This window comes from Emydura macquarii, unplaced genomic scaffold (assembly GCF_026122565.2).
Source record: "Emydura macquarii macquarii isolate MOO-44397 ecotype Brisbane River unplaced genomic scaffold, CSIRO-AGI_Emac_v2 contig_1253, whole genome shotgun sequence".
Taxonomy (NCBI): domain Eukaryota; kingdom Metazoa; phylum Chordata; order Testudines; family Chelidae; genus Emydura; species Emydura macquarii.
The window spans coordinates 36,590,986-36,833,668 of NW_027131390.1; the positions used below are offsets into that span (position 1 = coordinate 36,590,986).

The following is a 242,683-nucleotide window of genomic DNA, read 5'->3' on the forward strand; positions in this document are numbered from 1 at the left end:
ACCCTTACAATCACAACTCCTCTCAAATATTCTATCTAAGACACAGATCACCATAACTGACAAGACTGTTGAAGCAAAACAGAAGTTGTAAAGCTGCATTCCAGGGTCTGTGCAGACACACTTAGATAGGATACACAGGGTTTCCTGGCTCAGGCGACCTCATCCTCTGATGCTTTTGGCACCTATCACTGGTTGACAGAAAGCTGGGTTTTCCTACAAGGGAATTCTTGTCGCTGGTTCTATCCTATTATTCCACAACATGAACATACGAGAACTTATACTGTCTTCCCACAAACATCCTGTGCATGAATGCAAGAGTAAGTAGCTCATAAAATTCAGTGAAGACAAAGACAAGCTTGCAATAACATCAAATGATAATAAAAAGTTATCTTTCTATTGATGACCCTTTTTGCACCAGCACCGAACAGTAGGCTTTGCCACATGGATCAGACTAAAGCCTCAGCTAATCTCCAACAATGGCCTGTACCAGCTGCTTCAGTGCAAAATGCAGGAACCCTCAGCCTGGGCCATGACAGGATAACCGCCTCCCCAGCCCTTTCAGTTAGACATTAGCTAATGCCCTGACACAGGAGGTTTAGAGCCCTTCTGTTTTTGCCTCTCTAATGTAAACATCAAACCTTAGAAATATTTAATGCTTGTTTTATTTTTAGCCCTGTTAAACTCTTAGCCTCAGTGATATCTTCTGGCAGAGAACTCCGCAGCCCTACTGGGCAAATAGTAGTCTCTTTCCTCAGTTTTAAATGGGCTGCCTTTCACAGCTGGAATGTCCCCTTGTTCTTGTGATGTTTATGAGAGCGGATGAACAGCAGTGTCCTATCTGCCCTCTCTGTATGGCTCCTTATTTTGAATACTTCTCTCTCCTTTTATTTGCCTCCACTTCTAAACAGTTTTAAGCACCTCTGAAGATCAGGAACGAAGTGTCTCAAGCTGGATACCTAAAGTATCACTGGCCACCTTTGAAAATCTGGACCTGAATGTGCTGACCTGGGACTTGATCTGGTCCTATTAAAGTCAAGGGGGGATTTCCCACTGATTTTAGTGGGAATAGGATCAGAGCCTTGCTGCTTGCATTCTGCTTGATGTTTGTTGCTGCTGCTGGGCTGAATGCTGTTCCCCAGTAGAACCTAAAAGCCAAGAGCAAATATTGCCCCAAACACTGCCCTTTGACTTTGCAGAACAGAATAAGCAAATGTATGCAGATGTTGTGGTTGATGTTTATTCCTGGTGTCCACAGGAGTGTACAGGGAGACACGACTGATGTTAAATTGGAGGAAGCATTAAATAATTTGTTTGCTGTATATGAATTACCTGAAGTAATCGGGTAAGATTATGGTCTTCAATTCATTTCTGAGGAAACTGAAATATTCCTGAGGAAGTTGCATTAACATAGTGATTCTCAGCAGGAGTACACATACCCTTGGGGGTACACAGCAGTCTTTCAGGGGGTATATCAACTCATCTAGATATTTGACAGCTGTGGTCTGGCAAATGGAATACCCCTGCAAACTAGTTGAGGGCTGAGCCACCACTGAAGAGATTCTAAGACTTGAGGGGGAAGAGAGATCATCTTGTCCAGATTGTGTCTGTTGGGCCGATAAGCCGACGCCAGCCAAGACTGGAGAGGTCTGAGTCGCAGCCTCACATGTTGGGACTACATACGTGCTAAAGGTCATGTGGCCTAGGAGCTTCAGACAGTTCCACACTGTCGTAGTGGGAAAACACCTGAAGTTCTCTATTAGGGAGCAAATGGTCTGAAAGTGTGTCTCTGGCAGCAGTGCTCTGGCCTAGATGGCTCCTATGAACTCTATCCTCTGTGTGGGGGATAATGTTGATTTGGTTACATTCAACTGAAGACCCAGACTGACGAAGGTTGACTGTATTAGAGTGATGTGAGCTTCTACCTGCTCCCTGGAGCAGCCTTTAACCAGCCAATCATCCAGATATGGACACACTTGTACACAGCGTCTCCTTAGGAAGGCAGCGTTGCCACTGTGCATTTGGTGAAAACTCTCGGGGCAGCCGAGAGGCTGAAGGGGAAGACTCTGAATTGATAGTGTGTCCCCTATCACAGATCGGAGGAACCTCCTGTGGGACGGTACTATTGATATATGAAAATAGGCGTCTTTTAGGTCGAGGGCGGCATACCAGTACCCCAGATCCAGAGAGGGGATGATTGAGGCTAGGGAGATCACGTGGAATTTCAGTTTTCTTATGAATCTGTTGAGGATCTGCAGGTTGAGGATGGGTCTGAGCCCTCCTTTTGCCTTCAGGATTAGGAAATATCTGGAGTAAAACCCCTTTCCCCTCAAGTCCTGAAGGTCCTCCTCTACTGCTCCAGCTTGTAGCAGTTGCTGCACCTCTTATATAAGAAGCTGCTCGTGAGAGGTGTCCTGAAGAGGGACAGGGAAGGTGGTGCGGAAGGTGGGGCAGAACAAAGCTGAAGGGAGTATCCCATCTCTACCATGCACAAAACCATCTGTCCTATGTTATTTGAGCCCAGGCACGGTAGAAATGGGATAAATGGTTTAGGAAATGAGGACTAGGATCCAGTAACTGGCCTGGAATGCGGTCCTCGGGCACACCTTCAAAAATTTTTGTTATGGCCTAGAGGGCTGGCTGCCTGAGACCTGACCAGAATTGGGAGGTTGGGGCATTCTGGTATTTCTACCCCTCTTTCTGCAAACGTCCTGCCTATGCTGAGATGGGTAGAACCTCTGGCTGGGCTGGGGCTTAAAATGCTTCCTTTGTGTGGAAGGCATGCGGCGCCCCAAGGATTTCAAAGTTGCCCTAGAGTCCTTGAGACTGTGGAGCCCTAGAGTCCTTGAGACTGTGGAGCTTGGAGTCCATTTGCTCTCAAAATAGCCCCACGCCTTCAAAGGGCAAGTCCTGGATAGTAGTTTGGACTTCAGGTGGAAGGCCTGACATCTGCAGCCAGGAACACCTTCTCATAGCGACAGCAGATGACAGTTCTTGTCACTGAGTCTGCCACGTCCAATGCAGCTTGCAGAGATGTTCTTGCTACTGCCTTGCCCTCTTCTACCATAGCTCCAAACTCTGCCTTAGAGTCAGCTGGGAATAGATCTTTAAACTTCAGGATTGCATTCCACAAGTTGAAGTTGTATCTGTTGATTGGCGATATGCAACTAAAGGCCGCCGGTGGAATAAACTTTCCTCCCAAAAGAGGTCCAGCTTTTTTGGTTCTTTTGACTTGGGCATTGGGCCCTGCTGTCCCTGGCCTCTCCTTTTTGTTCACCATGGCTACCACTAGTGAACTGAGTTGCAGGTGCATAAAAGGGTACTTGTAACGCTCAGATGGTGCAAAATACTTTCTATTACCTATAGAACTACTTTAAGAACAACTAATCTATTTCTATTCACAGGAACCACAGTAAACAACTAAGGGAAGAATGCTTGCAGAAGCAAGGCGACTGAAGCTCCAATGACAGTAACGGGCGGTAAGAAGGAACCAGAGAGGTGGCAGGTTGGCAGGGCCCTATGCACAACACCATGGAGGCACCACTTCAGAAGGCACCTGCACCGACTCGACCGGTACCGCTAAGGGAAAAACCTTCTGACACCTGTGCACACAACATGCACACACCTACTTGGAATCAACATGAGCAAGCACTCGAAGAACATGTGTTTGGGGGAAATTCAGGGCCGGAGAGAGCATGGAGTCACCATAGAATCATAAGACAGGAAGGGAACTTGAGAGGTCTTCTAGTCCAGTCCCCTGCACTCAAGGTAGGACCAAGCATTTTATTGACTATCCCTGGCAGGTGTCTGTCCAACCTGCTCTTAAAAATCTCCAATGACAGAGATTCCACAACCTTCCTTGTTGTTAATACCAGTTATTAACCAAGGTTGGGAGAAGTCAGCGGTTTTGCAGGGAGGCTCCAGAATCCAAAGCACTGGACTAGGGTTGCCCAATACTTAGAGAGAGTGCATGACTGAGGCGGATTATGGGCATCCCAGGCAGAGTGCCACGGTGGCAAGGTATTGTGAGGCACTCAGGGTCTGGATTGCACTCCAGAATGTGACAGGAACCTACTTCCTAAGTCTCTGCCCTTGCCTTGGTGGGGGAGTTCCACAGGACTCACCCCTACAAGCCTGGGCTGGTACTACCCCAAAGGAGGGCATGAAGAGGTGGAGGGATGGGGGTGGGGGTGTGAGAACCTGTGGGATTGGAACCTGGTACCAGGGCAGGGGAGTTCTGGGCTGTCAATGCTTCCACATCACTCTTGAAAATTTAGGCTAGGTTTCTGCTGGAGGACCCGCTGAAGCTAGGCACTGCAGGAAGTACTGCCCAACAGGGCCTGAGTGAGGGCCCTCCGCAGCCCTGATTGGCTCATGCTATCATATAAACCAGGAAGCCATCATGAGGAGCTGTTTGAGCAACAATGAAGACGCCTGCTTGCTTCCACTACAGACCTTGCCTTGCCATGGACCCAAGACGCCAGCTTTTGTCCCTGGTTCGTCCCAGACTCTGCTACTTGCCTCCTGCCTTCAACTTGGTGCCTGATCCTGATTTCCTGGTAACCTGACCCAGCTTGACCATGCTGTTCTTCTCTGGACTGAAACTTGGTAGCTGACTGGTGCACACAGGCCGCCTGTGGCCTGGCCGACAGGATGTGTGTAAGCTGGATGTCAAGAGTAAAGCCCTCAGCTGCATGTGCTCACTACTTCTGATGGACCACCCTGCTTGATTGGCTGAGCAAGCCAGCTGGCCAGTTCTTAAACCTAGTCAATGGGCTACTGCTGCTGCTACTTAATGCACATGCCCATGGACTCTCCATCTCCTGTGCTTGTCTCTCCGAGCCCTGCTCCTACTCTGCTCCTCCACTGCTCCAGCCCAGATCCTGCCTTGCATGTGGCCTTATTGCCATCCTGTTCCAGCCTTGCTCCTGCCTTCCCCGACTCCTGGTCATCCAGTTCTGATCAGACTCCTGACTCTGCCTCGACCCTTGGCTCTGGCATTCGGACTCTGACCACCTCTGCCAACCAGGTCCGCTGACAGCCTTTTTTCAGCAATCATGAATTTATCACATCTATTAACCAGAATGTGATCTGAAAGAAAGCCCCTGCATGGGGTCCAGAGACAGCACTCTGGTAGGAATGCAATTTCACCCTTCCCATCAGTATGTCACAGATCTACAGGATCTGTGCTATGCCCGAGGAACCCCTTCCATGTGCCAGACCCACAAGGGTCCCACTCTTTCTTAAGGGTAGGTCACATGGCCTTAACACCCCAGAGACAGGCTCTGGGCTCCAGTACTCCTGTTCCACACAGAGAGCTCTGCCCAGCAAATCCAACTGTGATAGATTCCTGGTCAAGAGACTTTTATATTCTCCAGGAATCAGAACACCTAGGCAAGTACTTTCAGTGATACCAGGCAGCCTTTCAAAACAGAGTAGGGTTTATTAGTGAACTGGAACATAACATCAGGAAGTCCTCAGGTTAGCATACAGAAGCAAAGGTTCAGACAGCCAAGCTGCAGTGGAATTCATTCTTGGCTTGCTCTCAGTCCCAAGTGAGAGCTGCTGTATCTCTCCCAAAGGCCAGCTCTTATCCTAGCTTCCTGTCACCTCTTGGTCCATTGTTGTCCTGCAGAGCCACACTGAGTTCACATTTTCGGCCTGCCCGAGTTTCCCATTGATAGGTGTCAGCTGTTCAGTCCTTGGAGTTCCCATTGTCTTACTGGATCCTCCACTGATATGGGTCAGTTTCAGCCAGTCATTTTATGACCCATTCATACTACCCCAGACAGTACAGTTACATGACACACACCCTTTATCTATCCGGCTCTGCCTCAAGAGCAGATTTTCACTTTTTTGAACCCACTGAGTAGTGATTCCTAGTCAAGTCACTGCCATGCGTATCATTCATAAAAATATTACAGAAAACTCCCACTTTGTCACACCTTGCGTCTAACCACGTTGTTGTCCCTGAATCTTGTTGGGGAGACCCATCACTAGCAATTTTAAACTCAAGTTGGATGTTTTTCTAAAAGATCTGCTCTAGTTCCCTGGAACTGTTTCAGGGAAGTTCTATGGCCTGTGTTATACAGGAGGTCAGACTAGATGATCAAAGTGATCCTTACTGGTTTTATAATCTAATGACTCTAGGGCTGGGGGGAGGGGGAATAGGGCAGAGGGTAATAGGTTAAAGCCCATCACCCAGAGGAATGTATTCAATGAGTGGACTTTAAATCTGAATTTATTGAGAGCATCTCAATGCTATGTGAAGGGAGCTGTAGAGATCACTAGCAAACAGAGAGCAAGTCAGCCAGTCACCTTGTAGGAGCGCCCCATGACACAGTGATGGGCCTGATATAAGACCCCAGATAGACATACAAGAAAGTTGCCTGCATTGGAAGAAGGGCCAGAGAGAAAATGCTTCCATCCCAGGATCCTCCTGTGCAGGGAATGAATAGCTCTGTGTGACTCATGGGACCCAGCAGAGACCGATGTAAAAATCCTGGAACTTTGTCCTTGGGTTCCAGGCACGGAGGTGCTCCTGAGTCCTGGCCGTGCATCCCAGAGACTGATCTGAGATCCTGGACATCCTGAAGCCCAAGAAACGCCCTAACTGGCTGAAGAGATCTCTGAACTATTAACGGTTATCGTTGAGAACTCATGGAGGACAGGAAAGATCCCAAAGGACTGGAAAAGAGTAAATAGAGTGCCTATCTATAAAAAGGGGAATAAGGACATCCCAGGGAATTGTACACCAGTCAGCAGCTTAGTTTCAGTGCCCAGAAAGATAATGGAGCAAATAATCAATTTATAAGCACCTAGAAGATAAGTAACACAACTGGTTGGAAAAGTGTACTCAGAGAGTAGTTGTCAGTGGTTCACAGTCAAGCTTGAAAGGCGTATCGAGTATGGTACCACAGGGATCTGTCCTGGGACCAATTCTATTTAATATCTTCATAAATGGCTTAAAGAATGCACTTATAAAGTTTGTGGACGTTACCAAGCACTTTGGAGAACAGGATTAAAATTCAAAATGATTCTTACAAACTGCAGAAATGGTCTGAAATAAACAGGATGAAATTCAGTAAGGACAAATGCAAAGTACTACCCTTAAAAAGAAATAATCAATTAAATATATACAAAATAGGAAATGATTACCTAGGAAGGAGTACTGCAGAAGAGGATCTGGGGGTTACAGTGGATCATAAACTAAAAATGAGTCAACAATGTAACACTGTTGCAAAAAAAGCAAACATTTTGACATGTATTAGCAGGAATGTTGTAAGCAAGACAAGTAGTAATTCTTCCGCTCTACTCTGCACTGGCAACGCCTCAACTAGAGTACTGTGTCCAGGTCTGGACATCACACTTTGGGAAAGATGTGGACAAACTGGAGAAAGGTCAGAGGAGAGCCACAAAAATGTTTAAAGATCTAGAAAAATGACCTTTAAGGAAAGATTGAAAAAACTGGGTTTGTTTAGTCTGGAGAAGAGAAGACTGAGCGGATAAATGACAACAATCTTCAAGGACGAAAAGAGTTGTTTTAAAGATGAGTGAAAAAATTCTCATTATCCATTAAGGACAGGACAAAAAATAATGGGCTTAAATTGCAGCAAAGAAGATTTAGGTTAGACATTAGGAAAAACCTTCTAACTGTCAGGGCAATTAAGCAGTGAAACAAATTACCTAGGGAGGTTGTGGAATCTCCATCATTCAAAGTTTTTAAGAACAGGTTGGACAAACACCTGTCAGGGATGGTTTAGATAATACTTAGTCCTGCCTCAGTGCAGGGGACTGGACTAGATGACCTATCGAGGTCCCTTCCAGTCCTACATTTCTATTATTCTATGATTCCTAGGTAGGGAATAAATAAAACAGAAACCAAGACACTTACAAAGACAAACACAGGATGTAAAAAAAATTTATTTTTTAAAAATACAACTTTCAACAACTGCAACCTGGGCATTTACAAAGGGTTCCCTGAAATTGTTTCCACCTGCTTTCTGCTTCATCAGCACAAGCACCAGGACTCATAAGAGTGACTGACCCACACCCCAAAGCACCAGAGGCCAGCACAGTCCAAATCCCAGAGCAGATCTGACGAGAACAGTTCCATTAGTTGTCTCCATCTTCACAGAAAATGACACTGGGTACACAACCATGCCAATGGGGCTGTGCCTGGCAAGACGTGTGCCCCGTAGGCACTGTTTGTAAATGGAAGTTATGTTAGCATGTCCCCCCATATCTCAGAAACCCTCGCCCATGGTTTGAGCAGTTCAGAGTTTGCTGTGAATACCCAGACCAGCTCTTTAGAAACATTCACGAGGAAGGAAATGCTCTATTTATGACCCTTGCAGCAGCAGTTCTTCCACAGTTCAGTTCAATTTTAGTAAGAAAAAGGCAACAAAAGACAGGTGATGGTAAACCCAAAGAAGAGGCCACTATTAAAATACAGGCATTTACTAGGAGTCTTGCTTCCCAGATTTATAGAAAATTAAATACCCTTACCCTTTAAAATCAGATTTACAAAGTGATTCTGTACTGCATGCACACATAGCAGTCACAATGTGCTGCTGCCATGACACTTGCTATAATCTAGGTTTGCTTTTAAATCTGAAAAAGTCATTTCTTATGTAGTAGAGAAAATAGCTTTGTAAAGTAAGTGACCTTTAGGCTCACAAGCATTTTGCAAAGTCATACAAACCTCTTCTTCTCTTTTAAAATGTGCAGAATTTCTAGCATATAAATGTATAAAATACTGATTTTTCTCCCCTTCTGTTAATGCTAGAAGCCTGAAAGTCTCTCATTTTTGCTATTTCATATTACAGTGTAGGGCTGCCCTCAATAGCAAAAAAATGTGCAGGGTGAGAGACTGGGGACACAAAACAGACAAATTGTAAAATCATTAGTTAGTTAGTTAGTTAGCTGTGTTTAAAATATATTGGGAGTCAAACAGAGCAAAGACTTTGTCCACAGAACATGTTGGACAGTCCTTAAGTATAAGACAAAAGATAACTGAACAGAAGAGTTACAGCACTCGAGATTCATTTAAATTTCTTCCATGCGCCTTCTGCTACGTACTGTCCTAGATCTGTGATTTCAGTCATGGGATATTCCATAAAAGGATCTATGATTTATGCATGAAAACCATTGTACCTGTAGATTACAGTAACATCCTAGGTTTGTCTGATGTATATATTCTGTGATTATTTTCAGTATCCAAAGCCAATCAAGCTGAAAATTCAAGTCATTTTCAGTCCGTCAAAGCCACAAAACTTCCATCTTTTCTCCAGGCTAGCCCCAACTCCACTCAGCTCTTGTTTGAAGGTGTGCTGCAGTCTGCTCATCAGAACTTCCACTTCAGTGGGACATATCTGTGGGAAAGAAGTGAAACTTCCACTGAAAATTAACTGCCTTCTGGCTCTCTAGCTACATGCTTACAGTTTTGTCAATGTTGACCTCAGGCACAACCACCACTCTCTGCAGTATTTAGGGTTTTCCTAGGTCTCCCCTTCATGTGCTAATGGTGACCCAGCCTGGTCCTGGTTAAGTTATGAGATGTGTTGGCATCACAGTTCGAGGAGGGATGGCTGCAGACATAAGGAATATTAGAAGGAGAAGGAAGAACAACTATTCTCATTACTTAATTATGAGACTTGAAATAATGGATTCAAAGAGAAACAAAACTGTAAATTAATGTTACTATGGACTCAAGAACAAAATCATGTGAGCGGGGTGGAGAAATCACAGGCATGCAAAATATTCAAGTCATGTCTTGATGTGCACCTACTGGAGATACTTGTCTAAAACAAATCTACTCAAGTCTGTAACTTCAATCTGTTACAGATGAGAAGCCACTTAATCATCAAATGAAATTATAGAGACACACTAAACAATGAGATCACCATGTTCTGACATCAAGGTCACATACTGAGGCAGGAACATGATGCAAACATGGCATTCACCGATAGCCCCTTTAAAGGGGCTCTGCAAATCAAACCTTAGTTTGTTTGCTGCTTTTTCTATTACTTTGGGATGAACAGGAAAGGCCACCTGCTAGTTTCTGCTTTGTCCCCCACATTTTGTTTCAAATATCAGGTCCTGACATCACTTGTCCTGGAGGATCTTAGCAGTCTTTGGAAAATCTAGAGGCTGAAACACATATTGCTGCTCTCTGTCATGGATCCAACGGACCTGCACTATGGCCCAGCTTTTAAACAGTCCCTTGGAGGAACCCTTTCAATATGCAGACCCCCAACAAGTCCCACCCTTCCGTAAGGGCAGGACACGCAGCTTCAACACCTCCAAGACCGAGCCTCTGGGCTTCAGCACCGCTGGTTCACACCATGAATTCTGCCCAGTGAGTGCAATTGAGATAGCTTCCTGGTCAGAGACTTTTACACTCTTCAGGGATCAGTGCACTTCAGTAAGTACTTGCAGTGAAACCCGGCAGCCTCTTCAAAACAAAGTAAGGTTTATTAGCCAACTGGAACAAAGCACTGGGAAGTCCTTAGGTTAGCACAGAGTAGCAAAGGTTAAGCTATAGTCCATCATGACGAAATCAGCACTCCACAGAGGCAAGGTGCCATGAAATCCATTTTTTTGCTCTCCCCCCCTCTCTGTGTCAATCCCAGGTGAGAACTGCTGAGTCTTATCCCAGCCACCTGTCACCTCCCGGTCCATTGTCCTCTTGCGAGCCACACTCAGTTCATGTTCCATCTGACAGAGATTCCCGTGAATGAGTGTCGGTTGTTCAGTCCCTGGGGATGCCATCGTCTTTCCAAATCTTCCATTGATATGAGTTGGTTTCAGCCGGTCCTGTAACAACCCATTCACACCACCCCACGCAGTTATGTGACACACACACCTTACATCTCCTGCGCTGCCCCAAGAGCAGATTTAACCCTTGTGCATGCACTGGGTAGCAATCCCTAGTCAAGGAAGTCACTGCTATCCACATCATTCATAAAAATATTACCAGAAATTCCCTCTTCATCACACTCTCCCAGCTAGATTCAATACGCCTCACCCCACTTCATTTCAGGGCTGGGTGAATTGCAGTTCAGGATTCACTGTCCAGCTATCTCCTTATGGAGTGACTTTTTATGAGTTCCGGTCCCAGCTCCGCCACTGACCTGCTGTGTGGCCTTGGACAAATCACTTCACCTCTCTCTGTTGGTTTGACTGAGGGTACTCAGGAGCTAGGCTCTGTGACTTAGCCTGTCCTGTGAAGTAGTGCTTCTCAACAAGTGGGTTACAGCACCCCAGGAGGGTCATGAAAGACAATTAGGGGGCCACGAGATGCAATATTGTATTACAATCTACAGGTCAAATGTACAAAGGTACAATCTTCAAGGTCAAATATCCTCTATCAACCACCCAAGCACACATTATATAGGCTTTTTCATTCTTACTCTGAAAATAGTAAAAGTAAAGGGGTCATTAAATGTTTGAGTTTGAATTAGTGCTTGCCATCCTAAAAAGTTTAAGGGACACTGGTGTGAAGGAGGCACAGTGATAACTCACTTGCTATGCTGATTCAAAGATGTTCTTTGTGAGATTTAGGATGCATCTGTGTGTGATGAAGTGGGAATTTTGGTAATATTTTTATGATTCCTATCCATGCCTCAGTTTCCCTCTGTGCTTTGCATTACTATGAACGGAATATAAAGGGTTAAAAGCTGCTCTCGGAACTTGTTGTGTCACAACCATCTGGGGTGGTACGAATGGGTCACTAAAGGACGTGCTGCAACTGATCCATATCAATGCAGGGTTCAGAAAGATAACAGGAACCAACGGCAAGGATGTTCACACCTAGCAACCAACAGCCAAGAGGAAGGTGATCTTCCCTTACTCCTTGGCAGGAAAACAGAGCAAAGGCCCCAGCTGGAAAACAAAGGGGAAAGGTGTCAGGGGGCTGGGCTCAGAGCTGGCCTTTGCCAAGATTCACATACTCACCTGGGACTGAGGCACAAAGGCACGGAGACAGAGAGGAAACCAAGATGGCTTTGAAGGGAGCACGGCTCAAGGGAGCTGACTCAGCTTGAGCCGAGCCTGGGTCAGATGAGATGACCCCAGGCGTTGTTATTTCCCCAACCCCACCAGAGATGCAGATCAGTCTGTGCAGCAGCCCTACCAAGCCAGGAACTCTCCTGCCGCTTCGCAGTGTAATAGACGCCCCAGACTCCTAGCCTGCTCTGGATCCTGTTTCGGTTCCTGCCCCAGCCTTGCCCAAGCCCTGTTCCAGTCTTGTCCTTGCCCTACTCTGACCTGGTTACAGTCCTGTCACTGACCTTTTTCAGCTTTGCCTCCGTTTCCAGACCCTCACTGGATGCTGGGACTCTGGCAATACAGTTTCGAGCCCTGTATCTGGACACCAGCTATGGTACTGACTTGGCACGTCTGTGGACTCTGACCACCCAGCTTCAACCTCTGGTTTGCACCTGGACTCCAGCTACGTGGTTTGTCTACAGACTCTGATCTCAGTTCTGATCCTGGCCTGTCCCTGGGTTTCAATTCCAGTGCCACCCTTGGCCCAGTCACAACCCTACATCCAGCTTCGATGTACTCTAACCACTAGGCATGACTACCAGGAGGCATCACCTGACACATAGGGCCCGTTGAGAGAGAGACGCTCTCACACACCCTGCCATCACCACCAATGCAGCAGGGCCAGGGCACACAGTAACTCCACCCCACTTGGTTAGATCTACCTACCCAGAGGGACGCTCACCTCCATCCCCTCAGTGGGGCTGGTTGCACCCACAGAGACACTCTACACCTCACCTCCACCCATCCACCTCTGTGTCTGTCCAGATAGAAAAACATCATCCCCAGCAGGCCAGGCCAATATCAAGATCCACTATCGCTAAGGGAAATGAGAGGGCCAAGGTGGAATTTGAAAAGCAAACAGCCAAAGATATAAATAAATAGCAAGAACTTCTTCAGTACATCAGCAGGTCCACGAGATCACCGGGGAGTAAAAGGAGCAATCAAGGAGAATAAGGAAGTTGCAGGGAAGCTAAATGTCTTCTGTGCATCAGTCTTCACCACAGAGAGGAATGGGAAGATTCCTATTCCAAAGTAATTAAGGGGAGGCCCTCTTAGAGATTGAGATGTGCAAAGAGAAAATGCTGGAAGAAACGGTAATGAGACAAAAGGACAAGAGGGCACTTCTCAAGGGAGCAGAGAGAAATTAAGAATTAAGTGGTTGTGTTGCTATCAAAAATACATGACTTGTCCTTTAAACCAGATATTACACTGGTGAACTGGAGGGGAGCAAATGCCACACATGTCTTTAGAAAATGCATCAGAGTGATCCTGGGGAAATACACAACAGCAGTTTTTATCCACAACCAGGAAAACTATCTGCAAATTAATTTAAAAGAATTATATAACATTGATGAACATGATATACTAGGGACAGACCATAAAGCCAAATCAGACATCTCCAACCTCTTGGAATTTTTCAAGGGAATCAATAGAAGAGTGGACAGAGAAGAATAGGATGACATAATTCACTTAGACTTTCAAAATCGGTTGGCAAAATCCCTCACTATTAACGCTATTAAGCAAACCAAGACATGTAGTGAGAGGTAAAAATTGTCAGAGATCATCAGAAACTGGTTAAGAGATGCACAAAACAGAAGGCAGAACAAATGAGTTGATGCTTCTTATGCTAAAACTTGCTTTTTAACTCTTATTTTCATCACCTTTCTCCCCCTCCATTTGTTTGTTCCATGCACCTGTTCTGCTCTATTGTGACCTAGATTGGCTCCCCCACTTCAGGTCAGGGACAGGGATTCAACAAGTGTGGGCTCCCCAACCTAAGCCCTAGCTGCTACTACAAATTCACATGGATATCCTCGCCACGCTACCATCTCTCCTTCCAGAGTGAGCCAAGAGAATGCAGTGTAAGAAGATGGTGACCCAGGGTTCTGGGAAGCCAGGAGCCAGGTCAGAGGGGTCTTTCAGGTGGGAGGGGAGAGGAGGCAGGGTGGAGAGGTCCAGCCGATTTCAGTCTCTCTGGTGAGAGGGGATGGCAGAGAGGTCCTGGCAAGTTCTGGTCTCTGGTGGGAGGAGAAGGGAAGGGAAAGGAAGGTCCTGGTCTCCCCAGTGGGAAGGTAGAGGAGGTGGGCGGCATCCCCAGCTGGTCCTAATATCTCTGGCCAGAGGGGAGAGGAGAAGATGGAGATTCTGGGCAGTCTCTCTCACCCAGGGCTGGTCCTTGGAGATAGGGAAGAAGTGACAACTGAAGCTGTCAGCAACCAGCCGGAGCTGGGTTTAAGGAGATGGCGGCCTGGGTTCTGGGAAGTGAGAGTATGAGACTCCTGCTCACCACACAGAAAGACAACAACCTTCCTGGATCAGGCCTGCCCAGACAGAGAGTGACCCTCCTCCCCATCAGTCTGCCCAGAGAGACAGAGACCCCAGCACACCTACCTTGGTGTCCAGCCGCTGTAAGTAGGAACAGATGTACTCTATGCTTGCTCCAAATGGGTGAACATGAAGAAATGTTGAAATTATACCTACAGAAATAACATCGCAGGGGTCATTCTGTGATTCAGCTGAGAGCACCAGTACCACATGGTCTGCATGCAGAGCTTTTCCCTGCACACACTGTGCTGGGGTCTGGCCTGTGTGCTGCAATGTAATGAGGAGCAAAGCATTTCTTTGGGCAGCAACTCAGACAGCAGCCAGGGTGTGCATTTCAAATATCCCTCAGCCACCATGCAGACACTCTCAAAGTGACTGGGAAGCTCTTGCAATGAGCAATGTGAAGGTGCAGCAAAGGCTTTGTATCAACATGAGGAGGCAGGGCCCTCAAGGAAGTGGAAGGAGATGAGGTAGGGAGAAGGGTGGGAGGCAGAGATGAGGAAGGCAATGGCAGGCATGCAAATTAGTTCCCAAGCATTTTGATGAACCAGTGAAGGCAGGTTTGCCTGTTGCCCAGAGGAGCAGAAACCACCTGACCATAAGCAGTGCAAGCAGGCAGCAGGTAAATGGAGCCCCAGGTCCTGCACCAGAAGCAAAATAAACCAGACCCATGAGACCCAAGTCTTAAGATTCCCTCTACAGCTCAGCCTTGTCACTCTTTGGGATGCCCCCAGGTAAGTAGTTTGGAAATCTTCTGCAGTAATTGACTTTAATTGATCTGGGGGGAGGAGACAGCTCAGAGGGAATTAGGATTTGGGGATGGGGTTTATTCCTGAGGAGCATGGGGGGAAGGAGGAACAGACTTTGGACGGGACAGGGTGTGTTCCTGGGCACACTGGGTGTGTGCAAGGGGAGATGGGTTGAGCTCTGGTGAGCTGGTTTGAGGGCTGCAGGCTGCAGTTTCCTGGGGAAGAAAACAAAAGATTCCCTCAGGGACTGGGGCCAGGTTGGGGGTCTCACTGAGGTATGAAAGAAGGCAGAGCTGGGCATACCCTGAAGATGGGGGTGCTTTCAGAAAACAGTCCCCTCCACTTTCCTTCAGGCAGGTGCTCTGAAAACAGCTGAGCAGCGTTCAGCTGAGAGTCTTGAGTCAAAGTCCTGGGTTGGGAGTGGCCAGTTCAGATAAAACACTTAAGGGATAGGAGAAAACTGCAGGGGGGAGGGCTGCTCTGACCTCCCATCCTGAGTGGCCTCTTGATTTGAAACAACAGATTTAGTTTTCGGGCTGAAAAAGTCAGACTCCCCTGACTAAGATGTTGGAATTTATTCATCACATTTGGCACAAAAACCCTTCAATGGCAAACTGCATTTTCTCTGCAATTTTGGCAGTAAACAATTCTGTAACATTTGCTGTGGAAATTTTAAAAATTCTCCTTTTATGAAATTTGGATCTGGTTATTAGAGATTTTTGTTTTTTCTAGGGGAGGAGAGGCTGTTGTTTTAGAAGTAAATGATCAACAAGCTTCACTTTTTCCCCATTTTCTCTTCTTAAGGATGTCTTAAGTGGGGGAGGGTTTGAAAGAATCAACATCATTATGTTGAAACTAAGTATTTCTAAAACAAGTGATAATGTAAAATTACCAACAAAAACTGCTGGACATGAGAATTTACAAAACAACCATATCTGATGCTCCAAAATCTCAGTTTTCATTCCTTCTGAGCACCTGGCATTGACCACTGTTGGAAAACAGGATATTGGCCTAGATGGACCATTGGTCTGATCCAGTATGGCAATTCTTATGTTCTAATATCCATAACCTCAGTAGTATGCAAGACTTTGGAACAAATTGTGAAAGAAAGAATAATTAAATTCATGAGGTAAATAGAAAAGGGGACGTAATACAACATGGGTTTCCAAAGGTAGTTCATGTCAGACTAACCTGATTTCCTTCTTTGAGAAAATAACGGATTTTTTAGATAAGGGAAATGTAGTAAAACAAATATACTTGGACTTCAGTAAAGAATTTGACATGGTACCACATGAGAAATTATTAGACAACATGGGGATCATTGCATGAATTGTAAGGGGGACAAGGAACCAGCTAAAGGGGAGAAAGTAATGGGTTGTGCTGAAAGGTGAATTATCGGACTGGAGGGAGGTTACAGATTGGAGTTGGGACCAATCATATTAAATATTCAAAAATAAAATAAAAAAGAAAGTGTAATCAAGGGTTCCTCTTCACCATGAGGTCTAGAAGCAGATCTTTTAAATGGAAGCTTCAATTCCAGAGCAACCCTGAGATGATCACTTGATCTGACGATGAAAGTATTTGTCAACAATAATCATGACAAAGATAGAGTTATGATTAACAATGTCAATAAAACAGAAAAACAGGGTTACTTACCAGTAACTGTTGTTCTTCGAGATGTGTTGCTCATACCCATTCCAATATAGGTGTGTGTGCGCCCCGTTCACTGGTTCCCGGAACTTTTTTCCCCTTAGCAAGTCCCATAGGGTCGGCTCAGGTGCCCCCTGGATTGCCGCGCACGTGCCACGGTATATGAGGCGCCGCCGGCCCTGCAGGCCCTCAGTCCCTTCTTTCTGCCGACTCCGACAGTGGGGACGGAGGGTGGGTGTGGAATGGATATGAGCAACATATCTCGAAGAACAACAGTTACTGGTAAGTAACCCTGTTTTCTGCTTTGAGTGATTGCTCATATCCGTTCCAATATAGGTGATTAAATAAGCATACCTTGGAGGTGGGTAGAAGTCAGTGTTGAGCTACTCTCATCAGCACGGCCCTGCCAAAGCCTGCGTCCTCTCTCGCCTGCTGCACGATGGCGTAGTGGGACGTGAAGGTGTGGATCGACGACCAGGTCACTGTCTTGCAGATGTCCTGCAGGGGCACTCTTTCCAGGAAGGCCGCTGACGAGGCCTGGGCTCTGGTTGAGCGTGCTGACACAGCCCCTGGAAGCAGCACCTTCACCTGCTCGTAGCAGGTCCTGATGCAGGCGGTGATCCATGCGGAGATGCATTGGGTGGAGACAGGTGAGCCGTTCATCCGGTCCGCCATTGCCACGAACAGCTGTGTTGACTTCCGGAACGGCCACGTCCGCTCGATGTAGTAGGCCAGGGCTCGTCTCACATCTAGCGAGTGCCATCTCCGCTCCTCCTCCGAAGCGTGCAGTTTAGGAAAGAACACGGGGAGGAAGATATCCTGGTTATAATGAAACTGGGACACCACCTTAGGCAGGAAGGCCGGGTGGGGTCTCAGCCGCACTTTGTCCTTATAAAAGATGGTGTAGGGGGGCTCCGAGGTCAAAGCTCTTATCTCGGAGACCCTCCTAGCTGATGTAGTGGCCACCAGGAAGGCTACCTTCCACGATAGGATGAGCAGTGGGCATGTAGCCATGGGCTCGAAGGGGGGTCCCGTCAGAGCAGCGAGGACCGGGTTCAAATCCCAGGGAGGCACCGGGTTGCGGACCTGCGGGTATAGCCTCTCCACCCTTTTAAGGAACCTGACTGACATGGGGTGCGAGAATAATGGCCTCCCTTCCATCGGCTGGTGGAAGGCCGAGATGGCACCTTCAGGGCCAGGTGCACCTTCAGGAAGGCCAGTGCTAGAGACCCTGGAGCTTCAGATGGACCGAGACCGTGCCCTGGCCCATCCGAGTCCCCCATGGCCCCCAGTACGGCCACTGCCAAGGCCCCTGTGGCCACGCTGGTGCCAGCATCCGTGCCGACTATGATGCCTCGTGGTGGTGGGCACAGGACCCGAGCCGCTGGATCGGTGCCTTTAATGTTTATGGCCTCTGCCAGCCCTCATTGATGACCTGTCCTGAGATGATGTCGACAAGGAGGAAGATTGTCAGTGCCGACGCCTGCAGTGCCGGTGAGGGGGCGAGCGGCTGAAGGAGCTGGAATATGACTTCCGCCTCAGCGCTGAGGTCTTGCGACGGTGTTTCCCCCTTGGGGATTGGGAGCGGTGCCGGCGGTGACGTCTCGGTGCCGTCTCCGTCTCCAAAGACTGTGATCGGCGGTGCAGTGCCGGTGTCACCATCAGTGCTAAATCTTTCGGCACCGGGATCCTTGCTGGACTACGATCCGGGGATCGGGACCGGTGCCATTGTGACTCCGTCGGTGCCGAGATCAGCGCCGGGCAATGTGCCGGGCCACATGTCAGGGATCTGGACCGGCATGGCTTGGTTGTCTCCTCAGGCACCGGGATCTTCACCGAGCTACGTGCCAGGGATCTGGACCGGTGCCAAGCATGTCAGGTCTCCTCAGGCGCCGGGACCCGTGCTGGGCTGCGTGCCGGGGATCTGGACCGGTGCCGAGCATATCGGGTCTCTTCTGGCTCTGGGATCCGCGCCGGGCTGGATATCGGGGATCGAGACCAGTGCCCGTACTGGACTCGGTGCTGGGGTGCGAGATCTGGAACTTCTATCCCCGTGCGAGGCGGAACTGTATTGGCGTTGCCTCACGCGCGAACCTCTAGACCTCCCTTGGACTCAGAGTCGGAGCTGGGAGGGGAGCCCACACACTCTACCCTCTGCGACTGTCTGGGGGAGACTTGGACTCCTGTCTCGACCACCCACTGGGGCCACCCAGCGCGGGTTTACCCCGAGACACCGGTCACTGCGCCCTCGGCCGAGGGGGGGATGGAGGCATGGGCATGCCCATGAGGGCGCATGCCGCAACCAACGCCACCGGCATCGACGGCCCTTGCAGGGGCACTCCCCCACCCCCAGGAGTCGGGAGGCTCCCTGCAGGGAGATGCCAGTGCCGGAGCACTCTCCACGGTACGTGGCTGGTGCATCTCCTGACTGTCCCCCAGCCGGACGGGGGATGTGGGGAAGTCCTTGTGGGCAGCATCTTGCCACTTCTTTCTTTTTGGCACCCTAGCCTGTTGATGGGTTGACTCTGGTGCCGGTGGGACGCTCCACACCGAGGAGACACTCGGTGCCATAGGGGATCGCGCCGGTTCGGAATCCGGCCAGAGCGCGGACTCCATCAGGATGGCCTTCAAGTGCGCGTCTCTCTCCTTCTGCGTACGCGGCTTGAAGACCTTGCAGATCTTGCATCTGTCCTTTCTATGCTGCTCTCCGAGGCAACGGAGGCAGCGGTCGTGAGGGTCACTCACGGGGAATGGCTTGCCGCACGCGGCACAGGATTTGAAACCGGTTGAGCCAGGCATGGCCCAACCTTAAGCCCCTGAGGGCTATCTATCTAATTAACTACTTAACACTAACTATTATGCAAACTTAATTACTATACTTAACAACTACTTATCTAATAAACAACAGTAGAATGGGGAAGCTACTTGCTGAGCAAGAGGCAAACGTTCCAGCAACCGTCACGGGCGGAAAGAAGGAACTGAGGGCTCGCAGGGCCGGCAGCGCCTCATATACTGTGGCATGAACATGGCACTCCAGGGGGCGCCTGAGCCGGCCCTACAGGGCTTGCTGAGGGGAAGAAAGTTCTGGAAACCACTGCACGGGGTGCGCACTCACCTACATTGGAATGGATATGAGCAATCACTCGAAGTAGAATTAACGTATTAATACACTTTAAAAATAGCCTTTAACATTGAGCTTGATACAATCTAAGGGCTGGATTCTGGAGTCAGACAGCTCTGCTCAGAGCAGGGTGGGTGGCAAACCCGGCTTTACGTCACATTTACTCTCCCCTGGTCCTAGGTCTGGCCAGAAACAGAATCAGCCCCTGGGGTTATTCTTCCTTATACCTGGCTGTGTATGTCCCCAGCAGAACATTCGGGCAGCTGGGAATAACTGGCAGAGGCACGCTAGCTATTGCCCATAGACCAGGGGAGCACTGGAGGAGCTGGGGGCACAACATAGGACTATACCATGGTACACAGGAATATACCATGTGGAGACTCCCTCTATACCAGATGAATTTCTGGCTGGCCAGATCTGCTGAGTTTACAGCCCCTTTGGACCAGGGGATCCAAGAATCAGCTCATGTAAGTGAGCCAATTCAGCTCTGTCTAAAACTTTAGGGCCCTTCTCCATCATGATATCTGAGTGTCTGGCTGTATGGCCTTTGTCCATTGCCAAGAGAACCTCATCTCACTGCATGGTCTCAGTTCCAGGAACTGAGCTGAAGCCTATTGGTAAGGGTCTCGGATATTGGCTGATATGTGACCCTCGGTGAACTTCGTTAGTCCAACATGGGTGACACTGGGTGGTAGCTGGAGCAGTCAGTTGTCTGAATTATAGCATGTGTCTGAAGTGGTGGTGGTGGATTTCCTATCTCAATGATTATGCATCCCAGATGTGTTAGCTAATAAAGGCATGGATCAGCATGGCAGGGAGCTCAGGTCCCTGCAGTACTTTTTAAGACCTGATTGTGTGAATAGAGCAAATGCAGAAAAGGAAAAATTCATTATACATTTCCTGGTGTCCCAATCCCGATGTGGACAATTTTCTCTGAGAACAAGCTAACAGTTCTTCAGAGCAGGAGGTGCTAGGTTGCGGACATGAGTGAAGGCAGTGTAGTTCAACAACGTAACTCACAGTCTAGAACAGGTTAGTGGAACATGATTTAGCAGCTGCTATGATGGAGAAGCACTTATGATCCATGAGATATTGGACCTTGAACCTGGGTCCAGGACTTTGTGTGGTCTATCCTGTACTTCACAGCAATGTAAATTGGAGGGAAAGGAGGAAACATTTTGGTAGCAGGTTGTTTAAAAAAAATTCTGAGAGATGTTTGAAACTGCTCAGAGGTTTGGAATGTGAAAATATGTCCCAGGGAGGCAGAGGTGGCCTTGTCTAGACGAGGATTCAGAGGTGTGATACTAGCCCTAGCTTCACCTGTGACACGTGCTAAAGTGCTTAAAGCCCAGCAAGGACAGTGCAGGAAAGGGGATCAAAGGTGCATAACATGCAATATAGCAGATGAAAGTCACCATCACATACACTATACACTTGTGCACATTTGTACTGTGTGTGTCACTGTGTGACAAGAACAGATCCAGGTACATGACATGAGACCTCTATTTGAGCTATGCACAAAGGGCAAAATCCTGGCCCCTCTGAAGTCAATGAGAGGTTTGCCATGGACTTCAGTGGGACCAGGATTTCACCCCTGGCCTGCTATTGTGGCAGCCCATGAAACAGAGGAAAGAAGCACAGACAGTGAAACTGGAAGAGCTGCATTTACAATACCTCCTGAATCTCTCTCTTATGGAGTCTGAATCTATATAGTATGAATGGCAGCGTATACAACAGTCTTACCATTAGCAGACATACTGTACCATGAGTCTTACCTACTAGTAAAGCTTCTCGTTCTGATTTGACAGGGCTACAGCTCAGAGTCTTCTCGAGTGGGCACTCCTCCTCCTGGCTAGACGCACAGATTCTGTAAGTACTGCTCTCCTGCAAAAACAACACAATTCACTCCAGAACCACACAACACAGCAGAGGTTCTAATTAATTCAGTGCCAGCTTATTTTTTAACTTTAACAGTTTTTACAGAGTTGCTATTTTTCTTTTGCTGGTTCAGTGTGTCGCTTAATACGTTATTTATATTATAAAATATATCCCATAAAACATTTGTTCAGCAGTTACTTGCAATGGGGGACATTGGTCATGTTGCTGTGGGAACCTTCATATTTCCTTCCACTGTAAAAAACGTGCCCTTAAGTATTTTGTATTTAATAGACTATTAGCTTAAAATAAATCTTAGATGGAAACATTAAGGCTAATGATGATAATGAAACTAACCTACTTGGTAAAGCTCTTTGAGAGCTACAAATGAGAAGCACCATATGAGAACTTGGTGTTAATAATAATTAATTAAAAGTTGTTCTATTTAGGTATTAAATTTCCTGAACTCAAGTCACTCTGGGATTGGGAAGTCAAGTTGGGTTCTTTCCAACATGTGTAACCTTACCATTAATAAAAGGTCTTGACAGGCCAGAGTAGGCCATCAGTGATCCTATATAACCCCATGGTCAGTGGCCTGGCATGGAGATTGGGACTAGCCGAGTCCCACTCTTCGTTTCAGTCTTCTTGCTGATCCAGGAAGGGAGTAATCTGCACCAGGTCTATCCTTGGGGGCAGCACACGCTCCCCAATGTGCTGGTACAGCTACAGAGCTGGGTGCATGCTCTGCCCATTCACACCCTCCTGCATGGGGAAGGGATGTAGCAGCCCTATGAAGCCTGCTTTTCCACTTGCGCTGTTGCAGAATGCCAGCAAGGAGTATAAGGGGCCCCCTGCACTCCTGCATTCTGTGGATAGACTAGCCAGCTCCCTATTACTAAATCAATAAAAGAAGTCACATCATTGACTTCATCAACTTTTCCTTGAGAAGTAATCAGATATTTTTGCAAAAGAACTAGCAGATATGATCCTCTAGATGTTAGGATGCAGCGAATCATCTCATACCCTTAGCCTGCTCCCCACACCACAGTGCTGCAGACATTTACTTCTTTTCCAGCCTGAGACTGCTGCTGATGCTTAATATGATGTTTCTTGTTTCCAGGCTGATATACTCAAGTCCAAACAACTAATCCACTTCTAATGAAATGGACAACACTTCTCTCAGAAAGATTCTGTGCCTAAAGTAGCAGAAAGACACACACTAACTTACATTTCCTTGATTATTGGTCACATCTCTCTCCTTGTCCTCTTCATCTGCTGTCTCTTGCTACATTCAATTACAGAAAGAGAAAAGGTTATAATCTTTGGCACAGTTGGTAAAATACTAGCTTTGCTCATTGGTCTTTGCAAATGAAGCTCTCAAACTGGAGCAATCTAACTGAGATTCAAATACATGAACAATCAGAAAAACAATTACTGTTTGTAACCCCTGCTCCAGTACATAGCACCAGCTAATGCATAGGGGGAGAGAGAGTTCTCATGTCCAGAAGGTATTGACCAGAACTATGCCACCATTTTCCAACAGAATCTGCTGCACTCAGTTAATAGAGTTGTGGGGCCTTCACCTCTTATGAGGATTGTACACAATGGCTGTCACCGTCCCTCCCAGCACCCAACAGACAGTGCTCTGAGGACTCAATGACCAGCCAAGATATACCTCGTGAAAACAGCTAGTGCAGAGCACAGGGAGAGGTGGTGGTTTGGGAGAGGGGCAGTAGGAGGAAGGGGACACTTTATAAAGCCAACAGAAAATCAACTCATTTACTCAAACTCCTCCCACTTCCCCCACTGGCCATCCCCATGTCCCTGAGACCTCAGAGGGGAGTCCTAGCAAGCTTGCTGCAGCACACAGGAACAACTAACAGTTACAGAAGCTCTACTCCTCCCTGGGCCCAGCACTGATAAATAGGTGCGACTACCAGGTACAGTCAGTAGATAGGAAACAGTCAAACAGCAGCAGGAATCTACAAGTGATGGTGAGAGCAGGCTGAAAGGCTTCTCTACTCGCAGCCCAGCAGACACCCAAAGCTGAAATGCTCAGGACTTTTGAGTCCTGATTAAAACTAAATCTCAGAGTCTGGCTGAGGGTTCTCTGAGTCTTAACTCCTTAACCAGACAATAGCTTTCATCCGGTCGGAAGCTGCATCACTCTCCGGAACGGCCTCGTACATGTGATGTAGAAGCCAGGGCCCCACTTGCGTTTTAGCGAGTGCTGCCTTCTCCTCTCCTCCGAACCGTGTGGTTTGGGGAAACCTGGGGAGAATATATAATTTGTCCAATGACACTGGGTAACCACCATGGGCCAGGGGGCCCGGTGCGGTCTCACTGAACCTTATCTTATAGACTACAGTATGAGGGAGGAGCTCTGGGGTCAGAGCCCTGATCCCGGAGACCTTTCTAGCCGAGGTAAATACCCCCAGGGAGGCCACCTTTCGGAAGGCTAAAGTAGAGGGTATGATGCCCTGGGTTCCAGGGAGGATGGGGGGGACAGACCGTGGGCCGGGAAGGACCAGGTCGAGATCCCAGGGAAGCACCACGCGGGCCTACGGATAGAGCCTCCTACCCCCTTCAGGGACCGAACCGCCATCTGACGGGAGGACCAAAATCCTCCTTCCAGCGGTTGATGGGCAGCTGATATGGCCGCTAGGTGGGGCTCCAGGGAGGCCAAAGTCAGTCCTTGGAACTTTAGCTGTGGCAAGTATTTCCTGGATCGCCTCCCCTGCTGAGAGGCCAGGCAGAGTACCTTGGGACTGCTCCCGGCAGGCAACAGCCACTTCCACTTAACCCGGTACATGGCCTGCGTGGAGGGTTTCCTGCTGCCCATCAGTACACACTGGGCCTGTTCTGAACAGCTCACTCATCACCTCTTGGCCACTGATCTACCACTCCCCGAGGTGTCGAGGATCCATGTCTGGGCACCACAGGTGACCGTGATCCTGGTAGCTGGAGTCACGCTGGCTCAGAGACTCCTGAGGTGGGCCATCAAGAAATCCAGCAGCATGCTGAACCCGTGCTGGCGTGGCCAGCCGGAACAATCGGGATGGCAGCTAGTTAGCCCCTCCTAGTTGAGCAGGACTGTATGCAGGAGGGGAGGGCGGGAGAGCAAATATAAAGGTCTCTGATCACTACGGACGAATGGCGTTGGTGAGTGCTCCTGCCCCTTGACCATGGAGGGAGCAGCACCATGGACACCTCATGCTGCAGGCCGGTACAGACTGATTTCGTGTGGGGAAACCCCCCTCCAGACGGTTGTAGACACCCTTAGTAGGCGCAGCAACCCCTCGTGGTGAGGAAGAGCGACCCTTTGACGCGGTCTGCCTCGCCATTCCTCACCCCTGAGAGGTGATCACTGCCAGGTACCAAGGGCCGATAGGTTCCCTTCATAAGGCTGATGAATGGGGTCCCACCGCTTGTCGGTGTAGTACATGGTCGCTACACTGACTGACAGCACGTGTACCTCCCTGCTTTCGATAAAGCGGGGGGGACTTTCCACAAGCAGGGCTGGGGCAAGAAGGTCTGGTCTGGGAAGCACGCCGATATATTCCATAGGCTGCACTTGAGTTAACATGGGCTTTATGCGTTTACCAGCAGGACCCCGCCAGTCACAAGAGAGGCCTGACCGGCTCACCCTGCTCCAGGCTTGGGACCTGGGCCTGTCTGGGTGGAGCAAGCCCCATTAAGTGCGCAGCTACTCCTGCCAGGCCTTCAGTAAACACTGTTGGCCAAGTAACAGACCGCAGGGTAAACCGTAAAGCATTAGAGGGAGTAACCCATACAAAGTGGAGGAACCTTGAGGATGGCGTCCCTGACATCCAGGGTGGCATATGGGACCCCTGTTCCCACTACTGGAGCTGGGGGGACCATGCAAGACTTAAGCCCCTTGTTTGGTATTTGTGGGATGACATAGGTCTGTCACCGTCCTCAAATCCCCTTTTTTTTTTGTTTTTTTGGGGGACGGGGGGGAGGAATGAGGAAGTACCTTGAGTAGGACCTCTCCCGCCATCACCTCTGGGACCTCTCCCGCTGCTCCTGGCTGAGGTGGCCTCAACCTCTTGGATGTGGAATTGCCACTGAGGGAGGAAGGGGGATGCGTTGAGGGCCGGGGGGGAAGGAGACGACCAGGGTCCCTAGCTCGCCAAGCTATCTCCGGGCCCCAGTGGGCCGAAGGCCTTCTGGCTCACCCAAGCCTAAGGAAGGGTATAGGCTCAGGCACTGTCCTTACGTTCACCAGCAGAAGGGCCTTTCCGATTGCCCCATAGCTGAGAGGACCTTTACTGAGGGCCGAAGGAGCCAGTCAGGATGGCTAGTATCTCGTAGACCCCCTGACTCTGTCCCCTTGCCCGTAGGTCGCAAGACAGCCGTGGCTGGCACCTCCGCTGCTGCTGTCCCTGGAGACCTGCCTGATACCTGAAGGTCTGTGGCGCATAGCAGCCCAGAGAACGGAGCATGGTCTAGGAGTCCCTGAGACCATGCAGCTTCGCCTCTATGCGGACAAAGAGAAGGCTGACCCATTCACAGAAGAGCCCCTGATGGGCTGCTGGACCTTTTCGGGATTGCAGCCACTAACCTCCAGGCATACTGATGGCAGAGGAAATGGCTCTGTCCACCAAACAGGCAGCCACTGAAGGTGGCAGGAGCGCTGCTCTAGCTCCCGCGGTACCCTGCTCTGCAATGACCTATAGGCTCAGCGTCTGCTGCCGGGCAGAGCCTCAGCAAAGCGGCTCGGAGTCCCCCGAGGGGCTCACCTTCCAGTTGCTGGTAGTGCTATTGAATGAAGTTTTCCCAAACAGGTTTGGCTTGCAGTTGCCCTTGTTGTCTGGAGTAGAGCCCGTCTGCCCCGCCTATCCCTGTGGCTAGCAGCAACCACCACCAGGGACACGGGGCGGGGTGGTAAACAGCATTCAAACCCTTTGGCTGGGCGTAATACTTTTCTTGGCTCATTTAAGCATCGGGATATGGAGGAGGGGGTTTTGCCACAAGACCCTCACTATGTTGGGCGCCCTTCTGTAGGCCAGGGTGGCTACCACTCTGTGGAGCCCCTTGGTAGCATATTAAAGGTGGTCTCTAAGTCCCCTTTTGCTCCTTCGCCTCCAGCCCCCAGGTGGAGGCCACCTCCTGAGCAGTTCCTGGTGTTCCCTAGAAACAACCAGGGCTCGGGAACATCCTTCATCTGGCCAGGGGGGGAGGGAGGGTGCAGGCTGCATCCCCTCTTCCCGCTGACCAGCGGTCCCCACAGAAGTCGCTGCCCATGGGGCTGAGTCGTCGTCCGAGGGCGCGTGGTGGCCTTTTTCTTGTATTTGGGGCACTGGCATCCCTGAGGGGTTGACGGACCATGGTCCCGTCCCCCCTCGGGAAACCCTTTAGGCCCCCATACAGCCATTGGGGTGACCATTGCCTTCAAGGCCATCTGCCTGGGGTTCTGGCACCTTCGTTGATGGATGCTCCCCCAGGTACTGCATCCCCAAAGGGACACTGAGGCACCGTTGACAGACCACTGCTGGGGTGCCCAAAGCCTCTTACTGTGCGGTCTGCTCCAGTGGACAACGCTCCGGCGAGCTGGGGTAACCTGAGCATCATTCCTGCACCGAAGACTTATTGCACTCTGCATGCGTCTCGGAGCTGAGTCAAGCTCCAGTGACCAGCTCTGCCTGGCCTCGGTGCAGGGCAAACTCCTCGGTGCCGAGTTTGTCTCCGGCATCTGAGTTGGCACAGCCTCGGTACGGGGAGCAAGATCTCGGTGCCGAGGCTGTCTCCGGCATCCGGGCTTTGCCTCGGTGCGGGGATTGAACTCCTCGGTGCCAAGTCCATCTCTGGCATCCAGGGTTCCTTGTTGCCTCGGTGCAGGGGGGCGAACTCCTGGGTGCCGAGCTTGTCTCTGCTTACTGGGTTCTGCACCACCCAGCTCCTCGGTACCAAGACTGTCTCCAGTGATTGGGATCAGCGCTGTGTACTTGCTGGCAAACTCTTCAGTGCCGGAGCGGTGGGATGGACCTCACCCAATGCCGGGGGGGGGTCGAGACCCGTGTTGGGCAGGTGACTTTGCTCTCCGCCTCAATGCAGGTTGGTCTGGCGACCGCGACCTGGGATGACTTCTACGGGAGTGTTCCTGCTGTACTCGAGAAAACTGGTCTGCAGGAGATCTTCTGAGCCTTTCAGGGGATCCCAACGTAGGCTTCCCCTTAATGCCAGCCCCATCTCTCTCACGGAGGTATGGACGGCGACGGCGTATGCAAGGCCAACAAGGCTCTTGCCGCCCTTCAGCCACCAAAGCTGGAAGGTGCCGAGGGGCTCCCCCACTCCTCGAGTCAGGGGAGACTCCCTGGCTGGAGATGCTGGCTCCGGCAGCGGGTCTCCGAGATCCAACCTCGGTGCGGATTGGTGCTCCAACCCACCTGCTCCAACGGTCCGGGGGAGTCCAAGTGCTTCTGTCTCCACGGTGCCAAGTCGGGTCGGTGCCGATGGTGCTCTCTGCACCAGCAGCGAGCTGTATACCCCAGCGAAGCGGTTGGCTCGGAGCCAGCTCGGGGCTCCGTGAGCTGGGCTTTCAAGCGGATTTTCCAGAGGTCTGAAAGCCTTACAATCCATTCTCTCACTTACAAAAAGAGCTTCTCTCCCCCCCACACACTTTAGGCAGTGGGGGTCAGTTAGCACCGGAGCACATGGCTTGAAGCCATGACACTGGAGCATGCCTGCTCCCGGTAAGAAACCAAGCTAGACTATCTTCAAGTGTTTAACTACCACTACAGCAGTTACTAATCTAACTAACTAATTAACACAAAAAACATAGTTTTAAGGTTTAAACACAGGGAATAAAGCGCTTGCAATAGAAGCGCAGGCAGTTCCAGTAACCACCATGGGCGGAAAGAAGGAACTGAGGGGGCATAGGGCCGGCAGTGCCTCATATACCACAGCATGTGTGCAGGACTCCAGGGGGCACCAGAGTCGACACCATGGGATCTGCTAAGGGGAAAAAAGTTCTGGTAGCTGTGCACGGAGGCGTACACACACCTATAGTGGAATGGACATGAGCAATCACTCAAAGAAGAACAAACTGCTATCCAAGAGAGTCCTGTGATTAGAAATAAAATCTGTTAATGTAAAAGCTTTCATTCTAAAGAAATATTTATAATTTTCCTTCCCTACATACAAAATAAATGCACATATATTGTAGCAACATTGCTGGAAAAACAGGATTACTGCAGGATTACTACATACAAAATAAATGCACATATATTGTAGAAACATTGCTGGAAAAACAGGATTATTGCAGGGGCACTCTCTCCAGGAAGGCCGCGGACGAGGCCTGGGCTCTGGTTGAGTGTGCCGAAACAGCCCCTAGAAGCGGTACATTCGCCTGCTCGTAGCAGCACCTGATGCAGGCGGTGATCCAGGCGGAGATGTGCTGGGTGGAGACAGGTGAGCCCTTCATCCGGTCCGCCACCACCACGAACAGCTGCGCAGACTTCCGGAACAGCCGCGTCCTCTCAATGTAGTAGGCCAAGGCCCGTCTCACGTCCAGCGAATGCCATCTCCGCTCCTCCTCCGACCCATGCGGTTTTGGGAAAAACATGGGGAGGAAGATATCTTGACTATAGTGGAACTGGGAGACCACCTTAGGCAGGAAAGCTGGATGGGGTCTCAACCACACTTTATCCTTATAAAAGACGGTATAGGGGGGCTCCGAGATCAAAGCTCTTATCTTGGAGACCCTCCTAGCTGATGTAATGGCCACCAGGAAGGCTACCTTCCATGAGAGGACGAGCAGTGGGCATGTAGCCATGGGCTCGAAAGGGGGTCCCGTTAGTCTGGTGAGGACCAGGTTCAAGTCCCAAGGAGGCACCAGGTCATGAACCTGTGGGTATAGCCTCTCCACCCCCTTGAGGAACCTCACCAACATGGGGTGGGAAAACAAGGACCATCCCTCCATCGGCTGGTGGAAGGCCGAGATGGCCACCAGGTGCACTCTTAGGGATGCCAGTGCTAAACCCTGAAGCTTCAGTTGGAGCAAATACTCCAGGATCGCCTGTATAGGCGAGCCGCTAGGTGGGATGCCCCGGGACTCCGCCCAACAGGTGAACAGTTTCCACTTGGCCCAGTACACAACCTGAGTGGAAGGTTTTCTGCTGCCCAGCAGAATCTGTTGGACCTGCGCTGAACAGGTTCTCTCCCCCTCCGTCAGCCACAGAGTCTCCAGGCTGTCAGGTGGAGTGAGTTCAGGTGCGGGTGCAGCAAGCAACCCTGGTCCTGGGAGAGGAGGTCGTAACGCCTCAGGAGCTCCACGGGCCGGGCGATGAACAGGTCCAGCAGCATACTGAACCAATGCTGTCTCGGCCAGGCTGGGGCGATCAGTATCACGTCCGCTCTGTCCCTCTTGATTTTCAAGAGGACCTTGGGCAGGAGCGGAATGGGGGGAAACGCATACATGAGGGTCCCCGTCCAGTCTATAAGGAACGCGTCGGAGATGGAGCCCGGCTCGCGACCCCGGAGCAAGCAGAACCTCGGGCACTTCCTGTTCCAGGATGACGTGAACAGGTTCAGTTGGGGAACGCCCCACTTGTTGAAGATAAAACTTATCACCTCCGGGTGTAGTGACCAGTCGTGTCGGGGTAGAAACAACCTGCTGAGGCGGTCCGTCTTGTCGTTCCTGACCCCCGGGAGGTGAGAGGCAGATATATGGAAGTCGTGCCTCACCGCAAGGTCCCAAAGTCGAATGGCCTCCTGGCAAAGGGCCGAGGAGTGCGCCCCCACCCCCTCCCCCCCCCCGCCTGTTCGTGTAGAACCTGGCTGCTGTGTTGTCCGTGAGGACCTGCACCATTCTGCCCCTCAGGAACACTTTGCAGGCCAGCCACACTGCCCTGAGCTCCCAGACGTTGATATGGAGGCCCTCCTCCGACCAGAGCCCCTGGGTGCTCAGGTCGGTGCTGATGTGGGCCCCCCATCCGTCATCCGAAGCATCCGTGATTAGGGTGATAGATGGGGCTAGATCCCAGAATGGGACCCCTCTCAGTACTTCCCTGGGGATCCTCCACCAGTTCAGGGAGGTCAGGACCTGTGGGTGAACCGTGACCACCCTGTTTAAGGAATGGCGGGCTGGTGCATACACCAAGGCTAACCACGCCTGGAGAGGCCTGAGTTAGAGGCGAGCCGGCCTCACCACATACATACATGCCGCCATGTGTCCTGAAGGAAAATAATTGTTTGCTTGACCACAGTTACTTCATTTTAGTTGTTTTAGTGTTCTGCTTTCTGTTGAAATCACCCACCCCCTCCTCTTTTCTTTGTTTATGGTGCTTATCTCTGCCAAGGTCAGAGAGAAAGATTAACAGGAGAAATGAGGAGTCAGCCTGTAGTAGTTTTTGCTTTCTCTTCAGTCTTGGGAAATAGATCAGACAATTTTGATAGATAAGTTGAAATCTTCTGCCCTTATCTTTTATGTTATGCATATGTTTATAGTTAGAAGATGTAGAAAGTGTAAAGCCAATAGCAATAATAATAATAATTTGAGTGTACCAATAAGCATTAAGAATTTATGCATATGTAATTTCTTTGTTTGTGTTTGTATAAATATGCAAGAGAGCATGCCTTCGGGGTCTCACACTGACCACTTGCTGGGAAGTGTCCGACCTCTGCAGAAATAAAAACTTGGAGACTGCCCAACTACCTGCGTGGATCTCTTTTCCTCTGGTGCAGGGCAAACGAACCTCATTTGGAATATTTTTCCAACAGTCCCAACAGCTGCAGGCAGTGCCTGGCTGTCGTTGTGGGGGACCTGTGGAGTTGGTCGATTATGGCGGCCATCACCTGGAAGCGAGGCTGTGGAAGGAAGGCTCTGGTTTGAGTGGCATCTAGGGTGGTCCCAACGAAATCTATGCACTGCACTGGGGTGAGAGTGGATTTCTGCTCATTTATGAGCAGCCCCAGTCTGGTGTATGTTGCGCAAGTGAGGGCTAGGCTGTTCCGAACGTGGGCCCTGGATCTGCCCCGGATCAGCCAGTCGTCCAGGTAGGGGAAGATCTGCACCCCTCTGCGGCGCAAGTGGGCCGCTACCACCGCCATGCATTTTGTAAAGACCCTGGGGGCGGATGAGAGCCCAAAGGGGAGGGACGAGAACTGGTAATGGCAGCCAGTTACCATAAACCTGAGGAAGCACCTGTGGCTGGGAAGGATGGAAATGTGGAAGTATGCATCCCTCAGGTCGAGGGCGGCATACCAATCTCCTGGATCAGAGCAGGAATAATGGAGGCTAGGGAGACCATGCGAAACCTGAGACGCCTGATAAACTTGTTTAGTCAGCGGAGATCTAATATGGGTCTCAGGCCCCCATTTGCTTTGGGAATGAGAAAATACCTGGAGTAAAATCCCCTCCCTACTTCCTGTGGAGGAACCGCTTCCACTGCGCCGAGGTGGAGGAGGGAAACAACCTCCTGCGAAAGGAGTTGCTCATGAGAGGGGTCCCTGAAGAGGGACAGGGTGGGGGTGGGAATCTGGGGGGAAAGCCGTAAATTGGAGGGCATATCCCCTGAGGACTACACCGAGGACTCAACAGTCTGATGTAATAGCTTGCCACTCAGTGTAGTAGGGTCTGAGCCTCGGGCACCTTTGGGCGCACCCTCAAAACCGTTTCCCGGGGTTTGGCCCTTTAGAGGGCCCTTGCTGGGGGGCCCCAGAAGATCCCGGGCGGTTGCGGCGCCCAAACCCCCCGTTTCTATCGTGGCCCCTACGGGGCTGCGATAGTCTGGGCGATTGCCTAGGGGGTGGTTGGGCCTTGCACTGGGGCTGCGGACGAGACTAGCGCTTCGAGGCCTGGGGGGTGTAAAGGCCCAAAGAGTGGAGGGTCGCCCTAGAGTCCTTCAGGCGTGCAGCTTCTCATCCGTTCTGTCCGAGAACGGACGTGCCCCAAAGGGCAGGTCTTGGATGAATTGCTGCACCTCCTGGGATAGCCCTGAAGACTGCAGCCACGAGCAGCGGCGCATGGCAATCGCGGAGGCCATGGCTCTGCTGGCGTTGTCCGCAGCATCGCTAGCAGTCTGTAAGGCCGCTGCTGCCTCCGTGGCACTCTTGTCCAGTACTGTGGCAAAGTCCGCCGCTTGGTCCTGGGACAGGCCCCCTGCAAACCTCCTCAAAGAGTTCCATAGGTTCAGGTTATAGCGACCCATGAGTGCCTGGTGGTTCGCTATTCGCAACTGCATGGCCCCTGTGGAGTAGACCTTGCAGCCAAAAAGGTCTAGTTTCTTGTTTTCCTTATTCTTAGGCGTGGAACCCTGTCCACCTTGCCTTTCCCTTTGGTTGGCCGCTGGGTGTGTGTACAAGAACTCAAACCCTTCCTGTGGCACATAATACTTTTTCTCGGCGCCCTTAGATGTAGGGGCAACCGAGGCAGGGGTTTGCCAGAGAGCCTTGGCCAGCTTCAGGACTCTCTCGTGGACAGGCAGGGCCACCCTAGACGGTCCTGCTGATCCAGCTACCCCAAAGAGGGGGTTCTCCTCCTCAGAGAGCTCTCTCAGTTCCAGGTTGAGGTTGCTCGCCACCCTCTTTAGAAGCTCCTGATGAGCTCTAAAATCTGGCGGGGTGCCCTATGGTCCCTGACGGTCACCTCGTCAGGGGAGGAGGAGGAAGACAGTGGAAGGGCCCCAGTAGAGGGTCCCTCCTCAGGGTCCGATTCCTCCTCAGAGGAATGGCCCTTGTCTGGCTGAGTATGCGGGGGAGGTGCCGGTTGGGCCACTGATGACGGGACCAAGACCGTGCCTTGCCCCATCTGGGCCCCCGATGGCTCCCAGTATGGCCACTGCCATGGTCCCTGTGGCCCATCCCGGTACCGGCACGGGTCCCGGCTGCGGCGCATCCAGTCGACGAGCTCGGGACCCCGAGCCCCTGGAGTGGTGCCGGCGGTGTCTATGGCCCCTGCCTGCCCTCATCGAGGATCTGCTGTGCAAGGACCCCGACAACAACAAGGAGTGCCGGTACCATCGTGTGTGGTGCCGGCGAGGAGGCATGCAGCTGGACGACTCCATTGAGTGCGACCTCCGTCTCGGTACCGAGGTTTTTCAGCGGCGCTTCCCCTTCGGGGACCGGGAGCGGTGCCGGCTGTGCCTCCGCAGTGCCGAGTCCGAGAAGCTCGAGCGGCAGCGCGGAGCTGTCTGTGTCGGTGCCGTTGCGAGTGACTCGGTGCCAAGGAGCTGCACGAGGCGGGACTGTAACGATGTCACCTTGAGTGGGACCTTTCCGGTGCCACGGCTCGTCGACAGTGCCGCAGTATGGAGGAGCTTGACGACCCGGAATCGGAGCTGAGAGGGGAGCCCGCACGCTCTACCCTCTCTGACCGTCTGAGGGGAGACTTCAACTCCTGTCTCTGCCACCCACCGGGGCCATCTAGCGTGGGTTTTCCCCAAGACGCCGGTCCCTGCGCCCTCGGCCGAGGGGGGGATGGAGGCGTGGTCATGCCCATGAGGGCGCGTGCCGCAGCAAACACCTCCAGCGTCGATGGTCCTTGCAGGGGCGCTCCCCCATCCCCAGGAGTCGGGGGAGGCTCCCTGCAAGGAGATGCAGGTGCCGGAGTAACCTCAACGGCCCATGGCTGGTGCATCTTCTGGCTCCCCCCAGGCCGCGGCGCAAGGGAGTCCCGGCGCTCGGTGCCCTGGCGCTGCTTCTTCTTCGGCACCGGTGACTTGCGACGGGTCAGCTCCGGTGCAGGTAGAGCACTCCGCACCGAAGAGACGCTCAGTGCCGTGGGAGAACGCGCTGGTTCATAGTCCGGGCGGAGCGCAGACTCCATCAGAATAGCCTTCAAGCTCATGTCTCATTCTTTTTGCGTGCGTGGCTTGAAGGCTTTGCAAATCCTGCACTTGTCCTTACGGTGCAAACAGCGGAGGCAGCGATCGTGAGGGTTGGTCACGGGGACGGGTTTGCCACAAGCGGCGCAGGACTTGAATCCTGTTGTGCCAGGCATGGCCCAACAGTAAGCCCCTAAGGGCTTCTTATCTAATCTAATGCTAACTATATTATACTTTAACACTACTTAACAACTACTTAACTCTAAATGTTCAACTATAAAGAACAGTTCAAATGGGGAAAGCTACTTGTTGTTGAGGCAAGAGGCAAGACGTTTCAGTAACCGTCATGGGCGGAAAGAAGGAACTGAGGGCCCGCAGGGTCGGCGGTGCCCTATGTGCCGCGGCATGGGCGCGGTGCTCCGGGGGGCGCCTGAGCCAACCCTGCGGGGTCTGCTTGGGGGGGGAAAAGGTTCTGGAAGCCAGTGCACGGTGGCGCGCACTCACCTATATTGGAATGGATATAAGCAATCACTCAAAGTAGAACCTTAAATCCATCAACATCTTTTAGAGAATGTAGATCAGAACATATCTTTAAAGGCAAGTCTAGGATTTACTGTGGATAATGTAGAACTGTTCTTTTTCACTTTCAAATTTGTTCTTTACCGTTAAATAACATTTATGCTGCTACAGAAGAACAAACATTTCCACTAAAATGATGTGCACTAGAAGATGTGAGCTAGCCTGGAAATATACACAAGTGTCTATGGAAGCTTGCCTCATTGCAAGAGACGAACCATTAGGCAAATTCACTGCTGACATAAATCCTCAGGCTGTGCAGGTAAACAGGTCAATACTGCACCGTCAGTGACATTTCTTCTCGGATCCAAATGAGATTAAAATGGACTAGGTGGCATTGTGCAAGCAGAGTGCTGAAAGGATTTTTTTCTAGTAAATCAACCCTAAAACATCTCCATGTGTATGGACACCTAAGAAACAAAGTATCAGTTTCTCTCTAGGGAATGCTCCACCATTTGTGCATTTCAGAACTGGCAATCTGAATGCTTCCATGTGGCTTAAGAGCAAGTTGGACCGATGAATTTGGTCCCATAGGGTTTGTATAGATTTTTGGACAAGATACAGGGCCACCTTTCACAAACCACAGTCAACAATCCTTGTTGTGCCTCCTGGGTGTCACGAGTGGGTGGTCTATACTCCCAATGCACTATGTGGTACTTTTTGGTGAAAGACTATACATCTGTGTCCTTTCTGTGAGCCTGAAAACTATGGATTGAGCCCTCCCCCCTGCATGTGGGCTCTGAACTGCAACCCTCTTCTACAATCTGTCCTTGGAATTCTTGTATCAAAAGGTGCAGGTGGTATAGAAGGGTGCTGAAGAATATTATTGCTGTGGCACTGTCAAGGCTGCTAAGCTATTACAGCTGTTCAGTGCTTCTGTCCTTCAAGCTCCAGTGTTACCAGCACTACCAGAGAGTGCAGCCTGCAAATTCAGCAGATCTCAATGTTATTCATAGAGAAAGACCCCAGGCACGGTTCAGTGACAAAGGCACTCAAGACTCACATAACTTGCACAAGTACAGCAACACAAATGCCTCATGGCAAGGAGCGGCTCAGTCAGCAGTGGGAGTTTCTGCTGTCCCCTCGGCCACACAAAGGACTAAGGCGAGGTACCCCCGACACAAATAGACTAGGACAAACAGCAGGGATAAACAACTTGTGTACCACCTTACATGTTTCATGATATCCATTTGTTATCTCCCCTTGCTCCTGACATCTCAGACAAAACATCCCTATTTGTTGTTCTGTCAAACCATCTGATCTTGTACTAAATTGATGTATATCTATATTAGCCTTCTAAGCTATATTTCTGTAAATATGTAGTGCCTAGCATACTAACAACAACTTTGCCAAGTTCATATACCGAACAATGAACTTGTAAGCATCTACTTTAATATATGACCTGACTTTACTTCACAGCCTCTGGTTTTAGACTCAGCCCGGTGCTCCAGGCACTCTCTTACTACAACAGGTAGTGCCTGAAAATTCTGTCTTCAATGAGAATTCTGTTGGACTAAGGAATGTAAAATTTGGCTCCGTCTTTGCAGCATTTTAGGCTTTTAGCAGCTTTTCCCTATGGAGATCCATTTGGGAGGGGAAAAGAATTTAGCTTGCTTTTGAAAGTAACAGTTTCCATGCTGACTACTTTAGGTTTCACAATGATTTGATATGTGAGTCTGCATTTTGCAAAGCATTCTCTTATGACATGCCCTTAGAGTTTTGTTGACTTCTGCCATGGAAAGGAGAGGTGCACAAAACAATCTGTAGCAAAAAGAAACTCTACTCTCATGACAAGAGACATGGATGGGTGAATGACATTGTAACCAACAGAGTTTCTACCATGTATATTCATGCAATGGTTCAAGCTCCAAAATATCTACAAAGCCCACATTGATAAATGTGGCAGTGTAGGAAGGTGCAGTGGCCTTCCTCAGAGCCTGGGCCCGAGGAAGGGCCCCAACGCCCAGAGCAGACAGGGAAAGGGCCAGCAGTCCAGTCTGCCCGGGAGCCGGACAGGGATAGGTCCAAGCGACCGGCCAATCTGGCCACAGAGGGGCGGAGCCTCCGCCGGGGCTGGGAGTACAAAAAGCAGGCCCTGCAGGTCAGTAGGAAACAGGCTGCTGCCGGAGGCAGATGTGCTGTCCCGACGGCTGCAGCAGAGGCCTGAACCCAGCCGGGCCGCTGCCCCAAGCAAGTGCCTCCCAGAGCAGAGGCCCCGGGAATAGCCTAAGCGACCAAGCCCTAAGGATTGGATAGGGCCTCCAGGCCCCCTAGACTGGCCTGGGCCACTAGGCCCCAAAGACAGGACAGGACCCCTGGGCCCCAGCGACTGGACCGAGACCCCTTGAGCCTGAGGGCTGGGAGATACCCTCAGAGACCGGTCCTGACCTGGAGGAGCTGCCTGAGGCTGAAATCCCATAGTCCTGTGACCTGGAGGAGTTGCCCTCTGCCAAGGAACCCCAGGAACCCTGCGATCTAAAGGAGCTGCCCTCCGCCAAGGAGCTCCCCGCCTTGCCCCCAGTGGACGAAGAGGGACTGGCGAGCCTGCCGCAGGCCTGTACCCCAGTGACCCCGAGGATCCAACAGATACAGGTACCTGGGGATATGGGGAGGAAGTGGCCCAGAGACAGCCTTAACCGTGGCTGAGACAGGGGCAAGGCTCCATCGGCGTGTTGCGGCAGGAGCCCCGCCGACTCAGTGGCAACGCCTTTGCCACGGCTAAGGCCCTGGGCTGGGACACAGTGGAGACGGGTGGGCCTGCATCCCCCTCCCCCCTTCCCTAGCCACCCCAGGAGAACCTACTCCTCCGTACCGCTAGGGATAGTGGAGCCGCTGCCCGCCTGCCCTGCCTGAGGGCCGGGGCGATAGACTGCTGGCTTGCCCGCCTGCCCTGCCTGAGGGCCGGGGCGATAGACTGCTTCACAGTCCACCCTGCCGGAGGGCCAGGACTAAGGCTTGTGAGAAACACTAACATTCTCCTTTTTGGAAGGTGCAGTGGCCTTCCTCAGAGCCTGGGCCCGAGGATGGGCCGCAATGCCCAGGCCGCATCGGACGCGGTCTTACAGGCAGCAAAATGCTTTAGGAGTCTGCCAGTTCTTCAAACAAAACAGACCACTGCCACACAAGCCAGCCAAGAGCGTATCCTGCACCCCCATACCTTGTGCTGCACACAGAATGAACTATGATGTCCAAAGGCTACAAGGGCAGCCACAGTCTATTACTGAAACCTCTTACAGAAGCCTGGAGGCCCAGACTGTACATACCTGCTCCTTAAGGGTTTTTAACAACGTTTCCATTTGTACTTTGTCTTCCTTCACTTTTTCTAGCTCAGCTTCTCGTTTTTTGTATTCATCTTGCAATTTCAGAAGATGCTAGAAGAGAAAAGAAATTCAGACCACAGCCTGACTTTCACACATTGGCGTTTTAAAGAAAATGGAATGAGTAAAACTCTTAGACAAAGACATGGGTCAAATTCAGAACGTTTTAAAAGTTTGCATATATAAAAGGAAAAGTTCCCACAAAATCCCTTAGCATGTGACAAACTTCTTTGAATATTGCTAAATATAAAAAACATGCCTTGATTTGTTAATATGAGGTAAGGCAGAATTATCTTGCAGCTCAAGAAAATACCCAGAAACAGCATATCTCAAGTTGTGTAGGCTGGTACGTCCTGTACTTTTTTTTATCATGACTAACAGAAAAACACCATGACGACTATTGTTATTGCATGTTCTTCTAAAAAATCAAGAGTGATGAGTTACCTTTTGTAATTAGTTTATATTTCTGGAACATGCATAATGGTGATTTGTAAAACTGTACATAATTCCAAATGAGCAACTATAAAAATGAAATAAAACTACAAGTCTGCATGAAAGAAAATGTTCAAAAGCAACTGTGTTTCTCAGGAACACCAGGCAAATGTTCAATCCCTTTTTGTGTAGTTATGTTGTAGGTTAGCTATTTTTCCATGCCTAACATGACCCATTTGTCTAGTTTGAGAGCACTTTTTCCTCCTCCACCCACAGAATAATGAATGAAACAACAACATATTTTGCTACAAGTTAGAACAATTAACATCTCCTCATAGCAATACTAACATGGGGCACCTCCAAAGACTGATTTATAATAAGATTGCTTTGTCTTTCTACAGGAAACAAACATCTTTTAGCTTTTGGGGAATTCTTCCTGGTATCTAGCCAGCCACAGAATGCTCTCAATTCCTCCAGCACAGCTCACTTGGGAGATTGCAGGAGTTGGATTAAAGTGTGTGCCACATTGGGGGCCTATCGCTGGTTCCTGCAGGCTAGCTGGGGGCTGAGGAGGGGTCCTGACTCAAGGGCCTGTGGTTACTTGTCCCTTAGCTCTCCTGATCGTCTTCCCACAGAAGCAGTGTTTCTCTACTGCAGCAGTTGCTGCCTCCGGAGCCTGACAGCTGAAGCAAGAAGAGAGCAGCAGCAGATCCAAGATTCCCTACATCTAGGAAGGAGAACTTGTCGAGTGGGGGAGGCAAGGAACAAGTAGTCATTAAAATGTTAATACTCTTTTAAAGATCAGCTGCATTACTAATGCTTCTGACCCTTTGTGACCTTTGCTCTTCTGTAACTTGTATCAGTTTAAAAAGGACGATAACGGCCCAACAGCCTGGTAAGGTGAGGGATGTCTGAGGTGGCTGGTCCTGGGGTCTGACTTGTGGCAGGCTATTCTGCACAGTTCTTATTTGTGAAGCACCTTGACTGACAGAAGCTATTACATTTCACATTAGGATATTATTTATATAGCACAAACACAAGCCTTCTTAAGCAACGTTGCAAACTCTGAGCAGTTAAAATCAAGAGTCAGGACCTAAAATCATGAGACTTGCTTAAAAATCATGAGATTTGAAAAAATAATAAATGTTGGGTTTGCCTTCCAGTTCCTCAGCCTTTGGGGTGCACTGGGATCATATTTTCAAGCTTCTCTTTGCAGCATGAGGGCTAGGAACTAGAGCAGGGTGAAATCTTTTGACTAAAACTTTTTTTTGCTAAAAACGCAGATATAGGTCGACCAAAGCACTTCATGAACTTGTTGCTTGCAGAAAACGGTTTTGGTCAAAATGAAAAAAAATTGGAAATGCCAAAATTTTGACATTTCCACAGTCTTGTTTTGATTTTTCTGGCTAGATGCACTAGGGAATTTAGGCACCAAAACACAGCACAAGGAGAAGCTAGTGCAGTTAGGGCCCTCACCTGGGATGTGGGATATTGAATGAAGCTGGGACTAGAACCCAGGAGTTCCCCCACCAGCGAGTGCCCTAACCACTGGGCTAGAATCAGTCTCACATATTCTCTTTCTGGGCCAATGACTGTATCTTATAGAAGTGGAAGAGCGTTCACATGGGAGAGCCCTGTTTCTGAATATCTTATAGCCTGGTGGTTAGTCCACTAACATGGTAGCTGGAAGACCAGGGTTAAATCCCTGTTATTGACTGTGGATTCAAGACTGGGTCTTTCCCATCCCAGATGAGTGCCCTAACCACGGAGCTAAAGATTTTAAGGTGGTGCGGAGGAAGACTCCTTTTCCTGCGGCAGATATGGAATTGTATGAAACCTTGGTGTTCAGAGAATCAAAGAGGTCACTCCCAAGGGACTGGTTACAGGCTGGGGCAAAGACTAGACCCTTTGGATTCCAGACACCTACATTTCAGACATAAATGTAGGAGGCATTAATGTGTAAATAACAGAACTAGACTTCCAGATCATTATCATCAGTTCATATCCACCCAGCAGTTCTACTGTTTTTGTAACCTTGGAAATGGCAGAAAGCTGCTTTCACTTGACTATAAACTTCCAAGCTATTAGCTGGTGCTCCAGCTGAAACAAAGGGAACTGGTTTTGTGTGCGTCTATAGTTGTTTCCGTTTTAAAGCTGTGGAGAGAAACCGAGGCCACTTTGCATTCCTAGCAAGGTCACAACTAAGTTTAAGATTCTGTCATGGGTATTTTTTAGTACAAATCGGGGAAAGGCTGCGGGCAATAAACAAAAATTCATGGAAGCCTGTGACCCATCCCTGACTTACTAAAAATACCATGGAGGTGGGGGGGACAAACAGAGCGGCCAGGGCTTGCTGCTGCTCCAGCCCCGTTGCTGCTCCTGTGGTGCTGCAGGGGCTGACCACTGCTGCTCCAGCCCCAGGGGTTCTGCTCCAGGTGAGCCCGGGGCTGGCTGCTGGTCAGCTGTTTGGTGGCCAGTCCCTGGGGCCGACAGCTACTCCAACCCTGCCCCAGAACTCCCAAAAAGTCATGGAATCCGTGAGTAAATTGTATCCTTAGTCATAACTATAGGAAAGAGTAGCCTTACCTGCTGCATTCCCTGCAAAGCTTGCTGGAGGAGTTTTAACTGCTGCTCTCTAGTTGTGTCTTCATCTCTGTTCACTTTCCCCTGCTCTCGCTTTAATAGTTCCACCTCATTCCTGTAGGCATCGAGCTGCCAGCGCAAACTGTCATTTTCCTCCTTTAGGGCCTCTGCCTGGGATATCAGGGCTAGGGGAATGATGGAGACAGGGAACAAAAGGTAAAATAAATAAATAAATAAAATAGCCTTTTCAGTCTTGAGAGTCAGAGTCCTGGGTTCAGTTCCTAGCTCTGCCCCAGAACATGACCTGGGGCCAGTCACTCAGGCCCAGATCCTGAAAGGTATTTAGGTGCCTAGTTCCCATTGAAATCAATGGAGGTTTGATGCCTACATACCTCAGAGGATCTGGGCCTCAAGTCCCCATCTGTAAAATGGGGATAATACAATCTGCTTTCTCCTAACCTTTGTCTGCCATGTCTATTTAGATGGTAAATTCTTTGGGGCTGGGCCTATTTGTCAGATGTGTCTGTGTGATACCTGGCATAATGATACCTTGGTATCAACTGAAGTCTCTAGGTACAAAGAACGTTACTATAGGCAGGGCTGGTAGCACCATCTATTATTAAGGCTGCCTGACACTTCCATTGTAACTGCATAGAATTTTGCCAAACATTGAGCTGAAATTTTACATACCGGGTGTCTCCCCAGACTGAGTCCCTCCCCCTCCCCCTCCCCCAAGCAGTTAATTGGTTTCTGACAAGGCTTGGGGAAAATATGTTTTTTTGCCAATGTTAAAAAAGTTATGATGACCTTTTATTTGAACAACTCTGGCACCCCACATTCTGAAACGAGTACTAGAAATCTCGCAGGAGGTGGCCTTTTTGTCAGGAACGTGTGTTCTGTTGTCCCTATGAAAATCTGCCCAAATCTGGCCAAAGCTATAAGTCTGAAAGAGCAGTTTGCACATGCTCAGTAGAAACATCTTGGATTTTAACAGCCGGGGAGACCAAGGGTGGGGTGGAGACACAGGGCCAGAAGACTGGTCTGAAAGAGGAGGGGGAAATTGGTCCATGGAATCCAGACGGCAGGAGACTCGGACTTACTGGCCAAGGAAACGATTTGGAATAAAGAGCCAGGAGTGGGGGAAAGGGATGGTGTGGAGGGGAGGAGACAGAAGGGTCTGTGCCCGTAGCACACACTCCCCTCCAGAGCCTGGAATGGAATCCAGCATCCCGGAGTCTCACCAGTCCTCGGCTATCAGCAAATAGCAATACACCATATACCATTGCCACCTTTACTTCTGTGCTGCTGCTGGCAGCAGCATTGCCTTCAGATCTGGGCACCCAGCCAGTAGCCACGGCTCTCCGGCTGCCCAGCCAGTGCCTAGTTTGTGCCAGGGCTAGACAGACATCCTAAGGGTCTTGATCTTCAGTAAATAGCACAGTTGCCACATCGTCTGGGACATAAAGTTTGTTCCTTGTTGTGTTAAGCTGTCCTGCAGCACCCCAGTTGAGCGAAGATTTTGAAAAGTTCAAAGGCAACTGCTTTGGTGTTCATGGAGTGTAATGGTATAGCTTCTGATTACAGAGTCACATAGTCCACTACAATTAAAATAAACCAGTATCCAGCAGTGCTCTTCTCCAGGGGACCGACTATATCGATTCCAATCAGCTCAAAGGGTATGTTTGCTAGCAGGAGGGGAATCAAAGGAACTTTCTCAGGTGGCCAGGGTGCATTTAAGCTGACACTCCCAGCATGAGGCACAGAAATCTAGAATATCTTTGCAGATTACAGGCCAAAAAAAGGGGCCAGAATTCAGGCTACCGTCCTCTCCCTCCTGAGCTGCCCTATGAAGGGTATGGCGTGGACGAGTCACATAACTTCCTTCCAATACAGTCAGGGCACTAGAAGCTGATTCTAAACTTCTTTGGTTTGTCAGTCCCTCTCAATGTGCTATAGGCAGTCAACCCTGAATCTTGAAGTGTGGGAACAGTCCCAGTTTACAGGACTCCCCATTTACTCCCACTACTTGGGTGCATGCTCGGCCCAGCACGTTGTCCGCCTGTTGTTGTTTTACAAGTGTGATATTCTATCAGGGGAGTAGTCTCAGTATTTGAATGTAGGGCAAGTGCCAGTAGCACCTATCCATTACAGGGACGAGGGAGAGTGGGAGTGTGTGTGTTATGGGACATCACTCAAAGAGGCAGAACTACAGTTGTGTGCACATTTCCCTTAACTCTGTCTTTCCTGGGTTTTAGAAATTAAGAGTTTTGCTGAACTCAATGTTCTGGAAGGGCACGAGATATCACTCTTAGCTCAGGGTTAACAAAGGTTTTTAACCTTTTAATTTCCTAGTTTTTAAAACAGAAACACAAATGTTTGTCAGTAGGAATTAATGATCATTTAGACAGTTGTAGTTCTTACCTGGGTTTGCAGTTGATATGCTACTGTGGCTAGGTAATAATCAAAAGACCTAGCTTTTACACAGTGCTTTTCTTTAGAACTTTACATCATCATCCCCATTTAACAGATGAGACACAGAGAGGTGAAGTAACTTGCCCAAGGTCACCCAGAACGCCTGTGGCAGAGCTAGGAACAGTCCCAGTGTAGCAGTCTTTCCACTAGGACAAATAGTTGGCCCGTGACTCCTCAGTGCTCCACCTCCTTCTGCATGTCCCATTACAGTGGAATAGGGATATTGGCTGTGCTTGGAAATGTTTGCAGTGTGTAGTTGCTAACAAGACCGGTGAGAGAAATCTAATGCATGCTCTAGGTCACAAAACCTGGACAGTTTTATTACAGGCTTATTAAGAGTAATTTTAAGCATGTGAGCAAAGACTGGTGCATCTCTCTTTCTCCACCCCCAGTTCCACCATTCCCTGCTACATGTAGATCTCCCCCTCACCATTTCCAGCTCCCCCTCCCATTCCCACCTCACTAAACCATTATGAGCTGATACTGCAGAAACCAGTAACATGTAGGCAGTTGCTCCCTGTTGTCTCGTGTCCTATGCTGCTGCATATTCACATCACAGGCAGCAGTTTACTGGAGGCCTGCACCCCACCTGGGGTACACACTCAGCTGGGCCAAGTCACATCCTCTACCCACCTCCAGCTGGGATTCCTACCCCTGCTTCAGCCAGGTTTCCCCAGACAGGCCCCAGGTCTACTCAGTCCATGCCCCCTCCAAACAGAGCCTACTCTGGCCAGCTCCCCCACCTCACACAAGAGTGATGTGTATCTTGACTATTCATATTATGGATTTTAGATGTTTAAATTTGTTACCTTTGTTCTCCCCACCCCAGATCCCAGCTCACATGAGGGGTTGGAGAGGGGCTTAGACACCTGCAGAGGGGTAGGGCTCCCCTAGATCCTAGCACAGACAGGGAAGGGAAGAATGCAAGGCTGACAACCCCCAACCCCCTCACATTCTCCAAGCCCTCCTTTCTTCTCCCAGCTCCAATCCCTTCTCTCTTACCTGACCCCCAACCCCTCACCCATTCCCATTATACCCCCATCCTTCACTGCAGACCCAAAGCCCTCTTTCCCACCTACTCTTGCACTCCAATCCCCTCTCCCCTTCCAGTGAGCAGCAGTCAGTCATTTCTTTTCTTTTCCAAAACACTTCCAGCACCTTTAGGATAGCTTGCTGTACACAGATTAAATTTCTTAAACAAACCAATCAACCAAAAACACACACACACCTTGGCAGAGGCAGATTTTCCCCAAATGTTTACAGATCTTTCTCAGATTTCTGCTCAGGATGGGTTTCAAACTTCAAAGGTGCTAGAATGTGAGAACTTGATGAAACACTGTTTTGTTTTTTCCTTTGGGTGTTTGTATTTCAGGAACCCCCAGCTCAAATGACCTGACATTTGGATCATTAGCCATACCCTACATTTCCATCAGGAATAGCAAATTTCAAGCCAATCATTGATCAGATTTTAGAGCACTTAGAAAAGTACTTTAAGAAGTTCCAGAAGGGTAGCTGTGTTAGTCTGCATACAGCAAAAAACAACGAGAGTTCTGTAGCACTTTAAAGACTAACAAATTTAATTTCTGCAGGCATAAGCTTTCGTGGGCTGTAAGTGGGTTACAGCCCACGAAAGCTTATGCCTGCAGAAATTAAATTTGTTTGTTTTTACTTTAAGTAGAAAGCTGATCTATGACATCAGAGGGAGACTTATGGGGTGGGGCTCTACACATCTATCAGCAGCACAGCAGGCTCAGAGAGGCATGAAATGGCCTAGTCCTCCCAACAAGATGTTCTCAACTGAGAGAGAATAGCCAGCGGAGATGAAAGCAGCCTGAAACAATAGCTGTCAGATGTGTAAACTGCTCCATTCATGTCAGGGATTTTCCCTCACCCTGCTCCCCAGCAGCGATGCCTATTCCAGGTATGCTAGTTCCGATCTCCCCAACCAAAGGAACAGGGACACCAGATCCTGGGTCACATGGAGGGGCAGTGTGGAGAGATGTGCTCAGATCCCCTTAAAGGGACAAGGCATTCCAGATCCCAGCTCACATGGGTGCTGGGTAGGGGCAAGGGCAGATATTCCCAAAAAGGCAACCCTCCCAGAACCTGGCTCACATGATGGGGGGCAGACCCCATAGACAGGTAGGGCCCCCAGATGCTGGCAGTCACACAGGAAAGTAAGGAATGGGGCTCAGACACACCGAGATAGTCAAGAACCTCAAGAACCTGGTTCATATGAAGGGGGCTGGAAAAGGAGGATCACACACCTGTAGATGGGATGGACACCCCCTGATTATGGCACATACATGGGAGGTGAATGGGGGGCTGCCAGGCACTGCTGCCACTATTCTCCCCCAGCATCCTGTCACCAATGTTTCCCTTCCCAATGTCGGAGCCCTACCCTCTCACTTCCCCTAATCCTCATATGCGCCCTATCACTGACCCCTATCCTGCTAGCCCATTCCCACCTACTCTTCCATGCCAATCCCCCTTCCATTCCAGTGAACACTTACTTGTGTCAGTTTTGATAAACAGTTTCAGCACCTTTTGAGTCTGCTGTCCTCAGATTCCCTCTCCCCCTAGGATGGATGGAGGCAGATAGGAGCAACACACCCGCCTGTTTACTTCAGATTTCTGCCCTGGGTGGGATTTGAAGTCAGAGTGCCTGGCACAGGTCTTGGGTTCAAGGCCCGCAATACTCCCTCGGAACCACCCAGGCCCTGTAATGTAGGGTAGTACTAGTCTTCCAGATGCTTAGTCTGCACATGCTCAGTGTAAATGCATTAGGTACACACGCATTTGGAGAAGCAAACTTTTTTTGAAATAATATTTACATTTGGTTTCTCCCACAGGACTGGTGGATGCCGTGGCCCTTTTTTGGGGTAACCTTCAAGTATAAGAGACCCTGGTGCCAAGATCTGAGCCCTGGTTTGAGCTCTATCTGTGAGCAAAAAAGGTTGCCAGAATGTGTCAACTTTAAGAATGCTGTTTTTTTCCAGGGGCAGTATCTCGGGACTACCTTGGTCAAATGGCCCCAAGGATCACTGGCTGTATCCCGCATTCCCACGAGGCACCCTAAATTTCAAGGCAACCTGATTAACTGTATAAAGTTTAGAGCATTTAGCACTGCCAACCTTGAAACTGAAAGCTGGTCTTACTTAACCTTTACTAGAGCAGAGATCTCACTCGGCTATAACTCTTACTGCCTGGAGGGTTCTAAATTAACTTTATCAGCCCAGCTGGCAGCTCAATGGAACCCTCTGCTCATGTGCTGCTGCAGTCAAAATAGCAAAGAGGATGTTAGGGTGGGAATGGAGGAATGAAGGAATGGAGAGGTGAATAATACCAGGGGTAGCACTAGAGGGGTGCTTGCGGGGGCTATAGCCACCTCCAAAATTTGCCTTAGCCCCCTACCCCTCATAGCCATCTCCCCAGTGCAAAGGTCAAATGCAGATACTTCTTTGCTGCTGCTGGCGGCGACAATGCTTCAGAGCTGGGCACCCAGCCAGCAGCTGCCGCTCTCCAGCTGCCCAGCTCTGACGACAGCACCGCCAGGAGCAGCAGCACAGAAGTAAGCCTGGGTGGGAGCCAGGGATGTCCGAGAGCAGCCCCCGGCCTGTGTCCGCACCCAATGGGGTGTGCCGCCCAAGGCAGGTGGAGGGTCTGGAACTCCCCAGAGCAGCCCAGACTGACCCTCTTTGGCTCAAGCTCCTGGATCCCCCTGGTCGCTACTCCCCAAGGGCTCTGCCAGCCCCAGAGCTCTTATGGGCCGCAAGCAATTGAAGGATGACAGAGAGCTGAGAAGCAACTGCAGGAGGAACTGCCGGAGGGACTGCCCCTTGTCCTGCCCCAAGACCCAGAAGGGCGCCAGCCAGGCCAGCGGCGGTGATCCTAGACGTCCAGTTTCCGTGGCCGCCCCTCCTCCATCACTGGACGTCACCTCCACTCAGGCCCTGGTGGGTGCCCCCCTGGCATGCCTAGGTGAGCGGACGGGCCCCGCCAACTCCCGGCACAGTCCAGCACAGCCTGCGGAGGAGAGGGAGCCAGGGCTGCCACTGTCGGGCACCAGAGGGACTTGCTCCGGGAAAAGGGGAGGGAAGAAGAGGGACTGAGGCCTAGTTGGATCTGAGAGTAAAAGTTAATTAAATTAGCTGAAATGTTTTAGTAATACTTCCCAGATAGGGAGGGTGAAGGTTGTTCTGCTTTGTGTTTCAGATTAACAACCTGTGAAAGCTGGAAGATCTTGAAGCACATAGACAAATGCCACTCTGCTGTTAACCCTTTTGCCACTAATAACTCCAGCTTCCAGTCTCCAGGTCCTACCTGGCCACGGGGCGGGGCCTCAGAGGGGGAGAAGGTGGGGCAGGCAGTTAACTGAGGAGGAGCATGGGCAGGACCACAGAGAGGAGCAGGGCCTTGTGGTGAGTGGGGTGCAGCCTGCTCAGTTTTCTGTCTAGCCCACCACAGCGCCCCCACCGGGAAGAGGTTGGCACTGCCCCTGAATAATAAAGATAGTCTAATAGCATTATGTAAATCGGTCAGCCTAGACGGGGCACAGAGAAGGGCAGCAAGTATGATCCAGATACTGGAAAACTCTTGTAAGAGACACTGAAAAGGTCAGGAGACAAATAAGCAGGGACATGATAAAACTATATAAATAATAATTAGTTTAGAGAAGGAAGACTGGGAGCTTCTGTTCTTCCTGCCTCATAACACACGAATGAGACACTCCAAGGTGTCAAATTCAAAATTCAAAAAAAGTAGTATATTTTCTCACAGTCTGGTTATCCTGTGGAACTCACTGCTACAGGGTGTTATTGAGGTCAAGAATTTAGCAAGATTCCAAGAGGAACTGGACATTTGTGAGACTAACAAGAGTATCCAGAGTTGTTATAATTAATATTAACTAACTGTTTGAATGGCTATAAAACCTCCTGCTTCAGTGTGTAAACCAGTCTCTGACTATTAGGAATTAGAATGAGACCTCATGGGGAGGGGGATTACCCCACCTCTGCTACTGCAAGTTTCTTATACTGACACTGCCTTCTGAAGCACATGGTGCTGGCCACTGCTAGAGACAGGAGACTGGGCTACATGGACCTTGGCTTTGGTCCAGTCTGGCAGTTCTTCTGTTTCTATTCTCCAGGAATGTGAAGCATACTATCCCAGGGATAACAAAAGCCCAGAGTCCAATATTCCGGAGATTCTGGGCTTCTAAATCCAATTGTAGAAAATTGCAGTTGAAGCTCAATAGTTTGGACTAGGTGATAGGTTCCTAGCTGGGGAATTGAGCCAGTAATTTCAGGGGCTCCCCAGGAAATTCACACACACACTTCAGACAACATGCAGACATATTTATAATCCATAGCAAATGATTGTACCTGATTCTTCCGTTTCTTTCGTCTCTGACGGATCTTCTATCTCATCGTCAGACATTTCCATTTCCTCCTCTCTTCGAATGCCCATTAGTTCATCATTATGAATGTTGCGGATTTCCTAAGGTTTAAAAAGCGTATCTTTCAATGTAAGGTTATAAGCCACTCGTTTGTTTAAAAAGAGACACGCTGAAGCCTAGAGTCTGCAAGGAAGAGACCCAGTGCTACCAGCAAAGACCATGTGATGAGTACCTCACTGCCCCCAACCACAGAACAGCGAAAGACCATTCACACTGTAAAACACTCCTGGCAACAAATATTTCACCCACCTCCCCAGCATATTCCCCAGCACTGCCTTGAATCACTGGCCTCATCCAGTGTTTCCCCAACATGCACCTTGCCCAACACTGCCCCACAGTACTCCTCCCCTACCACCTTCACTCAGCCCTGCCTTATATCCTTGCCACACCTGCCCAAGTCATAAAGCAGGTTTATGAAGTGGTTTAGTGCCAGTTCTGGTGCTGCAGGCTGGGAGAAGCCTCTTCTCTGATTTTGCATTGTACTGTACTGCTAAACGGATGAGAGGCAGCCAGGAACTGGATTTGATCCACCACCTGCATGTGCTGTTGATGTGACACTGCCCACAGGAGGAAACAGTCAGTCACTCAAGGGGGCTGGATTTTCTCCTCTGTTCCACCAATGTGAAGCTGGAGTAATGGAGCCACAAACCATTACTGCAGCTCTGCTCCCTGTGACTGCAATGTCCTCCCTGGGCCTGTACAACATGCAGCCCTCCTGTTCTTCTGTCAACCCCTCCCTCATGCCTTTCCATTCCGTCAGGAACCCTCCCACATCAAGTTTTGTAGCCAATAGGGGAAGGAAACACGACAGCACAACCAACCTCCAAATGGGACTGTGCCAGCTGGCCTCCGCCACGCCCTTTCCTGGCCTAACCTCTGCTCTCATTGAGTGATCTCAGGTCCTGTCCAGCCTGCAGCTCCTCAGGGCAGGAGCGTGGGCCTGACTGTCCTCGGCCTTGTCCTCATTTGTATCTGTACCAGTGCCAAAATAGCAGCGGTTCACCCCACTTTGCACTGGTGTAGATGTCTGCCTGCAGCACATGCAAAACGGCAGAGAATCCAGTGCAGCAGCTTCATTCTCTCTGCAAAGTGCCATCCCCACCCCGGGTGCTGTCCACAGGGTACAATATCAACACAGGAAACACACAGGAAGAAAAATGGATCAATGTGCTCAGGGGTAAGGTTGCCAAAGTTACTTACCAGAGTCCTCCAGAAGTTGCAAAGGGCCCTGCTAATGCCAACTTACCAGAAAGAGCTTTGCTAAGATTGTGTCCCCCATAAATAGTGACTATAGAGAAGGTAGAGAAGTCTCATTTACTAAGCAAAACAAGAAGCAACCTCTTTCAATACCTTACCACAAGAGCCTTGAGCCAATAAGCGCTCTGCCTATTTATGTTCGGCTACCTCTAAAAAGAGCAGCCAAGCTGTGGGAAATGGAAACATTCTCAGAAGGTGAGGCCACAAGGAAGGTAGCATGAAAGGACAAGAATGAATGCTAACCCTGCTAGTGACAGTCAGACAGTGCAATGAAGTTCAGGAGCCACAGCTGCCTAGGCTACAAACAAGGATTTCTGCCAAGCCCTTGATTCAATTGTACACGTGATGTGGAACGGGAATCTGGAGGAAAATCTTCCCATGTGCATTAATTCACACGCTTTGATACTTAACATTCTCAATGGCCCTGAAACCAGAGTCTACCCAGTGCTGAGAGATGTGGGGGAGCCAGCACTGCCTAGGGTGCAGAGCAAGGTCTGGGGCAGGGGTGGTCTGATCCCAAAATGGGAGCTCTGGAGAGTGTAGGATGCAGATACTTAAATGAGACACAAGGCAAGAGAATAAGGTGCTTGGTAGCCATCCTGGCCTACAAAATTTCACCAGATGCCAACATGTAATGACTCCTTCACTAGGTGTACTCAGCAGCAGCGTTTAGCAGTTCTGGGCACCAGCAAGTCCTCACAGGCAAAGCACTGCACAGGGACCATTCCTGACCCCCTGCCATCACGATGACTCCCAACACATACACAAAGGAACCAAGCCATCCCTCGGACCCACACATTAGCCTGCCTGTTGAGCTCGACTGAAAGCAGGATCTAATTTTGTAGCACTCCGGGGCAGCAGACTGGGAGTGCTAGGGCAGCTTTATTTAGAGTAACTCAATCCAGGACTAAAGAATACCCTCAATACAGCAGCCTCCTCTCTTACCGAATGTAACATCAAAATTCATTTGTTTTATGAGCTCCCTGCACTAGAATAACCTACCTTGGGACCTGGTGGAGTCTCCATCACGGGAAGGCATTAAGATAAGACTGACTGTCTTTCTTAGAGAGCTACTATAGCTTTGTGACCCAGGGAGTATCTCAATGCCCACAGAGAGAGGACACACTATAACATAACTCACATCAGGCCTGACATACTCCTTTCCCCAATGCTCTGCTGTCATAATCGTATCTAAAGAGTGTCATGTGACATGCTGCTCACTGACGTTACTGAGTGATCTATGGAAGGGCAGTGTATAAAGAATTATAGATGTGTGATGGAAACATGTTATTAAAAGGTGTTTGGCAAGCAGTGCATAAGCCCAGCCTGTCCTAAACAAAGACATGGTGTTTTGCCTGTTTCCCTGTGTCTCCAATGTAAACTGAGCCAGGTAACACCTCAGAGAACAATGAAAAGTACATCTACATAGTTGGTAAACAAAGCCATTAAGGTAACTGAGCCAGGAGGAAGACTGCTTAACAATCATGATGGGGGAGGGAGCCTGCACCCACTGGAGGCCTTCCTGGCTCTAGAAACAAGGACAATAGACTATGGAGAAATATAAGCAAAGGCAAGCCATTCTGTCACCCATCACTGAGGGGACGATGGGGTACAGCACCCTTCAAGCCTATGACAGTTGAGTCCCCAGGTCTGGAAGACTAGGGACACTGATAACTCGATATAAGTAAGGAAACTGCTCAGGCTAATATTTTAACTTGCTAGAATTAATCTGTAGTCCCTAGAAAGAATGTTTTGTTTCCAATCTTTCCTAGCTCTTTCATTCTCACATGAAATCACTTAATCCTATGCTCTTAGTTAATAAACTTATTCTTATTTATTACAAAACCATCTTCACCCAAGCCAAGAGCTGGCGTGTGCTCTATTTCTTTGGAGGCAGCAAACTTGATAACTTCTGTGAGGGTCTAATGAGAGGGACTGGGCACTGCAGAGGAGATGGTTTTGGGAAACCTCAGGATTGGAGAAGCTCTTGGTGTCACCCTACAAGAAGTAGCCAGGCTGGCAGAAGACAGGCTGAGGCTATCATGCTGTGAGCAGGCTGCTGGTGTCAGGGTTCTGAGCCAAAGCTGCACAGCACAGGAGCACCTACGGTCACAGGGCAGGTGGTGACACAACCTCTTACCGAGACCAGTCCATAGTGTCATAGATTCACACAGAAGTTGTGGGCTTGATACAGAGTTTCCTGGGTGAGGTTCTCTGGCCTGAGTTACACAGAAAGTCAGACTAGATGATCATAGGGGCTACTTCTGGCCTTCAAATCTATTAACCACAGAGCCTCCCTCACAGATAAGCAGTGACTTCCTTCATGAAAACCAGCCACCAGATGGCTCTCATGAAAGAAAAAAACCAAAAACAAATTGCCCTTCCATGACACTATGCAGAACTGGTAATAAGGAGAAAGATAATTTCTGAGACTCTTAGTCCAGTGTATAAAATATGGACAAGTGACTCATTATCTCTTCATCAAGGGTTCCACATGCTTACCAACAAAACCTCATTGCTGCTCTGCCACACATCTGCGTTTGTATTCTGGGCTGCTTTATCTGTTGAGCAGCGCAAGCTTTTATTCTTGAAAGCTGTATGTTTTAGTCTGCACCTCCTGTAATTATGATACAAATGTGTCTGTTGTAAATATAAAGGTTACATAAAGTAGACAAACTATTACAACATAGCAAATGCATGTAGGGTAGTTGTGAGGTAACTGAACCAATCACCACCCTTACTCTACAGCTAATTTGCATGCAACAGTTTAATTGTCTGTACCAGGAAGACACAGATGGTGGATTACTTTATGACAGCACAGGCTTTCAACTACTAGTACTACGTAAAGGCGTAAGCTTAAAACAGCATATCTCAGTGTGTTTTGTTTTTATGATGTAAATAAAACGATCACATTGTAATGAGGAGGAAGAGTTCAAGAGGCGGTTGAGAGTTTATATATATTTTTCCAAGCAAACCCTTTATTCATGAATAAGCAGTCAACATATTAATTAGGGCCACTGGTCAGATAATACGTTATTAATGTGAATCCTCTCTCACCTGCATTCATGGTTTTGCCAAGGTGTGTGTTTATTTAATTTGTAAAATAATGGTGTGTTGTCAGAAATTTAGCTTCCTATCGACACTTTCACATGGTGGTGGCCAGACTAATGACTGAGAATTTCTGGCAGCCCTGTTCATTTGTCACACATGAGCAGGATGAGTCAGAATCCCCAACCATTGCAGTGGAACTGCCTGGAGCTTCTTGCGTCTCTGTGATGTTAGGATTAACTAAGCAATGTCCCCTGGCACAAAAGCAATGCTTCTCAGTAGGTTAGGTCACTGGATCTTTCACTTCCATGTTGCATAAAGCCTTTTGTGCAACAAAGAGCATGCAGCGCGGACCTTCCGAAATGATACCATGGTTTAATGTCGAAGTACAACACAGGAAATACATGGAGGTAAGTTAGATCTCAATAGGGTGAGTTAGACTGCACTTTTTCTAAGCAGAAACATAGTTGCAAAGAGCCTTCTGTCACTGTTACACATTGCATTAAATCAAAAAGTGTAACCTTTGTTGTTACATATCCACTACATTCTACCCCCAGTTATGGGCAGTGAAGTGGAACAAGATTTCCAAAGTTTTTTAAGTGAACTCATTAAGATGAATAGTTTAGAAGGTTGTAAACTGACCAGTTAGGCAGAGCCAGTTGGATTTTATGTTTCTTAATTATAAGAAAATAAATAAAATTGTCACCTTCCATCTCTTCAGCTCAATTCTCCATCCAGGACACTTCCCGTGTGTCCCTGAGCCTGCAGGCAATACCCCTGCACAGAGGGTCCCTTCCTCTGTGGATGCCTTTTGCAGTGCTGCCAACGCACAATTCTGGTCTCTGCTGCCAACGGTCTTGCAATGATAGGTCCGTCTATCACACAATTTGGGCGAAGCAAAGTACGAGAGATGGGCTACTCCACATGATCCCCTTTAGTCCAGCAGAAGGTGCATCAAATTGCACATCCATAACCCATGAATTCTTGTCACACATCTTCCACTGACAGCTTTTAATGTTCCTGTGCACTTCACCATTCTTATTAGTAGCCAAGGGGTCATATTGCTGGAGGGGTAACCATTATAACCCAGAGCTTGTATAAGGTTATTTCAGGCACAGCTGGGAGTAAAACTTTTGTCTCTGAGACATACCCTATGATGAACATATGGAACAGGTGGAATATGTCTGATCAGATGCGTCTGTAGCCCACTCTAACTCAGCGTAGCTGTGTCACCTGTGAGCAGCTAGCACGCAGTTTCATAGGCTCACAGATTCCAAGGCCAGAAGGAACCATTGTGATCATCTAGTCTAGTGGTTCTCAACCTACTTACCATTGTGGGTATGCATATGCACCTCTCTCTGTGTTACGTGGGTCGCATGCACACAATATACATACTACCTGTAGGGCCGTGAGGTATCACATGGGCTGCAACTGTGCGCTGACTGGGCCACAAGTGGCCTCCAGGCCGTGGGTTGATCTTGTCTGACCTCCTGTAGACCACAGGACACAGAACTTCCCCACAATTCCTAGAGCAGATCTTCTAGAAAAACATCCAATCTTGATGTAAAAATTGTCAGTGATGGAGAATCCACCACGACCCTGGGTGAGTTGTTCCAAGGATCGATTACTTTCCCCGTTTAAAATTTATACTTTATTTCCAGTCAGAACTTATCTAGCTTTGAATTCAGCCATGGACTCATGTTATAACTTTCTCTTCTAGAATGAAGAGCCCATTATCGACTATTTTTCCCCAATGTACGTACTTATGGACTGGGATCAAGTCACCCCTTAACCTTCTTTTCATGAAGCTAAATGGATTGAGTTTCTTGAGTCTATCACTACAAGGCACATTTTCATATCCTTTAATCATTCTCATGGCTCTTCTCTGAATCCTCCCCAACTTACCAACTTTCTTCTTAGGGTCTGTCCACGCTGCAATCAGGAGTTGTGACTGTAGCACATGTAGCCATATCTGAGCTATCTAGATCAAAGCTAGCTTGGGTAACAATAGCAGTGAACTCTGCATGCCCAGGACTCTGTGGTATTGTTACTTGAGCTAGCTAGATCAGTGCTATTTGGGGAACATATACACATATTGTAATCACCCCTTCCGCCTGCAGTGTAAACATACTTACAGGACTCTCTTGTACGGTTGCAAAATAAGAAGCAAACTGTGCTGAGGAGGGTTTCTTGGTACTAAAGCTCCCAAATGGGGAAATGGGAGGTGAACAGGCCAGCAGCAGGCTCCACTGAAGGGCTGGGGACACGTCTTCACCACTCACAAAGATGTTGAGCTGGGGAAGTGTCCAACCAGCTACCTCTAAAAGTCTCGTTGAGAGAGAGAACTACTTCCCACTTATCAGGCTAACAGGAAGTGAGGTGACTAGATCTCAGTGGGAGGAAGGGTCTGCCCAGGTGCCACAGTGGGTGGGAGACCTGTATGGGGTAAGGGAGGGTTCTGGCCAGCCTGGATCTTCTTGGAGAGTTGCACACCTTAGTCATTTCAAGTCTAAGTCAGGGGAGTGCTGTCTGTTTTCGGATTGGTGCTAATATTTTGCATAGTCCCAGTGGCCAGCTTTGACATCACACACTACAGCACACTACTGCAGCCTCCAGCTGCCTGGATCACACAGTGACTGACATTGGCCGGCACCCGTCTTTCTAAACTTTAATACAGTTAACGGTTTAGACTGCGAGGGTGTATTGGCAACCTACGGCAATGCAGAAGTTCCATAACGAGCCAGCATGTACTGCTCTGCCCTAAATCAGCTGCTTCCAGACACCAACACCAACAAGTAAGCCACACAGAAAGTGCTCTACACTAGGAATACTCCACTACTAGCACCAGGACTTCAGAGAATTACAATTACCGAAGAACTGTTTGTACCTTGCTATCCCCTCCTTCTGAGGGTCACAAAGGATTGAATTATGCCTGACAGCATCCTGAGAGAAGGATGGTCTTGTGGTTCAAGCACTTGACTGGGACTCAGAAGATAAAGGTTCTGTTTGTCAGACCTTGACCAACCATTTAATTACTCTGCGTCTGAGCTTCCCACGTGTGAAAGGGCAGAACTGATATATCCCTTCCTCAGGGATCAATTCATTAACAACTGTTATATGCCCAGATAACTCACTGCAGGGGTCAGAGGAGCAGATAGTTCTCTCTTCGAGTGATTGCTCATATGCATTCCAATATAGGTCAGTGCGCGCCCCGTGCACAAGTCTCCGGAAGCTTTTTTGCCCTAGCAAACCCCGCAGGGCCAGCTCCGGCGCCCCCTGGAGTGCCGCGCTCATACCGCGGTATATATGGCGCCACCGACCCTGCGGGCCCCCAGTTCCTTCTTTCCGCCTGTGACGGTAGCTGGAATGCTTGCCCCTTGCTATCAACAAGCAAGCAGCAACCCCTGTTTTCATTGTTATCGTTAGTTCAATAGTTAGATTAGTGTTAAGTTGTTTATAGAGTTAAGACAATAGTAGTGTTAAGTAGTAGGCATTAGCCCTTAGGGGCTTGGACTGAGTCATGCCGGGCTCGATGGGGTTTAAAGCCTGCGCAACCTGTGCGAAGGCCTTCCCGGTCAGTGACTCCCATGACAGATGCCTTCAATGCCTCGGGGAACTGTATCGCAAGGAGAAATGTAAGATTTGTAAAGCCTTCAAAGCCCGGACACAAAAGGAGCAGGATGCTCGCCTGAAGGCAATGTTAATGGAGTCAGCGCTCCGACCTGACTCCGAACCCTCCAAGTCTCCGGCAGCACCGAGCGTGTCGTTGGTGCAGAGCGCTCCACCGGCACCGGTACCGGCACAAAAACCGGTACCAAAGAGGAAGAAGCGGCCCGAGGCCGTGTCTATGGACTCCCCCCTGCGACCGGTACAGCAGGGGGTGATTCAGGAGATGCCCCAGCCACGTGCCATTGAGATCCCACCGGCACCGGCATCTCCATGCAGGAAGCCTCCCCCGACCCCGGGGGGTGGGATAGTGCCCCTGCAGGGACCGTCAACACCAGAGGTGTTTGCGGCGTCACGCGCCCTCATGGGCATGCCCACGCCTCCGTCCCCCCCTCAGCCAAAGGTTCTGGGAAAAGCATCTCGGGGTAAACCCGCGCTGGGTTACCCCGGTGGGTGACGGAGACGGGATTCGAGGTCTCCCCCCAGATGGTTGAGGAGGGACAGCGACAGCTCCCCTCCTAGCTCCGACCAAAGGTCGTTGAGCCCCGACACCATGGCGGTCGCAAGGTTCCAGGCGGAGACACCGCAGCTCCGCCTCTGATGGTGGCCGGTCCTTTGAATCCTGGCACTGCTCTCCTGCCCATACCTCGGCACCGGCGATGACGGGAGAGACGGGACATTCTACGGTGCGCAGCCCAGTGCACTCGCCAAGCAATCACACCCAGCACTGATCTCCCTCCTGGCACAGGTCCCACTCCCTCAGGCGGTCCTGTTCTCCTAGAGACAACCGGCACCGGTCCCACTCACTTGGACAGTCACACTCCCCAAGACACAGCCGGCACCGATCTCCGTCACTGATCCCGGTACAGGCACCCTCGGTACCAATGCGCGAACGACGCTCCCGATCCCCAGCACGGAGCCCGACACGGATCCCGGTGCCTGAAAGGACCAAATCCTCTTGGCACTGGTCTAGATCCCCGGTCTACAGCCTGCCGCGATATAAAGCCCAACACCCTGTACGAGAAAGGCGTCGCTCCCGCTCCTACAGCCACCGCGAAGCCCTCAGTCCAGTGCGGCCCGCAGCACCGAGCAGCTCAGCACCGACTGATGCCCCCGACTATGGCAGCACTCGCTCCTCTGTACCCAGAGGCATAGTCGAGACCGCAGAGGTTCCAGATCCCCGACGCGCAGCCCGGTGCAGGCGCAGGCACTGGAGTACACGGCACCGACCGACCCTTCGGCAGCATAAGGGGCGCACTTTGGAGCAGCACCGCTTCAGGTCTCCAGCTCAAAGGCGCCATACTAAACCAGAGGTGCTCCACCTCCTCCAGCCGCTCACCCCCACGCCGGCGCCGCAGACATCGCCGGGACAGCTCCTGGTCATCCCGGAGTACATCTCCGGAGCGGGGGGACAGAGACCGCAAAGCCAGGGGGCACTGCTCCACCAGCGCTGCCACCCAAGCGGCTGCCTTATACCCGGTACCGGGACCGGTACCACAAGGACCTGCCTCATACCCGGCACCGGCACCAATGTGGCCACAGGGACCTTGGCAATGGCCCTACTGGCAATGGACTCAGCAAACTACCCAGGGCACAGGATCAGCTCCGTCCATGGGAACTCACCCTCCACTCCCCCTCTCCCCCCAAAGCCAATTAGATATGGGGAACTCTTCGGATGACGAGTCTGATCCCATGGAGGATCCATCCACGGGTCCCATTCCTCAGTCTTCCTCTTCATCCCCAGCTGAGACAACTGCTAGGGACCAGAGGACCCCTCTGCCAGATTTTAAAACTCACCAAGAGCTCCTGAAACGACTGACAGACAATTTAAAATTAGATATTAAGGAGCTATCAGAGGAGGAGGACCCTCTCTTTGGGACTGTAGGACCAGTGGGTCCATCTAGAGTTGCACTCCCGGTACACGATCGGGTTCTTAAATTAGTTAAGCCCCTCTGGGAGACCCCAGCCTCGGTGGAACCCACTTCTAAGACAGCGGAGCAAAAGTACTATGTCTCACCGCAAGATTTTGAATATCTTTATAACTACCCCGCCCCGGGGATTTTGGTCATGGATGCAGTGAACCAGCGGGACAGACAGGGTGACCAGGCAAATACTCCAAAAAATGAAAACAAAAAGCTAGATCTTTTTGGGAGGAAGGTCTACTCCACAACAGCACTACAGCTCCACATGGCTAATTACCAATCGCTGCTGGGGCGCTACAACCTAAATTTATGGTCCTCCCTCCAGTGGTTTGTCCAAAGCCTTCCCCAGGATATGGTAATGGACTTTAACACACTAGTCCAGGAAGATTCCTTGGTCGCAAATGCCGCCCTACAATCGGCCAGTGATGCCACGGACGCTGCAGGGAGAGCTATGGCCTCTGGCATTGTCATGCACCGGGCGGCCTGGTTACAATCCTCTGGCCTTTCTCCAGAAGTGCAGCAGGCCATACAGGATCTGCCATTCATTGGAGCAGGCCTCCTCTCAGACAGGACTGATGAGAAGTTGCACGCCTTAAAAGACTCCAGGGCCACCTTAAGATCTCTAGGCCTAAACGTGCCACAAGCCGCAAGGCGTCAAGGCAGACTGCGCCCCCCCCCCCCAAGGCAACAACGACAACAGCCTCCGCCTAGACCACCTCCCAGACCCACCCAAGCAAGAAGGGGTCGAGACCGCTTCCGACACCCAAACCGTTGGGACCACAAAGGCCCTGCCGAAGGCTCCCAACAAGGGCCGCAGAAAGGCGCTAAGCAGCAGTTCTGATGGTGCGCACGAGGGTGGCACCCCCTCACCCCATCTCCTTGGATCTCACTCAGCCTTTCATGAACAGACTATGGCCGTTCCTCCTGGAGTGGCAGAGCATAACCTCAGATCGCTGGGTGCTGAGTGTTGTACAGAGAGGTTATGCCTTGCAACTCTCGGCCTTCCCACCGGACTCCCCCCGTCCCTCTTCAGGGACCCCTCTCACGAGCTGCTCCTCATTCAGGAGGTAAACACCCTCCTCCTCCTTGGGGCGGTGGAAGAGGTTCCTTCTCAGGAAAGGGGAAGGGGGTTTTATTCCCAGTACTTCCTTATCCCCAAGGCGAAGGGAGGCCTCAGGCCTATTCTGGACCTTCGGCGTCTAAACAAGTTTTATCAGGCGCCTCAAATTCCGCATGGTCTCCCTAGCCTCCATCATTCCCGCTCTAGATCCAGGGGACTGGTTTGCCACCCTCGACCTCAGGGATGCCTATTTTCATATGTCTGTCCTCCCGGGACACAGAAGGTTTCTGCGCTTTCAGATGGCTGGTGGCCACTACCAGTTTTCAGCCCTACCCTTTGGCCTCTCCAGCTCCCAGGGTCTTCACAAAATGTATGGCGGCGATGGCTGCCCACCTCCGCCGCAAGGGGGTTCAGATCTTCCCCTACCTAGATGACTGGTTAATCCGGGGCAGGTCCAGAGACCACGTTCAGAACAGCCTGACACTGACTTGCGCAATATGCGCCAGGCTGGGTCTGCTCATAAACGAGCAGAAGTCCACCCTCACACCGCTACAGCGAATAGACTTCATCGGGGCCACCCTGGACACTGTTCAAGCCAGGGCCTTCCTTCCACAGCCCCGCTTCGAGGCAATGACCACCATAATAGACAATCTCCACAGGTCCCCCATGACGACAGCCAGGCACTGCCTTCAACTGTTGGGGCACATGGCAGCATGTACCTATGTGGTGAGGCTAGCTCGCCTCAAACTCAGGCCTCTCCAAGGTTGGTTGGCCTCTGTATACACCCCGGCCAGGCACTCCCTGAGACGGGTAGTTACTGTCCCAGCCCAAGTACTAGCATCACTCAATTGGTGGACAGACCCGATGGAGGTATTGAGGGGTGTCCCCTTTGCAGACCTGACACCCTCCATAACCCTGATTACAGACGTTTCGGATGTGGGTTGGGGGGCCCACATGAGCAGCGACCTCAGCACACAAGGGCTGTGGCTGATACACGAACAGCGTCTCCATATCAACGTGCGGGAACTCCGGCCAGTCCGCCTGGCCTGCAAGGTGTTCCTCAGGCTCCTGAAGGGCAAGGTGGTTAAGGTCATGACGGACAATACAGCAGCCATGTTTTATATAAACAGGCAGGGGGGAGTTCACTCCTCGGCTCTTTGCCAAGAGGCGGTGCAACTTTGGGACCTTGCGGTGAGGCACGACTTCCACTTGTCTGCCTCTCACCTCCCGGGGGTCAGGAACAACGAGGCAGATCGCCTCAGCAGGTCGTTCTTACCCCGCCAAGACTGGTCACTACACTGGGAGGTGACAGCTTTTCTTTCTTTTCCGCAATTGGGGGGTTCCCCAACTTGTTCGCGTCGGCATGGAACAAGAAGTGCCCGAAGTTCTGCTCGCTCCGGGACCGCGAGCCGGGCTCCATCTCCGACGCCCTCCTCATAACATGGACGGGGCCCCTAATGTATGCGTTTCTCCCTGTCCCGCTGCTGCCCAAAGTACTCTTAAAAATCAAGAGACACAAAGCGAACGTCATCCTGATTGCACCAGCTTGGCCAAGGCAGCACTGGTTCAGCCTGTTGCTGGACCTCTCCATAGCCACGCCAATACCGCTTCCCAAGCGCTACGACCTGCTCTCCCAGGACCAGGGGCGCCTGCTGTACCCGGACCTGGACTCCCTCCACCTGACAGCATGGAGGGTCTGTGGCTGACGGAGGGAGAGAGGGCCTGTTCGGCGCAAGTCCAACAAGTCTTGCTGGGAAGCAGGAAGCAGTCCACCCAGGTGGTGAACAGGGCTAAATGGAAGCATTTTACTGTTTGGGCGGAGTCCCGAGGTATCCCGCCAAGCTGTTCGCCCATACAGGCGATTTTGGAGTACCTGCTCCATCTAAAGACGCAGGGCCTGGCACTGGCCTCCCTGAGGGTACACCTAGCGGCCATTTCGGCCTTCCACAGACCGATGGAAGGAAGGTCAATCTTTTCACACCCTATGTCCCTTAGGTTCCTCAAAGGGGTAGAGAGGCTATATCCGCAGGTCTGTGAACCGGTGCCTCTCTGGGATCTGAACCTGGTCCTCGCCATGCTGACAGGACCCACCCTTCGAGCCCATGGCTACATGCCCGCTGCTCATTCTCTCTTGGAAGGTATCCTTCCTTGTGGCCATTACATCAGCTAGGAGGGTCTCCAAGATAAGAGCTTTGACCTCGGAGCCCCCCTACACCATCTTTTATAAGGACAAAGTGCGGCTGAGACCCCACCCGGCCTTCCTGCCTAAGGTGGTGTCCCAGTTTCATTATAACCAGGATATCTTCCTCCCCGTGTTCTTTCCTAAACCACACGGTTCAGAGGAGGAGCGGAGATGGCACTTGTTGGACGTCAGATGAGCCCTGGCCTACTACATCGAGCGGATGCGGCCGTTCCGGAAGTCAACGCAGCTGTTCGTGGCAATGGCGGACCGGATGAACGGCTCACCTGTCTCCACCCAATGCATCTTCGCATGGATCACCGCCTGCATACAGACCTGCTACAAGCAGGTGAAGGTGCCACTCCCAGGACCTGTCACTGTGCACTCAACCAAAGCCCAGGCCTCATCTGCGGCCTTCCTGGAGTGAGTGCCTCTGCAGGACATCTGCAGAGCAGCGACCTGGTCGTCGGTCCACACCTTCACGTCCCACTACTCCATCGTACAGCAGGCAAGAGAGGATGCGAGCATCGGCGGAGCCGTGTTGAGAAGGACTGTTCGCCAGTGACTCCTACTCACCTCCAAGGTATGGCTATTTAACCACCTATATTGGAATGCATATGAGCAATCACTTGGAGAGAAAACAAGGTTACTTACCAGTAACTGTTTTTCTTCGAGATGTGTTGCTCATATCCATTCCAAACCCGCCCTCTGTCCCCGCTGTCGGAGTCGGCAGAAAGAAGGGACTGGGGGCCTGCAGGGTCGGTGGCACCATATATACCGCGGCATGAGCGCGGCACTTCAGGGGGCGCCGGAGCCGGCCCTGCAGGGGTTGCTAGGGCAAAAAAGCTTCCGGAGACTTGTGCACGGGGCACGCACTCACCTATATTGGAATGGATATGAGCAACACATCTCGAAGAACAGTTACTGGTAAGTAACCTTGTTTTTCCGTTTATAAAATGGAGATCTAAGACCTGGAAATGTAATGAGTTGTTCAAGGCCTCACAGCAGGTCAGTAGCAGACTGGAGTAGATAACCTAGATCTCCTGACTCCCAGTCCCAAGCTTTGACTAGTCAATGCCCTATCATTCATCCATCCATCCAAATTTTTAAACAATGGCTACAAATACCTATCGACATTGCAGCTGCTCCGTGGAGGCTGCCATCTCACTAATACAGCACTGTACTTCCCTGCATGGACTCAGCTTGATCATTACTCAGCTGCCAGGGCATCTCCACGGTTAAGGTTATGTTGAGATTGGCAGGGATTCAATTACTTTATTTTTCAAAAGTAAATGATGACTTCCAAACTTACAGAGCTTCCTCTAGGAGTAAAGAATGGACTTTGTGAATTCACAAATGTCTCCATTGTTCAGTGTAAGAGGCAGGAGTATTTTAAAATTATTCCTTCTTGAACTTCAATTCACAAGCTTTAGCCTGTTTTGGATCTCTGCAGCTAATGAATGTTTTTGTTGAGAGACTTGATGATGGAGTCACTGGAAGATTTATTAAATCTAGACCCAGATTACTTTTTAAGTTTCGTTATCTGAAAATAACTGAATTATCTACATGTTTTTCATCACTATTTATGCCATGGAGGATAGTAGTTTAGGAGACACTACTTTTGACATCAGCCTTCACAAGGGGAGAAGCGCAGAGTGGGACTCAGCATGGGAGCAGCCCCATCCTAGGAGACCTTCCGGAGAGAAGCTTCATCATGCCTACAGATCTCCTCAGTGTAGCAGATTTCTGCTGCCACTCCTGCAGATCTTACACGATTAACTACAGCAGAGTCCCCTCCTGCATACCTCCTCAGGCATGCCAAAGGGGAGCTGGATGAACTCTACAGGCAGGGATCTAGTGCTATGACCCTTTCCAGTGGTCTGATGGAAGAATGGGTTGCGGTGTACAAGTCTTCCATCCTTATAAACTTAAGAGCCAAATCCTGGGAGAAAATCACTTCCATAAAAGGAAGTGTTTGATGATCTTAAGCTGTTCTGGAACTAATCTGTGCAGGTGTAGCACTGCTTCGTAACAGGAGCCAGGTAAGAAGAGAATTCTTCTACCTCATATTTTATTGTTTGTAATGTTGTTGTAGCAGTGCTGGTCCTAGGATATGAAAGACAGAAGGTGTGTGAGGAAATATATTTTATTGGATCAGTTTCTGTTGGTGAGAGACAAACTTCTGAGCTACACAAACCTCTTCTTCAGGCATAGGGAAGAGCTCTGTGTAGCTCAAAAGCTTGTCTCTTTCAGAAGCTGGTCCAATAAAAGATATTACCTCACTCGCCTAGTCTCTCTCATCTTTTATTCTCACTTCAGAAGGAACAGCAGTTTTAACCACATCCCAAATTAATTCCACTGTTACATTGTAAATTTAGGCTATGTATTCACTAGCACTTTTGTCGGTCAGGGATGTGAAAAAAACAACCCCGACTGACATAAGTTACACTGACAGAAGCACAGTGTGGACAGCGCTATGTCAGCAGGAGATGCTCTCCTGCTGACACTGCTACCACTGCTCATTGGGGGGTGGTTTAATTATGCCAGTGAGAGCTCGCTCCGTGGGCATAGTGCAGCTACATGAGAGACCTTAGAGCGGTGCAGCTGCAGCGGTACAGTTGTATGGTCTCATGTTGACATAGCCTTAATTACATTCTACAGGCACAGAAGTATAATAATGTCCTTCATCAGACCAACTGGATTTGTCCCAGCTTTAAACTTTACACCTCTAAAGACTGTTAAGGATTTGATAAAGGATACCCCTTTTAAGGATTCCCTCTCAAGTAACTCCGTGCAATTTCCACATCAGTACAGAAATTCCTCCAGCCCTGATACCACAATAGAAATCATGGCCCAATAGTGACTGCTGTACACAGTACCAAGTGGTTTACAGAGCTCAATTTTTCATTCCAGGGCTGTGTTAGCATACGCAGGAACTTTCTCCAATCAGATACCAGTGAAACACGTATTACCTTTGCTGCAGCAGATGATCCGGGTGAGCCCATCTGAAACTATTTCCTTAAGACTGTGTCTGTCCTTGTGAGCACAGTGCTACTAAGTGCTCAGCTAAATGCAAAATCAATGTCCTGTTAAGAAAGAGACTGTACTCTGGAGGGTCTAACACGATAAAAAAAATTACCAACCTCAGCTTGTTTGCACCACACGCTGATGTTCTTACGCTGAGCTTTCGTGAAATGGTCCCAAGCCTTTTGTTTGGAGGCGGAATGGTACACAGCCACTATCTGCTCAACTGTAGTGTGAAATCAGCAGTCAAATCAGGCCAGAATATCATCCAGAGAGTGCGAACGAGAGGAGTAAAGGAGTAAAAGAGCGGAATCAGGCAGGTGGTTTGGCTAATCTTTTGTTATAACACTGTACTGTGCTGAGGCCATGCTCAGGAGAGGGACTCAGTGCCCAGAAAGGAAAGAGGGGACTCCAGAAGGCCAGAGCCAAAATGTCTGTTGAGTTATTAACAACTGAGAAAGCCTTAATCATTCTCAACAGAATAAAAGTGAGACAGGGTTAAATGCATGAAGGATACACTATAGAGGTGGAGCCAACAAGTCAAACAGGGGATTTCTTGGGAACCCAACGGAACAAGGTCTCACGCCCTTTAGAATGGAAGGATTGCATAGCTGGCATTAAGGATATTCTTCTGTCCTGTGGTTTCAGTCCCAAAGCACAGGAGGCAGAACCTGGACATTATAATGTATCACCCACAAACACTGGAAGGGCTCTTCACCACAGGGCAGCAAAACCAGGAGGTTCTCTCCTTTCCCTAGACACTCACCTGTCACACCAGGGCTCCGGAGTCATTCTTTCCAAATATTTTTCCCGCCAATTTTTGGAGCAGTTTTTAAAGGAAGTATGTGATCTCTCTCTGCAAGGGGGTAGAATTCACCTCACAACAAGAAGCACAGCTAGACTTGGCTTTTATATTTGGTCTGCTATAGTGGGCATAATTCTCATGAAATAAAACAGTGTACTCAATGTATAGACTAACCAATGCAGCTGTGATAAGAATACTAATGGGTGTGTTATAATGACTACACAACATTTCCTGCTCTCTCTATTACTACTTACTCTACAGTAAACACTGCCTCTCCTGGATTCAAAGCCCATATCTGCTTGTGCTAAGAATAGAAAAAAACTGAATCAAGAGCAAACAAGATTAAGCACAAGAATAGTAAGAATCAAACTTATTGGGATTAAAAACAGAACTACAGAATGTACCTATTCCATCCCAGGAGACTGAAGGACATTTGATACATTTATCAACAGGATAATTAAAAAAGTATGCAAAACCATACATATAAATGTATAGATTGTTTAAGAGGATAGTACTGTGCATTGATAAACTGTTGCACAACCAGATTCTGGAAATCATACACTAACTGTCTAAAATCAAATATTAAAGAGCTGTTACCTTCCAGGTACTTAGCATTACTTAGCAACTCATCAGTTGTTCTGTACAGCGACATCTCCAGAGAATGAAGAACATATCGAAGGAACAGTAAAGAGACATGTTCTCTTGAACCACTCAGCTACCACTCCTGGAGCTGATCACAGTTAGTGTAAAAACAACGAGAGTTCTGTGGCACTCATTGTTTTTGCTGTATACAGACTAACACAGCTACCCCTCTGGAACAGTTAGTGTAGGTAGTGTAGGTAATAACAATACTTAACTCTTACACAGCATTTTTCATCAATAGATCTTAAAGCACTTTACAAAGGAGGTCAGTTGAGGGCTGTTGAGTGACTTGCTCAAGGTCACCCAGGCCCAGGCCAGTGGTAGAACCAGTAATAGAGGTCAGCTTTCCTAAATCCCAGCCCAGGAACTTCTTAATACTCCCACAATTGGGAAATAGCATCTGATTTTCTAAAGTCAGACTACAGGAAAGGAACACCAAATGCAAAAGGCACTAGTTTAAAATTTGATCCTACATCACCTTGAGAAATTAAATTAATCTCCTATTACTGGTGCTTCTTTCTAAGACACAGGACTTTGAAAACACTCTGTTACTTCCTACCTTTGGTGATTCAATCCTGAACACTGCACCGAGGCACTAGGCTGCTGGGGACTTACCTTGACTGCACAGAAAGGTGCAGAATGTTGGGCATTGCTACAATAGAATAATTAACAGAATATATTTGAGAGAGAACAAATGAGAAGTTCATTGCCCCTGTGTGTAAATGCTTATTCCACAAAATACCAGAAGTAGTTTATGGAGGTAAATGACATATATCCATAAATTAACTGTACTTGTCCAGGCATGGTAATGATTTTTTCTGAGGTCTTGCTGTATTTGCTGCACCCCCTCCAAAAAAACCCAAAAATCTCAGAAACGGTCCCCATACATGAACTATATTCAGTGCAGAAATGCTACTCACACTGAACTAGAATCCCTGAGAGAGCAAGCTTAAACTTCTCCTTAGCTTCCTCCATCTCTTTCTCGTGGGCTGCTTTCTCATTCATCAGTCTGCGAATGTGGCTGTTAGCTGACTGGATCATGGAGTAGAAGTTGTTTGCACTCCTCCTGTTCACTTCCCCACGTTCTATCCAGGTCACCAAAGTCTGCACTGCTTCCAAGAACTTGGAATCATCTGGGCCAAAACAGAACATCTTTAGAACAGGCAAACTCTGCAGAGTCATTTCCAGGGGCACAGCTGTTGAGCAACCACCTTTCCAACAATCAGCATTGAACTATTTGCTTAGTCTAGCTGGATTAGATTCCTCAAAACATAACATTGCAAGCTTTCTGTCAAATACCAAATACAGAGGGGCTGCCAGAACAGCAATTTATGGAAAGCATGCTTTGCAAAGGTTATCTAAGAGATTTCTCTGTATTGATAATAATTCATTAATCTGGCTACCTACTAGGATTTTTAAATATTATCCAAAATAACTATATTTTAAAGGGAAAATGCATATTAGGCCTCAGACTTAACCTGTCTTAAAATTATCCGAATTGTCCTCAGAATTATATATGGTTTTATATCTGCCTCTTTACTGCAGAGAAATCAAGAAAAAACAGTAATTGCCCACAAGGCTAAGCAGAGGAAGGCAAGGCCCCCAGCTAGCTCACAACCATAGTACTGGAGCACAAAGAGCTGGGTTAACTGCAGCTCTACTGAAAATACAATACAAATCCATGGGCTATGCTCTGAAACACCCACAGAGTTTTATTCACTCTTTACTCAGGCAAAATGCCCACTGACTCAAGGACAGTTTGCCTGAATAAATGGAAGCAACAAAATTAGTTTGGCAAGGAATGCCGTTCTCAAGCTATTATAAAACAATAAAAAAATGTTACAGTCAATCAGCTCTGGTGAGCGGCTGGCTTAGGGGACTGGCAAAAGGCTGGCTGAGGCAATGGTGCATCCCTGGCTCAGGGATTAGTGACCCACTGGCCCAGGAGTTGGTGAGTGGTTGGCTCAAGTGCAAGGTGCTGTAGAGTGCCTGGCTCCGGGGACTGTCAAAAGGTTGACTTCGGAGCTGGTGAGTGGCTGGCCCATGGGCACGGCACTGGGGAGTGCCTGGCTCCGGGGACTGGTGAATGATTGGTTCAAGGGAATGCTTGGCCACAAAAGCTGTTTACCTCTGTCATTGGGTCACATCTGCCTCAGGTAATGGTAACTGAGAGGACGTGCCAGGTGAAGGCTACTGTCTAGCCTTCCTGAAAGGGGTTGCTGTTCTCAACCTACATCACCCTTCTAGCTTTTGGAGGGAGAAGGGGTTCCTACCTAGGCAGTGGAGGTTCCACACTGCCCAGCTAGGAAACTACAGCCCAAATTTTCAGAAGTGACTAGTGATGTTGAGTGCCCAACATGAGTCACCTTAAAGGAGCTGATTTTCAGAAAGTTCTGAGCACCCCTCCCCGAGACATTCAGGCCCTTTTAAGCAGTCTCAGGTTGGGCACCCAAATTCACTACATTTTGAAAATTGGGGTTTGTATAACATATGTGCCCTATGTAGTTTTATGCCACACAAAACAGGTAATTTAACTTTGATGTAAATGTGCCTTTTCATAGCAGAAAATTCACTTCTCTGTAGTCACAACTGGCGGGTTAGCCACTCCCACAAGACCACAAAAGTAGCTGTTAATGTCTTGATGCCTTCATTGCTCCTCCCACATTAGCCTGGAAAGTGTCAGAGCCTCAGCTGAGAAATGTCCGTTTTAACCCTTAAATAACTACCAACATGTTCAATTCTATCTAGAGAAAGGTGTCTCAGAAACTTCTAGTCCTTTGTTCTTGATGGCATAGGTGACGACCAAATATCCAATTTCTTGAATGACTTTGTCCATCCAAGATGAACTTGATGGCCCGGCTGACATCCAAATAGTGCCATCTGATCTCTTGAGGATTAGAGGGCTCTGGACAGAATGATATCCTGACTGAGCTGGTGAGAGAGAAAGGATTTTAGGTAGGAATTCTGAGTACTATGTTTTCTGGGGAAGAACTGTAGAAAAGCCTCTTGACAGTCAGTGCATTTAATTAGCTAATCCTTCAAGCAAAAGTGACTGAAATTAAGCAGGCAACTTTGAGAGAGAGGAAATATTATGAGTTAATCAGCGGCTCAAAGGGCTGCTCTGTCAAGCGTTCCATAATCAGGTTGGGCTTTCAGCTCACACAGGAGCTTTAATGGAGAGCAGATATTTGCCACCACTTTAAGAAACCTGGAGATGTAAAGAAGAGAAGCCAGACTGCCTTTGTCAGATGAAATTGTGAGATCTGTGGAATACAACAGGGATTATCGTTCAAAAAAGAACAGTCATATGCACATATTTTGGAACTATCCAAAAAAAGTCAGAAAAGAGAGAATCCTTCTCTTAGCTCTCCAAAGGCCTGGAGTTAATGATTGTGTGTTCTTTGCGGCCTTTATTACTGAGCAAGGCCTCACACTCCACTTTAGGAAGTAAACCTAGTCACAGATGGAATAACTGAAGATCAGTGGTTCTGACCAGCATCTCTTCTCCAAGCTTCTTTCAACCAGTGCCTGGAGAAAACCAACCCAGTCTCTTGCAGTAGCTGAGGTGCCCCTCATGCCCTTAGTGTTGGAAGGGTTGTGGGGCCTCACTAATTGAGTTTAACTGAGATGGTGAAGGAAAAATTGGTTTTGGGGAACACGGAGGTTGGGAGAATAGGGGCAGAAGGGAAGGATTCTTGGGGAAAGGGTCTATTCCTGAGGAACATGAGGGGAGGAGGGAGAGATCTGGGGTAAGGGTCTGTCACTAGGAACACTAGGTTTGAAGGAAGAGATGGGCTGAGTTCCTGGGGCCTCGCTGGCAGGAAGCTCCTGGGAAAGGAGTCCCATCTGCATGCAGCATATGCACAGAGTGTACAAGGCTCAAAGGAACCTGGGAGCTTGCAAAGTGCAGTTAGTACATTCAGAAAATTAAGGCAAGCGTTGAACAAGTTGTACTGAACATGTGCAAATGGCATACTTTGTGCCTTAGAACTTGGCCAAATTCAGATGGCTTTTCCTGGGGAGAACAAAAGCACCTCTGACATCTGTACTATCCCACTGCCAAAGCACAAGTTCCAGCTCCAAACCACGAAGGCAGCAGAGCTCTTCAAAAGACACAACTGAAAAACAATCTTTAACATTGGGAAAACTACCTCACTCTCAGAATTGGCTGAACCAGTTTTGCTCAGTCTTTCCATAAGAATCCAATCTTTGGGCGGACACTAACATGGAAAATTTCAGCACAAATGGCTGCAGTTTGGCAAAGTTATACGCAACTGAAATGGAATGCGTTTGGGAGTGGTAACTGTAGGATTCACTGCTGCTTTGCCAATCAGGTAAGGGGGGAGAATTTGGCAATTGTAAAATGTTTATGCAGCAAAGAAAAATCAGTTCTTCCTGTTAATGCAGAAAATGCAGATTGGAAAACACCAACACAGGCTCCTGCTGGGGACCACCTACAATGGGCGCACACGTGAAGCCCAGGAAGGAAGGTACTACCGTGCTCTTCTAGACTGCACATGTTGATTTTTCAATCCATCTTACTGAGTTTCTGTAAAATAAGGCAATTCCACTTGTTGCCACACTTGATGTTTCCTTAATAATAAACAATGGTCATTTATTGTAATTAATTTCTAATTCGTATCTTGGGTTGACATTAGCAATACTGTCGCTGTGTTTCACCTAAAGGGGAACAGGTATTTCGTGGGGGCCACTCACTGCCAGGGCGCCTCCTTCTGGCTACTCTGGGGATTAGCTCTTTGCAGGTCAGATGCCCCCTTCTGTCAGTTCCTTTCCTCATGGTCTCTCTCTTCCTCTGGGACTCAGGGTGTACCTTTGTGACTCAGTTCTCTGGCCAGTCACTATAGTCCTTCCCTTCCAGGATATCAAAGTTCCTCCATGCAAAATGGCAGTCCTCTCTTCACTGCCCTGACCGGGCCCTGATGGCACCGCTCCTCCAGTGGCTGGTAGAGACAGTGGCAGGCCTGTCATCTACCCCAGGTTCTAGTCTAGGGAACTTATCACTAGCAACGGTGGCCGGCTTGCTCCCAGACCATGTTGCTCTTCCCCCACACTACTTCCTACTTCTCAGCTCTACTTCTGGCTCTTCCCTCCATTCCCAGCCCCAACTCCCCCCTCCCAGGGAGTAACTGCAGGCTACCGAGCACCATAGCCCCCAAACACAGCTCCCTTCTCCCAGGGAGCGACTGCAAACTTCCCCTGCAGCCTTCTTCTGCTGCCAACTTCCTGATTTTATTCCAGCCCCTCTTGCTCCTCCCCAGCTGGACTCCATCTTCAATCAATTCTTCAATCCCTGGTCCTTCCCCAAGTGTAGACTATCACATTAATTATCCTACTTTACCAGCTCTGCCTTGTGAGGGGTAAACTTCCCATTACAAGGCATTAGGTGGTATTATTAGATCAGTCTAGTAAAGGAAGCCACTGAAACCTGGGTGTGCTTCATTTCTTACTATTTGCTCTGGAAAACAACCAGTCTTCTGAAAAACGTACCTTTCAGTTTTTCAGCGACAATGCTACACTCGTGGTCAGAGTAGTGGACAACAGGGGGTGGAGAGGGAGGGCAGAATCTCTCCTCCTCCATTCTTCTGCGATGGCGCTCCTCTCGTGCCAGCATCCTCTGTTTACACTCCCACTCATACAGATCATCCCGAGCCTGAGCAAAATCCACATGGAGGCGTCCAGTATCCTTTTTGTCAGTGCTGGAGCCTAGTCTGATACGATAACCTAATTGTCACAACAAAAAATGCAAAGACAGTTTGTACAATAACTAACCCATATGCTGATTGTGCCTCTAGCTCAGATACTATAGAGACTGCCTGTTGGTTCCACAAAGCTACCCAATCAATCACTCACTCATGCACTCACAGTGGTTACAATATAGGGCAGGATGCACCTGTCAGGGAGAAACAGAGACAGCAGCTAGGGAGTTAAGAGCCATCTTCACACGTTTGGTGCTGTCAACTTCACATCAACGGGCACTGTCTGTTATGCAGAATTCAACATAAACCTCTCTCTCTCTCTGGGTGCTTGTACATTGACATAATCAAAGCAACAAGCATTAGACCAAGTGCACACCCATTTGTGCATGGGAGCATGCATGGAGGAGCATTCAGAAACCACCTGGGGTCCTTTGCACGTTCTTCTATTATTTTTCACAAACAACTAGAGCCTTGCAACCTGACAGGACCTGACTACAAGTGTTGGGTTCGGGTTGGGTCTGAAAACAGCCTGACACTCCCAGCCACAACTCTGGTTGGGTGGTCTCTGATCACCTCCAGCTGCCCATGGGATCAGTGCAGCCATAGCTGTATGCCCTGCTCCTGCTGGCCACCACTCATTGCACTGCATGTGCCACATAGCAAGCGCGCTGATGAGCTGCAGAGCCTCTCACTCCGCAGTGCACACAGCATGCTGAGGCAGCAGCAGCCGGAAGGAGAAGGGCATGCAGTGACTGCACGGGCAGGAGGCAGCTGGAGATGGATCCCAGGCACGAGGTGTGCTGAGCAGGAATCCCCCACCAGGCTGAGCCCTCAGGACAACACGATGATGTTGGTACTGACACAAGTTCAGGGGGAAGTTTCAGGTTTGGGTCAGGTCAGATCTGAAAACAATTCCGCACTCTCCGGTCGGGTTTGGGTCAGCTGTGTTCATACCTCTCAAGTGTCCTGCATCAGGCCCTAATTTTTAAGGGTGTCCTGCATTGCCACTGCAAAGATCCAGCAATAACATTACACCAGATTTTGGGGGGATGGAAGGGGGGTGTTATCTCCCCTACTCACCTTCTCCACACAGGACGCTGCCGTGAGCAATTTACTGTATAGTGGCTGGGATGTGGCCTAACTAACCAATCCCCACACACACTCCTCGCAGGGACGGGATTATACATCCCAACCCCATGGCAGCCAACTGGATCTTTTGGGGAGGGCTGGTGTTTCACGTGTGCTGAGCTGAGCGGCAGCTGGCACGCTCCAAGCACAGAGTGCTGAGCCGCAGTGGAGCTCAGAGGCTGGAGGCAAAGCTGCACCAGCACAGCGCCAGGTGCCTCTGCATTCACCCTTAATGATTCCCGCACACCCTCTGCAGACACTTGTTGCTTGGGCTTTAGTCAAGGGTTTCAAAAGGAAAAAAGATCTCTGCCCCCTCCGGTGCATGAATTTCTGCAGGAGGGGAAAGTGCTAGTGGTGGCTGCAGTTCACCACCACCAAGTTGAGCCTGATGTGGGGAGCAGCCTGTGCTCAGGTCAAATTCGGGTCTGGGTTGGGCTTTAAAAGTAGGCCTGACCAGACCTTTACATCCAGATCCTGCTACAGCTGCCGCTTGGAACCCTATTTGTACACATCCTCAGCGCCTCTCTTGCAGGCTGGGAGATATTACAAACAACAAACACCAATGAACTGTGGAGAAGACAGGAAAGGTGGAGCACATCCCTGGCACTGTAAAGAATCAATCTGTCTGTCTCCTACAAGAATGACCACTATCAATCTCCACTGGTGAGAAAAGGGCAAGCAGGAAGAGGGCTGAGGAGCAAATCTCAACTAACAGAGAAACAAGGCTGTCCTAGAACAAGGCTTCCAGTCAGTGCCCGTCTGAGACAGCACAGAGCCCCAAGCAGCAGCAGTAGCAGGGTCTCAATGAGAGCTGTTCCTTAAGTTACCACGGTTGCCTTGGCTGTTGTTGAATGATCGTGAAGGCTGGCAGATAGAGCACCCTCAACAATGGCATCACAGGGTCACTATAATCCATTTTGACAGTTAATGGATTGATTCAAAGTAATACTCAAAGCTGTTTTAGGAAGTAATTCTGATCGGGGGAAAAAGGAGCCACCTTATTTTTCCGGAATATGGTAAAATGAAGCTCAGCCTGGAGAGTTCACAACTGCTTCATGTGCAGCTGTGCCTCACACAAGGAATGGACAGAGAACAAACATGCAGTTTGTGAGTGCTAGATGCAGATCCCTTGGCCTGTGTGAAGGAGAGCTCTTGCTGGAGACAGTCTCTGAAGCATTTCGAGCATCTTACACAGTAGTCTTTTAAGCCTTGCAGAGCCAGCATTACTTGAAAAACAACTTTGTGCTGGTCTCAGCTGACAAGAGGCTGGTGCCCTGGAGTTGGTGAGGCCTCAGGGCCCTGCACAAAGCCCCAGCACCACCCCTTATCCTTAGGAGAAAGCTTTCTGCACATCTACTTGCCCTATTACCATGTGCACACACTGTTTTGCAGTGAATTGAGGAATGATAAGCAGTTACAGTTTAAACATCTCCCAATAAAACTAGGGAAATGCAAAAATAAATAAGTCTGATGGAGCTGAGCTCCTTCGGCCTACAAGCACTGGAACGTAGCTGAGGTATTTTCTGGCTGGTGCTCCCTTTCATGCCTACGCACGATCAGTTCAGTGCATGCACTCATCACTGCTAGGGGTCACTGCTTTGGAGATGGTTCCGAGCCTGGTGCATTGGACTGTGTGCATCCTAATGATGCAGATTTGCAAATGCAATACATGCAAAGGGACGCTGTGTAATTCCTAATGATAAAGCCTGAGCATGATAATGGGTAATCCTCATCAGATGGAGTCCAGCAGGTAAAGGGGAACTTTCCAGTGACTCTCGACATCAGGAAAGCTACCTTCATGACTAAAAGAAGTGGGTGGATCACAAAAAACAACCAAGGGGGCAAGAGAGTTGGGATGTCTCCAGAGGATCAGTATCATAGGATGATTGGACCTCTGTTACTGGAAAGAGGTTGATGAAACCCAAAGGCCCCATCTAATGGCTCCAATACCTGGGTGATACCTGAAATGTTTGAGTGTTTGTGTTTAAATATTCACACCGCCCTTATTTGTCATTTGGGCAGTCTGGCGAAACAGACGTAGTGCGACATTAATACACAGGACAGGGGGAGGAATTCTATGTCTGTACCTCACCCCATTCTGATACTCTGTAGAGTTTTGTGGGGAACCCCAGGAGGCACCAGACACCAGGAGGCACTTTCAGATATTTAAACTAGGGAAGTAAAGTATCAAACGGTAGTTTAACCGGTAGGTATTAGTCTTACCGTTTATACAAACTGCATTAACCATTTAACCATTCGCTGCACTCGGGGGGGGGAGGGGGAGGAGAGGAGAGACTTGGGGGGAGGGTGAGTGGGGACGTGGTGTTGCAGGGGGGACAGACAGGGGGCTGAGACATGTGCTTGCGCACGTGCAGGGGTGAGCCCTGGCAGCACAGGAGTTTGGTGCCAGCAGCAGTGCCAGCATGAGCAGCTGTGAGCCAGACAGCAGCTGAGATGCACCCAGGTGAAGGGTCGGGGGAGGGTCAGGTGGGCATAGGGGTGTCCCCGGTCCTAAGGCAGGGCCAGGAGCTCAGCAGGGGGTGGATAGGCTCAGGGGATGGGCAGGGCATGGAGGTACTTTACTGCCCCCTCCATGGGGCTGGGGGGCAGCGGGCTCTGGGAGTGAATGGAGGGGCCAGGCCCCATCGAGCTGGTGGGCGCCCTCCCGCAACCCCCCCGCAACCCCCCCAGGGATGTAAAATATCATAGCAGTTAACCATTTAAACAATATAAATGTTAATCATTTAAATGGTTGTTTTGTTAAACAATATTTTACATCCCTAATTTAAACCAACATGAGGATGTCAAACCCCACAGCAGAGAGAACTAACCACTGGGAACACAAAGAAATGCCTCTTCAGATAGCAATAACAAACAGGTCAAATCACTGATAACTACACAGAAACAGCTTTTTCTCCGTCCCAGTTTCCGAAACCAGCAATCGAGGCAAAGGCGTGCCTACCAGAGAGATAGAGCGCCTTGTCCACCATGAATTCCTCAGCAAAGCGAATGTGACAGAAGTTCTTTTTACTCTTCCGAATAGCTATGATCTCTCCACACTGCTCAAAAACCTCCACAATGATCTGCTCAGTCCCGTTTTCTGGTAGTCCTCCTACAAACACCGTCTTGCACCCTGGGGGCCTCTCTCTCGTTGCAGGAGGAGGAAGATCTGCACATGGCAAGAGGTAAAATACTGGAGGTTAGAATGGTCCCTCCACACATGCTCCACTCATCCACCCATCAATCCTCAGAGCCAACCATCACTTTTTTTGAACATGTGGTTAGTCCCAGTACCTCTCACTTTACTGAATATTGGCATCAATGATATTAACCAGGGCCTATCAAGCAGAACTTGTTCACCGTTAGAGCCATGAATGGTTTCCCCAGTGTTAATCAGCACTTCCCTAGTCAATGTGAGGTTTACTCTGGCCTAGGATCTGCTCATGGAGAGAACTGCACTTCAAGGGCACTGATCACACAAAACCAACTGCAATGAACACCTCCCAAAGGGCAACAGGCGATGGCTGTGCCCCAGCCCTGGGCATAGGCCCCAGAGTTGCTACATCAATGTTACTAAAGAGGGAAGACACATTATATGCTTTTAACTTGGTTTTTTTTTAAATCATTTCAAAATCTTGATGTTAGAACAATAGACCAGAAAAGATGACAAACTACAACTATTCTCTCCAGTACCATTCACGTGAATGCAAAGAATCCTACTGAAGCATGAAGACTACAAGAACATCTCGAAAAGGACACGAAACCAGAAATCATTTAGACATCAAATACATTTTCCGCAATAGAATCAATACCTACTGCGCACACTGTTCACAGCAGAAATTCAGCCAAACTACAAAAACCAAACTGGCAGGCAACAGGGAGCCCCAGCACCTGTCCCTGCTGCTTCTTAGCTGGGCAGCTGGGGATACCCCTGGTCTGGAGGTACTTTGTGGGACGGAGTGGTTCAGTATCTCGTGCACACAGTAGGGCAATGCCCCACAGGCAGGGGCATGTCAAAAGCACAGTAGTGCTCCAGAGATCCCCAGCTATAATAGCTTCTTCTCCCACCAACATCTCTGCACCTTCTTCCACATGGCCCATTATGTGGGGAACATCCCATTCCAATCGATTCATACATCCACTACCCCGTCCTCCCTCAAATCTGTCCTGAACACCTGACAGTGCCATGACATCCTTGGTAAACTGCCCAACAGCATGTACACATGACTTTCTGGTTTGCTGTGGTCTTATGAAATGTGCTTGCCTTCCTGACCCTTTGCTTCTGTTAGCATCACTTCCTTCTGCAGCCAATGTTTCTTTTCAGTGCCCACTTTTATTTCATAGGAACTGCCAGACAGGATCAGCCTCGAGGTCCATCTAGACCCAGATAACTTGAGGAGTGCGATGCCTCCTGCTCTGAGGCACATGTAGGTCACTTACAGGGACTATGAGCAGAGGCGCTTCACAAGATGGGTTTTGAAGGAGCCATAGGAGAGGTCTAGAGAATGCCCCCCTGAGATGGTGAAGAAGACAGTTGTCCTTGCAGCAGTTGTAAGAAGGGAGCTTAAGGGCAGAAATGGGGAGAAGGAGTGCAGCTGCAGAGTAAGTGCAGACACTAGCTCATGAGCCTGCTCTCTAGGGGGAGGAGGCCTGACAGGCTGTTTCTGCGGCTGTAAATGTGTAATTGTAATTCTCCTGTTGCTGTCCTGCTACCTATCAGACATGCACTGCCTGTCAATCCTCTTCCCCATCCTCACTGCGATTCAGATGTCAAATGCCTTCCAATGGGAACAGGGCGATGCAGATATTCAGCCTTGTGACCAATATCTGTGTAGCATGTAGCTGAACCCGTGTCTGTGGGAGCTGAATGCCCAACAGCCTGTATTGGCTATTTTCCTCACACAAACATCTACCCAAAATCTCCCTTGCCGCAGATTAAGCCCATTACTTCTTGTCCACCCTCCATGGACATGGAGAAAAACTGGTCACAGTTCTCTTTATAACAACCCTTGGCATATTAGAAGACTATTCATCACATCACCCCTGTCAGGAGACCACGCTGTAAGCAGTCAGATCTAGTGGTTGGAGCAGGAATCAGGCCTAGTGGTCAAAGTCCAAATGCCAGAGCCAAGAATCAAGACAGACTCGGAACCAGAGTCAAAGCTGTAGTCAAGAGTCCAAACACCAGTGCAAAGGATAGAGACTGAGCTGGAGCCAGGCATCAGATCTGATAATTGCTAACAGTTGAGAGACTGCTTCAGCTAGTTCCATAAGTGACCTAGGATGAATTTCATCAGGCCCTGCTGATTTGCATACATCTAACTTATCTAACTATTCTCCCTCTATTTGGGCTTGTGTTTCTTCCTCCTTGTTAATATTAATTGTGTTGAGCATCTGGTCACCATTAACCTTTTTAAGAAAGACTGAAGCAAAATCGGCATTAAACATTTCAGCATTCTTGATGTTCTCAGTTATTAGCTCTCTCCCCACTAAGTAGAGGATATACACTTTCCTTCATCTTTCTCTTGTTCCTCATGTATTTAAAGAACCTCTTCTTGTTGCCTTTTTATGTCCTTTGCTTGGTGAAATTCATTTTGTTCCTTAGCTGTCTGATTTTGCTCCTACATACTTGTGCTATTCTTTTGCACTCCTCCTTAGCAATTCATCCATGTTTCCATTTTTTAAGGTCATTAGAGAGTTCCTGATGGAGCCATATTGGCCTTTTACCTTTCTTTCTATTTCTCCTTCGCATCAAGATAGTTGGCAGTTGTGCCTTTAAAATTACATCCTAGAGAAAACTGTCAAGCTCTCCTGGCCTCCTTTGGCCCTCAGATCAGCAGTTCTCAAACTTCATTGCACTGTGACCCCCTTCTGATCACAAAAATTACTACATGACCCCGGGTGGCGGGGTTGTAGCCTGAGCCCCACTGCCCAGGGCTGAGGCCCGATCTGTAATTCTCTTCTTGTGAGTATTCCAACTTCCCTCCTTTACAATTCCCTCCATTCAGGTTCATTCCTATATTACACCCCATCTGGTTCATTCATTGTGTTCATGATCTTCAGCTATCACGTGGTGTTTCCTGACATCTGTAAGTGGAAGGATGTAGCTCAGTACTCTTGCTGACAATTACAATTCTCCATCTGCTCCATCAGCTTCTCTGTGTATTAGCCTTCCAGTCTTGGGATTTCCTCTGGATCCCTTCTGTGATTCTTGCTGATTTGTACAGACTGTCATCTGCATTTATCTTGCATGTTCTACACCCAGCTTAGTTCCATGCTCCCAGCCCACCCTTCCCAAGTTTGCTACAGAACTGAAACATATACCACCAATCAGCACTCTCTTTTCAGCCTCCCACCAGCAAGCATCTAAGATTGAAGCCTGGTTGTGGCTGCTTTTCTGTACCATTACTCCAGAATCTTTTCATCTTTGTGACCAGCTATGTGTGCAGCAAATCACACCATAGAGTTTAGACCCAGAACGTGCAAAAGGGCAGGGATACACTCTGATTCCTACCAATGACCAAGGTTATTACTAAAAAAGCTCTAATTCCTTCTGGTTGTAAAGAGCCTGTGAAATGATAAACATCCAAAGATAAGGTGTTAGGATCAATCTATGCCATTGCCTTATAACTTACTGTATTGTCAGTGGACTCTTAAAATTAAAGGCTCCCACACCCTTCTAAACAAATCACATTTTTTAGGTTTTCTGGCTCATTTAGAAAGAGGAATGAAAAAGATTCCTTCTTATGCTCCCCAATTTACAGAGGTGATGGGCCAGAACGATTAGCAGAATCTTACTTGGGTTGGGTGGGAAAAGGGTGCAGCTTTTGCAATGAATAATCTCCTTCACTGCTGGCATATCTGGAGGAATGGGTGGGGGAACTATCCCCAAGCCAGGCATCATGGGGTTGATAGGTGGGATTCCAGTCATTATTCCAAGTGCAGGATCAAAGTCTGAAATGGCAGAGAATAAGAAAAAGATTACTATTTATTTCTACTGCAATTGTGCTGTGGGACCACAAACAGGGCTTCATTCTGTTAGGCAGCATACAAACAAACAACACAAAGACAAGTCCGGCTGCAGAGAGTTGACAGTCTAGGATTTAGACCATACATGACAGGCAAGCAAACAGACAAATAGGGAGGAAAGGAAGAACAAGAGAGAAGAAAATGTAAGTATATGTGGTACAGTACACAAGCCACTTGGGGCATTAGTTTAACTAAACAGGGGAGAGACTCTCAATTACAGCTAGTTGGAAAAAGTTGTCTAGGCAGTTTTCTATCAGAAAATGCCATTTCCACAAAACTGAAAAGTTTTATGAAATCCAATTGATTTCAATGAAATTTCTCTCAGAAAAAAATTCAAATTGAAATTTTTTTTCATTTAATCAAATTCCATTTTGGAAAAAACTTGAAATTTCTTGTCAAAACAAAATTTTTGTTTTAAAATCTATTTTATTTTTCATTTTTATATTATCTGCACATTATTTCATGATGTCACTAGTAAAAGTTAGTTTTACATACATCATGTCAAGTCAAATCATAATGATGTCATAGTTCGACCTGATAGTCAAAATAGTCTATTAATTTATTTCATACACACACACGCATGCGCACGCACACACGCGCACTCCTAGAAAAATTATTCCAGGCTATCACAAGGATATTGAAAACAGCAGTTTCTCTAATTACTCCACTGCATGCTTATCTTTACTTCTTGAAAGTGTTAGTGTCCAATTATTTTATTACAACACAAAGACCCTTTAAACAAGAAAATAAGATAAGCACTTCGTGTACTAATTAAAGCAACCATTGTTTAAATTATCCTGAGGTTAGCCAGGATAAATTATAGAGCCAGAATACACCCTGGACAGGCAAGTGGCATTAGGCTGGCTCATAAGCAGGAGCAGAGAGCTGGAGAGCAGTGGTCACAGCTTCCTCAAGGCTGGCCAGTCTATAGCCAAAGACTCTACTTAGGTCCTGGGATCTGTTTGGGGATGTTTCCAACCCACAGCAACAGCCTAATTACAGATACAGTGGGGGAACCCGGTGTCACAGCCTAGTTATTGTTAGGAGAAAGGGGGTGGGTTTAACCAGGAACGATGGATTCCGTTTCACTAGTAGGTGTAAGTATCCCTCTTCCACTCGCTGCCTTTCCACTCTATCCTATTCCCCCTCCTTGGGGACATCAAACCTGCCCACCTGCTCCTCTGTCGGAGTAGCCAGCAAGAAGGAACTGAGGAGGCGATAGGTCAGCAGTTGCCTACATACCACACCATGATGATGCCACTCCAGGGGGCACCAGAGCAAACCTGTCACATACCACTAGGAAAAAGCTTCCACTGGCGATGCACGCAACATGTGCAGAGCTACTTGGGAATGGACATGAGCAAGCACTCAAAGATAACCAATCAGTAATGCAGAACAGCTGCCATCATGGCATGGAGCACAACAGTATAACCAAACTTAGTCCAAAAAGAGTCAAAGGTCCATGTTCTCCTTGGTTCTTCTCCCATGTTTGGGCTGCACCTGAACAAGAGGTTGGGGGTTGGACTAAATGATGGGGACTGGAATAGATGCCCTCCTGAGGTCCCTTCCAACCCTAATTTTCTATGACTGCACAAGGTACATTTGTCCATTCCATGTGCTAGTGTTGGTCTATCACAGCAGGATTCAGGCTCTGACCCACACCTAGCAGGGTTCCCAGGCCTGAGTCAAGAGGGCTTCCTAGCCTGAGTCAGACTAATTTCTGTCATGGATGGAAGGGGCGCTAAGGCTTGAAGCCAAGTCTCAGCCCAGGCTTGGTGTGCTGTGTAGACATAGCCTAAGACTCCTCCATTAACCCCTGCCCTACTCTACTCTATCATTTAACCCCATATTATGTTCTCTACTCTGAGCTGCCTATTCTTGCCTTGTATCTAATTGATTCCAAACCTGTTCACTATAGAATTAACTAATCATCGAACCATTATCGTCACATTTTCAGAGTGTCAGTGTGAAGTGAGCAAAGTGAGCAGCTGTGTCATGGCATGAAAGATGGCTGCTGCAGCTTTGGGCTCGCTACACACAACTCAGCCGACACCTCCCCATTCTGACCTACAGCATGCCTGCTGCTCCCTTCTGAACCTTTGGAGTGGGCACCACTAGCTGGTAACTCTTCCAGAGCATGGGGATGGGAGTTGAAATGCCATTAAACACCCAGCAAACTAAACTTATTTTCATTTTTGAAATCAGCACAGTTCGGACTCTGGCCTTGAGATAAGTCACATCACACTGTAAGTGCGATTTAGGCATTCATTATCTTTGTGGGTTTTTGAGGCAAAAATAAATATTAATTTAGGTAAACTCCTCCAGATATGTCCTCAGTGGTGATAGCAGTCAGCAACTTCATGATGGACATAGTATCAATAAAATTACATACCAGGCAGTAGCGGCTGCCCTGATATTCCCATCGGTGCCATCCCTAGATTGTTCATTGCGGTAGCCCAGGCAGTGAGATCCGACATAGGCAAGCCCATTGGGGTGGAGTCTGCATTCAGATTTCTAACGCCATCTGCTAAAAGAAGAGGTTGATTAATTCTAGTGGTTAGGAACTTAGTGCTCATCCTGTTCCTCTACAGAGCAAGCATTACCCGACAGGTTCTGCGGTATCTACACCAACAGTGACCTTGATCCCAGCCCAACTACGCAGCACTACGCTACTTGGGGAAACAGCTGCTGCCATCATGCCCTGTAGAAGACTTTCTAGAAAAACGGTTGTGCCATCCCCGTGTGTTGCAAGTGTAGCTCCTCCATAGTTCTCGGGTGGAGCTCACAGAGCCCTTGCAGATGTGCTGCTGTGGGAGGAAGGCAGCCTTTTTATCTTCCAACAGAGGCATAGAAACTGGGGCACAGATCCTCAGGACTTGTAAACTCACATAGCTCAATTGAGGTCAAGGCCAATATGCACCAGCTGAGGCTCTGGCCCCTTGTCATTTGGAAACATTTATTTCATATTAGCAGAAAAAAGTTAACCACTTTCAGTGTATTTCCCTTTCATGTTTCTATCAATAACCATACTGATTCAACCAGCTTGATATCTCACATTCAGCTTTCCAGCCATGCAGTGCCAGGTGGGACTACTGAGTTCAGGCAGGTTAGCTACAGAACAAAGTTCTATTTCCTTGGTTAGTCCGACTTGTCTAATTTAACTCTGTCTGTAAAGATTACTTTGGCAATAACTGTCTTAATAAAAAGCATTCTAATCTTTTCTAATACTTTCCAGGGCTTTGGCTGGCCCATCTGAGCCTTCAGCTGCTAGTTCAAGGAGTTCAGCGGGACAGTCTTCTTGACTCTTGTCCTCTCTGTCTGCAGGGGTTTGGCCCTGGTAGGTCTGATGCCCTTGGTCTCATGTAACAAGGATTACACAGCCCCGCCTCCTGACGGCTTCAAGAGGGTGCCAGCTACACACAGCACAACGACAAAGAGGAATCCTGAACATATTTATAATGACCTCTTTCATGTTCCTGGCTCCCCTCCTATCTCTCAGCATCTTCTTTCCCTGTATCCTTCCTCCTCTACCCCACTCTTGGTGAGGGTCAATCCTCGGACCCTTGTGCTTCACACATTTTACATTCTGTCCCTGGGTAATCTCACCTGCTCTATTGGCTTCAAGTATCACCTCTCTACTGGTGACTCACAAAGCTCCTGCTCTGCTGACCTGTCTTCTTCCATCCTATCTCACATCTCAGCCTCCCTTTCTCATATCTCCTCTTGCATTATCTTATTCCCAGTTCAAACCAATACAGCCAAGGCCAAAATCCTTGTCATCCCTCCCAAACCTTCTGTTTTCCTCTCACTGACAATATCACCCCAACAGCAATGAATATAAAAAGGGGGGGGTTGCACGCTTTACTGCTTACGTAGGCCGAATTCTGTGTTATGCAACATTTTGTGAATGATTCACCTACTTGCTTCTAAAATACTGCTAGAGAAGAAGTGTTTTTTCTAGTTTTCCAATTTTCACCAGAATCCATCAGGTTCTATCCACTGAGCCTAGAACATTCCCTGATATTTTGGGATTGACTGGATGCAGTGTTCAAAGTCACATCCAGACAGATGGACACACAGAGAAAAGGTCATCAAGCTCCATTTGGCTGTATCATAGTTTCCCCTGAAAAGTAGTGGAATTCAATTGTTTAAGACATTCAGATAGATAAGACCTTGGGAAATGTAGTGAAGGGAACAATCTTGCATTGGGCCCCAGATAAGACTATTATCTAAGATATTTTCCATTGCTACCTGTATATGGTTTTACAAAGCATGAAGTAAAAGCAGGCTCTAAGACACTTGACTGCTATCATAAAGGGATACTGTCAGCATTATATGTACAGCAATATTTTGTATTTAACAGAACCATACCCAGTTGGCCAGATACAATGTTCTAGTAGAAAGCTTCCTGCTACCCATTAGAACCTACTGCACCTGAGACGAACAGGTTTGTTCCTCCAGGTTCAACCATGGCGCCTCCACGCCGTCAGTTGCAGAGATTCCAGGTCCGGATGTAGCAACTGTCCCAGCTCCTGCGAGAGATTGTGCCAGCGAGGTAACTCCAGCAGGGGGGGCAATCGACAGCTCCAGCAGTGTCGTAAACCAATGCTGCCGTGGCCAGGCAAGTTCTATGAGAATGACATCCACCTTGTCCCTCTTGATCTTCAACAGAACCTCGTGGATCAACGGTATGGGTGGGAAGGCAAACGTAACGGCCCCTGACCACGACAAAAGGAAGGCATCAGACAGAGCCCCTTCATCCCATCCACAAATGGAACAGAACTGATGGCACTTCTTGATTAGCTCGGATGCAAAGAAGTCCACTCGGGGAGACCCCCACCTCTGGAAGAGCATGTCGACCACCTTCAAATGGAGTGACATGGCAGCGTATGGAGGACCTGCTGAGGCAGTCCACTGTGGCGTTCTTTATACAAGGAAGGTGGGAAGCCACCAGGTGCATACCATGTTGTATCGCAAAGCCCCACAGGCTCACTGCCTCCTGGCACAGCCCTGCTTGTCGATGAAGTACACTGTGGCTGTGTTGTCCCTCAAAACGTGGACCACCCTGCCCTTTAGAAGGGGGATGAACACACCGCACGCTAACCGCACTGCCTTGAGCTCCTTGATGTTTATGTGCAGTCCCTGTTCCCTCTCCAACCAGGTCCCTTGTGTACTGTGGTTGGAGGTGATATGCACCCCCCTCCCCAGGTCTGAGGCGTCCAATATCAGTGTGACTGAGGGTCTTCAAAGGATATCCCTCGCATGACTGCCCGGGAGTCCAGCCACCAGTCTAGGGAGGAGAGGACTTGTGGGGGCACTGTGACCACTCTGTCCAGAGAGTGCCTCCTTGGGACATACACAGTGGCCAGCTAGGACTGGAATGGTCTGAGCTTTAGACGTGTGGTGTACCACATACGTGCAGGCTGCCACATGTCCCATCAGCTGCAAGCAGGCTCGGGCCGTCATAAAGTGATAGGCGCAGAGGTGCCTGATAAGGCTTAACATGCCTTCGAACAGAGGTTGCGGCAGCAAAGCCCTGGATTGTGTAGAGTTGAGAAGGGCCCCAATGAACTCTATTCTCTGCACTGGCACAAGTGTGGACTTCTGCTCGTTCACCACTAGCCCTGGGTGCTGACAGGTGGCCCTGGCTAGGTTGAGGCTGGTCTGGACCTGGGAACTCCCTTTGTGAACTGGCAGAGCGATCTGGGCCAGCGCTGTGCCTGCCAGGACATCAAAGAGATTGGCTGAAGTCTCTGAGCTCCTCCACCTCTAGTCCCAGATTAGAGGCCACTCTCTTAAGGTGCTCCTGGTGGGCCCTGAAATCGTTGAGTGGGACGGACGGGCCTGCAGCGGTTGCCTCATCCGGGGATAAAGATGACTGCACTGGGACAGCAGGCTGCTGCATTCCTGCCCGCGGGGCCACTGAAGCTGAGGTGCCCTCCAGCTGGTCCAATTCCGCGTCTGACCCCGAGTCCCGGTCCCCTTCTGGCGCTACTGGGACCACTGACCTCTCTTCCGACAGCTAGATTGAGTGAGGTTCTGCCACCACGGGGAACCCCCATAAGTTCCAATATGGCCATTGCCCCTGGGACCAATCTGAAGGTGAGGCTCCTAGTCCCTGCTCTCGGGCTCTTGGGACACATAGGTGGCTGGAGCAGACGGCAGATCTGTCCTCCTCTGAGGAATAAGAGTCACTATCCAACGACCATGGCAGGGCTCCTTCTGCCTCTCTCCCACCATCCCGTAGCAATTCATGCCGGCATCTGGGGTACAGTGACCAGCGCCTCGACCCCTTGGATCTATTACAGTCAGCACCATGGTGGTTAGCACGGGACGTCAGAGAACGCGACCTCGAGGACTGGTGCCAGGAATGTGCAGTGCGGCACTGTGGGGACTCCCGTTAGGAGGTCGAAGAGCACCTCAGTGCCAGGGAACTGTGGCGGTGCCAGCTACATTCAGGTGAACCCAGTGCCAGCAGTGACCAGCTTCAGCACCTGGTCATCACAGGGGAGACGCTTGGTGCCAGGGAGGTGGAACAGCGCCACTCTTGCTGGGACCTCGATGTCAGAGAGCAGGTTTGGTGCCGCGAGTCCCTCCGTGCCAGCGATCTGGGTCTGCCATGTTCTCTCACCGGAGCCCGACACATGTGGTGCTGCTCAACCATCGGTGATTGACCCAGTGCCAGGGAATGGGACCCTGGGAACCTGCATCTCGACGGTGGGGACCTTCATCTCTGTGACCTGTCCCAAGACAATGCCTTCTGTGGCTCAGATGACCGGTGCAGCCAGTGAGGGGGTCCCTTGCAGGCTTCCCCCTTGAAACTGGTGCCTTATCTCTCCCCAGCACTGGGGCGGGCTTAGGAGTGGGCGGCAGAGGGAGAGACATCAAATCCCTCGCTACCTGGACTGCCTCCAGTGTCGACGGCACCATGAGCTGGAGGGATCCCCTTCTGCTCCCCAGAGTCAGGGGTGGCTCCCTCGGAGGGCTCAGAGTCCTAAAAGGCGAGTCCTGCTCTGAATGTCCCAGCGCAGCTGGCTGGAACGAAGTGGTGCCCTCACTTGATCCTGCATCTCTGCTCTTCTTCGGTGCAGGGGAGCGATCCTTCTCCAGGCGCTGCTTCTTCTGCCTCTTTTGCAGAAGAGGAGAAGGCCGGTGCCACAATGCTTCCGGTGCCAGCGGGGTGCTCTGCACCGTGTCCGTGCTCGGCACCCAGGCGGAATGTGGCAGCTCCGAGGCAGTCCATGAGAGGGGCTTTCAGGCAAATCTCCCTTTCCTTCCGAGTCCTCGGCCTGAAGCCCTTGCAGATCTTACACTTGTCCTTGTGGTGCGACTCCCCCAAGCACTTCAGACAGCTCTCGTGGGGGTAACTGAGCAGGAAGGGCTTGCCACAAACTGTGCAGGGCTTGAAGTCCAGAGAGCAGGGCATGCACCACTCCCAAGTCAAAGTCCCTAAAGGGACTAACACTTAACACTAACTATTAATAATAGCACTTAACTAACAAAGAACTACTTAATTAACCTAATTACTAACTATAGTAGAACAGGAGAACTGGAGCACTTGCGATCGCAAGCAGAGCAAAGTTCCAGCAACCGTCAGTGGCGGAAAGAAGGAACTGAGGGGGCATAGGGCCGGCAGCGCCTCATACACCACAGCATGTGCGCGGGGCTCCAAGGGCTGTCGGTGCTGGCCCTATGGGTACCTCTGAGGAGAAAATTTCCAGTAACTGTGCACGAGGGCACACACACACCTAGAATAGAATTGACATGAGCAACTACTCCAAGATCTGCTTTTCTTTAATAAGTGCTGGACGGTTAAGATTATCCTCTTAGAATGGCAACAAAAGATAAAAACCCAAAAAGAGAAACCCCTAAGTTAATGGGCACATTTCCAATTCATAACAATTTTTGGATGGATTAGGTATTTTTTTTTATCACAAGTTGCTCCTCAGGAGTAAGCAAAAAGGAAAACATACTGGGCTAGACTCACTAAAGCCATGACCTGGTGTGACCAGTGCAGACTGAATCAAAGTGGGTGTCAAACACTTTGTTCTAGAGTTAGATTCGGTTCAGTCCCTGGCACAGACTAAGGTCCAAGGCTGCCTTAATTTGTGCCCCTTCTTCAGTAGCCCTTATGGGGATTTGAAGAGGTGCAGCAAAGTTGCTCTAGCCAGGTCCCTTCCATCCCTCTCCAGCATGCCTCCTGCATCCAGGAATAATGGTGGCAAAACTAGCTCTGTGAGACCTCCTGCACTGGGGTATTCTCAGCAGGACAGGCACACTTGCCCTACAGCCCTTTTGCAAAGTGAATCTAGGGCAAAAATGAACTGGCCTATGATTTGATGCCATTTTATACGCGCTTTGCACTGGTGTAAATGACACACAAAATGCAGGGTACCAGTGAATCAGGCTGAACGGGAGTTGAATATTCACCATCAAGGGGAGATGCAGCTTGCAGCAAACAGGTATAAAATAGCTACTTGAGGGCAACAGCTCCTTGTCTCGTTCAAATTTAGAGGTACATAACTTTTAATATACTAATTTGCATGTTTCCATATAATCAAATTTCACTCTTCAAAACAATTAATGATTTAGTGCTGGAGAAGACATTGGCTTGACAAACCTGGTGAGTGAAACACCCTGGTGACCTACAGGACAAGCTCCTCACACAAACTGCCCTGCCAGCACAACTCAGCCCTGATCTGGAAGGGACTTCTAGGAATAGCCTTATCTTCCTTAATTGCTCCCTTTAACCCATGCTGATCCAGGCAGCAGACCAAACAGTGCTTTCACAGGCTGATTTCCTTTAATCTCAATGTGATGATTCTGTAGGCTCTGGATATATGGCTGAGGCAGTGACTTGCTGAGGCCTGCGTGCATTCAGATCTTAATTTTAATGGAAATCAGATTGCTGGAAGGCTCTCCGCCAGGGCCTCACAGCCTTCCCCTTAATCCCCACTCTGGCTGCTGGAGACATTAAACCCTATGATTTGAAAACAACTATTCACAGATTCTAAGGCCAGAAGGGACGACTATGATCATCTAGTCTGATCTCCTGCATAACACAGCCTAGAACTAATCCAAGGTGATTCCTGTTCAAACTAGAGCAAATCCTTTAGAAAGAGATCCGATCCTGATGTTAAAAATGGCCAGTGATGGAGAATGCACCACAACCCCTGGTAATTTGTTCCAGTGGTTAATTACCCTCACTTAAAAGTTTGTGCCTTATTTCCAGTTTGAATTTGTCTAGAATCAACTTCTAGCCACTGGATGGTGTTATACCTTTGTCAGCTAGATTGAAAAACCCACTATCATATTTTTGTTCCCCCTGTAGGTACTTATAGACCAGTGGTTTCCAAACCATGGCCCATGGGCCAAAAGTGGCCTGTGGGGTCTTTCAAAGTGGCCCGCCACTCCCCTCCCACTGGCTGCAGAAGGGAGCCACTGTCTAAGGACCCAAGTGGAGTGCGTTGACGCGGGGCTACAAGACCGGTGCAGGCTCCTTGCTGAAGCCAAGGGACAGGAGATCAATATTCTCCCACCCCTTGGCTGTAGACTGGTGGCCCGTCAGGGTTGTAAAAATTATATCTGTGGCCCTTAAGCCAAAAAGGTTGGGAATCATTGTTATAGACTGTAATCATGCCTTAACCTTCTCTATGTAAAGCTAAATAGATTGTGCTCCTTCAGTCTATCATTATAAGGCCTGTTTTCCTGTCCTTCCAGCCACTGGCTCTTGTTCTGCCTTTGCCTGTTTAATTAAAGAATTATCTAGTAGGTGGTACATAGAACCACATCTTAGATAAACGAAATATATTGAGCTTGTTTTACTCTCTCACTCTAAAGAAAGTTTCCAGACCTCAAATCATTCTTGAATTTCTTTCTTGAACCCTCTCCAATTTATCAACATCCTTTCAGAAGTGATGACACCAACCATTGACATAGCATTCCAGTAATGGTCTCACCTTTGCCATATACAGTGGTAATACCTCTGCCCCAAAGATGTCTGGAGCATCCAGATGGGCCAAAATCCACTTTTAGCCTGCACGGGGTTTTCAAAATTAATTCCATTGTTTTTATCTTAACAGCTAAAACATTTTTCTTTTTTTAATCACTGTCATTCTATCTCAGCTGTTTTGTAGCACCTAGTTTCAAAACTCAGCACAGATATCACCTAATTAGAATGAACTATCTTGTTTTAAAATTGCTTTTACTGCTGTAATATTCTTTTCTATAATTGAGTTAATTAGCCATTACTTAATTGTCTCCTGATATAGTCTGTTATACAGTACATTGGAAAGCAACGATAGACATTAAAGAAGATAGAACTTCAAGAATTAAGTTATAGGACCCGACTCATACTCAACTTTAAGCAGGAATGGGACTACTCGTGTGCTTAGTTAGGCACGTGCATAAAATGTGGGGCCTTATTTGTTTTATTACATCAGATATTTGTCAGAAAACTACCAAAAAACAAGGTTACTTACCATTAACTGCTGTTCTTCGAGATGTGTTCCTCATGTCCATTCCACGATAGGCGTGTGTGCATGCCTCCATGCATGGTTACCGCAACTTTGTTCCCCCTTAGCAGACCCAGTAAGGCTGGCTCCGGCGCCCCCTGGAGCCCTGCGGACATGCCATGGTATATGAGGCACTGCCAGCTCTACGCCCCCTCAGTCTCTTCTTTCTGACAACTCTGGCAGCCGGGACCATGAGTGGGTTGTGGAATGGACTTGAGAAACACATCTCAAAGAACAGCAGTTATTGGTAAGTAACATTGTTTTCTTCTTCAAGTGCTTGCTCATGTCCATTCCATTACAAGTGACTAACAAGCAATACCTTTGGAAGTGGGTTAGAGATACCGATGAGCTGCCCTCAGCACTGCTCTGCCAAATCCCACATCCTCTCTCACCTGCTGGACGATGGCATAGTGGGACGTGAAGGTATGCGCCGACGACCAGGTGGCAGCTTTGCAGATGTCTTCCACGGGCACTCTCTCCAGGAAGGCTGTAGACAAGCCCTGAGCTCTGGTTGAGTGCGCAGTGATGGTACCTAGGAGCAGCACCCTCGCCTGCTTGTAGCAGAACTTGATGCAGGACGTAATCCACGAGGAGATATGCTGGGTGGAGACAGGTGAGCGTTGCATCCGGTCAGCCACTGTGACAAAGAGCTGTGGCGATCTCTGGAACAGCTTTGTGCACTCGATGTAGAAGGCCAGGGCCCGTCTTACATCCAGCAAGTTCCACCTCCTTTCCTCCTCCAAACCATGAAGTCTGGGAAAAAACACGGGGAGAAAAATGTCCTGATTACAATGAAATTGGGAAACCACCTTGGGCAGAAAGGCTGGGTGCAGCCTCAACTGGACCTTGTCTTTATAAAATACCATATAAGGGGGCTCCGAGATAGGTACCCTAACATCGGAGACCCTCCTATCTGAGGTAATGGCCATCAGGAAGGCCACCTTCCATGAAAGCAGAAGCAGAAGGCATAAAGCCATGGGTTCGAAGTGGGGCCCCATGAGCCTCAAGAGGACCAAGCTAAGATCCCAGGAAGGCACCGGGTCATGGACCTGCAGATAAAGGCTCTCCACCCCCTAGAGGAACCTGACCAACATGGGGTGGGAGAGCAGTCATCTCCACTCTAGCGGCTAATGGAAGGCTGAAATTGCCACCAGGTGAACTTTAAGCGAGGCGAACGCCAGACCCTGGAGCTTTAGATGGAGCACGTACTCCAGGATCGCCTGTATAGGCGAGAGGCTGGGTGGGATACCCCAGGACTCCGCCCAACAGGTAAACTGTCACCACTTAGCTCGATACACGACCTGTGTAGAAGGCTTGTTGGACCTGCACCGAGCAGGCTCTCACGCCTTCCATCAACCACAGAGCTTCCACGCCGTGAGGAGCAGGAAGTCCAGGTCCGGGTGCAACAGGCGACCGTGGTCCTGGGACAAGAGGTCGTGCCGTCTCGGGAGCTCCAGGGGTAGGGCAATCGAGAGGTCCAGCAGCATCCTGAACCAGTGCTGTTTTGGCCAGGCTGGATCCATTAGTATAACGTCTGCTCTGTCTCTCTTGATTTTCAGCAGGACCCTGAACAGGAGTGGAATGGGCGGGAACGCATACATGAGGCTCCCCGACCCAACCATGAGGAAAGTGTCGGAAATCGACACAGTCTCTCGACCCCAGAGAGAGAAGAACCTTGGACACTTCTCGTTCTAGGCCAATGCGAACAGGTCCACCTGGGGAAAATCCCCACTTCTGGAAGATCATAGACTCCACCTCTGGGTGTAGCAACCAGTCGTGGTGGGGTAGAAATGACCTGCTGAGGCGATCCGCCTTGTCGTTCCTCACTCCCAGGAGATGAGAGGCAGTCAAGTGGAAATTGTGCTTCATGGTGAAGTCCCACAGATGGATAGCTCCTCTGAAGAGGGCTGAGGAGCACTCTCCCCCCCTTGCTGTTTATGTAGAACATGGCTTCAGTGTTCTCTGTCAGCACCTGCACCATCCTGCCTGTCAGGAAGCGGAGGAACACCCTGCACGCTAGGCGAATGGCCTGCAGCTCTTTCACGTTGATGTGCAGGCACCTCTCCTCCCTCGAACACATCCCGAGTGCCAAGGTTGGCACTGATGTGGACCCCCTATTCTATGTCTGAAGTGTAGGAACTTAGGGTAATCAAAGGGACTAGGTACTTGAATGGAACGATCCTTCAGCACTGCCCAGGGGGGTCTGCCACCAGTCTAGGAAGGCTAGAATGGGCAGGGGAACTGTTACCACATGGTCCAGGAGGTGTCTGCTCAGGACATAAACCGAGGCCAGCCATGCCTGAAGCGGCCTGAGTCTCAGACAAGCGAATCTCACCACATTAAGTGCCATATGACCTAACAGTTGCAGGCAATGCCTGGCTGTTGTCGTGGGGTATCAGTGCAGCTGGGAGATGGAGACCATTACCTCAAAGCATGGCTGGGGCAGGAAGGCTCTGACCTGGGAAGCATCCAGGGTAGCCCCAAAGAACTCTATGTGTTGCACTGTGTTAATATGGATTCCTGTTCATTTATCAACAGGCCCAGCCTGTAGCACGTGGAGCAAGTGAGGGCCACACTGTTCTGCACTTGGGACCTGGACCTGCCCCTGATCAGTCAAACGTCCAGGTATGGGAAAATTTGTACACCTTTTCATCTCAGGTGGGCCGCCACTACCGCCATACTCTTGGTCAACACACTCGGGGCCGAAGATAGGCCAAAGGGTAAGGCTGTGAACTGGTGGTGGGAGCCAGCCACCAAAAAGTGAAGGAAGCACCTGTGGCTGGTGAGGATAGATAAGTGGAAATATGCATCCTTGAGAGCGAGGGCAGCATACCAGTCTCCTGGATAAAGGGAAGGGATTATGGAAGCTAGGGAGATGATGCGGAACTTAAGTCTCTTGATATATTTGTTGAGATGACGCAGGTCTAATATGGGCCTTAGACCCCCTTTCGCCTTCGGAATGAGGAAGTAGAATCATAGAATATTAGAGTTGGAAGAGATCTGAGGAGGCCACTTAGTCCAACTCCCTGCTCAAAGCAGGACTAACCTCAGCTAAATCATCCCAGCCAGGGCTTTGTCAAGCCACCGCTTAAAAACCTCTAAAGATGGAGATTCCACCACCTCCCTAGGTAACCCATTCCAGTGCTTCACCACCCTCCTAGTGAAAAACTTTTTCCTAATATCCAACCTAGACCTCTCCCACTGCCACAGGAGACCATTGCTCCTAGCTCTGTAATCCATTACCATTGAGAACAGCCTAGCTCCATCCTCCCTGGAACCCCCTTTCAGGTAGATAAAGGCTGCTATCTAACTCCCCCTCATTCTTCTCTTTTGCAGACTAAACAAGCCTAGTTACCTCACAGTCTCTCCTCATAAGTCTTGTGCTCCAGTCCCCTAATCATTTTTGTTCCCCTCCGCTGGACTCTCTCCAACTTGTCCACATCCTTTTTGTAGTGGGGGGCGCAAAACTAGACACAATACTCCAAATGCAGCCTCACCAATGCCGAATAGAGGGGAAAAATCACTTCCCTCAATCTGCTGGCAAATGCAGCCCAATATGCTATTAGCCTTCTTGGCAACCAGGGCACACTGCTGACTCATATCCAGCTTCTTATCCACTGTAACCCCCAGGTCCTTTTCTGCAGAACTGCTGCCTAGCTCATCGGTCCCCATTCGGTAGCTATGCATGGGATTCTTCCTTCCTAAGTGCAGGACTCTGCACTTGTCCTTGTTGAACCACATCAGATTTCTTTTGGCCCAATCCTCCAATTTGTCTAGGTCACTCTGTATCCTATCCCTACCTTCCAGGGTATCTACCACTCCCCCTAGCTTAGTGTCATCTCCAAACTTGCTGGGGGTGCAATCTATCCCATCCTCTAGATCATTAATGAAGATGTTCAACAAAACCAGCCCCAGGACCGACCCTTGGGGCGCTCCGCTTGTTACCGGCTGCTAGCTAGACATCGAGCCATTGATCACTACCCAATGATCTAGCCAGCTCTCTATCCATTTTATAGTCCATTCATCTAACCCATACTTCTTTAACTTCCTGATAAGAATACTGTGGAAAACTGTATCAAAAGCTTTGCTAAGATTAAGGTATATCACATCCACCGCTTTCCTCACATGCATAGAGCCAGTCACCTCTTCACAGAAAGCAATCAGGTTGGTCAGGCATGACTTGCCCTTGGTGAATCCATGTTGACTGTTCCTGATCACCTTCCTCTCTTCCAAGTGCCTTAGGATTCCTTGAGGACCTGCTCTATGATTTTTCCAGTGATTGAGGTGAGGCTGACTGGTCTGTAGTTCCCTGGATCCTCTTTCTTTCCTTTTCTCCAATCATCAGGGACCTCCCCCAATTGCCAAGAGCTTTCAGAGACAATGGCTAATGGCTCTGAAATCACATCAGCCAACTCCCTCAGCACCCTTGGATGCATTACATCTGGCCCTGGGACTTGTGTATGTCCAATCTTTCAAAATAGCCCTGGACCTGTTCCTTCAGCACTGAGGAATGTTCACCTCCTCCCCATTCTGTGCCACCTAGTGCAGTAGTCTGGGAGCTGACCTTGTCTGTGAAGACAGAGGCAAAAAAGGCATTGAGTACCTCAGGTGCCTCCACATTCTCTGTCATTTGGTTGCCTCCCCCATTCTGTAAGGGGCCCAAACTTTCCCTAACATTCCTCTTGTTGATAACATACCTGTAGAAAAACAAGGTTACTTACCAGTAACTGTTGTTCTTCGAGATGTGTTGTTCATATCCATTCCATTATAGGTGAGTGCGCGCCCCGTGCACTGGTCTCCGGAACTTTTTTGCCCCTAGCAAGCCCCGTAGGATCGGCTCAGGCGCCCCCTGGAGTACCGTGCTCATGCCGTGGTACATAGGGCGCCGCCGACCCGCGAGCCCCCCAGTCCCTTCTTTCTACCTACGCCGACAGTGGGGACGGAGGGTGGGTGTGGAATGGATATGAGCAACACATCTTGAAGAACAACAGTTACCAGTAAGTAACCTTGTTTTCTCTCTTCGAGTGATTGCTCATATCCATTCCATTATAGGTGATTAAATAGCCATACCTTGGAGGTGGATAGGAGACAGCGTTGAGCCGCTCTCGCCAGTACTGCTCTGACAAATCCCGCGTTCTCTCGCCTGCTGCACGATGGCGTAGTGGGATGTGAAGGTTTGGATCGACGACCAGGTCACTGTCTTGCAGATGTCCTGCAGGGGCACTCTTTCCAGGAAGGCCGCTGACGAGGCCTGGGCTCTAGTTGAGCGTGCTGACACAGCCCCTGGAAGCAGCACCTTCACCTGCTCGTAGCAGGTCCTGATGCAGGCGGTGATCCATGCGAAGATGCATTGGGTGGAGACAGGTGAGCCGTTCATCCGGTCCGCCATTGCCACGAACAGCTGCGTTGACTTCCGGAACGGCCGCGTCCGCTCAATGTAGTAGGCCAGGGCTCGTCTCACATCTAGCGAGTGCCATCTCCGCTCCTCCTCCGAAGCGTGCAGTTTAGGAAAGAACACGGGGAGGAAGATATCCTGGTTATAATGAAACTGGGACACCACCTTAGGCAGAAGGCCGGGTGGGGTCTCAGCCGCACTTTGTCCTTATAAAAGAAGGTGTAGGGGGGCTCCGAGGTCAAAGCTCTTATCTCGGAGACCCTCCTAGCTGATGTAATGGCCACCCGGAAGGCTACCTTCCATGATAGGATGAGCAGTGGGCATGTAGCCATGGGCTCGAAGGGGGGTCCCGTCAGAGCAGCGAGGATCAGGTTCAAATCCCAGGGAGGCACCGGGTCACGGACCTGCAGATATAGCCTCTCCACCCCTTTGAGGAACCTGAGACACATCGGGTGCGAGAACAGCAACCTCCCCTCTAACGGCTGGTGGAAGGCCAAGATGGCCCAGGTGCACCCTCAGGGAGGATAGGGCCAAGCCCTGCAGCTTTAGGTGGAGCAGATACTCCAATATCGCCTGTATGGGCTAGCAGCTCGGTGGGATACCCCAGGACTCCGTCCAACAGGAAAAACACTTCCACCTGAGTGGAAGGTTTCCTGCTACCCAGCAGAACCTGTTGGACCTGTACCGAGCAGGCTCTCTCTCCCTCCATCAGCCACAGAGTCTCCACGCTGTCAGGTGGAGGAAGTTGAGGTCCGAGTGCAGCATGCGTCCCCGGTCCTGAGAGAGCAGGTCGTGGCACCTCGGGAGCGAAATTGGCATGGCAATGGACAAGTCCAGCATGATGCTGAACCAATCTTGGGCGACCAGAATGATGTCTGCTTTGTCCCTCTTGACCTTTAAGAGGGCTTTGGGCAGTAGCAGAATGGGGAGAAACGCATACGTGAGGATCCCCAGTCTATAAGAAGCGCGTCGGAAACAGAGCCCGGCTTGCAACCCCGGAGCGAGCAAAACCTCGGGCACTTTCTGTTCCAGGACAACGCGAACAGGTCCAGTTGGGGAATACCCCACTTGCGGAAAATGGAAGTCACCACCTCCGGGTGTAGAGACCAGTCGTGGCGGGGAAGAAACGACCAGCTGAGGCAGTCCGCCTCGACGTTCCTGACCCCCCGGGAGGTGAGAGGCAAATAAGTGGAAGTCGTGCCTCACAGCAAGGCCCCGAAGTCGAGTAGCCTCCTCGCAAAGAGCCAAGGAGCGCGCCCCCCCCTTGCCTGTTGATATAAAACATGGCCGCCGTGTTGTCCGTCAGGACTTGTACCATCCTGCCCCTCAGGAATCTGAGGAAGACCTTGCAGGCCAGGCAGACTGCCCTGAGCTCCCGAACGCTGATGTGGAGAGCCTGCTCCTGCACCAACCAAAGTCCCTGGGTGCTGAGGTCTCTGCTGATGTGGGCCCCCGAACCCACATCTGAGGTGTCCGTGATCAGAGTTATCGAGGGTGTGAGTTCTCTGAAGGGGACACCCTTCAATACCTCCCCTGGGTCTGTCCACCAATCCAGGGAGGACAGGACTTGAGTGGGGACAGTGACCACTCTGCTTAGTGAGTGCCTGGCTGGAGCGTATACCGAGGCCAGCCAGCTCTGGAGGGGCCTGAGCTTGAGTCGGGCCAATCTTACCACATATGTGCATGTCGCCCTATGTCCCAACAGCTGAAGGCAGTGCCTGGTTGTCGTCGTGGGGGATCTGCGGAGATTCGTAATTATGGCGGTCATTGCCTCGAAGCGAGGCGGTGGAAGGAAGGCTCTTGCCTGGATGGCGTACAGGGTGGCCCCGATAAATTCTATGCGCTGCACCGGGGTGAGCGTGGACTTCTGCTCGTTGATGAGCAACCCCAGTCTGGTGCATGTCACGCAAGTGAGTGCCAGGCTGTTCCTCACGTGGGCCTTGGACTTGCCCCGGATCAGCCAGTCGTCCAGGTAGGGGAAAATCTGGACCCCTCTGAGGCGGAGGTGGGCTGCCACTACCGCCATACATTTTGTAAAAACCCTTGGGGCAGACGAAAGACCAAATGGAAGGGCCGCAAACTGCTAGTAGCAGCCAGCTACCACAAACCAGAGGAACCTTCTGTGACCGGGGAGGATAGTGATGTGGAAGTAAGTGTCCTTTAGGTCAAGTGCAGCATACCAGTCCCCTGGATCGAGGGCAGGAATGATAGAGGCTAGAGAGACCATACGAAATTTTAGACGTCCGATTAACTTGTTTAGACGTCGGAGGTCCAGAATGGGCCTCAGGCCTCCCTTCACCTTGAGGATTAGGAAATAACGGGAGTAGAACCCCTTTCCTCCTCCACTGCTCCGAGTAGGACAATAGAATTCACCTCCTGCATGCTCATGAGAAGGGTCCCTGAAGAGGGACGGGGGAAGGGGGAGAGTCTGGGGGGAAGGCCAAGAGTTGCAGGGCATAACCTCTGCGCACTATGCTCAAGACCCACCGGTCTGAGGTAATGCCCCGCCACTTTGGCGAGAAATGGTCTCAGTCTGTTCTGAAGGAGGGGGGTGCCACCCTCGGGCATCCCATCAAAACTGTTTCTTGTTGCTGCCCTTAGAGGGTGGCTGCTGAGGCCCCCCTGAGGGGCCTTGGCGGTCCTGGCAGCTGGGAGCCCTATATCTATACCGACCCCTCCTGGGTTGAGGGGGTCGGAGAGGCGGTCTTGGTGCCTGTACGGGTGGGCGCTGAGGACGTGGCCACGCCTGGTGCCTCGCGGGCTACGGAGTGTACAGACCTAGTGATTTTAGTGTGGCCCTGGAGTCCTCCAGGGCATGCAATTTATCGTCTGTGCACTCCAAAAAGAGTCCAGCACAGTCAAAAGGCAGGTCCTGAATTGCCTGCTGGACCTCCCGTGACAACCCTGAGGACTGGAGCCAGGAGCAGCGTCTCACGGCAATGCCCAATGCCATAGCTCTACCTGCGGCATCGCTAGCAGACTGGAGGGATGCTGTTGCCACTGTCGCCCCCTCCTGGATAAGAGTGGCAAAATCCTCAGTCTAGTCCTGAGACCACCCTTGCAGGAATCTTTGGAGGGAAGACCAAAGATACAAATTGTATCAGCCCAGGAGAGCCTGGTGATTGGCTATCCTGAGTTGTAAAGCCCCTGTTGAGTACACTTTCCTGCCAACCAAGTCAAGTTTCTTGTTATCTTTGTTCTTAGGGGTATTCGCTTGTGCCCCTTGTCTGTCATGCTGGTTGACAGCCTCCACAACCAGTGACCCCAGGGCAGGATGGTTGTATAGTTACTCGAAGTCCTCCGCAGGGACATAGTATTTACGCTCGGTGGCCTTGGAGGTAGGGGCCACCGAGGTGGGGGTTTGCCATAGGGCCTTAACCCTCTTTAAGACCCGCTCATGGACAGGGAGGGCAACCCTGGACGGCCCTGATGAACCTGAGACCCCGAAGAGGGGATCCTCCTCCTCGGAGAGTTCTTTTAATTCCAGGTTCAAATTATCCTCTACCCTCTTAAGAAGCTCCTGATGAGCTTTGAAATCAGGAAGCGGGTCTCTCCTATCCCTGGCGGCTTCATCGTCCGGGGAGGAGGAGGAGGATGACTGCGGGAGGGGCCCTGCCGAGGGACCCTCCTGAGGGTCGGATTCCTCATCAGATGAATGATCTTTGTCCGCCCTGCCTGGAGGGGCGGGGGTGGTATGGCCATCGAGGAAGGGACCGACCCTGTACCCTGGGCCATCTGAGAACCCCAGGGTCCCCAGTAGGGCCATTGCCAGGGACCTTATGGCCAAGCAGGGATTGGCCCTGGCGCCGCATAGGGAGGTACCCTGTGCGCCCGGCACCCCGGGCTACAGGACCGGTGACGCCGAGACTTGCGGTCTCTGTCGTCTCTCCCCGATGAGCCACTCCAAGATGATGAGTGGTCTTGACGGTGCCCACGGTGCCGGCTGGGTGAGAGACTGGAAGAGCTGGACCTGTGCCGAGTCGAGGTCTTGTATTTGCATTTCCTCAGGAATCGAGAGCGGTGCTGACCCTCCGGAGTGCGCCCCCTCCTGGACTCATTGGAGCGGGAGCGATGCCTCAGTGCCGAACGCTCTCTCGGTCGCCGAGCAGTCTGTCAGCGCCGAGCCCGGCACCAGGCTGATTGTGGCGGATCAGGAGCGGTGCCGATGTTCCCTGCTTACTTTGTGGTCCGGGGATCTGGACTGGCACTGAGAGGACTGGGTTCCTAGAGGCATCGGGATCCTCTCCGGACTGCGTGGCAGGAGGTGCGCTGGTACAGGAGTCTGCACCGGGCTCTGCATGCGAGTGCTCCTGGAGTCTCGCGGTGCCGGGATCCGCATGGGACTGCGCGCCGGGGATCGTGACCGGAGTCGAGTCCCTGTATCCGTCTTGGCAGGACGAGTGGTCAGTGTCGGGCTGTGCCCCGGGGATCGGGACCGGGTGCTTCTCTCGGGCACCGGGATCCACGCCAGGGTGCTCTCTCAGGAGAGAGAGCGGATCGTTGAGGTGGGACTCGGGTGTCGACATCCCGCTGAGGAACCTCGGGAGTGGCCTGGGTGCCGCGGTGTCGAGGGGCGCAACAATGCAATGTCGGAGCTAGGAGGGGAGCCCGCACTCTCAACCCTCCTCAACCGTCTGGGGGGAGACCTCGACTCCTGTCTCTGCCACACACCAGGGGCACCCTGCGCGGGTTTTCCCCGGGACACCAGTCCCTGTGCCCTCGGCCGAGGGGGGGAAGGAGGTGTGGGCATGCCCATGAGGGCACGTGCCGTGGCGAATGCCTCCGGCTTCAATGGTCCCTGAAGGGGCACTCCTCCTACCCCGAGGAGTCGGGGGAGACTCCCTGCATGGAGTTGCCGGTGCCGGAGCACTCTCGACGGCACGTGGCTGGGGCATCTTCTTTGCTACCCCCGGCGGTACTGGTGGCGCAGGGGAGTCCATGTGTGTGGCAGCTTGCTGCTTCTTTTTCTTCAGCACTGCCGGCTGCTGTGTTGACTTTCCCGGTGCCGACGGCGCGCTGCACACCAACGATACGCTCAGTGCCACAGGGGAGTGAGATGGTTCCGAGTCCAGCCGGAGCGCGGACTCCATGAGGATTGCCTTGAGGCGAGCATCCCGCTCCTTCTGGGTGCGGGGCTTAAAAGCCCTGCAGATCTTGCATTTTTCCCTCCGGTGCTGCTCCCCGAGGCAACAGAGGCAGCGGTCATGAGGGTCGCTAGTCGGAAAAGCCTTACCGCAGTCCTTGCAGGCTTTAAAACCCGTTGAGCCTGGCATGGCTCAACGTAAAGCCCCGAAGAGCAAACTTATCTTTCAACTCTAACTATCTACTTTACTACTTATAGAAAACAACAACTCTAGACTGACTAACAAATACAGGGATTGCTACTTGCTTTGAAAGCAAGGGGCAGACATTCCAGCTACTGTCAATGGGCGGAAAGAAGGAACTGGGGGGCCCACGGGTCGGCGGCGTCCTATGTATCACGGCATGAGCGCGGTACTCCAGGGGGCACCTGAGCCAACCCTACGGGGCTTGCTAGGGGCAAAAAAGTTCCAGAGACCAGTGCACGGGGCGCGCACTCACCTATAATGGAATGGATATGAGCAATCACTCGAAGAGAGAACCCTTCTTTTTCCCCTTCACGTCTCTTGCTTGCTGCAACTCCAGTTGTGCTGTGGACTTGGATTTCATTCTTGCATGTTCAAGCAGTATTTTTATAATCCTCCCTAATCATCTAACCAAGCTTCCACTTCTTGCAAGCTTCTTTTTTGTGTTTAAGCTCACCAAATACTTCTTTGTTAAGCCAAGCTGGGCGCTTACCATATTTGCTATTCTTTCTGCACATCGGGATGGCTTGTTCCTGCGCCTTCAATAAGGTTTCTTTAAAATATAGCCAGCTCTCCTGGATTCCTTTCCCCCTCATATTAGCGTCCCAGGGGATCCTGCCCATCAGCTTCCTGAGGGAATCAGTCTGCTTTTCTGAAGTCCATGGTCTGTATCCTGCTGTTCTCCTTTCTTCCTTTTGTCAGGATCCTGAACTCGACCATCTCATGGTCACTGCTGCCTAGATTGCTACCCACTTCTACTTCCCCTAACAAATCTTCCCTGTTTGTGAGCATCAGGTCAAGAGAAGCACAGGTCCTAGTTGGTTGCTCCAGCACTTGCACCAGGAACTTGTCCACTACATTCTCCAAAAACGTCCTGGATTGTCTGTGCTCTGCTGTATTGCTCTTCCAGTAGATGTCAGGGTGATTGATGTCCCCTATAAGAACCAGGTCCCTGTGAACTGGAAACTTTCCCTAGTTGACAGAAGAAAGCCTCATCTACTTCATCCTCCTGGTCTGGTGGTCTATAACAGACACCCACGACAGCACCCTTATTGTTCTTGCTTCTAAACTTAACCCAGAGACTCTCAACTGGCTTATCTCCAGTTTCATACTGGAGCTCAGAGCAATCATAGTGCTCTCTTACATACCTCAAATAAGTACCTCGAATAGAACCCTTTCCCCTTCCTGCCCTGAGGAATCGTTTCCACTGCTAGCAGGTTGAGGAGGGTATCCACCTCCTGTATAAGGAGTTGTTTAGTGCGGGTGAACTCTTCAGTGCCAGTGGGCGGGAATGGGAGTTGTCTGAGGAGCATCGCCCGGCGGGGGACCTCGAGTGGTGCTGTCACCTGACTTGAGCTGCTCCCGGTGCCAGGGATCGACATCGGCGTTAGGAAGGAGACTCCACGTCCCGCGTCAGAGCAGGTCGGCTTGACGACACTGAGCTGGAGCAACTACTAGGGATCTCCTCCACCATTCGGGGGACCCAACGCGAGTTTCCCCGTGACACCAGCCCCTTCTCCCTCGCCGGAGGGCAGGACGGAGGTAGCGGAGGCAAGGCCAACAAGGCTCTTGCTGCCTGAAAAGCCTCCGGTGTCAACAGGGACAGAGGGGCTCTCCTACTCCCAGAAGTCAGGGGAGGTTCCCCTAACCAGAGATGCAGGCACCGAAGAAAGGGTCTCCCCAGGCCAACCTCGGTGCATCTCAGTACTCGACCCCACCCGTACTAATGGCATGGGGGAGTGTCCACGTTTCACGCACTGCTTTTTCTTCTTCTTCAGTGCCGGGGAAGCAGCGCGCTGCCAAGTCGCAGACGGTGCCAACTGCACACTCTGTACCGATGCCACACTCAGAGGCCAGGCAAAGCGCTGCCTCCATAAGCAAGGCTTTCAAATGGATTTCTCTGTCCTTTTGAGTCCTTGGTTTGAAAGCCTTGCAGATCTTACATTTGTCCTTGTGGTGGGCTTCCCGCAAAACACTTAAGGCAGTTGTCGTGGGGGTCACTGAGCGGGAAGGCCTTCCTGCAGGAGGCTTAAAGCCCGATGACCCGATCACTCTCAGTCCCATCCAGGACTACCTTATCTCTAACTATACTATTAACAACTACTTAACTATATCTAGGAAATAGAATAATCAAGTCCAAACAAAGGGAATAGTACTTGCAATGCAAGCAAGGCTAGTTCCAGCAACTGTCACGGGCAGAAAGAACGAACTGAGGGGGGGGTCGGGCTGGCAGCGCCTCATATACCACAGCATGTGCATAGGGTTCCAGGGGGCATTGGAGCCGGCCCTACAGGGTCTGCTAAGACGAAACAAGTTCCAGTAATCACACATGGAGGCGTGCATACACCTATAGTGGAATGGACATGAGAAAGTACTCGAAGAAGAATGCATCAATCCAACCAACAAAATCTCCAGAAGTTTGCAGAGGAGTTTAATATTTCCATTAATAAATTGCAGTCTCTCCTTTAAGGCCTTTACATCATCCAAACTGACTATAGTACGTTGCAGCAAGAACAAAGAAAATAGTCCTGCAACTGCTGCAACAGATGGAGAAAAAAAAACTGCATGCAAAAGAGGGAGGAGACCAGAACATCACCTAGCCTAAATAGTATTATGTACAAAAAATTACACAAAGGAAGCTAAAGTTGTAAAATCAAGTATTCTGAAGTCAAGAAGCTAGAATTAAGATTGCAGCTACAACCTTATCTGGCCCTCTTGTGCGTATAACTTATAACACAATCCTTACTTACAAGAGCATATACTATTTTTTCCACAGGATTCTTGCCTCATTCAGTACACAGAACAGATGGTGTTCACTCAATGGATAGCTATTATTTTGTTTTATCCTCGTTGTTCAATGTGTGGACCATGCCTTATTTACTGCCAACATTTCCCTTTAACTTAAATAGCTCTTCTCCATCTCTGGTGTTTAACACCCTGATTTATTTATAGAAAGCAATCGTATCCCCTTAGCCTTCATTTTGCTAAGCTAAACAAGCCAAGCCTGTATGTCTAACAGCAATCCTGGGCAAAATAATGGAATGGTTGATATGGGACTGGATTAATAAAGAATTAAGGAAGGTAATATAATAAATGCCAATCAACGTGGGTTTATGGGAAATAAATCCTATCAAACTAACTTGACTTTTTTTTTTTTTTTTTTTTTTAAATTATATTGCAAGTTTGGTTCTATTCTCTTCTACATAGGTTTGTATACCACATTCATCGTCATAGTATCTGAGTGCCTTCCGGATGTGCATTAAGCAACGTGACTACATATCTACCCAGGCACTTGGAATGGAAAGTGGTGAGGTTTGTGATAGCTTGTGAGCGTTAGACGATGTTTTAGGTATCCTGGGCCACACCATGGAGCACTCTGATTCTAAGGACCAAGAGCTTAAACAGATTCAAAATTCTATAGGAAGCCAATGTAAGGAACAGAGGAAAGCTGTGATGTGCTCAAGGCAGCCTGTGCGGCTGAGAAGATGTATTGCAGCATTTTGTACTAGCTGAAGTTTCCTAAGTGCTGAAGGCTTCATGCCCAGGTATATTGCACTGCTGTAATCCAGCAGAGAGATGACAAAGCCATGAACAACTGAGGCCAGGTCATGGATTAAGCCATGAATAACTGGACAAAGCCATCTCTCATTACACTCCCTCCATCTCCTAGTTTAAAGTCCTTCTTATCAATTGTGCCAATTCGATCCCATAGGTTAGTTATTAGCAACCTTATTTTCCTAGCAAGCACAGAAATGTGTACATACCCTCCAGAGACACTGGCTCCACCTGGGGCCATCTCAGAGCAGGGTCCCAAATGAGTTAATTTTAGAAAATTCTGTTTAATAAGAAAAGTTCTTCAGTTAAACTAATTACAGTCGCCATAGGAGTCACTAGTACCTCACATTCTGAAACTATTTCTGTGGAATTAAAGACAGCAGGTGACCTTAGTTGATGTAAACATTAGATTTGCAATCAACATGCAGGCACAATCTAGTGTTATCATATTAGCCTTTGAGCAGACCAACTTCTATTTAAAACTGGCACTAACTGACACTCTGTAGTCTCAGAAAACTGAATGGGCCATGGAAAGTGAACTCCATCTTTCATCCCTAACCAAGGTTCCCCTTCAGCACTGGAAATAAGGCAGACATTTTCAACAGTGAGAGCAATTAGCCAATGAAACAACTTACCATGCGTTGTGGTGGATGTCACAGTTCAGAGCAAATGCATCTGCATTTCCCCTTAGTGGTTCAGCAAGGATTTCCACAGTAGGCTTCCACCTCCCCAGCTGTCCCTTCTCTTGGGTGGAGGCTCACATCTCTCTCCCTTCTGACTGGGGTATATCCAAACCTGAACACTTCTCTGCCTTCACTGTATTATTCCCAGCAAAAGAGTCTTTTGAAACAGGCCTTTTTTGTGTCCTTCCTCAGAGATGGTACACAGTGTAATTGCCCCAGTTACAAGTTACCACACAATTCTTTCTAAGCAAGTATATTTTATTCTTAAGGTAAAAGTAATACAGCAAAAATGTAATAAAAATAATAAAAACCTAAAAGCATGCCAATAACCAGACCTCACCCTCTCAAACATGGGCTCCCATAGCAGCAGTCCTTCAAAACCCCACCCAGTGTTCCCCCTTTGGTTTAAAGTTCATCACATTCTTTGCTCAGAACAAGAACAATCCATGACTCTGAGTCACTCATTTTGCCTGTTTGGTTTTTTAAAGAGACTCTGAACAACTATTCAGCCAGACAATGGGGGATTGCTCAAAATGGAGCTTCAAAAAGGGCAAGCAGTTTCTCCAAAAAAGATTTGGGGGTCGTGGTTGAAAATCAGTTGTCCATGAGCTCCCAATGCAACACTGTGGCCAAAAGGGCCTAATGCAAACTGTGGATGCATAAATGGGAGTCTTGAGTAGTAGAGAGGTTATTTTACCTCTGTATTTTACACTGAGACTGCTGCTGGAATAGCATGTGCGTGACTGTTGCCAGAATCCTGTGTCCAGTTCTGGTGTTCACAATCGAAGGAGGATATGTGAAATTAAGGGACTTCAGAGAAGAGACACAAGAATGATTAAAGGATTAGAAAATATATTTTATAATGATTGAGCTCCTTGAGTCTATCTATTTAGATTAGCAAAGAGACAGTTAAGGGTGACTTGATTACAGTATGCAGGTATCTACCTAAGGAACAAATATTTCATACTGGGCTCTTCTATCTAGCAGAGAAAGGCAGAACATGATTCAATGGCTGCAAATTGAGGCTAGACAAATTCACACTGGAAATTATGTGTACATTTTTAACAGTGAGGGTAATTAACCATTGGAACAATTTATCAAGGGTCATGGTAGACTCTACATCACTGACAATTTTAAAATCATGATTGGATGTTTTTCTAAAAGATCTGCTCTAAGGATTATTTTGGGGGAAGTTCTATGGCGTCTGTCATTCAGGAGTTCAGACTAGATGATCACAATGGTCCCTTCTGGCCTTGGACCCTATGAATCTGTGAACTTGCTCAAATCTTCTGTAGACAAAAGGAAGAAGATCAATAACTGGGGAGGGGAGAAGGCATTGGAGATAGGTTTCTCCAGTCAAGTGATTCAAGAGCAAAAGAAATAGGAACCAGATAAGAGAGATCAGTTAAAAGAGAAGGAGGGAGGACCAAAGACAGGGCTGGATGGGGCTGAGGGGTTAGAAGGACAGAGACGAACTACACAGAAAAGTGCTGTTTATTCCTCTACCCCCCATCTTGTGCAGCACAATGCTGAAGAGGGAGAGGTAGGGTCATGGCCACACCCACCTCCACACAGCAAGGCCACTACAAAAGTTCACTCCATCTGAATAGGCAGATCAGATTTTTCACCCTGTAGGCGGGGAGCAGCACCAGGAGTGTACCTCTGAGGCTCCACTGTCCCCTACTCAAAGGTGTCCCACAAAAGGCACAATCTAGGGAGATGAGGTAGCAGTTGCAATAAAGATTTTCATCTCATCAATGACAAAAACGTAAAAGTCTTACTCTTAATTGCACAGTGGTCCTCTTTATGACCATATACAATCCATGCTGAGGGCAGTCATTTCCAATTGTTCATAAAGATTCCATGTGCCACCAAGTAAATCACCATCATTAGACACAGAGCCCACATAACTAAGATAGGGAAGCTTCCTAGGCCAAAGTCATGAAATTATAGCACCTCTATAAATACACAAAAGGTTAATGTGGTGACAAAGCATCACATTTCCTGACACAGGCATATTATATATATATAAAGCCTGCTATATGCCAATGCTCTGCTGTTCATGTTTACAATGGTCCAGCTGCTAACTTTACAAGTACAGGGTCTTCTGTATGAGGTCTTCATCATATGACTGAACTTTAGTGTACAAGATCTTCAGCATATGACTGAACTTTACTCCCTTCTGAAAAAGTGATGGAGAAGCTAGGAGATCAGTAGACTACAGGGACTCTTCTGAATTTGACTTGCCCGAAGGGCACGGGTCACTTCCCAAGATTATTTGCTGTTGCAGGGGCCTTGGGCATTGGTGCACCTCAGTCCCTCCTATTCTGTCCCTGTGGCACATAATAGTCTAGTCTCCCATGGGCTGTGATACTTAGGTCTAATTTTGGCTGTTGGGTTCAATGCACGGGTGCTGGGAGGTGTAGGTAGCCTGTGATATACAGGAGGTCAGCCTAGATGATCTGGTGGTCCCTTCTGGCCTTAATCTCTATGATTCTATGACTCAAGCCATTCAAATGATTTCTTAAAGCTGTTAGAAAAAGCTTTCATCCAGAAATAACACAGCTTCCACACTTGGTATTTGGGTAACAAAGAAGGGAAGGTGGGAGGCTCACAGTGCTAATGGGGAAATTAAGGTCATTTTGGTGATCTAACATAGTGAATGCTTTGAAAGGTTTTCAGTTTCCGTTGTATGCTGAAATCTTTACTTTGAATTTTCTGGTTTTTAACATTAGGTCACTGCTGACAAAAATATAACAGATATGGAACTGCTATCTAATAATACTGAAATGTTACAATTTTATTAACACTGTATGTGACCTAGCCAGTGAAGTTATTGTATATTGAGTTATAAGACCTCCTCACATTAATGTGTTTGTTTGAACTCAATTGGGCGCCATGCGTAAAACAAGCAGGAAAGGTGCACACTAGATCAAGACAAGCAACTCCCAACGTACACTTGGTGGGTGGGCAATTACAAGACAGTGGGGGAACCGATTAGCTTCAGGCATCCTATATCCTGGCTCCAGGCTGAAGTGACAAAGCTCTTCTGCCAATGGCAGGAATGAAGAGATCAAAAGAACCATTAAAAAAAGCCCTTCTTAGGAGAGGAAGGGGCAGGGAGTGTCAACTGTCAGGTAGGCTGGATGACTCAGAGAGGCTCAGCAGAGGTATTTAAAGCAGCTGGCATTCATATAAACTTATTTATTGTTTTTAAAGATCTATTTTTCCTTAAATGCTTTTGTAGTAAATAAAATACTTTGCTTTATGAAGAGACTGTTTAATAACTGGATACTGCTGTCATAGCTACAGGGGGGAAATGAACTGATGGTACTGAACCCAAATCAGGCCTGCTGAAGTCATCACAGTTGATCACAGAGAACTGTGGCCAGGGCCTGTCCAAGAGTGACACAATCACGATTTTACCCCAAGAGAGGTGACAGCTAGAGGCCTGAGACCTAAGAGGTCTTGCACACAAAGAGAGCAAGAGGACTCAGAGATGCAGTTAGCCTGGGAACTGAGACATAAATGACGTCTTGTGGGGTTTTTTGCTGATGTATGTGATACGTTCTTTCAACTTTAAATCCAAGTTAACAACATTTTGTCTGGGAATTTCCTTAAGCTTAATTTTTTTGTTAAGTATTACACAGTTTTGTAGCTGGTAAATTACACTGTTGGACGTTGTGAATTGGATACAACTTCTGAGTCCTGTACACTCTGGTGTAAACTTGATTCCATTGTTGCAGTGATGACACAGAGGGGGTTGGTTTTGTGCATTTCTTTTATTGGTCCTATTTTTTTTATTTCTACTGTTTTGTAAGCAAATTATATGCAAGAACTTGGTAAATATAATTATATGACTATCTTACCATTATTTGAGAGGAAAATTAGATTATATTATGATATTCTAAAAACAAGAGTAATCATTGATTCAAAGCCTTTCCTTGCTAACGCTATTATTTTCCATTATGAACATACTATTAACAGTGGACACTGAATCACTTAAAAACACTATTATTGGTATGAATGTAATGATGCCACAATAACTCAAAAATACAGATTCCCTAAACATGTGACTGATGCCTATATGTTTCTCCTTAAACTTAACAATTACACAATATTTTATTTCATAGATATGTCAGTAGTATGATTGAGATATACTACAAAGTTTTGAATTTTTCCCCTTTGATACAGGTATAGGCCTGTACAGTAAAACTTATTCTTTAATGTGCTTACATGACTACATTAGCAATGTGCATTGTTTTTCACCGAAATTTTCTAAACTCCTTGTACATATTTCTTTAAAATGTCACATTGTCAACCCAGTTATTATTGTTCTTCTCTCATTGATACAATTTCCAATAGGTTTATTTACCAGATACATAGTTATTTCACATAAAAGAAACAGAAGACAAATGTTCACTTTCATTATTTATTATTTTATAGTTGTCAAAAACACACTCTTATTTATCTATTGGCACAGGAAAATTCACACACAAGTAGGTTCATTTCCCTTCTTTTACATACAAGGAATGTCTTTACATTCCTGCCTACCTAACAACAGCTGCAGTTATTTCTTAGGACATGTAGAATGACGAGTCATCTGTGAACTGGAGCCTGACCAAGCCATGTGCAGCCAGAGTCATTCCTGCATTAGACTCCAGCCAATCCGCAAGCCAGGAGCTGGTCTGGTGATTCTCAGACCAGGTATATAAACCTCACAGGAGAAATAGCAGCTCAGTCAGCTCAACCTGACTTCATGGCTTGGAACTCCTCCTCTGCCTGACAGTGGTGACAGATTCCATAGGCCTTATCCTGTTCCAACCCTGCTCTTGCTCCAGTGCTGTCCCCAGTCCTGCTTCAGCCCTGATCTGGCTCCAGCTTAGCTCCCAGCCCTACTCTTGGCCTACTTCCAACCCTGCTCCTGACTCCGGATTCTGTCTCTGATACCTTGGTTCTGACCACAAAGCCAAACTGCCACTGCTCTGACCACTAGGCCTGACCATCCTCACTTCAGTGTCTGACAGGATTCAATTAATTGTCAATATGAAGTCAAAAGGAGAATTTTCCGTAAGAATTTGGTTTTCCCATTTACGGTTTTTTCATTTTTCATGGCTTTTCACTTCCCATAGAAAATAGTAAAGTTTCATTATTAACCTGTTATTAGTAAAAATTGGTGTAACAATCAAATAAGTATCTTGCATTTATTTCTACATATTTCTATTCAACATCTATTTTTGTTTCATAAAAACAGAGCAACATGCTTTTTGAAACTTTTTTGAACATTAGTGAAGGTTGATGTTGGACTTATTTTCCCCCCAAACTATAAAAATCTAAAAAATAAAAAGTTTAAATTTTCACTTTCATTTCTAACAAACCAATACTGATATTCTATATATTCCTTGTTAAGATCTAAATATCACATCAACACAATTCAGTTAATAACCTGCTATGCATCCACTTCATCCACTACTACCTGCAAGAACGTAAGGTAAGAAATAGTTTTCAGACTCTCTGCACAGGTACTACAGTGGAGAACAATTTGGAAGACTCATCTGAGGGAATGGATCAGAAAGAGACCCTGTTGATCAGAAGGCATGGGATGCATTGTCCTAGGGATGGGGGTTCCATGACCACCACTCCCAAGAGGAAGAGAAGGGTGGTGGTGGTCAGGGACTCCCTCCTAGGGGGGACGGAGTCATCCATCTGCTGTCTGGACAGGGAAACTAGAGAAGCATGCTGTTTGCCTGGAGCTAGGATTCAGGATGTGATGGAGAGACTGCTGAGACTTATCAAGCTCTCAGACCGTACCTCTTCCTACTTCTCCACGTTGGCACCAATGACACTGCCAAGAATGACCTTCAGTGGATCACTGCAGACTATGTGACTCTGGGAAAAAGGATAAAGAAGTTTCAGGCACAGGTGGTGTTCTCATCCATCCTCCCTGTTGAAGGAAAAAGGCCCAGGAAAGGACCGTCGCATTGCGGAAGTAAATGCGTGGTAACGCAGGTGGTGTTGGAGAGAGGGCTTTGGATACTTCAACCATGAGATGTTGTTCCAGTTAGAAGGATTACTAGGAAGAGATGGGATTCACCTCACGAAGAGAGGGAAGAATATCTTTGCAGACAGGCTAGCTAACCTAGTGAGGAGGGCTTTAAAACAGGTTCGAAGCGGGACGGGAACCTAAACCCAGAGGTAAGTCGGGAAGTGGGACACCAAGAGGAAGCAGAAAGAGGAGGGTGCAACAGGGGAGGCCTCCTGATTCATCGTGAGTAAGTAGGGCAATCAGCTAGTTATCTCAAGTGCCTATACACAAATGCAAGAAGCCTGGGAAACAAGCAGGAGGAATTAGAAGTCCTGGCACAGCCAAGAAACTATGATATGATTGGAATAAACGAGACTTGGTGGGGTAACTCACACAACTGGAGCACTGTCATGGATGGGTATAAACTGTTCAGGAAGGACAGGCAAGAGTGAAAAGGTGGACGAGTTGCATTATATGTAAGAGAGCACTATGGTTGCTCTGAGCTCCAGTATGAAACTGGAGATAAGCCAGTTGAGAGTCTCTGGGTTAAGTTTAGAAGCAAGAACAATAAGGGTGCTGTCATTGTGGGTGTCTGTTATAGACCACCAGACCAGGAGGATGAAGTAGATGAGGCTTTCTTCTGTCAACTAGGGAAAGTTTCCAGTTCACAGGGACCTGGTTCTCATAGGGGACTTCAATCACCCTGACATCTACTGGAAGAGCAATACAGCAGAGCACAGACAATCCAGGAAGTTTTTGGAGAGTGTCGCAGACAAGTTCCTGGTGCAAGTGCTGGAGCAACCAACTAGGACCTGTGCTTCTCTTGACCTGATGCTCACAAACAGGGAAGATTTGTTAGGGGAAGTAGAAGTGGGTAGCAATCTAGGCAGCAGTGACCATGAGATGGTCGAGTTCAGGATCCTGACAAAAGGAAGAAAGGAGAACAGCAGGATACAGACCATGGACTTCAGAAAAGCAGACTGATTCCCTCAAGAAGCTGATGGGCAGGATCCCCTGGGACGCTAATATGAGGGGGAAAGGAATCCAGGAGAGCTGGCTATATTTTAAAGAAACCTTATTGAAGGCGCAGGAACAAGCCATCCCGATGTGCAGAAAGAATAGCAAATATGGTAAGCGCCCAGCTTGGCTTAACAAAGAAGTATTTGGTGAGCTTAAACACAAAAAAAAAGCTTGCAAGAAGTGGAAGCTTGGTCAGATGACTAGGGAGGATTATAAAAATACTGCTCGAACATGCAAGAATGAAATCAGGAAAGTCAAAGCACAACTGGAGTTGCAGCTAGCAAGGGACGTGAAGGGGATCAAAAAGGGTTTCTACAGGTATGTTACCAACAAGAGGAATTTTAGGGAAAGTGGGCCCCTTACAGAATCGGGGAGGCGACCTAGTGACAGAGAATGTGGAGAAAGCTGAGGTACTCAATGCCTTTTTTGCCTCTGTCTTCTCAGACAAGGTCAGCTCCCAGACTACTGCACTGGGCAGCACAGAATGGGGAAGAGGTGAACATCCCACAGTGCAGAAGGAACAGGTTCAGGATTATTTAGAAAGACTGAACATACACAAGTCTATGGGGCCAGATGCAATACATCTGAGGGTGCTGAGGGAGTTGGCTGATGTGATTTCAGAGCCATTGGCCATTGTCTCTGAAAGCTCGTGGCAACTGGGGGAGATCCCTGACGGTTGGAAAAAGGCAAACATAATGCCCATCTTCAAGAAAGAGGATCCAGGGAACTACAGACCGGTCAGTCTTGCCTCAATCACTGGAAAAATCAGAGCAGGTCCTCAAGGTATCCATTTTAAGGCAATTGGAAGAGAGGAAGGTGATCAGGAACAGTCAACATGGATTCACCAAGGGCAAGTCATGCCTGACCAACCCGATTGCCTTCTAGGAAGAGGTGACTGGTTCATTGCATGTGAGGAAAGTGGTGGACGTGATATACCTTGATCTTAGGAAAGCTTTTAATACAGTCTTCCACAGTATTCTTATCAGCAAATTAAAGAAGTATGGGTTTGATGAACAGACTATTAAATGGATAGAGAGCTGGCTAGATCATCGGGTAGTGATCAATGGCTCGATGTCTAGCTGGCAGCCAGTAACAAGCAGACCGCCCCAGGGGACGGTCCTGGGGCTGGTTTTGTTGAACAGCTTCATTAATGATCTAGAGGATGGGATAGATTGCAACCTCAACAAGTTTGGAGATGACACTAAGCTAGGGGGAGTAGTAGATACCCTGGAAGGTAGGGATAGGATGCAGAGTGACCTAGACAAATTGGAGGATTGGGCCAAAAGAAATCTGATGAGGTTCAACAAGGACAAATGCAGAGTCCTGCACTTAGGAAGGAAGAATCCCATTGCACAGCTACAGACTGGGGACCGACGAGCTAGGCAGCAGTTCTGCAGAAAAGGACCTGGGGGTTACAGTGGATAAGAAGCTGGATATGAGTCAGCAGTGTGCCCTGGTTGCCAAGAAGGCTAATAGCATATTGGGCTGCATTAGTAGGAGCACTGCCAGCAGATCGAGGGAAGTGATTATTCCCCTCTATTCGGCATTGGTGAGGCTGCATTTGGAGTATTGTGTCCAGTATTGGGTCCCCCACTACAAAAGGATGTGGACAAGTTGGAGAGAGTCCAGCGAAGGGCAACAAAAATGATTAGGGAGCTGGAGCACAAGACTTATGAGGAGAGGCTGAGGGAACTAGGCTCATTTAGTCTGCAAAAGAGAAGAATGAGGGGGGATTTGATAGCAGCCTTTAACTACCTGAAAGGGGGATTCCATGGAGGATGGAGCTAGGCTGTTCTCAACGGTAGTAGATGACAGAACAAGGAGCAATGGTCTCCTGTGGCAGTGGGAGAGGTCTAGGTTGGGTATTAGGAAAAAGTTTTTCACTAGGAGGGTGGTGAAGCACTGGAATGGGTTACCTAGGGAGGTGGTGGAATCTCCATCTTTAGAGGTTTTTAAGCCATGGCGTGACAAAATCCTGGCTGCACGATGATTTAGCTGAGGTTAGTCCTGCTTTGAGTAGGGAGTTGGACTAGATGACCTCCTGAGGTGCCTTCCAACTCTAATATTCTATGATTTGGAAAACTAGTGCGAAAATCAATGCAAGTTTAGCTAAGATAATATAGATATGAGTGGAATGAAAAAGAGAATAATGTCTGGAAAAATAAGTATTAGGAAACCTAAACAGACATTAGCTGGTAAATTGACCTTATAGTGTGAAGCTTTTTGAATTGGGGACCCTTTGTCTTCCTCACAAAATGGGCTGTCTCTTCCCCCCTTCCTCCTGGCATATAATAGGTGTATTGCCCTCCCTGAGACTGCAATCCTAGAAGAAAAGCATCACCGTGTGTGGAATTCAGTGTGGGTACCCTGCAGATAGTGATACATGCAATCTGAGCAGCACATGGCAGGCTTGCAGAGCGGAGAAAAAACCCATTGTTTCCAACTCTCAATTTTACTGTGAATCTCATAATATTTGGTGTTATTCTTAAAGCCCCAGCTCCTGAAATCATGAGATTACATAAGAATCTCAGCTTTCATTGTTTTAAAGAAGTTTCTAGCCCTCGCTATTGCAGAGAAAAGCTTTAAAATGTGAATTATGAAGGCTCAAAGAGCAGAAAGCAAATTAAAGGCACTCAACCTTCATTGTTTTTTTAATATCTCATTATTTTAGCCAGTCTCATGATTTGGTGGGGGGGAGGAGGGGCTGAGTCATGATTTTTGAGTCACTATTTCAAAGCTATTATTATCACACAGGGTGTTTGAGTTTGGCACATCCACTGCTCCAGATGAAGACACCCTCGTATCTATATATAAATGGCAACTAGCTTCAATATACGGAAGTCAAGGCAACACACAAGAAACCACGGCCATGTATACTTTGCATACCAATCTGATCCGAAATAGAAATAAATACTTATTGCAGGCTAATCCGGCACGTACCAAGCTGTGCCTTAGTTATTTCTAGCTATCCAGTGACAAATGACAGAAACAGATCTCCCAGCAACTCTAAATTATTGGCACAGCAGGAACTAAAAGCTACTTTATTTGCTTTGCCATTTTAAACAGAAGCCTGGGTTGTTTCCCTCAGCTCCTCTTCCACAGCTCAACACATATAGTGTTTCTGTCTGGCTTACCTGGAGGAATGTTTGTTCTCTTCCTCTTCTTGTTTGACTCCCCTCCATTCTCAACTGCATTTTCAGAAGCCAGAGGGCCAGTGGTGTTGGTAAACTGTAGAGGTCCGTTGTTATTGGCAGGATCAAAGGGCAGATGGTTTAATCCTGTCAGAGAGAAATAATTCGTTAGGGGGATATTTCAGATTTTCATGATCTTCACATAGTATCAGAAACTGGAGAAGACACATCAGACCTCATAAAAATCATAGAGCAGGTCCTCAAGGAATCCATTTTAAGGCACTTGGAAGAGAGGAAGGTGATCAGGAACAGTCAACATGGATTCACCAAGGGCAAGTCATGCCTGACCAACCTGATTGCTTTCTATGAAGAGGTGACTGGCTCTGTGGATGTGGGGAAAGCGGTGGATGTGATATACCTTGATTTTAGCAAAGTTTTTGATACGGTCTCTCATAGTATTCTTATCAGCAACTTAAAGAAGTATGGGTTGGATGAACGGACTATCAAATGGAAAGAGAACTGGCTAGAGCATAGAGCTCAAAGGAGTTGTGATCAATGTCTCCATGTCTAGCTGGCAGCCGGTCACAAGAAGAGTGCCCCAGGAGTCAGTGCTGGTGCCAGTTTTGTTCAACATCTTCATTACTGATCTAGAGCAGCGGTTCTCAACCATTTTCTCCCCCCGAGTATCACACGGGAAAAAAAGGGGGGAGCATGTTCGGCGGCGGTGGGGTTTCGCCGCGGCAGCAGCAGAGGCGAGGGGGATGACTTTCGGCGGCAGCGGGGTTACATGGGGGGCAACAATGCCCTCCGCCGAAACCCTGCCGCCATTTGCCCCTTTTCGGCGGCAGGGTTTTCGCGGGGTGGGGAGTGACTTGCGGCGGCGGCGAGGTTTCACGGCGCGGGGGTAGGGGGGGGAGGTTTGGCGGCGGATTCGGCGGTGTGGTACGGCTCGCGTACCACCCAGCCTTCTTCGAAGTACCACCGGTGGTACGCGTACCACCGGTTGAGAACCGCTGATCTAGAGGATGGGGTAGATTGCAACCTCAGCAAGTTTGCAGATGATACTAAGCTAGGGGGAGTGGTAGATACCCTGGAAGGTAGGGATAGGATACAGAAGGACCGAAACAGACTGGAGGATTGGGCCAAAAGAAATCTGATGAGGTTCAACAAGGACAAATGCAGAGTCCTGCACTTAGGAAGGAAGAATCCCATGCACAGCTACAGACTGGGAACGACGAGCTAGGCAGCAGTTCTGCAGAAAAGGACCTGGGGGTTACAGTGAATAAGCTGGATATGAGTCAGCAGTGTGCCCTGGCTATCAAGAAGGCTAATAGCATATTGGCCTGCGTTAGTATGAGCTTTGCCAGCAGATCGAGGGAAGTGATTATTCCCCTCTATTCGGCATTGGTGAGGCCGCATTTGGAGTATTGTGTCCAGTTTTGGGCCCCCCACTACAAAAAGGATGTGGACAAGTTGGAGAGAGTCCAGTGGAGGGCAACAAAAATGATTAGGGAGCTGGAGCACAAGACTTATGAGGAGAGGCTGAGGGAACTAGGCTTGTTCAGTCTACAGAAGAGAAGAATGAGGGGGGATTTGATAGCAGCCTTCAACTACCTGAAAGGAGGTTCCAGGGAGGATGGAGCTAGGCTGTTCTCAGTGGTGGCAGATGACAGGACAAGGAACAATGGTCTCAAATTGCAGTTGGGAAGATCTAGGTCAGACATTAGGAAAAGTTTTTCACTAGGAGGGTGGTGAAGCACTGGAATGGGTTACCTAGAGAGGTGGTGGAATCTCCATCTTTAGAGGTTTTTAAGCTGCAGCTTGACAAAACCCTCGCTGGGATTATTTATCTGAGGTTAGTCCTGCTTTGAGCAGGGGGTTGGACTAGATGACCTCCTGAGGTCCCTTCCAACTCTATGATTCAATGATACCGCATGCCCTGAGGGACCAGTGTATGTAGGATTCTTTCCCTCACTCTATTCTCCAGGGATTTGTCTGATAGCTCTCACTGTAAGCCAGGGTTTGAGTGAGCAGTTCATGCCCTCTGTTGATGAGCTGGAGGTAACGGCGTAAGGAGCTGACTGTATTTGCATAGATACACCTATTTTGCCTAGGTCAGTGGTGCCTAAACTTTTTGCTGGCATAATCCCATTTCCATGAAATATTTCTTCCCCAGACAGCAGGGAAGATGCCATTCTGCTCTACTAAATGGTCTCCTCTGCACAGCATGACCTCATACATATGGTGTGCATGTCCTGCTATGCAGAGGAGATCATTATGTACGGCTAAATGATGTCCTCCATGAACCTTGACCTCGCAAACATCGTATACACGAGGTCATGCTGCATGGAACAAAATGGCACACTACAAACACTTGGGATCACTGGGGATGTGACCCCGCTTGGGGCTATGACCCACAGTCTGGGAAACACTGGCCTAGATGATCAGCAGACATCTTGCTTTGACGAAGTGATCAATTTTCATTGTTTTGGGTTAAAATTCACTTTAGTCTTGAACTTGACTCAATTTAGAGTCCTGGTTTCTGCTCAGTGATCACAAGAGCTGAAATCATTGATAAGCAGGTCTATGGGCTGAACCTTAGACTTGGTGTGGGGACAGTTTTACAGTGAAAGACAGCACAAAACATACAGAAGCAGTTGGGTTCCCCAGTGAAATGTCTAAGAACTGGGCTAAATGATGGAATCTCAGAACACATTACACCAAGAGGCAGAGAAGGCAGCAAGTGGTAAGCAGCAGCAGTGAGAGTGGTGTGGACAGCAGCAGACAATAGTGGTGAGAAGTGATGGCAGCAGAGTCACTGCTCAACATCCCCCATCCGAGGGTGGGAGGTGAACTCACGTGAATTCTGGGACTTTGGACAGCCAACTATGAGCAGGATGCAGTGAGGGAAAGAGGGTGGCATCTTAAAGAGACATTCATCCACCAAACTTTCACACGGCACAGTGGGAAATGAGGCACAGGACACTAACCAAGATACTCTAGGTCAGGTATTTACTATGGTTTGCATATTTTGGAATCACTGTTCTCACAGTATTTTCCCAAATTAATGCTGAGTTCCCTCTTCTTGTTAAAAAAAAGTTTGTTTTTGTTACACACAGACTCAGTGCTTGCAAGTAGGGAAGTACTGCCTCTTATAAGAGTTCAGTGGTGGTGGCGAGTTTTCCCAGATTTCTGGGTGGGAGCTCAAGTCGGTTCTGTTCTGTAATGTGAAGAGGAGCCCCTAGATATTGAGCCAGGCCTTGCTGCTGCTGACATCACCTGGCTACAGGGTTACATCACCATTAATCTGATAATCAACCTGATAATCTGAAAATCTGTTTTCTTTGCACATTTTCAACCCATTATGCATAATGCCACTCTGCAGGCCCACTCTAATTAAATGCACTACCTCTTTGGGACCGGAATGCATCTCCTCCATGTTTTGCAACACCTTCCAATTAAGAGCCATGGAAGTCAGAGATTAGGTCCCATCCATTCTCTCTACCAATACAGGAATGCCCCTTACAACGGGGTTTGGCTTCCTAATGTATTACCCAGTTTTGTTCAATGTAGCATCATTTGCGAATTTACTAGGACTTGCCCATTTGCAGAACTGATAATGCAAGTTTGAGGCCCTTGACAGAGCATTTGTGCTGTTGAGTGTAAACTCTGCTCAGAGAGTCTGCTAAAGGCACTGTCTTTCCCTGTCAGCTAAGGCATTGTATAGATCCAGTGGTGGATAGTGCACTGTCACCACAGAAAAACTCTCTGACATAGCTAGCTAGCTCAAATCCCTCCTTGGCAGTTGGTGTAAGGTTGCCATCAGAATGTGGTCACGTTTTGATTTGATTGGAGGGAGAGAGACTGGCAGGCCAGACATATAGCTCTCAGTTCCAGTGCACTGATGTGGAGCCTCCTTCATTGCAGAGTTCACAAATCCTGAAAAGAGTGAAGCACAAAGTGCACACCCCAGCCTCGAATCTGGGACTACTTCAACAAGTGGCAATGAAGAAGAGTACTTCCTGATGGCCATGTTCTTGCATTGTCTTTTGCAGTAAGGCAACCTAAATGCATTGCACCTCATTTAACATCACCTGCCTTTTTTGGGGGGGGGGGTGGAGGGGGAAGGAAAAGAGTGCCTAATCATCACTCCTTTGCTATGCTCCTAAAGATATTCTAAAGAAACTGTTGTAGAGTCAATTACTCACTTTCAACAAACTTTTGGTTTATTTTAGAAACTTTTTTCCAAAACACCAAATGAGAAATGTTATTCAGAACTTTTACTATTGAGTTGTGGACTAGGTCACAGTTATAGTACAGATTATCTAAAATCTTCCTCCTTGGGATTCACCAACCATCCAATGTGTACACACACATCCCACCTACTCAGTGGTGTCTACGCTGAAACCAGAGCCAGGCCAGATGACAGAAAACTCTGCAAAATCTAAACTGTGGAATTGTTCTAGGAACACGACGCACTCATAATAGTACATCAACCAAATGTGGTGTCAAACCAGTTACTGCTCCAAATTATGAAAAAGGAAGTTCTTCCCCCCTTTAAGTTTGTGTCTTCTCCTCACACAATTCCTCCTAGTTACCTCTGCCCAAATCCCAGCAAAGTAACACAAATACAGCACAAACATTACTTATATGAACATACTGAGTAAAGCAGATGTGGTGCAAAACCACATATAATATTCCACAATGTTTGGAATTAAACAACATTAAAGGGGAATGAAGGAGGCAATGTGTGTTCTCTCCACCTCCCAGAGCACACCAGCAATATATGTTCTGTGAACTTTAATACACACAAAAGTAAACAAAGCTAGCGAAGAGCAAATCACTTGCATTATCTAGAATTAAAAGGGAGGGGAGGAAGCAATATGTTTCTTCACCCCACTCCTCCCAAAAGAGTTCATTCGCCAACATCAACTTAAGTACAAGCAGCAATATTTGTTCTGCCAGGACACATGCAAAAAAGTAAAGAGAGGCAAGGGTCTCATTTGGGAATGCCAGAAAGAGCAGTTGCTCTGTCCACACTGTTTGGAAGCAAACAAGCTAGGGCTGGAGACAAGACAGCAAGGTATGCTCTCTCCAAAATTCCCCTCTCAGCTCACCGGCTGCACATGTTCTTTGAACAGTGAACAACTCAGGACAATAAACGAAACTAATAAAGAGCAAAACCACTTTCTCTGTACATAATATTTTGAATGAAACCAAATTACTGGGGCGGGAGGGGGTTCTTCTCACCCTCCCTACCCCTAAGAGGACCTAATGCATGAAAATCCTCAAATTAATCCTAATCCTCCTCTTCCCGACCTCCCCCACTAGTAATGGACTCAGTACTCCAACACACTGCTGCTGATGTCCTCTGCCACACTTAGGGTGAGTTCCTGGGGAAGTCCATGTCTATTCACAAGGATGAATGAAAGCCTCTCCACTGTCATTACCCATAATCGCATGTGAAGGGTAAATGATCAGGGACCTGAAACAGATTGATTTATCTCATCTGGCAGACAAAGCTGGGGTAACTGAGTCCCTTCTGAACGGCCAGGATGGGATCGAAGTAGGGCTCGGTAGAGGCAAAGAAAGGAATCTCTCAGTTGTTTCTGGCATCAGTACCACAAGAACAACACTGACGGCAATGGACAATCCCAAACTCTGGGAGGGGGCTGAGGACTGGGAAGCTGACCACATCATAGCAAAGTCTTCTTTCTGGCTTACTACTGGAAGCTAGTGGTAGCTGGTAGTTCAGAAGATCACCAGGAGCCAGACGGACCCCAGGACAGGGACGAGGTAAATGCTGGCCTAAGGGAAAAACCCAAACTGTGATCTGATCTACGAGAGCTAGTACAAGTCAGGTCCCCAAGAAACCCCAGCATAGATTTCAGTGTACAATTAGACAAAGCTGCTCCCCAGTGAGGCTCTTTGCAGAGCTTGACAAACTTCAACATTGTTTACGTGGAACAGAGTCAACAGAGACAGAGCCTCTGCGTCAGACTGATCTGGACACCTTGGCCTCTTGGCCAACGTGGACTTCATCTTCCCGCTATGCTGTATTCCAACTTCTTCATTTACAAGAGTTTACGGGCGACTGGAATCTTGGCAACAATTCCAAGCTAAACCATGCATAGTCTGGACAGGTGGCCGGCTACTATTTCAGCCCCTATTGCGTATAACAAGTGTTTGATTTCAACACACACTTAAAAAGCCTACAAGTTTGAACTCCGGTATTCCTATTGTGAGGGTTAAATATCACCATATAAACATCTGAAACCTCATTATAAATACCTGAGCTTTGACAGGTCATGAAATTCATAAGCAATAATATGTTATTTATAAATGCAAATGATTTGCAAACTCTGGGCTAAAGGAAGCAGTGCCTTTTCCTTGTGCAGAAGAGGGATGATCTTTGGTTTAGTGCATAAAAACTACAGTTAACTAAGAAAATAATTTATTGCAGTAGCATCCAGAAGCTCCAGTCAGGATTGGGACCCCACCGTCCTAGATTCTCTTCCATGTGTTTGTATAGCGAGTTCCCACCTTGCATAATAATGTCATTTTTGCATTAGGTCACCATATTTCATAACGAACATTTTCCAATGCCTGTGTGAAAATGGCAAACGGAGCTTGCAGAGACAGAATATTTTATTTCAAAACAACTCAACCTGTCTGATGCCCATGTGTCTCATATGGTGGGCTCGTATTCTTTGCAGAAGTCTACTCTTCTTTTGGGCTGTGGCACCTGCACTAAAAATACCAGGGAATTCTCCCATCACTGGGGCAGCTCCAATTTAACATTAGTGGGAGCTTTTGAGCAGAATATCCCTCCTATGTGTGGACCATCATCTAGATAGTGAGCACCAGGCACAGCAATTTTACAAAATGTGTACAGAATGGGAGAATCCTTGCTGGGAAGCAGTGACTCTGGAAAAACACTTGTGGGTGTCATAGCTGATAATCAGCTGAACATAAGCTCCCAGTGTGTGCAGGGCTAATGCAATTCCAGGATGCATAAACAGGGGTATCTCAAGTAGGAGTGGCTAGGTTATATATATACCTCTGTATTTGGCACTGGTGTGACCACTGTTGGAATACTGCGTCTAGTTCTGATATCCACAATTCAAGAAGGATGTTGATAAATAGGTAAAGGTTCAGAGAAGAGCCACGAGAATGATTAAAAGCTTGGAAAACATGACTTCCAGTGACAGACTCAAGGAACTCAATCTATTTAGTTTAACAAAGAGAAGATTAAGAGGTCACGATCACAGTTTATAAGTACCTACACAGAGAACAAATATTTGAAATGAGTTCGTCAGTATAGCAGATCCCAAGGCTGGAAAAGCTGAAGCTAAGCAAATTCTAACTGGAAATAAAGCACAAATTTTCAACAATATGGGTAATTAACCATTGAAACAACATTCCAGGGGTTGTGGGGGATTCTCCATCACTGCCAGTTTTTAAATCTGGATTGGATGTTGTTCTAAAAGATCTCATCTATTTCAAATAGGAACAATTTTGGAAAAGTTCTATGGGTATGTTACGCAGAAAGTTAGACTAGATGACCACAGTGTTCCCCTCTGGCTTTAGAGCCAAGGAATAAGTTTTTTCTGACTACAGGGCTTAGTGTCACCCGTGGCAACACTGGCCATTCTTCTCTTAATGCCTTTTCCAGAAGCTTGTGACTTTCTCAAGAGGTTTCCTTTCAAGCAGAAATTACTCATGATTACTCTCAGTTCAAAGGTGGAATCTCTTTTGGAAGCCAGAGAACAAAGTCCAGAGGATTTATGGAATTATGTAAGCATTAAAAAGAGCTTAACTTTTAAAAAAAATATTCAGTATTTTTTCCCTCACAGAGAACTCAGAAACAGCAGCTTTGTTTCAGAAGTTCAGACTCTGCCTTCATATAGCCCTCCATGAAGGATACATTCTTTGCCAATTGAATAAGCTGGGTTTTAATATTACAAAATTACTAATGTGTGAAAATGACATTCAGTGCACGGTACACCACTTTCCTTACATAAAAAAGAATGTGCAAAAGCAGCAATGCATCTCTCTCAAAATGCATCCATTGACAGGGAGGACAAGAGGACACAACAAGACTTTGACTGTTTGGTGCTAATCAAGACCCCCTCCACATCCTGTCTTGACCTGTGACCCACTAACGCCACCAGCACCTCCACCACCACCACCATGATTCATGAATAGGTTTGGAAGGATTAAATTTTTCTTGGTAAATAACTGAAATTTACAGATAGGCGAAGTAAATAACATGAAAACAGTTTGATTTATGGATATTTACTTTTTGTATTTTAATATGTCATGTTGACAATTTTGTGTTTTAATGGTCATAAAATGTTAACTTTTTTTAATCTCAATGTCTCCTGTCATTATATAATTTGTCTGAGCCCCTAAAATTTCCCACCACTCTGAAAATTTATATCAATAAAAATCAGAAAAAAATGCTTAATGCCATAATTTCGTGCAACTGAAAATTTAAATGGATAAAAATAGAAAAAATGCTTTAAAACAAACATTGATATTATCTATCAAAATTATGTAAAAAAAAAAAAAATCAAATTCTGCCAAGCATGTTCACAAATGTGCTCTGACCGGGCCCAGAGTACCCAAACTACCACTGCAGCTGTCTCCTGTAGCTCAGACCTCACCCTCCAGACAAAGCTGGGGCTTCTGCTCCATGTGGCACTGGGGGAGTCTGCTGGGGAGCTCCATAATGTCCAAGTTAGGAGGTTCCCTGGTTAGGACACACAGATTCCTAGAATTTAACGCAAGAAAGGCTCATAGACACTCAGATATTACTAGTGACATAGTACTAAATATTATAGTCCTGGAGCACTGGCTCTCCCTTTCACTCTCCTCCTCACACCTGCCCTCTGCACCTCCTCTCCCCACCTTTAACCTGCCTCTTGCCCTTCCCCTCTGCCCTCTACTCTCCTCCTTCCCTTGCTTGTCTCCTCACTTCACACTAACCCCTGCCCCTCCTCATACCCACCTCACACACTCCGCTCTACTTGCCCCTCGGCTGGTGAAAATATTCTTTGAAGGAGCTGAGTAAAATTATCAAATCCCAGTCTCAGATAAAGGGGGGTTTTGACATTACCAAGGCACAGACCTGGCTGATTAACAGCTGGGTCCCCTCAATCCTCCAACCTGGGGTGCCATTTACACTGCTTTGCTATGAGAGCCACCACTCCTAGTCTGCCCACACAGCCCCCAGCACATAAATCACTCCCAGCTATAATGTAGGAGTATGACAGCCACCCACTCTTGAATTACACTGCAGAGCAATACCAGCAAATTCCCAGTCCCAGACCTTCCCCCAGAAATGTGTCTTGTACTGCCCAGCTCTCTTCTGGACAATACAAACTCATATATAGTCTCATTTTATCAACAGAAAATGATATGCACAAATCTTGTTATTCCAAATGGAGTTTCCCAAACACAGTAGCTTAGATAAAACAATGAAACAACCGATTAACTACAGAAAGATAGATTTTAAGTGACCACAAGTAATGAAGCATTAAAGTCCATATTGGTTACAAAAGAAAATAAAGTAAAATGCAACTAATACCTAATTTAACAAGCTAAGTGAATTCAAAGCGAAGTTTTTCTCACCACATGTTCCAACAGTCTTACGGGCTGAATCTCTTTCAATCACAATCTCTCCCCCAGTCCAATGCTGCTTTCTTTCATAACAGTGCAGAACTGGAAGGGACCTAGAAAGGTCTTCTAGTCCAGTCTCCTGCACTCAAGGCAGGACTAAGTATTATCTAGACGAGGGGTGGCCAAACCGTGGCTCATGAACCGCATGCGGCTCTTTTACAGTTAAAGTGCAGTTCACGGAGCCCCCAAGGTTGTTAAAAATACCTTGTTTGTTAGTTGGCAAATGTTATGTTAAAACAATCACATTGTTGACTTGGTTTGTATTTATACCCCTTCCTCCCTCAACCCTTTCTCTAGTTAGATTGTAAGCTCTTCAGGGCAGGAACCTATTCTAGATTTGTGCAGTGTTTAGCACAATGGGGTCTCAATCTCAGGGCTTGTCTACACCTGAATTGCTATAGTGGCACCGCTGCAACTGCGTTACTATAGCATTTCAGTGTGGACACGATCTTTCCCAATGAGAGGGGTTTTCCCATCAGCATAGGTAATCCGCTACCCCAAGAGGCAATAGCTAAGTCAATGAAACAATTTTTCTGTCAACCTAGTGCTGTCTACACTGGGGATAGCATCTATCCTCCCTGAGAGTAGCAGGTGGCTTCAATCCCAACTGAAACAATGGGAAATGGCAGCTATCATTACTAAATGCACCCCATCACAGCAGTGAGATAGTGGCCATTTTACTGAGGGCATGAGAAGTGTCAATATCATTGCAAGTTATAGGAACTGGCAGCCATTATGAGTAAGGGGAAACTCTATTGAAGTCAGATTCTGTTGGACCCCTGTGATTATCTACTTCAGTGGTTTTCAACCAGGGGTATGTGTACCCATGAGGGTATGCAGAGGTCTTCTGGGGGTACATCAACTCATCTAGAAATTTGCCTAATTTTACAAAAGGCTACATAAAAAGTATTAGTGAAGTCAGTACAATTAAAATTTCACACGACTTGTTTATACTGCTCTATATGTTATACACTGAAATGTAAGCAAAATATTTCTATTCCAATTGATTTCATTTATAATTATATGGTAAAAATGAGAAAGTAAGCAATTTTTCAGTAATAGTGTGTTGTAACACTTGTATTTTTATGTCTGATTTTGGAAGCAAGTAGTTTTTAAGTGAGGTGAAACTTGGGGTATGTAAGACAAATCAGACGCCTGAAAGGGGTACAGTAATCTGGAAAGGTTGAGAGACATTGATCTACTCTGACAATATGTATAGCACAGATCGTAGAATTTCCCCAAAATAATTTCTAGAGCAGATCTCAATTTAAAAATTGTCAGTGATGGAGAATCCACCATGACCCTTGGTAAATTGTTTCACTAGTTAATTACTCTTACTGTTAAAAATGTAATGCCTTATTTCAGAAATCCAGTCTGAAATAAGCATAAATTAGTAAGCAATGGGAAAGATAGGGAAAAGGCGCTATTCAACAATTTTGCTTAATTACAACCTAATTCCTTTAAGTATACATTTAAAGGTATCAGGTAGTGACTTAACCATAAGGAAAAACTGAAGGATAATCACATACCTGCCATTTGTTAGCAAAGGCAATTTGACCTTTCTGCCAGACACTGGAAATTTCTAAAAGGCCTCATTTTAAAGTTAATGTCAATCTTTACTCACAGATTTAGTGCTGTAAATTTGAAGAAGATGCACTGAATTCTTCATACAAAGGCAGGCTGAATCCCTGTTTTAAGTGAAATGTTTAAACAAATCTTAGCACAGCGGGCTCTACTGCATTCCTAGAATGTTCAGAATTGTGATGTATTAATATAGAGCTGTCACCGATGCTGTAAAAACAGCTTTTATAACCTAATACACACTTATTTGTCAAAATGCTAGAAACCGAGCTGCATCACAATGCATCAGATCGCTGCAACAAGCAAGCCAATCTTTTAGCATTTCCCCATATTTAGTGATGCAGCATGCAACTTAGGAGCAGGTGGCTCAGTGATCAATAATACCACCAACAGCAAGAAAAGTGACACTAGTATAGCACACAGACGTCCCAGGACAAGGAGGGAGACTTGCCTATGTCCTTTCTCCAGGCCTCCCAACCTGTGTATCACCAGGAGGAAAACAGCACTTCACAGAATGGGAGGGAGGCAGCAGCATTTCCTAACACAGGGATTCAGGAAAGTTGCCAGAATGTTAGTGGCAGAGTCCTCCTGCTCCCTTTCTTTTGCAGAGCTGGGAAAAATGCACCCCAGCTTACAGCTGCTGCACTCCCATTCCTGATAACATAATATATCTTCATTATATCTACATATCTTCGTTCAAAGAGCAGCATGGCATTGTTTCCTCACAGAACAGTCAGATTCAGCCTAGCTCACAGGGAAGAAGGGCTGAGGAAACCATAAATGTGGACAGACAGAAAAACTACGGACCACAAGACAACACACACAGAACACAACGTTCTGTCAACAGTAAAATTGCAAGAATGCGACAAACCACTCTCAATCCCTCTCCCGATCCCACTGTGGACTCTAAGTGTATGTCTACACAGCACAATAAGCCCAGGTCTGTGAGACCCTCACCTGCAGATTCAGTGTTTCCATAAGCATCCACGCTATCAGAAACCCAAGTATCACAACTGTGCTGGCATGTCCATGCTGCATTATGCAAACTCAAGTCAGAAATTGGCTTCTGTGGGCGTACACCATGATATTCCAGACAGCTGTGAGACAGCTCATATGCACAAGGGCTGCTCCTTGAGTTTGCAGTTAATAGCCCCAGCTAGTCTCTTCTGCTCCAGTGACATTCAGTACAGCCTAACAGTCTCCCAGTCTCGAGTGGCTAGCCCACTACAAAAAATAATGTTCCCTCTTTTGACATTCACACCTTCTCATCAACTGTTGTGAATAGCCTCATCCACTCTGATTGAATTAACCTCGTTAACACTGGCCCTCCTCACCGTGATATAACTCACCCATCCTTGCATGTGTATATATACACCTACCAAACTGAAATTTCCACTTCATGCATCCGACGAAGTGGGTTTCTGCCCACGAAAGCTTATGCCCAAATAAATTTGTTAGTTTTTAAGATGTCACAGGACTCTCGCTGTTTTGCTAAAAACAGACTAACACTGCTACCCCTCTGGAACTCAAATAATGATCATAAGACTCATGAGAGTTGGCAACACGAAACACCCCTAGTCGAGGTGTTTTTTCTTGTCAGTATAACTGCAACTATGCTAGAGCTTTTGCGGATATAGTTATGTCTGTTAGGGCTGCAATTTTTTCATTCCTAACAGACATAGCTATGCTGGCAAAAGTTTTAAGTGTAGATCAGGCCTTAATGAAACAAGCTAACCAATGCAGAAAAGAGAAGGAAGCCTGTGGTGTAAATGTAAATCAGTTAGATACACAGACACTGTACACAAGTCTATTGTTCTAACCAAACAATTCAATTAATCAACTGCTCAGCTAGACAGTTGGTTTACTATATTGCTCTGTAACAGTAATCTTGAAACACTGACTCAGATCCCTGCACTTCATCTCCCCAATATCCAATTAGCAGAGAGAGAAAAATCAATGCACATATTCAAATCTAAATATCAACTGACTGTCACTCAGTGAAAACAGAAATGGGTCCAATTCCTTCTTTTACTCTTATCAACTTGATTTATTTGAACACAAACTTCCAAAAAGAATACCCTGTAGAAGTAATGATACTGCACATTGGCAGGGGTGGGTGGGAGATGAACTTGCCCAGTCTTTACTAGAATATATACATATATGCCTTTTTTTTTTTAAACACACTTTTGCCAACGATGAGTAATATCCACCAGCCTGAACAATAAGCCTTCTAGTCTTTGTTCTGGCATTACAAATATTTCTAAAAATGCAACAATGTCTGCATTTAGAAATGTCAAGGAAATCTTGAATATTCATTACACGAGGTGACATTTTGCTGATATTTAATTGGTTTCACTTATGTCTAACTCCATGAAATAACTTGATACCAAAAGATGTTCAGCTTCTCTGTAACCATTTTGCTAGCAATTTATTTCTTTTTTATTTCTGCCAGTAGGGAAAGAACTACCTGATATTTCTCTGTTTAAATGCCATTCATTTCAAAATTTAATAGATAAGAAAATGTTAAAAAGTTGCTATTCTGAATTCACTTTAAATAGCCATTCTAAAGTGCATTCCTAATCCATAGCAATAAATCAGAAAATGCAGAGTGAAGAAACATGAGCGACAGACAGACAAATAGCAAGTGCTTGAAAATTGCTTTTCAACGCAAGCTCCCCAGGCTATCACCTAGTAGTAGTTGCAGACCTCAGACATGTGCAATTCAAGGCAGGAAATGCATGCATCAAGGCATCAGGATTATCAATTCAAAATACACAGAAATCTGCTAGAACCACTGTAGATAAGGTCTGCATAAAACATGACTGACGCTATCAAGCCAATATAACCCTCTAACAAGGATCACCTGGAGAACCACAGAGAAATGCACTTTCAGGGAAAAAATAGAAAAAGTGCATACTATACCTGTATACTGAACGAGGAACATTGCAAAGATGCTGCTGGCAAAATTCCTCCACAGATCCTACACTCCGTTATCCTGCCACTCCCAACTCCACAATAAAAGAAAAAAGACCACAACAGTTCAGCTCACATAGGATGCTCTTGTTGAGTTCAGTTACTTGTATGGAGCTTAGCTTCAGGAAACCAGAGCAAATGAAGGCTCCTAATGCTAGTACAACTGACACTACACTTACACAAAAGGCAGCAGTGGAAAATCCAGGAATCGCGAGGGTGAGGGATTGAACTGGCTTTTATGAATTGCTGCCGCTGCTGCATGTGTTACCATCAGTCTCCAGTGACTGACACTTACAGGCTGACTCTTGGATGTGGGGGAAAGACTGAAGAGCAGGTAGAGACGCAATTAGCAGCATGTTCATCTGTGAATTGGTAAGAGATTTCGTACATCAGTGACTTGAACAGCAGCATGCAGCTAACAAATCTGAACTTCACAACATGCATGCCTTGCAAGCTGCTGACTTAGCACAGAGAGCAGCTAAGCACCAGTAATGCCTAGACACTTACAGGTGACAGAAAGCACAGCATTCCTTTTGTTCTGAAAATTCACATTCCAAAAGAACATCTCCTAATTTCCCAAAAAGTAGTTATTTTTAAAAGGTTCCAGTATAGATATAAAAAAAATTCTACTAAAAAGCACCTCTTCTGACTGAAAGGAGGAAAGAGGAATGGTCAGGACTTAGTGTTTACTGGAAAAGATTTAAATAAACAAGAGAGTAACAAAAGCAAGAAAAACTTAAAAAAAACTCATCAACACACATCTAAAATATTTGCAGAGCTCCAAACTTTTTTATATAGCCACAAATAAAAACTATTTTAAAAGGGGATTGAGGTTGGGGGAAATGTCACATGCAAACCTTTAAGACAAGAACATGGCAGGTTACAGGACTCCATTTACCTATACCCTAATGCCCACACAGCATGGGATTTCTCTTCTATTCCAGTTTCAAAGGCAAAAAAACTCCAAGAAATATAAGGATTTTTCAGTTCCTACAACTAACAATGGAAACCAGAACCAAAGCCAACAGAGATTTTTTTTAGTCACATACAATCACATAAATCCATAGACTTAGGAGTTTAGAATAGAGCTGATAGCTGCAGTCAGCAATAGTGGCAAAAGTGCCCATGTCTTTGGGGGCTTCAACATCCACATCAACAAGTACTCTGACGCAAAAGCCCAAAAACTCTTTGCCTCTCTTGCCTCTTTAGGCATTTCACAGGTCATTTTCGGTCCAACCAACAGAGCAATTAGAAATGATCTTGGATCTAGATGTGAAAATAGAAGTCACCACAATCCAACCACGGTCTTGAACAGATTATCACCTCATTCAGATAATGGTTAGAGCGCTCCCTGCCTCCAGACAACACGAAGAGCACACAACTAGAGCTAGGCAAAAAGTTTCACAAACAACTTTTTTCTGGGAAGGGGGAGGGGAGAAGCAGATTCAGCAACACTGATAAGGTTTTGTGAATTAGTGTCAATTTCACCCTCATTTTGGAAAAAAATCTAAACATTTCATTTTTCAATTTGAAATGGCTTTTTGTTTCACAGTTACCTTTAATTTTGTTTTTAAAATGCAATATTTCCAGACACCCAGCGGCAAAGGGAAACACCAGAGATACTCTCAGGAATATGGTATGTTACAGAGCGTATCTGCAATCCCCCACAAGGTACGCCCAATGGTCCTCCAAGACAACACCTCTACTCTCATGGACCAATGGAGACGGACAGTCACCTACAGCAGGAACAGAGAGGCTTGCTTTACCAAGTAAACCAGTCATGGCAAAGCTCTTGGCCCCCTTTATTAAATAAACCTTTACTTGAGATTCTAAAAATATTATGTCTCTCTGCCTCTCCCTTGGGCTACCATTCCCCACAGCAGCCTCCGTTGCCCTGACAACAGTCTGTGCATGCTGCTGAGCACTCTGCAGCACAGAAGGCTTGTTCCTGTAGCCAATCTAGCGCTGCAGCAAGCTCACGTTTAACGCCCACTCTGGCTAGGAAAGGGACATGGCATGTAAAGCTACCTCTAGGATTTATAGACAGTTTTAAATCATTTGGTTGGTAATGTATGTGCTTTCCAGAATAGCTTCAGCCTTCAGGGGGTAAGGGAGCGTGCACAACTGTAACAGACCAACATTTATGAGAGAGAGTGCATGAGGAAATCTCTCATCCAACAAAAGAGGTGACCTCACCCACCTTGTTTCTCTAGTATCCTGGAACCAGCACAGCTACAAGGCATTCAGAACCATCCTCCATGAGAGACAGTTGTGCACAGCGCCCTCCAATGGCTGGCCTGCGTACCCACCAACATACAGCCAAGGACATGCCTAGGAAGATGAGCAATTGCTCCCCAAGCAATTTACAAGAACATAGATTTTTAGGAAACCAGGCAATCAGAAATCAGTGACACACAGGACTGAGCAAAGATACTTGTGAGTATCTCCTCTCTTCTTACACCAATCTAACTCCACTGACCACAGCAGAATCACTCCTGATTTCGAATCAGGCCCCTTGGCTCTTTCTATCACCAGAGTTTTCAGAAGGGCTCAGTCAGCACCAACTGGAGCTGGATTTTCAGGACAACTAGACTCCTAGTGAGGCTCTTGTGGGTGCTGAGCACTTCAAAACACAGTCCCACGTCTCACTCACACTTGTGCACAAGTGTCCCCTCCCCTACTCCAGCTGCTGGTTTGGGGTTGTGGTTTTTTTGGGTTTGTTTGGGGTTTTTTAAATATGCAGAGCAGAGCAGCGCCGGCAGGGCAGCTGTTAGGCCAGCCTAACCAACACCTGCTAGCTTACCTGTACCTAAGGGAGGTCTACATTGAAAGTGGCTGGTGCTACCACCACACCCTCTACACAGTTCTGAAAATGCAACTGTGCTGATCATCACTCAGCCCACACCCCTAACCACCCTTTATAGCATGCAAAATACAATCATGTTCAGGCACCTGGGGTGTGCCCAGCTATCACTTTGAGAGGAGGGGTGCTGCTTCTTTTTGTTACTCCCATATAGGCAGGTCAGAGAAGCTGTACTGGTAGCCCCCAGCTACAGAGAACCCATTTATGGAATATATACAGCATACTGGCAATTTTTAGCAGGAGAGCAGAGCATCGGACCTTTAGCTGAAGCACTTTTTGAATTTAAGATAGAGAAATGACAGTATTGAAAATATTAAATTTGCTATATTTTTTTCCAGTTGATTTTTTTTCCCATAGAGTCACAGAGGTTAAGGCCAGAAGGGATCATCTAGTCTGACCTCATGTATATCACCACCAACACCCACACGCTAAACCCAACAGCCAAAATTAGACTGAGGTATCACAGTGCACAGGCAACCAAACGATTATGTGCCACAGGGAGAGAATAGGAAAGATAGAGGGGCACTAATGCCCAAGACCGTAATACCCAGATAATTCCAGAAAGTGACACCCACCACCCCATGCTGCCGAGGAAGGCCAAAAAAAAAAAACAAAAAAAAAAACACCTGTGTCACTGCCAATCTGACCTGGAGGAAAATTCTTTCGCAATCCCACAATCAGTTAAACCATGAGAGCTAATGCCCAGTGCCACACTTCAGAGCACTGGCCCACCCTGTCCAGTGTCCTATCTCCAGCCACCTCTCTCTCTGTTGCTTCAGAGTAAGGAGACGAAAAAATACCCCAAGTGCATTGGGGGCAGAAATCCTTTCCTAATCTCTGCAGATGACCAGCTGAAGGCCTGAAGCATGAGCTTTCAGGAACATGACAAACTAGAAAGGGCTGCCAAACTCTGCCCTAACCATCACAACCAACCCAGTCATACAATCCAACCCATAAATTTGTCCATCTCTCAAAACTAATTAAGTTGTTTGCCCCCATAACTCTTTATTAGGAGGCTGTTCCAGAACCTCACTGCTCTGGCTGTTAGAAACCTTCTAATTTCCAGTCTGAATTTCTTCATGGCCAATTTATACCCATTTGTTCTAATGTCAACGTTGTCCTTTAGTTTAAATAGCTCTTCACCCTCCCTGGTATTTACCCTCCTAATATATTTATAGAGATCAGATCTCCTCTTAGGCTTTCTTTTTCCTAGGCTAGACAAATCAAGTTCTTCCAGTGTCCTCTCATAAAATAGGCTCTCCATTTTCTTGATCATCCAGTTAGCTCTTTTCTACACCTTTATGCATCAACCACATTTTGTTTCTGGTCAGTTTTACTGCTTTGTTGATGATTAGCTGTACTTCCACAGCGTGCCCAACTCCCAAGATTTTATCTCTAGGTCTATAGTATTTGGTGTTCAGAACGTCCCAGCTGCTAGAATCAAGGAAGTGCATGAGCAAAGAGTTTTTTACACCTTTGCACTTAGCACGAGCATGACCACTGCTGGAGTACTTTGTTCAGTTCTGGCACACACAATTCAAGAAGGATGTTGATAAATTGGAGAGTGTTCAGAGAAGAGCAACAAGAATGGTTAAAGGATTAGAAAACATGCCTTAGTGAGAAATGCAAGGAGCTCAATCAATTTAACTTAATGAAGAGAAAATTAACAGGTGACTTGATTACAGCATAAGTGTCTCTAGATGGCAAACAAATATTTGATATTGGGTTCTTCAGTCTAGCAGAGACAGATTACAGGGTGGATAAAAATCAATGTTTTTTTTAAAAAAATCAAAAAAATTGTTTTTTTAAAAATCAAATCAGATTTCTTTTTATTTTTTAAAAATCAGTAAAATACTAAATTTCTCCTTTAAAAAATAATTGTTACAATTAAATCTCATCACAAACATGTTAAACCTACACCTACAGTCTCATAAAAATGAATTAATGGCTCTAGTCTGTCCAGCCTAACTACCAGCTCTTGCTTCTTGAAAGTTTTGGGCTTTCAGTTTCTGTTTCTCAGCAGACTAAAATCACATGTGCAAAGACAGACAGAGGCTGGATAGGATTGTTGTTGTTCTGTGCTTATGTGGTGGTGGAGCTGGACCAAGCAATGCAGATGAGTTAGTTAGGACACTGTTTTAAAGACAGAGACAAAGGACGGAGGCAGAGTAGAAAGGAACAGTAGAGTGGACTGGAAAGAAAAAGGGAAGACATTATTCAGTACACACAGCTTCCCATATTCCCCCACACTTTTGCCACAGAAAAACTGTCTGGGCATAAGAGAGACCCTATCCGGGAATATTTTGAAGAAATTCGCTCCCTGTGTAAAAAAGGAAAATGTGTCAAGTGTAAACAGTGCAAGAAGGAGATGCAGGGCCTAGCTGCAAAAATGAAACATCAAAATGAAAACTGCTTATTGGGAAAAAATGGATGTGGATGAAGATATGGATGAAGATATGGATATGTCTGAAGAACAGTGTGGATCAACTGGTTAGTAACTTAAATAATTCACTTTGCAATGCATCATTCTTCAAGACTCTCTCTATACCTTTTAGTATAAGTGTGATTTAACAAGTAAATTCCCAAGCTGTTTGTATGTTGGATGTTGCCAGAAAAAAAGTTTAAACAAGCCATAAGGATTAGCTGAACTAATTAGTTAACTAGATTTAGAATCTACCACCCAAGTATATGATACAGAAAGCTGCAGTAAGAGAAATCTAGAGTTGCCAGTTGCCACTGGGTATCATTTTCTTATTGTATATTACATAATACATGCCCCTTATTTTGGAACATCATGGGCACAGACCATAATGGTGATGCCATAAGTCTATTCCCTATTTTACTTCAGCATAACTCAGCTTTCCCAAGGGAACCCCATCTTATACTTGTTTTCCTCAAAAAACAAGTGCCAGTGAGTTCTATGAGGCTTACTCCAAAATTAAGTGCACTCTAAATGCAGTCAGTCTTAGCTTATTTGGTAATTTGGAATCGGATCTGCATCCTTGCTGAAAAAAATGTAAATGATTAACTGAATATTAGAGTGAAAAGAACTGAGAAGAACAACTATTCAAAATCATTTTTTAATTCTGTTTCAGGATCCCATTTAAGCATAAGAGACTTTGACTGTGACTATCTATCTGCAACAACTTCAGAGTCATCCATTGGTACCTTTAGCAGCAGTGCTGCAACTAAACGTATTTCAGACAACAAAGTATCAGTAGCAAGCAAAAGATTTCAATAATCCAGTAAAACCACCATCATGGATGGGTTTTAGTAAGGACCAGCAAATACCAACAAGACACCATAGACGAAAAGATTGCTCAGTTCATTTATGCCACAAATTCTCCTTTTTGCATTGTTAACAATAAAAACACTTAATTGACATGGTTGAGTCCTTATGACCAAGCTACACTCCACCTGCTAGAGCAGACATTGGTGAAAGATTGCTTGATACAGTGTATGAGAAGGAACTTGAACAGTGTGCAAGAAATACTGAGGAGAAATTTGCCAGTTTAAGCCTTGATGGGTGGAGCAATGTACACAATGATCCAGTAACGTGTGTGAGACAACAGAAGATGGGGTTGCATATCTTTCAGAAAAATAAGGTTACTTACCAGTAACAGAAGTTCTTCAAGATGTATTCCTCATGTCCATTTCACTATAGGTGAGTGCACACCACCGTGAATGGTTCCAGGACCTTTTCTCCCTTTAGCAGATTCCGTAGGGCCAGCTCTGTTGCCCCCTGGAGTCCCACACACATGCCACGGTATATGAGGCACTGCCAACCCTAAACCCCCTTAGTCCCCTCCCTTCTTTCTGCCAACTCCGGCAGTGGGGACAGGGGGATGGGTTGTGGAATGGACATGAGCAACACATCTCAAAGAACAGCAGTTACTGGTAAGTAACCTTGTTTTCTTCATCGAGTGATTGCTCATGTCCACTCTACTATAGGTGATTAACAAGCCATACCTTTGGTGATGGGGCGGAGTTACCTGTGAGCTGCCCTCAGTACAGCTCTGCCAAATCCAGTGTCCTCTCTCGCCTGCTGGACGATGGCATAGTGGGCCGCAAAGGTATGCACAGACGACCAGGTAGCAGCTTTGCAGATGTCCTGCAGGGGCACTCTCTCCAGGAAGGCTGTAGATGAGGCCTGAGCTCTGGTTGAGTGCGCTGTGATGGCTCCCGGAAACGGCATCCTTGCCTGCTTGTAGCAGCACTTGATGATTGATGTAATCCACGAGGAGATGCGCTGGGTGGAGAAAGGTGAGCCTTTCATCCGGTCCGCCACTGCGACAAAGAGCTGCATCGATTTCCGGAACAGCTTTGTCCTCTCCATGTAGGCCACGGCTCGTCTCACGTCCAGCGAATGCCATCTCCTCTCCTCCTCCGAACCATGTGGTTTGGGAAAGAACACGGGGAGAAAAATATCTTGGTTACAGTGAAATTGGGAAACCACCTTGGGCAGGAAGACTGGATGCAGCCTCAACTGCACCTTATCCTTATAGAATACTGTATAAGGGGGCTCTGAGGTTAAGGCCTAATCTCGAAGACCCTCCTAGCTGAGGCAATGGCCATCGCCATCAGGAAGGCTACCTTCCATGAAAGCATGAGCAGAAGGCATGAAGCCATGGGTTAAAAGGGGGGCCCTGTGAGTCTCAAGAGGACCAGGTTGAGATCCCAGGGAGGCACCGGATCACAGACCTGCGGATAAAGCCTCTCCACCCCTTTGAGGAACCTGACCGACATGGAGGGGGAGAACAGGGATCTACCCTCTAGAGGCTAATGGAAGGCCGAAATGGCCGCCAGGTGAACCCTCAGGGTGGCCAGCACCAGACCCTGGAGCCTTAGCTGGAGCAGGTATTCCAGGATTGCCTGAATAGGAGAAAGGCTTGGTAGAATACCCCAGGACTCCACCCAATAGGTAAACCACCTCCACTTAGCCCGATATACAACCTGTGTTGAAGGTTTCCTGCTGCCCAGCAGGACTTATTGGACCTGCGCCTAGCAGACTCTCTCTCCCTCCGTCAGCCACTGAGCCTCCAGGCCATGAGGTGCAGAGAGTCCAGGTCCGGGTGCAACAGGCAACCATGGTCCTGGGAGAGAAGGTCATGCCGTCTCGGGAGCTCCACAGGCGGGGCGATCGAAAGGTCCAACAGCATGCTGAACCAATGCTGTCTCGGCCAGGCCGGGGCAATGAGTATGACATCCGCCCTGTCCCACTTGATTTTCAACAGGACTTTGGGCAGGAGCGGAATGGGCGGAAACGCATACATGAGGGCTCCTGTCCACTCGATGAGGAACGCGTTGGATTATCAATCCGGCCTCGCGACCCAGGAGCAAGCAGAACCTCGGGCACTTCATGTTCCAAATCGACGCGAACATGTCCAGTTGGGAAACACCCCAGTTCTGGAAGATCAAAGTCACGACCTCCAGGTGCAACGACCAGTCATGGCAGGGTAGAAATGACCTGCTGAGGCAATCTGCCTCATCATTCCTCACTCCTGGGAGGTAAGAGGCAGTCAGGTGGAAGTTATGCCTCACAGCAAAGTCCCACAGGCAGCTGGTTTCCTGACAGAGGGCAGAGGAACGCGCTCCCCGCTGTCTGTTTATATAAAACATGGCTGCGGTGTTGTCCGTCAGCACCTGTACCACCCTGCCCATCAGGAATCGGAGGAACACCTTGCCCGCTAGGCGAATGGCCCTGAGCTCCTTCACATTGATGTGCAGGCGCCTCTCCTCCCCTGCCCAGAGCCGCAAGTGCCTAGGCTGGCGCTGATGTGGGCTCCCCATCTCACATCTGAGACATCGGAAATTAAGGTGACTGACAGGACCAGGTCCCTGAACAGGACATGTTTCATCGCCGCCCTGGGAGTCTGCCACCAGTTTAGGGAGGCTAGGACTGGCGGGGAAACTGTGACCACATGGTCCAAGGGGTGTCTGCTCGGCACATATGCCAAGGTCAACCACGCCTGAAGCAGCCTGAGCCTCTGGCAAGCTAGCCATTGCAGGCCGCCATGTGGCTCAACAGCCGTAGGCAGTGCCTGGCTGTTGTCGTGGGGCACCGGTGCAGCTGGGAGATGACAGAGGCCATCGCCTCCAACTGTGGAGGAGGAATGAAGGCTCTGGCCTGGGAAGCGTCCAGGGTGGCCCCAAAGAATTCTATGCGCTGCACCAGGATTAGTGTGGACTTCTGCTCGTTTATGAGCAGTCCCAGCCTGCTGCATGTAGAGCAAATGAGGGTCACGCTGTCCTGCACGCGGAACTGCCCCTGCTCAGCCAGTCGTCCAGGTAAGGGAAGATTTGCACACCTCTTCACCTCAGGTGGGCAGCCACTACTGCCATACATTTGGTGAATACCCTGGGGGCTGATGAGAGGCCAAAGGGTAGGGCCGTAAATTGGTAATGGTAACCAGCCACCGTGAAACGGAGGAAACGCCTGTGGCTGAGGAAGATAGACACATGGAAATATGCTTCCTTCAGGTTGAGGGCGGCATACCAGTCTCCTGGATCCAGAGAAGGGATAATAGAGGCTAGGGAGACCATGCGAAACCTGAGTCGTTTGATCCATTTGTTTAGACGACACAGGTCTAATATGGGTCTCAGACCCCTCCCCCCCCCTTCAACTTGGGGATGAGGAAGTACCTCGAATAAAACCCTTGCCCCCTTCTGCCTTGAGGGACCATTTCCACCACTCCTAGGTTGAGGAGGGTGTCCACTTCCTGCAAGAGGAGTTGCTCGTGAGAGGGGTCCCTGAAGAGGGACGGGTGGGGGTAGATGTGAATTGTAGGGCATAGCCCCAAAGGACTATCTCGAGGACCCAACGGTCTGACGTGATGCTTGCCCATTCGGCATAGAAGGATCTTAATCTGTCTAGGAAGGGGCTTGGCAGTTCCAGGGAGGCGGTAGGGGTGCCACCCTTGGGCGCATCATCAAAACTGTCCTTTTCGATTGCCCGACCTCTGGGGGGGGCCCCTGCTGGGAGGCTGAGGATGAGCTAAGGGGCTAATTTTGCCTTCTAAACCCCCTATTTCTGTCCCTGCCCCATATGGCTGGAAAGGCCTAGGCGGGGGCCTTGGCTGCTGCCGTGCCTGTGGCCATGACTGCTGCCTGGAAGCCTGGGGCATGTACAGGCCTAGGGAGCAAAGCGTGGCCCTGGAATCTTTAAAGCAGTGAAGCTTTGCATTGGTCTGATCTGAAAACAGCCCCAACCCATCAAAGGAGAGGTCCTGAATGGACTGCTGCACCTCCTGCAACAGCCCCGAGGACTGCAGCCACAAGCACCACCTCATGGCGATGGCGGAGACCATTGCCCTACTCACCGAGTCTGCAGCGTCACTGGATGTTTGTAGCTTCTCCCTAGCCACTGTAATTCCTTCATCCAGGACAGCGGCAAAGTCTGCGGCCTGGTCTTGGGGCAGGGCCTCAGCAAACCGCCTGAGGGAGTCCCACAAGTTAAAATTGTACCTGCCAGTAAGGCCTGGTGATTGGCAATCCTGAACTGCAGGGCTGCCGTTGAATAAATCTTTCTCCCAAACAAGTCCAGTTTTTTATTGTCCTTGTTTCTGGGAGTGGACCCCAGATGACCTTGTCTGTCCTGCTGGTTGGCTGCATCAACCACCAGAGTTCCCAGGGTCGGGTGAGTGAACAGAAACTCGAACCCCTCGGCCGGGACATAATACTTCTTCTCGGCCCCCTTCGATGTAAGGGCAACTGAGGCAGGGGTTTGCCACAGGGCCTTGGCAATTTTAAGGACCCTATCATGAACGGGCAGAGCCACCCTTGCTGGGGCCTCTGCCCCCAGCACGTTGAAGAGGGTATCCTCGTCCTTCACTAAATCTTTGACTTCCAGCCGTAAGTTAGAGGCCACCCTCTTAAGCAGCTCCTGGTGCGCCCTGAAATCACTTAGTGGTGCCATGTGGTCCCTGGAGGCTGCCTCATCTGGGGAAGAGGAGGACGACTGCCAAGGTGCAACCTGTTGCTGTTCCCCGCCCTGACGACCGAGGGCACCCGTGGAGGGTCCCTCCCCTGGGTCCGATTCCTCATCTAAGGAATGGTCTCTATGGGCTCTGTCCAGTGCGGGAGGCGCTGACTGAACCCCCGATGATGGGACGGACTGTGGCCTTGGTCCCATCTGGACGCCCCAGGGGCCCCAAAAAGGCTCAACGAGGTCAACTCGGAGTGAGTGTTAGGGGAGCGTCCTCACTCTAGCCCCAATGGCCGTCCAGCATGAGACCTTTCCACTCCTGCCGGGGGTCTCCACCGCCTTTCAGGGGGACCCAACGTGGGTTTGCCCTGGGACACCAGCCCTTTCTCCCTCGTGGGAAGGAGAAGCAGAGGTGGCATAGGCAAAGCCAACAAGGCTCTTGCCGCCTGAAAAGCCTCCAGTGTCGACGGCGTTGGCAGGGGCACTCCCCAATTTCCAGGAGTCGGGGGAGGCTCTCTGCTCGGAGATGCAGGCACCGGAGAGGACTCGACAGGCCGTGGACGGAGCATCTCTGCACTCGACCCTGCCCATACCAGCGGCGCAGGGGAGTGTCCGTGCTCCATGCTTCTAATCTATCTAAACTAACACTACTTAACAACAACTACTTAACTAAGGTATTAAAAAGAACAACAAACAAAGTTCAAACAATGGGGAATGGTACTTGCGAAGAGCACGGCTATTTCCAGCAACCGTCATGGGCAGGAAGAAGGAACTGAGGGGGCGTAGGGCCGGCAGTGCCTCTTATACCGCAGCATGCGCGCGGGACTCCGGGGGCAACAGAGCTGGTCCTACAGGATCAGCTAAGGGGAAAAAAGTTCTGGGAACCATGCACAGTGGCATGCACTCACCTATAGTGGAATGGACATAAGCAATCACTCAAAGAACAACAATAGATACATCAGGAAATGACCACACAACAGAATATTTAAAAGAAGTGGCAGTGAAAGCTGTAACAAACTGAACAAAAATTCAAATGTCACATGCGCGGTTTTATCACAGACAATGCTACAAATGTGGCAAAGATGAGAAGATACTTAGAAGAAGAAACGGAAGGATGCTCCTTAACAACATATGGCTGCAGTGCCCATTTAATGCATCTTTTAGCCAAAGACTTAAGTACATCTTTTCCAGGAACAAGAGAAAATGTTGTTGAAGTCACAAAATACTACTGTAACAACCATTTTGCTTCAGCTTCACTGAAGAGAGCAGGAGGATCCAAACTAATTCTTCCTCCAGATGTTCGATGGAATTCTGTTGTTGATTGTTTTGAACAATTTTTTAAGAACTGGCCTAGTCTCATAAAACTTTGTGAAGAAAACCGTGAAAAAATAGACGGAAGTATCTCATCCAAAGTATCTAACATTGGATTAAAGAGGAATGTAGAGGATATGCTCAGTATACTGAAGCCTATATCCATAGCTTTAAACAAAACTTTAGAGAAATTGTTGCTGCATTGCCGATGCTGTTGAAATTTGGAAGGCACTTCAAGAGACATTGAAGAAAGAAATACCTCACCAGAAAGTCAAACTTCAGGCAATAAAGAAGCAAACAGATCAAACACCAACTCCACCTCATTGTCTTTCAAACATTCTCAATCGCAGATATAAAGGTAGATGCCTAACTTCCGAAGAAGATGACGCTGCCAAGGAATGGGCATCTCAAAATATATCCTCAGTTATAATAAATTTCAGGGCTGTAGCGGAACCATTTAAACAGTACTTGTTTACTGATATTTTGAACAAAGTCACTGTCCTGAATTGGTGGAAATCATTAGCCAGGCACCTTGAAACAGAGTTCCTTTAGTTGCTAAGCCAACTTTTTACAGCAGTAGCTTCCTCTGCAGGCACAGAGAGAATATTTTCATCATTTGGTGGTATTACTCACTCAAAGCTAAGAAATCGACTGGGCGTTGAAAAAGCAGGAAAACTCATTTCTGTTTCAGTCTATGAATAAAAATATGACAGTGAGAGTGGGGAAGATGAGAGATAGTTGTAGACGTTTTAAGGACTGTGTACGTTTTGTGTTGTGATGACTTGTCAGAGTTGATAAAATTTGAAAATTAAAAAAAAAAATTTAAGGACAGCCATCAGCCAGCAACTCAGGAGACTGCTGCAATTGCAAATGTGAAACATTTATGTAACATTTAAGATTTAGTTTAATAAAATATAAGTGCTATTGTGTTTGTGTGTGATTTAGTTCTTACCATTCTTAATGTACGGCTGCTGCATTTGCAGCTTGACACAAGTAATGAGTGTTATGTACTATTTCCAAAATTAATAAAAATCAGATTATCTAAAATAATTACACAAAGTATATATATAGCCTCCTAGATGTTGTAAAAAGCTGTACTGAGTTGTAAATTAACATGTTTTAGTGATTTGCACCATTGTTTAAGAAATATGTGAAGAAGTATCAGTGGGAAATTTGATTTAAATCAATGATTTTCTCTTGGTGATTTAAATCGCCTTGAATTAAATCAAATTCACCATGGTGTCAAGGGTTGCTAGTATTGCCAGGACAAGATATTACAGTGGTGAGTGCAGTATAAAAACCTATACAGAATGAAATATAGTGGTGTCATCACAAAATTTTAATGCAAGCAAAGCAGTCTGGTTAAAAGAAGACATCAGGTTGAACATGTTCTTTTATCTATTTCTGTCAAAGAATTGGTACACAAGCTCACTAGCAATTGGGGCCTTGGTCCCTAGAGATGTCAGATGATTGTTGGCAGAAGTAGAAGACAGAGCCAATTGCACACCTGGAATCAAAGAAATACTTCTCTCTAGACTTCAGAAGAAGTGATGTCTTGTTCAATGAAGCTTTGGAACAAAGCACAAGACTAACACATTAAAGTGACCTGCAAAACTTTGATGAACAATTCTAACAGCTCCCATATGTTTTCAAGTCCTAGCCTAGCCTGTCTAGCCTGATGGAAAATTTGACACAAAAACAGAGTTCAGGAGGGAAATTACATGACCTGGACTCTAGTAGTATATATAAAAATCTTCAGTATTGAGGAATAGTAAAACCACTCTTTTCTCAATACCCCATGTATCATCTTAAACAAAAACTGACTTGCCAAATATTACTTTTTTCGTAAATATCCCTTGGAAGGCTATAACCCTGAACGCTTACAAAACCTGCAACATACACACTGGAAATGTGATTTTTGCTGATAGGTCGCTTTATCCAGAAATATACCTTTATTCTCTGCATCATAAACATGCATGACAGAAGGAGAAGTAAATGCGTCCCCTGAGAATGAGGAGAGAAATGAGAGCTAGGAACTGAATCAAGCTCCTCCCTGTTTACCAGCTGACTAAACTTACAAGTCAAAATTACAAGTTACAAAATTACAAGTAAATTACAAATGAAAGGTATCTTGTTCAGATCAACTATATTAAAGAAATCATCACTCTAGTGAATATTGAAGTTACTTTGGAAGAGTTGCAAGGGCACAATAAGGGCAGACTAAATATTTTGCTGCATTCTACCTGGCACAGTATGGGACTCATTTGCTTTGAACAGATGCATTTTGTGGAGGAAATCCGATATTTCACAGTTATTTGATCACAGTGGCGACAATTCTCTACATATGTATGATCATATGCAAACTAGCACCACATTGTAAATAGGATTAGGGATTAAATTCCACAGAGGCTTTTCTAGGATAGGATTCTTGCATAGGCATCTACACTACATATTTTGAAAAGTTTATAAGGCATGATGTAACTGTTAGAAACTTTTCTTACACATATTTATAGCGCACCCTTCTAAACACACAAGATATCGTACAATTTTAAAAACCATACAAGTGAGGCAGGCAAGGATTCTCTTTTATGCTCAGAAGTCCTCATACGTTGAGAAGAGAAAATATTCCTAAATATCTTAAGTCAGTCCTGCAAAGTCTTAGGCACATACTTAACTTTACACATGAGTAATCCCATTGACTTAAATGGCACTGATCATATAGGTGAAATTAAGCATGTTCTTAACTATTTCCAGGATTAGGGCCTTTGTGTTGTCTTGATCATAGCAGCTCAAAACCATCCATCTATATTAGTATGCTATTTACATTTCTGTATTTTATTTATAAATTCTTCATCTGCTACATATAACTGTTTTTAAACAAAAACAATGTAGGACAGTCCACTTGAATGTTTTTGCCAACTTTTTAAAATTCAGTTTCTGATAAAGTTTCTTTAAATAATAGTATGTACTAAATTTTTTCTACGCATCAACCTGTTATTGTGGCCATACAGGATCTATATTATAGTGCAGCACTAGTTGCACCACAGTTAGAATGCATTACAGGTTTCATTTTACAGAAGTATCTTGCTTTTTTTTGGACACCTTTTGCAAAAAGTCTGAAGCACTCTGGCCTCTATGTTTGCTTCACAGTTGTTCCTTATGTGCTGATCCAGACAATAGCACTTAGACAGATGAAGCGATTGTTTAGAGTATTACTGAGAAAAACCAAGTATACTGCTGTTTAGAAAATAAAACAGTGGTGTAAACCTCCTGAGAAAGTGAGAGAAGACCTCCCCTAGGAGCTGATCCACAAAGATCTAAGCAGTTACTCATGTTGCTGAATTGGTAGTGATGTGAGCTGGGAATCTGAAGGTCCAGGGTTAAAATCCCTGTTGACCTCAGTGAGAAATGTTGTGTGAGACTCTGTCTGGCATATAAGTGATCATTTATATTATGGATATCAATATTGCAAAATTACAATGAATCTTACAAAATATGCTATGTCAGGTACCATTGGAAAGGTTATAATTTGCTAAGTGTGATACCATTTATGTGTATATCTTCTTTGTACTGTAAGTTATGAATGTGTGATATATCTATATCCAAAAACTTGTGGTGTGTTTCTGGGTGACATCCCCAGACAGGAGGGTGGCACTAAGCCTGCTTAATGGCCCGGGGGAAATCATTCAAAGGTACAATGAATCCAGTGGAAGAACCCAGGGGCTACACCTTATGAGTCACCAGGGCATGTAAGAGCATGCCTAGGCCAAGGTCAGGGGACTCTGAGGCTTTTCCATGCCATGTGCTGTGTGACTGTGTTTGGAAATTGGGACAAGGGAAGTTAGTTTCTGCCATGAGGCTTGTACTATAAAATGCAGCTGCACCATCTCCATCTTCTCTTCATTCCTGCTTCCTACCATTGGATCAACTATTCTACATCTGAAACTGTGATACAAAGGAGTGAGACCCATCCAATTACTGGATGTACTCCAGAAGAACTGTATAAGCCTGCAAACTTCAATACTGCTAAGAATCTAATATAAATGGACTTTGAGGTCATTTGTATGTATCTTATTTGTTTGACCATTTAACATCTCTCGTTTCTTTCTTTCCTTTTGTAATAAATCTTTAGTTTTAGTTACTAGAGGATTGGCTGGCAGCGGGGTATTTTGGGTAAGATCCAAACTCATATTGATCTGGTAATATTGCTGACCCTTTGGGAATCAGAAGAACATTTTGGTGAAGAGAACAGAGTTTTAAATAACTTCTCTCTTTACGGGATCTAGTTACTGATTGGGAGCCAGACTGAAATGCTATAAAGGGGGCTATGTATTTCTCATTGTAGCTTCTTGATAACCAAGGTGGGAAATCAGGATCATGGTTTGTGACTAGTTGGGGAATCTAACTTGAGTGTTAGCCACTGGTTTGGGAGAATCTGCTCTCCTTTTTGCAGCCTGCCCTGACCTTGGCATTTTCAGGTGGGTTACCCTAGGCACTAACCGGTCACATTATGGTTGCATGTTATTCACACAGTGAGAAGACCTCTTTAAAAGAGGTTTTGTACTTAAGTTATAATTAAGACTACAAATCTGGCAGGGACATTTTTATTAAAAGTCACAGAGAGGAAGCGGGCAATAACAATAAATCATGGAAATATACATGTAGTAATGCAGTTTTCACTACATCAATATAGCAGCTTTTAAATTGCCTATTAAACTTTATATAATTTTGACTACTGACGAGATGAATTAGAGTTACAGATTTCCACAATTCTGAAAGCTGAAGCACAGGGCCCCGCCATTAAGCTTCTCATGGCCCCCTGTGGTGTGGGGGCCCTCAGGCAACTGCCCTGCTTGCTACCCACTAATACCGACCCTGGCAACAACAGTGCACAAAATTGTATTTTTGATACTTGTTGTATTGCAGATTTTAAAGGAAAGAAACTCATTTTTCCTCAAATCTAATGCTTTTATTGGAATTTTCAAGAACTCGAACACCTCTCAAAATCTAAGAATCCGAGGCAGAATTGTAGCCTTAGTTTTCATAATCAATAAATGATGGTGAGAATGTCATTTTACACTTCAGTCATCTGTCATGGGCTTGGATTGCAAATGTCACACACTGACAGGCTTGAAGGTTGAGAGCTGTGCTTCACACTGGCAAGCACAGGGGAGCTAAGTACGCAGACATGCTGCTGGAGTGCGAGAATACACCCTTCTGATACAGCTACTCCTGGCAATATCCGGTTTCTGAGTCCATGAGAGTTTGTAGTATTTCAGGAAGTGAGTGAAGATGCAGAATCCTTCATGGAGTTTCCCTTCAATTGGCAGTTTATGTCATCACTTCCAAACACAGCAGGTAGTTCTTCATGTACGTAACTGAGTAATTTTTAAGTGACGTACAGTAGGCTGTTCGACCCAATGCCTGGATTGGCAGGGCACTAGGTTTCTAACATGTATATGGATATCTACAGTCCTAGGGAAGGAAGTATATAACATAGCATACTGTCCCTGTTCTGAGTTGGCAGGGAAAGAGTTAACCCTCTTGCCCTAGGAAAATCCACAGCTGTTTGCACAGACTGCAAAGACACTGGAAAAAGAGATAAAGATCTTCTTCCCGGGAGGTCAATTGCTGAAAGACAGGAGTTGAAGCATGCAAGGGGAAGAACTCCTCCTGCAAAACTCTCCAGAGGACATCCTGGAAAAAGACTGCAGGCCTATTTCAGCCAAGAGAAGAGCTATGAGAAGTGTTGAGCTATTACAATATGGGGTCAAGGACTAACCCCTTGCTAGAAAGGGGAGAACACTTTGGGCATGAAGAAGGCCAGAAAGACCATTGAGGTACTGACTAATGCAGAGAGCATTCCTGTTGGTGTTTTGTTAGAGACTGCATCCTGGAAGACCTTGGTGCTTTCGCCAACAGCCCAAATCTCTTCCAATCTCTCACCCATCTGAAAGGAAGTTGCCATCCTGAGAGGAAACAGACATAGATGTACTTACTTGGTGGTAAGTCTACCCTCCCACACAAGGATAGACTGTTACAGAGACTAAGACTCTCCTGACCCACACTGCAGCCTTCATGCCTTTGTTCAGCCAGGAGCTGGTTGAGCAGGGCCATTCCTCTCTCTCTCTAAGTAAACATCTCTTCTTAATCAAATTGCCTTCTTAAACCCTCACTATAGAAGACTAGCAGACAGCTCTGTGAAGAATGGCTGAGGAGCTACATAAAAATACCATTCTCCTGAACTGTGCATCCAAACCAGACTCAGAATAGAGAATACCATTGTAGTAGTGTGACATTAACTCCATTAAGAAGGAGACTGTGAAACCACACAGACTAGAAAACCAGCAATACAGAGATGGCACCTTCACTCCAGATGCAAACAGCAACACGCTCCAGCGGTCTTAGTACCAGGGAAATTTTGATGCTTTTCAAGGCCTCATGATGAGGTGACTGGCTCTGTGGATGTAGGGAAGGCGGTAGATGTGATATACCTCGACTTTAGCAAAGCTTTTGATACTGTCTCTCACAGTATTCTTATCAGCAAGATAAAGAAGTATGGGTTGGATGAATAGACTATAAAATGGATAGAGAACTGGCTAGAGCATAGGGCTCAACGAGTAGTGATCAATGGCTCCATGTCTAGCTGGCAGCCAGTCACAAGTGGAGTGCCCCAGGGGTCGGTCCTGGGGCCGGTTTTGTTCAACATCTTCATTAATGATCTGGAAGATGGGGTAAATTGCACCCTCAGCAAGTTTGCGGATGACACTAAGCTGGGGGGAGTGGTAGATATCCTATCCTTACCTTCCAGGGTACAGAAGAACCTAAACAAACTGGAGGATTGGGCTAAAAAAAATCTAATGAGGTTCAACAAAGAGAAGTGCAGAGTCCTCCACTTAGGAAGGAAGAATCCCATGCACAGCTATAGACTGGGGACCGACGAGCTAGGCAGCAGTTCTGCAGAAAAGGACCTGGGGGTTACAGTGGATAAGAAGCTGGATATGAGTCAGCAGTGTGCCCTGGCTATCAAGAAGGCTAATAGCATATTGGGCTGCGTTAGTAGGAGCTTTGCCAACAGATTGCGAGAAGTGATTATTCCCCTCTATTTGGCATTGGTGAGGCCGCATTTAGAGTATTGTGTCCAGTTTCGGGCTCCCCACTACAAAAAGGATGTAGACAAGTTAGAGAGAGTACAGTGGAGGGCAACAAAAATGATTAGGGGGCTGGAGCACAAGACTTATGAGGAGAGGCTAAGGAAACTGGGCTTGTTTAGTCTGCAAAAGAGAAGAATGAGGGGGGATTTGATAGCAGCCTTTAACTACCTGAAAGGGGGTTCCAGGGAGGATGGAGCTAGGCTGTTCTCAGTGGTGGCAGATGACGGAACAAGGAGCAATGGTCTCAAGTTGCAGCTGGGGAGGTCTAGGTCGGACATTAGGAAAAAGTTTTTCACTAGGAGGGCGGTGAAGCACTGGAATGGGTTACCTAGGGAGGTGGTGGAATCTCCATCTTTAGAGGTTTTTAAGCTGAGGCTTGACAAAGTCCTGGCTGGGATGATATAGCTGAGGTTAGTCCTGCTTTGAGCAGGGGGTTGAACTAGATGACCTCTGAGGTCCCTTCCAACTCTAATATTCTATGATTCTATGTACATACAGATATTAATATACAAAATGAAGTGCAAGTTAAGGATGGGCATGTCACTCCAAGTGAAGCCACAAGCACTAGGTCATCCAAAACAGGAGCTGACCAAATCTTTACGCCTCCCGACACCATCTTGTATTCTGTACTCCAAGACAAAAATTATGTTAAGATGGAGTTAAGGTTGAAAGTATACATCAGTAAATTAAAGGTTAAAAAACTGCAGGAATATTATAATTATCATAAGAACAGAGGACTGGAAGGGATCTCTTGGATCATTGAGTCCAGTCCCCTTCTGCAACAGATAACCCTGTCGTAGATTCTGTTCAGAAATTTATCAAGCTCCATTTTAACAAAATGATATGTGGTTCCCCCGCATACACTCCTATTGGAATGCCGTTTCAGAACCTCACTCCTCACGTGGCTAGAAACTTTCTTTTAATTTCCAGACTAAATTTATTTACAGCCAATTTATACTCACTTGTTCTTGTGCCAATATTGTACTTCAGCTTAAATAACTTCTCCCTCCCTGGCAGTCACCACCTGACGTATTCATAGAAAGCATTCATATCCCCTCTCAGCCTCCTTTGCTAGGCTAAACAAGCCAAGCTATTGTAGTCTTCTCTCATAAGATAGACTTTCCATCCCACCGATCATCTAGACCTTTTCTGCACCTGTTCCAGCTGGAATTCATCTTTTCTGAAAATGGGTGACCAGAAAAGGTCTTACCACAGCTTGTATAATGGCATTAATACTTCCCTGTCTCCAGAGGTGACAACTGTTGATAGTAGGGGGGCATAATTTAAAGATTATGAGGGAGCAGGTGACTCTGGCTGTAAGAATCTTCCATCACCACCTCCCTGAGTCAGGTCAGCCAATCCTGCCAGCTCCTGAAGGGATGGGGCCACAGAAGCGGGAAGGACCTGCTGCCAGGCCAGCCTCAAGGAGGGAACTCACAGCAACAAAATTTAAATTCTATGATTCTATGAAAAAGGAGCTCTGGCACCCTCAGGGACAAATGAGTGGAGGGAGGGTGCAGGAAATGCCCTTTGTCATGCTGGGCACACTGGGGGGGAGCGTTTGTCATGTGGGTCAACATCAGTGTGTCTAAACCACAAATATTCGCGTAAAATTTGCCATGTCGGGTACTGTTAGAAAGATTGTAATGTGCTAAGTCAGTTGATAATACTTATGTTCATGTGTAATGGGTGAAAAGGAAGTTGGATATATTTGAGACATCTGTATTTCAAAGTGTGCTGCCTGGGCAACATCTCAGACAGGATGGCTGCAAGACAACAGCCCGCTTAATGGCCCATTAAGACACTCACAGAGGCAAGGAACCCAGGAAGAAACCCCAGGCACACCTGAAGAGTTACCAGGATTGGCCCACGTGATCTGGACTCCATTTTAACTCTTGTGACTTTCCCCAGGCCGCATGGCCAGGGACAGAGGGGGTTTATAAGATCAAACCAGAGGATCTATCTTGGTCTTTGCTCCTGTCCAGCTGCAGACACATACCTACCTCTGGATCAATTCATCTTGCAACTGAACTGAAGGACTCAGACCCATCCAGGTACTGGACGTGAACCAGAGGGAACTATACAAGCCTGCAACTTCACAATTCTTCCAGAAACCTGATGTGTATGGACTTTTAATCGTTTGTATATCTGTGATTGCTCTAATCTTTTAACATGTCTCTCATGGTTTATTTCTTTCTTTTTACAATAAAACATTAGTTTAATTACTGAAGGATTGGCTGCCAGCGTGGTATTTTAGGTAAGATCCAAACTTATATTGAACTGGTGCTGTGGCTGACCCTTTGGGGTCAGAGGGAACCTTTTTAGTAAAGAGCACAGAGTTTAAATAACTGGTCTCTTTACTGGACCTAGTGCTGATTTGGGAGCCTGAAGATGGAATGCAGTAAAGGGGGCTGTGGGCATTTGTGGACTGGCTTCTTGATATCCAGTGTGGGGAAATCAGAAGCAGTTCATGGCTGGTTGGGAAGCCAGGCTTCAGTGTCACCCACCAACGCGGGGAGAATCCGCTCTCCCTTTGCAGCCTGCCCTGACGTTGGCATTACCAGTTGGCTACCCTGGGCACGGACGGGTCACACCCCTAACTCAGGCTGAGCACAGGGAACCTGCCGCTGGCGCCTTCCCCAATGAGCTCCACTCTGCACCCAGCCCAGGGCTGACACACTCTCCCTGCCCCACCACGCTTACCTGCCGCATGGGCTGCCACCACCTCCCCAGCTGGGCTCACAGGCAGCCACCCGGCTGCACAGAGGCAGCGACATGGAGCAACCACCCTCACTTAACAGGAAAAGTGGCTCCGCTCCGCACCTCGTTCCCCACCCAAGTCCAGCTGCTGGGGAGAAGAGCCAAGCTAGCTGGAAACATGCTGGGGGACGGAGGGGGACACGGTGTAAGAAGGAGAGCAAGCGCAGGAGAAGCCCACTGAGCTACGGTGCAGACCTGGGAGCTGGAGTGGGGAGCAGCGCTGGGCACATCGAGCCCATGCAGCATGTTACACAATGCCCCACCATTGCAGCCATGGGTTCTTCATGAGGCCACAGAGGCAGTTTGCTCCAAGCCTTGCAGATATCTGCGGGGTCATGTGATACTACAGCCCTGCCCTTGCATCGCCACTGCCTAGTTCTACTAGAAATGCCTCATCTTAGACATCATCAGATCAAGGTTGGTGATGGGAAGGGATTTTAAAACACACACATACACACACACACCATTGGTGGCTCATAGCCACAACCTGTGATTGACTAATACACCCAGGTCTTTCTCCTCCTCTGTTGTTTCTAACTGATAAACCCCCACTTAAAGCAAAAATTCTAATTATTCCTTAAGTGCATGACCTTGCATTTTGTAGTATTAAATGTCATCCCATTTCTATTACTCCAGTTCCCTAGGTCACTCAATTCTTCCTATGTAATATTCCAATCCTTCTCTGTATTGATGATGATGCCTCCCAACTTCTGTCATCTGTAAATTTCACTGGCAAACTACTATTTTGTGCATCAAGGTCATTCATGTACAATTTAAAAAGCTTAATCCCAAAACCAATCTTTGAGAAACTCCACTAGTAACTTCTCTCCACCAGAGATCCCCTTTCAGCAAAACCCTCCCCTTTAGCCAGTTCTGAAACAACCTTACAATGTGTACCAACTCCCATCTTTTCCATCTTAACTGATAATTCTCCATATAGTACCATGTCATCTGCCTTACTGATGTCCAGATACATTCGATATACTGCAGTCCCTTGTTGAAAATCAGTTCTTATCAAAAAAGATATCAGGTTAGTCTGGTATGATCTACTGTATCAGAAAATCAAGCACTACAAATACAGGAAATTCAGAGTTAAGTTTAGATTTAAAAGAAATCTAATCATGTTAGGGTGTGGAAATGCAAAGCCAAGACACCCAAACTGCCTGGACTCTGCGCTGTAATGACATGATGTAATCTAAACAATTAAATTATTTTAGTGTTTGTGGTCCCAGATTAAATTTCAACAGATTTTTAAAATTTTAGCGTTTGGGGTTTTTTGGAGGGTTTTTTGTGTGTTTTTTTAAACATTTCCTCCCATCCATGCTGGGCTAATTAATTCTAAAACAATGAAAACTCAGTAGAGAAATGACATGTCACATCTTTTTTTGTTCAATCACAAGCGAACCCTTTTGCAGTACTTCATATATGCATTGATTCCAAGGCCAAAAGGGACCACTGTGATCTTCTAGACTGCCCTCCTGTATAGCACAGACCATAGAACGTCCCCAAAATACTAGATAAGATCTTTTAGGGAAAAAAAACACAGTCTTGATTTAAAAATGATCAGTGATGGAGAATCCACCCTTGGATTGACCCTTAGTAAATTGTTCCAATGGTTAATTATGATGACTATTCAAAAAAAAAATTATGCCTTATTTCCAATCTGAATTTGTCTACTTTCAACTTCCAGCCATTGTATCATGTTAGACCTTTCTCTGCTAGATTGAAGAACCTATCATTAAATATTTATTCCCCATGTAAATACTTGTATACTGTAATCAAGTCATCCCTTAACCTTCTCTTTATTAAGCTAAATGGATCAATCTCGCTGAGTTTATCACTATAAGGCATGTTTTCCAATCCTTTTTAATTCTTGGGGCTCTTCTCTTATCCCTCTCCAATTTATCAATATCCTTCTGGAATTGGGGGCACCAGAATTGGACACAGGATTCCAACAGTGGTCACACCAATGCCACATACAGAGGTAAAATGAGTAGTAGTAGAGAGGTTAAGATCCCCATTTATGTATCAAAAGACTGCATTTAGCATTTTCAGCCACAGTGTTACCCTGGGAGCTCATGTTCAACTGATTATTCACCATGATGCTCAAATCTTTTCCACAGTCACTGGTTCCCCAGACAGAGTCCCCCATTCTGTAAGTATGGCCTACATTCTTTGTTCCTCAGTGTATACGTTTAGCCGTTTTAAAATGCACACTGTTTGCTTGCACCCATTTTACCAAGCAATCCAGATTGTTCTGTATCAGTGACCTGTCTCTTAATTATTTACTACTCCCCAAATTTCTGGGTTATCTGCAAACTTTATCAATGATGATTTTATGTTTTCTTCCATGTAATTGATAAAACTGTTAAATAGCATAGGGCCAAAAACCAACCCCAGGGAGAGGAGCGGGGCCCAACTGGAAACACACCCACTCAATGACAATTTCCCATTTACAATTACATTTTGAGAGCTATCAGTTAACTATTTTTTAACCCATTTCATGTGCGCCATGTTAGTTTTATATCATTCTAGGGTCTTTTTAAGTCAAAATGTTACGTGGTACCAACTCAAATACCTTAGAGAAGTCTAAGTATTTTACATTAATGCTCTTATTTTTGTCAACCAAACTTGTAATCTCATCCAATAAAACACATCCAATAAGTCAGACAGGATCTACTTTCTATAAACCCATTGTAATTTGCTTTAATTGCATGACCTTCCTTTATCTCTTGATCAATCAAGTCCCATACCAGTCACTCCGTTAACCTGCCTGAATTCGATGTCAGACTAATAGGCCTATAACTACCCAGGTCATCTTGTTTACCTTTTTTTAAATATTAGCACATTAGGTTTCTTCCAGTCTTCTGGAACTTCCGCAGAGTTCCAAGGCTTATTGAAAATCAAAAATCTATGGTCCAGCATGTTCCTCGGCTAGCTCTGTTAAAACTGGTGGGTGCAAGTTACCTGGAGTTGCTGATTTAAAAATGTCCAACTTTATTAGCTTCTGTCTAACATGATCCAGAGACAGTAGTGGAATACTGAGTGTTATCATCACAACATGATGAGACTATATCATGTTTTCTCCCCCAAACGCAGAAAAGAAATATTTAATCAACACTTCAGCCTTCACTGCATTGTTATTGCTAATTCTATCGTTTCCATCTAGTGATGAGCCAATACCATTGCCAGGATTCTTTTTGTTCCTAATATATTTAAATAACTCCTTCTTATTGTCCTTAACTCTGCAGGCCATTCAAGTGTCTCTTGGATTCCCTTATCAATTTTCTACAATTCCTAACTTCTGATTTATAATAATTACTATCAAAACCTCCCCTTTCTTCCCTTTAATATATATAATGCTTTTATAAATGTCTTCACATCCCTGCAAATCCAGGCTGTTATTTTACCCATATTTATAGATTACTCATCTGGACTTTATTTTGCCTGCCCATTATAAATGTAATTAAGTCATGACCACTTGTACCTAAGCTATCATTAATTTTTAGTTCTGTGATCAATTACTCTATCAATAATTGCCCTGTTCATTCAATCAGGCACTGGCCACCATCAGAAGACAGGACACTGTGCTACCTGGACCAGGCATGGCCGTTCTTAGTTCATCTCTGTTAAAACAAAGTCTAAATAAAGAATTCCCTCCCTTGGTGCTGCAACACTTTTTGAGTTAGGAAATTGTCATCTATAACATTTAGAAGCTCCAAGGATGTTTTAGTGCTGGCAGCATGAGACCTCCAGCATGTGGTGCTCCAACTGTAGTTTCCCATGGTTACATAGCTTTCCCTCCATCCCCAACACATTGTAGATCGGTGCATAAGAAAGTAGTCATCCTGTTCGTTAGAGTGATTTCATGGGGTCTGTAACTGACACCAACTAATATCCCATAACATCACATTATTATACAAGTACCAAAGACACAGTCAATGACAACTTAATTCTCAACTGTCCTGGAATTTTAATTTCTAGTCTAAAATATTGAGATTTTCCCACTGAGATGACCTACATGCACCACTCAGCTATGTTAATTTTACAAAATAGCTGGCTAGCGAGTTCACACACTAGTTTGAGTGTCTTATCAGAAGCACTCTTGTGGGAGACAAATACACATATAACTCTTTAAAAATGGATTTTTACTACAAGAAAGGGATTTTGAGAGTTGAGAGCTTTGGGACAAAGTTAGGTGGCAAGAAATCCATAAAGCTTCCTTTGGGCATGGCAAGAAGAGTTATGTAACTAGATCAGCCTGAGGGACATGTAGGCCTGTGATAAGTAAAAATACAATACACACACACACAAGGCCATACCGAAGCAAGCCTCAACAGAAAAAAAATCAAGGCAGTGAAGCCAAGGCAGAGAACATGAGAGGAAAATGCCGACATGAATACCCGTTTGGGCGGTGTACACAGGAGATGCTGGCTGGGCATTCCGAGTACAGGTATAAAAGGACAGCAGATACATGAGGCTGGACTGAGACAGGCAGCAGGAGTGCCACCCCCCAACACTTAATCGGGCCGCGCAGCGCCATGCTAGCTGATGGGTAACACCCCACTAACACGCAGGGGGCAGTTCGGACTCCCGCAGGCGCCGATGCACAGCAGCACGGCCGAGCTACCCGCTCAGGCTGCCTGCAGACGCGGGCATGCGCCTCCGCCTCAGCTGCGCTCAGCTCCCGTTCCCCAGCCTGCTCTGGGCAATGGCTCCAGCCTCGGCTCGGCTCCAAACACGGGGCCCTGAGGAAGGTCTCTGCGCCCAGGCTGCCACCCCCACGAGCCGAGCGCGCGCCCCCAGGCAAGGTGCGGGGGGAGGGGACCCCCAGCGCTACCGAACACGAGACTCCAGCCAAGCCCCCTGCCTTCACCCCACAGAGCCCCGGCCCGGAGCCCCGCACCCTCGGGACGGGACGGGCCGCCCGCCGAGGAGAGGGGCCTAGGGTGCCTCCGCTGGTCTCACGCTCACCTGCCGCCCGCCGGGCCGCGCCGCCCCGGTACTCCGCATACATCCGCCGCTTGCCCAAAGCCTCCCGCCCGACGCCACCGCGCCTCAGGCTCCTCCTGGACCGCAACGGCAGCCCCGCCCCCAACACGCGGCACCGCGGCGACTCAGACTCCTCCTGGACCGCAGCGGAAGCCCCCAGTACGCGACGCGCCTCCCATTGGTCACTGCTTAGCAGGGGCGCGCTCTATGCCCCGAGGCATGCTGGGCATGGTAGTTCGACGCCGGTGCCACGCGAAGTCTCAGTTCCCTGCCCGGCGACCGCGGCTCCACTTCAGCCAATCAGCGCCGCTTCTGCCCCCCGAGACCCGCCCATTCCGCACCCCGGCCAATCGCCCTGCAGAGCAGTCTCCCCGCTTCCTGGCAGTCGCAATTGGAGACTAGCGCGGTTGCCATAGTAGCGGCCGGGAAGGCGTTAGCCAATGGGCTAGGGCGGAATTGTTGTGGGTCTGCGGCCCCCGCCGAGCGGCGGGGACTAGTCGGGCGGGATGGTGAGTTCGGCTGGGGCCGATGCGGAGCCTGCCCCGGGTCCCTGGAATACGTCCACACTGCTCAGGCTGGAGCCTCAGCTCCCTTTCCTCCACACACACGCCTACACGGCTCTGACTCGGGCCAGCCGCGCTCTGGACCCGGGTCCTAGGCCCAGCTGAGGGGCCGGGCTGGGGCACAACCCAAGTCCGCCTGTGACTCGGGTCCAAGCCCTGCCATTCGGCGACGTGTGGAAGGAGCTCAAGAGGCAGACCCACATCAGAAGGTCTGCATGGGGTAGTGGGGATGCATTGGCGCAGCTGTGAGACCCAGGTCCAGCAACTGTAAGCCCAGGTTTACAACGCAGTGTGGACACTCAAGGGCAGGCTTGGAAACACCGAGTCTGCAAGCTCGGGTGCTACAGACCAGGTCTATAGTGCAGTACAGACATACCCTGGGAGCTTCTCTGTGTGAGATGAGGGGGTATGGCAGACAGGCTGAGTCCCTCTTGCTAACCATCCATCTGCTCTTTTTCGATTAATGCTTCCAAGGCTTCCAGCCCCAGGAAAGCAACGGAAGGGGCAGCATCCCGGACAAAGAAGGTAGCCCCCAAGCTGGTGCTCACCGAAGAACAGAAACAACAGTTGCGAGAGGCCTTTGATTTGCTTGACACTGATGGCACTGGTACCGTCAATGTGAAGGACTTGAAGGCAAGCAAGAAATTACAAATACAATGTGTGCTTGTTCCAAAAAGGCCTAGGGCAGCAGAGGGTAAAACCCTGGGCTTAGTTTGTGGGGAAAAGCCAAGGGGGACATTGCCCCCTCCTCCCCCAAACAGCAAGCCTCAGGCAGGTGTGGAATTTGCCCTCCCGCCCACATGTGTGGCCCCATTGGCCTGACTGGAGCTGCCCCCTCAAATATAGAAGTCAAATTACATCTATGGGTAAAACAGGTCTAGTGCAGTAGCTTTCAATGCTAAAAACTTGTGTTTCAGAAAACTCAGGGGTTTGGGTCGGAGGGGTTTCCTCCAGCTCCATTCTCACTCACCTCACTGCTCACTGGCTTTCCTGTCAGCTCCCCCTTCTTCTCCAGCACCACTCTTTGTGGGTATAGCTGACAAAACAAATCAGGGACATTGATCCAGACACTAAGTTTTGTAGTTGTCAGGAGGAGTCTAAGGAATTTCCTTCAATTGTCATGCAAACCACGTTATTTCCTATTCAAATGAAAGATATCTTCTGTCACATTCAAATTTGCTGGGCCAAGATAATATAGTCTGTATAGCAAGAACTTTATTGAATAGTCCAGGGTTCCCAGAAACCAGGTGCTACTGCATAATATACTTTGTGTGATTCTTTACAACTAAAGGGTAGTACTGCAGTAAAAATGATATACATATTCTTCATCTTGTAGCCTTTAGTGGTGAAATAAATATTGTCCTAATCATATATAACGGGTAGGTGTTTGCAGGGATAGGATATTTCAAAGGCTTGGGATGTAGAGCTTTTCACTTTCAGATTGCTGGTTCAAATCCAACCCAAGGCAGTAGTGACTGAAAGGCATTGCCATCTGATGGCTGTTTGGTCTCCTTTGTGAAATAAATGTTGTAGAATCTCAGTCCTGGTATCCCTATCACAATAGAAAACCACACCATAAGGGGCATTAGTTGATCTTATTGGCATCTCAGCAGAGGTGCTGGTTTGAATGGACCATGCAGATTGAACAGGCTCAGATCTCCTAGCGGTAGTCCCTCCAGATAAAGCTGGAGGCACATTGGCAGGGCAGTTTGGCGGAAGTCTACATTGCCACAGTCCGTTCTGTATCTGTTTCAATGTTCCAAATAAACAGATTCGTCCTTCAGAGCTGTTGATCTGGCATGTTTTACCAACACTAAATTCTGTCTCTCTTTCATACAATATTAAAAGCACATTGTCAACTTAAGTCACACTTCTGTCTGAAAATGTGTGATCTACTTGTGTTACAAAAATCACCTAAGGTGAGTGTAATTGAAAAGGTTAGAGAAAGAAAAACATTTTTTCTATTTTTTCCTCCAATTTGTTTACATAATGCTTCTGATTACAATTTGAGATAGTCACTTTCACTCTTTCCCCTGTCTAGTAAGTCAGTTTCCTCTGTGTGTATTTGGGACTGTCACACCGAATCAAAGGAGAGAAAAGCATTTTAAACAGTGTGGGGAAAAATATTTTAAAACTTCAAAAACTGGCAGAGCAACTCAGGGCTTGGTGTTGTACAGTATCATTTGATGGTGCTGTAAACTGGATGCTTTAACTTTGAATGCTAAAAAGCAAATTTATAAGGTCAAAGACTTCAGGGTCTTGTTTGAAATGACTACTCCACATGCAGCACAGACAATCTGGGTCACCTGCTCTTTGTCATGCCCTTTACCTTGCTAGTATTTATTATTTGACTTGCCATAGCACCTGTAGGTTCCAGCCCCCTTTTTTCACCACAGTGTGTCTTGTGGTTTCAATTGTCTCTCCCTCTTTGCTTCTGTTTGCATTTCCCAGTGCATCGCCAGCTTATTTTCTATATTTGCAGGTGTCCATAAGGGCCCTTGGCTATGAACCCAAGAAAGAAGAGATGAAGAAAATTATATCAGAAGTTGATAAGGAAGGGTCAGGGAAGATCAACTTCGATTCCTTTTTGTATGCGATGACTCAGAAAATGGTATGTAAATCAGGTTAGCCACAAAAGTCCTGGGCATCCTTAACACTAAGGCTTTGATGGGAGTGTAGAGTACTTAGGACCCAAGAGAGTCCAGCATTTCCCATTCAAGAACCACAGAAACATTCTAATACCTACCTATTGTGCCATCCCTGACATCTGCCCTTTCCCTCAGTAGATCTAATCTGCCTCAATCCTAACTTGGACTACTACCAGGATATTCCAGTCTGGGTCCCTCATACTCTTTTGGCAACTTTGTTCATGTTTTCCTTATGTAATGAAAGAGAATGACATATGTAAAATACTGTAGTGGCAACAAATGATGGCACACAGCCACTTTTGAGTTCCAGAATAACTCTTAGTTTAGACTCTTAATAACGTGCATGAGAGGGGATGTTAGCGTGTTGGTGGTTCCCCTTCGCATTTGTATAACATTGTTCTGTGATTCTTTGTTAAGTCTGAGCCCGAATCCAAAGAGGACATTCTGAAAGCCTTCAAGCTGTTTGATGACAACGGAACTGGCAAAATTTCTTTCCAAAACCTCAAACGTGTGGCCAGTGAGATTGGGGAGAACCTCACAGATGAGGAGCTGCAGGTTTGTAATATACATCTCTTAGCCTTTGCACAGTGTTGACATGAGTCTTTGTTTCATGGAAGATTAATTTAACCATTAGGGGAACAGAGAAATGTTCTGAATCCATTTTACCCTCCTAGTGACATCTCCTTGTTGCTACTCTAGTTTATAAACTATGAGAGAGGATTTCTGCCTTCATCTGAAACATCAAATATTGGCCAAAGTTGGAGGTAGGATAGTGGATTTGACACACAAAGGATCTGCCATGACAAATTCTTTGCTACTTAATGAAGTTAAGCAATAATCATTCCCCTAATAAATGAACATCCCTTTCTTACCTTTTTTATTTCCTTTAGGAGTCTTTCCTGGAAGTTTCTCATTTCCAGATATCTAATAGGGGTATTCACTCTTTTTAGTTCCTATATAATGAATAGTGAATGCAAAATGATATATAATTTGTCATGGCTACATCTCATCTGATAAGAGCATTGCTTCATTTGTAGTATGTGGCTACTCTCATTTGGCTTTGCGATTCTCCTTTTTGCACCACTTAGACCGTGATAGTCCTTCTCAACTGTCCATATTTATATAAAAATCATCACAGATCAGTAATGCATTGTAAAGACTCAGCAGTTGGAATTTTACAATTGATCAAACTCCAGGAATTTAGACCAATGCACCTGGACATTAGCAGAACCAGTAGTATATTTTGTGACCATAGAATGTCTTGTTAATAAAATCATTACAAGAAATCTTTGCTTAATAACAAAATGGATAAGGAAAAATCCAGCTGGCAATCTTTTTTATCCCCCTTTCTCATTCTAACATATACAGCCCTTTTTCTTTGCTCACTCTGGGTGAGCATAGAGCTCAACACGTAAAAGGATTCAGGAGCATATGCACTATTTCAGCCACTTCTTAGAGCTCTTAAACTCCTACTCTTCACTGTATCATCGCCAGTGACTTAATGGAGTTGCAGTGTTCTGAATTAACAATGCTGTAATATAACAGAAACTTCTGCCCCAACACAGTATTACTCAATGCATAGCTTTACACAGTGTAAATGCTTTGAATACTTTGGGTATGAAAGCTGCTTGAATAAAGCCCTGATTGTGTTTCATTCCACTCCCCTCTCTAATCTGCTTTAATGTGCTTCTTCCGGGTGCAGTTTGCCCCTTTGTAGAGCTCCAACCCAAGATCTATGCATTATTTAGGTCTCATTTAAGCCCTATTTTGAGTGCTTTAGTGGTGCATAGACCTTGTGCTGAAACTCTGTAAAGAGGTGATTTCCATCTTTTTTAAGCGCATCTAATCTGGTCTCTGAATCCTTACTGTCCTGCAGGAAATGATTGATGAAGCAGATGTGGATGGAGATGGGGAAGTGAATGAACAGGAGTTCCTGCGGATTATAAGGATGAACAGCATGTAACTAGATGTTTCTCTTTTCTTTTTACTCATGTTTTTAATACAGTTGTTAGGTACGTTTGTTTTTCTCCAGCCTCCCTCCATTCTCCTGGGGTGAAAAAATGAGGGATCACCATCAGAATTTTTCAGAATCATGGTTACAATGGGAATTAATTACTGATTTTAGCTGTTTATATCCTAATGTTGGATTCCATTGCAGAATTTTTAAATTATCTCTGGTAGCTTTCTGGGTGTTGGTAAATATGGACTTGTTTATTGGTTGTTTTTATGTTCCAACATTAAAACTTCATTCCCCTTTACCTGCTTCCTAAAAGGCAGGGGAATGGACTTTCACGAATAACAGGAAATATTTTTCAAAATGTACTTAAGAAGGAGCCAATCCCAGAGACTGATCTGAGAAACCCAGATCAAGAAGTGTTCCTGGTACATCCTTAGACCCTGATCCTGCAGTCAGATCCATGCTGGTGGACCCTGTGCCCATGCAGAGACCTACTGACTTCAAAGGGGCTCCATGCAGGGATCTGTCTTTTTAGATCCAGTTGCAGAATGGGTCTTTATTTGGTCTGTAACATTCATATAGAAAGTGAAATGCATATATCTGAGAATTTTAAGTTGTAGGTGCTTTGATTTAGCCCAGGTGTGGGAATTTAAGTTTCACTTTAGCAATGGATGAATCCCAGTGCAGTGAGTTGGTATAGTAGATGTAATGCAGATGGTGGACTCTGTCATCAGCCTTCCTGGGTATGAAGCACACACTGATTTGTTGTGTTTTATCTTCTGGCCTAATTTTGCAGTCTGTTTTGGGAAATACTATTTTCATTTGTAATATCCTGGTGCTAATTACTTTCCGTATCCCAATAAAACTTGGTTATAACTTTTTCTCTTCGTGGATTAGTTTTCTCCTTTGGTTTTGACTCTTCATCCATTGCATGATATTCTGCCTAAATTTTCCCTTTTATAATTTCAGCCTATTGCTCCCTTCACAATCCCTCAGGGATTATCCTCAACAGTGAATTCTGATTGTATATGGATGAATTTTGGTAACCAAGCCCATTGCATTGTGGAACTCCTGCACCCCACTGAGGGGGATTGTGGGGGCTAATGGGAAAGCTTTCTGTATGCTAGAGAGTGTTTTGGAGAGTAAAGACTGTAGAAGCACAAGGTCTCCATACAGCTAGTTCTGGTCACTGGCAATTCCTTTAAGATCCATGCATAGCATCATGGTGTTTAATAGTAGGGTGTTTGGATGAGGCCTTAAAAGTGGAGTGTGGCATGTTGGGCATATGTCTGTGTCAAACTGTGAACTTCATTTGTTTTGCAAACACCATTTCTGATTGTAACCTTAAGTGCAGGCTTCCCTTTACAGTGTAACCTCCATGTTGGATTAAGACACCCACTTTGTGCTGAAACCCAGCCTGGCCCTGAGAAGGCTATCTATTCTAGACACTGTCCTGTTCACGTTGGGCTGTAAGATACTTCAAGGAGGGGTAACAATCAGAAAGCCATCAAAGTTGAATGACTCTTTTCTAATGGAACAATGGGTTTTCTATCAGTAGCGCCATTGACTTTGAATGACTGTCTATCCAGAAGCCTCTTGTGGGACTGGACCCTGGAATTCTTCTAGATGAAACACATAGGCAAAAAGAGGACAAAGATTGTTTTAAAAGTTGGGTGCTTTTCTGAGCCAGGGGCCAGACCAGCATCACACGCCAGAAGACCAGGCTAAGGAGAGTAAAGGCAGGAAGGGATGCTTATTCTAGGGATTCTTGCCAAACGCAGGACTGCCAGGAAGAGTGAGATCAGATGGGGGGAGGGCATTCACGACTCTGTTGTTTTCCAAAGATCTGTAACTCTCTAATGCTTTCAAGATTAAAAGTGTCTGTAGTTAAGAAATGCTTTTGCTAAGCTTGTGCTCCTTGCTTGCCTGCCACGTTGTCCCTGAAGGGTTTAATGAAGCTTAGGGTGCTCAGTGAGGTGGAACTCAGATCTAATGTGTGTGGACTCTTGTGGACTCAGGAGGGCTGAGGCACTGGTTTTGAGGTTAAGGTGTCAAAGCTCCACATCGCAAGGAAGGGGTGCAGACATAAGGCCTCTACTTGGGAGTGTGCCTTAAAGACCCAGAACTAGGAACAGTGGCCTAGCTCTGGCCAGACCCAGCTGGTGTAAGAGTACATGGGATCCAGCAGTTGAGTCCAGTCAGAACAGACTAGTGCCCCTCCAGGGTGGAGGGCTGGGCCAGGTTGTGACATTGAGGTCCTGTCTGCTCTGCATGGACATTAAAGATCTCGTGGCACTTTAAATGAGAGTAGAGGTTTGCGCTGTGATCCTTGTCCAAAATCTCCCTTCACCTCCACTGTGGTGCTGTGTCTTGTTTGCCAGTTGTGTCTTGCCCTCTTCCCCAGGGATGGTTGCATTTCAGAGGGTGCCATTTGCATCTAGTTTGCAAAGCACTCTAGGATCCTTGAGAATGCAAGTTGCTATATAAATGGAAACTATTTAGTTAGCAGAAAGCAACCAAAATTTCAGAAGCTTATCTACGTTTTTATCTCATGCTCAGCACTTCAAGACCAGATTTATGGGGGATCATTTTGGACCTGCTAAGTCAGGACCTCAATAACTGTGCTCTATATTCACCAGTTGGCTAAAGGAAATGAGATACCTATAGAAGTGCTTGCTACATGGGGATGTATGCTTGACCACATTCTGGGAGGCAAACGTGTGGTTGTATTATTTGAATCTGTTTCTATGAGTCATGTGTATATACATACTAGGTTTGTTTCCTGTAGCATAAAAGAAATCCTAACAATGGTACAGGCCCATTACTAGGTACCTATATACTAATCAAGTCACCCCTTAAGCTTCTTGCCTATCTTGTTTTCCCAGACCTTGTAACTGATAGTTCCCTCCATCCCCATTCTACTGGAGCAAGGGCAAAGCAATGATATCCACAGTATTCATTAATATAAATGTGCAGTATAAAAATAAATTCTGGTGTTCAATCAAACAGAGGTCAGCATATATAAAATGTTTGTAATTTTATTCAGTAGAAATGACATTTTTGATATGAGTAACGCATACCTGTAAATGTCTAATTATCAGTTTGCTGGGGTCTCATGGGGAATACAAGCCCTGCGGTGTCTTTCAAGGGAATCAAAGTAATCTAAAAATTAAATACTCTTTCCCAAACCTAGATGACTGAAATTGATTTAGAATAGGGCAAGTCTAACTTTGCCAGAGTGAGGAGGAGAATGATAGACTCTGAAGATGGAGCTTTGTACGCCCATTTTCTTGGGCTGGTTTCCAAGTTCCACAGAACAAGTCTAAAAGAATATTTTGATAGGAAAATGCTAGCTCTTTAGAGGTATTACTCTCTACATCCCCATTTCTAAGAAATTTCCAAAGTTTACATTTCTTCTCTCAGTGGAGGGCACCTGAACTGTTTTATGTTGGCATGTGGGTGAGACAGCCTTTTCTTTATACGATGGCAATGATGCATCATATCTCAGAAGGGGAAAAAAGCTTGTTTAATATCAAAATTCTAGGACTTTAGATAAACTGATGGACATTTCAGGTCAATTTCTCTGAGTCTTAAACAGTCCAGAAAACTCCTCTGCCATTCAGAAACCTAATGACAGTTGCTACATCTCAAGCCACTAGAAGCTTGACCTAAGCATAAGATGGTGATGCACATAAGTACTATTATTGCCAGTGCTTCCATTTAATTGTACAGGGTATCTGTGGGTAAAGGTGGCAAGATCGTGGAGATAAAGATGCCCAGGTGTGTCTAGAGTTCTCCCTTCTTGGTAGCTAGCAGTCATCCAATGACAAAGGGCCCAGTTTGGTTAGAAATAAGCACAAGGGCATAGGGAGATAAAGAGTAGTGGTCCACTCTCAGTGGCTGCTCTCCATTACTATGTATCTGAAGTTTATTGCAGAATACTTGGAGTGCCATCGTTTCCAGCGTGTTCTGTAGTTAGGCATTTAGGCAAGTTTCAGCACTTCTTTGATCATCTTTCCAATACCATCAGAGACCTTGTGAACGGGGGCGTTGCACATGAAGGCACTGGTCATCACCAGTCTGTTCTTCACATCCACATGAATCTCACCTACATGCTTGTTCATGTGTTTGCAGCCAAGTTCCTTCATGGCGTCTGCAGTCTTTGCATAGGGCCACCTAAAGGAAGAAGTGAGAATAAGCCAGATGTGTGTAGGTGACCACCACACAGAGGGACTCCACCAAGACCTTAGATGGAAAGGATCCTTTATCATTAGGTGTCCCACAGCAATAGCTAGGAGTCTGCCTTGCAAAATGAATACCCCTCAGGAATGAGGCCACTGCGTGGAAGCCAGAGTATACTGCTGCAGAGTAATTCCTCAGAGGTCAAAGAACTAAGGAAACTCTATATACTACCTCTCCCTCACTAACGTAATCAAAAAGCCTCACATTAAACATTAATACCCTACTGTCCCTTTATAAAGCATCAGGCAGACCCTCTTCACCAGGTACCTTGCTTGGGTTATTGACCAACACTTCTCAAATGAGGTTATTCTCCCCCAAACAGCAGTTGCCAGCATAGTACATTTCCTGCCACTGGGATAATTCAGCCACAGCTTTGAGGCCTTCCACTGCGATGTTCTTGGCCTGGTTAGTGGCAGGGGATTGGTATTGTGGCAATATGTACTATAAATGACATAAGTAGCATTGTAAATCAATATCCTGATGCCTTTCCTACCCTTGGGTTGTGAGGGAAGTAGACCAGTGTGCTACGTTGATCTCTCAGGGTCAGATTTTGCACCAGGGCTCTGTGACACTTCTCACATTCTTTGTCATGTCCAACCATCAGCTCGCAACCCAGGAAGACTTTGGCTGCCAGGACTGGGGTGATGCAGCACAGGCCAATGAGTTTCTTGGAAGCATGGAATGTCCTCACCACTTGAGCAGCACAGGGGAAGAACTGCACTGTCTCTAAAGTACTGAGGTGCTTAGCCACTCCAAAATCACCTAAGAATGGTAAAACAGGTTAAAAATGGGTGATTGCTTGAATGTAGGATTTTTTTTGCCAACTCAACTATTTAACTAAAATGCTAGTCAAAAAAACCACAGAGAACCATGGCATCCTCTAAATACTTGCAGCTCCCTCTTAGGCCTGGAATAGTTTTGCTGACATAGCTAAGTCAGTTAGGAGTATTTAAAAAAAACAAAATCACACCCCTACCAGACACAGCTGTGCTGGCAAAAAAAAATGTAGATACAGTTATAACAGCAGAAGCCTACCCTATTCAGTATAGCCTATTTAATTCAGGCAACTGGTATAAACTGTACTGGCAATAGAATTCTTTTGCCAGTATAAACTGCATTTCTGCTACATGGGTTTGCTGAGATAGCTCTGCTGGCATAGTTCTACTGGCAAACCTTTTCTAGTATAAAGAAGGCCATAGGCCTTACCTGCCAATTACCATCCAAAAGAAACTGCAAAGAATCCTCGTTGTCTCTAAACACAATTAATCTGGAGATGTATTAGTGCTTTATTCATCCACTCCTCATCCATTCTCTTATTTTTCTAAGATGATGTTGGCCAAAGAACTCCTAATTAAATCCTCATTTAGGGTCTGATCCTGTGCTATTTGAAGTCAATGGCCACACTTCCATTAGTTACAACAGATGCAGGGGTGATGAGGCTTTTCATCATTTACTCTTCCACTACCCCTCCGTGCGTCCCCTGTCCGTGCTAATGGATGTACCAGGTACATCTTGATGATACTGTCTACTAAAGTCAAGGAAGGAGAAGCATGGCAAGTACTGTGGAAGACCAGCAGTAGTGTACCCTAGCAGCTAGAGCACTGGAATGAGACTCAGGAGACCTGGGCTGTAGTCTTGGCTCTTCCACTGGTCTGTTGGGTGACCTTGAGTAAGGCCCCTCACCTCATCGTGCCTCAGTTTCCCCAGCTGTAAAATGTTCTTTGTAAAGGGCTTGAGATTTGCTGGTGAGAAGCTCTAGATAAAAGCTGGGTATAATTATTTCCTCCTCTCCCAAATAAGCACCTTCCCTTCTACATCCAGATCATGCCAATGGAGAGCTGCTCCCTTCCACTGGATCACTAAGGGGATGTCTACACATGAGCTGAGAGGGTGCTTCTCAGCCCAGGTAGACAGATGCACTCTACCGCTCGTTGAGCTAACACGCTAAAAATAGCAGTCTTCTCAGCAGTTCACACTAGCCTCTTGAGTACAGTTCTGCCCAACCCTCTGTGTACATTCCCAGGCAGCTAGCTTGTGCTTTCCTGGCCACACTGCTATTTTTAATCAGCGAGCAAGAGCAGAGTTAGTGCTTGTCTGCCTAGCTGCACTGCGAATCCACCAGAGTCCACAAACTGCCCTACCTGGTATGATCAGGGCATCAAGTTCCCTGATATTCAGAGTGGCTAGGTCCTTGATATTGCCTCTGGAGATTCTGGCACTCAACCAGCACATTGAGTTGGCTGCCCTTTCACATGATCCACCACATGCATCTGCTCTACACTTGGAGCATAGAACTCACCCTGGTACGGAAGAGACGGCAAGGTCTGTCATCTTAAGGCTCACAGCAGGGCACAGTTCCTAAGCAGTATCAGACTTTGTGTGTAGTGAATAAGGATGGTTTGGTTGCTGAGTTAGAGGGAATAGGACAGCAAACAACAGCAGCAATATTGCAATAGTTCTTAGCAACCATCTGAGCTCAAACGCCGACCGGTGACCAGGTTATTGATGTGATAGTGTGTTGTCACAATGAGACGAGAGGTGATTTGTTTTTTTTAAACTTGGACATTGGGTGGAATTTTTTTTTTTTGGCAAAAAATGCAGATTTGGTGAAACGCATGAATTCATGTTGACTGTAAAATTGTTTGTTTAGAAAAATAGTTTAATATTTTGAAGCATTTTGCTTCAGTGTTTTCAATATATAACATTTCAAGGTTCTGAGTTGAAATTACTTTTAATTTCAAATTTCCTTTGATTTTATTTTTAAAAATTCAAAAATGCTTTAAAATGTTTGAAGCTGAAACAAAACATTTGTTTTGTCAAAACAAATCATCTTGTTTGACCTGAAATGAAAATTTCAACTTTTTGATTTGCCAACAATTTAAAAAAAAAAAAAAAAAAAAAAAAAACTACTACTTGTTCTTACCCAAAACAACAATTTTAGGGGGCTTTTTGAAATTTCCAGTGAACCAAAAATTATTATTCTCTCAGATCTAAGCTGAACTAGTGTCAGGCAAAGAGGTAGAACTGCCCTCAGCCTGCTCATTCCTTTGAAATAAATATTACCTGAGAGACAAGGTGGGTGAGATAATCTCTTTTATTGGACCAATTCTATTAGTGAAAGAGAATCTTACACAGTGCTCTTCTTCAGACGTTGCTCCAATAAAAGAGATTACCTCACCCACCTTGTCCTTCTAATATCCTGGGATCAGCATGGCTACAACAATACTGCAAACAATTGTCACCTGAGGCTGTCCTAGCTAAAATTGGAGTCTGGAATTCTTGGCCCATGGTAAATGGGCTCCTTGTTTCACTACTCCCATGAATACTCCCAAACAACACGACTAAAATAGAGATCAAATTCTGCTCTTAGTCACACCAGTGTAAATCTAGGAAAACGGCTGAAGTTCCACTGGCACAAAACTGATGTAAAAACTGGAATGACTTCAATGGAGCTATACCCCTGCAGAGCTGGAATAGTTTCACTGGACTTAAAGGGGTTACTTCAGATTTTCACTAGCATAACAGAGCAGAATGTGGCCCACACTGTTTTTGCTTAGGCTGGGAGAGAAAAGAAGAGGCACCAACGCCGTCCTCCCCAAAAAACAACAACAACAGAAGCTGGAACCTTCTTCCAGCAAGATTGTTACAATTTGATAGATCCTGGATTTTCTTTCAGTTAGAAAGGTTTTCTTCTTGCTAAGGGAGGGTCAAAAGAGAATTTCCCTTGGTAGAAGTTCAGTACAGTACACTAACTCCCTACCTGTAAAGGAAAAAAAAAATCCTAAACTTGATGTAGGAAAAGTTATATCGGTTTCCTCCATCAGAGGGCTCCTTAGGTTAAGGGATGAAGATGAGACCCACAGCACTCTCAAAGAGTCTTTCAGTTTTGTGCAAGGGGGAGAGTGGAAAATCCAGGAGGGGAAAACAAGAGAAGAAAACACAGTTTAAGAGTGGGAGACAGACACTTTAAAAAAAAAAAAAAAAAAAAACAGGAATCGAGAATGTGAACCTTGAAACCTTTGGAATCTGATCCATAACTGCTATAAGACAGCATTGTTCCATTGGCTTCAGTGGAGCAACACTCATTTTCAGAAGCTGAGGATTGGGCCCATATTTTTCCTCTGCAGTGAGCAAAGGGTGATCTCCAGCAGTGTTCTTTCATTCAGCACTCAGACAATTTGGCTACAGTTGTTAATTCTGTATTACCAGTGTGTTGCTGGCTACTATGTTTTCCTGTTTCAGATTAATTGACCAGTCCTTACAGTGGATTCTGTTTTTATTTTGTGCTAAAAAAGCAATTTAAAAAGCAAGTGTGGCCACTTAGAAGAAACAAGAGTTGGAACTGCAGAAGCGAGCAAATGTCTATGCTAAAAAGAAGACTAGAACTGCAGGGTAGCAGAGGAGGACGTTAGGGAAATTGCTTAATTTACGTGCATACAGTAGAGTCCAGCCAGTCCTTTTTCTACTGCAAGAGTTATGGGTGCTAACGTGGTGAGCTCTGCATAGAAGAAGACAGATAGATAAATAAGACTGTCCAGCTGTTTTATAATCACATTGCCCTAATGATCAGATGCTGGGTGCAAGAATCTAGATGGATAGATAGTCTCTTATCTAGATTTTTATACTGTACCCACCAGCATTTAATCTGATCACTAGGGCAACGTGATTATTCTGGCAGCAACAGGAGCTAACCCCTAAGGAAACAACGACTTACTGCTCCAATGTTCTGGTGGCATCTCTTTGCTGTATTTCTCTGCCCCTTCACGCTCTCTCTTTCCCTTTCCCACTAAATGGGTCCTGGAAAGACAGGGAGGCACCAGATCCACGGGGAGGCAAAGACACTTCCAATGGTTTGGAGAGGTGGTGCAGTCTCGTGCTGGAGAGCCAGGGACTGAGAGTTAGGATGCCTGTGTCCTGTTCCTGAGTCTGGTGTGACCCAGGGCAAGTCACTTCCCCTCTTTGTGCTGGAGCTTCTCCCTCTGTAGCATGGGGGTTATGGTACTTGCCTATTTATGTAAAGTGCTTTGAGTTCCAAGGTTGAAAGGTGCCACATAAGTTAGTGCAAAGCTTTTTCCTTCTTCCAATTATATTAAAAGATGGAGGAGTATCCATTGCCAGTCAGCAACTGGGCCCTTGAGGTGTAGTCTTCCCTTGTGCCAATCTCGGAGTCTTCGAGCTGAAGTGGAGGCTGGGTGCAACTTGCAAGAGGGAGGGGCCAGCCAGTGTGGCTTTAAAAACAAGATGGCCTCTTTTGGTGGCAAAAGAAGAAGCTAGTGCTGTTGCCCCTCAGTATCCAACTCCCCATCCTGTTTGTCCCCTCCAGGTGCTACAGATACTGGATCAGGTGCAGAGGAAACACATGAAGGGCCATGCCAGTGGCAGTGCCCCCATGGCGGGCCAGGAGAAGCAGCAGAACCTCTCCCATGCCATCCCCAATGGGACACATGCTGCTGACCCAGGAGAGAGGACACTGACATCATTCACTAACAGTGCGTTAAAAGCTCTGAGCAACCCAATGACATGTTTACTAGGGAAGGGTTTGCCAGTAAGTGATGTGCACATAAAAATAGGGGATGGGAGAGAGATCCCTGCCTCTGCTGCAGTTAATCCACCCTTCTATGATACTGCTAAACTGCCTCTGCCTGGAGGTGATTTATAACCCAGGAATATACAGTTATACTTTTCATTTTTGGAGTCCACCCGATTTCACCAAATGCCCCCCCCCCCCCCCCCCCCCCACTGGAGAGATTTACTGACTCCAGACCCCTCTTCAAGGGTTTATTCTTCACACCAGAGATTACTCAGTTATATTCATGTTACTTATATTGATTTGTTTAGATGGGAACCCTACATGAAACAAGTGGTAAACCACCCACCCCCACAAAATAGACCTTTTCAGAGGCTTGAATCCAGTGGTGATGAGTGCAGAAATGCTGAGCTAGACAGGAGATGGCCCTGGGTGTTGGCACCTTCTTCCAAGATAGTCAGGTACCTAAAGTTTAGATACTTGGCTCAAAATGAAGATTGCAGAAGCTGCCGCAAAATGAAAGTAACATTGGTAACACTAATCACTTTATATAGAAAATGACCCCTCGTCTATCTGAGGCTTCATTCTCTGTTATATTTAATGCAAGGTGAGGATCATGTCTAGATGATCCCAACTACAGTAGCTTAGAAGTAGTGGAGTTTCAGAAAAGACCCTCCTTTCTGAGTGAATGATGTCACGCTGGGAGTGGAGCTGACAATATCTATGCTGCAGTGACATTTTTGAAGAATCAAATGTACTTTAACCTGAGAATGCAGAGCCTGATCCTTGTATTGTATATAGAACTGTGCAAATAATTGATTTTTCAGTTTGCTGGCCGAACCAAACAAATAGGGGGAAAAATTGTTTTAGTCAAAACGGACATTTCAATTTTGAGAATGAGATGTTTTGTTTCAGTTTTTTTTTTTTAAATGGAGGTAAATTTTGAAATGCAAAATTCTTTCAAATTGAAGACTCGGTGTTTCATTTTGAAAATGTCAAAATCAGACATTTCGGGTTTCTTTTCAACATGAATTCACAAAATGTTTTGGGTGATCCAAATCTGTGGCTCTAATTTTATATGCCTTATACTGTAATCTTGCACATTTGTACAGCAAGTTCCATGGCGCCGGTGCAGGTTTTAGATGGAGCAGTGGATGCTGAGCTAAGGGAGGTGAACAGGAGATTCAGACCCACATGAGAAACTGTGCACAGGATGAACCTTCACTGGATATGGAATTCAGCTGCTATTGTTGCTTTCACCTGCCCTTCCTCTTCCCACCAGCCAAACAACTGTTGAGCCTGTTTCTGATCTCACCTACACTGGTGTGAAGACCTGGTCAAACTCCAGCTAATGTCAATGGAAAGGGTCTTACTGACATCAGCGGGAGTTCGATTGGTCCTTGAAGCGGGAGTGAAATTCAGCAAGGCCCGTGGAATTGGAGCAGTATACATTAGCTACATAGAGCTGATGCCTGCTTTACTACTGGTCCTGCAGCCTTTAGTAACTGGTTTTCTGAAGCCCCTCTCCCCACCGATCCTCTCTGTTGAGCTCCTGGTCCAATGCTTTTGGGCTCCCCACTGTACAGTCAGCCTTAGTTCCATTGTGGGTTAGTTTTGCAAACAGCGAAGTGGAGGGCACTGGTTGGCACAGCAAGGGTTTAACGTGGGGGCTGGCACAGTTGCCCAGGAAGATGGGAAGCACTGTTTTAGTGCACATATGTTTAGAGTGCACATAACTTCTGTACTTCAAGGAATGCATATTCTTGTATATCTCCCTCTCCCCAGATTACTGGCACTTTACACTTCATTTCAGTGCTTGGTGTTTGTCTTTGTGTTGCGGGACTCACGTGGTTTAGGAAGAGGGACAGCAGAAGAGCAATTCAATCTACATATGTTTTGGGCTCCACCCTAGTGTATTCTCCCAGCAGAAAGAATTCACTGATGGCCTTTGTCTTGCAAGGAAGGCTAATCCGAGGGCGAGCCATCGTCCCAGAATAGAGCCTGGCCCCTACTCACCTGCTAAAATGAGTTCTACTCCCTCAGGTCTGATGTTGGTGTGAGCAAAGGAAAAGTTCTGCAGGCACACGAGGAAAGCACTGATAACATTTGCGAAAAGGCCCAGCACCAATGGCTCACTGTAGAACACGGCTGCAAAGCCCTCCATGCTTGCCATGACCTATCTTCCTTCCAGACAAAACAATGATTAATGTCAGCAAGTCACATTGCTAATCACTCTCTCTCTGTATATATATTGCTGCCCCTTTGGCCTGAATGGTTAGCTAGTATTTGGGGCCTTACCAGGTTGTGTCCTAGAGGAGAAATTGATGGTACGAATCTGGTATTTCTGTGGTGCAATCAGAGAATCTTTATAAAGTCCTGTTTCCCTGAACACAGTAGAAACAAACAGCCACAAGCAGTTTCCTTGCTCAAGCCTGCCTTGTCAAGTCTGCTGCTCCAGCCAGACCTGTGCCCGAAGAAGCTCTGTCTCTCTGCTCCCTGCTCCCTCTGAGCCATAATCACCCCTGCTTCTCTCACGTCTGCCAGTTTTCTCTTGGCTCTTGCTCTCTCTCATACACACACACTATGCTAAGGAATCTCCTAGCTCCTGCATTGGGAAACCAGTCCCCCTCAGAACATATGGCTTAGTCCAGTTCTGACTTTGCCATGCCACCCATTGCTTTGGGAAGTAGCTTCTATTGGCTCCAGCTACCTTAGCCCATAGATAAGTTTAACGGTTTCTTCCAGTTAGCCTTTAATGAAGGATGGTTGCCACACCCATCAGCTTTAACCAGGACTGTGATTATATATATAGATCAAAGACCTGCTTGATGGCAGCCATTAACCACCTCCAGGAGAACAATATATTTGTCAAAATGAGCCACTCTTTCAGCTCGGGAGAAGTTTTAAGATCAGGTCAAAGGCAAAATCCTAGTTCAGCCTTAACTGCGGAACCACTATCAATGCTTCCACAGTTTAATATGTTATCTTAAATGTACTTCTTAGAGGCCCCAATCCAGCCAAGTAACTAAACTCATGCTTATCTTTAAGCACAAGAAGAATCCCATTAAAGACAGCTGGACTCCTGGGAGCAAAGCACTTTGGAAAATCAGTTAATCTATTCAGGAGCTTAAATCAGGATTTAGGAGCCTAAAATTAGGCTTCTATTTTTGAAAATCGTGGCCTTAACCTATCTGTATCTCAGTCCCTCATCTTTTAAATGGGGCTTATACTTCCCTACCTGGCACGGACATTAAGGATAACTCCATTAATGCTCGGTAGTTCCTCAAGCATCTCATTGAGTTCAGTGAGAGTTGGGTGCCTTTGGATCTGGGCCCCAGATAGAGGCCACAGAAATACCTGGATCAGTCGGTGGCATCTGTCTGACACGGTATAACACAATCCTGTTTTACAAGTAACAGGAAGCTTTTCTGGAGATGTTTTTGGGAAGTGAGATCAAAGCAATACAGAATCCTCTTTGAGAAAGCAACCGTCTGGGTTCTCTGTTTTACAGCACCTGATGCAAGGGGGTCCTGCAACATGACTGAAGCGCCTAGTCGTTACCACAATACAAATAAGAATAATTAATAAATTATAAACCCCATGCAGTTCAGCACTTCTTGGTTCTAACACTGTCTCAATCCTACAAAGAGACCCTCTTCATCCCTTTATTATTGCTTCCTCTTGTCTTGACTGTTATAGTCACGAAGAACCCATCATAGGTGAGATGGAGCTGAGTTAAATTCTCATTCTGAGCTGTGAACTTGCACTTCCTTGTACATTGCTAGTCTCTCTGTCTCTATTCTCCCCACCCCCAACTTTCAGCTGGGATTTTCTAGCTCCTGGCGAGTAATGGTTATATTTTCAAACCCAGAATTTCCATACATCTGCACTTCTCAGTCTCATGAACAGGAGTTTGGTCTGTGGAGGTTTTCTCAGGACACAAAGACAAAATAAAATCCCACTTTTTAAAGATTATTGTTGTTTTTAGAGCACTGGGTGACCTTAAAGAGCTGCAATGGGAGAAGTGGCTGGTATCCCATTCCCAACCACTTCCAAAAATGCCTTTTGAAAAGAAAGCAAAGAAAGCACAGCTGTTGTTGATACAGGAAGAGAAGATAGTGCATGGCAGATGCTTCTCTGGGGCAAGGAACAAGCAGGGAAAATTGAATGAATTGAGGCTACCCTTCCGCCCCAATTCAGCAAAGGTATTTTAATTGCCTAATTTTAAACGTGAGTATTTCTGTTTCCTGAACTGGTGCCTCAGTGCTATTGCAAACCATTGAAACCCTGGCTTTGTGTGTTCCACAACAAACACATTTTTCTTCTCTCACACACACATTACAAGGGTTCGTATTTTCACAAAATCAGGGAACGAAGTACAGATGGGCCAGTCTGGATGCAATAAGCACTACACAGATCTTCACCCAAAACTCTGAATTGAATCTGTGCCCAAAGTTTTCCTAACGCTTGGAAAAAAAACTTGGTCAACATTTTAAAAATTGATCTCCAAAATAATTCAGTTAATTATTTATTACAATAAAGTTTAGACCTTTGTAGTACTGTACTCTTACCACAGAGAGCATTTCAAGGCACTGAGTCAAGAAAGCATTGTGGTTCAAGAAGGGTGCTTGCATGCACGCACAACTTTAAGCAAGCACGTAGGTGCTGTCCTGAATTGGGATCTAATGGTACGTCTGCACAGTAGTTGGGAGCGTGCTTCCCAGCTCAGGCAGAGAACCATATGCTAGCTCTGTCTGACCTTGCACCCTCAAAATAATGGCATGTCCAGTGGTAACATAGGCAACAGGTTGGACTAGCCATGTGAGTACAAACCCACCTGGTGTTGGACCCCCTGGGGATGTATCTGGGTGGCTAGCCTGAGCCACGGTCTGTGTTACCCCTACTTATGCTGCTGTTTTCGAGCTAGCGTATGTCTGCCGTAGCTGGGAAGCAAGCTCTCAGCTGCAGTGTAGATGGACTCTTAATAAAGTGAATGTGTACTGCATCTTTACAAAGAAATGACTGAATATCTACCTCTGGGTTTCAAGGTAACGTAACTTCTGTTGAAGTCCAAATATAAATGCACAGTTCGGGTTAAATGGTGGTAGTTAAGGCAGTGCCACAGAGCTAGGCTCCTTTTGATGTTTTGGTCTGAAATGGATCAAATCTGTTGACTTTCCAGGCTTGCTGCGAAAGGCATTTGTTTGATAGGGTGTCTAGAGAAAAGCTGCGGGTATGCTTCCTCCATGATAAAGGGGATCGGTGGCTAGCTGGAGTTCTAGTGGAACTGATTTTAATGCAGCTGAGAGTTAATTTAATTGTATTTACTGTGTAATGAATTATGTTAGGAGGCCTAGAGCCTTGGAAAGGCCTCTTTATCATTTTAAATCCAAATAAATAAATACAAGTTCTTCTCCTTTCTGTTTGCAATACAAGTGAAGATCGGCTCACACAAAGCTTCTGAGTGGGATAATTTATCAGCTGGTGGGAAAAGGTAGCACAAAGTGTTACTTCAGGTCCCCATGCAAGGGAGTGGAGATACTTGGAAATACAGGAAACTGAATCTGCCATTTGTGTGTGTATAACAATCCCCTTCATACCTCTTTCAGGTTCCTAGGACTGCCCGTTTCTACCTCCATCTCATGCTGAGAGACAAGCATTAGGTAACTAGAGGCTAGTACTCACTCTGCATCTCACACCAACTGGCATGTTGATATTCACCCAAGGGGCTGGACACCTTCTGTCACTCTTTCCCCTAGATCACACTGGCAATGATACAACATAGGCAAAGACCTGGGCTGGTCTTAGGTGTGTTTCAAACAAGTGGCTTCATGGAAACAGTAGAGACACTTGCCAATTCAAAGAATGCCCAGGGCTTGTTGGTTTCCTATGCTAAAGTCACTAATCACTGCCATCCCTTTCATTTAGGACAGCCACAGCCTCTGGCACTTCCAAAGTACCTGTCCCTCTGCCTGCACATCAGGGCTCTGATAACATCTCTGCTTGCTTTCTAATGCAGCACAGTGAGGATGGGGTTCCCAGAGCGTCTCTCCTCTGAGCTAAAGTTGGAAAGTTGCACTTTGTTAGTAGCTGAGGTATTCACTAACATCCCTAGCTTTGAACCCATATGGGGCTGAGATAGTTTAGTTTTTTATGGTGAAGTAATCTTTGGCCTGCAGGCCACATAGCAGCATAAGGCAGAGTAAGCACCCCCCTTTATGCAGTGCATGGGCTACTCAGACCTCTGCCCCCACATGCTCCAGCCTGCACAGCTGGTGTGAGGGTGTCACAATTTGCTGCTGATATAAACCAGTGGCAAACTACTATCCCTCCCAACCCCAGATCACACTGGGAATCCACTGATCTTGGGAAAGCCTTGCAGTGTGCCATGCCATGCACAGGGTTTGTAGCAAAGCCACAATCTAGCCCTTATGATGTGTCAGAGATGCTGAGCATGGCTCTGCCAAATAAATTGACTTACTTTAAATTGGATAAAGAAAATACTTTAACCCCCTAGAAAGGCCAGTAGAGACGAGAAAACCAGAGACATCTCTTAAACGGACTAGACCACTTGGCCCATCCTGCTCCATTTCCTTTCCTTATTTCTCTTAAATTTAGCATATAGTGTTTGCCTACATTGGTCCTGAACTCACTAATGTTTCTTTGCTTTCACACAGCCCTCAGCCACACCTTTTGCTTTCTTGCACCCATTCAGTGGCATTTGAATGGATGCTATGTGGGCAATACTGCAAATGAACTGCAGTATCTCTTAAAAGACAGCAGCCTCCCCAGTTTAGCCAGTCCATGCTGTTGTCCCTTAGCTTGCCACCTTTGTAATAAGAATCTCCTCGTCCTTTCCCTGTCCTTCTCTGTTACACCTGGGGTGCCCCAATGAGTTAAATGGCATTTCACAAGTATAACAGGGAGAAACTGATTGATGAAAAGCCGTTGCAAATAGTATTATCCTTGAAGGAAAATGTAATTACTGAGGGCTAGAGTCTGCGATTGTTACTTACAGTGTGTGGCACCCTACTAGACTGCACTGAAAAAAATGGGACTGCTCCTGAAGTATTGTATATCTCTGCACAGATGAATAAATGAGCATAAAATATCATCAGGTACATTTTAATTCCGGTGAAATTTTGTTCTGTATGTTTCCTTGTGGGACAGTTATCCCCAGTGACATTTTGCTGCTGTTTTATATCATATGTTCATAAAGATAACGACATTTTATAGAGCTGTCATTATCCTGAAGGATCCCAAAGTGTTTCCCAAACTTTGTATGCAAAGAACTGAAATGAAGCCACTTCTGGGTAATTACATGACAGGAGTTTAATGGTGCACAGCAACACTGCATAACAGTTTTAAACAAAGAAGTCTGTACCACAGTCTAGATCTCCAACTGATATAAATTAGCATGAAGTCAACTGAGCTAGCTGGCGATTTGGCTAATGGTACACATTTAGTAGTGAATTAAAGGTTGTTTATGTGTCATGCTATGGAGTTAATCATTGTGTTAAATTAGCACTGAATATATAATATATTTAATATGAAATTTTCTCATGTTCCACTTGCCTCTGGGACCAATGAAACAAAATTTAATTGACCTAAAGTACAGATGACTACTTGTTAAATATGAATAAAGAGTTCAAAAAATCCACAGTAATGTACAAAATAAAATAGATTCAACTTCTAGATTAATTAGATGATGAGCGTCAAAAGGTGAAATGGAAGAGCTTATGATTGAAAAAACAGAATTATAAGAAGATGAAAGCAAATAGCAAAAACAGAAAATAATACAGTAGAACCAACAGCAAAGAATAACTTATATAAAACTGATGTCTCTCCTGCTAGAGTTACCTGTAATGAAGATACTTCAGCTAAGTGGCAGCAAACTTTCTTCTCCCTATCATTTCCTGGTAAGTAACAGTTTTATAGTCCTCATCAGAGAGTAGGAGGAGCTCGATGCAGATTGCTTCACACATTGGCACCTTTGGTATTTAGTATTAGGTATTTTTCCTTAGTATTTCCTGAAAAGAAAGGTTTTCCTTCAATCTACTGCCCCACAAATGGAAAAACAACCATATCTAGCCCTTACCAGCCTAGCTTCTGATGTCACCAGTCTTGAAATTCATTTGTAGACAAAAGCAAAGACAAACAGCAACTGGCTTTGGAAGGATATATAAACCCTGACACCAAACAGACACCTCTAGCATTGCTTAAGGAGATCTTCCCAGTGCTCAAGAGAAATCAACAGACACATTTAGAACCATCAGAATGGTCTACACAACTTTACAGGTAATGCTATTTCATGCTGAAAATCTATCCCTATCTTATTCTGTTGTTTAGGTTGTTTGGTTTTAATTAGATTAGGTGGGAGTTTCTCAGCTGGTTTAAATTGTCATCACTCCACTGACTTCATTGGAAGTCATAATAATTATTACATCAACCAGGGATCTGACCTAATGTTTAAAAAATTAGATGGTTTTCATTGACTCCTTTTTAACCTACTGAAATGGTCCCTATTTTATCTATTTCTTCAGTGTATTCCATATATTTCTGTAGTGTGCTATATTGTTTTTATGAATGCTTTGTACTTCATATTTTAGTATCTACTCTGAATTTGTCCTGCTCACAGTTGTAATGGGTTTGGCATGGTAGTTCTGTATCTTAAATCTTTATACTACAAATTCCGACACTGTGTGTCTTTCACTGACCGTTCTTGGCTGGTTTCTAGTTATCTAACAGCTTTGGAACAGGGTTTATAGTTACCTAACAGCTTTGGAACAGGGTTCAGTTTACCTACTTCTTGTTTGAACTTTCAGTTTTTTTATGACTCAGGACTTACAAGTGCAAGCCATAAAAGTTCTATTAAAATGCCTGGTTGCTTTATATGACAAATGGTATCTTTCTCTTGTCTCTAGAGATCCCAGAAGGTCTTAGCAGCCTCCCGACAGGTACACAAAATTTCTGCTCAAGGTTTGTATCTCTCACTTAAAGAAATGTTTCTCTCTTTTCTCTCTCTTCTGATATGTCAATACGTAAAAATAATTGACAGGAACTGAGTTAAACATGCTTAGAAAAGTCTCTTAAATTTTTGGAAAACAAAATGTATTATTAATTACTATTGTTAGGATTTCACTTAAGGGCCAATAAATTATTATTATCTTTCAATTTCAATTAACATGAACAAAATAGGTTTAAAAAAAAGAGAAAAGGTTATCAGCCCTGAACCAAACACACAATATTTACCTATTTTAGAGCCAAATTATGTAGTTCTTAATTAGGCAGAGCTCCCACTAACGTCATAGGGTTTTTTTTCCGAGAAAGGATTTTAAGAAATTTCACTTGTACTGTAACCATGTGTTTAAATGGTAATGATCTTTGTTGCCAAGAACACAAGCCTATGATCTGCATTGTTAATTATTTCATATTTAATCTATGGCTAGTTATTAAAATTGTTTAGAATAATTCCTACTCGTATGCTCCTGCTATTCTGTTCCCAGCTACAATGGTATAAATCCAGAATTCCTCCACTAATGTCAGAGAGAGCAGAAGTTTCTTGTATAGATTTTTTTTTTAAGTCCTAGAGATTCACATAGTTGGTCATTTTATCTTTTTTCCAGTCTACACTTGATATAACAAATGCTGATCAAAAACAGTGACTAAATAAACAAAAAATTACAGTAATTAAAAAAAAATCCATGCAGAACCATTGACTCCAGTCAAATCTAATCTATAAGGCCCTTTTATTAAACTCTTTTTTTAAAGAGCACATATCATAGACAGAAGAAAATGCTGCTGCTAATATTTATATACTGATGGGAAGGTATATCCATTACTTTTATACTGAATTTCCAAAGGACATTTTCCTATTGTGAAGGAAGCAATTATCAAAATGCAATGATTTGACATTATTAAACCAAAACGTTCTGATGGTCCCAAATTGAAATTTTTTTAGAACATTCATTCTGTGGAAAATTTCAAAATTTTGGCTCCTTTGTTTTCTGATTTAGAATATAAACAAATTTCAAAATGTCAGAGTTTCCCCACAGAATAGAAATTCCAGTTTCCAACCTGCTATAATTTAAAATTGAAACAAATGTAGAAGTAGAAATAGAAATCACAATAGGTGGTGGCTGGATGCCCTACTTCTTGGCTGGCAGTAAAGATGACCTCTTAGCTAGACAGACTAGAACACGCATTCATATGTGTGCGATTTGCAATTTTCATCTATTTCTTCAATTTAGGCTTGTTCCTGTATGTTGCTGAGAGCTCTGACCTGAACCAGCAAAGCACTTAAGTAAGCGTTTAATGTTAAGCGCTGCCATTGACTTAGTAGGGCTATCATAGGCTTCAGTGCTTTGCTGGATTGTTTAGAGTGCTGAGCACCTTGCATGATCAAGCCCTTTATGCAGCTCCCAGATAAACCAACAGAAGATGCTGGGGCTAATCCTGATCTCCAGAAGCTGCGGTAAGTTTTGCCATTAAGTAGGACTGAGCCTATTTCATTTAAATATGCCTAGTGCATTCCTCACCAGGTAAAGGAACAGGCATCTCATTTGTCTCCTCTGTCCTGTGAAATCTCTCTCGGCCCAGGGCTAAGCACAGGCCTCACTTGCAACCTCCTTCCCAAGGAAAATTTCACCCACCATGCAGGGTTACAATCCCACTCTAATAGGTGGGGTTTTCATTCATCTTCTTTGCATCTCCCACAGCATTCTATCTGTGGTACTTCCATGGCTCTCGTTACCATGGTATCCAAGTGCCTCATGGGCTCTAATGTATTTATCCTCATAACCCAGGGAGGGAGGGCAATGCTGTTCTCATTTTACAGAGGGAAACTGAGGCATAGAGCGGCTAAGTGACTTGCTGAAGGTCACACAGGGCAGGAACACAACCTGGATCTCGTAACTCCTAGACGAGTGCCCTTACCACTAGACCCTCCTTCCTCTCAAAACCAGGGCAATGTAGGTTCTGCCACCTTCACTCCCATCATTCCTAAGCAGCTCCATTGAAACCAATAGGACTCTTTGACAAGCAGGGTCCTACTCCATGGGACTAGGGGTGGCCGAATGGGGTCTGGTCCTGCAGCCTGGCTGATCCTTTCTTTCTGCTTATCCCCACAGTGCAGGAGAGGAGAGCTGCAGAGGAGACTGTGACTGGCAGCTTCGCATCCTTCATCCATGGAGTCCAGCCAGAGCACCTGTCTGAGGTTGTTCGTCACCGGAGCAAGAGGATGATCCTTGACAGCATTGGGGTTGGCCTCTTGGGCAGCATGACGCGTGTGTTTGATATCACCCTGCAGTACTGTCAGGTAGGAGTGATACCCACCAGCACCCATGTTGCCATTAATATGGTACGTCTGTGCTGCACACGCAGAAAACCAGCACAAAGTGAATGCACTGCTTGACTCTCTGTTTTATGGCTTACGTGGGATGTAAATCATGCATAGACCTTGCAGCGGGGTGAACTTCGCTTTAAATGCACAACGTCACAATCATGGGCGCATTTCCACTGGCAAGTGCAGAGAGCTGACACCAAGGCTCTTCTTGGAAACAAATGGAGCACAGCTCTCCCTACGGAACAGCACCAACTGACACTGGGAGGGAGAAAACAGGAAGTGCTGGCTGAAATTAAATTCCTAGAGATCAGTGAGTAGAAAAATCCATTGTTGTTTCTTCTCAGTATAAACCGGTAGCACATTCCTTCACTAGCCACATACTTCAAGATATTCAGGTTTGTGTAGCTGGTTTTGTAAAGGGGGAAGAAGTTAAGCTCTTTAACTGAAATTTCATTTCGTCTTTATTATGGTGAGATTCGGTTGTTCTGAGAGGTGCCAGTTGCCTGGAATCCCATGTGGTGAAAACAACACAGCTACAGCTCAGCTGCTTTAGGTCATTACTTTCAGAATGCAACAGTGCCCAGTTCTCCCCTTACTGGATTCTCTCCCTTTTGCAGCAGCTGTATGTGTCAAATGCCGTGAGCTCTATCTATGGCAGGAAAGGGTTGAAGCTGTCCCCTACGCTGGCCGCATTCGTGAATGGAGTCGCGGTAAGGCTTTCTTTGCCAGAAGAGGCTGTTTAATGGTGCAGGGTGTTTTAGGATAACCTCACCCCCAATATACCTGAAACACCAAACATTGGTACTGGCCCCTGTCATGTGACAAAGGAATGGGCCTGACGCAGCTGGGACCCAGATATCAAGTTCATGTGTCTGCTCTGCATTCCACTTTTGTTACAGTGCCAGTTCACACCAATGACTCAGTGATGTTGTTATGAAATTCATTATTATTAGTAGCTCCATGTGTATTGTGGTTGCACCTAGGAGCCCCAGTTATAGACCAGGACCCCCTGGTGCTAGATGCTGTACAAACATGATTTTCACCTTGCTGTTGCCTCTCCCCTGTGGCAGGTTCACTCCATGGACTTTGATGACACCTGGCACCCTGCCACTCACCCCTCAGGGGCTGTATTGCCCACTCTGCTGGCAGCCTCCCAGATGCTACCTCCAAACTCCAAACCCAATGGCCTGGATTTCTTGCTAGCATTTAACGTGGGTATTGAGGTGCAAGGAAGACTCATGCATTTCTCCACGGAGGCTCACAACATTCCTAAGAGGTAAATCTATCATGCTTCAGGGCACAGGGCAGCGCAGCTTAGAAAGAGTTAGAACATGGCATGCAAATTAAATCAGAAATTCTGGAGTAAAGCCAGACCCATCCTTTCCGTGATTCACTTAACACTGCAGTGTAGAGGCCACCTTATTAAACTCTTCAGGAATCTGCAAAAGAGACACACTAGCCCAAAACAGCCGGTCTCTCTCAAATGAAGCCATATTCTACTAAAGAGTCATATCAGCTATAGATCTGCACGAATAATATATTTTTTTGGTTAGTTGGTGACTTTGAAAAATTGGAACAAAGTTCTTTTCAGGTCAGCCCAAAAACAAACTTTTGACATTTTCTGCAAATTGAAAAGTCAAACTTTTGTTTAATTGATTTTGGGTTGATTGAAACATTTTTGCTTTGACATTTTGTTGACCATTTTTTAAACATTTTTAAATAGTTTAAAAATCAAATTAAAGGAAACTAAGTCATTTCTATTCATACAATCAAATTATTTTGATTTTTTTCTGATTTTTTTTTTTCCCCCAAAATGAACAATTTGGTGAAACCAACATGAATATTCAAAATGTTTTGGTGTCACTGAATCTGCATTTTTCACTGAAAAGAAGTTTGTGGTGAAAATTTTTGCCCAGATCTGCTTGTATATTAATAGCTACTGTGTGTGGAATAAGGGCCAACAGGCTTATAAAAGGAGTCAGTGAGGGTTCTACAAATTTAGGTCCAAAGAACTGAGGGTTTGGCCCACTGATTTGCAGGTGATTAGACATAATTAATCCAGTGTTGCACCTTAATGACCTCTGATGACTTTACTATAATCCTCTGTGATGGGGCAAGTGCTAGCTAAAATCACAAGGCCGTGGTAAAATCACACTCCATTCACTCTAGTTTGCCTCTCTGTTGCTCTTAATGCCCTCAATGGTTCTGTCATAGTGTAGATCTGTCCTGTGCACTCACCGATATCTATCATTAGATAGCAGGGGCTTGGTCTCCTCCAATGTGTCATCCTTGGCACCTGCCCAGCATGGGTGTGCAACGCCACCAGATCAGAACTGTAGCATTTGACATCCACTTTGCACTATTGTGAATGTTGATACCCGGTGCCAGAAAGGAGAGAATCGGGTCCTACACATTTATATTCTTCTGACTCAAAGGAAAACTGTGATTCCTAGGCTCATTTGGGTATTTTCCCTCTCCCCAGAATAAATCAGCATCCACTTACACCAGCGGAGGGCCTGGCCTGCTGTTTTGCAATGGTTTCAGTGCCATGGGAATGCCCGTAAGTGGCACTGGGGTGCTCCCTCTGCAATAGACAGGCAGGGCTTTCCAGACACCTGCTGCGGTGAGATCACTGCTGAGGTTTCCTTTTCAGGTTCCATCCCCCCTCAGTGGTTGGCACCCTGGGCAGCACTGCTGCTGCAGCAAAGCTCCTTTCTCTGAGTGGGACCCAGTGTGCCCATGCCTTAGCAATCGCTGCCTCCCTGGCGGGGGCACCAATGGCAAATGCAGCCACCCAAGCCAAGCCCCTGCATGTCGGCAACGCCGCCCGTCTGGGCTTTGAAGCGGCACTTCTGGCTGCCCGGGGGATGGAGGCCAGCCCCCTCATCCTGGACAACCTCCCAGAGTGCTCTGGATTCAATGCATTCTACGGCGACTACCAGCCCAAACCACTGCCCCTGCCAGCAAACAGCCACCAGTTCCTCCTGGAGAAGCAAGACATTGCCTTCAAGCGTTTCCCAGCCCACCTAGGGATGCACTGGATTGTGGATGCTGCCCTGTCAGTCAGAAACCTGCTCATCAACTATTACGGCTCCTTCTCTCCCTCTCTGATCCGTGCCATTCTCCTAAGGATCCCAGCATCCAAGTACATCAACAGGCCCTTCCCCGAGTCAGAACACCAGGCTCGACATTCCTTCCAGTTCAACGCCTGCACTGCTTTGCTGGATGGCGAGGTGGGCGTCTATTCCTTCACTGATGCCAGCATCCACCGGCGCGAGCTGACGGAGCTGCTGGCCAAGGTATTGGTGGAGCACCCTAAAGACAACATAGCCAACTTTGACGAGATGTATGGGGAGGTAGCATTGATCCTGGAGAACCGAGAAGTCCTGACAGGCAGATGTGATACTTTCTACGGGCACTGGAGGAGGCCCCTCAGCAGAGAATCACTCCTGAAGAAATTCCGATCTAATGCAACTTACGTGCTCCCAGAGGACAAGGTGAACGCCATCATCACAATAGTGGGCAACATGGAGAACCTGCCAGATAGCTCCTTGCTGGCCTCCAGCCTGTAAGGACAAGATGTTTGACGAGTGAAGCATCATCGCATTAGATCAACAATTCCCTTCTTTCAAGGACAGAATCTTTTCTATCTTTCAAAATGAACTGCGAAGCAAAAATGAAGTCCAAGCATGGATTTCAGTGCTTAATGATCCCATTAGCCGGTGGGTGGGAGGGTGTGTGTGTGAGCGAGCAAGCGCTCAGCACAGAAAAAAATTTTAACTAACACTTGGTGCTGCTTGATTTGCTGAAGGTATCCTAGAACATGCCATTACAAAGACCCAGAAGTTTCAGTGATCTCCAAGAATGATGCATTGTGGGATACCTTCTGTGAAGCAGCATCCCCAAGAGGGAGGGGCAGAAGATTTTTTTTTTTTTTTTTTTTTTTTAAAAGGGTTGCTTGAAACTTATTTCTGTGCAGAATGCTGCCCTGGTCAATAGGGATGCTCAGCACCAAAATTTGTGCTTATTTTAATGTTCACCTGCACTTCTCTTAATGTTCATCTGGGCTGATCCATTCATCTTTTAGATCATTATTAGTCAGTTCTGCTCGTCAGACAGAAAATGTGATAGCATTAATTAGGATCAACAGCCAGGTGTTCTAGACCCAACAAATGGTCTGTAAATCTATCAATGAATGTAATGTATTAAAATTTAAACTTTGATTGAAAAATCTTGCATTGTTTGGGGGTTACTTTTATATACTGTATAAGTAATACATACATCACTCTTCATATAGGGAGCTATAGGAATATACAACGTATACAACATGCACGTTGAGCAGAAATAAGATTATTGATTAACATTACATGTTTCCAATATGCTTTTCATGCAGGCATATCTTGTATCACTTGGGTGAAATTACCTGTACAGAAAATTATTACTTGGTGGTGATGTTGTTTAGCAGACCTAAAATTCTGACAGTGCTAGATCCTCTGCTGTTGTTAAGTACATGGGCTGGTTCCAAACTGATGCCTTTGCCAGCATGGAGAATCTCATGGAAACAAAGAACTTCCTTGCCACTTATCTAGTTTTCAATTCTTTTCATTGCCGCTAATCCAGACTCTTGTATAATATATTACTTTGTTTACATGGACCTTTCAAAACAAAGAACTGAAATAAAAGCTTATTTGCAGAAGAATTAATAATGTGTTCATCCCAAGAAATCCTTGCTGTATTCCAAAGAGTTATAAATAAGGCCCTACTTGAACTGCAGACTGATTGTCAAAAAATTGCAGCTGAGTTGCAAACAAGCCATGGAAAATTGTGGAAAGTAATAACGGACCTTATTTGTGGTAATAAAGTCTGTTCTTACTTTTCTGCGATTTTCTGCAGTTTGCTGCCTGGAGCTGAGAGCAGGGTGCAGGGGATGGACAACCGGGCTCCCGCTCTCAGCCCTCGGCGCCGGGGGCTCTCACTGTCATAATTGCGGTGGAAGCCTAATGTTACGGAATCAGCAACTTCCGCGATATCGCAAGTTAAGTAGGGCCTTAGTTATAAAAGTATATAATGGCTTTTACAATAAATGGTTGGCCACACCCATGGGTGGATAGTTCAACACACATTATTCTGCAAGAGGGCCAACTATGAGTTGGACATGGAGATCAGTCATTGGTCTATATGTTAGAATCGCATGGTCCAGATCCTCTCAGCATAGCTACACCAATGATGTTTCATGGATTTAAACCATCTGAGGATTTAGCCTATGTTTATCTGTTGAGGAATTATGTATGTATATTGTCAAGTATAAGCTGAATTGCACAGATAAGATTGATTGTTAGTCACTGAGATCGGACAATGGCCAGACATGATCTCTCAATGGAGAATGACAAGTTGCTAAAAGATGGTCTATAATACAATGGGTTTGCAATTAGTGCCTTTCCATGCCAAACATAGGAATTTAATTGGTTACATACCTATCTTAGCTTACCAGAAAAGTTTCAGGTATCACAGCACAATCAGCCAGATATTTACATTTGATGACATCGTCAAAGCTGCTCCAAAGTAAACATTAACCCAAACAAATTAACAATCCTCACCCATCATAAAACTCAGTTTAGCTGGACATTAGTTTGCTGTACATTTTGGTTTCCTGCTTCCTTCTGCCTATGTGCACACAGTGGTTTAAAACCTTTATGCTGTTCTGAAGATGGCAATACACTGCCCTAAGCTAGCAAAACCTGAGAAAGGCACAGAATTGAGCTGTGGCCAGGTTCCTTGTCTGATGTATATTGGCATATCTACATTGACTACAAAGAAAGGACGCTGGCTCATGTCAGCTGAAGATGTAGCTCTGAATAGTTAGCATTTACAATTCTGGTGTCACTTAAGGGGCTGGTCCTGGCAGAACGTGAAAACCAGCAACTCCCATTCAATGCTGTTTATCTGGGGAGCTCTGCTGAGTTTTTCCAAAGATGTTCATAGTTTTTGAACGCTTCCTTTAAAAACAAATGCACGCCAACCTCCTGAGCAGCCGGGTTTTCGAGCTGGGAGACCTGTATGCAGAGAACAATGTGTTCAAGAAAATTAGCTCCTGTTTCTGTTGGCTAACCTCTGGGTTTTTTTCACCGAAGTGTTCACTATTGGAAATGATTCAGAGGTTTAAATGACATTTCAGCCTAGGTAATGCTTGAAAACTATTCAACCCTGTGTGGAAGCCCATTATCTCATTTTGATTACTTAATTGGGACTTAAGAGATGAGATCCTGGTTCTATTAAAATCAATGGCAAAAGGCCCATCAATTTCACCTGAGTAGCCCATAGGCCTTGAGCTAGCCATATGCACAGCGGTGATTTTCACCCTGTGACTATTACTTTGAGTATTTGCTACTCACAATTCCATAATAATTCACACAATGTGACTGACCACCTAAGTCACATGCTCTTGTTTCTGTCTCCTGGTTGGATGATTCATGAACTAATTAAGAACTTTACAGTTCACCATGTGAACACTTCCATGAATATTCACAACACTGAGCCCTTCAACCTTTTTCATTCCTCCTTGCTCTGCTGATGCATTGCTCAGAGACGATCAGATGGAATTTGGCAATTGGTTATGCCTGACTAAGCCACACATTAGATTAGATATGCCTATGAAGGTGACTAAAATTGCATCGTGTCTCAGATATGCTGTTTTGCATTATCAGAAACAAGGGGCTAGGTCTCCACAGGCTTAAGCAAGCAGGAAGGGTTGAGCACAAGAGTGTCTCCAATTCTGTATGAACAATAGGAATATGAAGCAGAGAAAAATAAAAATGCGTTTTGGTGAGAGATGTGTAAGTGAGACGTGGTTTAAGAGGGAATCAGAATGCAAAACCTGACCTTTTCAATCAAAAAATGGGCATTTCAACACAATTCCATCAAATGTTCAATTGGTTCTGGTTTTGTTGTAACAGATGCACTTCCTGCCTTGAATTTGTCTCATTTGCATGGAAAGAAAATCCTGAGTAACCTATGTGTAAACAGGATTTTATCTCTCTTAAGAGCTGCTGACTATAGCTAAAGTTTCTAATACAATTCTTTTTATGTCAGAGGTGTAAAAGATAGGGGATTGGCCTCTGAGATCTGCAAAGTATCTCAGGCAGGGGGCTAGTCCAATTTCTTACAAAGAATCAGTGACATGCACTTTGAAAAGTAATTTGCCAAGGAGAAGGCGGGCAGGAACTAGCCTCTTGCTGCTTTATGGTGGATTTTAAAAGGGCTGAGAGGTTTCTTCCTTTTAAAGGTTTCATTTACTTTAGAAATACCAGGAAGGTCAAGCGTGATGCCACTTCTTCATATCTTTCCTGTTTTTGCTGGAAGACTCTTTGGAGGTGTCAAAAATGTGCAGGAGGTTTCTCAGCCTTTTGTCGACGGGGTGGTGTGCAAGTCTTTAACAAAAATATCTTTTCTCACAGGGTTTAGGCTAAGTAGATATAAAAATCAAAGCATTTACACCTGTCTAAATGAATACAATTCTCTGTCTAATTATCAACCTTCACATCTTTAATATCTGATGTAATAAATCTATTCTCCATAGAGTCCTCAGGAATAGGCAGGACCTGAATGTCCAACATAAAAAGCAAATTTTAAAAAACCAACCCATTTACCCCTTCTTTAACAATCCCAAAGGAGCAAAAAGATGACGTAGGCTCCTTTTTACTCCTCTTCGAGGCATTTTACCTAGCCCCACATAGACTCTCATTACGTGTCAGTCTGCCCTCGGGGAATTTCTGTGGACGGTGAAACCCCATTCAATGGGGAGAGGGCATCAAGGTGAGTTCATAGAGGGGTCAAACGACCCACTTGCGGATGGGTCATCTAGTGCCCCCCAATTACCCCTGAAGCCTAGCCCCGCATAGACTCTCATTATGTGTCAATCTGCCCTTGGGGGGCTTCTGAGGAGGGTGAAACCCTTTCAGATGGGGAGAGGGCATTGAGGTGAGTTCATAGAGGGGTCACATGACCCACTTCCAGATGGGTCACCCGGTGACCCCTACTACCTCTTGTCTCTGCTGTTCCAGGACAGATGCACTCTGTGCATTTCCCTTAGTGGCCGCTAAAATAAAAGTCTGTGTAACCCCCGGGAGATTACCTAGATCCCTGGGGCTGTGTGTGCTGGTAGCTTAGAGAAGGGGAGAGTGTACCCAGCAATGCCCCTCCCAGGAAGCTCAGGAGAGGGGAGAGGACATTTTGGGGCAGGCTGGAGCCAGGGCAGAAAAGAGCAGGCTGTGTGGGAGCTTGTGAGGCCAGGCCTACATGCTCTGTTGAATTAAGGCCAGCGGTTGTGCAGAGTGACTGTTATGAGGGCTGGTGCATTATGCCAACTGGCCACCTGGGGTCACTGCTGCGCCGGGACAGCTGCACTTTGTGCTTTACCTTGAATGGCCACCCGAGGTCACTGCTGCTCCAGGATAGTTGCCCTCTGTGCATTACCTGAGTGGCTGCTAAGATAATTGTCTGGTAAGGACTAAGTGGAAACTGCTGCCTCCCTTTAGCTGGGGCTTGGTTTCTAATCAAAGTTTATTTGCTCTGCTTGCAGGGGAATCGTCCAGGAGGCCCTGCCTGAGGAGAAGGAGGGAGAAGTGAACTTCTGCAGCCTGGACATCCATCTAAGCAGAGGTGAACAGTCCTCAGCTTTCTGACTTCCGCATCCCTGAGTGTCAGTCAGCGGTCGATGCTTCATCTGTACCCCCTCTAGAGTGCTTCAGAGCCGTGTGCATCCTTGTTAGGAACAGGGCTCTGTGGAATTAAGACCAGTGGAAGGGACAATATTCACCTGTACAGAGTGACTCTTTTGGGGGCTGAGACAACACGGCATTTGTAAGTGTAGCTATAATGTCGTAATAGGAAGGAGATTGAGGGTAGAGCTGTGGGAGAAGCAAGAAGAAGGGCCTACATGGCACTGAGGCCCGATGACTGCTTTCTTGTCTTTCCCTGTTTAGTACCAAGGGGAAAGAAGTGGAGGGCCAGAGTCCAGCTCAGCATACTTGATGACCCATCCAGCTGGGAATAGAGCAGCCATCACTGTCCGTAAGATAAGTGTTAGGTTTGGTGAGGGCTTTCCATTGGCTGACTACCTGTGGCTACAAGGAAGACACAGTCCCCATTTTCAGGGGCTGCTCATCTCTCTCTGGCCGGGAGTGGTGTGTTCTCCCAGCAGAAGGTTGGATCCAGGAGCGTGACACCAGGTGCTGAGTTCCTTCCCTTCCTCCTCTGCTTCTCTCTCTCTCGTCCTGTCTATTGTGTTGGCCAACACCCTCTCTCTATTTCCTTGCCTCTCTTTTAACTATCTCCCTTCATAGGACAGGGGTAGGTGTATTATGTCTGCATCCTCGGAAGCTTGTTCTCAGGAGCCTAATAAGATGTAGGAGGGAATGAGGACATTTTGGGTGCTTGGTGTTGTGGGGTTGGAGGTGGGGTGACCAGCCAAGAAACTCATCCACATTCTCCATCTCTTTTCATCCATTGGGGCTGACGTAGAGTGGAGGGAGGCGGGGAGGGCAGGATCTCAGCAGCAGTCAAGTTATTGGCAGCGGTGGCTCATGCTTGGCTTATTTGCTGTGCTTTCAGAGGAATCGTCCACGAGACCCAGCCAGAGGAGAAGTTGGAAGAAGGGGACCTGAGAAGCCTGGACGTGCATCTAAGCAGCGATGAGCAGTCCTCCACTTTCTGCCTTCCGCATCATTGGCTGCGAGTCAGCGGTCCTTAAACTGTATTCCTCATCTGTACCTCCTCAGGTTTCTTTTACTATTAGGAATGTGGCTGTAGTAAGACCAGCGGCAGGGACAATAGCTAAGATACTATTGAGGTCTGGTGCATTAGCCAACCGTCCACCTTGGGTCACTGCTGCTCCAGGACAGCTGCCCTCTGCGCATTACCCTTAGTGGCCGCTAAGATAAATGTCTGGTAAGGCCTGAGTAGAGAATGCTGCCTCCCTTTAGCTGGGGCTTGGTTTCTAATCAAAGTTTATTTGCTCTGCTTGCAGAGGAATCGTCCAGGAGGCCCTGCCGGAGGAGATGGTGGAAGAAGTACATCTGTGCAGACCGGACATCCATCTAATCAGAGATGAGCAGTCCTGAGCTTTCTGTCGTTGGCATCACTGGCTGAGGGTCAATCATCAGTACACTCAGTATCTTATGTGTAGGCGCTCTCCATTTGTTCAGAGCTGTGCGCATCCTCATTAGGAACGGGGCTCGGTGGGATTAAGGCCAGTGGAAGGGACAATAGCTCATTGTGCAGAGTGACTGTTCTGAGGGCTGGTACATGCAGTTAGATCATCCAGTTCATCTCTAAGCTAGTGTGATTGTTCCCTACTATACATTTTCTAGTGTTTTATCTTGTCTAATTTAGAAGTCACAAGCAATAATAAGCTTCCTGCACTGCCCAAGATTATTCCATTGGTTGACAAATCTCACTGTTCAGGAGGCTTTTCCTGACACAATGCTCAAAAGTTTTTGAGTGAGCGTCAGTATTTAGTGATTCTGCATGGTCCATATGTACTGCTGACCTCTCCCTCAGCCTCCCCTTCCTCCTCTTCAGAAATGCATCTACTCCTACAGAAAGTGCCATGGAATTTCAAATGTCCATGTAGAGTAGGGAGAACTTAAGTTTTTAAGCCCTTATCCAAAATCCAGTTATTAAATGGCATGATCATACAGCTGGATCTCAAGAGGAAGCAAGTACCAGTGGCCAGGAAAGCTGCATGGAATCTGTGTGCCTCCACCACTAATTCGAAATCAGTGCAGAATTAGCCCCATACATATAAAATAGGCTTCTCTACCCTGTAACCTCTATTCACCTTCCTCTATACAAGGCTGCAACACTGATGAAATTCCAACTCCTCAGTCATTCAATGCAAGTAACCCCAGATGTGGAATTTCTAAATGTCCATGTTGTACTCACTCTCTCCATCAGCTCCACTGTTAGAAAAGTATCACAATCTCTGAAGCACAGGGATGGCGTAAGTCTAGGACATTTTGCTATGCTGCCAACTCACAAGAATAGTATTGACGCAGAACAGGATGCGTGCACATATCAGAAAAACCAAAACGCAGCTGGTTTAAGGCCTGGTTGGGGTGATTTAGTCATGGTTGGTCCTGCTTTGAGCATGGGGCTGGACTAAATGACTCCTGGGGTCCCTCCCAAACCCTACTCTTCTATGATAAATTCAAATTTAAACCTAGCAGCTCCAAAAGTGCCTCTTTAAAGAAAAAAATAAAACAAAACGTTGCGGACAAAGTTGATATGCCTGTCATCTAACCAAACAGTGGCCCCCTACTTCCCACAGAGGTTTCCTGTATATATTGCTGTAGTCCTTTAATTAACTTCATTTGCTAGAATTTATTTCCATCCAATTTCCCTCTTAACAGCAGAGACGTGCAGGGGGGAACCAGCTCAGGCCCATCTCAGGAAGGTAGGCAGCTGGGGAGAGGCCTGGTTTATCCTTCTAATGAGCCCTTAGCCCATCTTCTGTGGCCTCACAGGAGGAGGTCATGATCATGATCGCTAGTCCAGGTCCTCTCCTGGCTGGAACAAGTCCAGGGGTCTCTCTGGTGATCTTAAGGTAACCAGACATCCCGATTTTATAGAGAGAGCTGTTGGCCAAAATCTTGTTTTTGAAAAATACATGAAAGAACGGAGCCACAAACACCCCTCCCCTCCCCCCTTCCTACCAAAAGTCACTTCAGTCTGACACACTGTAACTTTAATCAAAAGTTAAAACCTCAACTAACTCTTATTGTTTTACCCTTTTAAATGTTCACTTACTTTCTATAAGTCTATTTGTTTTAAGAAGAACCCTATTTTAAGTATAAAAAGCCACACTGTGAAATGTAATATATCTACTTTCAATTGTAAAAGACACTGTCAAAAATGAAATAAGGTTTGCTTTAAAAATAATATGTAAGTTCTTCAGCTAGGAGTTGGCCCTGAGTGATTGGAGTGTGAATGGCTGAACAATTGAGTTGAGCGTAGACAGGGACAGTGATTGAACAATTGGTCTGAGTAAGGGATATCGAAACAAACATGAAGAAAACACCAGCCTCACCTAAAATGCTTGAGGGAAGAAGAAAGGAGCGAAGATAATAACTTTTACCATTCAAATGGTCAAAGAGGAGTCCCCTGATAAATTTGGAGCCAAGCACATTTCAAAGGACAAAATCCGATCAGGCTTGCAAGAATGTGGGTGATTAAGAATCACACCAAAAATGCAGTTGCAGAATGACAGTGCAAAACCCATAGACTTACATGGGGTCCTTTCCCTATAAAATGAGACAAGAAGATGAAGGCTGGAGGTTCGGGTCTACAACATCACACCAGCCAGGAGTACCGATGCGCATCGGCAGGACCTTGCTCCTCATCCTCGTGCTACAGGCACCTGGCCAGTGACTATCACGAGCACCAAGAGGCTGGTAACTATAACATCTATGAGACCCTATGTAAGTTTGTCTGTCTCCCTGTCTGTGTATGCCTGTCTGTGTGTAAGTGTAAATGAAAGTACCAATTGAAACATGTGTCCCTGTAATTGTAGTATTGATACAATGTTAATACTGTTTTCCTAGTGTTTACATTATTAATACTATTTCACTAAGTAAAGAACAATATTGATGTTATTACAGTTTTGATACTTTTCTTTCTATTGATACTATTTACCAAATTTCTGTATTCACAATAAATGTAGCTTGTTGCCTTATCCCCTACAACGATCCTGTGATATTTGTTATTTGGGTAACACAGCCATGGTATACAGGGCTTTTTCTTATATAGGCGCCCATTAACCCCCATCCCCTGTCCTGATCTTTCACACGTGTGATCTGGTCACCCTAGGTGATCCCTATATGAAAACCTCGGGGGCCAGGGGCCAAGGAGGGAAAGCTGCGGAGGGAAGCGAGGGCCGCTGGCCCAGTGTGGATATCCTGTCCTGCATGCTGAGAGCACGCAGCAAGTGAATGGCTGTGGTGCAGGCCAGGGGTGAGGGCTGAGGCCTTTTCCTATAGCTTTGCTCTCTTCTCGCCCGTCCATCCGTCAGCAGCCCTGCCTGCAGCCAGCCCGAGCAGAGGAGAAGGACCTGGGCGTATTGGTTCACAAGATGACTATGAGCCGCCAATGTGATGTGGCCGTGAAAAAAGCTAATGTCATCCTAGGATGCATCAGATGATGTATTTCCAGTAGAGATAGGGAGATGTTATTACCGTTATACAAGGCACTGGAGACATCTCATCTGGAATATTGTGTGCAGTTCTGGTGCCCCATGTTTAAGAAAGATTAATTCAAACTGGAACAGGTGCAGAGAAGGGCTACTAGGATCCGAGAAATGGAAAACATGCCTTATGAAAGGAGACTCAAAGAGCTTGGCTTGTTTAGCCTAACCAAAAGAAGGCTGAGGGGAGATATGATTGCTCTCTATAAATACATCAGAGGGATAAATACCAGGGAGGGAGAGGAATTATTTAAGTTCAGCACCAATGTGGACACAAGAACTAATGGATATAAACTGGCCATCGGGAAGTTTAGATTTGAAATTAGACACAGGTTTCTAACCATCAGGGGAATGAAGTTCTGGAACAGCTTTCCAAGGGGAGCAGTGGGGGCAAGACACCTAGCTGGCTTCAAAACTGAGCTGATAAATTTATGGAGGGGATGGTATGATGGGACAGCCTAGTTTGGCAATTGACTGATCTTTAACTACTGGTGGTAGATATGCCAATGGCCTGAGAAGGGATGTTAGATGTGGTGGGTTGTGAGTTATTACAGAGAATTCTTTCTTGGGTGTCTGGCTGGTGAGTCTTGCCCACATGCTCAGAGTTTAACTGATCGCCATATTTGGGGTCAGGAAGGAATTTTCCCTAAGGGCAAATTGGCAAAAGGCTCTGGGGGGTTTTCGCCTTCCTCTGTAGCATGGGGCACGGCTCACTTACTGGTGGATTCTCTGTACCTTAAAGTATTTAAGCCATGATCTGAGAATTTTAATAACTCAGTCCTAGGTGAGGGGTCTATTACAGGAGTGGGTGGGTGAGGTTCTGTGGCTTGCGTTGTGCGGAATGTCAGACTAAATGATCATATTGGTCCCTTCTGATCTTAGTCTATGAGCCCAATAATTTGTAGCCGAGCTAGAACAGATCTTTTAGAAAGAAACACCCAATTTCAAGGCTAGTGAGAGCACTGACCTTTGAATTCTTGGAGCCTGGAAGTGTGTGATTCCCATGTGCTAAGCTCACCAAGGGGCATGACACATGGTGTTGGGGGGTTCCCAAGATTCCCATGACTGACTGAGTGTAAAGATACTACCAACCTGCTCAGTGAGAAGAGTTAGAAATGTACACACTATCTTTGCAGGAAGAGAGTCACAGGGAAAAAAAAGGAGCACAAAGGCAAAGACTCAGCAGAACAGTTTCAAGGAGAAGTTATTTGAGCTGCACAACCAGGGGTTCATGCAGCAATGCTGTAGAAAGAATAACAGGAGGGAAGAAAGGGGCGGGGGGAGGAAGAGGTAACCCCCTCTGTTTGCACACCTGCCAGGGCAACACAAGCCAATGAAATGTGTAACAAAGGATCCAGATGTGGAATACCTGGGTTTTGTTGCGAAACATAGTTTTCAGATTATAATGGCTTTTAACAAGAACCTGTTTTTAAAGATTTATTTAATATGTGAATTAAAGGAGAGATTTTTTAAAAAGAAAATTAGAACTTTCTGGCGGTATCTACGCCAGCAACATAGGGCAGGCTACGTGAGATCTCACCATTTAACAATGGCCATTAACACAGTGTGCACTAAGCAAACCAAGGCTCCTAGATACCAGTAACATCTAATGGCAGGGCACAGAGGCAGTGCAAGGCTACAATCTGTCATTGTTGGCTTTGGCTCTAGAGCACTTTCCATAAGGTTAATGGGTAACTAGGAGAGAGCTGGAATGAGTGGATGAGATGGGAGGAAAGGGTCCCATTGAGGTGTGTCTTTGGAGCATTTCACAGTGCTTGTTGGGACAGTCCAGAATGGGGGAGTCTTGAGATGGGGAAAGCCAGGATGCACGCTCTGTACAACAGCCTTGTGTCTGGGTTAGCTGGGGTACACTTCAGCCAAGACAGCTCTGTTGGAGCTGGGGAACCTCACTTCTATTGACACTGAAACATCTTCAGTGATTATATTTATCCAGGTGTTGACTTTTGTCATGGCACACATACAAACCTAGCAATCAAACAGTAGTTACCATACACATCCATTCATTGACCACAAAGGCCAGTGGAAGTGTTTGGGACAAGTTTTTCAGCCAATCTCAATCTTTTTGGAACCCTGAATCACACAGATTTCTTATTTAGCACATTTTTATGGCTGGTGAAAGGTCCTACATACCAAAGTCCTCTTTTTATCAGCTAGTGGTTTGCCATAATTTAATAAAACTTAGCACCTACATAGAGGTTTCCATATTTAGATCATTGCTGTAATATAGATGTGATGCACAGGACTGCTCATGCACATGATTTTTTAAAAAGGTATAACTGTAAACAGAAATCATTGGATATTGACCCCTCTCAGATGAGGGGGGTTTTAACTGACTGCAACTACAACCTGTTTCAAATGAGACTGGGGGCAGGATATAAGAATTGGTCTCTTAACAGAGGTGCTGGACCTTTGTGTGCTGCACTTGCCTCCACATTTATCATCAACACATCTGGTTTCTTTTGGCAGTTTGTTCGCCCTTGAATTTTCTCTTAATACATTTTGGATTAGATGCCTTACATTTCTATCACTGTTTGCTAAAACATTCCCTTGACAAGCAGAATTTTCACTAGCTCTGCAAATATCTACTGTTCTTTGCAAAGTCCAGTCTATTTCTCATAATAATTGTGGTTTGAGCTAGTTATCGCCGTACCAAAAATAATTTGGGTCTGGATTCACAGAGGGGATGTAGGCAAATTTTATTTTATGATGTTGCATTATTATTTGTACTGTTTTTATATTTGATAACATGTCAGTAGTAAAAGAGCATAATTGAAATAGTTGAAATATTCTATTTTTATTTTGTTTTAATTTATTTTAAATATCATTAAGGGCAGCTGATTCTTAGTACCAATCAAATAAGTTATTTTATTTTCTAGGTCAAACTGTCTCCACAGGAATGGGCTCTAATTAATCAGACCTATGTGTACTTAGCAACGTACAGAGCCGTAGCAGCATTACAGTGTACGCGGCATCCACAGAGTCTAGGAAGAGAAGATGATGACAGCTACTGAGGCAGCACTACAAGTGCCTCAAGGAAAAGAGGAGACAACAAAGATGGTCGGAGGCAGAAGCTGTGGGATATACATCATCCCTGAGTGGGTAAATGATAAAAATTATGTATGCATGAAATGTCTCCTAAGCTCATGACAGAGAAGGTTCAAAGATCAGAGATGCAGTTGGAGGCCCAGTTATTCCTGGACATGATAGATGACAGTTATTTGTTCATCAGTTGCCATCAAACTAACAAGAGGTGATGCAATTTTAGACTTGGTTTTAATAAGTAGTAAGAACATCATAGAAGAGTTGGTCATAGGAAATAATCTTGGATCAAATGATCATGAACTGATTCAGTTTAAATTAAATGGAAGGGTAATCAAAACCAGGTCGTCAACTATGGTTTTTTATTTCAAAAGGGCAGACTTTGGGAAATTAAGGGAATTAGTTAAAGAAATCAACTGGACTTAAAAGTGGAGGAGGCTTGGAATTTCTTCAAATCAACTATACAAAAACTATCTGAAATTTGCATCTCAACTAAGGGGAAAAAACTTGTAGGGAAAGGCAGAGGACCCAGCCTCAAAAAGGTTATTAGGAATAAGCAGAAATGGAGAAAAGGGGTTGACCAGCAAAGAAAGTTACATCATGTGGGTTTGTAAATGTAGGAATAAAATGAGAATTACTAAAAGTCAAGCTGAATTAGCTCTTGCCAAGAAAATTAAAATAAAGAAGAAGAGGTTTTTTAGATATATAAATAAAAAGAGAATAAGGAAGAATGAGGTTGGGCCTCTATACAGTGTGGATAGGATGGAGAAGGACTTTAGAAGGAAACTTACAGGAAGAAGTAAACAGCAGAGGGGGAAGACCCCTATCTTGAGGTGCACATCAAAGTTTGCTCTGGTATATTTGGGGGGCAAAGAGGACATCCTGGCACCCTTTACCTAGAAAGTAAATGGACAGCAAATTTGCTTCATGAAAGAGGAATCTCAGCTAGGCTTGATCTGAAAATGCCAGAGAAAACTTTTGGTGAAATATGATTCTTCAGACAGGAGTATAACTTGATAGTTACGTTTAGTCTCTAGAAAGCGTTTTGATTGTTTTATATGTAACCTTTTGTTTCCAATATTTTTACTGTCTCTAGAATCTCTGTTATTTGAGAACAAACTCATCCTTGTTTTCACTATAAAAATATCTAAATGCTACGTGTTCTTTGCAGCTGTGTTCTAAGGTGGAACTGCTTAGCTGTGATGTACTTGCTCCTTTGGGAACAGCAGGCCAGGCGAGGGTTCAGTGGATAAGGGTCTGGACACTGCAGGGAACACTCCAAGGACTCAGGGATTAGGGTGTGCCTATCGCCAACCTATAGAGAGAAAGCAATGCCTGGAGGGGCGTGCTTGTGTTGCCAAAGGCTCCTGTAGTCAGGGAGCTGACCTTCAGGTGGCCCTGACAAGCCTTCCTCATGCCAACGGCAGGTAATAATGAGATGCCTCACAACCCTGAGTAACATCACTATAAATACACTGGGGGGTAAATACCAGGGAGGGTGAAGTGCTATTTAAGCTAAAAGATGATGGCACAAGAACAAATGGATATAAACTGGTTATGAAGAAATTCAACTGGGAATTAGAAGAAGTCTTCTAACCATCAGAGGATGAGGTTCTGGAACAGCCTCCCAATAGGAGTTGTGAGGACAAGCAACCAAATTACTTTTAAGAGAGAGATGGACAAATTGATGAGTTTGACTGTATGATGGTGTCACAGGGTGCAGCCCTCACCATCGGAGTGGTGCCTCTTCCTGGTTGCTCTGGGGATTAGCTTGAAGCCAGTGCCTCTGTCCGTGATCTGCACACCGTCACTCCGTCTCTGATTCCGCCTCCGGCCTCCTGTCCTCTTCGTGACTCCGCCCTCCGGGCTAGGTCACTATCCACGTCTCCTGCTGTTGGAGAAAATAAACGGGATTCTATGGGAGACACCTAACCCTCCCGCCAACAATTAAAAAAGTAAGTGTCTAGGTCCGCCTTCCGCGTCTATTGTCGGAGTAGTCAGGTGGGTAAATACCAAAACTCAGAATAAAGCAAAACAACAATTTATTCAGGGGGCAAATAACAAATGACGGGTCACTCGGGGATTTAACACGGTGGAGCTTAACTCCAGATTCTTCCCCAATTTAAACCAAAACCACCCAGGCCCAAAGTTAATAAGAACTACTCAAGGTCTTTCTTCACCCTCCTGGGGCGTTGTTCACGACTCCCAGGCTGATGAGCCAGGAACTCAGGATCTGATGATGGACTCAGGAGCCACTGCAGGTAGGTCTGCTGATCTTCTTGTGGGGGTTATCCATGATGTTCTTCCTAGAGGCTTCTCTTCTCTCAGTGACTCCTGCACGTGACGACACCTTGCTGCCTCTAGGGCGGACAACCCTGAGCTGACTGGCTCACCACAATTTATAGAGTCCTGTTGCCAGACAGATCACACTCCTTTCCACCTTACCTTTCCTGCCTTTTTCCCAGAAAGGGCGGGAACCACTGGGGAAGAAGACCTCCAAGATGGAGTCCTAGTTGTTCTTCCACCATTTCAAAATGGCGATCAGCTTAAACATTTTACTTAATTCACATAATAATTAACACGAGCATATTCTCAACCCAACACTTCTGCATCTCTAACTTCTCTCAATACTGCTGTGTTTCCCTGGGCCACTTCCCCGCAGCCCCAGCACCTTCTTTGTCCCATCTCATCCACTCATTCCAGCTTTCTCTTGGTTACTCATTGACCATCTGGAAAGAGCTCTACAGCCAAAGCCAAACAGCGACAGATTGTAGTCCTCAGCTGCCTCTGTGCCCTGCCATTAGATGTTACTGGTATCTAGGAGCCTGGGTTTGCTTAGTGCTGTGTTAATGGCCATTGTTAAGTGGTGCGATCTCATGTGGCCTGCCCCAGGGTGCTGGTGCACAAGACACCAAGGAGCTCTCACGGCCTCCACCTCCCCCCACTGCCTTGTCTGGTATCCTGGTGGATAGCAAAGATTAATGCCCCATCCTGGAGCTATGTGGCGGGTAAATGCACCCTGTCACAGGGTGTCGGGACGGCATCAGGGTGGCTACTCTCCTGTGCAGGGCAGCGTGGCCTGAGTCAACAGAACAGCCCTTCGGGGCAGGACAGCGTGGCCTAGTGGACAAAGTCAACAGGGCAGCCCTTGCAGGGTTACCAACTTTGAAATGCAAACCCACCCCCCACCAAGGCAAGCCCACTGCAACCCCCAACCACAAGGCAACTCCACACACACCCCCCATTCAGCAGCCACGTATAGTATCTAGGCCCTAGATTCTAGGGCGATAACACATACAGACACATATAGATAAGGTGATAACGTCGCACATCTCCTCACTCTTGCGTGACTCAAACCCTCTCACAGATGCACATGTGGGGCGCTTGCAGGTTAGTGGGCAGACAGCTGCTGTATTTTCAACAGTTTTGATCTGTTATCACGTGAACTGCGGAAGTGGGGACACCGCAGCATCTCTAGCTAGACACAGCAACTTTTAACATTAGATATCCTAGTGTACTGTGGTGATAATGCAAATCGTTAGATCCACATAAAAGAACCCCAGCAGATTACATTATTTTTCTGGCACCTGCAAATCCATTAAAAAAACCCCAGTCAGGCCAGTCAAATACCAGCCAGGCGGTAAGACTAGGTCCTTTGGGGCAGGGCAGCATGGCCTAGGGCCCAGAATCAATAGGACAGGGCAAGCAGCCCTCACCGTCTAGGGTCCCACAGCCGCCTGTCTGGGGCACATCAGCAATAAGCTTGGGCCTTGTGACCCCTACAGTGGTGGGGTTGCTAGCCAGGGTAGGAGGACCTGGGTTCTCCCTGCTCCACTGGGTCCCAACCCAGGGCCCTCTCAGTGGCAAGTGGTCCCACCACAAGTTCAGCGGAGATCCCACCAAAACACCAACACTGCTCCCGGTGCCATAATTGGAACAATGTCTGGTTCCCCTGGTCTACTCCCTACCTGTCTCCCCAATCTGAAGTCTGCAGGTCATCCGACTTCTTGGGGTACTTGGCAGGTGAGGTTTCCGGCAACTCCTTCCACTCGTGGGCCTCGGCGGCCAGCTGGATACTCACTGGGGTCTTGGAATGGCTGGTCTTTGTGGCCTGGGGCTCCAGCAGCTTCTGGGTGGGAGCCTGTAACATGTGTCCACTCTTCTCCCCGCTCAGCCCAGACTGAGCTGGGCTACCCTCTCTCCTAGTCTGCTTCCAGCTGGAGCAAGCCCAGCAATGGCGAGGGGGCACGGCCTCCTTGGCCCACAGGGTGTGGTTAACCCCTGCAGGGTCAGTGTAGGCTCAGTACACCCCCTCACAGGCCAGATCAGCTCTTATGGGACCCACAGACACCGCTTCAAACAACTGAGACACCGTTCTTCACAGCATGACAAGAAGGGGGTTCCACTGGGACAGGCGCTGACCTAGCGGGTGAGAGACAAGGAAGAAAGGCTGTCAGCTAGGGTGATGTCAGGGCTGCACATCAGGAGGGGCTGGGGGCTGGTTTTGTGTCTTTGTCAGTGTTCAGTAAGAGGGAATGTCAGGGTGGGAGTATTTGTCACTGGGGAATGCAAGAGCAAGTAGCAGCGAGGAAGGCAGGCAGGTGGAGAAATACAGGAGCAGCTGGCAGGGTTGAGGGTGTGGATGTGAGGGAGGAATTAGCTACTGGGAGGAGGGTTGGGGTGTGGATGCTTGCCACTGAGGGTATGAAGTGCCATGCAGCTCCCTCCACAGCCTTCCACCGGAAATACCCTCCAGTAGCATGCAGGGCCAGCCCATTTGGTGGAGAACCAGTGCAGGGCTGACCTGCAGGGGGTACTAGGGGATGCTCTGGGCCAGATTTGCTCTCTCTCTCTCTCTCCTCTCTCTCTCTCTCTCACACACACACACACACACACACACACACACACCTCTGCCGGCTTCCCGCCATCGGCCTGTTCCCCCACCGTGCGTGTTCAGAACTGGTCAACTGCACGAGTCCAGCTCCTCTGTGGTATTTTCGGGGAGAGGGAGGGATTCTCTGTGTCCCAGCATTTTGTGTCCGTGTCATCGTCAGCGATGTATGAAATGCTCCCACACTAGCCCAGGAGCACCTGACCCCACTTTGCACTCCAAGCGCTCGCGTTACGTGATACGCCATGGAGCAGAGCCCAGCCTGTGGGCTGAGGTGTCAGAAAAGCAAAATGAGATGCAAACAACAATAATTTAGCCGGATTCCTTTTGTGAACTATTTCACCGAGGAGTCCTCACTATATAGAAACAAACACCGCTCAGGTCCTTGTTAGCAGACTGCCGAGAAGTAAACAACACTAGACGCTCAATAACCCAGCACCACGTTATTTGCATGGCTTTGTGTCAGTTAGTTGTCCCGTGAAGCAGTGCAGTGAATGCCACTATGATTTGTTTAAAGAAATAAAAGCCACCCAAGGGCCAGGGGAAGAGAAGAAGATACTGCTGCCAAAAGGGCTGTGGAAAAAGGGGAAAGGCTTTGGAAATGTATTGGGGTAAATAAATACCAGGTAAAATGTCCAGTAACCCTCGTAACAGATGAGGCAAAAGAAGGAATTAAAGCTGGCTATGGAAGAGCTGTTATGGAATCGCTTTTTAAATTTGCCTCTCACTAAAGAGAAGAAGAATCTTTAGGGCAGGACTGCAGGTTCTTAGAATAGCAGCAAAGAGATGCCAGAAGCACCATAAACACAGTGTCTTGGTGAAACACCTGAGCCCCAAGAATGAAGCGCTGGCTCACCGGGCACAGCACCCATTGGGACACGGGCATCACAGGAGGGGCTGGGGCTGGGGCTGGACGGGCTCATTCCTCTGATCCCCAGTACAGCTGTGTGCATGGTGGCCTGCCTGGGTGCATCAGAGAAAGACCTCAGGGCAGGGCTTGGCTGAGCCTGTTGGGACATGGTACTGGACACAGCTGTCCAGCTGTAAGATACGGAGAATGGCAGAAGAAGCCATTAAACCCAAAGAACCATGGGGGCCTGACGTTCTTGAAGGAATGTGTGCTGATGCCATCCTTTCCTTGATATCCCAGACAGCACCTGGACCCAAACCTGACCCCAGGCTGGGTGGCTTCTCAGTGCCACAGGCAGGATGCTGTGCCTTGGAGCCAGGGAAACCCAGAAACACTTTTGCATCCCCAGGCAGACCTCAATCTGACCTCTCAGCAGCGAGCGGGAGGGAGGCACCCTACAGCAGCCAGAGCAGGAAGCCCCGCACAGCTCCTCCTGGAGAGGCGACAGCAGCTGCCAGGTTAGAGGCAGGCACTCTGAAGGGGACAATCTCCAAATGCACGTGGGGTGCAATTTCCTGCCTTCAGATGCAACATTGCAGGAATGAAGCCCCGTGACAGATCCTGTGGACACATGAACCATGTAAAGCCTCTTACACTGACTCTACAAATGCCCTATGCAGGAGGGCAAGGGATTGTGTTCCTGTGTCAGTGGAGGCGTCACAGGGCTTCCTGCAAGAACTAAATTCACTGGGGTGATGAATGGCAGTGCCTAGGCAGGTAACAAGTCTGGGGGCGTTTTACCCTGCAGGGAAATGACATAAGAACATAAGAACGGCCACACTGGGTCAGACCAATGGTCCTTCTAGCCCCGTGTCTTGTCTTCCGACAGTGGCCAGTGCTAGGTACTGCAGAGGGAATGAACAGAACAGGCCACCATCGAGTGATCCATCCCTTGTCGCCCATTCCCAGCTTCTGGCTTAGACTGGCTTGACCTGGTTCAAGAGGCCTGGGAGACAAAGAACCGAGAACTTTATAAAGTGACCAACCTGACATGGAGCGATGGTCACTCCCCCTTCATCCGCGACTGTGACCAGAGGAGCAGGGCCTGGGGAGGACCTGACGTACTCTGAAACCTGCCAGCGTCTCCAGGTGGAAGACGGGTGAAATCCATAAGCCAGACCTGCAGAGAGGCTGGTTATTAGCTTTAAGACAATAAACCATTTCTCTGTAGTGCTTATGTTCTGAATGAAGGGCACTTTGCTTTATAACAGCTGGCCGGCCAGTGCGTCACCCTGTCAATGCCCCCCAGAGAACAGATTGGCAGGTGCTGTGCTGAAGCCAGCCCAGCTGAGATCACCACATGAATTGCATTAGTCGGCAGACTAAGGCCCCAGTCTGGAGGGACAGGATTGAGAGATCCTGCCATGAAGTTGAGAAAGGTAATGGCTAGGGGCCTAACACTACCGTGGGAGTGCCCTCAAGGAGGCCATGAAGGGGTCAGAGGTTCAGTTACCTAGGGAACCATGACAACCTCAAAGCCCTAGTTCCAGGGAGCTGGGCAGCAGAATCCAATTCTCGTTTCACAAAAATATTCACGTGCCTTACTGTGTTACCCTGATGTTGAAGCCCTTGTCCTTCCACACCTCATTCATTACCCTCAGATGCAGATGGTCAGATCTTTGGGGCAGGGTCTATGTCTTTCTGAGGGGCTGGAAAGTGCCCAGCCCATGTTTAGGTACTGTAAAAACAATGAATGGTAATAATCGGGGGGAGAGGGGGAAAGGATGGCCTTTAAAGACATTGGGGAAGAAACAGCAGCAGCGTGTGAAGGCATCCTAGATGTGTGGGGTAAGGAAGGGGCACATGGGACCTCTGAGTTATAGGCTGGGATGTGGGACAATAACTCCAATGGTTTGAGTGATTGTCGGGGAAGAAAAACTGTCTTGGTGTTGCCTGTCTGGAGCTCCTGGCAGGGTCATTCCCTGTGTTTGCTCTTGGCAGACCCAGCATGGACTTCGCACAGCTCGTTGCTGCCTGCCAACCCCTGGGGTGATGCTACGCGTACAGATGGGATGCTGAACTACCCAGCTGCTTGTCAGAGCAGCCCGGCAGGTAGCAAGAACATTTCCCCTCCCTACGCTGGGGGCTGGGGTTGTCTGGTAACGGAGTTCCTGGAGGGGAGGGACCAGACTCGATCACTGGCTGCTGCTGGCAGCATGTACCTGGCAGTCCCTGTCCGCTGACAGCTGTGGCATGGCACGAAGCAACCTCATGGGCTCCCTAACCAGAGAGGGGACAAGGACAGCCCCATGCACTGCGCTGTCCAAGTCAGCTCTTGTAACTGAGTCTGGGACCATTGGACAGTGACTAGCTGACGTTTCTCCAGGACACATTTTTCCCTGTGATTCCTAGCTGATCTGTGGCTCCATTAGCAAGGCCAGCCCAGGGAATGCCATGGAATCAGGTCAGGAAGGCTGGACCTGCCATGCCCTGGTGAGAGACTAACTATGGATGGCTTTGGGTTTGGAGCGGTTCTTACTGTTTTGGCTTCTCTCATTATTGCTACAAACACGCTTGTTGCTGTTGCTTTGTTTCGGCTGATCCAGAAGAAAGGCTGCATGGGGCTGTATTTTGTATTGAACCTAGCGGTTGCAGACTCTTTGGTTGGTGTCACAATCACGGGGCTGGTCACAGATGAGTTTTCCACCCACAGTCACCACCCACAGAAGATGTTCTGCATCCTGAGGATGGCATTCATCATCTCCCCTTCAGCCGCCTCCATCCTCACTATGATCCTGGTTGCTTTTGACAGATACTTGGCTATTAAACAGCCTTTCCAGTACTTCAGAATCATGAGTGGCCCACGGGTTGGTGCCTGCACGGTAGGTCTCTGGATGGTTGCCGGCTTTCTTGGCTTTCTCCCACTGATAGTGCAGGACTTGCAGCAGAAGAACTACTCAGGGAAGTGCACTTTCTTTGGGGTTTTTCAGCCCATATACATGCTTATCATCTTCTGCATCGGTTTCTTCCCGGCTTTGTTCATTTTCATTTACCTTTATTGTGACATGCTGAAAATTGCCTCCTTGCACGTAAAGCAGATCCGAGAAGTGGAGCACATTGGGCTGTCAGGGAGAAGTCCATCGCCCCATAACACCAGTGACATGAAAGCAGTGAGGACTGTGACTATTCTCATTGGGTGCTTCGTATTGTCCTGGTCTCCCTTCTTCATAGCTAGCATTGTGCAGGTCGTGTGCCGGGAATGCCGCCTGTACAATGTCATTGAGAGGTTCCTGTGGCTGCTGGGGCTCTGCAATTCTCTGCTGAACCCGCTGATCTATGCCTACTGGCAGAAGGAGGTGCGGCTGCAGATTTACCAGCTGGGCTTGTGCGTGAAGAGGAAAGTTTTCCCTTTCTTCCACATGGAAAGCGGCCATGGCATTCCCCGCAGGGGTCCAGCACCAATCCGTGCCATATCCCGCCCACAGCTCCAGGAGTGAGACGGTAAGGAAAGGAGATGTGGCCTTTTCTCCTCTTCCTCCCCTGGCAGAGTCACAGACTCGGAGGGCACAGAGCTGCGAGGAACTCTCCGAGCAGTCTGGGCCAGGCTCTTGGGCTCCGTTTTGCAGACACTTGCAAGGTCAAATGCAACTTTGCACACGTTTATGGCTGCAACCAGTTTCAGAAGTGCCGGCTCATCTGGAGTGCCTCTAGTTGGGCACCAAAATCGACAGCCACTCATGCAAACATTGGCCTTGGTCCAGACCTCTGAGTTTGCCAGGACCCACTCCCTGGCAATCAGCTCCATGTCTATCTGGCTATGCCCTCTGGACACTTCCCCTAGTTCAGCGGCTATACTTGGCCTTGGTTAAGGGAAGCCCGTTGGCTCCTAGTTTTACTCCCAGAGTCCTGTGAAAACAGCCCTCCTCCCTCCCTTCCCAGATCTAGGGTTTGTCTGCACGGCAGCTGGCGGTGTAATTCCCAGCTCCGATAGACGTACACACACGAGCCCTGCCCGAGCGAATGCTTTAACAATAGTAGCATGTCTGCAGCAGTACAGGTGGTGGCTCAGGCTAGCTACCCAAATAGGGCTGCCACTTTTCTAATGGCTGGTAACCGGACCCCCGACACCCCGTCCCCTGCCCTCCTCTTCCCCCAAAGCCCCGCCCCATCGCTCACTGGATCGTCTCAAGGAGCCTGCCTGCAGGTAAGAGGTGGCCCTGCAGGGGCTGGCGTGGTTCAATGATCCGGCACCTTCCCCCCACCCCACGGGAAACAGACTTTTAGTTTGAATGCCATTTACGGTTGCCAGGTCCCCTTTTTGACTGGAGTTTCCGGTCAAAAAACAGGCACCTGACAACCCTAAATTGCACCACCATGACTACACTGCTAGCTTCAGCAGAACTAGCGCATGGATGGTCTGGCTGAGCTAGGAATTACTCCTCCAGCTGCTGTGTAGACACATCCCTGAAGCGATCACCAGAATGGGCTGCCTTGCACTGTCAGCTCAGAGTCCCTTTCCAGCACGCACACCCCTCCCTTGTCACGGATGCTGGCGAGCTAATTCCTTGGGGTGATGCAAACGCTCTTGCAGGTGCTGCCTCCGGCTCTCCAGAGCGGAGTCTAGTTCACGTTACTCAGAAGAAAGCTGATGGGTGACATGAGCAGACAGCCATGTGCGGCGCTGCTCTCTACCCAGAGAATCTCAACGAGCGCATACGGTGGCTCCTCCAGAGACCCACAGCTCTGGGTTCAGGCTGGCACAGGCAGACGTGCGTGGGCAGGGACAGTACGTTTCCTCCTCCCTCTAGGCCGTGGGTGGCAGCTGAGCGGGGCAGGCCAGTGAACCTGGCACCATCAGCTAGCACCTGCCTAGATGGGATGACACAGCAAAGAGCAGCTCAACCCCAAACGGCACACTCGGGGGGAGGCACAAGAGGCCTACATGCTTTAACATGCAGGCGGGAGGGGGGTGTTGATGAGGAGCGTGTAGGGTGACCAGATAGCAAGTGTGAAAAATCGGGACGGGGTGGGAAGTAATAGGCACCTATGTAAGACAAAGCCCCAAATAGCAGGACAGTCCCTATAAAATTGGGCCATCTTGTCATCCTGGGTGTGCGTGGGCAGGGAAGGGTCAAAGAGCACAGGCAAAAAGGCCGGGACCAGCGCCGAATAATCCTCTGCAAACAAGCCTGGATATTTTTAAAATGGAGTGGGTGAGGAAGCAGAGGCTCTATCCTGACTGGCCGGGAGTGTTGGACAGCCTGTTTGAGCTCTGGCTTGTAGGGCTGTCAAAGAGGGTGCATGCTGCATAGCAGCCCCTTCTGGCCAAGTGTCTGCACAGGCCAGAGATTCCCAACACCCCCCTTCTAAGGTGCAGTGCATTACCGCCAGCACACAGTCTTTCAATGACAAACTCAGACCTGAGTTTTCAGGCCAGTCCCCAGCTCCTCCTCCCCTGGCCCTGGGGTCGGTCTTCCCTTCAGATCGCCAGCGCTCTCCTGCCTTGCGCCCACGCTGGGCCCTGGGGGTCAGGTTAGCACTAGCTGTGCATGACTTCAGCATTCTGGCTCAGCTGCTCAGTAATGAAACCCGCAGGGGATCCAAACTGGGGTGCCCTGCAGATCCCCGGGAGGCAGCGAGACAATCCACAGGGGCCTATGAGAGACTAGAGCCCTGGCTAGCAAATGGTAGCAGGAGACACAGTGTGAGACAATGCAACCAGGGGCCAAGCAGATTTTTTCGGGCCCAGTGCAAACTTGCAACACGGGCCGCCTCCCACGCACATACCACAATCCCTCATCCCAGATACACAATCTCATGAGCCACAAAAGAAGTTTGAATTCTGAAATTACTGTTACATATTCTACATTTCTGAAAAATGCCCCCCCTTTGCTATTTTTGTTTAACATAACACCCAGCGTGAGAGTCCTACCAGTTTGCTGACTATCTTGTAACTTTTGGGTCTTTATAAAGGTATTACATCCTGTCAATGTCTTGGTCTTGTTCATCTGCTTCCCTAGTTCGTACACTGCCTGACTGCAGAAAGGCTTTGTCTGATCTGAAAAACTGGAGGATAGATTGGTGTCCTTTACCTTTGTTTAGTTCCCTTTCTTTAACCTCCTTACATTTCTGGCTGCCTGGTTTGTGTTTACAGCCACCACCAGACATGGCAGTAGGGGGTGTGTGTGTGACTGAGTGAGTTAGACACTTACTCACATATTTTGGGCCTGCAAATCCTACCAGAAGAACCAGCAGCACTGGCTCCCACTGTCTTATAGTGCTTTGTTTTGCCCTTCTCACCAGCTGTCCCTGCCTCCTGCCTGTGCACAAGGAACTCTGGGACTGGTAGTTCTTGATATGCTAGACCATGTCACAGAGAGGAGCACAAATCTCCCCACCTCTCAGTCTCACACTGCAAGTCGTAGTTTAATTGCACAAGCACACACTCACTATTCTAGAGACAGGCCTGGGCTGGACCAGCAGGCCCAGCAATTCACTGTGCACAATGTTGCTTGAGGCTGCTCTAACACTGCTTCTGATGGGCGCCAGCAAATCTCACCAGATCTGGACAATAGATACATAGATACAGGGAAATAAGTTTCTATAAATATCCTCAGGCAGGATCTACAATTTAGCCTCAATTTTTTCCTCATGGTAATGGGGGGTTACAGCCTAGGCCGGGCCTCTCAGGGCATCCAAGCCCTGGTAAAGTGTACCCTTCCCCCCACCCCATGTGGGGGCCCAGAATGCAGCTAATCCAGCCTGCCATGACTCACTGACTGGTATTCAGCCCAAACTCTCCCTTTTCTAGGGCAAGGCTCCCCATGGAAGCACAGAGAGGTAATGGGGCAGAGCTGGGGCACAGAACCCAAGGGGAGCTGAGAGGGCTGGGTTTGCCCCATAGAATGGCTCAACATGGGGACTAGGGCCTTGCCTCATCCCTGCCCCTGTTGGGGGTGGTGTATACCCTTGGGGTGCATCGATGGAGCAGTCCTCATGCCCCCCTCCAGAGACTGTGGAATCCCATGATCCACCCACTCTCCTACTGGCTCTCTCGAGTCCATTTCCCTGGGTGTCGCCCATGTTACCCAGCAGGCCCAACTGGGCTTGGACACTGCCAGAGCTCCACTTCAGGAGCTCGTGGTGAGGGAGGCTTGGTCTACCCTTTAAACCGAGGCTGACATACCTACAGCTCTCGGAGTGTGAAAAATCCACACCCCGACGATGCAGCTCTCGCACCAGAGTAGACGCAGCTGGGACGATGGAAACATTCTTCCATCGCTGTAGTCTGCGTCCACACTACAGGATTACACTGGCGTAGCTATGGTGCCATAGCAATAGACATGGACTGTTAGTATGCAGCAACACAGAAAGAGTTTCTGTGTTACCAGACCATAATACAGTATGATTTATTTTGGATTTAAAAATAAGACAGAGACCACTATGCATATTTTCTGACCTATGCTTGGCATCCCCCTCAAGCCCCTAGGTGGACATGACTTAGCCTGGGTGTCCCCCATTCTCTCTGGGCACCAAGTTACAGCTTGCTTGCTGCAGTCATCAGCCTGCCAGAAGAACACACAGGACAATAAATGTATTAGGAAAATACTATATTATTCCAGCAGCAAATACATTCCAGCACTTGTTTAGACCTTGGCTTAGGTTCCACTCTCTGAGCAAGGCCTTCAACACATCACATAATTTTAATGCTTCTATATGCTTCGTATCACCATCCGTCAGGGCGGAGTGGAGATCAGGGGACTGTCCAAACAACGCCTCATGACTGCTGGAAGATGGTTCCAGTATTTTATACAAAGCACCAAAAGACTTGCTATGTTCCTGAAGCTGAGAAATTTTTCTCCAACCGACTGTATGGCAGTATTAACTACTTGATAAAATAAGTTCACTTTGAAGCTCTGTTCAGGGTTGACAACTGGCTCATTGCCTGTGGCATACTGAGAGGAAGGGTGGGGCGGCCAGGCCCCCAGGCGTCAGCCTGCAGTGGGGTGCTGGACCAGCCCTGCGCGTCATGAAGGACTGCCCAGTGCCCCAAGCCAGGGGGTGAGGCCGCCCCGTCCGAGCCAGCGCTGGGCTGAGGGGCTGGAACAGGAGAGGCTGGCTCTGCGCGGTAGGTAAGTGCAGAGGGAGGCGGAAGAATCTAGCCTGCATTGCATCCCCCCAGGCCTCACGCCCTCCTCCCGCAGGTACAGACCCCAGCTGGCTCAGGTATGCATGGTGGATGCGACGGGCCCCTCTGTGCTCCCCGGGGGATGCACCATTGCGCCTGGAGCCTGCCACTCCTCCCAGAGCCTTCCCCATCGCTCCCCAACACCCCCGACCCAGCATTCCTGCCTTTCCTCCTGCTCCTCGCCCCCATTTCCCATCCTGCCAGCCAGGCAGCCCTCGTCCTGCTGCACGATATGCCTGACTGCTCCCTGCCCTGCCCCCAGCGCCCTCTCCCAGCAGGTGCTGGCTGGAGCTGTAAAGCATGCGATCTGGGGCAGACAGGGTCGTTAGCCAGACGAAGCCAGTGGGACCGGGCACAGAGCGTTACTATTAGTGAGAAGATTCACAGCGGTCACTGAGCTCAGACACTCTGCTTCCTTCCCCAGAGCTGAAAACCACCTCGGTGTAGTTCAAAAGCTTGTCCAGCAGAACCTGAGAGTTGCGGACACCTCGGGAAAGGAGGCTGCTGATAACTCTGAAATGTTCGTAGCTCTGAACAAAACGTTCTGGTTGTTCTTTCAAAAGTTTACAACTGAACATTAACTTTGAATACAGGTTCGAAACACTACGATGCAGAAGAAAAATGCTGCTTTCCCTTTATTTTTGTAGTAGTTTAACCCAGTGCTGAGCTGTATGTGCCTTTTTACTCTCGCCTGAGTGTGCACCTCTGGTTCCAAATGAGGGTGTGGCCAGCTGGTCAGCTCGTAACTCTGAGGGTCCGCTGAACCTCCCCCCAGCAGCAGTTGGGCCAATAAAAGGTATCACCTCGCCTATCCTGACACGCGCCATTAGTGACAAGAAGGGTTTGGCTTGGGCCATTGGAACCTGTGTCGTGCAGCACTTTGACTGAAGGATCTAGACTAGAGAAAGGTACATTCACCCCTTTGCCGAGAGACCAGCTAAATCCACGCACGTGACCCCAGACACCTCACCTGCCGAGTGAGCAAGCTGCAAAGATCAGAACCGTGAGCTGCACGCAAGCAGAGGCATTTCCAGCTTAGAACGGTCACGCCGTAACTAGGGGAGGAAGAACAGCCCACCCCCAATTCCCACGGAAGCACGTTCCAAGCAAAGGTCTCAGAGTGCGGGCAGACGGTAAGCGTGAGGCCACCACCCTGGGAGGGGGAGTGGACGCTGCAGAGCAGGTGCCAATGGTTTAGGAGATACAGAGACAATACAAAGAGTGGGCACCAAAACCAGACGAGGAGACGAGTGGCACCCCTAAGGGAACATCCTGATCTGGGCTAGACTCGCCTTTGCCAGCCTTACCCAGGCTTTACATCCCAGAGTCTCTGTACTGCTGAATGCTACCAGCATGTCCTCTTCTGCCCCACCCCTTCTCCCTGGCTCCCCTGCACTTCACCCGCATAAAGCCTGAGCACTGAACGTGACTTCACACGATGAAGGCAAGAACGTCGTCCTCTGAGAGCAGCTACCCCTGGCCTAGGAGTCCTCAGTGCCATGGGTGCCACACAAGCCCCCGGTCTGGGATCATGTCTGCAGCAGACACCCTGGGCAAGGGCAGACCCGGGTAACCATCAAAGTCAATGGGCGGCAGTGCCTGCTTACACTAGGCCTGAATCTGATTCCCTCCATTCCTCAGTAACATTATTACTATTGCCAAGGAAATAAACAAAGGAACATCAAAGGGCCCACATCCAGTCCAGACCGAGTTGCCCCATGGGTGCCCAGGTTAACCTTGAAACAGCCCGTCCAGGTTCTTACCTCCAGCAGCCCCCTCTCACACTTCCCAGCAGATTGTTCTGGGCGAGAAAGGTGTCCAAGCATGGAGAGAGACATCACAGAACAAGCTTTCCCCGCGGCTCTGCCTTGCACCCCTCCAGCAGCCTACAACAGCGTATCAGCACCTTCTCAGCCCCAGGAGCTATGGATAGGGGCTGCCATGAGTTTGAGTTCAGGCAGAGTTGTCCTGGTGTGTTTCTGACACAAACACAGCCAGTAACTGAGGGGACATGGGAGGGACCGGAGACTCCCACCCTTCTGTAAATATCGGAAGAGGAACTGAGGCAGGGCCCCCCGAACCTGCCCTGATTGGGAAGGGTGTCCGGTGGGCACTCACATTTCAGAGCGCTCCATTCCTCCTGGAGCATATCATGACCCAACAAAGAGCCACAACAGCCCCAGGGGAGTTCAGGCTCCTCTCTTCAGCTCATCTGTGGACCAAAATAGCAGCCCTCAGCAGCTAGCCCTGTTTTCCCAACACCAGACGCACTGGGGACTCCTGCATCCCCGAGATTTGATCAGCATCCGGGCTCAGCCAGGGAGCCCGTCGGAGGCTCCTCTGGTGCATGTCAGAGATTGAAGCAGAAAGGCCTTATTTATATCCTCACCGTGACTGTGGGGAGCTCTGGACCCTCCACCTGCTCTGGGCAGAGGGCTGGGTGCCCAAGAACAGACCCTGGCCCATGTCCCCACTGCTTGGGTCCAGGACTTCCCATAGTGGCCCAGGCTCCTTGGGCAGCTCTTACCATGGCCCAGCTCCAGCTTTGGCTTCCAGTGTGGCCAGGGGGTGGGGTAGGGTAGGGACTTGGGGGGAAGAGGAGGAGCAGGGGTGGGGATCACTGAGAAGATGCTGGCATCCCGGGCTGGGGCTGCGCTTCACGGCGGGGGAGCAGCTCAGCGCCTACACCACGCCGTGCCTGCCCGAGGCCTGGCAAATGATAAACAAAATAAAAACTGCAAATGAAGGCCCCTTAACGAGATGTGAGGAGAATACAGCCCTAACCCGCCATAGGTGGAATACGGGCTCATTTCCCAATGCTGAACAGAATGAATTGTGAGTAATGGGGAGCAGTTTAAAAACATTTTCCTAGATGCCCCAAAAGCCGCAATTCCACATAATGGAAGACTCCTGCTTTGTTTACAAACATTCTGCCAAGAAAGGAAGTGAATGCAGTGATAAAAATTAAACACAAGGCAGACAGACCGACTGACCAACCAAATGGGGGGAAGCTAGAGGGGGATCTGGGGGGTACAGCTGGGCGCGCTGGAGGGCGTACCTGCGGTGGGGGCACTCACTGGAGGTGGGGAGCAGTGTCGCTCCTTGCCATGGCGGCAGGGCCGATGGCACAAGCTCCAGATGCAGCGCCAGCTGTCAGCGCCTCCCTAGGGACCCTCTCTCCGGGGTGGGTGAGATCCGGCAGCTGTGGCTGCAGGGCAATGGACCAATCAGCTGCAGATGCAGGGGCGGGCTCAATCGCGAAGCAGACCAATTGTGGCTCTTTCTGAGCTGGGGCTTGTCTGCTCTGCAGAACCCCTAGCCTAGGCATTGCCTGTTATTTGAAAAATCTGCCAGGGCAGCGGAGGCGCAGAGAAGAGGCAATGTCCGGGAAACCTGAGGGTCTGGTAACCCTAGGAAAGGGAAGTGCAACTCCGAGGCCCTGCCAGCTGGCAAAGGGTTCACTGCTGTGTGTCAGCAGCTCCTACCAGGCCTAACAACCTCACTACGCCCAGCACCTTGCTGTCATAGCATTTATCCATAAAGAATGACAGCTAGGATCCGGGTGGCCACGGATATCTTTGTGACAGGTAGGTACGGGTGGTACTTTAAAAGTTACAGCGATCTACTAAAAAGATGTTTTAAAATCTGGGCCCCAGGCAAGCTAGACAGAGAGGTTTTGCCAAACAAAGGAATGTATATTACCTCTCTGCCTAATGCTTATTGTAAGCTAAAACAATGGAAGCCTCTTTACATACAAGTCGACAGGAAAAGACAGGAAGGGGAAAAGAGCTTTGTCTAGAGCAGCGGTTCTCAAACTGTGGGTCACCACCAAAGTGGCTTGCGAGTTTGTATTGAGGTCACAAGGGCCGGCGTTAAACTTGATGGGGCCCAGGGCAAAAAGCTAAAGCCCAATTCTCACCTGGCGGGGGGGAGGGGGCCGCTGAAGCCAAAGCCTGAGCAACTTAGTTTCATGGGGACCCCCTGTGGTGTGTGGCCCCAGGCAATTGCCCTGCTTACGGCCTCCTAACACCAGCTCTGAGTCTAGACCAAGACAAGGCACTGGACGTGTGGCGTAATTTTTATTGGCAGAAGGGGGTCACAGTACAATGAAATTTGAGAACCGCTGGTGTAGCGATGCACTTGAAGGTTTATTAGACTATAACTGTGGAGAGAAGGCATACAGGGACAGCATCCGCTTATCCATCACTGAGGGAGCAAAAAGGACAGTGTTTTTACATCCATAAACAGTAGATCTCAGCCATGTAGCTTGGTGATGTGAAAAGCAAGCTTTAGGTGAGATTAACAGGCTAAAACCCTTGTCTAAAGCAAAGTTAAGTTTAGACTTTAAGAAGCATGTTGTACTTTTGTTTTATAGGTACCCATTTCTGTTTCCATTATCCTTACTCAGTATCTCCATCTTTGATGATAAACTTCAGATTGTTTCATTATATCTTGGTGTTGTGGTGTTATAAAGGAGCTGATCCTGATATCACTCAAGCTGTGTGTATACCATGCCCTGGAAACAGTGAACCTGGCAGTTACTGAGAGTGTCCAGGGACAGGAACTGGACACTACAGAGGGACACTTCAGGGGACCTCGGGAACTGGAACGCACCAAATGTTCCTGCAGAGCCCTAAGGAGATTTTTGGATATCTAACAGATTGGGGATGTCATGGAGCTGACACCCAGTTTAGCACCAGCTGGTCTCGCTTACAAGGAGACAGGGGTGTAACAAGGTGACTCAAGTCCTGGACACCCTGAGTTAGTAGCACAGGAAGTTGATAGAAATGACTCTACATAAAGATTAAAGGAATGCAAAGACCTGAAAAGGGAAACTAAAGCAAAAAAGGGAAACAAAAACAAAAAACAAAAAAACAAAACAAAACCCCACATCTGTGGCTGCTAAGGTTAAGGACTATAAGGAAGAATTTTTAAAAATACATCAGTAACAAAGGGAATCCTAGCCATGGTAGAGGTCTGATATTGCATGAAGATGTTAAAATTGTCAGTGACACACAAAAGGCATAAATACTTGCGTTCTGTATTTGGAAGGAAGCAGGATGATGTATGCCCTTCTTGCAGTGATAATTCTTTCTGTTCTGACAGTCACTAGTATAGATATCAAACAGCAGCTATTAAAGTTAAAGCTCTTTAAAATCTGCAGAACTTGAGAAATTGCACCCAAGAGTATTAAATGAATTGGCCAAGGAGCCCTTTGAACCACTTGTGTTGCTTTTTAAATAAATCATGGAAAACTGAGCAAGCTCCAAAACTTGGGGGGAAGCTAATGTTGTGTTGATATTTACAAACAGGAAGCAGGATGACCCCTGTATCTATAGGCAAATCCCAAGCAAAGCAGAATTAATGCCAATCATCAATATGTTTTTATGAAAAATAGGTCTGTCAGCCAAACTTTGTATCAGTTTTTATGAGATGCCAAGTTTGCATGACAGCATCTATGTAGAGCTGATATACTTAGACTTCTGCAAGTAACATGTGATAGTCTGTTCAAAATATAAAATCAGTAACAAGGGCCAGGTATACCCCATCACCCCTTTGGGGATGGGGGGCATTATGGCCCCATGGCCACGTCTAAATAACTGCCCTTTTCCTCAGAGCAGTATGACTTAATTATCAGAGTCAATAGGATCGTCCTTCAGTGAAGGGCAGTATTGCCCAGTGGTCAGAGTCAGCAGGGCAGCATGAGGGTAGTGGCCAGAGTCAATGGAGTTACCTTAGTATGCAGGGTAGTGAGACAGTCATCTTTACAATTCAGTTTAAATCTGAATGTGCCACGCTGGGGGTTCTCAGGCTAGGTGTACACTGGAATAACAGACGCCCAGCATGGCAGCAGCTGGTCTGGGTCAGCTGACAGACATTTGAGGGATGGTTAAAAATTGCTGTGTAGATGTTGGGGTTCTGGGACCCTGGGAGAGGAGAGGTCTCCAACCTGAGCCCAAATGTCTACACAGCAATTTTACAGCCCTAGCCCCATGAGCCTGAGTCAGCTGACCCAGGCCAAGTGCAGGCATTTAATTGCTGTGTAGACATACCCACCGTGAATCCAGTGCAAGTCTGCAAATAAAAGACAGGGCTCTCCCCCGGCAAGCTTGGCTTTCCTCGCACGCAGCATTAAGGTTCCACAGGCCCAATCCTGTCCTCGCTAATGCCCGTGCAAACCAGCCTTTCTTGATGGCATGCTAAGGAGCAACTGACCAAAACTTACTGTACACTGAAGGTGATGATGCGCCAGGAAGAGGCCTCTCAGAAGCAGGCTTTGAAGGGCTATGGGGAACTGAAACAATAACATCTTACTTTTGGCAACACCATGAGCAGACACAGCAATACACAGGTACAGATCTGCTCGAGGAGGGGGAGCCATTTTCAGAGACGAACCCCACTTTAAAGCTACCAGAACCAGCAAGCAATGATCAAATTGCTAAAGAACATGAATGACTCTCCTAGATTCTCCAGGTTTGCTGAAATCTTATGTCCTGTGGATATTGCTAGGCTGCCCCCTGCTGACTGGAATATGCTTGCAGCCTGGCTGTTTGGAGCCGGGAGACCTTCCATGTTATTCTGGTTCTGAAGTGCTTTGTCTCAGGTGCTTTCTTGCCAGTATTTCAGAATGACTCCGTGTTAGAGGCAGCACAATCTATTACAGTGGTGCCCAAACCTTTCCTGTTGTGCACCCCCCTCCCCAGTCAGGAACACACCCGCACAAAAGCAACAGACAAACCCAGCCAGCCATAAATAGTTCATAAATAGTTTAATGAGGTTACAAGTCTGCAGGAAAACGTGGCCGCACCCACTCCATCTCCACCTCCTGTCCCACCTCCCAGGCAAGGTGCAGCAGTGTACCCAAGCCCAACCAGGACTCACCATACCTGCACTGCAAGGCCACTTCACCACACTGGTCTTCACAGAAGACACCACTTCAGGCCCAGACACCGGCACGTGAATGCTTCCCCTGGAACACACCACCTCTTTCTCCGGGCCCTGCTCTACTGCAGGAAAGACGTGCTCCAAGGACCATACGTTCAGTGGACTGTGGGTCCCAATCCACACATGCCAGGACATCGAGACACAGGGAGGTGAAATGAGTGAAAAAGGCGGCAGCAGCTTCAAGCTGCTCATTCCCAGCGGCACATCTTGGTGGCAACGCTTCTGGACTGGAGGTGGCCCTAGAACGGGAGTCGCTTCAACTGCTCGTATGTGATAAAAAACTGGTGGGCATGTCAAGGAAGTGGGCCAACGTACTCATGCAGCCTCCTGCCCCACACAGGCCCCTCAGCACTCCTGATATTTCCAAAGCCCACCTGCAGCAGGGAAGCCAGAGCAGCCCCACCCTCACAGCCAGCATGGAAAACATCACTGCATTCCAGTGGCAGTAAGTCCAAGGAGATCACTGGCACATGTTGGTCCCACAGCCCACACAGGGCCACATCCTGCAGCTATTCCAGAGATCCCATCGGTGGGAGGTGCAGACAACTCCCTGGAACCAGGGATTGCTGGGGTGTCCTGAGAGCCCCAATAGAAGCCAATGAAGGGCTTGGGTCATTGGGAGTCCTGGCGTTTCTAGGGTTAATCTGTATGGTCTGTTAGGGTGCCCACTTCCCACACCACCATCAAAATCCATCACCATCAGTCTCTTTAGCTCCTTCCCAGATCTCTATGGGCATACATTCCCCTTGTGGAAAAGAGCCACATTGCAGGGAGTGGCCACACACGCCACCCCAGACATGACAAGCTTTTCCTCAAGCCACACTGAGCCATGTTCTGTACAAAGCGACAGAAACTCGGGCAGTTAGAGGCCAACTGTCAGGATGTGAGAAGGCTGCAGATAACCTTCTGGTTGGGCTGCTTACCTGCAAACAGCTGCTGTGTGCCACCTTTCCCCCTAGCCAGCCAGGACACAGGACCAAGGAGGCCCCTCCCTGCAATGCTTGGCTAGATGCTGCCTCTTTGGGCACATTCACAGGGCCAGTGGTGCTGTCTGGCAATGGCACAGCTAACTCAATCCACCATACCTGTGGAGAGGGAAAGAAACTCCTGCAGGTGCAACCCAACCTGGGATGCTCCATTCCTCCTTTTCAGAGTTCTAACCCTAGACACTTGGAGGGTGGTGGAGGGCAGTTGCTCAGACGCATGGAGTTCCACAGGTTGCCAGCGAGGTGTCTATGGCTACATCTACCCAGTCCATGGGAGTCAGCCTCCCAGCCTGGGTCGACAGACGTGCGCTTACGGGGCTCACACTAGCACCCTAAAATAGATGCACTATCTCCATCTTGTCTTCATTCCTGCTTCCTACCTCTGGATCAGCTCATCTACAAGTGAAGCTGCAAAACAAAGATCTGAGACCTGTCCAGATACTGGATATAGACCAGAGGGACTGTACAAGCCTGCCAACTCCACAACGAATCTGATATATATGGATTGTGAAGTCATTTGCATATATCTGATTGCTTTGACCATTTAACATTTTTCTTATTATTTGATTCTTTCCTTTTATAATAAACCTTTAGTTTTAGTTACTAAAGGATTGGATGCCAGTGGGGTATTTTGGGTAAGATCTGTTGGAGGCCCAGTACAATTTGAGTTGCTTGACCACTGTCCTACAGGCCTAGCATAGCTTCAGTTGCTTGCTTGGCTATTCTGACCCCTGTAGCATGACATCTTCCAATTGGCAGAGACTGAATAACCTTATAGATGTCTCAGTTTCTGCACACCAGGGCACATAAGACGACAAAATACAGATACTGTATTGCTTGCAGCTGCACATAGATAACAGTGATGGGAACAATAAGTTATCCTTGAATGTCTGGGGGGTACACTGTTTTATTGCCAAGGGGCATACTTTTACTCCGCCCCTCCTATCACCAGATGTTGTTTTGACGACCCCAGTTATTATGGTGAGAATGGAATGTAGTTAAGGGTGGAAACCCAATGTAGGTAATTAGCATATATGATAATGAGAGAAATAATTAGATGAAGGTGGTTTATGGAAGGGTATAAGTAGTTACCACTTAGACAAAGGGGAGCACTCCATCAACACCTGACTCCGTGGGAGGTGCAGCCGGTTGGACCAGAGGATCCACCGACTTTCTGGCAGGCCCCTGAAGAAAGCCGTTCCTGTATACAGCCTTCTGAGTAACTGCTTAGCTCTCCAGGTTTAGTGAGTATGATACATTGTAGTTAATTTTAGGCTATGTATCTAACTAGTATATTTATAGAAAACCTTGCACATTAAACCTTATTGATCTGCAAATCCTGGGTACTGTGTCTCACTGGTATCCACACTGATCACAAAGTGTCCAGAATCAACAAGATCCAAACTCATATTGATCGATCTGGTAATGTGGCTGACCCTTTGGGGATCAGGAGAACATTTTGGTAAAGGGAATGGAGTTTAAATAACTGGTCTCTTTGCTGGATCTAGTTGCTGATTGGGAACCAGAGACTGAAATGCTATAAAGGTGGCTGTGTATTTCTTGTTGTAGTTTCTAAATAACAGTGTGGGAAATCAGGAGCATTGTTTGAGACTATTGGGGAATCTAACTACAGTGTTACTCACCAGTGCTGGGAAAATCTGCTCTCCTGCCCTGCCCTTGGCATTTTCAGGTGGGCTATCCTAGGCACGGACGGGTCACACAGCTTAATGCCAATCCATGGCAAGGCCGCCCTGCCATTTCCAAGCTGGTGCAGTTCCTAGAGAATACCCCCAGGAGCCTTCCTTGATGGAACACAATGGCTAGAAGCAGCCTGCACATGGGGAGGGGGAGCTGTGGAACCCCAGAGGAGGGCAGGCAAAGCCCAAGTCCATTAGAGGGCAGGCTCTAACCCTCCTAAACAGCTTCATCCCAAAAGCAGGGGCCTGCCCAGAGACTGCCAGCCCCAAAGAGCTGAGAGCAGATATGGGAACCCTCAAACCAAGCACCTGAGGGCACTCACTGTAACGAGCCATAGCAGAACTCCCTGCTTTGGTGACATGAGAGGGACAAAGCACTAGCCACTCAGCAGACTATATTAGAAGCTACAATGCACCGCCAGCTGGTTTCCCAGCCATGCAGCAGGCTGCAGCAGCGCTGTATTCTGCACAATCCGCTGTCTAGGAAGGGCAGGGAGCACACCAGAGTGCGCCATTGCAGGGAAGCTGGAGCCATGCTGTGATTTGGTCAATGGGGATGATGGTGCCTGACTAGAGTGAGAGCCCTGTCTGCATGGGTTGCTCTTCATGTCCTGCTCTTTCTTCAGCTAGCTGCACCCGCACTGGCTCCTAGTCACTCTTTAAAGGATACAATGATGTTCCACGGGCCAAGCCGCAGCCAGTTGGGCCAGAACCCTTTATAGAGTGCAAAGAAGCCTTCACTCTTCCATGTCTGGAGAAGAGAGAAACAGACTGACCATGAGATGCTCCCCCAGCACCACAAACCAGGATGGTCTCTGCCATAACCACCCCAGTAGCATCCTAATTTCTCTTGCCCATTCCTGAAGAGACAGACATAGTCTCTTCTCCCCACACCCAACATAACACGCTCCAATACAGAACCATGCCGGTCTAATTGGGCTGGTGCAAAGCAAGATGTTCTTCTAAAAGACCTGCTCTAGGAATTAGCTCAGGGCACTTCTCCGGCCTGTGTTGCACAGGGGGGTCAGGCTAGAGGACACAATGGTCCCTTCTGGCCTTGGAATCTATGAATAAGATCTTGGGCAGTCCCTGCTCTGATTGGTCTCTCCCCCAACTTTCACAGTCCCATTTCACAAGAGCAGGCCCATGGGGCAGCTCCCCAAGTCCACATTCCTTGCACTGCAAGAGACACTCTGAGAAGGACGCTCCATGGATTGGTGCCTTTTGCTGCGGAGATCAGAAACACGTGACGTCAGAGCCTGTTCAGGCTCAACCAGGCCTTGATGGCTGGGACCCCATTTGCCCAGCACTATCTGGCTTCTTACCTTTACCAGACCATCCAGCGTGCCTTTGTAGAGCTCCACATTCCCCACTATTGCCCTCTGGTTCATCATACGCGTTCGCACCACATCCACTGGGTTGGAGGCAATGGCTCCGGCCAGCCCACAGGTAAAACTGGAACTAAATGCACCAGAGCATTAGAGGCTGCTCCAGGCCCAGGCTGATGACATATCACCTCAGCTCAGACAGACACTACAGCAGAGAGAGCGCTCTCCACAAGAACACAGTGCAGCTAACTTTTTTTGCTCAATCTGCTCTCACACTGTCTGTTGCCATCCAGAAACGCATGACGCAGGCAAGATGCACAAGCCATCACTCAAGCTGGAGGAGCACATTTATCATTACAGTTATGTCCTAAATCAAAGCTCCATAGATTGTAACATCCCATGGGGCTTAGGGATGTTTCAAGCCTCTCCTAACCCCGAGCTCAAGGACAAGCTGCAGTTTCTTGCCACAACCCATGGTGATGTGCCCAGGCCTGTGACACTGCAGCCATGGCAGATGATTTTAGGAAGCCCATGGAGGCCGAATTCAAGGACTGGTGCTGTGGACACGTCCCCTTCCCCAGAGCAAGTGCTGCGAGAGCAGGAGACCTACACTGAAAATGGCAAAGGGGGCGTAGAAGGGCAAAAGCAGTGAAGTTGCTTCTCCCCTCCCTTGTCTTTGCTCTCACGGTTCCCTACTGACCCCCTCCCTCCAGTCATGTGATACAAACTCAATGGGTGTCCCAACGCACCCCCAGCTAAGTAACCCTGACAAAAGAATCAACCCGCAAACCACTGTGCAGCAACAGCCTAGAACCAAAAGCCCAGAGCAGGGGAGAAATGGGAAATAAAATAGGTAGGAATGTAGCAATTCATTTCACATGCTCTACTGAATTCCTGTTCCCCACCCCCTTCGCATCTCCTGTAAATCCCACTGGTTGATCTGCAACTCTACTGCCCACGTGCCAGGCAGCTGCCCTCTGTAGACCCCAAGCCATTGCAGAGCTGCAGTCCGTGCCCCCAGGTCGGATCTAGCCAAGATGCTGGCACGTGTTCAGCACAGCTAGCAACTGGTCAGAGGTTAGCACCACAGACTGCCTTGCACAGTCACATCCTGCCCTTCTCCAGCAAGTCTGATTGGCAATGCCTAACCCACACAACTCTATGCTACCCAGGAACTTGGGGAGCCAGCCTTTCCCAGGTCCAAAGAGAGCAGAGGGGATTGCAGATACTCACACAAAGTGGGCAAGGATTGTATCCCTCATCAACCCTGAGAGAATCAGGTGCTTCTTGGTGATGTCATAGACTGGCAGCTCCACTCCAACCACAATGGCAGCTCTCTGCGCAGTGGGGACCACACCCTGCCAAACAAACACTTGATTTACCACTGCAAGCAGGGCCCCTCCTTCCTAGACACTCAGCAACGCCCTCCCCAGCAATCAGCCTTGCATCCCACTGGCCAAGCCTTCTGGACACCTCCCCAGCTGCACTTGCCCTTGAATAAGGGAAGCCCGTTGTCTCTTGGTTTCACTCCCAGAGCCCTCCTCCCTTCGTGTCATGACTTCCCTTCTTGGATTTAGAGAGATACTTCCTCCACCCTGGACTCGCATCTCCAGCTAAAATGGACCATGTGTCTTGCCCCTCTGCCCCCTGGCCTGTAGCCTGGCTGGATCTGGCTTCTCACCTGCCCCCACAGACCCCAGCAGAAGCTCTCAAATCCATTCAACTTCTCCCATTCGACAGCAGCTGCAAAACTAGATGCCAACAGAGATGAACCAGAAGCAAGATGCAGCCTTGCAGGAGGCCAGTCCTCCCTGTCAGCATGGCATAGAGGCGCTAGGACCCAGGGCTCTGTTGCACGGAGGGCTGTGATTTGGGAGTTCATGTTTCACTAGATTTGCAAAAGCTGTGCTGAGTTGTCAGGTCATTGGCCTGAGAGCAGGATAGAAAATCCCTGAAGGAAACAAGACTAACTTGGAAAGAGCCACCTGAACTGACCGTGAAACAACCCAAAAGGACTCCAAGCAGGTGACACATTTGCGTAACAATGGATGAGGAATTCCTGGGTCAGAGAAAAACCCTGGGGCAATGGTTTGGTGAAGTAGATGGGACAGCGATGGCTGCTCCTTTTGGGCACTGTACAGAAGCACAAGGACATCAAGGTCCTGGAGGTCACCATCTCACGGAAGAGAAAACACTCCGGCCTGTGGATACTGAGAGAATTCTTCAATATGTCCAGCTGACAAACAGGCCAATGAGGTCACGTGGCCTTCAGATCACACCCATTTGTTGTAGTCTTATGGAGGCTGAGTTAAGACTTCCATTGCCCCTCCCTCATGAGCTGCTCATGTCTAGGCTCTTCCCTATCCTCTTCAGCTTCTGTGTAACTATTCCCAAATTTGGCCAGCTCCAGCACGAATTCACCTCCACCTACCACTGCCATAACCAGCATGACAGCTGAGGCAGCCTACGCAGGCTCACCTCAGCACAAAGGAGAGGTGGCAGGAGACAGCCAGAGCATGCCAGCTCCCAGATCAGGAGAGTGAGCGGGGACTAGCACGTGCCCACTTGTGACTGACCTGGCTGTACACTGTGACCTGGCCTGCAGCACGTGTCCATGAGACAGACGTTTTCCTTCCTTTTCTATCCTCTCTTCCCCTCTCGTGTGCATCTGTCTAGAGAGCAGGAATAATCTGAACAGTAATTGCTGAGCCAAAACCAGCAGCGGAGTGACTCCTTACTCCTCCCCTCCCAGCCCAGGAGGCTCTGGAGTGAGCGAGGGACTCTGGGATGAGTATCTTCCTTCTGAAGGACTTTACTGAATGCAAGAAAGAAAGAAAGAAAGAAAGAAAGAAAGAAAGAAAGGAGGACGTTCCCTTTGGGAAAGCCATCTGACTTGGGAATCCCAGTACTGGAGGCCTCTCCAGTTTGGGTATGCTGGTTCAAGTGCAGGGCAGGATTTCTATGGCAAAGTCACTATCCTAAGAGCAGGCCAAAGTCCCTTACCACAAACCCCAAGCAGTGCGGCTCACTCCTCAGTGCACCGACAGTAACGACCGGGCTCTAAAAGCATCTTAATAGCTTCAAGCTCAAGATCCTGCCTTCACAGTCCGCCCTCACAGCAGTACCCAGGAAGCTGCCAGCCTGCTGCCATTCATACGCACAGGGCAGATACCAGGCAACAAGGGAGAGACGGTCTCAGGCTGGACCCAAGGCAGAGTGGAGGCTGGTGCAAAACATTAACTGGGGATTTCCTTGCCTTCAAACAATTCATATCTTTACACTGAAGTGTCCTCGTGCGGCGATTCAAGGGAAACACTCACTGACATTCAGAACTTCCGATCTGATAGGGGGCTCAGACTTCAGCCTCAGGCTCCTGTGAAGAGGTGACAGCTATTCTGGTGAGCTCTGCTGACTCCTCCCTGCTAACCACACAGGGTGTGCTCCAAACCCACTCAGAGATACACAGATTGAGTTGCCCTCCAAGAGGTGAGTGGGGTGAGGAGCAAAGAGTCCTACAGGGAGAAGCCCTGGCAATAAGCCAGCTGTTTGAGCCCTGAGGCTGGACCTGGTCCGCATGTCTAACTATTCTGCAGCCATGCACCCATTAAGGTAAACTCTGGGGAAAAAGGCATATTTTGGAAAATGCTGGACTCTGTGCATGAGGGGACCTGCACCATTCACATCCTGCTTGTGTTCCAATCCAGCACACACATACAGTGACCTTAGCCACAGGGCACAGTTTCCCCGTGGTCAGCAGACAAAACAGCAAGGCTGCTCCTGTCCTTGGCCCATTTACTCTCCAGGTGCTTCACTTACGTCAAGGGACGTCAGCACACTGGGCACAGAAGGTGACCAACCGCCTGGCTTTAATCAGCAAATGGCAGGTGAGGAAGAGTGAGTGCTTACCCTCCAGAGCCCCCGCATGCCTTCCTGCTGGTAGATATCGATGAAGCTGCCAATCATGCCCCCCTGGAATAAGCTGCCTTGAGCCTGCATTCGAATCTGAAACGAGGGGACAGATTCCATCAGACAGCAGTGGCTGTCTAGCAGAGTTATATTAACGTACGGCTGCAGCTCTTGCCTAGGAGGGGAGAAATAGCCGAGTATCTCGGAGCAACAGCCCAGTGCAAGAGTTATTCACGGGCCAGGAAAGTGAAGTCTGAAAAGTGGTTAGCAGGTGGCAGCACCAAGCAAGGGAAGAAACAAGTGCAGCATGAAAGTGACAATGGACTGGAGAGGGCAGGACCTTATAGGACTAACTAATGAACCTCACCGTTCAGAGGTCAGACAAGGGACAAAGCCTGGGAAGCCTTTTTTTTTTTTTTTTTTTTTTAAACAAACACAAACAGAGGCTGAACCCTGTGTGCACTCACCCAAGAGACACTCCCCAGATGCGGACCTCCTGGAGCCCCTTGACCTAGCACCAGGAAAAGGAGCAGGTCAGGCTGGGCTCCACAGTCACTCCAGAGGACTCCCAACCAAGTCCAACAAGGCAGTGCTTTCTTTCTACCTACAAGCCAAAGCCTGTCCAGGGGCTGGCAGGGCAGTCTGCTCCAGCTGGAAGACATCCTGCTCTGCAGAAAAGAATCAGCTTCATCGTATCAGGATCTATCCTAGCAGGGAGGATCCAACTCAACAGGCACCTCTTACCTTCAGCACATCTGTCGGGTTGGCCAGCGTGGATGAGATCACCCCTGAAACCACCCCACAGATCATGTTGATCAGCAGTGTCTCATCTGCAATCAGGCAGGGGAAAGAAGGTCAGAGCCTGAAGTGATGGTGATGCAGTGACCTATCAGAGAAACTGAAAAGCTTTGGGAAGGAAGAATGGAAAAGTCCAGCTCCTAATTCAGAGAGCAAAGCTGTGGGATGCAGAGACCAACCTATTAACTGTAAGTTGCTGGTAAACCGGCCCCCTAGCTGCCAAGGCCCGAAGGCAGTGGTTGGGATGTTAGGCTGCAGCAGTATTCTGCAGGGGGAGAAGGCAGTCTCTGAACTCAGAGCCTGGCAGATCAGAAGAGAAGCAGATTGCCACACCTCATTTCTAGACACAATTATCTGTAATTTCAACCTCCCCGATGGCACTGGTGAGCTGATTTCAAGGCGCTGGGTTTGCAAATGATTTTGGGTCACCCGGTGCTATAGAGCTTTGAGCTAGAATCCTTAGTGGCTGCATCCTAAACACACCCGGGATGGAGACTGGACAGCCCAGACAGAGTGGGTTAGGAGCAGTTAGTTCAGAAAGAAAAGCCTCCAGGCCCAGAGTTAGAGCAGAGGTTATGCTGGGAAAGGGCAGTGGTACTGACCGCAGCACTCTCCAGAGGAGACCAGGCCACTGGCAGCCCCAACCCTGCAGGGAAACAAACATTTAGGACACAGTACCAAGCTGGATGTGCTGCTGCAGCAAATGGAAAGACAACTTGTGACCAGATTCACAGTCCATGGAGTCAAAGGCAGGGAAGGAGCATCGCACATGAGCAAGGTTAAGATTCTGTGACGGGTATTTTAATAACAGTCAGGGAGAGGTCACGGGTAATAAACAAAAATTTATGGAAGCCTGCAACCTATCCCTGGCTTTTACTAAAAATAACCTGGGGGAGGAGGGACAAACAGCACTGCTGGGGCTTACAGCTGCTCCAGCCCCACTGTTGTTCCTGCAGCAGTGGCTGACCCAACCCAGCCACTGCTCTGGGAGGCTGGATCAGCTGCTTTGGAGCCTGGGGAGCTGGCCGCAGAACAGCTGGTCAGTGGGAGCCTTGGGATGGCCCCCGATCAGCTATTCGATGGCTGGGGGATGGGGGTGGAAAAGAGGGGGGCTGGCCACCAGTCAGCTGTTCCAGCCCTGCCCAGAAGACGTTCTGGAGGTCCCAGAAAGCCACGGAATCCATGACTTCTGTGACAGACTTGTATCCTTCCTCATAAGTTAGGGCAGCCTGGGTGTCAGCATTACTGCATTCTATCCCAGGCTTGCTGCACGACTGTGGGCAAGTTCTTCCTTGTTTGTAACTTAGGGACATTTCTGACCCATCCACCTCTTTGGGGCAGGGACTGCAAGTCAAATCCATCAGTGTTTGTCAAATGCTTAGAGCTCCTTGAGAGGAAAAGCACAGGATTTTTATTGCTTCAGTATCTAGGTGGGGCCAGTGGAGATCCCGCGACCTGCCTCAAAGCAGCCAGGGAAGCACATCTCAGCATTGTTTACACCTGCCCAGCTCGGGAGGAAGAGATAAGGTCACAGACCTAAGAGGAGAAGTTCTACCTGAGCACTAGCTGCTGAGCACCAGCACTGGAGCTCAAAGCCTCTGGCAGGGAGATGGGAGAGGTTAGCTAACTAAGCCTTAAACCACTGCTGCACAGGGGCAGTCCCTGGGGTGGGGGTTGAAGGGAGTGGCCTTTACCCTAAAGACAGTTAGGAGAGTGGAATGAGAAATAGGAATCAGATACTTGGAGGAAGGCAAGATTTTATCCAGGCCTCAATTCTGCATCTGCAAAATGGGGTAATCCTTCCTTTCCCCCACCTTTTTGTCTATTTAGATGGTGAGCAGGGAGCCTGCTCAGTGCCCAGCACATTGGGATGTCTATCTCCATTAGCTCTCCAGGAGCTATCATTACACAAAGAACACATCCCCAGATGGGACAGGAGGAAATGGAACGTAACTCAGCTTCTTTGGGATTCAGCAACTGGGCAGGGCAGAGAAGGGAAAGAGCCGGGAAATGGAAGGGGTAGGGGCCTGGGTTTCGCACTGTGCCCTTCGTGACAGTTCCAGCAGCTTTCAACACAACGCTTCGCTGACACTAACCTTCTAAGCGATCTACAAACAGCCGCTTCAGGCTTTGGTAAATGCCAATCTTTATGGTGCCATAAGATGCCTGTCTCAGCAATGCCGGAGCAATCCTGCAAGGGGAAGTAAACACACAATCTGGTTACATGCTGCATGGCCTGCCAGCATCAGTGGGCCCCTGCAGGCTCCAGCACAGCTAACTCTCGCTCAGACACAGACTCCAGTATGTACAGCTCATGTAATACTCACACTTGTTATGGGCTACAATGCACCCGACAGGCACAGTTCAGTAAGGGAGCTCAGCATCACAATAACTCCACGGATTACTGAGAACAGGCCAGGACTGGAATAGCACAGTGTGCTGCATGGCATGGCATAAGTCCTTCAGCAGGCTGGCCTGCACTGTGAGTGTTTCTTGACATCATTACTAGTCCAAAGTTTATTGAGCACCAAGATCACCCAAATTCTAAGATAGGTATGAACATGAAGGAAAGGAGAAGCCTGGACCCATTTGCCTGCATTCCAGTGCCAGACACAAAACTGCTCTGAAGGCAGTTTTGCCAGAGACACTCAACAAGGAGACAGAGTTACCCCCTACCTCCCAACTTTTATGTCACTGTTCTATGAAGAGCAGCTCCCAAGGGGTGATCAGCTATTGTACACACATGCCTAACACCAGTGAGAGAGGCAAAGTGCTGTCTGACCAGGCCTCTGCATGATGTCTTGGCATGGCATGGGGGTGGACTGGCAATGCACCTCCAAAGGAGCCAGATCCAAATATGTTTTAACAGAATATAGCAGCCTAGCATGCTTTTGCAGCGAAAGCAACAAGGCTGGCCTGCCTCCCTCCCCCTTGCCTCAGCCCAGAGGCTTCCTGGGTCTTTATTTGAATATTTTAGATCCACACATCACCTTGAGACACCAACAAAACAGACTGGCTCCTGGAGAGTTCAGGAACTAGAAACAGTTCAGCCTGGACTCCTAGTGATAGGCTGCTTTCCCAGAGTTTTTAACCAACATTCATTAGAAGAGATGTGGAGGTGGCTCACTGTGCGGAAAGGGAGGGCACATGGCCACAGGTTAAAGAGACTGTCGCTGTCTCTCCAAAGGTTTCAACAGGGCAATGGACATAGGAAAGGAGTCTTTGGCTGGGAAAAGGAGGCATCAGACCTTACCCAGAATAGAGCGCCAGAACCCCCTCCTCCTTACAGATGCGGAACAAGGCATGGAACATGCCCCGGTACTTGATCTCTCGGAAGCGAGCATCAATGCTCTGACCTTGCACCTGCAAGCGAGTTTTGGTGAGATCCACAGGAAAGGTCCCTACAGATGGAGAAAGGGTCCAGTCAGACTGCAGTCCCTGGGTGAGGGGGAACAGCACTCCAGGAATCAGACTAGCACACTCAAGGGTACAATCACTAGACAGGTCTTTGGGTGGGGGGCAGCCCCTTAAATAAGTTTCTTAGGTTAAAGCACCAACGAGAGACGGGACAGTGTAAAGTTACACAGACAGACTATCTCCCATCTCTCCTCCTTTGTGTCCCTGGGACAAGGACAGGCACTTCATACTATAAGACCAGAAACAATCATTGTGATGATCAGACTGATGTCCTGCATAACTCAGGCCAAAGAATTTCACCCACAGATTCCCGACTTGAATCAAAAAACCCTGTGGTTAAACTCGAACAGATCTTTCAGAGGGAGACAGCCAGTCTTGACTGGAAGACTCCACGTGGTCGGGAATTCATCTGTGCAGAGCCAGTCCCAGGGCTAATTGCCTGCACCTCGTTTCCAGGCCGGGTTCACCCAGCTTTCAGCCGCTAGCCCTGCCCAGCCCTTTCCTGCTGCCAAAAGCTATTAACCAAGCCCCGGACACCTGCCGTCTCTCACAGGAAGGATCGGACGGATGAGGCTTCGGGGGCATAGCAGCCCTGGAGGCCCACAGACCCAACACCCGCCTCCCCTCCGCTCCGCCGCGCCCGGCCCGGCCGGCACCTCCCGGGAATGAATCCGTCCACGCCCCACACACCCCCGCAGCCCGGCCCAGGGGCCCGGCTCAGCCAGCTCCCCGCCCGCCGTTATCCCGGGCCGGACACAGCGTCCATCCCGGGGCGCCGCGCTCCTCGGGGGTGACCCTGCGCTCCAGGGTGGTGGGACACGGAGCTCTGGTGCGAGAGCCGGGAAGAGACGCGGCCCCCCCGCCCCGCGCCAGGCACCCGGGGCACCGCCCTGCCCAGCTGCTCCCCCCGGTCCCGGCGGCGGCCCCGCTCCTCACCGAACTCGGCCACCAGGGAGGCCAGCCCGCCGTACACAAAGGGTTTCCAGTTCAGCGCGGACATCGCATGGCGGAGCGGGCCGGACGGGCCGGACACGGGGCCTCACGTCACCGCAGCGCGCACCGGAAACGGACCGGTCACCGGCGAGGGACAGACTCGGCTGCAGCAGCAAGGCGCATGCGCGGGGCTCCTCCGAAGGAGGCTTGGGGTGGGGCGTCCCTCAGTCGCCGTCTCTTTCTGGACGCAGGGCGGCGCGGCGTCCCCAGGCAGTGACGTGAGCGAGCGCAGGCCAGCCACTGGCGGGAGATACGCGGCGTCGGGCTTGTCCCTTGCCGCCGGGGGTAGGGCCACGCTAGGGCGACCTCCCGCTCTGTCGTCGTGCTGAGGCCGCCTCTTTGGATTGGACAGTGCCCCCCGCCCAGCGTCGTGACGCACAGACGCTGATCCCGCTCCCCGCTGTGTTGGTTTACTTTTTTGGACCAATCAGGCTTGTAAGTTACTGGGTGGGCGGTTGCCGGTTGTCCTGGCAACCTGCTCTGCACTTCAGGTTACGGGCGGGCGGGCGTAGCCGCGGCCCAGCTCCAGCTTTTTCCTCTGCCTGGAGGAGGACGGCGCGCGGCGGGTGCTGAGCTCGGCTTGGGCCTCCTCCCGGCTGCGCAGCCGCTCTGGGGGATCCCGGGCCCGCTGCCTGAAGCCGGGCGCCTGTGGGAAACGGGGAGAGAAGCCCGCCCCCTTCCGTGGATTCAGCGCCAGGCCCCGGCCCTGCAGTGCGCAGCAGCAGGCTTGGTCCGTCCGGCCCGGCCCGGCCCGGCCCTTGGCGCCTCCGTCGGGCCGCTGTTCCCCCAGCTCCCTGCCGGGTTTCTTCCCGCGCACGAGATGCGGCGGCCCCTGCGTGGCTGCGGCCCAAGGGCGGGCTGCGATGGAGGCACCGCAGGGCCTGTGCGAGGCGACTCCTGGGTTCGGGCTCCGGCCCCTCCTTTCAGCCCGGCTGAGCTTGGTGTCTGGGGAATCCCGGTTTGCTCAGCAGGTTCCTTCCCTAGCATCCCTCAGAGGCAACTGCCTTGCTTTGCTTGGGCTGCTCTGAGCTGCCAGACCTGCCCTGGTCCCCTCCTTACAACCAGACCCAGCTCTGGTCTCCCTCTCCCTCCGCCCATGGCTGGCCTTTGAAATACAGCGGGCCAGCTCTGTGCTCTGCTCCTAGGTGGCTGTGTGCACATCTCTAGACCGCTTCACATGCAGAGATTTTCATGGTCAGAAGGGACCATTAGATCATCTAGTCTGACCTGTTTGGCCAGGCCATTCCGTTTCCTCCAGCGTTGAGATTTGTTTGGGTAAAGCAGAGCCTACCTACCAGAAAGGCCTCCAGTCTTCATTTGTGCTTTGCAGACATCAGGAGACAATCTGCCACTTCCTGACATGACTCTGCTGATCTACTTTGAGCTAATCCTAAACACTGCTTCTCTTGCCCCTGGCCTACAATTTTCTCACCTAAAGAGAGCAAAAGCTGGTTAATAGTGGGTTGAATTTCTCTGCCACCCACTTGTCCCTAGGTAAATCCTGTGTTCTTCTTTACTGGAAGTAAGCAGCCAACCTTTCCTACTCTCTCCCCACAGCCTTGTAGTTCTCTTTACCTACACATAGCCTCAGGAGTCTCTGTGGTGAGGTGATGATCTGCTTCAGTGGTGAAATCTCTGCATGGAAGAGACAGGCCCTACAGAGCGCTAGTCGGGTGCATGGAGGCTTTCTGTACAGGTGCTTGACTCCCATTGCATTTTAGGTGTGAAGGGTATAAGGCATGCCAGGGACTCCTCCCCTAATTTCTGATTGCCATATATGGTTTGGGGTGGGGCTTGTCCTGATACTATATGAAACTTTTGTTTGTTATTGTCTAAGATCTACTTTGCCTGATCACTGGGTGAAAGTCAAGGTGCTGTTTATCACAAAAAGCCCTTGGGGGCAGCCGCTGAGAGAGTAGGCCTGATCCCAAACCAAGGGCAGCTTTGTATCTCAGGGTAAAGTGTGTGTATGTGTGTGTTTTGAGCTAAGAGCCATAGGGTGGGGCAACTATGAACCTCAAGGACAGGAAAGGGTGAGAGCTAGGGCCAGACACAGCGCTGGAGAAGGGGGAAAAATAGGGGAGCCAAACCTTGACCTTGATCAAGGGAAAGCAATTGGCCATGTATGTTGCTCTCTGTACCACCTCTCTTTTCATCTTACTCTGAGTTGCTTCAGTCTGGGTCAAAAGATTTCCTTCCCTTGTTCATGTGGCATGCTGCTGAGCTCCCCTTGTGCCCAGCTCAACAGCATCTAGCCCTGTGCCCTGCAGTTGGAGACAGCATCAAGGAGCAAGTGCTGAGAATGGATTGTGGAAATGAGTTTTAAGCTTTGGCAGTGAGAGAGAGGAATTCATTCTCTCCAAGTGGCCCAATCCACAAGTAGAGGAGAGAATGAGGCTTCTCCCTTCCCTGCTCCTAAATTAAGACCTAATAGGTATTTTTCCTCTCTCTATGGCTTGTGCCATATAGCGCCCCCCAGGCCTGGGCATAACTTATGCCTCCATTTCATTGTCCTTTTATAAACAAGTCCAGTGATTGCACTGCTCCCACTTGCCCTGGGACACTGCCCCACTCTGAGCTCTTCCTAGGTTAGAACTGGGGGGCTTGAAGGGATGACAAGAGGTTATTAAATCCAGCCCCCCCTATGCTGAGGCAGGACCAAGTAAACCTAGACCATCCCCGACTGGTGTTTTTCCAATCTGTTCTTGAAAACCTCCAATGATGGGGGTTCCACAAACTCCTTTGGAAATCTATTTCAGAATGTCACTACGTTTATAGTTTTTCCTAATATCTAACCTAAATCTCTCTTGCTGCAAATGAAGCCTATTGTTTCTTGCTCTACCCTTAGTGGACATGGATAACTGTTGATCAATGTCCACTTTATAACAACCCTTAATATATTTGAATACTTTTCACACAACTAAACATACTCAGTTTTTTTGATCTCCTTTGGACTCTTTCCAGTTTATCCACATCTTTCTTAAAGGGTGGAGTCCAGAATTGGACACAGTAATCACCTGAGGCCTCACCAGTTCCACATAGAATGGGTCAGTTACCTCCCATGTCTAACATACAACACTCCTGTTATTACACCCCTGAATGATATTAGCCTGTTTCACAACTATATCACATTGACTCATATTCAATTTGCTATTCAGTATAACCCCCAGATCCTTTTCAGTAGTACTATGACCTAGCCACTTGTTCCCCAGTTTTTAGTTGTACATTTGATTTTTCCTTCCTAAATGTGGTACTTTGCACTTATCTTTATTGAATTTCATCTTGTTCTCCAATTTATCAAGGTTGTTTTGAATTCTAATCCTGTCTTCCAACATGCTTGCTACCCCTTCCGGCTGGGTGTCATCTGCAAATTTTATAAGCATACTCTAAATTCTATCCAAGTCAGTAATGAAAATATTGAATAATACAAGATCCAGAAGACCTACTGTATATGTCTTTTCAGTTTGGCAGCAAACCATTCATAACTACTCTGACTATGGTCTTTCAACCAGCTGTACAATGGGTATACAAAGGTACTGGTGTTCTATTATTGACTATATGGATGTCTGACATGGCACTTAAGCCTCAGCCCCACTACAATATGGTTAGCAAAAGCAGTTACATGATTTGGGATGTTTCCACACATCACAATCATGTTTTGTGAGTGCACACTGTGCTCTACCTAACAGTTGCATTTTTGGCAGCTACCCCACAGTGCTTTAGCAACAACTGTTCACTCCAAGGATTATGGGTAGGTTCCCCAAACACTCTGTTTTGTCCAACATTATTGGAATTCTTATGGAAACCCCTAATTCCTTGCTGCAGAGGTCACTGATCATAGGGGATCATGAAGATCTTCCTGGCATTACTGGTGCTGCATCTGCATTTCTGGAGTGGGAAAATTGGCAGGCTATGGCAGAAACTGGTCACAGCACCCAGATCTCACACAGGTGTTACCTGAAGGGGGAAAAGTAAGGCAGAAGTTTGTCTATCTGAACTGTGAGGGCAGGCTCTGGGCCAGGCTAAACTCCCCTGACTGGTGGATTAATGTGGCTGTCTGGACAGGCCAGATTCAGCGATTGGAGCTAGCAGCTGCCATACAGCAGCAAAACCACCATAACCCCACAATACAGATGTCTGTTCCCTGGTGTGGGGTTGTCCTGTGTCATAGAGGATGAACTCCTGGCCTCTGTAACCAAGGTTACTGATGTCCCTGTAAGAGCAGGGCTGAAGCTATCAATGGAATTCACTTCCTGGTTGTGCGTCTCCTCATCTGGCCAGAGTGCTGTAACCTGCAGTTCTGCTACTCCATGATTATGCAGGCTCTGGTAGAAAACAGACTGCCTGTAGGACATGAAAATTATCTAGCCTGGCCAGATTTGTGTTGCCAGACTTAAAGAGCACTAGCTGGTACAGCCAGGGAACCTATACACTCCATACAGCAGGAATATCTATGGTATTGTGTGCCCGCTCTGATTTCTGGCCATACCCTTTGTGCCCTGCCAGTTGAAGCTATACCCAAATAAGATGTCAAATGTGATTTAAGTGCCACCCCACAATGGTGGTTGAGCATGTCTCTGGGAGACAGATACCTCATGCAGTGATGTGATTGTGGCTAAGCACTGTACCCCACAATAGCTATAACTAAAAGACACTTCCTGACAGAGGCTGAGGCAGCTGAACACTGCTCGTTTTGTCAGCCTGGTGTTTGCTGTCATGGGTCCTAGTGCAGAGGAGAAAGGGAATGGGGAGGACCTGTGTCAGTATCTAGCATATACTGTGATTGCAGGGCAGGAAGGAATGACAGCTCTGTATGGCACATGCCCTGTATTCATTTGCCTTATTTAAATCTGGTGCTGTACAAGATGAAGTGATGTTCTGTCTGAATTGTTTCCCTACATTTATTTGCACAAAAGTTACTACATACTATGGTCTTGATTAATAATAATGAATAGCCTTTTAAGAGCTATAAGCTAGAAAAAAGGCTGACTGCATTAAGTGCAACCATGGCACCTGCTTACAGTTGATGACTTCGTGATGGCTCCTGTCACAAGACTACTGTGGGAACCTATTCTGCAATGGGCACAGGGCCATAGGTTTGGAAAGGGGGAATTGCTGCCATTGTAGGTGGTGTGGCACCCGTGGGTGCGGAATACTTCAGAGACTGAATGTGGCTTAGGACCAAAGGATGCTAATGCAAGTCATTGTAGCACACGTGATTCCTCATCTCCTTTCTGATTTTCCTCTCTTGCTCCCTGCATTCATCTTTCTGCCTTCTCCTCCTCTGCTTTGTCACCTGCTTCTTCAAACCATCACTCTCCCCATTCTATCACCCTCCCCATTCATAGAGAGTCGAGAACAACCTTGATTTCCCCCCCCCCCCTCATTTGATTAGCAACCATTTCTGATAGTTTGAGGAGTCATTTTGTGGGGAGTGTTAGTGCAGAAACAGGTGGACCTTGGATGTGATGGAATGTCAGCAGCAGATTGGATGCTCAATAGGTTGGCTTTCTGGGAGGGGAAGAAGAAAAGAGGAGGTTACTTAGCCTATGCGGTAACTGAGGTTTTTTGAGATGTGTCCCCCTATGGGTGCTCCACTTGTAGGTGTGGCAGCACCCCCTTCACCTGGGATCAGAGATCTTCATCAGCAGTGCCCATCCGCACATGCCCACCTCTCTCCTCTTGCACTGAGAGTAGGACATATGTATAGCACTTTGCTATTTTGAAATTTGTGAATTTCAGCAATGAGGACATTATTAAGAAAGGTTATCAAGCTGGATAATGTGTGTGTGGAATGTGCTCTGATTGTGGTGTCGTGGAAAAGAATCACACTGCTACATTTTAGAGTTGGATCGGGTGCAGCTTTAATTGTGACACACACAATCACATAACCATAGCTATGGGGAATACTATAGCCATAGGGAAAACCATAGGGAAGTCAAGCAGCATGTCTGGATGCTGGGCAAATGTACTTCACCTGGCTACCAGATACAAAAGACTTATATAGGGGTTGCTTAGGTTCATTCACATGTTGATCGTATAGTGGAATTTGATTAACAGTTTATACTTAACAGGAAAGACAATCACAATGCACAGTGGGGCACACCAGACGCCCTCACAGGAACACCCAATGAGTCACTTGAGTATACAATGTAGTTTTCAGGAACCCTGGCTAACACCCGAAGATGGGTGGTTACACAATACCTGTTCAAATGCTAATTTGTATGGAGTGAGTTTCTATGGGGCCGGTAAGACAAAGGGGGGCAGGTACTAGTACTTATCGAAACAGGTGAAGTCTGTTCACAGACTTCAAAAGGCTTAAGGCTTATAACAGAGAACTTATATCTGGGGTGTGGTTCAGATACCTCTTGTGGGATTTTAGCATCTTTATCATAATTTCAGATGAGGCATTCTGTTAATGGTTTAGCCTGGGGCTTGTATTTCAGTTCAGGCTACAACTTCAGGCCAAGCCTTCTATGACCAGTTTCAGACCAGGCATTCTATTAATCACTTTTATGATTAATTCTTTGATTCCACAGTGGTATTAGGCTGTCTAAGATGACTCGTGGGGATCTAAAGTCTTGTGGAGGGGGGGGGAAAGCATCATTGGTGCATGAGTACTACTCAGTGCTTAAGGGTATATTCCCCAGGGTGTCAGTAGATGGTGCCAGAGACTGGGTCAGTGCCTATGACTTGGCCAGTGAGAGAACAGAAGCGGCTCTGCAGCTTCCATCCCAGCCCAAAGGCGGTAGAGAAGGGACTGGGAGTGGTCAGACCACGCACTGCTATCTGTACATCCTGCTCACAACGCAAGAAGGGAGGGATGTGCATGTGTGACCCAGCGTGCACTGCTGACAATCTCCAATCCAGGTGCAGGGGGCGCTGCTGCACCTACAAGTGGAGCATTCATAGGACATCACTCCAAGAATTAAAAAAAATTCCTAAGTGATCTCAACAACATGAAGTGTTGATAAATGGTATAATGAATTGCTTGACCACACCTTGGTTAAGTTATAAAATATATGCAAGAGCCCAAACAACCGATGTCAGGTTTATTGCTATAAACTAATAGGAAAAAGGCTCAACACCATACCAGTCTCCATGAAGGCACCTTGTGCAGCGTTGCCACATTCACCTTACACAGCAGGTGTGCTTCCACCATTATACCCCAAAGCCATCTTTTTACACCCTACCTGTTTACAAATAAAAAGGTTCTCTCTCTATCTTCTGAAACTAAGTTTAACCATTCCGCTTTCTACCTTATTGTTCTGGCACCAGGGTGTACCCTCATCTCCTTGTTCTGATCATATGCATTCCAGGTGCCAGAGTGAGAAGGTACCTCCTAGGTTTGTACTACGGTAGAAAAATCACATATCCAGCCTGTTCCTTTGGGACACTCCAGTACTGGCCTGTGAAAAAGCCCTACCTGGTGCTATGGTAAAATAATCATAGGTCCCGATCCTGACAACTTTTGTATCTACTTAAGCCAAAGCTTACTTCAGCTAATGCAAGGCATTATGGGATACTTAACATAAGTGAACAGAATTATAGTAAAGGTTTGGGCCACTTTAGACTATAAAAGATTTGATTAATGTATACTGATGTGTATATGATGCAGATAATACAATATATGCTAGCCAGCATATTTATTTTACCATAGCAACAGGTAGTTTTCACACTTACCCAGCAGGTCTGACTTAGCACCTGAAGTTCCTCCCTTCTGGAGCTTGTGAACAGCATGGAATATAGTGACCGAAAACATCCTCCTTTTAAATCAAAAGTGCTGTTTGATCTTAACCATAGGAACAAAGCATAAGTTCTATCTTGGAGTGAGTGCTCATATCCATTCCAATATAGTTGAGTGCGTGCCCCGTGCATTGGTTCCCAGAACTTTTTTGCCCCTAGCAAGCCCTGTAGGGCCGGCTCCAGCGCCCCCTGGAGTGCCATGCTCCTGCCGCGGTATATCGGGTGCCGCCGCCCTGAGGGCCCTCAGTTCCTCCTTTCCACCCGTTGACGGTAGCTGGAACGTCTGCCCCTTGCTCTTCAGCAAGCAGCAATCCCTGTTTTCTAGTAGTTAGTTAGCATTAAGTATAGTAGTTACAGTTAATTAAGTGCAGTAGTTAGAGTTAGGTAATAGAATAGATAGTTTGCCCTTAGGGGCTTAGGGTTGAGCCATACCAGCAAGGCCTTTCTGGTGAGCGATCCGCACGACCACTGCCTCCGTTGCCTCGGGGAGCAGCATCGTAAGGATAAGTGCCGGATCTGCAAGGCCTTCAAACCTCACACACAAAAGGAGCGGGATGCGCGCTTATGAGCCATCCTCATGGAGTCCGCGCTCTGGCCAGACTC

General features: G+C 47.6%; 5 protein-coding genes, 2 long non-coding RNA genes and 1 pseudogene across 11 annotated transcripts; 3 read left to right on the top strand and 5 right to left on the bottom strand.

Moving 5' to 3' along the window:
• Window positions 1-7,902: 7,902 nt before the first annotated feature.
• ENOX2 (ecto-NOX disulfide-thiol exchanger 2) lies at window positions 7,903-157,844 on the bottom strand. 4 transcript variants are annotated; one of them, XM_067548477.1, is made up of 15 exons: window positions 157,740-157,844; window positions 116,519-116,662; window positions 83,261-83,392; window positions 80,638-80,793; window positions 76,802-77,008; window positions 72,503-72,736; window positions 67,915-68,127; window positions 65,667-65,773; window positions 49,318-49,432; window positions 41,468-41,649; window positions 38,396-38,503; window positions 22,997-23,053; window positions 21,669-21,777; window positions 14,440-14,525; window positions 7,903-9,371 (listed from the first exon to the last, which is right to left on the bottom strand). In XM_067548477.1, exons 1-15 carry the CDS (start codon window positions 157,780-157,782, stop codon window positions 9,240-9,242), a joined length of 2,025 nt encoding a protein of 674 aa, XP_067404578.1. In that variant the 5' UTR covers window positions 157,783-157,844; the 3' UTR covers window positions 7,903-9,239. The 4 variants fall into 4 exon arrangements, with proteins under 4 accessions (XP_067404578.1, XP_067404577.1, XP_067404580.1 ...); XM_067548476.1 differs by having other exon boundaries at window positions 83,261-83,395; XM_067548479.1 differs by lacking the exon at window positions 83,261-83,392.
• Window positions 157,845-158,129: 285 nt separating this feature from the next.
• Window positions 158,130-163,806, top strand: LOC137154022 (centrin-2-like). The gene is made up of 5 exons (XM_067549780.1): window positions 158,130-158,266; window positions 158,795-158,953; window positions 160,803-160,931; window positions 161,386-161,523; window positions 162,845-163,806. The coding sequence occupies exons 1-5, from the start codon at window positions 158,264-158,266 to the stop codon at window positions 162,929-162,931; spliced, it is 516 nt and encodes a 171-aa protein (XP_067405881.1). The 5' UTR covers window positions 158,130-158,263; the 3' UTR covers window positions 162,932-163,806.
• A 2,296-nt stretch (window positions 163,807-166,102) lies between these two features.
• Window positions 166,103-174,858, bottom strand: LOC137154075 (glutamine amidotransferase-like class 1 domain-containing protein 3, mitochondrial; annotated as a pseudogene).
• Window positions 174,859-180,012: 5,154 nt separating this feature from the next.
• On the bottom strand, window positions 180,013-204,244 carry LOC137153302 (uncharacterized). The gene is made up of 3 exons (XR_010919753.1): window positions 202,066-204,244; window positions 187,518-187,604; window positions 180,013-180,724 (listed from the first exon to the last, which is right to left on the bottom strand). It is a non-coding gene; the product is annotated as an uncharacterized lncRNA (long non-coding RNA).
• LOC137153301 (cis-aconitate decarboxylase-like) lies at window positions 180,767-188,654 on the top strand. The gene is made up of 6 exons (XM_067548480.1): window positions 180,767-180,992; window positions 181,619-181,673; window positions 183,824-184,011; window positions 184,656-184,748; window positions 185,109-185,314; window positions 186,692-188,654. Exons 1-6 carry the CDS (start codon window positions 180,972-180,974, stop codon window positions 187,608-187,610), a joined length of 1,482 nt encoding a protein of 493 aa, XP_067404581.1. The 5' UTR covers window positions 180,767-180,971; the 3' UTR covers window positions 187,611-188,654.
• Window positions 204,245-208,583: 4,339 nt separating the features above from the next.
• Window positions 208,584-209,573, top strand: GPR119 (G protein-coupled receptor 119). Its single transcript, XM_067549781.1, has one exon. The coding sequence runs from the start codon at window positions 208,584-208,586 to the stop codon at window positions 209,571-209,573; it is 990 nt and encodes a 329-aa protein (XP_067405882.1).
• Window positions 209,574-210,721: 1,148 nt separating this feature from the next.
• Window positions 210,722-217,417, bottom strand: LOC137153303 (uncharacterized). The gene is made up of 2 exons (XR_010919754.1): window positions 217,323-217,417; window positions 210,722-210,945 (listed from the first exon to the last, which is right to left on the bottom strand). It is a non-coding gene; the product is annotated as an uncharacterized lncRNA (long non-coding RNA).
• Window positions 217,418-221,016: 3,599 nt separating this feature from the next.
• SLC25A14 (solute carrier family 25 member 14) lies at window positions 221,017-235,397 on the bottom strand. 2 transcript variants are annotated; one of them, XM_067548483.1, is made up of 9 exons: window positions 234,278-235,397; window positions 233,178-233,325; window positions 232,021-232,115; window positions 230,527-230,570; window positions 229,127-229,222; window positions 226,454-226,578; window positions 225,218-225,353; window positions 224,563-224,643; window positions 221,017-221,490 (listed from the first exon to the last, which is right to left on the bottom strand). In XM_067548483.1, the coding sequence occupies exons 1-9, from the start codon at window positions 234,339-234,341 to the stop codon at window positions 221,449-221,451; spliced, it is 831 nt and encodes a 276-aa protein (XP_067404584.1). In that variant the 5' UTR covers window positions 234,342-235,397; the 3' UTR covers window positions 221,017-221,448. The 2 variants fall into 2 exon arrangements, with proteins under 2 accessions (XP_067404584.1, XP_067404583.1); XM_067548482.1 differs by lacking the exon at window positions 230,527-230,570 and adding an exon at window positions 229,871-229,956 and having other exon boundaries at window positions 234,278-235,396.
• Window positions 235,398-242,683: the final 7,286 nt, after the last annotated feature.

Bases quoted from the DNA above. Each gene is read 5' to 3' on its own strand.
- SLC25A14 (XM_067548482.1), bottom strand. From the start codon at position 234,341: ATGTCCGCGCTGAACTGGAAACCCTTTGTGTACGGCGGGCTGGCCTCC. The intron at 229,223-229,870 runs GTAAGAGGTGCC...CCCTCGTTTCAG, and splicing joins ACCCGACAGATGTGCTGAAG to ATTCGAATGCAGGCTCAAGG. The intron at 221,491-224,562 runs GTATCCTTTAAA...CATGCCCACCAG, and splicing joins TTGGCCCGTGGAACATCATT to TTTTTTATCACATACGAGCA.
- ENOX2 (XM_067548476.1), bottom strand. From the start codon at position 157,782: ATGTATGCGGAGTACCGGGGCGGCGCGGCCCGGCGGGCGGCAG. The intron at 72,737-76,801 runs GTAGGCACGCCT...TGTGACAATTAG, and splicing joins CAAGGCGCTCTATCTCTCTG to GTTATCGTATCAGACTAGGC. The intron at 68,128-72,502 runs GTACGTTTTTCA...GTTTTGGCCCAG, and splicing joins TGTCGCTGAAAAACTGAAAG to ATGATTCCAAGTTCTTGGAA.
- LOC137154022 (XM_067549780.1), top strand. The intron at 158,954-160,802 runs GCAAGCAAGAAA...CTATATTTGCAG, and splicing joins TCAATGTGAAGGACTTGAAG to GTGTCCATAAGGGCCCTTGG. The intron at 160,932-161,385 runs GTATGTAAATCA...TTCTTTGTTAAG, and splicing joins ATGCGATGACTCAGAAAATG to TCTGAGCCCGAATCCAAAGA.
- LOC137153301 (XM_067548480.1), top strand. From the start codon at position 180,972: ATGGTCTACACAACTTTACAG. The intron at 180,993-181,618 runs GTAATGCTATTT...TCTTGTCTCTAG, and splicing joins TGGTCTACACAACTTTACAG to AGATCCCAGAAGGTCTTAGC. The intron at 185,315-186,691 runs GTAAATCTATCA...TTTCCTTTTCAG, and splicing joins GCTCACAACATTCCTAAGAG to GTTCCATCCCCCCTCAGTGG.
- GPR119 (XM_067549781.1), top strand. From the start codon at position 208,584: ATGGATGGCTTTGGGTTTGGAGCGGTTCTTACTGTTTTGGCTTCTCTC.